General features: G+C 44.7%; 11 protein-coding genes and 1 pseudogene across 40 annotated transcripts; 7 read left to right on the forward strand and 5 right to left on the reverse strand.

Annotated features, from left to right (window-relative positions):
• Positions 1-1,300: 1,300 nt before the first annotated feature.
• KCNH6 (potassium voltage-gated channel subfamily H member 6) lies at positions 1,301-21,582 on the forward strand. 6 transcript variants are annotated; one of them, XM_036899927.2, is made up of 14 exons: positions 1,303-1,591; positions 2,333-2,563; positions 7,571-7,732; positions 7,834-8,039; positions 10,643-11,068; positions 12,298-12,452; positions 12,612-12,697; positions 13,524-13,723; positions 13,893-14,145; positions 17,068-17,261; positions 18,744-18,828; positions 19,365-19,533; positions 20,217-20,403; positions 20,727-21,582. In XM_036899927.2, exons 1-14 carry the CDS (start codon positions 1,516-1,518, stop codon positions 21,009-21,011), a joined length of 2,715 nt encoding a protein of 904 aa, XP_036755822.2. In that variant the 5' UTR covers positions 1,303-1,515; the 3' UTR covers positions 21,012-21,582. The 6 variants fall into 6 exon arrangements, with proteins under 6 accessions (XP_036755824.2, XP_036755822.2, XP_036755821.2 ...); XM_036899926.2 differs by having other exon boundaries at positions 12,298-12,697; XM_036899929.2 differs by lacking the exon at positions 20,727-21,582 and having other exon boundaries at positions 1,301-1,591; positions 12,298-12,697; positions 18,748-18,828; positions 20,217-20,346.
• A 2,806-nt stretch (positions 21,583-24,388) lies between these two features.
• DCAF7 (DDB1 and CUL4 associated factor 7) lies at positions 24,389-50,090 on the forward strand. Of its 2 annotated transcripts, XR_005027596.2 has the most exons (8): positions 24,389-24,704; positions 37,472-37,630; positions 38,354-38,465; positions 38,854-38,972; positions 41,775-41,984; positions 42,956-43,073; positions 45,244-45,481; positions 50,027-50,090. XR_005027596.2 is itself a non-coding variant. In XM_036899737.2 (7 exons), the coding sequence occupies exons 1-7, from the start codon at positions 24,567-24,569 to the stop codon at positions 45,414-45,416; spliced, it is 1,029 nt and encodes a 342-aa protein (XP_036755632.1). In that variant the 5' UTR covers positions 24,389-24,566; the 3' UTR covers positions 45,417-50,090. The 2 variants fall into 2 exon arrangements, 1 of the variants encoding a protein (XP_036755632.1); XM_036899737.2 differs by having other exon boundaries at positions 45,244-50,090.
• Positions 50,091-54,769: 4,679 nt separating this feature from the next.
• Positions 54,770-63,011, forward strand: LOC118919694 (translational activator of cytochrome c oxidase 1). Of its 2 annotated transcripts, none has more exons than XM_057501609.1 (5): positions 54,770-55,292; positions 56,539-56,645; positions 58,020-58,147; positions 58,676-58,853; positions 60,957-63,011. In XM_057501609.1, exons 1-5 carry the CDS (start codon positions 55,013-55,015, stop codon positions 61,017-61,019), a joined length of 756 nt encoding a protein of 251 aa, XP_057357592.1. In that variant the 5' UTR covers positions 54,770-55,012; the 3' UTR covers positions 61,020-63,011. The 2 variants fall into 2 exon arrangements, with proteins under 2 accessions (XP_057357592.1, XP_036755736.2); XM_036899841.2 differs by having other exon boundaries at positions 54,772-55,292; positions 59,188-63,011.
• Positions 63,012-67,454: 4,443 nt separating this feature from the next.
• On the forward strand, positions 67,455-122,487 carry MAP3K3 (mitogen-activated protein kinase kinase kinase 3). 2 transcript variants are annotated; one of them, XM_036899842.2, is made up of 17 exons: positions 67,455-67,758; positions 75,233-75,354; positions 76,954-77,046; positions 84,724-84,764; positions 89,187-89,286; positions 92,885-92,998; positions 99,814-99,934; positions 108,939-109,072; positions 113,025-113,098; positions 114,940-115,007; positions 115,183-115,275; positions 115,890-116,081; positions 116,635-116,783; positions 117,419-117,550; positions 118,010-118,139; positions 118,497-118,674; positions 119,800-122,487. In XM_036899842.2, the coding sequence occupies exons 1-17, from the start codon at positions 67,755-67,757 to the stop codon at positions 120,026-120,028; spliced, it is 1,974 nt and encodes a 657-aa protein (XP_036755737.2). In that variant the 5' UTR covers positions 67,455-67,754; the 3' UTR covers positions 120,029-122,487. The 2 variants fall into 2 exon arrangements, with proteins under 2 accessions (XP_036755737.2, XP_036755739.2); XM_036899844.2 differs by lacking the exon at positions 76,954-77,046.
• On the forward strand, positions 69,805-69,935 carry LOC118919748 (U4 spliceosomal RNA; annotated as a pseudogene).
• A 1,238-nt stretch (positions 122,488-123,725) lies between the features above and the next one.
• Positions 123,726-126,146, reverse strand: LIMD2 (LIM domain containing 2). Of its 3 annotated transcripts, none has more exons than XM_036899860.2 (5): positions 126,000-126,146; positions 125,136-125,282; positions 124,913-124,957; positions 124,699-124,838; positions 123,726-124,623 (listed from the first exon to the last, which is right to left on the reverse strand). In XM_036899860.2, exons 2-5 carry the CDS (start codon positions 125,175-125,177, stop codon positions 124,464-124,466), a joined length of 387 nt encoding a protein of 128 aa, XP_036755755.2. In that variant the 5' UTR covers positions 125,178-125,282; positions 126,000-126,146; the 3' UTR covers positions 123,726-124,463. The 3 variants fall into 3 exon arrangements, with proteins under 3 accessions (XP_036755755.2, XP_036755752.2, XP_057357600.1); XM_036899857.2 differs by having other exon boundaries at positions 125,136-125,229; positions 126,000-126,129; XM_057501617.1 differs by lacking the exons at positions 125,136-125,282; positions 126,000-126,146 and having other exon boundaries at positions 124,913-125,128.
• A 2,669-nt stretch (positions 126,147-128,815) lies between these two features.
• STRADA (STE20 related adaptor alpha) lies at positions 128,816-152,149 on the reverse strand. Of its 14 annotated transcripts, XM_036899846.2 has the most exons (14): positions 152,014-152,149; positions 151,773-151,935; positions 147,127-147,206; positions 145,427-145,484; positions 143,147-143,175; positions 137,619-137,721; positions 137,044-137,165; positions 135,514-135,622; positions 135,274-135,397; positions 133,057-133,228; positions 132,403-132,507; positions 130,192-130,433; positions 129,859-129,901; positions 128,816-129,711 (listed from the first exon to the last, which is right to left on the reverse strand). In XM_036899846.2, exons 3-14 carry the CDS (start codon positions 147,160-147,162, stop codon positions 129,559-129,561), a joined length of 1,296 nt encoding a protein of 431 aa, XP_036755741.1. In that variant the 5' UTR covers positions 147,163-147,206; positions 151,773-151,935; positions 152,014-152,149; the 3' UTR covers positions 128,816-129,558. The 14 variants fall into 14 exon arrangements, with proteins under 14 accessions (XP_036755741.1, XP_036755744.1, XP_036755742.1 ...); XM_036899849.2 differs by lacking the exon at positions 151,773-151,935 and having other exon boundaries at positions 147,151-147,206; positions 152,014-152,137; XM_036899847.2 differs by lacking the exon at positions 151,773-151,935 and having other exon boundaries at positions 152,014-152,137.
• Positions 152,150-156,956: 4,807 nt separating this feature from the next.
• CCDC47 (coiled-coil domain containing 47) lies at positions 156,957-173,075 on the reverse strand. The gene is made up of 13 exons (XM_036899774.2): positions 172,859-173,075; positions 168,521-168,789; positions 167,967-168,074; positions 167,311-167,485; positions 166,682-166,803; positions 166,390-166,455; positions 165,307-165,408; positions 164,991-165,101; positions 164,164-164,249; positions 162,852-162,910; positions 162,444-162,553; positions 162,079-162,246; positions 156,957-158,643 (listed from the first exon to the last, which is right to left on the reverse strand). The coding sequence occupies exons 2-13, from the start codon at positions 168,782-168,784 to the stop codon at positions 158,563-158,565; spliced, it is 1,452 nt and encodes a 483-aa protein (XP_036755669.1). The 5' UTR covers positions 168,785-168,789; positions 172,859-173,075; the 3' UTR covers positions 156,957-158,562.
• A 535-nt stretch (positions 173,076-173,610) lies between these two features.
• Positions 173,611-207,936, forward strand: DDX42 (DEAD-box helicase 42). Of its 4 annotated transcripts, none has more exons than XM_036899765.2 (18): positions 173,611-173,783; positions 183,787-184,016; positions 185,881-186,031; positions 189,991-190,052; positions 191,390-191,426; positions 192,241-192,390; positions 195,490-195,594; positions 196,995-197,114; positions 197,964-198,140; positions 198,734-198,862; positions 199,463-199,562; positions 200,140-200,187; positions 200,708-200,805; positions 201,606-201,882; positions 202,641-202,867; positions 204,272-204,382; positions 205,603-205,704; positions 206,354-207,936. In XM_036899765.2, the coding sequence occupies exons 2-18, from the start codon at positions 183,799-183,801 to the stop codon at positions 207,041-207,043; spliced, it is 2,802 nt and encodes a 933-aa protein (XP_036755660.2). In that variant the 5' UTR covers positions 173,611-173,783; positions 183,787-183,798; the 3' UTR covers positions 207,044-207,936. The 4 variants fall into 4 exon arrangements, with proteins under 4 accessions (XP_036755660.2, XP_036755661.2, XP_036755662.2 ...); XM_036899766.2 differs by having other exon boundaries at positions 173,614-173,793; XM_036899767.2 differs by lacking the exon at positions 183,787-184,016 and having other exon boundaries at positions 173,614-173,783.
• A 79-nt stretch (positions 207,937-208,015) lies between these two features.
• Positions 208,016-214,666, reverse strand: FTSJ3 (FtsJ RNA 2'-O-methyltransferase 3). Of its 3 annotated transcripts, none has more exons than XM_036899770.2 (21): positions 214,648-214,666; positions 214,390-214,482; positions 214,105-214,210; positions 213,785-213,831; positions 213,587-213,666; positions 213,064-213,163; positions 212,787-212,981; positions 212,594-212,709; positions 212,372-212,476; positions 212,188-212,288; positions 211,921-212,001; positions 211,694-211,828; positions 211,426-211,561; positions 210,231-210,412; positions 209,984-210,107; positions 209,658-209,902; positions 209,301-209,389; positions 209,113-209,212; positions 208,818-209,001; positions 208,641-208,735; positions 208,016-208,552 (listed from the first exon to the last, which is right to left on the reverse strand). In XM_036899770.2, the coding sequence occupies exons 2-21, from the start codon at positions 214,454-214,456 to the stop codon at positions 208,360-208,362; spliced, it is 2,481 nt and encodes an 826-aa protein (XP_036755665.2). In that variant the 5' UTR covers positions 214,457-214,482; positions 214,648-214,666; the 3' UTR covers positions 208,016-208,359. The 3 variants fall into 3 exon arrangements, with proteins under 3 accessions (XP_036755665.2, XP_036755664.2, XP_057357602.1); XM_036899769.2 differs by lacking the exon at positions 214,648-214,666 and adding an exon at positions 214,565-214,637; XM_057501619.1 differs by lacking the exon at positions 214,648-214,666 and adding an exon at positions 214,553-214,581.
• Positions 214,667-214,935: 269 nt separating this feature from the next.
• PSMC5 (proteasome 26S subunit, ATPase 5) lies at positions 214,936-219,195 on the forward strand. 2 transcript variants are annotated; one of them, XM_036899775.2, is made up of 12 exons: positions 214,936-215,049; positions 215,591-215,662; positions 216,709-216,778; positions 217,081-217,178; positions 217,351-217,407; positions 217,486-217,716; positions 218,008-218,134; positions 218,233-218,423; positions 218,522-218,620; positions 218,698-218,808; positions 218,896-218,982; positions 219,091-219,195. In XM_036899775.2, exons 1-12 carry the CDS (start codon positions 215,026-215,028, stop codon positions 219,142-219,144), a joined length of 1,221 nt encoding a protein of 406 aa, XP_036755670.1. In that variant the 5' UTR covers positions 214,936-215,025; the 3' UTR covers positions 219,145-219,195. The 2 variants fall into 2 exon arrangements, with proteins under 2 accessions (XP_036755670.1, XP_036755671.1); XM_036899776.2 differs by lacking the exon at positions 214,936-215,049 and adding an exon at positions 215,202-215,431.
• Positions 219,196-219,259: 64 nt separating this feature from the next.
• SMARCD2 (SWI/SNF related, matrix associated, actin dependent regulator of chromatin, subfamily d, member 2) lies at positions 219,260-228,681 on the reverse strand. The gene is made up of 13 exons (XM_036899773.2): positions 228,109-228,681; positions 223,826-224,010; positions 223,590-223,632; positions 223,319-223,441; positions 222,379-222,534; positions 221,825-221,920; positions 221,589-221,690; positions 221,299-221,460; positions 221,041-221,138; positions 220,745-220,880; positions 220,460-220,582; positions 220,224-220,325; positions 219,260-220,148 (listed from the first exon to the last, which is right to left on the reverse strand). The coding sequence occupies exons 1-13, from the start codon at positions 228,322-228,324 to the stop codon at positions 220,095-220,097; spliced, it is 1,596 nt and encodes a 531-aa protein (XP_036755668.1). The 5' UTR covers positions 228,325-228,681; the 3' UTR covers positions 219,260-220,094.
• Between the last annotated feature and the right edge of the window lie 8,318 nt (positions 228,682-236,999).

Here is a 236,999-nt window from a genome sequence, read left to right on the forward strand (position 1 = left end):
TCAAGTCCCTCCTCAGAGCTCAGCATCCCACACACTGAGCCCATGAGAAATAGCTCCACCTTTCCTCCACAGCCAGCCTGCTCCCCCCCGTACAGGAACAGCCAGGACAACTTTGCTCCTCCCACCCAGGAGGCCACAGTTGTAGCCCTCCCATCTGCCAGCCACAGTGGACAACGAGGCCCCCATCAGGCATGTGGCTCTGTGTAGCAAAGGCATACCCAGCCCAGGACTCCAAGCCTCTCACCTGGACCAGCAAAAACCTCACTGAGCTGTCTTGTTCATCCTCCATCCCCTACCTGCCACTGTAAAGTTTCTTTCACCAGAGTATTTCCTTCATGTCTAACTGCTTAAGAACTTCGTTGTCATCAGTGAAATCTCGATGTTCAAAATGGCATCTAAGGGTCTCTATCAGTTCCCCTTTTCAGCAGCTTCAGCTCTCTCACTCCCTCGCTCAGCCTCTTTGCACTGATTCCACCACCAGCCTTTACCTATGGGACATACTGCATTTGAACGCTTGCCCTCCAAGGCCTGGCTCAGAACTGGTCATTGGACCCTCTGCAAAGCTCCAAGCCCACCGAGATGCTTCAGTGAACAGTGGTACTCTTCTCTCCCTCCTCTCCAAGAAGCCTCTTTCAATAAACCTCACCCATCCCCATCTGCTTCTTCTAGTGTAATCATTTTCAATCAGTACTCAGACACTTTTATCAGTGGTCATTTGCTAATAGGTGGTTTTAAATCTGTTCTCTCAAGCAATTCCAGTATGCTAAGAGCTTTCAGGCCTCTGAAGAAAGCACCTTATTGTATATTTCTTGTGCACTTTAGAATGTACTCCTACCCCATTCTACCAGAACAGGGTTCTGGATGGGCTTGCCACTAGGAGCTCTGCACGGGAAGTGGGGCTCAGCTGGAGAGCACTGGCAGGGGAGGGCAAGAGGTCTAACCATCCTACTGCAGGGTCAGGCCCCGCGGTAAGACCCGGAAAGGAACCTTCAGCAAAAGACCACCTGAAGCCTCTAACAACCCCGCTGCCACCTCTCAGCTCCCCAGCCCCGGGCCTGAGAGACTCCACCCGGAGGGTGTGAGAGGGGCTGGGGCTTCAGGCCCAGGGGACAGGAGCTCCTCAGAGAAGCCCAGCCCCATCCCGGCGCGGGACTCCCGCCCCGCCCCGCCCCGCCCCGCTCTCGAGGAGTCCGGGCCCCGCCCCTGCCCCGTCGGGTCCGGGAGAGATGCTCCCGCCGCGGGGACCCCGCCTGCTGCCGCCGTGCGGCGTCTTTCAGCACCGCGGCGAGGACAGCTCCGGGGCGGCGCGAGTGGGAGGAGGCGCGGGAGCGGCCGGCCGCGGAGGGCAGGGGAGGGCAGCGGAGAGTAGATTCCGGCGGGCGGGCGGGGCACGGAGCCCCGCGGCCCTCCCCGGGGGCGGCGCCCACCCGGAACCGGACGCAGCTGAGCCCGGGGGCAGGCTGGGACGCGGAGAGCCGGGCGCCGGTGCCTCCCGGCAAGGGCCGCGGCGGGAAGATGCCAGTCCGCAGGGGCCACGTCGCGCCCCAGAACACTTACCTGGACACCATCATCCGCAAGTTCGAGGGCCAGAGTGAGTGTGTGCGTTGGGGTGAGGGGACGACCTGCAGTCCTGGCTCGGCGGCAGGAGTGGCCGGACCCCGTTACTAACTTCGAATGTGGAAGGGTGGGCGGTCCCGGATGCTGAATGAAAAATCTGTGGCTTGGAAGACCCCCAACGCCTTCCGCTTCAGCGGGCCCCACTTACCTCAAGTGCCGCCCTCCCTTCGGGAGCACTCAGGACAGAGTGCAGCCCCTTTCTCTCCCCTGAGTTTTTTCTTAGCTCTCCTATTACTGACCCGCCTACCCCTTCTGACACCCCACTTCCTCCAGGGCTTTCCTTGACTCCCTCCGGTCCACTTCCTGACCCTACCACGCTGGTCTTTCTAGGATCTCTCCCCAGACCGGACCCCCATATAGTCACACCCCTGCTCTCACTTCCTGACCCCTTTCACTGCTTCCAGGAAGCCTCGGGCCTCCCTCCCACTTCACCGACCCCGTTATTTCCCACAGTCCGAAGGCCTGACCCGTCGCCCATTTCTCTGGTCACTGTCCTCCCCTCCCTCCTAACCACTCAGGAGTCCTGCATCCTCCCCCGATGACTGTGGCCTCCTTGGTCTCCCACCCTCCCCAGACCTCCCCCCTTCCTCATTCTGGTCACTGTTCTGCTCCACCTAGATCCCTCCCACTGCTGTCAAGAGCCCCTGTGATCTTTCCCTCCCTGCTGCCCAATCCTGGTGGCCATGGGCTTCCCACCTCCCACCTCCCACCTCAGGTCGTAAGTTCCTGATTGCCAATGCTCAGATGGAGAACTGCGCCATCATTTACTGCAACGATGGTTTCTGTGAACTCTTCGGCTACTCCCGAGTGGAGGTGATGCAGCGACCATGTACCTGCGACTTCCTCACAGGCCCCAACACCCCACGCAGTGCCATGTCCCGCCTGGCGCAGGCCCTGCTGGGGGCCGAGGAGTGCAAGGTGGACATCCTCTACTACCGCAAGGATGGTGAGGCTCCCTCAGGCCACAGGTTCTGCCGGGCAGGTTTGGCCCCTCTCTTATCTAGCCGGAGTGGCCATGGGGAGGGCACTGACCCAGGGACCAAAGGGCCTGGACAAATTCTGTCTCCTGTGTGGGCCTCAGTTTTCTCTAACATTAGTGCAAGCAATAGGCACTGGATGCATGACTTCTGAGGTCCTTTTCAGAGACCAGGGACCAGGCCAAGCCACCAACTGATCCTGGCCTCAGGCAGGGCCTCCCACTCCACTATCCCTCCCCAAGTCTCCAGGCTCCTGGCTGCCCACTCTGTCACTGTCAGCTCCAGCTGTCAGGCAGCTGGGATGGAAATTAACCTTTCCTCATCTCTGTCTGCTCCGGGGATTAGTGGAGGAATCACCCTTTCAAGGCCTCTGTGGCCAGGCAAGTTGTGGGGGCTGCTGACTTGGAAAGAGGGGTGACCTGGCTTACCCAGTTCCACCTACCCCAGGAGATAGGGTCTGGAGTTTGTCTTGACCTAGAGACTCAAGTTTACTGCAAGCAAAACAGAAGCGTAGGGCACAGGCTGAGGATAAAGAATTCTGCACGTCTTTAGGACCCCCACCCCATCCCTGGACCTCAGAGTCTCAGACCTCAGGTGGTGGGGCTGGGGGAGATGGGTGGAAACTAGGATCCTGAAAATCTCTTTGAAGTCACCTGGATCATGGCCCCCCAGTCTGGTTCTACATCAGAATTACCTGGAGTGTGTTTTCCAAAATACACCTTCCCTAGAGAGCGGCTGACTCAGACTGCTGCAGTGAGGCCCAAGCAGGTGTATCCCTGGTGGTTCAGATGTTCTGCCAAATTGCAGAACCATTGGTTTAGATAAATCCCTTCATTTCATGAATGAGGAAACTGAGGCCCAAGAAAAAAAGGGACTTGTCCAAGATCCTGTGGCTGGGGTCCAACCTGGGACTGGACCCCAACTCTCTGGTTTCTTCCCTCAGAGATGTCTGATCTGAGTAATTCCAAGAGGAGAGAAAGGACCCCCCACTGCCTCTGTGCTCAGAGGAGGGACTTCTGGGAAAGGAAGCCCCAGAAGAGGGCCCTTCCCAGGAAATACAGGCATAAGGATCATCTGAGTGCAGATAAAGGGCAGGCATCTTTGGATTGGGTCTGGAGGTGCTAAGAGCCAGAGATCAGAGGCCTGGTGTGTGCATGGAGCATGAGTGTAAGCATGAATGATAGCATGTGTGTGCATGCATGCATGTGTGTGTCTAAGGGCTGCCAGGGTGCTTCTTGGGCAGGTCCAGCTGTCTCTCTTGCTGCCCCCTGCTGCTGCCATGCCAGTGAATGCAAGGGTAGTGATTAGGGGACTAGGAAGAACCTAGATTAGTTTGGCAGCACTCACAGGGTTAATGAAGGCAGAATATTTTTAACAGCTGTGACCTCACCTCCTGACATCATTGCAGGGAGGAGGTGACAGTCAGGGGAGTGAGAAAGGTCCTGGGAAACAGAATAGGACACCAGGAAATGAGGGGGGACAAAAGGTCCTTCTCTGTCCCCCTCCTTGGCCCCAGATCTCTACCTGGATCCCAGAGGGGTGAGGGCTAATCCCAGACTTCTAAGGATGTCAGATCAGGGCTGTTAAGATCTCCTCAAAACTCTGCATGTGCTTTGGTAGGGGGCAGAGGTCAGAGCTACCGTGGCCCTCGGACATCAGGACCCAGGTTTTCGGAATGCTGCTGGGGCCCTCCAGCTATCAAAAGGGATGCCAGGGACCTAGTCTTGGAGGCTGGCCCTGAGTGAGAATGGAAAATTACCCACATACTGGGGGCCCATAAATCCCAGTCTGCCCCCATCCTCACCCTGAGCCCTACCTTGTCCTATAGAACAAGACTTTGACCACTGGGACCTGCCTAAAATTGGCCTGAAACCTGGAGAAGGGAGCTTTCTGGTCTGTATTATCCTACAAGAAGGATGTGGTACTCAGATAACTTACGTTCACCTTATTGTCCACCCTGATGACATGATTTTTTAAAATCATATCCACGTACACCTTATACTCCCACGGAGGGACTTGCTAATGGTGATTTCTTCCCTGTTCAGGTCAAATGTCCTGTCCCCACCTCTCCCCAGCTCCAGGGAGGTAGGAAGGGGTCCTGAACAGAACTCTAGCTGATTTATAATCCTCTTTTCCTTTAAAGGGGTAATCCACTGACAGTTCTCCATGTCAAGGTGGAAGGTCTGTGCCCATGTATCTCCACATTGTGCAGCTGGGCCAAGTCAAACTCAAAGAGGAGAGGGCACTTGGCCAAAAGTACCCCCTAAGACAGGGCTCAGAGACCCCTGAGAATCTGACTCTTCCATCTGCCTTTACTAGGAAAATTAAGAACCTGACAGATAGGAGGATTGGGGATGGCCACCAGACTAGAGCCAATGAGAGTCTGAAGGGAGGGATGGAGAGCTCTCTGCTTTTCCCCACCCTACCCCTGCCTCCACTGGGGGCCTCCAGAGGGGCTCTGCCCTGCCTACCTGTGCCAGGTCCTCTACTCTGCTGACTCAAAACCAGAGGATCCCCTAATCCCTAAACCAGACTAGAGAGCTCCAGATAAGGAGGTCAGGCCAAGGGCCGAGGTCATGGGCCCCAGTGTTTTCCTCATACTCACCCACGAATGCCAGAAACACCATGGAGGTGGCATGGGACAGCCACCTTCATAGTGGCAGCTTTTGGTAACACCACCTCCTCCCTGAGGGCCCACTGCAATCCTGGATAGAGTATGCACACACAGATAGGAGCAACAGACAGCAGGGAGGCTGCAGAGGAGGAGCGAGGGGCGGGGCAGGTGGGAGGGGAGGGAACGATGGAAAACTGAAGGAAGGAGCACATCCCAGAAGCCGGAAAGAGCAGAAAGGAAGTGTCCCAGAGGGCAGATGAGCCTGCTGCCCTTGGTCATGGAGGTGGGCCCTGGGAAGGGAGAACGAGGCAGAGGCTGTGGCTTCACATTCAGGGACAGGGCCAGGGCACAGGAGCACAGCCTCTCCTGGGCACAGCCTAGGGTGATAGACTCACCCACTTCTCATCACCCACACACAGTTACTTGTAAGCGAGGACAGCCTAAGGATGGGGGGAAGAATGCTCTGAACTTGTGCAAATCCTTATATCCCCCTGCCTCTGCCCACCCCACAGACAACAAGCATGAGGGTCTGACGTAGGATGCCATGCACAGCCCTGCTGCAGCCCTTAGGGCAATGATGGGCTTTAGTCTGTTCCCAGCCCAGCTTTCCAAAGACAGCATCTGTGGGTGGATACCACCACTCGAAGCCTGGGCCTTGGCAGCTTCCAGCAGCATAGAGAGTCTGGAGGCCTTGCCCCTCTACCCAGCTTTGCCCTCTCCCTGCGTCCTGCCAGGCTAAACCTCTGCAGTGCTGGAGAGAATGAGGACATAGTCTGGCCTTGGGCACAGTGTCTCAGGTCACTGGTGAAGGCAGCTTCCTGGTTAGGTCCTTGCAACACCCTGGGCTGACACAAGTGCCAGGCTCTGGCCTGGGAGGCAGAGCCTGCAGGCGCTAGGAGCCCAGTAATGGTCACAGAGGTAGGTGGGAGGCCTCTCCTCAGTGTGAATGTCTCCCCTGGGGCCCAGGCAGCAGCTGGCAGATGACTGCCTGGCCTGGGAGTCTGGGAATCTGATCCAGCAGATTCCCGTTTCGAGGGAGGATGGGGAGAGCTCAGCTGCACCCCAACACTTGGTGTGACGAAGCACCAAGGGAAGTGAGCATCACTGGGGAGTTAGGGGAAGTATGATTCCAGCGGACCCCAAAGTGGCAATACACCCAGTTGCTAGTCAGCCTCCCACCTACTCATTTACACACACATTCCTTCATTCACTCAATTAACACACAACACGACGGACAGTTGCTGGCTTCTGGTAAGTGGGACAGACCCAAGCTGCCCACAGGGAGGACAGCTCTGCCTTCTGATCTGCATGTTTATTGGAGGCCCCAGCCCCTTAGCATCCTACTTTGGGCCTGACACCCACCAGGAGTTTGAGTTGAGGGGCATGGGACCAATGGGTGCCATGGAGAGAGGCTTATAAAGCACCCACCTAGCCCCCAGTTTTCGCTTTGGTCCACCCACCTGTGGGCCAGGCGCGGTGGAGGGCGGGGTAAGGGGAGGTTGGTCCTGGAGCCGCGAGGAACAGGCGGACCAGCAGTGAGGTCTGGGCTGCTGAAAGGGTGCGGAGAGCAGCAGGAGGGGCCTCTCCGGCCCCCGCGCTGCCGTCTCCCTCTCCAGACCGCAGGCGACTGCCCTCCCTGCTCCCAGTCCCAGCACCTATTCCTTGGGACCCCAAGCTACCCCCAGGCCTGGAACAGCAGCCTGGGCCTCTCTGCCGTGTCCCCATCCCAGACAAGTCCCTTCCCCTCTCTAAGCTGTTGTGTGCTCAGAGCTCAGGGATCCCCACTCCAAGTCCCCTTCCAGCCCCGGCAAGTCGGATTCTCAGAAGCCCAGGATCTGCAGGACAGGGGTCTATGTCTGCCCCCTGAAGCCCCACTGGGTGCCACCACAGAGCTGGAGACCCAGTGGGCCAGCTGGCCCAGTGCTCACTGAGTCCCTTTCAGTGTCAGGGGATCAGGGCAACTTTGTGGAACAGGAGTAGAGTCACTGAACCCAGGGGGCAGAATGCCCAACCTCCCCTCCCCACTTAATCCACCCCCATCTGCTCAGCTTTAATTATAACAGAAGCAAACCTCAAGGTTAAACCCTGAGCTGAGGGCCAAGTGTGGACTTGGGCCTGATGCAACATTATCTCCTAATGAGCAGCTTAGCCGCTCTTCCCTCCTCTCTGCCCTATGGCTGGGGCACCTGCTGGACAGTATCACCCACCTCTGCCCAATAGTTCTGGTCGCTGTCCAGGCCTCCTCACCCCACGGCTGCCCTTAACTTGATCTTAGCCCAGCCCCTTCTCTAGCTTCCCTTGGGCCAGGTTACTGCAGTAAAACCCATTCTGTGACCCCCACCCCTGCCAATGATGTTTGCAGCCTCCAGCTTCCGCTGCCTGGTGGATGTGGTCCCTGTGAAGAATGAGGAAGGGGCTGTCATCATGTTCATCCTCAACTTTGAAGACCTCGCCCAGCTCCTGGCCAAGAGTGGGAGCCGCAGCCTGTCCCAGTGCCTGCTGTCCCAGAGCTTCCTGGGCTCTGGTGAGGTGGGGTGCAGGTGGCGGTGGGAGGGTGAGCGGGAGCCCCAGGTGGAGCAGCTGGTTCCCTGGCCCAGGCTTCTCTGACCTGGGCTCTGGTTTCAGAGGGCTCTCACAGCAGGCCAAGTGCACAGGGGCCTGGCACGGGCAGGGTCAAGTACAAGACCATCAGCCAGATCCCGCAGTTCACACTCAACTTTGTGGAGTTTAACCTGGAGAAGCACCGCTCGGGTTCCACCACAGAGATTGAGATCATCGCACCCCACAAAGTGGTGGAGCGGACCCAGAACGTCACCGAGAAGGTCACCCAGGTGCGGGCTGCAGGGCAGGGCAGACGGGGATGTGCCAGGCCTCACAGGCCCCATCTCAGGCCCTGGGCCTGGGCCCTTCCAGGGCCTGGGCTAGCAGAGGGAGCTAGTTTGTCTAGCCCTCTAGTGTCTGTGTATCAAGTGTGATACTTCAGACCCAAGGTCCTACCCCAGCTCTGCTCCTGCTCCTTGCCTTTGGGGTAACAGTCACCTCACCCACACACCACAGAGTCTGCCTTCAATCCAGGCAGAAGGTATGCAGTCTAACATCTTTAGCTCTTTGCACAGCTTCCTAGGGTTTGGGCCCAAAATGCCTTCCTCCCACTCTGTCCCTCCTGGGCCAGCCCAAGGCAAACTTCCCTGGGTCCTCTGTTTCAGCTGGCCCCACTGTTCCTTCTCCTTGGAGCCTAATGCTCCAGGCCCCCCACTACCTGAGGTTCAGGTGCCCAGCATCCTGCCACTGACTCACTCTGTGACCTTAGGCAAGGGCCTTTATCCCCTTCCTGGGCCCCCAGCTCTCATCTGCAGGAGAGAGCTAGACTGCGTGATCTCTGAGGACCCATTCGACATTGAATACTGCCAGCCCCAGAAGGCATCACAGGGCACCTAGGCCAGGTCTAAGCAAGGAGAGGCAGAGCATGGGTAGGGGCCTGCTCCCCACTTCCCCTGGGGCTTTGCCTTCCTGAGGGATGGAGCAGCTCTTTTTCCTCCCTGCCTGCTTTTACCTGAAACACAACTGAGCTATAGCAAATTGGGTGGAGACTCCCTGTGACACAGCCCTCACCGAGCACAAGAACTGTGGGGAAAGAAGGACCCCAGGTGGCAGGGCCAAGCCCTCAGAGGCCAGGTGCAGTGGCCCAACAGCCTGGCCTGCTCGCCACCGAGCTGCTCACCCCAGGGCCCTTGGGTGAGCAGCAGCAGTGCTGGGGGCTGCTGGACTGGAGAGCTGCCCATGAAGAGTGCTGGGCCTGGCTGGGCCCAGGGTCCCTGCACCCACCCACCTGCCTGCTCCTGTCCTGCTCCCTACCCCAGCTCCCCTTAGCTTTACTAACCCATCCCGTGTGGGCCTGAAGGTGGGCGAGGGGCCTGACAGAGAGCTCAGGAGAAGGAGCCAGCCCAGAGCAGGGAGGTCACCCAGGCCTCCACCAGGGCCTGGAGGGCTGTGACCCCCACATCTGAGTTCCCACATCCTGGGGGCCTTGCATCTCTGGTGACACTGGGAAGGACTGGCTTTACCAGAGAAGGGCCCTCATGCTGGCTCCAGAGGTGGGGGAGAATGGGGGTCTCTGTGGTGGGGGAGATGGCACCACTGTCTGGGGGCCCTGAGGAAGCAGACATTCTCCTTTTGCCCCCCTGCCCCCAGTTCCTGCATCCTTCATCCCACTCCCCAAGCTTTGCTATTTCATCTTCCGCTGGTCTTGAGCAGCTCGGAAAGGTGGGAGTGGCTGTGATGGCCCAGCCTTCAGAGCTCCTTCGGCCCCTGTTAGTTGAGCTCCCATGTGGACCAATGCTGGGCATATAAGGTGGCCTGCAGTTCAGTGGAGAATAACCACGTGGTCAGGGGTGTTTAAAAGGGATGGGGAAAATCGAAAAAGAGAGCCCAAGTTTTGCACAGTCAGAGGAGGCTTCCTCAGGAGGCAGAATAGGAGTGGAGGCCAGAAAAAGAAGGCTGAGCAAAAGGTCACTGCAGGGTAGGGGCACCGTGCCCCTCCTGGAGTTTGGATGGCAGATCAGGGGCCCTCTGGTTGAAACCAGCCCTTTGGTGGATCTTCCTTATTGCGACCCCATCTGTTAATGGATTTGGTTTGCAAGGTCAGAACCTTACATTGCAGATTTTCTTAACCCAGGGCCATGTACGGGGCCCTATCCAGGGGTGGTGGGGTCAGTGTGGCACCCCTTGGGCTCTGCCCTTGTTGGGGCAATGTCTGCCATAGGATGAACAGGGCAGAGGAATTCTCGTGTAGTGCCGCAGGCACCATCAAGATGCGCCATCTTTTAACATCACAGCCCCAGGGAGTTGGTTATCCTTTGTTACCCGATTCTACTGATGAGGGAACTAGGAATCACAGAGGTTATAAAACTTGCCCCTAGACAGACAGATAACATTATCAGATCCTTTAGGAATGAAGAAGCTATTCTGGGGATGACTTCTTCCCCTCAGAACCCTGGACCGCTGGGAACCTTACAAACCCACGGGAGAGGTTTGACCTCCCAGCCACCCTCTCAGTCTGGGCTCCTCTCTGGAACATGCCCACAGACAACCCTGAGCTGGGCCCTCTCTGGGTCCCCTCCCCCAGCCCTGTCTCACCCACCCCAGGGCGGCCTGTTTCTGAGGGAGTTTGTGAGCTTCAAACTTGAGGGCCAGAACCGCCTTCCTTGTCCTGTGCGCACCCACCCTTCACTTCCTTCCAACACACCTGCCCCTATGAACTTGCCTCCTCATACATGCCCACCCCACCTTTGCTCATCGCCCTGCCCTCCACAGCCCTTGTCACCCACCCTCTCCCATGCTCCCCTCCTAGGCCTCAGCCCTATGCCTTAAGCCGTCCCATCTGTCTCCCCAGCAGTGGCTGCCCCATTGACCACCCCGTGGCCCCCACCCGCAGGTCCTGTCCCTGAGCGCGGACGTGCTGCCGGAGTATAAACTACAGGCCCCGCGCATCCACCGTGGGACCCTCCTGCACTACAGCCCCTTCAAGGCCGTGTGGGACTGGCTCATCCTGCTGCTGGTCATCTATACGGCTGTCTTCACACCCTACTCGGCTGCCTTCTTGCTCAATGATCAGGACGAGTCCCGGCGCGGGGACTGCAGCTACACCTGCAGCCCGCTCACCGTCGTGGACCTCATCGTGGACATCATGTTCGTTGTGGACATTGTCATCAACTTCCGCACCACCTATGTCAACACCAACGATGAGGTGGTCAGCCATCCCCGCCGCATCGCCGTCCACTACTTCAAGGGCTGGTTCCTCATAGACATGGTGGCTGCCATCCCCTTTGACCTGCTCATCTTCCGCACCGGCTCTGATGAGGTGAGCAAGCCCCGTTCAGGCCAACCCCTGTGTCCCAGCCCTGGGGCCTCCCAGCCACACAGCCCTGGGTGCAGAGAGTGCCTGGCACTGGGCATCTTTGCCAAAGCAAGTGGAGGTGGAAAGGGGGCCTCAGGCATCTGCCATCTCCCAGCCCTGGATGAGGACCAGCCAAGGCTGTGCCCTAGGCCTGGGAAATCTTTGTGCTCAGCAACTCGGCTCCTTCTGGGATGGACATTCCTGTAGTACCAGCCCCTCAGGCTGATTTCTAATCCACTTACCCTGGGGTTAGAAAGGGAATCCCCAGGCTGCTCCTGCAAGGCTGCCTGGCCCCCTTCCCACCCTCCAGCCCCTCCACCCTGCTTCCCATCTCTGACACAGGGCACTTTCAAGCTCTCACAGCTTTTAGTCCCACTAGAAGGGCTTTTGCTGCACCTCCTCGGGATCAGCTGTCCACTCAGAGCAGCTATGCCTTTTGTGCTCCAGTCGCCCCCCAGCTGGCCTGTCCACTAGGGGTTGCCGTCGTGACCTCCTGCTCCCCTGCCAGCAGATCTACCCCCAAATCCTCTCCCTTCCCCTCCATCCCCACTGCCCCTGCCTGGACACTGAGTGTTTTTACCCACCTCTGCTCCAGCCCCACACCTGCCAGGCTCCCCTGCTCCACCCAGAAGCCAGAGTGAGTTTCAGATCACGTATCTGACCCTCTCCTCAGAACCTTCAGTGGCCCCACAGTGGGTTAGAATAAAAGCCACGCTCTTTGTGGACCCCCAGGCCTCTGGAGCCATCCCTGCCCACCTTCCAGGCCAATTCCTCACTCTGCTCCAGGCTGCAGCACCACGTTTTGTTGCCATTTCACACCTCCTTGCCTTTGCTCATGCTGCTCCCTTTTCCTCTCCCTTCTGTTTGCCTGGAGCCTCAGCTTCGTCTCTCGGGACTCAGCTCATGCATCACCTCCTCTATGAAGCCTCCCCTGTCCTGTCTGCAGACTTGACTTCCCCTTCCTCTGTGCTCCCCTGAACTTCTGTCCTAACCATTAACAGTTTTGAGCTTTAAGCTGAGAGCTCCTTAAGGTCACACACTGTGCCTACTGCCAAGAGCCTGGCCCAGACTAGGTGCTCCACAAGTGTTGGTTGAGTGACTGTGTGACCCTAGGCTCGAGTGGAAGAATGCAGTCCTCAGTGCGGCTGTTCAAGGTGACCCCCGGTCCCATGGCCCCCTCCCTGCCCTTGCAGACCACGACCCTGATCGGGCTGCTGAAGACTGCCAGGCTGCTGCGGCTGGTGCGTGTGGCCCGGAAGCTGGACCGCTACTCCGAGTACGGAGCGGCCGTGCTCTTCCTGCTGATGTGCACCTTTGCACTCATCGCGCACTGGCTGGCCTGCATCTGGTATGCCATTGGCAATGTGGAGAGGCCCTACCTGGAGCCCAAGATCGGCTGGCTGGATAGCCTGGGTGTGCAGCTTGGCAAGCACTACAATGGCAGCAACCCAGCCTCAGGCCCTTCAGTGCAGGACAAGTATGTCACCGCGCTCTACTTCACCTTCAGCAGCCTCACCAGCGTGGGCTTCGGCAACGTCTCACCCAACACCAACTCTGAGAAGGTCTTCTCTATCTGCGTCATGCTCATTGGCTGTGAGTGCCACCTTATGCCCCAGGCCTTACCCATGGAATTCGATTTTCAGTTTTGTGGTGTGATATAACATAATAATAACAATGTGCATGATAGGCAGACTGTAAGCATGATGCACAAATTTTGCATGCGTACACCAACTATACACAGAGTTTGCCACCTTACAGCCCTTGCGATGTGCTAGGCACCAGGACCATCTGTTATTAGTGAAGGCCGTATTATTAGCCCAATTTTGACCGAGAAACCAGAGGTCTTGTTGTACAAACCAAGAAACTTGCCAGGGGCTGTAGAGAAACCCAGTTCCATCCCAGAAGGGCCAGTTCCCAGGGTTGTGTGTGCTCTCAGGCCCTGCACTGTGCTGCCTGCTCCTCAAGAAACCGGATCTAGGAACACAAGAGGCAGTGTGGAACTTTACACGCAGATGAAGTTGTCATGTTCAGAGTATTTAGAGATGTGAAAGCCCAGAAAAACAAAAACAAGGGGAAAAAATGGGTGAAAACAAGAGACCAAGAGTTTTCCCTTTATTTTTACAACTTAAAGAAGAAAACAAATCTGAACTAAAAAAGTCCATTGCCCTAGTTCTCAGGAGGTTGGCTGCTGGGCACAGGATGATGCCGAGAGGCATAGGCAGAGGAGGGGCACAAGAAGCCCTGGGGCCTTTTCCCCACTTGCCCTGCCCCTTCTGGGCCCTCCTGACTTTGGCCTGGACAGAGGGTCCCAGACTGTGGGGGCTCCCAGGGAGAGGGAGGCCTGGAGGGGGCTCTGGGGTGGTGTGGCCTGGTGGGGATGCAGAGGGGCTCACTCCCTGGACCCCCGCCCCCACCCCAGCCCTCATGTACGCCAGCATCTTTGGCAACGTGTCCGCCATCATCCAGCGCCTGTACTCAGGCACCGCGCGCTACCACACCCAGATGCTGCGTGTCAAGGAGTTCATCCGCTTCCACCAGATCCCCAACCCGCTGCGGCAGCGCCTCGAAGAGTACTTCCAGCACGCCTGGTCCTACACCAACGGCATCGACATGAACGCGGTGAGTCCCTGCCGCCGTGCCCGGGGTGGGACGAGCGGCCCAGCACAAGTTCCAGGTCTGGCTAACGCTCCGGGGGAGGCCCAGGGCGCCGCACAGGGCGCCGCCAGAGCCTTCTCCACCCGCTCCCCACGCCGCGCCCCTCTGGACGCGGCCGCCACCTCACACACAGGTGCTGAAGGGCTTCCCCGAGTGCCTGCAGGCCGACATCTGCCTGCACCTGCACCGTTCGCTGCTGCAGCACTGCCCTGCCTTCCACGGTGCCAGCAAGGGCTGCCTGCGCGCGCTCGCTGTCAAGTTCAAGACCACGCACGCCCCGCCCGGGGACACACTGGTGCACCTTGGCGACGTGCTCTCCACGCTCTACTTCATCTCCCGTGGCTCCATCGAGATCCTGCGCAACGACGTGGTGGTGGCCATCCTAGGTGGGTCGGGTGGGGAGGGCCGGGCGGGAGCAGGTGGTGTGGTGGGAGCAGAGATGTGCTGCCTGGACCACTGCATTCCTGATGGTGGTGGCATCTTCTCTTACTGACCTGCCACGTGCCTGGGAGAGCTTTATACCCAGCTCACTGAATCCTTAAAACAAACCTCTGCCACAGGACCCATTTTCCCGTTAGGGAAATTGAGGTTCAGAGAGGGCATGTGGTAAGTGGCCAGACATGACTCAGAGGTCCAGACAGCCTCCTACCTTCTTCCACTCTTGGGGAGCTCAGGGTAGGGTTTGTTTTGGGGGGAGCCCCCAGTCTCATTCAACGCAGCTGCAAGGATGGCTGGGCATTTTGGAGGAAGGATATGAGCGCTGTGCTGGGGTCTGATTTGGGGCACACCCAGCTTCTGCTGCTTACCAGCCATGTGACATTGGGCAGGTCACATCACCTCTCTGAGGCAATTCTCACCATCCTTGCTTTCCCCCTGAATTCAGCCCACCCCAAGTCCCTGATCAGGATGCCAGCCTCGCCGTCCATTGGTCTCCTTGGCTGGGCTCTCCTCCAAGCCACTGGACAGGCCCTCTCAGGCTTCTCTGCACAGTCCTCTCCCTCCAGCCTGCCCTCAACCGGTGTTCACCAAGTGTGGTGCTCTGCTGTCCTTACGCTGCCCCCTCACCTGGGCCAGCTCCTCAATCCCACGATCTCAGCCTCACCTATGCCAAAAGAACCCCCCAGAGCTCTCCTTAAACCAGAATATTCCATTTCTTCCTGGGTATGGCCACCCTTATATTCACAGGCCTACCAAAAAACTTATCTCAATCTGAAATCATCTTCCCTGAAAAGTAGCTCCTTCAGAATCCCCATTGCTGAACCATACATTGCCTCAACCAGAGACCTGGGAGTCAACCAAGGGAGCAGCCTTCTCCTTTCCTGCCCCAGCCTCCCCATCCAGGCAGCCACAGAGCCCTGTCTATCCCCCTCCTTAAAACCTTTCTGTCCCACACTTGTCTCCTTGACCCTGCCTGAACCTAGCTGTCATCATGTCCTTCCTGGGCTGCTGTCAGGAGCTCCTTTGCCATGTCCCTGCATCTGATCTGCCCCCATACTCTATCTTTATACCTTCTGCCTGGGACCTAAAGTCACAACTGTGCATACTCCTCTTCTGCTCAAGATTCTTGCATGGCTTCCTATCACCCACAGGACAAATGTAAACCCTGTGTATGGCATGTACAGTCCTCCCCAGTCCAGCTATTCCAAGTCCAGCCATCCTCCCCTGGCACTTCATGCTCCAGCCACACAAACTACTTACTGTTCTCCAAACCTGCCCGTCTTATCATACCTCTGTGCCTTTGCACATGCTGCCACTCTGCTCAGAGCACCTACCTTGCACCCCTGCCTGACAGACCCTGGTCACCCTTCAAGGCTAAGCTCAAGCACAGGCTCCTCTATGAGACTTCATCACACTCCCAGCCTAACTTAGAAGTGCCATCCTCCTGGGAAGGATAATCATTATTATTAATAATTAAGAAGCCAGTCTAATTTAAGTTTCAGTTAGAGACATTGAAATCCTCTCATTTTGCCCTGAGTGGAAATGCACATTAGATCATAATCCTTCATCTACTAGAAAGCCATCACTTCATAATGTTGCCCAGATTTCGATCTTCTGGGTGTGACCCTGGATATGACCCTGGCAAGTCCCTTCCCTTGCCAGGCCCTATGCCCCACCTCTGTGAATGGCCTTTGATCCTGTGGAGATGTGTCCTGGCCTCTACCCATCACTGTGTAAAATATTAGTGCCCCTGGTGCCATATCGCCCAGCTTGGGGAGCTGACTTTCCCATGTGGAGTGGACCTCAAAGCAATCCTGGTCCTCAAAGCCCTGACTGTAGCCCTGGCCACATCCTCCCCCATTCTTACAACCCAGCCCCTACTTCACTCATCTGTAGGCCCCCACCTCCCTGCCCTCAGCCACTTCTGGGGAGATGAGCCTCTCCTGCCTCCATGGCTCCCCCAGCTCTTGGCTCCCCTCTGTTGTAATGCTCTGTAGGTCATCTGTAAACAGTTAGATTATACTCCTGTCTTGTGGGGACTTTGGGAGGCTCTTTGTGGGTGGAGGTGTACACCCTGCGGCCCACACAGAGCCTGGCACCACAAGGCCCCCAAACCCTCGCCACATGCCCTGAGGATCCATCCCACGTCCACCCTATGACACCTGTCCCTCCCAGTGCCTTGTGTCAACCTCTCTGGTGCCTCTTGCTATTTGAGGCACTTGCTCAAGTATCCCTTCAGTTCCTCTGGACAGCCAGCGGGGTAGGCAAGGCAGGCATGGGTACAGCCATTTTAGAGATGAGGACTCAGGCCCAGAGAGGGGAAGTGACCTCCCCAGGCTTCCTCTGTGAGGGCTGTACTGGTTACCTGGCCTGCGACGGGGAGTGGGAACACAAGGAGACATAAGCCCAGCCCTGCCCTGGGGAAGCTGGGTGCTCCTAGCCCTGGGGTCCCTGCACTCGTACAGACTGCAGCGGGCTGAGGAGAGAGGAAGAGGTTGAGCAGGGGCCCTTGGTGTCTTACTGCCCACTGTCCCCTGGTGGGGAGTAGGAGCAGTGGCCAGGAATGGTGCAAATGGGAGTGGTGATTCTGAGGGGCCTGGAGACAGCAGGAGGACCCATGTCCTTGGGGTGACGGAGGGGTCTCTGCAGAGCTCAGAGGACAAGGGGAGGGCAGGTTTCCCACTCAACCCTCCCCACCCCAAGCCAGCACATCCAGCTTTGTCCCCAGAGCTTGATCCTGAGCCTGAGGATCCAGTCTGGTGGGATCCCTGAAATGGGAGAGAAGTCAGAGTCAAGGGGCCCCCAGGGAGGCGCTCAGAGGAGAGCTTGGAACCAGGCCTTAGAGAGATCCCCACTCCTCTGGCTGGCAGGAAAGAATGACATCTTTGGGGAGCCCGTTAGCCTCCATGCCCAGCCTGGCAAGTCGAATGCGGATGTGCGGGCCCTGACCTACTGTGACCTGCACAAGATCCAGCGGGCAGACCTGCTGGAGGTGCTGGACATGTACCCCGCTTTTGCAGACAGCTTCTGGAGTAAGCTGGAAGTCACCTTCAACCTGCGGGATGTGAGTTGGGGCTGGCTGGGCTGGGGTGGTTGGTGGCCCTTGGCCAGCTGCTACTGGGCTGAGAGCTTGGCCTGCCTGGCCTGAGGGGACCCATCTGACCCTCTCCCTTTCAATCCCATCCTGCAGCTTTTGCCATATCTTCTGTGCCTACCGTGGCCCACATAATGCTAAGTATGATGATAGCTATCAATTGTTGAGCACTTTTATATGATCTCATTTTGCCTTCTTGCAAATGGTGTTATTTACTCCCATTTTCCAGATGACGAAACTGAGGGTCAGAGAGGATAAATAACCAAAGCCATACTGCCATTAGTAAGTCATATAGCCAGTGGCAGAGCCAAAACGTGGACTCAAGTTTGTACGACGCCATAGAGTCGAGGCTTTTTCTTCCACGTGGTATCAAGCTGAAAGGGAGGGTGTCTGCTGCCCAGGGGCTCACAGTGCCAGGTCCCAGGGGTGTAAACAGGCGATAGAGTGGCCTCTCCTCTCGAGCTTATCACTCAGTGGAGGAGATTACAACAACCAGGAAAAATAAAGAGCCATATAGTTAAATAACCAAGGAAGTCACGAGGGTGTGTGGGGAGACCAGATTTCTGTAGAGCCCAGGGTTGCCAAGGAGCGAGACAGCCAGTACAGACTGGAAGTGTCCATAGGGGCTGAGTGGGGGAGGGGGGCTGGAATCAGCCAGTGGGAGGGAGGGGCAGGGGCACACGGCGGAAGCAAATGGTGGCTGAGACCGACACTGAGTCCCCCACCCCCAGCCTCAGGAGGAGGGGCTCCACTGGCCTAGGCCCAGCCCAGCTTCTGGGGGTTGGTGCTGAGGCAGGCTCTCTTGTTGTGGACAGCCCTCCCATCCGGTCCCCTCTGCTGTTCTCCTCCGTCCCCATGCTCTCCCCTTCCCACCTGATCTGTCTAGGAGACATTTTGTAAGGACCCTGCCTTGGGGGGCCCAGCCACAAGGAGCCTAGGTGGCCCAAGTACTGGGTGACACCAGGGCAGGAGGGCTGTGGTCCCTGTAGCCTGGGGCACCTGCCGCCCCTGGGTGCCTCAAAGTCTCCTGGTGCCAAGAGGGAGGGCTGCCAAGGCACTGCTGAGTTCATCTCCTGAATGGATTGGGGGTTCCAGACCGAGGCTCCTTGGAGCAATCTCCCCCATTAGCCCATGCTGAGGGCGGGAGCCCCAGGGCATTCAGGGGAGGCAGGACCAGGGGAACAGCTCCTCTGCCTCCTGCCCCCAGACCTTGCTGCTCAAGGCGGCCTCTGTAGGGGTCTGAGTGAATCCAAGCACCTGTTCCTCTCTGCCCACCCATGCAGGAGAGAACCCGCAGGAAGCTGCTTGGAGCATCACTAGGGAGCCCAAGCACCTTTCACCATTTTCTCAACTAGTTGTCGCAAGGGCCGTGGGGGTCACAGGGCAGGGGAGAACAAAGAGGCCCTGTCCCAGCTTTGGTCCCTTTGACCTGATGCTCTTGTTCCCCACAAGGCAGGTGTGGGTCTCAAGGCATCTCCCCAGCAGGATCCAGGCAGCCAGAACCACCAGGGCTTCTTCCTCAGTGACAACCAGTCAGGTGAGCAAAGCCAACCCTCAGCAGTGTCTGCCCACCTCATCCGGAAGCTCCTGCCCAGCCTCCTGCCCCTTCTTAGGTCCTTCCCATCCAACCTCCCCTCACTGAGTGGACAGGGGCTCCCTCCTTACGCTCAGTGCCAGAGGCCCCTGCCCCCTTCCTCCCCCGGTGTCCTCAGAGCCTGAGGGAGGGCTGCCCCCAGGGGTGGATATTAGCCAGCCTCCTGGGGCTCCGCATCAAGGTAGCAGGGGACCTGCTGGGCTGCAGCTTCCTGGACAGCAAGGCTAGGTCTGGGCCCTCCTACCCAGAACCCCCAAGCTAGGGCCCAGCCCCTTTCCCAGGGCTACACCCTTCTGGGTCCTGGCAGCCAGATCTCCGTGGGGGCAGGACTTCGTACTCCAGGGCACCCAGGTAAGGAGTTCCACTTTGCCCACCCTGTGTCCCGTGGCAGGCAGGGGAGGGGCATTGGCTCTGCTCCAGAAGGTCAGACCTGTGGGGTCAGCTAGACCGAAGCTCAGGCTTCCCTTTCCCTCCTGCAGCTGCCGCCCCTTCCCAGAGCATCTCAGGTGCATCTGGCCTCTGGCCTGAGTTGCTGCAGCAAGTGCCCCCAAGGCCAAGGCAGAGCCCCCCAAACCCTCAGGGAGACCCCGACTACTGGCCTCAGGAGTTAGGCTCCAGGCTAGAGCAGCTCCAGGCTCAAATGAACAGGTGAGTGCCCTTTGAGCCAGGGATGGGGTGGCTGCAGAGGGCAGGCCCAGTGGAGGGCTAGGGATGAGTGCCCCCACCTGGTGGCTTAGCTACATCGCTGGGTGCCCTGTGGGTTTTAGAGTGGTGAGCCCGTTAGCTGCAACCCCCTCCCCATCGCTACTACTAAGCATGCTGCCTTGGATGGCTTGTCCCAGCAAACCCAGGCATGTCAAGCAGGCCTTCTTGGGGGAGGGGTGTGATCTCCTCTGGACAAAAATTCCATGAGCCTTTGGAAACAGGGTGTAGCCTGTGGATGGCAGAGTGTGGTGGCAGATTGAGGGCTTCAGGGTTCAAATTCTGACTGCAATTTACCAGCAGGAGTGTGGGCAAGTTACCTAACTACTCTGAGCCTCAGTTTGTCCTTTCATGAAATGGGGATAATCAGATGATCCATATCAAAGCCTCCTTATGAGGATTAGATGTGTACAGGGGTGCCTGGTCACTGTTATTACATGAGTCAGGAATGTGAGGGGAATTTGGGCAAGGGTTGTAGACTGTAGTGGGGATATAGCTACAGGCAGGTCTGGGCTATTCAGCAGGAAGAGCATTCAGGCTACAGAATTGAGAGCTGGTCCCAGGACCTGAGCTGTTCTCACCAACCCTGACTCTGACCCTGACTTTGACTGTGGGGTTCTGTCTGTCAGGCTGGAGTCCCGCATGTCCTCAGACCTCAGCCGTATCCTGCAGCTCCTTCAGCAGCCCCTGCCTCAGGGTCACACTGGCTACATTCTGGAAGCCCCTGCTTCCAATGACCTGGCCTTGTTTCCTGCAGCCTCAACAACTCAGAGTCCAGGAACTAGGCTGCCCCAGGGCAGTCTGCCTCCTGCACAGGTGAGCAGGTGAGGGGATTCCCGGGCTGGGGGCCTTCCTGGAGACAGCTGTGTCTCTTCCTCCACCCCCAACTTGGTCTCAGTGTGGAATCAGGTTCAGGGCCTCTGTGGCCTGAGAACAGCTGTGGTCTCTGCTGCCCTCTTTTACGGTCTGAGTTGTGACAGGCAGCCTGGACAGGTAGTGGCAAAGCCCAGATTGTGACCACAGACCCCACAGCTGGGGCAAGGGCAATAGGGCGCTTGTCAGTTCCCATCCCCAAAGTCAGGGTGGCCTGGGTGCAGGGTTCCCCGCACTGCATGCCTCCCTCTTTCTCACCCCCTCAGACCGCAAGCTGTGGTGACTTGGATGAATGTAGGCCGAAGCCTAGGAACTCCTCCTCCGGGTCACCTCACCTGGTCAAGGCAATGGATAAAACTCTGACATTATCTTCAGAAATGGAGCAGCCTGAGGGGCTCCTGTCACCCCTGAGCTCCTCTCTGCATCCCCTGGAGGTACAGGGACTTCTCTGTGGTCCCCACTTTCCCTCCCTCCCTGAACACCTTGGCTCAGTCCCCAAGCAGCTGGTGTTCCAGAGACATGGCTCGGATCCTGGATTTGCAGGGAGTTAGAACCAGTGAAGCCCCAAATAAAAGATACCATGAGGGGATTGAAGGTGGCTGAGGGGAGAGTTAAGGATTTGGGGGAGGCGGACAGCTGCCATAATGGGCGTCCGAAAACAATTCTCCTAGAGTAGCTACAAACTGCCAACCCAGGTGGCCCAGATGGCACAGGTGGAGAGGCTCAGGACTTTTCCCAGCCGCCTCCAGGGCTGTTTAGACAGCAGGCCTGGTACAGGGTGGGTGAACCTCAGGCGTGGAGGTAACTTACAGAGCAGAGGGAGGGGTCAGTGAAAAGAGACGTTTCTGATCTTGTGTGTGACAACATTGCTGTGGGCTGGGTGTAGTCACCTCCCGCCTCAGAACTATACACCGCCTCATTGCCCAGCACCCAAGGTTGCTCAGACCTCCTGCTGAGAGCCTGGGAACTGGCTGGAGCTGAAAACATCCTCTATAGTGGGCACATCAGAGCACCAAGCTCTGTCATTCCCCCACTCATGCCACCCCTGATGGTTCTGTGATGACCTTAGGGACCATAAAGGCAGTGGAGTGTTTTACAGCTAATAAAGTCTGCACATTTCATGTTGGGTTGGGTGTGTAATTTACCTGAAGGTCATCAGGTCCTTGGCTGGGCTGTGACTCCAACAGCTATGTTCTTCTCCATGTTCTCCTCATGAGCAGTGTTTTGGGGACCTGAGGTTGGCTCTGCTGGGCTCAGAAGCCCCTGGAACATAGGACTCTCAGCCAGGTTGGGTGAAGGGAAACCGGGAGGTGCTCACTTGGTGGCCAACAGGAATCATGACAACAGCCAACACTTCCATAGCATTCCCTGGGCCAGGCATCTGCTGATTACTCTGTAGATATTAGTTCATCTATTCCTCACAACAACCATATGGGGTCAGTATTATCCCCATTCGAGAATGTGGGGTCAGAACCAGAGAGAGACTAAGAAACTTGCCCAAGCATGAGGGGCATTTCTGGGGTGCTGGTACTTTTCATATTTCATGATCTAGGTTATATGTGGTTATGTATAACTGCTTATATGTAGAAAATGTGAAAGTGTGTACACTTCTAACTGTAAATTATACTTTGATTTTTTAAAAAAACATCTTGTCCAACAATACAGGAAAAAGAGGACATAATTTCAACCCAGATAGCTGGCTTGAGAACATGTGCAGTTAACCAGTCCACTGAAACAGGCTATGGTCCAAAAAGTTCCTGGTCTCTGATCTTCAGTCCTTTTCCAGTATTCCCTAAAAGAATTTTTTTTATTGAAGTGTCATTGATATGTAATCTTATATTGGTTTCAAGTATACAACACAGCAGTTTAACAGTTACCCGTATTATTAAATCCTCACCCCCACTAGCATAGTTACTATCTATCAACATAGAAAGATGGTACAGAATCACTGACTATATTCTCCATGCTGCACTACTATCCCCGTGGCCAACTTATATTATGATTGAGAATTTTTGTGCACCTTTATCCCCCTTGCCCTCTGTATGGTAACCACTAGTCAGTTCTCAGTGTCTGTGAGTCTACTGCTATTTTGCTCATTCTGTTTTGCTTTGTATTTATATTCCACAAATAAGTGAAATCATATGTTATTTGACTTTCTCCACCTGGCTTATTTCACTGAGCATAATACCCTTTACTTCCATCCCCATTGTTGCAAATAGATTGCAAATTTAGGATTCCCTAAGAGAATTTTGAAAATTTATTTCCCCCTTACACATTTTTAAGTTGACATCTGAAGTATTTCATTATAAGTTTAAATAGTTGCAAAGGATCTAATTTCTAATGTGCTGTAAATATTGGCACTTTATAAATTGTTTCATTCATATTGATCCATTTTGACCTAAGAGCATAATGATTTGAGAGCCAACATCATTCATTTTAAAAACATGAGAACAAGCTCTTCTTTAACATCCTTCCTTTTCTCTTCTCATAATTCCATTGTATTCACCTCATAGTTTATGCTACATGTAATTTATTTCCATGCTTTAAGATTTTTGATAACCTTAAATCTATTTGCAATGTAAATACATACATACATTGAAATTTTAAAATGAATTGTGACCTTACTAAGGCTTTAAGGGTTATACTTATTAGTACAGAGTTGTTCAAAACAACATAATACATATTCAAAATTTTATAGTAATTAAAATTTTACTGGAAACACAGCTCTTAAAAAGATATTTTTCTCTCAGCTTATGTATGTGGATATCATTTTGTTATTAGGCCAGGACAAAGTTCAGCAACATTTTTGTACCTATTTTTCTTTCCTTTTTTTAAATAAAACTTAAGCAACAAAGAACACCTGTTCACATAAGTGAGTAGGTAAGACTCTGAGGGATGACATACCAGTGTCACTCATTCTTTGAATTTTGAGTTGTCAACAATCACATTTATCTTTAAAAATTATATTAAATATCACTACAATCCTTGAATTTTGTTGAAAGCAAGGAATTGGAAAACACTTAAATTATAGATTCAGACTTACGCATTTCAAACTCATGACACAGATAGACTTAGGGTTTACTAGCATTTGTCTTGGAACTCCTGTCGGGGAAGGATGGAATGGGAACCGACAAGAACTTCTGAGCCAAGCTCATCAGGTCGCTGCCTACATAAGACCAACCCTAGAATTCTGAGCTTTTCTAGAATGGTCAGGAAAGCAGAGAAAGGCCGGACTTAAAGCTGGCCTAGCCCAGTACATTAGCTAGTCGGTCTGAAAGGCTTGTCTGCGGCCTGCCCTAGCGGCACTGGGCGAACAACAACATGACTTAAAGGGGGTTTTAGCACGAGGGGACAATTAAGGTGGTTCCCGTTCGGTAAGGGCCAGGCTGCAAGGCCGCCGAGCTCAGTGCAGCGAAAAGCAGCAAGCTGGTTTAAGACGGAATTTTAATTTTTAGTCGACAGTGTAGAGAAGCCGCTAGGAATAGCAGAGCAGAGGGGAAGTCAGAGTAGGGCACACAGGAGGGTTCACTCGCAAATACATGACCTAGAACCTGAAGGCCTGCTGCTCCGCACGCCAACCTTCTATGTCACCCACGCCCCCATTCACCCGCACTGCGTCTCTATCTTTTTGACTGACATTTCTGTCAGCCAATGACCTTTGGGGCTGAGAGCACCTCCCCCCAGGAATTGGGTGGGGAAAGTAATTGGAATGACAAACACTTACGCCAATAGCGAGGAGGTTTCAGAATCTAAAAGGATCAGTAGCCAGTGAGAAGGAGCCCTTCGAAAGGACGTGTCTGGCAGCCAACGACCGGCTCCGATGCGGGACTCTCGTGTCTTCCGTTCCAAGAGGGAGGGGCGAAGTCCCAATCGGAAGGGGGTTGCTGCCCGAACCCAAGCAGGTTTGGAACTGGGGGTCGGGCCGTCCTGTCGTTGTCCGTCGCGGGGGCCCCTCTTCCGGGCTAGGCTGTCCCTCCCCGCCCCCGCCCCCGCCCCGCCTCCTTTCTGACCCCTCGGTCCCAGGCCCGGCTCCGCGCCCGCCTCGCACCCCGCCCGCGGCAGCCCGCGGTCGTCCCGGCCGGTACTGCGGCCTCGCCGCCGCCACCATGTCCCTGCACGGCAAACGGAAGGAGATCTACAAGTATGAAGCGCCCTGGACCGTCTACGCCATGAACTGGAGCGTGCGGCCGGACAAGCGCTTTCGCCTGGCGCTGGGCAGCTTCGTGGAGGAGTACAACAACAAGGTGGGCAGGGCCGGGGATCGGAACCAGCGGGCGGGGAGCAGCCCGGGGCTCCCTTCCGGGGCCGGAGCGCAGACCCCGGGATCCTTCTGCGGACCTGCCTTAGCGCCTCGGCCGTTCCTCTGTCTGGCCGTGTGCACAGGGTTTTGCACTCGTTGTCTCATTTAATCCTCGCAGCTTTCCTGTGCGGTCAGGAGCGCAGTTAACCCCATTTTATCGATGGGGAAACTGAGGCACCATGTTGCGACTTGCCCGAGTCAGCTATTTCTTGATGGAAACAGGTCTCGGACCTAGTTTACACCCCAAAGCTACGCCATCTATCACTCCTATCCCCTCTTCTGCCGCATTGCTTCAGTTGCGGAGTGGCGGAGGGAAGAGAAAATGATGGCTGTGAAGGAGAATGATGGAGCCTCGGTCGATAGTCGTTCACTTCTGGCGAAACTAGGTTTCTGTTAGGGCAGTTTACTGCGCAGACTTTTTTCCTCCTCCCCCTGCTCCCTCAGCCCATCCCAGCCCTCTTGCCAAGATTTGCCATTGCCTTCTCATATGCGTTCTCTTCAAAGCTACCCCTTTTTGGAATGCCATCATTGTTTTCGGAATAGGAAAGGGTGACACTTGACCTCTTTTCTTGGCATCTTTCATGGTAATATAGATGTGTAAACTTGAGCTGTAAGTCTTTCTGGACATCCAAAATTTAAGAATTCATAGAAGCACGGGTCCTAGGAGCAAGCTTTTAAGCTGGCAGTGCAGCATAAATTTATTTTTGAAAGTTGTTGAATAAGTCAGTGGGAAGATTTTTTTTCCTTTACCCCTTAATCTCTTCCATATATTGTATTAGAGTAAACATTGTGATCGATAGTGATCTGAGCAACTGAAAGCTGCCGCTCGTGGAGTTTATGCCTGTACTTCTGCCTGACACTATGAATTAAGAAAAATAAAACTGTGTGGATAGTGACAGGCGTGGTGCAGGGAAAAAAGCCAAGGTGGTCAAGTGTTGGGTTCTGTCTGGTCCGCTGACTAGCTGTGGGGCATTGCCCCGGTCATTCTTACCATTTCTGACTGACAGTTTGTTGTAGGAAAGTTCTTTTTTCACACATAAAAGTACCGTAAAAAATTTGAACATTGTAAGTCGGTGTGCAATTTTTCAGGATCACATTTGTTTCTCTAGAGTTAGGTCTTAACTTTTTTGGAACCCCCTTTGAGAAATAGATGAAAGCAGTGGACTCTATATTGCCCAGACATCACAAATACACAATTTATAAACAAATCCCAGGGAGTATGCACTGATCTTGAAGTCCACCCATTGCTCACAGAAAGCAGAGAGTCCTGAGCAAGATTATAGCTTTTTCTTTTCTCAGATGCCTCTTTCTTCCACATAGCCATAGTGGACAGCAGAGCTGGGAGTGTAATTCAAGGTCTTGATGTAGAAACTGTTCATAAAATTGGGACCGCTAGAACTGTTGTTTAAGGATACATTTTTTTTTTAAGTAAACTATATCTTCCAAAGGGCTTGAGTTTTCTCATACGAATTGATGATTTTTTTCTTGTAAGTTCTTTCAGAGTCAGCTTGGGTAAGTAGTAGTACTTTTTCCAAGAGAGAAGAAACTGAGCTAGTTAGGCTGCTGGTGGAATCAGTGATGTAAATGGTGTCACACCTCAGTTGCAGGAGCTCTACCCCAAAGTCTGTCCTTTCATTTAGCAATGTGTGGAACTCCTTTGTGCCAGGCACACAGGCAGTGTGGTCTTACAGTGAAATGCAAACTGATACTCCTGGTAGTAATAGCACAGGCAGTTACCTCTGTCTTAACTCACTTGCATGGTGTGGGCAATACAATGTCTTAAAACTATTTTTGTGCCCCCACCTATCCAAGTCAAGAGTTCTTAATCTGTGTGTGTATCTGCGTACACATGGACAGCTTTGGCAGTCTGAAGCCCATAGACCTCTTTTCATCTTTATGTTTTCAAATGCATGAAATACATAGGATTATGAAGAAAACCAATTACAGTGAACTACATTTATCGAAAACATTTTTTAAAGTGGTGTTACATGTACTTTTGAACTGACTCATTAAATTAGACCTTCCAATGTAATTATTACTATTTTGAAGTAATGAAGGTCAACAGCATTTCAAAATAATGTAATTACTGTAAAGGTGATATGAAAAGCATCAGTGATTTCTGCTGGTGACAAAGTCACAGATATTGATGCCACTGTGAATAGCTGCCTTGATTTGTAATGGAAGGAAATGCTGAAATTTCAGCTAGAGGTTAGTGAAATTATGAATGCGATTCTGGACCTCAAGTCCAGAGGCAGGAATCCTGTCTTTTTGCATGGGCGTGCGCCTGAACATTGGTTCTGCCCTCCATCCCGTGGAAAAGACTCCCTTACCAGATAGCAGTAGCCGAGATCTCAGTCTGGCCACTTCCCAGTTTTGTGTGGTCTTGGGCAAGTTAACTTCTGTGCCTCAGTTTCCTCACCTGTAAAATGAGGGTTATAAGTAATATGAATGAGTTAACATATATATTGGGCTCAGGAACTCTGCCTGGCACATAATAAGCGATTTAGAAATGTTTAGCTATTATTATTTAATCATCATTATTACTATGCCTATAATTGAAATATAATCAAGAAGAACTATATGGATGTTAGGTAAATTTGACTTCTACATTTTCCAGATTGGAATCAAGACTTTATGTCAGAAAGTTACCTCAAAAGGTCCTTATGTTCATTCCTCTGCTTTCAATTCAAAGACCCAGGGTGGGGGTCAGGTGGGGAGATTCCTTTAATTTAACCAAACCCATTTTGTGGTCAAGAAGCTTCTTGTAGTCAGACTCCAAATACTATAATGTGCTAGTTTAAGCTCATTTTCTCTTGTCCTACCTGGCTTCGACACAGTAGCTCTTGTATAAGAATTCTGGTATTTCTGCTGAGTTTTGACATATCTGTGGTTTTTAGACAGGTGATGTTTCCCTTTTTATGGGGAAAGATGGGTAGCAGTTCCTGGGCATCTATACCACTTAGTTGCATGCTTCAGGGTTGGTTTTGAATGGAATTGGCAGAGTGATTGGGATTTATTTTGCCTTAATATTTACCTAGCTGTCCATTTGCTCTTTAAGATTTGACATACAGAAAACGTTTTTGAGGTTCTGAGGAGAGAAACTGTCGGTATACCTAATGCATTTTGAATAATACTAGTGATGAATCTGGGTAAGACTACCTTGTACTTGAAATACACATGAGATGAATGCTTGCCTTGCAGCCTGTGTTCATTCCTCTGAGATTTTTAATGCAGTTACTTTGTCTATTTGGCACATGATTTTGACTCCGGCATATAATTTTTCATTTATCAGTATTTGTGGCAGCCCGTTAGGATTCTCATTCATATGCTCATTAGTTCAACAAATATGTATTGAATACATACACATGTGTTTTATTCACAGTGATAATACTTGGTAACCTTCTACAGACTTTGTTAGCAGATTTGAGATTGGCAGCAATAAAGAGAAAGTGTTTTAGTGAACATAGTATTTTTGATAGATATTTCGAATTTTGCAGTTCTCCATCAGTCCCTGGCAAGACTTGTCAGTAGGGGAATTTAAAATATAAAACTCTACTGGCTTTAACTTCCTCTTTTTTTTTTTTTCCTAGACAGTGAGAGGACTAATTCCTCCATGGGACCACTGGATAAAAATGCTGCTGCTTTGTTTTCTTTTGCTGTAACCTGTTTCACACAGACTTACTGGAGATGTTGTGATTTGAACAGAGAATGAATCTGTGTTCTATAGGTAGTCTGGCCTGCCTGAAGCCGAGATGCCAGAGCTGATTGGGTAACGCTCTGAGCCAAGAGCTGAAGAGGTGCTGTGCCAGAATTAATCTCAAAGTTTGACAGGCAGCACCTCTCTGTAGCTATTGAGCAATAGTAATCAGGAACAGGTTTGAGGGAGGACAGATGGAAAAGACCAGAAAAAGCTCATTTATTCTCTCAGAATTTTGCTTTAGCTGATTTTGGAACATTAACATTTGTAGGAAAATGTTCCCCTAACTGGAGTGGTATATTGGTGGCAGGGGTTGGGGAGGGTGTAACTTGTGCTTTTTAAAAAACTGCATACACACACACACACACACACACACATGCATTCACCTTCACATTCTGGTACCTATAGCACTGTGTGTAATAAAGTGGAATACAGTTTCCTCTCGAGTATAATAACAAGGTAGACATGGCACCTTTTACGTTTTTTAAAAACATAAGGTATGAGTATCATGAGCAGTAATTTATGTTGTTATCCAGAAAAGTAATTGTAAGTGAAGTCACGTCTCCAAGGAGTAAATAAATATTTTATGTTGCATATCTGCTTCTTAGGAGACATCTGACAGTAGTATCCACAGTTTAAAGTAAAAATTATCTTCCTAGCTTTTTGTTTTTAGGGGCATTAGTTTCACATGTTGGGATAAAGTTGTGAAGCAATAGTTGCAGAAAGAGCAGTTGGTGAGAGAGAGAGGTTTGGTAGGAGGACAGGGAAGACTGGAGAAAAAGGCACAGGGGTAACCTTAATGTTGACAATAAGATGATTCAAGTCATAATATTTCCTTATGTTTCCACAATGTGTGAGGAAGGACAGCAGTATAGTGAAGATCAAATGGGTATGTGAAGATGCCAAGAAAGCAGATTTTAAACTGTTACTCAGATTTTAACTGAAAACAGCTTTAAGTAGTAGCTGCAGATTTCAAACTTAGAAGAGCAAAGTTCTCCAGAATAGGATTTTGCTGGGCAAAATCAACCATCCCTTGTTTGGGAAAATGGGAAGAGGGTGCATAGGCTGGCAGCAGGAGCTTCTGCAGACCTCATTTAACACCTTGGATCAGAGGAGAGCTAAGCTGTACAAGGAGACCCACAGCCTGTGCCATCTTCTCTGGAAGGGTTAAAATGAGGCAGGTTGAAAGAGATTGAATTGAGAGCAGCTTGACAGCACCTCATCTCTGTTGGCTGGGGAGATGCAAAAGCTCCACGTTTTAGTTTTTAGTTTCTGCTAACTTGGAACATGGTCCTAGCCCCTCTCTCATAGGACCTTCCTTCAGATCATCTGGGAAGAACTTGCCTCATTCAAAAGGACCCAACATAGTAACTATGGAAAAATACTCTAAGAAAGGAGGAAAAAAATGGAAACAAATGGCAGGTGAAGTGCCCATACTAGAAAAATGTTTTTACCTCAGTTGAAAATTTAACAGTCAGTCCTTCCATTGTAAATACAAAGAAGTTAAGAAAATAAAGAACTCCTAGCAGAGATACAAGAGATCAGGTAAGATAAGTCACAGTGACAGGAGAAAATGGAACATCGGCAGGTAGAGCCCAGGAAAATAATGGAAGAGAAGAGAAAACAAAGGTATCACAGAAATAAAAACCATATTGGAAAGAGAATAAAAATGAATGCAAACTACTGAAAACACAGTGAAAGATAGGAGATAGATTGAGACAATGAAGTAGAAATAACCATTAGAAAGAATATAATAGATGCAGAAAATAAAGGAGCTCTACCTTAGGTGTAATTGATGTCCCTGAAGAAGCCTAAAGAGATGAAACACAAAAAGTCAAGTAGTTAAAACTTTATAGAAATAAAGGTTTGAAGTAATGAGTTCAAACCATCTCAAGAAAAATGGACACAAAATAATTGGTACTGAAAACTTTCCTAGAAAGGTTCTACATTTTAAGGGTAAAGAAAGAATCTTTTGGACATGCAGGCAAAAATGATCAAGTCCTTTTGAAGAGAAGGAAAGCTAGGCCAGCCATGTTTGATGTCAGAGGTAATGGAGTGATGTCTACAAATCTGCAACTGTTGTAGATTGTGCCATTGTAAATATCTGAGAATATGCCTAAGATGGAAGGTTTATATTGTAAAAATAATACACTTTTTAAAAGGTAACTCAGTTTACAAAAATACCATGTATTAAGAAAAAAAATTTTTAAGTTAAGGGAAATCAACTGACTGGAAAAAAATACTGTGTATCATAACGTACGGAAAGACGAGGAAACCAAAGCCCAGAAATGCTAACTGACTTGCCCAAAATGACACAGAAGGTAAAAGCAGAGCCAGAACTGGAATACTGTCTCCACAGTCTTAAATATATACCAATGTCAAAAAATAATTATGGGAAAAAAGAAAGAATGTGTTGAAAAACAGGGAGGGGAACACTTGACTTAACCAAATTAGAATGAACATACTGGAAATAGTATATTTATAAAGCCATAGATTGGCAGAACCACATAGAATATTGCAAAGCTGATCTAAGTATCTAATAGAAGTGTGTAGTATGTGATAAGATAGAACCTTAATTCATGGAGAAATAAATTAATAACTTGTATGGCATAATTGGCTACCCATCTGGCAGAAAAGTTTAGAACCCTCTAATTCACACTGTATATGAAAATCAATTCCAGATCAAATATTAAATATAAAGGAAAGTCCCACAAACAATAGAAGAAAATTGACAGGGAAATTTGTACTGCAACAGTGGGTGTGAGCAGAGGAGAATGCAGTCTTTAAGCCAGTCGCCCAGAGCCAACTAAGGAAAAGATTGACAGATGACAGTACATAACAAAACATTTATGCGTGGAAAGATAGCGCAATGGACAAAGTCAAAACACAAATGATAGGCCAGGGGAAATATTTTCAAGAAATTACAGACAGTAGGAGCTACTTACTTAGTGTGAAATTTCCCAGGTAGTTTAAGAAAAGAAAACTGAACCTTGTGGTATTTTTCCCTTTCAAAGTGTATAAAAATTAGGTTAATGTTTCTACTGTTGAGGGTTTGGGGAAAGTAATACCTTCACATACTGCTGGTAGAAGTATGAGTTACTGAAGCCTATTTGGAAAGTAAGTCATCTATTAAAATTTTAAGTGCACATACCTTCTAATACAGCATTTCATTCTTGGGACGTTCGCCTCCAGAAATAAAGACAGAAGGATATAAGCACATATGTACAAAGCATATAGGAAGTAGTGGCAAAAAGGGAAACACAATGTACATCATTAGGGGAGCTGTTGAGCCATATAGTGCCTCTATTCTATGAAATATGCACCAATTAATGACTTGGATCTACATATTGGCTTGAGGAATGCCCATTTTATTAAATTTGTAAAAAGATTTATAGCATTGGATATAATATCCCGTTTTTCTCAGAATTGAGGGAAAACCTTATACTTGTGTATCTGTGTTTGAGCATAGAGAAAACTGTAGAAGCAGTGTGCACCAAATTAATAGTGTGACATTCGGGATGGGATTGGGGAGTTAAGATTTTTTGTATACTTACACTTTGGTTTTATACAATGGTCATACATGTAATTCTCTTAACAATCTAAAAGCTCATTTAAAGAACAAACCCAGTCGAAAGATGACTAAGATAAAACTTGTAAATCTGAGCAAAAAAAAAAAAAAATGACAGGTTAAGCGGTAAGGAGTTCAGGGTAGAATTTTGGTGTCTAAATTATTTCACTCACCACCGTTCCCATTGGGAGCTCTTACCAAGGAAATTATGTACAAATAATAATAGCCAAGGAGAAATCTAGCTCCATTCTATTAATAGCTGAATGAGCATTTCCACTGTGGTGCTTCTCCCTGGTAAATTAAGTTGGAGAAGGCAGATTGGCCTTAAAGCTTGAGTAAGACTTTTTGCTTTTCCATTTCTAATTCATGGGCAGACCCAACCTGACTCCCCCACTCAGCTGAAAGTACAGAGAAGCTGGAGCAAAGGATGGCCAGACCCATTCTGAGCAGGCTGATTCTCCTCCTGGCAGGAGCAGGATGTGCAGGCGCACTAGCGAGGCAGCCCGAGGGCCAGCTGAGGCTTCAGCCCGTCAGTGTGGCGGTCAGAGGAGTTAAGGGTAGGGGTGGAAGAGCATCAGTCCTCACCCTCATGAGGGGAAGGGGGCAGAACCTCCTCTTTTCTGTGGGCACAGGTGGATATTGGAGTCGGGGGTAAAGGGTGTAAAGAATGAGAGTGCTACCAGTTTGTAAGACTACAGTCAAAAACCTACATGAAACAGTTTTAAGGCGAAGAAAAGTACCAAACTCTTCTCAAGAAGTAGAAAACCTGAATAATTAAATTCATAAGTATTTTTCGATGAATTGAAAATGTAATCAAAGTTCTACCTCCTGAAAGGCAGCACCCTCAGAGTTTTATGGGCAACTTACCAAAGGAAATAGGTAACAAAGGCGCAGTAGCCGTCCAGAAGAGCCCCTACAAGTCAGTAAGAAAGAGACACACAACTCAGAATAAACTGGTGTTTTGAGTTGGTGTTTTTCAGCATAAGGTGAAGAGCTTGGGTTGTGGGATGGGACTATTATATTTAAGAGGCAGCTTCATGCTCTTGGGCATGAAAACATCTCAGTATTTCATGAAAGTGGGAAAAAGAACAGTACCTACCTCATGGAGACATTGAGGGTTAATGAAGTAATAATGCGTGTGAAGCTTTAGGCACAGTGCTTAATACTTTGTCTACCATAAGCATTCAGATATTAACGGTTGTTATTTAGAAGTAAAAATAGGGAACAAATACATGCTTAGCTTCAGTAGTAAAATGGTGGTGAAATACCATATCTCATTCATCAGATTATAAAAAAACCTAAGATTATTTTCAGTATTTTCAAAGGTATGAGGAAATTGGCAGTTTCATATACTGTTAATAAAAGTGTAAATGGAAGCAGCCTTTTTGAAGACTCTGGAAAAAAGCTTTTAACATTTTTTTAAGCTTTAAACACACATCTATTACCTCATAGTTCCTGTGGTATTAACATTTAAAATGGGATGCATCAGTTACACTTCTAGAAATCCATCCAATAAAAGACTTTGTACATGTGTACAAAGTACTGTTTATAATAGCAGAACAATGGACTCTAACCACAGTAACTATGAATGGTTAAACGAATTATGGTTTGCTTGCCATGGTGTGCTGTAGAACAGTGAGGTAGAGAGCTCTTTGTACTGACATGAGATCTTCCAAGATATGTAGTTAAAAGCAAGTTGCAGAATGCAGCCATATACACATGTATATAAGTGCATGGACTTGGGAAGATATATGTTAAACTGTGGTTTGAGCGTCAGTGTGTAGAATTGGAAGTGGAGTTAATGCGAAGTTTTACCACCTCACTCAGTATTATATGAATATTCACAGAAAACTTCCATTCACTTTCATCATTAATTTTAAATGTCTGAGTATCTGAACAAAAAATGGAGTAACAGCACGAGCCAGTTATTCCTCTCACTACTTGGTTGGCAACTTGGAGCAGAAGAGCTAACGTCAGTTAGGCTAGGGATAAAGCACAAGTCTGTCCAGACACATGAAGTCTTTGGGAAGATCAGGAAAGATTAAATCCCAGCCATTTCCTGGCATTTTGCCTGGGTTCTCTGTTGTGCCGAAGATGTCAGACATTGCTGAAGCAGTCACCAGCGAGGCTCGTAAGGAGGGAGACTCTGGGCCTCGCTTGACACTTGTTGAATCAGAATCTTAGGCTGGAGTTGGTGCACCCAAGAATGTGTGAAGCACTCCAGTAAGTCTGAACCAAGTTTAGAAACTGTTGCTGTCAGCAGTACAAGCTGAGCGTAAGACACAGGCCCTGTTTTTAGGGCTTTTACTAAGTGAAATAGCACAAGACAGTAATGTGTGCATTCATGAGGCAGTACTGGGTTAGTCATCAGATGGATGGACTGGGTGAGTACTGGAAGGTCACTGCACTGGGACTGCTGCAGGTAGTTTAGGAGGGAGGTGAGACCTAACATACTGAGCAGTTTACAGTGTTACATACAACTCTGAGGCAGGTGCTGTGGATACCCTCACCTTACGGTTTGGGAAACATGTCCGAGGTCCACAGCTAACAAGTGGCAAGTATAAGGAGCCCTGGAAGCCTGATGCCACTGTGCTGTATTAACATGGGCAGGAGGATTTGGTGGGTTGATGGAAAGGAGGTGAGAGGCTTACCTGAGGGCAGTATAAGGAAAGGGATGGGAAGCAGTAATTAGGTAAACAAAAGTGGAAGGTAAGGGAAGCTAGGGCTGGGTGGTAGAAAGCCTTGAATGTCTGGTTAAGGGGATCCCAGGTGGTGAATGTTCACAGGATCTGATATTTTGAGATTTGAGGGGGAATCCCTGATTTGAAAAGCAACTTTTAGAAGTCAGTATAGTGTTTTTTTTATCACAGAGACAGATTTTGTCTTTTGTGCTGGCTGCTGTATCCCCAGTGCTTAGAACAGTGCGTGGCACCTAGTAGCCACTCAGTGAATATTTGTTGAATAAATACTTGGATGAAGTACCTGGCCCAGAATGTATGTGAGAGGCTTACTTTATTCTGTCCAGTGGGCCCAACAATTTAGCCTCTCATCTGTTTTCTCCTCCTTACCCCACAAAAGCTGATGCCAGTTTTCCCTGTTCCATCCAGAATCTTCTTTACATTTTACTTTCTGCAAGGTCAGACTGTCAACTGTTTAATTCCCTAAAAATGGTTTGTTTGGTCCAAATACCTCTTGTGGCCATCTCTGCTTATCTCCTGCTGTTCTCACTCCCAGCTGCCAAAGGCCCTGAACCTTTCCCAGCTGTTCCCACCTGGGTCTCAGGGCTGAGCTTCCTGCCTTCAGCCTCTTCCTTTGAAGACTGCTGAGATCCCAACTCCACTTTTTCTCACTTGCCCACTTGAAACTGTTGCTCTTTCCTCTAAGTTGTTACATCTGCGTTACAAATAAGCAGTTAATCATGAATTGTGACATCACATTGGCTGTCTTAGGACAGTGTTACTGTGTTTGGGGGCAATGTGTTTTTCCTACTTCTACAACTTCATACATTATCTTCCCAAACAAATGTTGGGTTTTGAAATCCTGTATGTGTTCCATAAAAATAACTGTTTATCATCCATTGTAGAAAGCAGTATGGAGGTTCCTCAAGAAACTCAAAATAGAAAAACCATTTGACCCAGGAATTCCACTCCTAGGAATTTACCCTAAGAATGCAGCAGCCCAGTTTGAAAAAGACATATGCACCCCTATGTTTATCACAGCACTGTGTACAATAGCCAAGAAATGGAAGCAACCTAAGTATCCATCAGTAGATGAATGGATAAAGAAGATGTGGTACATACATATACAACACACAATGGAATATTATTCAGCCATAAGAGGAAAACAAATCCTACCATTTGCAACAACGTGGATGGAGCTAGAGGGTATTATGCTCAGTGAAATAAGCCAGGCAGAGAAAGACAAGAATCAAATGATTTCACTCATCTGTGGAGTATAAGAACAAAGAAAAAACTGAAGGAGCAAAACAACAGCAGACTCACAGAACCCAAGAATGGACTAACAGTTACCAAAGGGAAAGGGACTGGAGAGGATGGGTGGGAAGGGAGAGATAAGGGTGGGGGAAGAAAGGGGGCATTATGATTAGCATGTATAATGTGGGGGAGGGGGCCACGGGGAGGGCTGTGCAACACAGAGAAGAGAAGTAGTCATTCTACAGCGTCTTACTACGCTGATGGACAGTGAATGTAATGGGGTATGTTGGGGGGACTTGGTGATGGGGGGAGTCTAGTAACCATAATGTTCTTCATGTAATTGTAGATTAATGATACCAAAAAAAAAATGCCTGTTTAGCTTTGGTCACCATACAGATTTTTTTCAAGTCAGACATCGATGTCAAGATCTATAAGTGCACATGGAAGAACCCTTAGGAAACTATAAAAAAGCTACTAAAAATTTATAGGATCCAAGATTAATAGACGCAAGAATCAATTGTATTTCTCAGTAGTGGCAAACACTTGGAAATAGAATTTTAAAAACAATTGCATTTATAATAGTATCAAAAATACTTAGGAATAAAGTCAACGGGCAAGGATTTCTTAGGACACAAAATGCATGAGGTATAAAAGAAAAATGATAAACTGATGTCATCAAAATTTTAAATTTCTGTTCTTCAAAAAACACTGAAGGAAAATGACAAAACAGCCATATAGACTATGAGAAGATACTTGCAAAATACATAACCAGGGACCTGAATCCAGAATATACTAAGAACTCTAAAAACTCAATAACAACCTAGTAAAAAATGAAGTGAAACTATTCCGTATATAATGGTGGATACATGTCATTATACATAAAATTGACTAAGAATAAGTGTCCAGAACCAGGGAACTTCCTCATCCATGGCACCCACTTTTTTTGCCTGTCATGGTGGTTTGGATTCTTGAATGTTCATCTGACATGCCCTTCTGTGTAAGCCTGTTCCAGCTGGTGGGTGCCTAGCCAGGGTGCAGTTTGTGCATGACTGCCTTTTTAGGTGAGACGTTACTTTGTTGCATGGGACTGCAGGGTGTTTGGTATCCTGGCCCCTGGGCACTGAATACCCACAGCGCTTCAAGTCACTGGGGCAGCTGAAACCACCGTCACACATTGTCAGGTGCTTCAGGGGTTGTGGGGGAAGGTGGAACTGCCTGGGCAGGTAATGGCAGTTCTGTGGTACTGGGTCAGGAGCGCAGGAGTTGGAGTCCAAAAACTTTCAGATTTGGCTCTGCCTCTTCTCGTTTTGCAGTGTTGGATGTACCTCAGCCACCCTGATTGTGGGTTTCCTCGTCGGAGCACAGGGATGGTGCTCTCCCTCTGTAACAGTTCTTCGCTCTGCCGTAAAGTGTAGGACAGCGGCAGGACTTCTTTCCCCAGCCAGGGTTCTGATGTATTTGATACTGTTTCGGAAAATCAAATGTTTACGTGGCTCAATTTGGTTGTGTCACAGGTTCAGCTTGTTGGTTTAGATGAAGAAAGTTCGGAGTTTATTTGCCGAAACACCTTTGACCATCCTTATCCCACCACAAAGCTCATGTGGATCCCTGACACAAAAGGCGTCTATCCAGACCTCCTGGCAACAAGTGGTGACTATCTTCGTGTGTGGAGGGTAAGCAGGTGCTTTGATTGGTAGCCAGACCAACTGGCTTTCTCCTCGTCAGCTGTTGCTAGCAGCGTGGCATCATCAGAGAACAGGCGGGTTAGAGGCAGCAGGTGTCAGTGCAGCCCGGGAGAAACCAGTGGTAGCAGATCTGGAATCATCTTGTTTGGCTCAGCAGATTTCCAGTGAATCTAGCCATGGTTCCTCGAAGTCCTGCTGCTGGCTGCAGTGAGCTCTGGAAACCCGAGGCTCGGTTAACCTAATGTAATGAGGATAACCTGTGTGGGTGGGGAGACTACTTCAGGCCTTGTACTCTGTGTACAGCCAAGATATTTTTGAGTAAATTAAACAAAGTACTGGCCAGTGATTCTAGTGAAGTATGAGTGGATTTTGAAGCCTCCCCTCCCTGCTCAGCTGAGCTCATCACCTGTGGCATCTCCTACAGCCTGGAAGTCAGTGCCAGCCAGGCAAGGCACAGTGATTCCGGATTGAGTGAGGGGGGAAGACCTCTCCTCTAGAAAAATCTGGGGATGAGAATTTGAAAATTAAGCTGGGCAGAGGAGAGAGCTTTGGAAGAAGCTGCATCCAGGGAGTTCCTCTGGGTTTTATTATTTTTGAGAAAAATGTTCTGCTCCCATGTCTCTCATTTACTAAGATACTGTCTAAACGGGGCTTTAAAGATTTTTTGGGAGGATAAGACTGGCTGATCTTTTTAAAACATTGTTCCTTCAGGTTGGTGAAACAGAGACCAGGCTGGAATGTTTGTTAAACAATAACAAGAATTCGGATTTCTGTGCTCCACTGACTTCTTTTGACTGGAATGAGGTGGATCCTTATCTTTTGGGTAAGGGAGTAAGGGAGTGTGTACTACACTCTGAAGGAGCGAAGATACATTTTCTCAGATATAACACTGGGCCAGTTTTTGACCTGGGGCCTGAGGTACATGCATCACATCACCCTAGAAGGGGGCCAGGTGGGGAAAAGGCTAAACACAGCATGTGTTGTTAATTCCTTAAATGGAGTTGAGCTTCCCATAAGTGTGTATTTTGTCTCTCCAGTTAGAGTCAAAGGTCCTAGGGTAAGGACTGAATGCGTGACTCTCTGGTTCTCCCTCTGCTAGGAAGTGTTGTGGCATGTTGTCCTCTGGGCTGAATAGAGGAGTGAAGCACAAGGAGAGGAGCTCACGTGGGCATCTCATTCCTGTAGCCCTGACTTGCACTGGTTGTTTCCAGGTACCTCCAGCATTGATACAACTTGTACCATCTGGGGGCTGGAGACAGGGCAGGTGTTGGGGCGAGTGAATCTTGTGTCTGGCCATGTGAAGACCCAACTGATCGCCCACGACAAAGAGGTAATGACACCGTTCCTCTCTGCCTTCCTCAGCTGCTGTCTGTGCTGTCTGTGTGAGATCAGGCTGTTCTCTCACTATTTGCAGATTGTGTGGAGAATCATAATTAATGCCAGCATCTTGTCTAAATTGAAAACAGTAATGTGTTAAAACAGCAGAAAACCACACTGGTAAAGTAAGGCATTTATTGGATAATACAACTTATTCTAGTCTATCGTTTTCGTGCCAGAGATTGCTGTTTTGTAATCATGAACTTGCCTCTAGACAAACTTGGCCCTGATGTGATTAAAAAATGACACTTATCTTGAAATATATTTACTTTTTTGTGGGGAAGGATGGTGGGAGGGAGGCAGGAAGAGGAAAAATTTCCTGGCAGACAAACCTCATTCATCATTTTTTCTCTAATGTGTATGAAATTCTAGTATGTTTAATACTTAATACTTTGAATACTGTTTGGAATTAAATATGGTTTATTTTGATGGTGATGTTTCTCCTATGTTTATGGGAAAACCCGAGGAGAGTTATTTGTGATTGTGTTTTAAAGCATTTTTCTGAGTGATTTTGGAAAATGGCCATAAATCTTTCCTCCCAGAGTCACTGCATGCTCCTAGCCCTCTGATTTCCTGTGGGTAGTGTTCCCTTTTCTTTTCCACCTTACTCCACACAGTCAGAAGCATTAATACCTGGACAGATAAAAAAGATGCCTTGACCTTAGGTTGGAAGCTTGAGGTCATCCACAGAAGGGCAGATTATCATTCTTTCTAAGGACTCTTTTTGGCTTTCTGTGCCCCTGAGGGTGGGATCTGTTACAGGACTGCTGGGCTTGGCTGATGCTAACCGAGTGGCCAAGGAAGAGTTTGTCCTACAGAGAGGCCCAGTAAGGAACTTCTGGAAATCCTCTTGGCATCAGGTGGAACAGATTGCTACATTTTAGTTACAAGACAAGTTAGCCTGCTGTTCTGTCAGGGTTCAGCCCAGAAAACTAGAACTACTCTAAATATTTAAACTGAGGGGATTTGATCTAGGAGATGGTTTACACAGGCAGTGGTAAAGCAAGGAGCCACACCAGCAACAGTGCAGTAACGCAGAGAATAGCAGCAGCCAGGAGCTGCTACTGCCTGCAGGCTGGAGGGGCAAAAGGAGGAGGCAGGGTTCCTGGAGCGCACAGTGGGTCTACCTGGCAAAAGCTGGAACTGCGGAGGGGACAAAGCCACTGCCAGAGACGCTTCAGGGAACAGAGAGAGGGGAGGAGAAATACCTTAGGTTCCCCCTACCAGAGGGAAGGGCTGGGAAAGGATCTTAACAGCAGACAGACCCTGGGCCAGCACCCTGGCCTTGAAGAAGTGGACATAAGGCTGGTCACCCTGAGAGAAACAGTGATACCTGCTAGCACCCTCGCTCTTTCTCAGTCCACCTCTCTTTCTCTGCAAAGTAAAGGCGTTTGGAGGCTCTTTTTGCTGCCTGCTGGATTGGTGTAGAGAAGGGTAGCACATATCTGAGAGTTGTCACCTGCCTGGGGTTATGGTGAAATACACTGTGCAGCACAGATGAAGGAGCAGTCGGTTAAAGCTGCGAGAGCTTTACACCTCAGCCACAATGCCAGTTGGCATCATAATTCTTAGTAATGCTGCCCTGGTGGCCCTGCTTCTGGGGGGTGCACATATTGATAAAAGTGCCCTGCCCTACACAGCTGGACAGAGCCCTGGCCTGCCGGGCCTCCTTGTGATGACAGGCCCAGTTCCCTTTTGAACCACTCCTGATTCATGCCATAGAAGGAAAAGCACGATTCCTTCAGAGTCAGCCTGAGAAAAAGGAACTTATCAGGTTGAATAGAAACAAGTGCTCATTTGGTAGTGTCCCTTAGTAGGCAGAACCTCAAGAAGGCTGGTATTTAGTAAGAGATTCCATTCACGTCTCCCCAGAAGTTGGCTGCTGTTATCCTTGACCCCAGAAGATGGGATAATTTTGGCAGTTGTTTTTTTCACTTTCTCTTTCTCTCTCTCTCTGTACTGCCACCCCACCACCACCACCACCTGCTCCCTGCCTGTGGCTTTGTCTGTCTCTCTTGTCCCTTTCTTTCTCTGAAGATCTCTGTTGCTCTCCACTCCTATTTTAGTGGTGTGTAATGTCTGCATCAGGTAATTAATGCAGAAAATAGTGATTCAAAATCTACATGGATTCACTTATGAATATAAACCAACTAGGAGAAGAAACAAGAGCATGTCCTAGGACAAGAGAGTAATACTAAACCTCTGAATATAGGAATGCCTGAGCCTCCACGATTCAAAACTGCTGTTCCTCTTTTTGCAAACAAGTGTCAGGTCCAGGTTTCGCAGGAGAACTTGCTTGGCTGCTATTAAGTGTCTGCAGGAGGGCTGCTTCCACCTGTCAAATCGATGATCTTGGCCTTGATGTGGTCACGGGTCTGCTGCTGGTTACGCGCATGTGAAAGCCACTGAGGCCCGGGAAATAAATGTCTCAGTCTAACTGTGGCAGAGGACAGCCACTGGCTCAGAGTTACTTGTGCTGTGCTGGACAGCAGGGTGTGTGCTCTTTGTTTTACCACAGGGGTTGCAGGATAAAGGCAGGAACATGGGAAGAAGCCAGCCAATTTCTATAGCAGAGTGGTCTTGGGGAAGTCACTGATGTTAGAGCTCCCAGGTGTCATTACTCCCAGGCAGTGGCTTTATTTACCTCCTCCTGCACCAGGAGTGGGGTTTAGGGGAACCAGCGACAGCAGGTTTCCCTGCTACTGGAGGAGGAGGCCGCGGATGTGGACTAACTGAGCTTCTTACTCACCAACAGGTCTATGATATCGCGTTTAGTCGGGCTGGGGGTGGCAGGGACATGTTTGCCTCTGTGGGCGCTGATGGCTCCGTGCGGATGTTTGACCTCCGCCATCTAGAACACAGCACCATCATTTACGAAGACCCACAGCATCACCCGCTGCTTCGCCTCTGCTGGAACAAGCAGGATCCTAACTACCTGGCCACCATGGCCATGGACGGAATGGAAGTGAGTACCCCTCTTCAGGCGCTCATAGGCCTTGCCCCTACCTCTGGCACTGCTTACTGTATCCAGAAGACTGGTTCTCAACTGGTGGCAATTTTTTCCTCAGGAGATCTTTTTAAATGTCTAGAGACATTTTCGGTTGCCCTGACTTGGGGGTAGGGGGCTGTGCTACTTGTATCTAGTGGGTGGAGGCCAAGGATACTGCTAAACATGCCAGAGTGCACAGGTCTGCCCCCACGACAGAGAACTGTCTAACCTGAAATGTGAGTGGTGCTGAGAAAACCTGGTTTAGAACAAGGACTGTGTGTTAAAAACTTTTTAATACATGGAGAGAGTCGGGGTTGGAGCCAAGAAAAGCGATATCTAAAAAGTAAACCAAGTCATAAGTGCTTATGGTGCAGAGTAAAGAACAGATTAAAAAAAAAAGGAACAGATTTCCCCTACTTTAGTGCGGACAGCTTCTCCCAGCTTCAGCAAACAGACGTGGAAGTGGCAGCTCCCTGCAGCCTGTTGCTTGATAAAAGCAGTAAATGGTGAGTGCAGGTGACGCAGTAATTAACTTGTGGTTAAGCCAGTACCTAAGGCTCCTTCCATGTCAAATTCTGCTTTGGGGGTGCAGGGAGAGGGCTCCCATTCATGCAGCTGAGTGTGTACAGAATTCTTAGCATAGGCCCCTGCTGGGACTTCCCGGGTTGTCCAAATTCATGTTACCTACTCCTAGTTCTCCTCTTCCTTATTAGGCTAAGGCCTTGTGTTGCTTAAGATACAAACTGTCTATGCCTTCTTTGTTTTCTTTTTTTCTCCAATATCCAAAGTATGTAATACTTTGGGGACTGAGACCCTCTGTCTCTAACAGTCTTTAAATCCACAAATGAACAAGTTATGCTTTACATATTTTTTTCTTGGGTGGCATCTTTTCGTTTTTTCCTGCCACACCCTGAAGTTCCTGAGCCTTTTACTTGTTATTTCTGCAGGTAGTGATTCTGGACGTCCGAGTTCCCTGCACACCTGTTGCCAGGTTAAACAACCACCGAGCGTGTGTCAATGGCATTGCTTGGGCCCCACATTCATCCTGCCACATCTGTACTGCAGGTAATTGCTGGGGCGGCGGAGGGAGGAATGGGAAGGGGGGAGTAATGAGAAGCAAAGGGAAGGAGATCTTCTTTTTCTCTCCTTTAAATTGTAATTCTTGTTATTTTTCAAGGATAGGGTGAGAGCCTTACACAGAGTAACCCAGTTGAACTCCTCTGTACATTTGTGAAATTGAAGCAGTCCAGGTATCCAGATGGTCCTGTGTCCTCAGTGGTGTTGGGGCACCTTCATCTGCTGTTCACTTCAGGTGTCAGTTACAGGCCTGTGTCTCTCACACTACCCCTCCTGAAGTCTAGGTGGGTGCATCCACGGAGAAGAGGGGCAGTCTCTCTTGGATGAACAGAATCTTAGGGACCGTCACGGCTGATACCTCCCTTGGGAGATGTGATGAACATGCCCTGGGCTCTGGATGTGTGAAGGGCCCCTGCGTGGCCTGGCCTGGTCAGTGGTGTGTGACTTGCAGTTCCATTTCACAATTTGCCAGACCAGAATGGGTACCCCTTAATAATATTCTGGCCGTCAGTCAGTGAGCTTTTATTCTGGAAATAAGTCTGTTAATAAAAATTAATACAGAGGTATACAAAATAAGAAGGTGAAAGTCATTTCCCCCTCAGTCCCCTCGCTCCATAGGTGACCTCTAAGAGCAGCATCTCCATCCATGCTTTCTCGTGGACACAGCAGCCCCCTCACCAGTGTGAATGTCTCGCCCTTTGTTTTACTCAGGAGTCCAGTCTCGCCCCAGAGGCTCTGCTCCTGTCTTTTCCAGTGCGTTGCGTTTCCTTCTAACATACTTCCTCCTCTCCTCACTGATCAGTGGTGTCCTCATTTCCTTGTTCATTGTGGAGCCATTCCTTGCTCATGGTTTGGTGTCTGCCATTTTAGCATTAATTTGAAAGGCATGACATGTCTCCTGTTTTGGGTCCTCTGCTCATGCCTGTATGTCTCACTGAGGAGCAGTTAGGGGCCTGTTGCCTTCCTCTGTGGTCTGACTTCTTCATTATTGCCTTCCTTTTTCCCAGGGGTGTGGACAAGGAAGGGTGGGAGAAGGAAAAAAGAAGTTGTGTTGTCCACTGTTCCTGGAGAGCAGTGCTGGTGCCCCCTGCAGAAGCCCGTCTTCTGCTCCTGGCAGGTGCCTTTGCCTGGCTCGCTGCCATTGTGTATTACGCCTGACTTCAGTCCCTCAGTCAAAGGAGCTGCTGCTGAAGAGTGGCTTGGTTGAGTGTTGAGGAAAAGGAACTCAATACATCAGAGGTGCTGAGTGTTTAAAACGTCCCCCCAGTCCTGACACAGGTGTCCCTGGGAAGGGCGTCTCACAGCTTGTGCAGCCTGCATGGCCTTGGCGAGAGGCACGTGCTGCCCGCATGAGTGTGGGCCATGAAGGTTTAGCCTTTCCAGCTCTCCGGTGTATCGGATAGGCTTTCACATCAGGATGGGTGGTTGGCATCCAGGGACAGTGAGGTATTGAAGGTCATTGCTTTTATTTTTCCGTCTTGTAATTTGCGAACTTATATTTTGATTTATGAAAGTAATATGACCACATTACAGATCACTTAAGACCGAGAGAAAAGTAAACTTAAAACCTTGCCATCCTAACAGTACTGCTGTTCTCATTTTGATATATTTCCTTCCAGTCATTTTTCATATGCTTACATATACATTTTTAAGACAGTTACCTTCTCGTGTTATATCCACGCAGTGCTTTTGTTTCATTGTCTGTGTAATGCCTCACTGATGTATAAATATCCATAAAATGGGAATCCCATTAAATTGAATCATCAGAGAGGGAGCTGTAATCACTTAAGTACTTTAAGTGGCTGCAGTGACTTAGTTTGGGATTATTTTCATCCCATCCCCTCATCCTTTCCTGATGCTTGCCATCCAAATCCTGGTCTGCTGCCTAGCTCTGTAGCAGTGTGTAGAGCCAGGGACACAGGCCTTCTCTGAATCCCAGCCCTGCCACTCACCAGCTGCATAGCTCTGGTTTGGGGGCAAGTGGCCCTAACTGTTCTGAATCTCCATCTCATCGTCTATAAAATGGGGGCTCATTGGGGTTTTGGTGAACAAATGGTTTGTAAACTGTGACACCACCTCCCCCGGCCCCCTAATGGAAGGGGTCATTATCCTCATTGCCTGAGTTGTGACCTAACTTGCTGGCTTTTTCTGTCTCTAGCGGATGACCACCAGGCTCTCATCTGGGATATCCAGCAGATGCCCCGGGCCATTGAGGACCCCATCCTGGCCTACACAGCTGAAGGAGAGATCAACAATGTACAGTGGGCATCGACTCAGCCCGACTGGATTGCCATCTGCTACAACAACTGTCTGGAGATTCTCAGAGTGTAGTGCTCGTGGCGCCATGCCCACGAGGCAGGGGTCTGTGTGTTGCCCACCTCTGGCCCGCCCCCAAAGTAAGAAGAAACATGTTCCGGTGGCCAGTATGTCTTTCATTGCTTTGCACCCACTGTTACCAGAAGCTGCTCTAGGAGTTCCTGGCCAGTCACCCCATTGCTGTCTGTGCCAGACGCAGTGCTGTGTGGCACCTCCTCAGCCCAGGGTTGAGTTTTAAGATTTTCTCTCCTTTACTCTTTGATTCTTCAATTAAATTTCTGTACATTTGTTTGTCAGCTGTTGTATTAATGAGCATTGCAGGCACTGGCTCTTTAGGTATTCATCTGCCCCAGATGTCTCTGTCTGTCTGCTGCCCAAGGCAGCAATCTGTGTCCGTGTCCATGTTGGCATTTAAGTGGGAACACATACCAATTTGAAGTTGTCTTTCCTCCTATTATCAATGTCTTTAACAAATTTCAACTTTGTATATTTTTTATCAGGCTAAATTTTTTATGAAAGGAAATTTACTCTTCCTGGTTTCTTCCTCTGTTTCATAGTCCTCCCTATAGGACCTTCCTCTCTTCCCTCAGTGCCCAGGTCTGGCACTGGGTCATCGACCCTGTTAGCAGTTTGCCTTCTTGAATCACTGCCTGAGTGGAACGCACCTGACCAGGAGCCCTAAACAGCCCTGGTGCTCTGAAGTCAGCCACCTCTCACTTTTTCACAGCCTGGCTCTTCTCAAGGGCATTCTGGGCTCCAAAACAGATGAGTAATGCCTGCCTCCTGTTACTCCCCGAAGTACCTCTCTCTAACCCCACCGGAACCTATTGGGAATGTGTTAGAGCTGAGATAGTCTGAGTGGGGTGCTTGACTGGAGGGGAATTGTTTCAGCAAAGCTGAGCTTAGAGCAAATTTCCAGTACATAGTTTCAGAGTCTGCTTTAACCTCCAAATAAGCCTCAGGCCATTCTCTTTCATGTCTTGGATGATAAGCAAGAATGATCTATAAGCTGAATTTCAGTATCTCTGTTTAGTTTACTGTGACTTGTGGTATATTGGGCACCCTTTGGATTGAGTGCTCCAAGGTCCTGCTTGAGAGGCACTCAATCTGTGTGTCTCACCCTGAACAAGATCTCTATGATGTGGAAGACTGTCAGCTCTTGTAAGGGGTGGACTAATAGGCTGTCAAGTAAACAGATAGCTACAGAAGATTCAGAGACCCCAGGGTCAGCCAGGTAAGAGCTCTGCCTACACCTGCGAACAGCCCTGCCCCCAGGGTAGGATCTGAGCAGTACTGGACTTGGAGGCTGCAGGGGTCTGTTTCCATTACAGTGAATGAGTCCATGCAGGGGCCTTGTGTGTGATTCCAATGGTAGATGAGTCCTTGGGCAGTCAGTTTGGGATGTGCTCATAGTGGGGGGAGGTGGGGTGTTTGGTTTGTTGTGCTCTGCCAAGTTCTGAGGTTTCTGAGCCCCTCTGAGTTGCATATCTGAGAGTAGGAGATAGCAGACCTGAAGGCTGATGGTTTTGTCTACTCAGACTCTCACCTGCTCTTGAGAAATAGAACAGTTTGCTTTGTTTTTCTGGGCCCTTAAACTCTTAAGGTTGAGTCTTCCTTTTCAGAAGCAGATCTATTTGTGTCCCCAAAGTCCTCACTCTTTCCTTTACTACACAGGAGCTTGTTCCAAAGGAAAAGTTTTCTTTTTTTAGTTGGGATATTTTCCCTTCCACCTTTTTATTTTCTTACTCTGATTTTGGGGCTCTTCAGCCATCTGCTTGATGTTGACTCTGCTGCATTTACCACCAGATTTGCACTTTGTTATTCGGGGATGTAAAGTGAGTGGATCTTGGTCAGAACCCGCTTCTCCTTGTAATGGTGTTTGATGATTCCAGGGCCCTTCTCTCAACCGTAGCAAGTTTGAGTTGTTGGGGGCTGCTTGCTCTAGGAGGACATCAGATCCTTCCCCTAGAAGAGGTCTGAGCTAGAGGTCAGACTGGTAGGAGGGGCTGTCCTGCTGGGGCAGGGCTTTACTCCACTGAGTTCTGAGTTAAGATTGCTTTCCTGTTCTGCACGTAAACCTGGCCTGAATAGTGAGATTTGTCAACTGGAACTTGAAAATAACCTGAGGAGGGAGGATTAGTCAATAGTAATTAGAATATATGTGCATAAAGTTGCTATTTATTCTAGAAACTAATAGCTTTTGATGTTTTTTTTCCCTTGCCTTGTGGATTCCCAGCTCTATCACCCCTGCATAGGCCCTTCAGTGTGGTCCTCTTCCTCCTGGCAGCCCACCTGGAATCCTGGTGAGATTCCCCAGTCTCCCTAAGCAGATACACACATACAGTTCTGCAATGCTGATATTTTGAAGTCCTAGCTCTCCTCTTCTTTGTTTATGCCACAGACAAGGTGGCTTCATGGCTGAGGAGGGGATTTCTGTAGTCTTAGGATTTAGAAAGCCACTTAACCAGCTGTGCTCCAGTAAGCAGAGATCTGTTGTAGTTTTAAAACCAAGTGTCTGTTTAATATGCTTAGGTTCTCGAATCAACAGCTAGCAACGACGGGTGGGAGGTCCTGGATCTTCTCTCCTTCAGTGTGAGAAGAGCAGCTGCCAGGACTTCACCGGGAAGGCTGCAGAGCGACTCCTCTGGGCTCCCTTTGAGGTAGTCTTCGACCCCTGAGTCAAAGCTGTTGTCCTTGTCTGCTCTGAGGTGCTGAGTAAATCAAGGCTAAGGTTCTGCAACAGAGAATCGTGAATGGGTACAAGTCCTTCAAGGGTCTGAGTATTTACACCCAGGAATAGTGGACCCCTTCCAGGGAGGAAGCAGGCTGCAAGATGAGGACTTGAAGAGGAAAGGTATTTGAAAACTGGGTGGTAATTTATCAGAACCAGGATTGGCTCCCAGAACTGGTTAGGATTTGGGAAGAAAACCAAAAAAATTGGTAGTCCTACAAGGTTTTGATGATAGTTGTGGCTGAAATTTTAGGAAGAGATTTAGGATGTGGGAGAAAATTGGTCATGTTTCTCTAGATCAAAGGAGAAAATACTAGAAGGCAGTAAAAGTCTGAGGTGGGGAAGCATTCAGACTGTCCATTGTCTGTGGCCATGGTGGGAGACCATGCCCTCAGCCTGTGTCAGCCTTCCTGGACCATCAGGTGTCTGTGATGCTCGGTATCTGGGGACAGGATGACAGCTCAGGGCAGAGGAGCCCCTTCCCGCAGCCGTGTGGCCATAGGTGATGTTTGCTGGTGTCATGAGTCATATGACTGTCACAGATGGGGGCTCTCGGTTGTAGGCTTGTACAGAGAAACAGCAGAGGTTTTAGTCATGCCCGCTCTCCCTCCCTTTTCTTTTTCTTCCTTTCCCACTCCCTTTCCACTGTAGAACTTTCTCCCTGCTGCAGCCTGGGCCTTGGATTCCCCAGTTGTAAGGACAGGTAGGAGCTGCTTGATTTACCACACATGGAAGGCCAGCCCAGAACCATCCCTCCACCTGCCCAAGTTGGAGAATATGGCAGCCCCTTAGACCTCCTGGCTTGGGGTTATGGAGACCGTTGAAGTAGAAGCCTTAAAGCAGACTCTTCCTTTACTCTGTGTCCTCCAGGATGAGCAAAGTGGGTCATGCTTGGCACTTAAAGTGGGTTTTCTCTGGGAGGAAAGCTGAGCTGAGCAGTGGCTGTGAGCCTGGGCGAGGCTCTCCCAGGAGCTCTCTGTGCCGGGTGGGCCAGCTGCCGAGGGGCTGTGGCGTTGCCGAGCCTTGCTGCCCCTCCCACCTGTACCCTCTTCTGCCACAGTTGTCATTGCTGCTAATGGCCAATGTCAGATATGTTGGCACACAGTAGAAGTCAGGTCCTCTCAGCCTCCTTGCTGGATGCTCTTTTAAGTATGGAAACCCACAGAGGCCTGGACTAGGAACAGATAAGCTGATCAAAGTGCAAACGCAAGAAGAAAGGTGTTGGCGGTCTGTGTAACAGCTGGAAAACTTACAAGTACCCACCTTGGGACAACCCAGTGAATATGAACTTGTGAAACCTGACATTTAAAAGAAATGTTCTCACCTTGGGTTGATTATGGATTTACAGTGTGTTATGAAACTTGTTGAGCTAAAGCTTTGAATTGCTTGAGTCGAGTATGAATCATTTGCTTTGGTTCCTATGTGTTTTATGACCCCTCTGTCAATGATTTTCCATCCTTCCCCACCAAGTGAGAATTTGTAGCATGATTGTACAAACCTCTATGTAGAAAATGGAGATTTCTTGTTCTCTGAAATGTTAAGCTTTAGCCAATCAATTTCTGTCCCCTTTAGCCTAGTGTCTGAACTTAATTTCTTGTTATATTTGGACTTTTCCTCTACTATAGGTTTTGTGGCATCCTGTGGTCAGGTGGAGAGGAAGCTACCCCTTGCAGAACTGTACTGTAACCATTTTTCTTTTAAAAACTATTTTCACAGGACAGATTGTACACAGGGCTTATAATAAACTTTTAACACTGTGCTACAAAACCACGATGGTAAATCTCCATCAAAGGCTACTTCAAAGGCACCTGAAAGTGGAGTGTTATATCTATGACTTTATTTCTTGCTTCCTGAGTATATTAAACCTAATTTTCACCCTTTCATTCTGTTTCAGCCTCCTGTATAAGAAGTACCGTATTTTCTGCCCATCATACTTTGTAATAAAACTTGAACATGTATAGACTGACTGAATTTCTTCATGTGATGAATTCACTGCTTCCCATTCCACCATTGTGGTCATGTTCAAGACCCTGTCTAGGAGACACACTGCCCGAGCCCACCATACTGTCAGATAGCCTGACTCCCCGTCTTTAGCAAAACACAGAACGCCTACTCTCTGCCAGGGTCCATGGCCCTCAAGTCACAGTCTACCAGAGGTGGCATCCACATAAACAAATACTGGCAGTGTTGTGGAGTAACCGGTGCATTCAGGCTAACTGTTGGCCCTGAGAAGGAGGTAATCACCCATGCCTGGGTGGGAGCCAGAGGGGTCAGGGAAAACTTCACAAGATGAAAGTTTGAACTGGGTTTTGAAGGCCGAGTAGGAGTTCTTGGAAAGAGGGAAAGACATTTAAAACAGAACATCCGTGTACAAACTTATAGAGGCAAGAAAGTATATGGTGTTCAGAATTATTATGTTGAGGGGTTTTGTATGAGGACTGGTGGGAAATGTGGCTCAAGCCACATTCCAACAGGACCCAAATCAGGCAGTCTTTTGTGCTTTGCAGAAAGCTTTGACCTTATTCCTTCATGAGACTAGAAAATTTACATAGAAGTCATTCTCAAAACCACATTTTAGGAGTCAAAAAAGTGCCTCTGAGTCGGGGGTGAGGCAGAGTCCACAATTATATGTAATAGTCAAGGTGAGAAAAAGTCAAAGCCAGAACTAAGGAGCAGCAGAAAGGAGGAGGCTCAACTGAAGAGATTGGTAAAATGGGATAATCAGGATTTAGTAATCTCTTGGTTGTGAAGGATGACAAAGAAATGATAACTCCCAGACCCCGTGGGTTTGGACTCCAGGCTCTCACGGCCCATTAGAGTTTTCCAGTCTGAGCCAGTTTCCCAAGCTTGTGCCCCATTGTGGACAGATGAATAGCATTCAAATGCTGTGAGTACTGGATGAGTACTCCCTCTATTTTTATTTTCATTCGTGTTGAGCTGTTTGAAGGAAAGAGAAGAAAAGCAAATTGTGATGGGTTCAGTAAGTGCCTGCCTTTGTGTCAGAAGATGGGGAGTGGCAGTGGGTCTGCAAAAAGTCGTCTGAGAGTTTAAACTTACGTGACGAGTACCTGCTGGCTCTGTCAGAACTGTGCTGTATGGTCTGACGATGTGTATTTTATGGGACATACGTGATTCCTGTCCTTGGATTTTTAAGGGGAAAACTGGAGGAGTAATAGTGTATTTGCTTTGATAGACTGGGCTGTGCTGCAGTAACCCCCAAGCCTCAGAGACTGAACTCAGTGAAAGTTTATTTTTTGCTTACATGAAGCCCTTTGGAGGTTGGTCAGCCCTCCTCCATCTTAAAGCTTCATCGCCCAGAACGCGGCCTCCAGAGTTGCTTTGGAGGGGTGAGACTCAGGACAGGCTCGCTAGCTCCTGTGCCTGTCTGCCAGGTTTAGTCATGTGACTCATCCAGCCTAACTCTAAGGAAGGTCGAGAACTGCCTTCCCATGTGCTTAGAGGAAAAGTAGCGGACAGATAGTAAGGACTGCCACACCATCAAACTAGTGAAGCATCTGGACTAAACAGCATCACCTCATTTGCTGCTAGCGCTGGGCCCATGTTCAGACCAAGACTGATCAAGTAGAACTCTGCCCTGCCGCCATTCATCATAGATAAAATTAGCTAGCTAGATACGGTGTTAACGGGAAATACTACTTCTCCCAAGCACACAGCAAAACTTAAAAGTGTCCTAACAATTCCCTTCTTTGACCAACTACTATTTTTTTTTAATTCACTGAGAAACTTTGTTCTCTAAAAATCATAGACTGTCAGAAAGTTTGCTGTTTGAAATGTCAGTTGAGGGTGAAGCCTTACAGTCTTGCTTAGAGAATCTAAGTCACTTAGGGAAGGAGCCTTGATTTTCAACCCAGATGTGGAGCTTCAGAGCAGGGGGTTCTGAACACGACAATCCACTTTTAACTTTGTAGTTTCCAAGAGTTGGCCCCTGGGTCCACTTTGCAGTCCAGAGCTGACGTTGACCCTCTTCATACAGCTCTGTGTTCCTTTGTGCCTGTCAAACTATTTCATTGAAGTTTTATCTACCTGCATTTTACCCCCTAATCTTACAACTATCTTTTCTTTTGATAAGACTCACACCATCCCCCTGTTGTATAGTGTCCCTTGTTAAAGTGGGTCAGTAGTCTGACTTTGTTGAACTACAGGTTTGCCCTGTTGGACTTAAGCTGATTGGGCTAAGGCAATCTCAAACTTTGTTTTGGCCTTTATACTTACTTATGGTTAAGATTTCCCTAAATTTTCTTTTTGCTACTTAAAGTAACATTCACATTAAACTATACTTTTAAATTACAAAAAGCAGTACTATATATGAGTGGCTAGTAAGTACATGAAAAGATGCTCAACATCATTAGTTATTAGGGAAATACAAATCAAAAGCACAATGAGAAAACACTTCATACCCACTAGGCAGGCAACAGTGATAGTCAAACAGAGATGAAAACAAATGTTGGCGAGGATGTGGAGAAACTGGAAACCTCATACATTGCTGGTGGTAATGTAAAATAATGCAACTGTTGGAAAACAGTCTGGCAGTTCCTCAAAAGGTTAAACAGTTACTCTATGAACCACTAATTCCACTCCTACATATATACCTAAGAGAAATTAGAATAATATGTCTAAACAAAAAAAACCTTTGTACATGACTATTCATAACAGCATTATTAGTAATAGTAAAAATGTGGGAACAACTCAAAATGTCCATGTGCTGATGAAGGGATCTATAAAATGTGGTATGTGCATACAGTGGCATATAATTTGGCAATAAAAGGAATGAAGCACTGATATATGCTACAAAATGGATGAACTCTGGAAACATTATGGTAAGTGAAAGAAGCCAGTTACAAAGGACTGCATATTGTATGATCCATTCATATGAAATGTCCAGAATTGGCAAATCCATGGAGGCAGAAGTAAATTTGTGGTTGCCTGGGATGGGAGTATCTGGGGGAAAATGGAGAATGACTACTAATGGGTACAGGGTTTCTTTTTGGGGTTATTAAAATGTAAAATTGTGATGGCTGCACAAATCTCTGAATATACTAAATACAAAATTGTACACTTTAAATTGATGACCTGTATGAAATGTGAATTATATGTCAATAAAGGTATTATTTTTTCTAAAAAAGGAACTGTGCTGCACCAGGACTACAGTGTCAAAGTATTTAATAACATGGTAGAGACAGACATAAACATTTTGATACTAAAAAAAGGTAAGTGCTAAGGTACAGGCATGCATGAAGGGTTGTGTGAGCACAGAGTAGGGCATCTGAGCCCACCTGGAGAATTTGGAGATGTTTTCCTCTGGTGGGAAATGATGCCTGAGCCGAATCTTGAAGGAGAAACAAAAATTAGCCAGGTGAAGTTAATTGGAACACAAGCCAGCAAAGACAAAGGTTTGTACTTAATACAGGAACTGGGAGAGATACTAGGAGCAGCCTGGGGTTTCTAATATGGCAAAGTACAAGGAGAGTGCTGAGCCCATCACTAAGTAGCTTGGGTAATAAAAAAGCAATTCATAAGTGAACTATTAGTTATAGCTAGAAATTCAAAGCAGAACTGAGACTTCACCAAAATGGTGACAGCTGAGCAGAATTCATATTCAGAGTACAGTTAATTCCCTCCAATGGGAGGGTATTATTAGGACATGGGATTGGAAAGATAAGTTGATCGAGATTATAAAGGCTTTTACCTAATATAATAAACTAACAAAATCATTACCTGTGTACTTTATCCCACATATCATTGCAAGGTGCCTGTGTCCATTATCCCATGTAATCCTTGTAAGGTCATTCCACAGGTAAGGACACTGAAATATAGGAGAGTAAAGGAACTTGCCCAAGGCAACACCAGCTAGTGGGACAATCCAGGTTGGGACCCACCCAGTCTAACGCTGAGGCTACAAGCCTAAACTTCACCTTGTCTTGTTTTCTGCCTAACATACCAAGTCCTTTGGGCTTAAATTTCACCATCATGGGGAGCACTGGGAAGTTTTCAGCAGTTGGCACTTTGTTTCTTCTTTATCTTCTCTTCCTAATAGCCTCAGTTTTCCCTTTTGGGAGAGCAGAGGGAAAATGGAAAAGTGAATTTGACTCTAGGAGGCTCTTCTGATCATCCTTTGTCTCCTGAATGTCCTGTGTCTCATCTGAACCTCAAGCCTTCTCTTGCAGTAAGGGGCTTCATCACTGTAGTTATTGCTATCAATGTAAGACCTTATTACTTTTAAAGCTCCATATTTTATGTTTTCCAACCTTCCTAAATTGGCAAAGCAAGTAATAGTACTTTAGTTACGGACAGGGAACAAAAAGTTGAGAGAAAGAAAATGATGGGGCAAATCATATCTCTGGGCGGAGGTTTCTCTTCCTGTAAAATGAGGCGGTTGAACTACATACTTTTTTGCAACAAAAAGTTTATTATTCTGGACTTGCTCAGAGCTGGGAAGCGATTCGGAAGCAACATGTATAGCTACTGGATTACCGTGGGAAATAAAGTCCGCGGCTTCCCAGGCAAACATAAAGGATTGAGCAGTGGGGTCGCCCCACATTGACCCCGGCTCTGCGCAGGTGCGAGAGAGGAGCGAGTACGGTGCGGCGGCGGAACAGATTTTGCGGGCCGTGGGGACGCCTTTTTCGAAGGGACCGGGGAAAGGAAGTGTGCCTCATTATCGAGAGTACCCGCTTCCGGCCTCTTGGAAACGGTTTTGGGTCCTTCGGGTTCGGACTGCTTTGGGCGGGCCTGAGCCTTTCGTAATCTGGTGACGGGTGGAGGCGGCTGCCGGTTCCAGATATATCTGTTTAGGCGGCGGACGGGACGGGCTGACCGTGGCCGCTGCTCTTTCGCTGCCCTTGCCCCCGGGTCTGATCAGATGGCTGCCTGGGCCGCCGTCTCCCTGAGCAGGGCCGCTGCCCCATACTTTCGGGCGCGATGCCCCGGGGTCCGGGCCGCTTCTCAGCGCGTCTTCCCGGCCTCTCAGCCTAACCCCTTTGGCTGTAGCACCTTTTGGGGTAGGACACTGCACCTCACTGCCGCGGTCCCTGCCGGACACAACAAGTGGTCTAAAGTCCGGCACATTAAGGGTCCCAAGGACATGGAAAGGAGTCGCATCTTCTCCAAGCTTTGTTTGAGCATACGCCTAGCAGTTAAAGGTGAGAACCTGATGATCACCCTCCTCTGTCTTCTCTGTGCCCAAAGCCTTTTTTGCCTTCCGGAGGTAGGTCAGGGTCTACTCCTAACCTCGGCCCTCATTTTCTTTTCCTTTCCCAATTTCTAGCGTTGCCCACCTCAAAAGCCCTCCAAACACCTACTTACATTGTATGTCCCCACTCACCTTTCCAGATGCTGAGCATCTGCCAGCTTCTCAAGGACCTGTTCTTAGGAAAATAAGATGGTAAAAGTGACTACTTCATCCTAGTCTGTAGCTGAGTATTTCATAGAAACAGACCCTAAGTGTAAGGTCACATGTATCTTTCCAGAAGAGACAATTTAAGCCCTCTGCAGTCCCCTCTGATAGTATATATATTGTGGCAGGGGCATCGAATAAAGCTATTACTTGCCCAGGCCTCAGTTTGCTTCATTAAAGTTTCCTGAGACAAATTTTCTTGGATGGTAGGTTTACAACCATGTCTTCTCAGTTGTATGGTCCCCATAAAAAGGTTCTTGTTTTGTTTTGTTGTTGTTTTCAATTTAGTGTCAGATACCTGTAGGAATGGAGAAAAGGTCCTGAAAATATATGGACTTTGGAGTCAGAAATACTTGGTTTCTGTCACTTACTTTGTGATCTTGAGCAAATGGCTTGACCTTGTTGAGTTTCAGTTTCCTTCTATAAAACAGGGATAGTGTCAACCTTGAGGGAGTTTCTGGCACAAAATACGCACTCAGAAAATATTGATTTACCCCTAAAACCTATGCCTGATATTTTTCTTGGCTTCCTTTTCTTCTAGATTCTTGGTACTGAGTTACAGCAACACTGTCAGATGTTTGTTACGCATCAGATAGTGGTGATAACAAAAATAAGGAAGGTATAGCCCCTGCCCTCAAAGGCAGTATTATTACAATGTCATATGAGCATTTCAGTAGTTACACACAAAACAGTAGAGTCGGAGCAAGCTGTTTTAATAAGTACAGGAAATGTTGGTACAATTTATATCCCTTACCTATTCATCTAATATAAGTGGTGTTCACTGAAACCTAGCAGAAAGATCTGTTCTTAAAGAGTGCATTTGAAACTTCCAAAATACTTCATTATATCCTATTCAAGCACTGGATAAAGTGCTATAAACTCATTGAGAGCTAACTGATGACTTACTATTTTGATTGGGGGTGGGTGGGTCAGAAATTCCTTTTGTCTCCCATGCTGTAATACGATGTCTTCATTCATCTTTTCTATCTCAGAAGGAGGACCCAACCCTGAGCTCAACAGTAATCTGGCCAACGTCTTAGAGGTGTGTCGCAGCAAGCACATGCCCAAGTCAACGATTGAGGCATCACTGAAAATGGAGGTGTGTCCTCAGTTTGACATTCTTATTGATCACAGCCCCTGCGGGGTTCATGTCTGGAAGGCCACCAAACACTCCTTAAATTATCAGAGAGAAGGGGTAGCCTAGTGGTTGACACCTTCAACCCAGAGCCTTCTGGTGGCTCTGTGTCCTTGGACATTGGCTGTAGGAGAACATTAAGGGACTGAATGGATAGACAATGTGCAGACCCATACAGCCTAGTACTGCTTAGCCAAGTCGCAAGGGGATGGGCTGGAAAGAAGGGCTACAGTATGGGGAAAGCCCTGAAGTTAGATCGAGGAGGAGTTTGCTTTTCTTTTTCAGATACTTATATCCTAAAGGAGAAAAGCCAGTAGAAAGTAAGAGTGTGTGGACAAGAGTGGTGGTGGGAGGGGCAGGAATGTAGAGCCCAAGTATGGGAGTTGCCTTTGAGCCTGGGTAAGGGGACACCTCTTTCTTTGGGACAAGTAGGAAGGATCTTAGGAAGTAATAATCATCTTAATAACAAAAGTTATTGAGTGCTTACTCTAGGCCAAGCATTTTGATAAGTACCCTTTATGCCTTATATTTCTGGATCCTCAAAGCAACTTTATGTGGAACACGAGGCACAGAAAGATTAGGTGACCAAGTCACACAGAAAATGACAGACTTGAAACCACATAGATGTCAGTCCTTGTGCTCTAACCATTATACATCCTGTCTTCATGGGAGCGTGGTGCAGATAAGCTGGTAGAGACAGAGGGTCTCTCCCTCCCCCACCACCAGTGGGCCTTTTTTTCCTTTGGAAAGAGGAAGAAAGTCATTGGTTGAGAGTTCCTGGGCAGGCAGGAGGCAGGGTGTTTGGAGAGAGTGGTGAAGATCAGATGCGTGGGCAGGGGATGAGTAGAGGTGACTTGGGAGGTCCAGATGAGATTGGTCATTAACCCTTTGATTGATTGAATTTTGTGGCCGTGCTATTTCCAGTGCCTCTCATGGTAGGGCTCAGGTGTGTGATTTCCCACAGTGGTGAGCACAGACATCCCAGGTGGGTTTCATGTGGAGTGGGGTATAGAGGATGAGTCTTCATGGTAGTGACTGGGAAATAAATGTGGGATTCAGCTGGGGAGGGGAGGAAACAAAACTGGGAGATGGTTGATTGTTCAGGGACCAGAGAAATGACCCCTTCCAAGTAAGCGGTAGTAAGCACTTCCAGTTACCCCAAAAGTTGGTCCCAAAGACCTCCTCCCAGAGGGTGAGGACAAAAATAAAGACTTGAGAGCCTGGGCTCTAGCCCAGAGAACCCATCCCATGGAGTCACTTTGTGGTATATGTGGTTCTAGGCTGGCATGCAGGAGAGAATTGGGAAATAAGAAAATGTGCTTGTGTTGTCTATTACAGAAAGCCAAGGCTGTTTATTTGCTATATGAGGGTCGAGGCCCTGGTGGCTTTTCTCTGCTCATTGAGGCATTATCTAGCAGTGGCTCCAAGTGCTATTCGGACATCAGACATATCCTGAGCAAGAATAGGTAGGTGTGTGTTTGGGGAGAGGGGAAGGGGATGGAGCCTTGAGGTTCTAATTTGCAGGGGAAGTACTGCTGCTCTTGGTGGTATTTCAGGTGTTAAGCTGACTTCATCCTTAGCAGAATCCAAATGGGATCATTTATTTTCTCTTTATGTGTTCTGTACTAAGCAGGATCCAAATGACTTGTTCATTAGGTGTAGAAGGGGCTCTTTGTCCCATTATTCCATCTTAGCCATGTAATGTACACACCTTGAAACATAGCACTAGGACAGGAATCTTAATTGCACAGGAAGTGATGAGCAAAGTCTTTGCATCCTCCACATTCTGATCAGAGCAGAAAATATCAAGTGGGGATATATTTGGCTTATTCCCCTGCCCAGCAATAGCTGTATCTTCTCCTTCCAGAAGAGAGTTGTTCTGTGCCTGCCTATACTCCAGAGGCTGGGTGGAAAATACAGTGTTTGAATGCAGTGCTGTGTGGAGGTTGAGTGTCTAAAAGGCATTCACTCTGGCCCATTTCCTTTCCTGTCAGGGGGATGATGGCTGAAGGAGCTCGCCACTCCTTTGACAAAAAGGGGGTGATCATAGTTGGAGTGGAGGACCAAGAGAAGAAAGCTGTGAACCTGGAGCATGCCCTGGAGCTGGCAATTGAAGCAGGAGCTGAGGATGTCAAGGAAACTGAGGACGAAGAGGAAAATAACATTTTTAAAGTGAGTATGAAGCCTTAGTGTTTGGTGGACTTCTAAGTGTCCTAACATACATATTAAGGCATGCCTGTCTCAGTTTCTTTCCTGTGCTCAGAGGACAGGTGACATAAAGAGTTCACATATTTTGCACAAACATTTATTAAGTGAATACTGGATAGGGCTTACTGTACTGAAGACTGGTAGAAGGATTCAGAACACTGAAAACTGTATCTCTGCCAGGGAAGAGCTTAAACCCAGTGATACATTATAGTAGTTCTACTCATGTTTTACAAAGTTCTATCTGACTTTGTCCCATTATCTTCTGGCTGCTCACTTCCTGACTTTCCTTTGTCCGTAGTTTATTTGTGATACCTCTTCACTGCATCAGGTGCGGAAGAAGCTGGACTCCCTGGGCTTGTGTTCTGTGTCCTGTACACTAGAGTTCATCCCCCACACAAAGGTGCAGCTGGCTGACACTGACCTGGAGCAGGCTGCCCATCTCATCCAGGCTCTTGGCAACCATGAGGATGTGATCCAAGTCTATGACAACATTGAGTAACCAGGCTGGCTACTCCCTGGGCACTTTCCTAGGCAATTGGCAGCCCATTCTGGAACACAGCCTTCGGCAGTGTCTTGTAAGACTAAAGCAGATGGGGGGGCCTAGCAGGTTAGGAGGCGTAAGACTAGGACCTGCAGTTTTGTGGCCAAGGGAATCACCACATTTCCTTGGGGCCTCTTTGTCAGCTCTGCTGGTGTCTCAGAGCACTCCTGCCTGAGTCCCTGCACTCCCTCCTGGATGCACAGTGGAGCCCAGTCAGCTAATCAGACTCTGATCTCAGGAAGTTGGCCCTTGTAGGAAGGTAGGTGCCCTGAGGGCCTGTATTAGAAACTGCTCTTAAATAATAACAGTGATTGATCTGGGTTGCTGTTTTTGGCTCTTGAGTTTTCCTGGTTTTGTGGCTAGCTGTTGTGACCCTCTTGACTTTGTTTTAAGTCGGTAGGTTTAGTTCCACTACTCTGGTCCCAGAACTATTGTCTGTTTTTTGATTAACCATAGAAATGTACCTTTCCCCAGGCACTCTGCTCTAATGCTGGTCTAGTAGCCTACACCTGTCATTCATACAACTAATATTTATCAAAAACCTACTATGTACCAGGAGCCAGACTTACCAGGAGCACAAACTGTTCCATTGGCACCCTGTGTTGATCCTGCTCTAAGACACAGGACTGCTCTTTTATGGGTAGTGTGAGCTGCTGTGCATACATCCTCATTCTCTTTGGGTTGCCTCTGTGCCCTGCTTCTCCAGGGAGCTTAAGGCTCTAACCCAGTGGGAAGTCAAGTGCCAGTGATAAAGGACTCTCAGGCCTCTCTTTGCCCAGGATCCTGTGTGTTCTGAAATTGGTCAGAGTAGACCCGTTGGCAGATTGGACTGCTCTCAGAAAAGGCTATGCCAAGCTGGTTTTGAAAGCTGCTTGGTCCACCAGACGCCCAACTCTAGCTCCTTTTCATCTCTGATGCCAAGTAATGGGGCAGTGTGAACTGGAGAGGAAATGAGAACAGAAGGAAGGGTGAGTCAGGAGCCTGGTGAGGTGGGAGATGGAGCCTTGGTGCCTTTTGCTCTGGTGTCACTTCTGGGTTTAGAGAGACCAGGAGTGCCAAACACCTGTGCCAGAACCCATCAAGAATGTCAGGCCTGGAGTAGATTTTTGATCCCTGTTATTCACCTACTTGTAAGTTGTTTAAACCAACTCTGAGCTCAGAGTAATTTTCCTGAAGAAGCCTCAGATAAATGAGGATGGAAAAGAGCACAACCCAAATTGGCTATAAATGGTAACTTCAGCTTCTAGGAAAAACAGATTACCAATTTCACAATGACTTCAGCAGATGGAGAGCAAAGGCTAGGGGGAGGAAAACCAATGAAATAATCCACAGTTATACCAAAGCATATGCTCTTACACTTCATTTCATAATCATGATACTACCTGGGGTTCTTTAGTTTTTATAGGTGATAGATACCTCATACAAATAATCTGAAAAGCACATCATTAAAACAGGGCAACTTAAAGTTTAAATGCTGTTTCATAATTTATGATACTTCCATATACTTTTTTACTTGATTTTCACAGGAGACCTATAAAATAGCCAAGCCACGTATTTTCTTCACAAATGGTCTCTTACCAAGCAGGTGAGAACAAGTCTAACATATCTTGTATTGCTAGACCTTGGTATAAAATAAATGTAATTTGTGAATGTTGAATATAAAGGCATCCTAGATGGCTCTGCACTGACCCCTGGTGGTGCCCTGCCGGCTTTCCTGCGGTTAATATGGGAAAGGCAGAAATGAAACCTTATTTGTTTGGACCTTTTCTGACTCTAGATCTGGTAGATACCCTTAACTACACAGGTTAAATAGTTAAATAACTAACTATTTAATTAAATAGTTAAGTAACTTTTTATGTATATGAAGTTTTCTGCCACTAAAAATTATTTTTCAAAGAATATTTTATGTCAGAAAATGTTAATATGTAATGTTAAATGGAAAACAAAGATGCAAACTATATATATAGTATGGTCCAAATTTTAAAATATAAATCATAGTGTACATATGAACTTATAAAAAAGCTCTAGAAGGAAATGTACCATAACATCAAAGATGGTGGTTATGATTTTTATTTTCTATAAACATGAGCTACTTTTATCACGGGAAAGTTTTTTTTAGACAAGAAAATTAGTCACATTCTTGTCTAACTAGGGAGACAGGATGTGAAAGACCAGGAGTCACCTTAAAGCCTAACGGGGGGATTGGCTTCTGGCTTGCCTTTGCCTCACCTTTGGTCATTATCTTAGCAACAAAAAATCATTCAGCACCTTGTAGCTGACTTGGGCTCACTTTCAAGTGTCCTTTCAGTGGGCTGGGGGAATCTGTGAAAGCTCCTTTCATAGTCTTGACTCTTACAAGAAGCACTCATGTGGTATGTAGCTACCCAACCTCTGCCAAAGGCCCTGGATGAATTTAATAGGAACAGTGAATTCAACCATATGGCTGGGTTTTTTTCCTCCTCTCTGAAACATACAGCATAGCAGTCAATAAAGCTTCAGGTGCTGAGAGATCCCAAATTCTAGATTTTTATTTGAATCCCTAGGAATTCCTCTGAAGGAGACATTCTATGAAGAGAAAAATAAATGAGCCAGTAGGTCTAGCAAAAGCAAGTGTTATGATAGATACCACCCTAGTCTTGACTGAATTCATTTTCTCTTTATCTCCAGGCAGTGATGGGATAGCAGTTTTTACTTTCTCTTCTTTTTTCTTTCTTTTGTCTATGCCAAAAAGGTAACAATTACTGGTTTTTAAAAGCCAAACCTTATAGAAATATATAACAAAAAAATAAGAGTCCCATCTAATCTACTTCCTAAGATACAACCACCTTTAACAACTTCTCTATATTATTTTACTCATTTGAACCAATCTTCTGGGGAACAAATTCTGACTGCTAATTGCTAGTAAACTTGGATGAGAACTTAATCTGCACCTATTTCTTCATCTATAAAATGGGGATAATAGTGGGAAACAAGGCTATTATTTATTGAGCACTTACTGTTGCCAGGCATTGTTTGAAGTACTTAACATATATTAACTGATTTAATTCTCAAAACAGTCCTATGAAATAGGTACTAAGTATGAATGAACATTTAAAAAAATTGAAATGTGATCATTATATACATTTCTGCTATATAACCTGTCATTTCTCCTTTTTTTCACTTCACAATATATCCTGAATATTTATTTGTTGGTATTAGTATGACGTCTGCTTCGTTTTTTTTAGTAGCTACATAGTATTACTGTATTAATTAATATGCCAAAATTGATTTAATTAGTCTCCTGTCAGTGGACATTTGGGTTGTCTTACCTTACAAAAGATGGTGCAGTGAACATTGTTTATCTTTGCTCACTTGCAAAGTAGTCCTTAGGATAAATTTGCAGAAGTGGAATTTCAACATGAAAAGCAATTTTTCTTTGAAAGTTAATGTCAATAATATATAAATATCATGTGATAAAAATCTTCTGTGAGGTATATGTCATTCCTTAACAATGCAGATAAACTAACTGGTTGAACTGGTACTCTGAACGTGTCCAGTTTACCTCTGAATTAAAAGAATTTTCATTAAATCAGGTGATAGGTTGGATGGTTTATTTTCTTTTTTTATACCAGATTCATTGAGTTACCCAAGAGAATTCATTCATTTCTATTTATTGTTCTCTATCATTCGAGCATAGAAGTATCCCTGTGCTCTTGAAAGAAAAAAAAGAAAGTGTGCAGCTGGCATGTGATTGAGCCCCCTAATGGGACGAGCACTTTCTGAGGCTCTGAGCGCTATGGGCAGGTTGTGATCCTTGGGGTCAGGTATATCTCAGGTACTTAACCAGGGCATCAACTCCGTGTAAAACCAGGGGTACATCATGGCCCAGATGGGAGCTTCACATGGGGAAAATGAAGAGTGAGGAAAGAAACAACATAAGAGAAGATAAAATACAAAGGGCACACTTGTGGAAATAAATTATTAATGTCTCCATTTGAAATTCACTTATTCAACAAATACTTGTTGTTTTGAATGTTCTATGAAAGGTGCTGGGCATGCCAACTTGACACAGCTTCTGTCTTTATGTTTACTTTCTTACAGGCATTTATAATAGAGTAGGACAAGTGCTTTGACAAAGAAAGTACTTAGGTGCTCTGGTACCCAGATTTGAGGGTATCTGAGAAGGCTTCCTGGAGGGCGTGGTGTTTAGGTAGTCTTTCCCTGAAAGATTGGGGTAGGGGCAAGAGTGGAGGAGGAGAATGTTTGAAACAAAATAGCATATGAAGAAGTGTAGAGGCAACAGAGAGTCCTTTTTGAGGAACTGTCAGGGTTCTGTGTGGCCAGAACACAGAATTTGAATGATGGGGTTGGTAGAGGTTGGACATGGAAAAACTTGTGACTGGAGAAGGAATGGCCTGGCTCTTAAAGGGCCTTCTCAGCTACATTCACATATTCGATTTTTCCTAAGGGTGATGGGAAACTAGTTTTTAGTTAGAGCATGACAGGACCAGGTGCCTGTTTTAAAAAGATTACACATTGGGAGACTGATAAACTAAGTAATCCAAGTGAAAGAAAGAGTTCAGTGTTTTGAACTAGGATAGTGGAGCTGAGGGTGGGGAAGAGGTGGACAGATTGGACACATGGGCAAGATTAGCTGTGGAGGAAGAGAAATAGAAAGAGCTCTCCAAATTGGATAACTCAGATGCATCCAACTTGAGAAGCTAAGATGGGCAGAGGAAATACAGAACTAGGAAGGAAAATGGTGAATTCAGTTTGGACCTGTAGAATTTGAGGTACCTGTGAGACATTCAAAGGTGATGCCTCTGGAGCTCAGAACAAAATCCTGTATGTTAAATGCAGAATGGGAATGTTTGAGATGGCTGGTTAAAGGACAGACAATGGAAATGGAGCCCTCAAAGAAAGGAGTTTTAAAAGGAAAATCAGAGGGCTCTTTTTAGTTAAAAGGCTTGCAATGCAGTTCTTCCTGTGTGTGAGGCACTGTTCTAAGTGCTAGTGGTAAGAGGAGTGAACAAGACAAATCCCTGGTCTGACAGTTTATATTCATTGTAGTTTGGAGGGAAAGCAAATGAGTAAATATGAAATTTCAGGCACTTTGTAGGAAAATAAGGCAGAATATGGGGATAGAGAATGATGGAGGGGAGAGAAGCTCTTTTGGGTGGAGTGGTTAAGAATTCTTAGTATTTGACATTTGAGCCGAGAACTGAATGAAATGCAGGAGTTAGCCATGGGAACATCTTGGGGAAGAGCATTCCAGGCAGGAAAAATGGCAAGTGCAAAGGTCCTGAGGCAAAAGGTCCTGAGCTTGGTAGGTTTCAAAGTATGGTAAAAGAAGGCTAGTGTGGCTGGAGGACAGTGATCATGGGAGAGTGGTAGAAATAGGTAGGAGAGGATAGCTGGTTCCAGCTCCTATTGAGCCTGAAAGGCCATGATAAAGTTTGGGTTTGATTCCAAGTGTGATGGAAGCCATTAGAGGGTAGACAGCAGAGGAATTACATGATTTGAATTACGTTTTCCAAGGATCATCCTGACTGCTGGTGCAGAGAATCATTTGTTGGGTGGCCACAGAGGAAATATGGATACCAGTTAGGAGGCTAGGACAGTCATCCAGGAGAGAGGATAGCAGGTTGGACTAGGGTGGTAGTGGTGAGAAATGGTTGGGTTCAGATATATTTTGAAACAGGAGGTGAAAAGACTGCTTAATGATTGGATATAGGATTGTTCAGGAAGAGTAAGATCACTGAAAATTCACAGGTTTGTGTTTTTACAATTGGGAGCAGAGTTTTTTGGAGGCAAAGCAAAAACCATGAGTTTGGTGTAAAACGTGAACTTGGAGATTTGTTTTAGACATTCCAGGAGAAGCTGCTGAGTAGACCTTTGGATACAGGCAATGGAGTGGGAACTAGATTTCCATTGGCATCAATGTGCCTTGTTGAAATATTTATCTCAAGGGTCAATAACGTCAAGGGTCAGATCTGAGCCTAAGATTGGCAGATTGTGACCTCCTCCCGCTCTGGCCTGTTACCGAATTCTCAATGGGGTGATGTCCCCACCAGGCAAAAAATGATTCTTAAGGGGTGAAAAAAACCTTAAATAATATAGTGGTATATGGCCTTCAAAACTCAGTCCTACCTGACCAAAATCTTAGTCCTCAGTATTTAATTTCTCTCATTAGTCAGAATTTAAATTTATGTAATTTAAAATTTTCTTCTTGGAGGGGAGTGAAAATGAAATAACAACTGAGAAGTACTGGCCTAGTGCAAGAACATGGTCTTTGGGTGTCAGACAGACATGGTATGAATCCTGGCTCTACAACTTGGGCAAGGTACTACTCTTTCACTTTCATCATTTAAATGCCAATGGTGTTACTTGCCTCAGAGTTTTTGGAAGGATTAAATGAGATGATGTACCTAGCATACAGTAAATGACAGATAAATATTACTTTTCTTTCTCCTTTACTCTATCTCCCCTGCCCAGAAGAGAGATTATAGTTAAGGAATTTCAATAAATTGGGTAAGGATCTAATCAAGTGGGAAAATGACAGACTTAAAAGCTTGTTGAAGGGGGAAAAAAAACCCCAATAAACTACCAAAACAAGGGGCCTGGTTAAATATTGGGGGAGGGAGAAGGTGTAAAGAAAGAGGGTAGTCTAAGATAGTTCTTAAGATTTGACAGCCAAGGTAAAGCCACCACTAAAGGCCCTTAGTTGACAGTTGAAAATGGCATCTGAGGAAGATTATTCTGGACTCTGATTTATATTACACTGGAACAGGGACTAGAGGAAGGGAACCCACATTAATTGTGGTGGACTTGGAATCTGCAGATCTGGGTGTATAAGATGTTGAACAATGGGGGTTGGGAAATTAATTATGGTCACTCTCTGTTTTGAAATATCATGCAGCCAGTGGAATTGTTTTGGAACAATATTCAGTGGCACGGGAAAATACTTAACAATAAAATGTAAGCATATTACAAAACAATATGAAGCCATTTTTGTCAGACATTATATTATCAAGGTAGGAAAGAAAGTTATCTCCGGGGTGGTATTTTTACTTTTGCTTTTATTGCTTTTGTAAGGAGAGAGAAATGGTTTTTTTCCCCCGAAAGAACCTTTCTGGAATTTCCAATTACTGGTTTCAGCCCTGGCCAGCAGCACTCTCAGGTTTCCAAGGACCCACATTCCAGCACTACCCCAGCCCCTCCAGGGTGTGGCCCCGAAGGTATGAGACCCAGGAAAAGGCGGGCAGTGGTGAGGCCACTCCTGCCTCCGGGCAAGCGCAGTGTATGGACCGGTGGACTAGCCAAGGGATCGGGCAGCGGAGGTGGCCACACGCCGGGAAACGCTCAGAGACAGAACCCGTCCCGCTTATTATGCACCTAGTGTGAGCACAGTGACGGGCAGGACGCCAGCCTCAGGGACCGTCGAGAACCGGGAGGACGAGAGGCCGCTGTGTTTCTCCAACGGCTTTCCCAAACTCCAGCCCCAAAGTAGCCGGCGGGGAACTGCGCCAGCCCGCGCGCCAGCGGAGCCTCGGTAACTGATGGGAGGTGGGAACGCGGGGGGAGCCTCACGCACGAACTGTGATTGGAGCAACCCAGACCTCCCGGGGAGAGGGCGGGCGAGGCAGCGAGGGATGCGCAGAGGCGGGTGCTCAGAGTCCTACGTAATTGGCTAGCGGCGGAGTGAACCGGTGCTGTTTCGGTGATTGGCAGAAGGTAGACAGCCCTCGGAAACCGCCTTCGCTTCGCCCATTGGCATCCTGTGAGAGTAGGCGGGATTGGTCCATCGTGTGGTGCTGATGATTAGCAGGCGGCTGAGAGGGTGTTGGGAATAGGCTTGGTGGGAGTGGGCGGTGGGGGCGGTGACTTCCTCATTATTGGCTGGTGAGGTGGGTAGGGGTGGTACGAAGGTCCAGTAATTGCCTGGGATTGGCGGGCACTGCGGTGAGTGACAGGCAAGGGGACGAGCTGCGCGACCAGCGGTTTGTTTTTCGGAGCGTTCCTGAGGTGGAGAACGGTGGCCGGACGGAGCGACTGCCGGGCTGAGGGACTGGCAGGCGGGCGGGCCGAGCGGTGCCGCCAAGGCCGGGCTGGGCCGAGCCGAGGAGCGTCGGGGATGTAGCGGGCCACCCTGCCCATGCCACAGCGCCCGGCCGCGGGCGGAGCCGGAGCCGGAGCCTGGGGAGGCGGCGGGGGGCCCGACCGCAGCCCGCGCCTTCCGCGCGGAGCCAGGCCCGCTGCCGTCCCCGCCGCCCAGGCCCCCGGCATGCAGCTCCGGCTGCGGAGGTGACACTCAGGCCCGAGCCGATACCGCCGCCATCTCCACCATGGGTGAGTGTCGCCACCGCCCCGGCCTGTGCCCGCGCTGCTTCACGTTGCCCCGCCCCGGGCTGAGGGGAGGAGAACCCTGGGCCGCTGCCTGACAGGCATGGACAGCCCGCCCGAATGGGACTGTGGACCGCCGGCACCCGCCCGCTCCTCTCGCGGCTCCGGGACGGGGGTGGGGTTCTGGCTTCCCCGGCCCGCCGGGGCGGTTCCGGCCGGCGGAGGCCACTCGGCAGCCTCCTTCCGGGCCGCGCCGTGGGCGCATCCCGAGGAAGCGGCGGCGCAATCGAGGGCCAGTGCTCCGCGGGGCAGCCCGCCCCGGCCCCAAGCGAGCCGGACTGCGAACCCGAGGGCGGGGGAGCGAGAGCGCAGTGTGGGGCCCAGACTGGAGGCTGGTGCAGGCCCAGCTGCTGTTGTGTCTTTTCCTTGATTTGCTTTTTTTTCCTGCCTGTGTCATTTCCTTCCCTTTGCTCACACAGGCCTGCCTGTGAGAGTTCCCGGGGCTTGCTCTCCAGCCCTGTGCGCTCCCCAGAGCAGGGGGGAGGGCGTGTGGGGAGATAGGCTGGGAGGTGATTAAAACGGCAATCCCTGTTATCTACCGCGCGGTTGAGAAATGAGAGCTGCGCGCAGATTGCTGGAGGTTAGGAATTGGTTGGGGGCTGCCAGTTATAATTCACGTCCTACTTTTTGAAAAATCCAGTTGCAGTGTTTTACATCCATTATTTTTATCTTGCGATATTCCTGAAATTATGTAACTTTTGAAGGAAGCATTCGCTATACAAAATAATTTCTATGAAATCATTTCCTTTTTATCAATATTTAAAGTTTCTGTTGTGAAGATGTAATCTAAGAATACCTTTTAATGTCTTCCACACACAGCGTTTGAACTGAATTATATTTCATGTCCTTTTGGTAATTTAGTTTAACTGTTGAAGGAGATGAAGAAGCAAATAACATTTCAGATGTCCAGTACTTTGCTTTTCTTGCTGGATCAATAGTGACACTGTTGTCCACGATGGCAAGTTTGGCATTGGCAAGTGTTTGGTATTGTCCTAAGTAATTCAAAGAGTAAACTTATGTCAAAGGATCCTTTGCAAAACCATTCATTGCATCTGTAAAGTGCCCCTTGTGAAGAGAGAATGTTATGGTTTGCTTTGCGCTATAGCAAGGTCAAGTCATTTTTATAGGAGGTTAAGTGTATGCTGTGTCACTTAGGGCAGATATTTTTTGCCCTATCTCTACACTCTTGGCTTTGAATGAACTGCCTTGTTCTATGCAGTCCCTCTTACAGTAAGGGGTGGTTTTTTTCACTTGCTGGGCTTACTGTTTCCTTCCCAAGAAATGCTTGTTTTTTTGGGGAAAGTCTCCTGTGACAGTAAGCATAAAAGGAACTGTAAGGTCTGAAATACATAATTCAACCAATACTTACTGAACATTTATAGTAAATGGGGCACATAGTTCTTCTTGTCCTCCCCAGATTCATTTATCTTGTGTTCTGGAATTTGATAATTGAACTAAATCTTTTAATTGATTTATGAACCTGCATTTGTGATAGTCTCACCTTTGGGGGCAGCCTCAAGTCCCAAAGGGGAGTATGAAATAAGTGTTTGTGGACCTCCCATTCCCCACTTTCTTGACTGCTAAACCAGTTAGAGTGCCCAGACATGTTGGGTGCAGTTCATTGTCTAATGTGAAAATAAATGTCACTCTCTTCTCACATTTCAAGACATTTTGTTTAAGTGTCTGAGTATATGGAGAGACAGTAATAGGGAAGAAAGGAACTATATAGGTAGGGCCCAGAGTCCCAAAGGAAAAAGGACCAGGACTTCAGTGTCTTCTCATGTGTCCCCAGGTCAGTTTTACATGAAGAAACTGAGATAGTGAGGTGGGAATTAACTTGCCTGGTGGCTGCAGTGTATTTGGCAACCTGGTTTAAGATCACTGCCTGCCTTCAACACTTTTCCCTATATCATTCTCTCTGTTTTGTAGATATGCAATTAGGGCTAATAACTGAATTCTCCCAGAACCTGGCTCTTTAATTTGCTTTGTATAAGCTTTGCGCAGTGGCAGTATCGTAGCCAATGAGGTTTATCCGAGGTGCGATTATTGCTAATTGAAAACTTTTCCCTAATTAGCTTTGTGGTGATATAAATGATAAAAATTCAAATTCCCAGGTTAGTTTGCTTTAGTTGCTGTAGTTCTAAATAAACTCCAAGGGGATGAAAAGAGAGAAACATGGACTTACTGATATTTTCATTACACTTATTAATTTCGACCCCAGCAAGGAAAGGACTAAAACTAGAGGCTCTGCCCTGCAGGTTCTTTGGTTAAGTCATATTTTCTGAGCTGTTCTAAGCCCCACACTCAAGCCTGTTTGACAACTTGAGTTGGTAATAAAAACAGGTCAGATTTTATATTAGCTGTTAGCCCCAGTAAATTTCTGGTGAAAACTACACTTATCCCTGTAAATAATAGGAAATTTTTTGGTGGGTAAGTGGGTGGGTTTTGATACTATATGGTCATAAAAAATAATTGGGATTGACTGGTCGTTTTTTTCTTGGTCACACTAGATAGAATTCTCTTCTAGTTTAAGCAGTTATAGTGGCAAATGCTATTAATAACACCTGAGGTTAATTAGTGTTCATTTGGATTTTTTAATAAGCACAATCTTAAACTTAGTGGGAATATTACTGAAAAATATGTTACAATTTGGAAATGTTGCAGGAAACTATTGAACGGAGTATTGGATTAAGGATGGTGTGGTTCTGGTGTGATAACTTGATTTGAAGTCAGAATCAATGTGATTTACAGATACCTTGTGTCCTGAGGGTTCCAAGGCTGTTGGGAGTTCCCAGTTGCACCAGTCTGAACTCAGTTTGCCCAGAACTGACCACCTATGTAGACTGAATAGTTAGCAACTGTTTTGATTGAAATTGAGATCACAGTTTAATGAATTAACTATGAGGTGTTACAGGTACTTGGTCAAAACTGTGCAAAGGTACACAGTGGGGAGAGAACAATTCTGTAGTTTTAGGTTTGAAATACACAATCCTATAGTCTTTAGACCTTTAGATTAATTTCATTAAATATTAAATGTAGTAGTGATATTAGCTTCTTATAAGTAAGCAGTGATTTACTTTGTAATATGTATTTTTAAGTTTTGAGCCATCAATTAATATTGAAGGACAGGTATATCCCATAAACAGAAAAACAAACATCAGAGCTATAGCATGGGTTCAGTCATGTCCTTGAAGGAAAAAAGTTTCTTGTGAATTGAGGATTGGGTCTTTGTGCTACATTTACTAGAAAAAGATGTTTGCGCAGGTATGGACAGGGTGGAGGCAGTGGGAGTATTTGAAATGTCATGAATTATTAGTCAAATCTGGCTCAGGAGTACTCCGAAGCACGGGATCTCCTGGGTGAGCAGTGTGATCAGACAATCTGGCAGAGCTGGATAGAGTGTTGGCAAGATGAAGGAATAATATCGTTAGTTAAGTGAAAACAAAGATTAAGATACTATTTTGGAGATTTGTAGAAATGGAGAAGAGAAACTTTCTGACATAGTAAATAGATATCATGCAGGACAACACTGTTTATTGAAGCAAATGGTGCTTCTGGAAACTTTTCTGGATTCTTAGCAAAGGGAATTCATAAATGGGAGTGCTTTCAGAAATTCTCAATCATAATATAAATTGGTCACAGGATGGTAGCACAGCATGGAGAATATAGCCAGTGATTCTGTAACAACTTTGTATGCTGACAGATAGTAACTGCACTAGTTGGGGTAAGGATTTAATAATACAGGTAACTGTTACATACTTGAAACCAATATAAGATTATATACCAACTATACTTCACTAAAAAATAAATAAGTAAAATAAATGGGAGTGCCTTAAGCCCTGCTTTTAGATAGTAATAGTTCAGTTTGGAAGACTGACTTTCTGCTAGAGCTAAAGAGAGAGGATGTGTTGCCTGGCAGCCCCCATACTATAGGTCATGGTGTCCAGAGAAGACAAAGTACATGGTGCTGGATAATTATGGGTAGATAATTACCTGTCTGGTCAAGACTTCTGAAGAACTTCCACTTTTTAAGCCCAACCCTAATCCATGTTTCACAGATCTCTTCTTTTCTCTTTTCTATGAATATTCCTCCTCTAGATTCTTAACCTCTTAATTCTTCCTCTGTGCTGCTTCCTGGTAACTTTCAAAAGTGTCAGACAAAACCCATCCTCAGAAAATCTTTTCAAGTTTACAGCATACTATTACCCCTGCTTCAACTTGTTCACATGTAAAGTTTGCAAATGAGTTGTTGATTTCCACCAGTTCCAATTTTATTTTATCTCCAGCTTCTTGATTCTCTTTAAATTTTTGTTTCTGTCTCTACCACCCTATGGACCTGGCTGGGCTGCAGCTGCCCTTCTGTGGGTTGGGCCACTGTGGTGTCACTCTTGTTTTTTCCAATCCTCTTAAAGGCTTCTTTACCAGCATACCTTCTTCCTACTCTACTCCATAAGGATTACTGTTCACTGAGGATTAGAACCTGACCCTCTTTTCGTCCCTGCTACCCCTCACTTGCTATCATGTCCTTTCTTGTCCTCAGTTCATTTTTTAAGGTTTCCTGCATAGCTAGAACACCTTGCTTTTCTGAAAGAATCTTTATTCTGTTAATAATTATGTAAAATCATGTGTACAACCTCTTGCTACTCACACTGTAAAAAAAATTTTTTTTACACAGGTTTATGTACTCTGGTTTGTATATTGTCTAATTCAATCTCTTTATTTGTATGACCTCATATTTTTATGTCATTTATTCTTTTACCCCTAGAGTTTGAATACCTTGAAGTATTTTCCAAAACTGTCTAATGTATAATACATGAAAGGTACTCACTAGATGGTTATTGTTAATGATTAATAAAAATTCAGGACTAAAATTAAGTATTAGGATAGATTAAGTGTCCTCCAGTCTTTTCCCATTGATGATCATAGCCAGCATTTTTTTAGCATTACTAAGTGTTAGGTACCATTAGGAGTAATTTGTAAGTTTTTTTTTTCCTTTAACTCTCACAGCAGCTCTGTGAAGTGATACTTTTATTATCTCCATTTTACAGATGAGGAACTGAGGGTTAGGGAGAATAAGTGATTTGTTCAAGGCATCCTTAAACTTAGGTCTTTCTGGCTCCAAAGTCCATATATAACCAACTGTCATACTCTAAAAAAGCTGCTCTTTGTTTTTTTTAAAGTTTTGTTTTTATTTTTTAAGGAATTTCGTATTGGTGTGCTGGTAATTCAGTTAAAATCTCAATCCAGGAAGAAATGCCTAAAAGAGCCTCTTGGTTTACTTCCTGTCTTTATCCATGCCTTTAGTTTGAAGTATCAGTTTAAGAATCTGTCTGCCTCTAGCAGTGTATTTGATTTTGACCCAAAATCAGATTCTGTAATCCTGTTTCACTTGTGTCAGTTGTCCTGGATTTCAAGAGATAGGGCCAAACTCTTCCTCTAGTGTGTTCTCCGTGCTGGAACTACCAAACAAGTTTATCCATTAAGTAATGCCAGGAATTGGTTAGCTTACTGGAAACAGAATTTGTCAACCTGATAAACTGGCTCTTAAAATAGTATCATCTTACATAAAATTAGAAATGGTTTCTCTAGTCATACTTGTGGATTTGACCTGAAAACATGTATATATATCTGTGTATGTGTATTTACATCCATCTTGGCTCAATAATCTGATTTGAATCAACTCAAGTTATCAATTCTAAGAATGATTACCTTGATACTGAAAACACCAGTCATTCCGCTGTTAGGAGTTTAACTGGATGTGCCTCAGAAAACATCTGTCTGGTCATAATCCTCCTTATAATGATCCCAATTTACTGTTATAGTTGGCCCAAGAATTTTATACATATATTTAGTAATATATAAGCCAATTTAATATATAAGCTCATATATAAAGTATATATAAAGCCAGTCTTCCTAGTGTAAATGTTATCCTGTAGTTTTAAAACCTTGGTTGGGAGGTTAAAAAAGCAAAAAGCCAAGAAAGTTCCCTTTCTTTAAGGAACCTATAGGGAAATTGCTAGAAAACATAAAATAATCGATGGGATATGTGTTTTAATTTTGGCAAGTGCCTGTCTGTAGATACCCACTTCCTCTTCTTTCGTTATCCCATTTACCTCATTCTTTCAGTACCATAGCTATTATCACTCTCTTAAATACTTCCTTATATTAAAGTGGAATTAGATGGGAAGCTCTTTACTGGTGTTTCTCCTGCAAATTTTAAATCAATTTTACTTTGCTGAGCAGGCAAAAACCTTTTAATGGGCATGTAATTTTTTTCCTTTTCTGCACCTCCTTGGAGGGTATGTAGGGCACCTGAGCAAATTTAGTCTAGGAAGAGGGGAGAGACAAATAGTGCAATTTTACTTCCTCTTCTTCATGCTGTTCTTTTCTTTCCACAGGGTATTAGAATGTTTCCAAGGGAAAATGATAAAGGGCAAAAGATAGGCACTCTTTTTGGGTGGAGTCTTTTGTACTTGCTTTTTTAAGGTGTGCCGTAAGTCCCCAAGTGACTCACTTGTCAACAAAACAAGTGCATCAACTCATCCTTCTTGTTCCTTTCTAGATGAACAGATTTATTTATTTTCACCCAAATGCTATTTGAGTGGATAAGGATTCCTTGAAGGACCTGGAAGAATTTTGCAAAACTTGGAATTGGGCTGGTTTGGATTCTGGGTTTTAGTTAGTTGTCTTCAATGCATGAGAACTCTAGTGCTCAATGCTATTTCAAGAAAGGGGGATTAAATGTAATGCCAGTAAAAGTCTCAGAGACAATGCATTGCTTGGTCAGGTAGGGAAGAAAAACAATAGAGCTGTCTTTGACTTGCCTGTGGGGAGCAGAAGGCCTATAAACTTGTAAAAAGTTGGGAGGTGGGTATTCAAAGGCTGGGCTTGTAAATCAACTTCTGGTCAAAGCAGCTACCCTAGGTCCTTGCTTGGTACGTTTTAAAATGTGCTCTCCTACATGTGATACTTTAAGAGTAAGTCTGTGACTGATTCTGTCCTATAATCAGCTCTGCATGAATTCATCTTTTCACACAGTATCCTACTATCCTGCTGTGCTGTGCTGTTTTTCACTTCACTCCAACTTTTATCTATCTTTTCTGGCTGAGTTTCTCTGGCACTGAAGAATTGCTGTGTTCTAAGCACCTCCTTTGCCCAACCCAGTTAATTAGTAAACACTGCTATCAGAAATCTGGTTGGAGAGCCACTAAGAATCTATTAAAATTCAAATCGCCACAGTCTGACCTCAGTTATCTACTTTTCATAGACAGCAGATCCATGTGATTGTAGTTACAGGATCTGTCGTTTCACTTGGGCAGAACTCCCTGAGTATTAGTCACATAATACACAATAATTTTGTGAAAGTACCTTTCTGGTACATGTTGAAGTGTCTCAGCCCATGTGCTTGCTTTCATTGCAGATGAACAGGAGGCACTGAACTCGATCATGAAGGATCTGGTGGCCCTCCAGATGAGCCGACGTCCCCGTGTGCCTGGATATGAGACCATGAAGAACAAAGACACAGGGCACCCAAATAGGCAGGTGTGTGTGGCCATGGCAGACTTAACCAGATTTGTTGGGCATGGGTTTTCAAGTGGGAAATATTTGAGAAGACAAAGATGCTCTAATACCAGACTTGAATGCTACTGGCTCCATCCTTTCACAGTCTGTTAAGTGATATATACCAACCAGTTAGTTGGTTCATGATCTGGAGTCCCAAAGCTTTGTGCATCTGACCTTGTGCATGGTGTTTCATCCGTGGAGGGTAAGAACAATTCCTTCACTTTTTATGGGACAATATTCATATAATTTTTCCTTTACTGATTATTTGGCAAATGTTTTATCCAGATTCACAATCCCTAACTCAGAAGGTTTTTAGCTACCTTACAATATAAAAAGGTAGTATTAGCTTATGTAAAATATAAGTAGGAAGTGAATTTATTTAATAAAAAGTCATAAAATATATTCTAAAGGTAACAGTCAGTGGTTAGTTATTATTGTTTACAGTTGTTTCCCCTTATTAGCTCAGGTAGATAAGAATGCTTCATTAAGAGTTGTGTGCTTCTTTAGGAAAACAGTTCCTGTTTTTGTTAACCTTTAAACTTATTCTCTGTTGAGCACCTTCTTATCTCTAGCATCATTTACTCCTTTGTTTCCTGGGTATATTGACCCACAGAGAGGAGTGAATGATGGGGAGCTTTCCTCCCTGGTGGGTACCTAGTGCTTACATCAGATGGCTATGTTTGGTGTGTTCATGAAAATTTGCTCATGACGTCCTCTCTTGTGGTTCTCTTTGTTATCAGCTAACCTTCCTCCTCATTTGCACTTTGCCTACCAGTTCTTGAGAAGTACCCTAGGTTTCTAGAGAAAGTATAAGGCTCTAGAACTTTTTCTGGCTTCTGTCTGCCAGATACAGCCTCCCAGAGTATTTCCTGCCTTTAGGAAAACTAGGGCCCCTGAATGCTTCTGTTTCATGTTATAACAGAAGGATTAGCTTAGAAAGCTACTTTTGTTTTTGTGGTTACCTTACAGAAATGGGGGAACAACAGATTAGGGCCCATTCTTGTACTGTTTTCTTACATTATTCTGTCTAATTGTGTGAGTTCTCCCTTGCTGTAACTCATTTCTATTCAAAGCTGCTTTTGGAAGGAGCCTTTTACCAGAAGTGAGTCCCCTCCCCCAGGCTTGAGCCTAATGACCTCACTTTCCTTCCTGTCTTCCTATGTGAAGTATGCTTGCTGCTGCTGCCCCAGTGAGCTGATCTTTCTCCATCAGTTAGGAAGTGAAAAGGGGGAGCTTACTTGAGTTGCAAGGCCCAAAGGGACCAGGTTGGGAAGGGAAGGAGTGGAGTGGTCCCTGATCATTCTGTGAAGGGAGATTACCTTTTCAGGATCCTCTGCTTAGAGCCTACAACCTATTATAAGATAAGTCCTGATCTTCTTCTTTGTGTGTTGCTCTGTTACTGGAGTGAAGTCAGTGGTTATGAAGGAGAAGGCTGGAAAAAGGATTGACTACTGATTAGGAATATTCTGAACAAGAGGTACTGGCTCTTTGGATCCACAATTTACTTGTATATAGTCAAAACTTTTTCTGTTGCATGGAGGATACAAATTATTAACCTCAGTTTTTTTGTTTTTAAAGAAAAAACACAACAGCAGCAGCTCAGCCCTTCTGAACAGCCCCCCAGTAACAACAAGCTCATGTGCAGGGGCCAGTGAGAAAAAGAAATTTTTGGTAAGGAACCAAATTACCTGTTAAAGCTAAAATGTGCTTTTAAATCTGATGCTAGTGCTTGGAAGAGTGTGGAGTTCATTTCCTGGACAAATCATTTTAGTGGATTTTAGGGAGCACTGGTTGCTCATAACCTATGTTCTTCTGTGCTTCTGGTCACCATTTCTCAGAGCAAAAATACTCATAAGCAGCTTTCTATCAGTGCTGTTCAATAACCTTTATGTGGTGATAGAAATATTCTGTATCTCTGCTGTCCAGTATAGTGACCACTAGCCATACAAAAGTATTGAGCTGAGGAACTGAATTTTAAATTTCATTTAATTTTTATTAACTTAAATTTAAATAGCCACATGTGGATAGTGGTTATTGTTTTTGGACAGTGCAACTTTATGTACTGTATAAAGGACTTGATTTGTTCGGCAAGAAATTAAGTGCATGTTTGGAGATATTTTGTGATTCATTGGTACATTCATTCTTCCACACAGGTCCTGAGTTTCTGTGTGTTGTGATAAGCTCATCATTGGGAATCCTATCCAAGATTCTGTTCCAGAGGGCATAGGGATCTTAGAATGTGAAGCTGTGGAACTAACATAGCTGTTTAGAAATTGAAGTTCAAAATGTTAGGCTATTATTGGGTAAAAGGGCAATGAAAGTGTCCAGATAGCTTTTCCCCTTAATAAAGTCAAGGTGTAGAGTGGTCTCTCCTGGAAAGTGTAGCAGATGTTCAACTTCTGGACCGGAAGAAGTATTTTGGAGAAAAATCCTGAAAGCAGAAAGAAAGGGAAAGTGTCAGTGAATGCAGTTCTAGGAAGGATGGGTGAACTTGGGGTGTGAGAAACATTGTGGAGAGACTTGTTACAGCTTCGTGTGAAGAAAAGATTCAGGCCTAGTAGTCTGGAAATGTTAATAATCTGTTAACATAGGACTTAACAATTTACAGAGTAAATTCACATTTATTACTCTTCTTGTTTTGATTCACTTAGGCCTGGGATAGAATTAAACAGTTTTCTCCATTGCCAGTTCTTCTGCCAGAAGATCCATGCTTAGGAAGAGAGAGAGGAATGAAAGATCAAAACCTGATTGAAATGGCTAAGAGATGCCAAATTGGGCTAACAATTCAAATTGCAGAGGCCCAGTTGAATCTAACCAAGTATTTTGGCCAGTAGGAGAGGTTATTTATTCAGGGATGGGATGGTGCTGGCAAGGCAAAGAGTGCTTCAGTGTGAGAATGGCAATCTGGCCAGAAGGCAGAGCTGAGATTGGCATGGCCTCATGGGGTTCAAGCTTGGCACATCAAGGAAAGCCAGAGGAACTGTGGGTTCATTGACAGAACTGTTTTGGACTTGGAAGAACTGGAAAACCTAATTTAGTATCTCTGCTTGGCAGGACTTCAGACATCCTCTTCCCTAAGTAAACAGGCTAGGTAACTAATTAAAAAAGAGAATGCATTTGAGAACAACTAAGCATTTTGAGCTGCTCTGGAAATACATGAGCAATGAGGTGCTCAGCTATGAACTATTTGATAGGAGGTGGAATCTGTGTTCTCTGTATTTTCCCTCTTACACATTGGGTCCCTGGAACCCTACAGCCTGGTTAGAGCTGGCTGAATCTTCTTAGATGTATGGCACATCCTAGGTGTGGCTGGGGCCTGTGGACAGTTTTTCAGGCTGTGATGTGCAGCATCCTTTTAGTAGTCACCAAGTCAGTTTTATCAATAGGTGCTGTTACTCTGTGAGGTTGACAGCTCAGTGTAGTGGAAAGAGCACTGGCCTAGAAGTCACTGAGTTATTAATAATCCGTTAACATAGGATTTTACAATTTTTACAGTGCTTTCAACAGCAGTTAACAACATAAACTATAAGCATGTGTATAATACATTACAAAGTTTACAGAGTGATTTAATGAAAGTATTGAATAGAACCAGGAAGCAAACCAGATCTTCTGACACTTGGTCATGGTAATTTTACCATGTGAAAGTCTAATAATTTTTTTAAACTTTTTAAACTTCTTAAAGTTGTTGTAAGATCATAAAATGTAAAACATTTTGTACATTATAAAACAAATGTGCAAATGAAAAACAGTAGTGATTATATCACTTCTTTTGTGTTTTGGAATGGTGGCTATAAGCTTTAGTGAAAGCTTCTAACCAAATCTGTGCATACTGTCTTGGAACTGAAATGGTTAAGGTTTTCTACATTTTTTGGATTGTCATTACTGTCTGTCAGATGGTCCTTTGCAAACTCCAAATATTGCCCAATTTCTGAAAATCCCAGTGGAGTAAGAAATAGAATCCTTATTTTCATGGATTCCTCTTTGCATTAAATCTTATCAAAATAGTAGGTAGAAGATTAAACAAAGCCCAGGATCATGAGATGTTCACTAGTGGGTGCTTCAGAATGGAAAGGTTGTTTTCTTCATAGCAGTAACTAGCTGAGCAGGGCTCTTGGCTATCAGTTCTAAAATGAGACAAATTCTAGGAGCTATTCCTCCTCAGAGTCAGGGATTGAGCAGACTGTCTTGTTTTTACTGTGATAGACCTGGCTCTTCAGGACTTCCTTTCTCTTTCAAGGGCTGTTGATAAGATAGGCTGGCTAGTTTGAACATAAAACATAAAGCAATATACAAGCTTTGTATTCTATTTTGTAAGAAGGTTGCTTTTTTCCCCTTCTTCTTTCTTTAATATTTTGGTGGTGGTTTATTTATTAAGCAGCAATAGATAACTAATACACCATTTGATCATTGACTTATTCACTCATAGTCACCAACTCCCTACTGCATGTGCATGCCTGCATAATGCTAGGACTGAAGATACAGAAAGAACTAGGGCAGAAAAGAAGGTTGCTTTGTAATCATCTCATCCACTGATCTCTTAGGACTTTCCTGAGTCACACAAATTAAATTATTTGTGTTGCCTTTTTCTTCTCATTATTTACTATCTCTGGCAAAATAAGTACTTTAATGCCAAAGGTGTGGGAGCCATTGAAGGTGTTTAGCAAATACAGGGGGACAGAGTTCTGCAGAATCAGAGAAGAGGGTACTAGGGATGATGGCTAGCTGAGGCCTTTGCCAGGTCAAATTAGTTCACTAACCTTTGTTTAATAAACACTCTTTGAATTTTTTTTTTTTGCCTTGGGAGCCCTCTTGGGTTGCAAGTTTAATTACTGAGTTCAGACTTTGAGAAGATCATTTCTACTCAAGTTTGGTATCATTATTGGTTACTCCTATTGCCCCTGCTGACTTCCCAAATCTGCACTGCCCTCCAGGCATGGCTCTTATTATTGCTTTCACCAGATTGGCTGTGGTGGGTAGGGGACTTGAACCTGCTTAGACCTGAAATTTTGTACTGGAACTTTTTTCTCAGCAGCTGTGGCACTTCTCCATTCAGTTCAGAGTGTGTTTATAGTTAGGCTTTCTAGACTGTAACATAGAACCCCTTGGCCATGGGAGTGCTGCCCCAGAAACCTGGCCCTTGGGGTAGTCATATAATATATAGAACATGTATGTACCATACTACCTTTCTAAACCAAAAAAGTACATTCTGAAACAATTTTGGCCTCACGGGTTTTGGCTAAAGGGTAATGTCCTGTATTATCTATCTTTATTGAGACTTATTCTGTGTTAGGTTCTGTTCTCCTATCTTTACCCTATTAATTCATTTAATTCTTTCAGTAACTTCATGAGGTAGATACTATTCTCACTTTACAAATGAGGAAACTTAGTAGTAAGTTCAAGATCACATAGCTAAGAGGTTGTAGAGCGAGGATTTGGAGCCAGTCGGTTTGACTCTAGTGCTAATTTCTTAACAACAGCTTATCTGCTTCAAATACCTGACAGACAGATGATGTTTTGCTTGAAAGATTGGGTCTGAACATAGAGATTTGGGAATCTTCTATTTAGAGATAGCCTAATTTTTTATTCCTACTGAGGAAAAAATGTGAAGAGAGGGGGAGAAACCCAAAACCCAAAGGTCCAAACATTGAGGAATGGTCATATGTGGGGGTGGGGGTGGGGGAAGGCCTGAGGAAGAGTAATCACTAAGAAAGCAGAAGTGGTTAGAGTGGTGGCAGGTTCCCTGGGATGGGGTAGAGGCACAGAAGGCAGGGGAAGAAAGAACCCCGTGAAAGAGGACTTGGCCACAGTGCAGAGTGCCCCAGAGAGAGGCAAGGACAGTGGTTGGCAGGAAGGAATTGAATAATTGAATCTGTATCTTTATCTGAACTTTCCTGATCTATAGCTTATTCTAGTCAGTCTGATGGGGGAAATGCAGATTTAGGAACCTGAAAGATTTTGATACCCTGTGTGACACATGGAAGCTGGTCATGGGCCTGCATTCTGCTCTGGAAAGGCTGTCACCACATTGAAGAAGAGATTCAGAGTGCTTGGCATCTTTGTTTACATTGCTTACTAATCACAGGCTTGGTTAGTTTTGAGTAGGAGTGATTTGTGGTTTGAGGCAGAAGTTTAATTACCTTTCTGACTAAATTCGTGTGGAACAGTGCTTGGATTATGGTCCATTGTGAAATAGATTTAGTTCTTTCAGTCCTTCAAAAGGATGGAGGGGAGTCCTTCAGAGGTGCATCTACATATAACATCCCAGTTTAAGAATGAGTGCTGTTAAGTGTTTTTTATTACTACTAAAATAATTAGATAAAAATCAACAATGGAATAAAAATTTTTTAAAGAAATCAACAGTGGGGGGTGGAACTAAGGAAATCTAAATAAGCTATGGACTTTAATTAATACATCGTATTGGTTAATGCATTGTAACAGAAACAGATATACCATGCTAATGTATGATGTTAATAGGGGAAATTGTGTGTGAGGGGAGAAGAGTACATGTGTTCTATCCGCTTTTTCTGTAAATCTAAATTTGTACTAAAAATAGAATCTTTTAATAAAAAATAATAATGAGAGCTCCATCAAGGTGTCTTGGGCTGTGAGCAAGGAGGTGAAAAGATATGGTAACCCTCTGTAGGGACAGACAGGGTTGCAGACAGCAGTGAACATGGAGGTACTCCAGAGCCAGTTGGGGAACTAGAGAGTATAGGAAGCTGGAGATGGCATGTCAGGGCCTGGCAGCATGGCTCAGGCACCGTGCTTTGGAAGGCCCTTGCCATGGTAACTGCTTGGCATTTCAGGGGAAGAAGAAAAAGAAGACAGTGAAAAAACTGCTGTCACTCATGCAAACCTTGAATCCACAGGATACTTCCTCTGCAGCACTGCCCTTTCTGCTTGCATACACCCATGCATGTGTGCACATGCACACCCTCACCTGGAATGCAGACCAGATGGGGCACACTGCCTTCCCGTCCTACCCCCTCCAGCCCCATCCACTCACAACCATAGCTAAAACCTCCCTTACTGGTTCCCCAGGCCCCATGGCTTGCTGTATGATTGGTAGCGATCTCCTAGTTCTGATTCCATTATTACTCCACCTCCATGAGCTCCAGAAAGGAAGGTCACAATCCCTTGATACTTTTTTCAGTGCTCCCATTGAAGCCCTGCATCTGTGAGTTAAAAGAAAACTCCTTTACCTGTGTAACACTTAAGTTGTAGCATAACATGGTAAAGAGGTAGGCTTCCAAGGTTTGACTCTTGATTCTTCTTTAGCATTGTGTCCTTGAAGGAACTTATTTAAATTTATTGTGACTCAGCTTCTCCTGTAAAATAGAGATAATAATAGTACCTGTTGTCAGGACTAGTTTGATTGATACATAGGATATGCTTAGAACAGGCTTAGTATGTAGTAAATGTTCAATAAATGTTACCTATAGTCATATACTATTAATGAATAAAGTGGCTCATATGTTCCATTAAAGGATGTGAGGGCTCTATCAGGACTGTGTTTTGAAGAGTTGTCACATCACAGACTTATTTCTCAGCGAAGCTTTGCTGTCCCCTGTTTAATATGTGAACTTTTCAGGGACACAGAGCTCTTTGAATCTCAGTTACCTAGTCTTTAATGAGCTGGAGAACAGCATTCTTACATTTTAATTCAGTGATTCTGAAGGTGTGGTCTGGGGACCCCTTGGAGGTTCCCCAAGATCCTTTTAGGAGGTCCATGAGGTCAAAACTATTTTCATAATAATATTAAGGGGTTACTTGCCCTTTTTACCCTTATTCTCCTAAGAATGTTCAGTAGTTTACTAGAGGCTACATGATACATGTTATCACAACAAATTGGAAGCAGAAGCTGACATGTGAATCCAGCTGTCTCCTATTAAGCCATGCATTAAAGAGATTTTCATTCTCTCACTAAACTTTTCTATATATATATATATATATATATGCAGTTCTTAATAAAAATGTATTCATGTTAACATGTGGCTCTTAATTATTTTTAAATAAATAAAATTAATTTTCTCAGTTTCAGTTTCTAATATGGTATATATAATCTACATAAACAAAAGCTCTTTGGGGTCCTTAATAATTTTTAGAGTCTAAATTAGAACCACTGGTCTAGTTCAGTGGACTGGAAGAATTTTAGTCCCCCCTCTCTTGGGAAAAGGAAGTCCTTTATGCACCCATCCTACCTTTCAATTACTCTCCCTTTCTGTCTTCTCTGTCTGCTCTGTGTTCCTTATCTTCATATACTCTGAAACCCTCTTCTTTCTTCCAAGGCACAATCTATTAATTTATCTTTCTCATTATAATTTTCATTCACTGACTCTGAACCTATCTCTCTTCTGTCTCAATTATTTGTTGGTTTCCTGACAGTCTTTTCTTTTTCCTCTCTACTTGTTCTTTTCTTCTGTAATATCTCTTCCCTTTTCCTGTCATTTTGAACTACCTCAAGTTATTTGTTAGCCATTTACAGTATCTTTATCTCCTTGATTGTTCCTTCACATGCTAACACTTGTACTTCCTTTTGTTCCTGATATTTATATTCAATTCTGTTCTTGAGTCAGTTAAACCATTTAACAAATAGTAAGCACAAGTATTATAAACCCTTTCCCTTGCTTGTCACTGGAAGTATAGGAACAAGATAGACATGATCCCTGTCCTCCCAGAGCTAAGGCTACCCATGATGGTCATTTAGGACAAAACTGGGGGCAGTTACAAGGTAATTTGTTCAGGGTCCCACTTTACCCACCTGGAAATGCCCTTGAAAGGATTATGGAAATCAGTAGTAGCAGCCTCAGCCATTTATTTGCATGTCTACTGTGTATCAGGTATTTTACTTACATTATCTCATAAAGCTCTTATGGTCTCTGCAAATTAGGTATGTCAACAGATGGAAAACTAAGGCTCACAGAGGACAGGTAACTTGCTTGTGGTCATATAGCTAGGAAGAATCAGCACGAAGATTTCTTTTCCTGTTCAGTCATATCAGCCAAGAATGAAAGGTATCCTGGCTAGGAGGTGCTATAGTAGGAGAAGCTCCAGAGCCAGCTGTGGAAATAAAGAGTGTAGGTACTTACAAATGACATGTCAGAGCATTGCAGCTGAGCTGAGGCAGCCACTTAGATCTTGTCCCAAGAGCTTTGTCCCAAAGAGTTGGGTTAGAAGAGGAAAGCCCCAACTCACTGAAGGAATGCCTGTGGGGTAGACAAGGTAGAACAGGAGCATCAGGGCTGTTTGCTACTAATGTTGCTAAAGGACTGCCTGAGGCTTACGTGGGAAAGGCAGGAGTAAAGCATGCCGCAGAGCCCACTAACCTGTCTGTCATTCCTTTGGCAGAGTGACGTCAGAATCAAGTTTGAGCACAACGGGGAGAGGCGGTAAGTCTGCTTTCTAATCAGTGGTTGTGTTCATGTGTGCAGCAGTTCTCAAAAAGCATTGAGCTTGTGGAAGCCATTTTCCTCAGGGGTACCTGTGGGGTCACTGGCTGGGTAATGGGGTTGATTGGGCATTAAAGGGAAATTTTCACTCCTGGGTTGGTCTACCAGTTGAACCTTGTTCTGGTCTTAGAATTGGAAGCCATTTCAACTGCTGATGTGTTAGTCTTCTGCTCTTACTTTGCTGCTGTGAAGTCTGCTGTTTTGCTAGGAGAGGAAGTCAGGACTCTAGCCCTATTCAGAGTCACGGCTTCCAAACATTCTGTGCTACCTGTGGACAAGAGGTCAGGATTCTTCTATAACATGGTGCCATTCCCATCCCTAGTAGAATGGCCTTGGCTTTGAACACATCAGGGAACACGTTGACGAATTGGAAGTTTCTTTATAAGGTCTCTAGGTCATGGGAAGCTGCACTAAGTCCCTTGGTTGTGAAATATTTCAGATCATTTGAGAACATTTTTCAGTCTATATTCAGTGTCTTACCTTGTTAGGGAAGTGAAAGCAGTATTACAAAACCCTTCTGTCCTTTTCTCCATTGCCAGTATTTAGTTTTTTGTAGGAAGTCAGGGTAGTTCTCAGTGGAGAAAAATAAGACTCCACTTAATTTCTCAAGTTATTTAAGGAAAAGCTTTTAAAGAGCATACAGAACTCTGGTTGTGGGATATTCAGGACCCTGTGTGGACGTGTGTATGGCACATATGTTCATAAATGTGCTTTTTAATATGTTTCCCACTCTTTGCCTTTCTCTTCCATTGATACCCCCCTTCCCTTTGCTTTGAGCATTTGGAGAGGCGAAGAGCCTACCCGTGAGGATAAGGTCTTCCTGCTTTAGGAATCTTGTCTTCTACTTTAGAACTTTAGTACCTCCAGACGTTCTTAGTACAGGTAGTTCTCTGCTGCTGGCATGTTTAAGCCTCCTTGAAGCTACCTCCAGAGGAGATCTGTAGTTGCTGTTTTCCCTTAAAAAGACACATTCACAAGCCTGCAGGATTGTAAGAGGTTGCCTGGTGGAACATTGTGCAAAGAGTGGTGTGCAGAGCCAGGGTCCTGCTGTTGCCTTGTGGGTTCTAGGACTGTTCCAGGCCTGGAGGGAGGAAGGGCTTCTAAGGTATGTCCCCAGCTGCTCATCCTGTGTCCTGCCAGTAGCAGGGAAGTTAAATTGTCACTTCATTGTTGCTGCTTTTCACACTTCTGACCTGACTGAGTTTTGGAGAGATTGCCAAACTTGGAGCAGTAGAGAGTTTTCAGAAATAGATATGAAATCAAAAGCTCAATTGTGTTAGGGCCTAATTATGCAGTTACGCTCTTGTGAATTCCTGTTCCCAAAGTGGTATGCAGTTACAGGGCAGACATACACTGAGAAAGTGTGAGTGTTCAGTTTCAGAAACACTGCCAGATCGAAACCACAAGTATTTAAGGTGGTCAGGCAGGAATGGCCCTGAGCACTAGAATATTGGTATCAAGGTTTTGAGAACTGTACATTCTCTTTTTATGGAGCTGTTCTCAGGAGCCATGGCATTTCACTGTTTGTGTACTATGTGTGGAATTGAGGACTTCATAAGTTGGTTCAAGAAAGCCAAGTTGAAGGTGCTCTGTGCCAGACAGCTCTGGCTTCATGTATTTTGTGTTTTAGGGTTTTGTAGAGAATGTTATTGTGGGCTTTCTTTACTTTTTATAAGGAAAATGGATCATTTCTATCTAAATGTTGCATTAGAATTAGTTAAATTAGAATTTACAGAAAAGAGGAAAGAAGTAGTGACTTTACCCATTTGTTTATACAAAGTGTCCATTCTGGTGGGCTGACTTTTCTTTTGCTTTAGAAGTATGTGGACCAAACTCCTAATCCTCCTCCATTTTAATTTTAGGGGAGCAAAGAGGAAGACTATAGATTAGGATCTCCTTTCCTTTGAAAACTTTCATGTCTGGACACTGGTGGGGGTGGCTGTCAAAGGTATTAGACCCCTCTTTGAAGCACTGGCCTAAAATTGCCTGTTATTCAGTGTGAGGGCAGCATCTTAAATCTTACCAACCCTGAAATACCTGGTCTCTGATCATGACCAGACTTTTTGGCTACTTTTGGGGGTTTTGAATGGCTCATTGCCAGGCCAAATAAGGAGAATTTATCTCTGAGCCTGATCCTTTTCTAACAGTGTGCTAGGGTACAACTGAATGATATCTTCATATTTTATTCAGAAAGGCTGACCCCTTTTCAGAATTATAGCATTCAGCCGGCCTGTGAGATATGAAGATGTGGAGCACAAGGTGACAGCAGTGTTTGGGCAGCCTCTTGAATTGTTGCTGAGGTTCCAGTGAAGGAGGGTATGATTTGCTATTAAGTTAATAGAAAGCCATTCTCAGAAAGCTCCAGAAAATACCCATATAGTACCTAACAGTATCATTGCTTGGAATAGTTGATTTGAGGGAAAAAATACAAGGATTACAATATGGATTTCCTGGTAGATATAATCTAATATATACAGCAGTATAATTTCCAAAAATGAAAGGTTATTATGGAGAAATCATTGTCCTGAGATGGTACTATTTGTGTGAAGGATAGATTATGTTTGTAGTAGTATTCTATGAATGTTGTTCAATAGAACTTACTGCTATAATGGAAATGTTTATGTGTTGTCCAGTATAGTAGCCACTGACCATATGCAGCTAGTGACCACCTGCAATATAGCAAGTAGGACTGAGGAGCCATTTTTAAATTTAATTTTAATTAATTTGAATATAAGTAAGTACATATAGCTAGTGGCTCCATATTGAATAGTGCAGTTCAAGGTAATGAAGGTTTTTATGCTGCTCACTGATTTGAGCCAGCTGGGCACAAAAGAACATTAAAGAAGTTATCTGGTTAGATCCCATTAACATCCAGTGGCTCAGATCCCTCTTTCCTGCGGTTTATTGCTTCTTCCTCTGGTTATACCACTTCCCACTCTCGGGGGAGCTGGGAAGATGTGAAAGAACCACACATTCTTCCTCTCAACATGGAGGAGGGCAAGAGCTATAGGGGCTCCATGGCCCAGTGTGTGACTCCACCACAAGCTAGTCAGATTTCATCTGGCCTAGGTGTGCTGAGAGGTGAAGGTGGTTTTAATATACATTTCCCCCCATTATATCATAAGTATCTTTTCAGGTATTTATTAGTCTTTCGTAACTTTTCTGTGAATTGTGTTATTGCACCCTATGCCTACACTTCTGTTGGATTGTTCTTTCTTAGTGATTTTTGCAAGTATTTCCTCCAAATTTGACATTCGTTTTTTTAACTTTGTTGATGGTTTATTTTGCCATCAGAAGTTTAAATACTTTTGTCAAATCTATCTTCTTCCTTTTTGTCGTATGTATTTTATGTAATGCTTGGGAAGACCTGCTCCACTCTATTTTTTTAATACATTTTTTCTGTGTGTGTGTGTGTGTGTGTGTGTGTGTGTGTGTGTGTAGAGAGAGAGAGGATATATATATATGTGAGTTTCTGATATTTTCTTCTGTTTCTTTGAGCTCTTTGCTTATATTTTTAAACTTATTTAAGTTTTAGAGTATTGGGTTGGACCCATATAAAATTGTTACTTTTGTACATAAAAAATTGTTGACTGTCAGCAAATTCATATAGCTCAAGCTAATACATTCATTAAAACTTTTCATTATGAAAATTTAAAACACACACAAAAGTAGAGAGAATATTATACTAAACCTCCATAGACCTGTCACCTACCTTTAACATTATTAACATGATGCCAATTTTGTTTCATTTTTCCCCACTTTTAAATTTTGCTGTGACATTTGGTGATGAATCATTTTAATACTTCTTTGAACAAGTTCTTATTCTACCCTCTGTTTATAGAAATTGTTCTCTGAACTTAACCTAATGAGTCTATCTAGAAAAGTGTCAATACCAACATGACTTAATGTGCCCACATGTATTAAGAAAATTGATCAGGCATATATCCAACTCAAGGGAAATTCCTATGACTCTGTGTTAAGAAATCTCACTTCTAGGGATAATTGGTAATGAGATTGCTGTGGCATCTCAAAAATGAACAATGGAAAAGACCTTCCAATCTCCAGGTTTTCTTCCTAACAGGACTATTTGGGGTATAGTTTTGAAATCCAGGTGTCCTGCTATGAGACTCAACTGTCATTGACAGAAAGGTCTAAGATGAAGTGATAAAACAATAATTGGGATTGAGCAGTGTTTGTGATGCTCAGAAGAAGGGTGAAAGATAAAAGATAGGTGAGAGAAGAAAAAGAGACAACAGAGAGAAAGGCAAACTGTGAAAGAGAACCAATGTTGAAAAGGAAGGTATCACTCAGAAGCATTACATTTAAAATACACAATTAACCATACTTACTGTTCCTTTTCAGAATTATAGCATTCAGCCGGCCTGTGAGATATGAAGATGTGGAGCACAAGGTGACAACAGTGTTTGGGCAGCCTCTTGATCTACATTACATGAACAATGAGGTAAGATAGTAGATGGGTGGTATGGGGACAAGTGCCTGCCTTTTTTCTCTCTGTTTAACTGGGGATTTCCTAGTTTGTTCCTCTAATATCATCTGTAGGTTTTCATTTTCTGGAGCCTCTTTTCTTAATTCAAATAACTCAGGGATTTCTTTTTTTTGCTACATGGGAGATTACATAACTGTTTCCATTCCTCCTGCTCATTCAGTGCCAGTAGCTGTATACTTCATGGTGGAATCAGGTATAGCATCAAGGCTAGGCTTACATTGTCTCCTTTACATTTTTTGGTTATCCTTTTCTTTCCAGCATAGCCTTAACAAGAAACAGAGAGTTCAGCAGGGGCTGGGGAGGTGTGGAAACTGGTGGGTAGATCCTTTATTGACAGTCATAAATGCCGGATTCTTTTCTCAGAGTTTAACTTGTGATTGAAGCTTGTTTCAAAAGGTAGCACCTACTCCAGTAATTTCTTTAACTCTTCTTCATCCTATCCCACACCTTAACAGTCCTTATTTATTCATACTTTGAACATCACCCAGGAAGGAATTCTTTTGACTTGTCAGTTGCTTGGCTGCTTTCCTAGCTCCAAGAAAGGTATTAGAGGCTATAGTCTGCTTAGGCTGATGTTTTGCATTAGACTGAACGTGTGTTTGTGCCTAGTCAAGAGCATGTATCTTGAGGGAATTGAGTTGGGAGGTGAGACAAGAAAGCTAGGCAACATTGTGGCTCTTTGAGAGTCAGGTCCTTACTGTGAAGTTTTATTTTACTGGTTAAAGAGTTAAGAATTTGCTCCATAGTTTGGGGCTGAAATCTGTAGGGACTGAGATTTGTTGCCTGAAAACTCCCTGGTCTCCTATGTATAAAATATATGACTACAGTTGGATACAGTGCAAATAGCTAACAAAAATAAAACTTATTTGATCTTTTGTTTTTGGAAATAACAGCAGATTGGGAAAATAAACCCTAACTCTATAGTTAATAAATAATACAGATGTTAAGTATTTCCAAGTATGTATACTGATACATTTTAAATGCAGGATATGAAAATCAAAAAAATATAAATGTCAAATCCATAGAACTTCTAGGTTCAAACTTCAGTAACAAGGAAGGAAGGGAGGCTAAAGTCAGCTAGCTAATCAGCATTGAAGATGATCTTCAGTAAAGATTTTTCTGGACAACTTAGTACTCATTTCTTTTTCTATTAATATTGCTGTTAAGAATTCCAGATGACCCAAAATCCATTTTCAAACTCACTTGCCAACAAAGTGGCTGCCCAGAATGTTGGGCATTCCTTTAAACACATATGTATGCATATATTAATTCAAAAGCCAAATATAAATATTGTTTTAGATTATGCTGTCTTTCTATACTTCACTAATGTCAGTGACCAAGAATTGACTAATTTAAGTTTTAATTTAAAATCCCTCAACTCTTGTTTTTCTTTGCCCTCTAAAGTTCACCTTGTCAGAATTTGAGAACCACAAATGGAAAGTCTGTTGACACTTCATTTGCATTTATATTTTTATAATAATAACTTTATCGAGATATAATTCACCTGCTATAAAATTAACTCTTTTAAACTGTACAATTCAGTGGTTTTTAGTATATTCACAGAGTTGTGTAACAAATACCACTATCTAACTCCAGAACTGTTTCATACTCCAAAGAAGAATACTGTACCCATCAGCAGTGACTTCCCATTTCCTTCTCTCACTGGCCCCTGGCAACCACTTATCTACTTCCTGTATCTCTGGATTTACCTATTCTGAATATTTCCTACAAATGAAATCATACAATATGTGGTCTTTTGTGTTTGGCTTCTTTCAATAGGTGTAATGTTTTCAAGGTTCATCCATGTTATAGCATGTGTCAGTATTTCATTCCTTATATCATCCATATAATATTCTACTATATGGATATGATGGATGCTTGAGTTGTTTTCACTTTCTGGCTGTTATGAATAATGCTACTGTGAACATTTATATATAAATTTCTTTATGAACACATGTTTTTGGTTCTCTAGAGTATGTAGCTAGGAGTGGAATTGTGCTTTAACTTTCTGAGGAACTGCCCAACTTTCCCACATTGGCTGCACCATTTTACATTCCTACCTGCAGTGTATGAAGGTTGCAGTTTCTCCACATCTTGGCCAACACTTTTCTGTTGTTTATAGATCCTAGTGGGTGTGAAGTGGTATCTCATTGTGGTTTTGATTTGCATTTCCCTAATGACTAATGATGTTGAGCATCTTTCATGTGTTTATTAGCCATTTGTATATATTCTTTGAACAAATGTCTATTCAAATCCTTTGCCCACTTAAAAGGAAATTGTCTTTTTATTGTTGAATTATATGAGTTCTTATGTATTCTGGTTACTAGACCATTATTACACATTTGCAAAATTGTAGCTTTTTTTTTAAAGTTAATACCTAGTCCAGTTATTTCTTTTATCTCTCCCTTCCCTCACAGTCTTTATTTATTCCTGCCTTGAATGTTGCCCAAGAAGGAATTCCTTTATAATATAATATGATATGCAGAACATTCTCCCATTCCATGGGTTATCTTGAGGTTTTATTTTAAATGCTCTTCTTACTATTTGCTTTTTCCTGGCCCAGGATTTAGAGTTCTCATCCCCTTGTATTGTAAATTAGGAACTGAAGAAATTAATTTGACTTTAGCTTTATTTTGTGTTTGCCACAAATATATAGGATCTGATATTTGCTGGGTCTTAGGCAAAGTGTACTTTTGCATCATTTAATACTAAGTACTCGTAATGTCTCCTGTTTTTAACATCAAGTAAGACTTATCTGTACCCTCAGGGATCTTCTATTTAGTACTTCAGTGTAATGAAATAGAAGAGATAGTTTTTGGGCTCTAGTCACTGATTTTTATCTCAATAACATTAAGATATTAAACCCTGCTCTTTGATCTAAATTTGTGTTCTTATTGAGTAACAGTTTTCATCCTCTGCCTGGCCATCTCTACCTCCTGTACCTTTTCCGTTTGTTCTGTTAATGTCAGTGTAGATAGAGTGGGACATGATTCTACTGCTTAATTTGGAAGAAATATGGGGGCTATAATTGCTTGGGATTTATTGCTTTGGAGGAAAGCACATTTTTAGAGAGGAAGCTCTTTTCAGAAAATATGTCAGAACAAAGTACTGGTAATGTACTACAGCACAGAAGAGCTCAAAAAGGTTGAGCTTAGTGAAGGAAGCTAGATGTAAAAGAATATGTATGAATTGAATATGTATGAGTTGTATAATTCCATTTATAGGAAATGTCTAGAAAAGGAAAATCCATAGAGACAAAGTAGATAAGTGGTTTCCTGGGGCTAGAGGGAGGAAGGGGGAATGATTATATATGGGTACAAGAGATCTTTTTGGAGCAATGGAAATGTTTTAAAATTGAATTTTGGTAAATTCTGTAAATTTACTAGTAATTATTGAATTGCACACTTAAAGAAAAGAAAAAGAAAATATTTCTGTGGTTTCAGTTTAAGACCCCCATAGTATCCAGTGAGGTGGTTTTCCTCCAAACTTACTTTCATAAACTAAAGACTTATATTTTATATGCTATCCTTTTTTTCTGTGTCCTGTGGTGCAGCTCTCCATCCTGCTGAAGAACCAAGATGATCTTGATAAAGCAATTGACATTCTGGATAGAAGCTCAAGCATGAAAAGCCTCAGGATATTGCTGCTGTCCCAGGACAGAAACCATGTAAGCAGCCCCATTATGGCCGGGTAGCTAACGACAAAGCTTGCTGTCTCAGGAGTTCCCCTTGCTTCCTTGAGAGAATTTTGTCTTCCTTGCCACATCTTAATTGAGAACATAAGCATGGCCCAGCCCACTGCGTCAGTGACCAGCTCTCCATGTGCATTTGATTTCACTGGGAAGTCAGATTGTCAGTGTTAAGGTTGCAACTACTTGGCTTGAGGTGTGGGAGGAAGGAAAACATTTTATGGTAAAGGAGAAAATTATTTTTATCGATATTTAACGTTCTTTCAGTTAGATTTGGACCCCAAGACACATTTGATAAGTATGGGGGTGCTGATTAGGAAAGGCTGTCAAGGAGTTGAGAGTTGAGACTGTCATGCTTTGTAAACCCAACTCCCACAATTCCTCAGCAACAGTGCCTTTACCTTAGGACACATATAGGAAATAAACTTTGCTTCTGGTCAATGGAGAAAAGGCCATGGGCTGGAGGGCCTCTTATAACTTACCAGCTGCTGTCTTACCAAGTAGCAGGCAATCTGCAGGGGCTGTCAGAAGTGAGGAATTATCCCTTATGCAGTTTCCTTTCCTAAAGGGTTGTTGGGGGGCCTACTTTTCACAAGAATGCTTATTATCTGTTTGTCTTCTAATTACTGGTTCTTCCACCAGTTTTCTTCAGCTGCATGTCCATGAAAGTTTCTTGGCAATCTTTCCTTTCCTTATGAAGACAGCCAACTGTGGTCAGCTGACATTGCTGCATGAGAACTCAGGGTACCCCACACCAGGACAGCTTAGATGGAATGGTGCTCATTCTGACCATTTATTTTAAAGAGCCTTATGGGGTTGGGCTGTCCTATTGATTAGGGGAAGATAAGGGAAGACACAGTTAGGAAACAATAGAATAAAGAAGATGTTTTCTAATATTATAGAAGGATCCTGTGCATGAGGATTGGTCTTCTCTATCCCAAATAGGTCTTTTTCCTGAAAATGTTTTGGGAAGTATTCTGAAGTAAAATATTTTATTTTATTTCTCTGGTCAGGTGACTCACCTGCTCCTCACAGTCCTTCCTTATTGCCTATCATATAAGGTCTAAATTTAGCCTAGCATCCAGGGTTTATTACCAACCATTGCTTTCAATTCCCTAGTCTCATCTTTCTACATTCTTCAGCATATTCTCTCCATTCTGCAGCTCTTCCTTCTTCCTCTTTGCCAGACCATGGCTATAACTATTTTTTTTAGGTCCTAGCTTGATTAACCTTCTACAATCTGGTCAGTATTTTTTTACTCAGGCCATTTTGACTATTCTCTATTACATTAGTCACTGGATATAATTTCACGCTAGTTTATAGGTTGCCTAGTGATTGCCCTCTAGTTGTTGCGTATTTGTAAGTTTTACCCCAGAAGATTGTAAGCTCCTTGAGATTCCTGTTATTTTGGAACCCTTTCTCTACTCATCTTCTTAAGAAAACATAGTGAATGGTTCTTGAATTGTTAGCAAGAGTCAAGCAGAGATCATGTTCAGCAAACCCCTTCCTTACAGCAAATGCTGGAATTGGGGTTTGGTTCAATGGTATGATTGCTTGACGGGAAGCTAGTATCCCTAATTGTGATCTCTCTACCCCTCTGATAAAAAGGGATAGATAACTGGCTCTTTATATCCACTTTCCCATCCATGAAGGGGTACACATGGCTACAGATACCTCTGTAACACACTGAGCTGTTTGAAAGATGACCATGAGAGAGAGCTCTGACACTCGTGGTGTTACATTAGATTTTGCATAAAATAAATGCCACACTGATGCCTCTCTTTCTAAGGACCTACGTATGTTTTTTAAAATTATAGTAAAGTCAGTATAACTTTTTGTAAATTATTTTTTAAAAGAGGACCATCTTATGGACAGTGACTGTAATGGGGTTTGTTGGGGGACTTGGTGAAGGGGGGACCCTAGTAAACATAATGTTCTTCATGTAATTATAGATTAATGATAACAAAATTTTTTAAAAGACCATCTTATATAATTCTGTCACCTTAACATGTTGATTGATTTATTTTTGCTTATGACCCTCTAGTCTTTGACCATGCATATTTTAAGTATTATCATGCTATTCATACATGAATTTTCTAATCTATTTTTTCACTTAGCATTGTCATGCACACTTTTATGTCAGTATACAAATCTTCATAATTATAATTTATAAGGCTACATAAGTCCCTTGAGTGGATATACCATAATTTAATTAAATTATTATTTTTTGCTTCTGTTGGAATACTTAAGCTGCTTCTATTCTTTGCATTTATAAAGATATGTAATATTTAAGACTAGCAGGGGTAATGAGATCTTTCCTTGAGAACTTCCTCAGCTAGACCTTAGGCTTTTTAGTAAACAGAAGTATCATGATCCAAAATTGCTGTGTGCTCAGGAATCCTACTTCTGGAATAATTCTTCTCCAACTGTCTGTGATGAAATATCAGATTTGTTCTTCTAATTTCCAGTCTGTCATGGACCAGTTGTTTTTAAAATACAAAAACTGAAAACAAAATGGAAAAATATTTACAAAATACAAGCACATAATTTTTATTGTTAGATTTTAATAGACATAGGCTCTTTGCCGGATTGCCATAGAAATCTGTAAAGAGTTACTCTCCATCTCTATATTTACCTTGTGGAGGACTGGTACACCATAGATTGTGGCCTGGCACCAGCCCACAAATAACACCTGAGTGTACTGCTCCAGGATACCATATCTCCCTGGTCTTCACTTCCTTCTGCTGGTAACTGTCAGCCACTTTGTTTCTCTACTTAGCTGAGAAGCAGTCTGTTGCCTCATCTACCTTTTGTTACCACCACAAACTTTTATTTCCCTTTTTATTCCTGTCTTCTCTCTGGATTCCTTTTCTACTGATATTTCTGTGATAGCTTCTGATCTTGCCTCTGTCTTCATCCCTCAGCAAGGTATATTATTGTACCTATCCCACTTTCTCTGGCCACAACCATGTCTTAGCCAGTTCTTGATGACTTTTTTTGTTTTTACCTGAGAACTGGATTTTGGTAATCACAGAATCTCATCTTAGTCTGAAGAGCCTCTCTCTTGCCTTGCTTTCTACTGCCATTTTAAGATACTTCAACTCCTTCAGTAGTTCTTGCTGCCCTAGGCCTCTGCCTAGGACCTCTGCTGTAAATTTATTAAATAACCTCTGCCTGGACCATCAACTCTTCACTTACTCCTATTACAGATTTTTGCTCTAAACATGTATACATCTAATTCTTCATTTATCTTTCTGCTCTTGAGCCTCTTACAGTTCCTAGACCCAGCTCTTCTGCTGTCATAAAGTAATCTCAAGCTTAACATTCTTCTGTCACTTATATATGAAGATGATAAAAACTACCTAGCCACCTTAAACTGAGTATGGCATTTTGTTTTGTTAGATTCTCTCTGACAAAAATAAACTTCTAATCATCTCATCCAAATGTTGCTCATGTCCCAAATTTCCCGTCAATGAGTTTGACACTATCTTGTCTATGATTTAAGTTCAAAATATCAAGGATAATTCTTTTTTAGTTTTCTTAAAATAATGGGGCAAGTGCAGGAAGATAGAACAAAGGTTGCTGGGCAGAATAGCTTCTGTCTGGTCCCTGATGAAAAATAGTAACACCTTACATGTATGAGGTGCTTTTATCTCCCATTCAATTCTTACAACTTTGAGGGGTCCAGGCCAGGCATCTGTTGTCACTAGTCTACACCTGGGGAAACTGAGACTTGGAGTCTCAAAAATTCATAAATTGGACCCAAAGTAAGGCAGTAAATAGTGACAGAGCTAATCTAGAATCCAGATGTTCTGACTTATAGTTGAGTACCTATCGGTTACCATCCAGAAAAGGGATCTTAGAATTATTGTGGTCCTTGGAAGACCTCACCCAGTTTCCTCTACAGTTCATTAGAAGCAGAACTGAAAGTATAATGTTACCCAGAAGGAAAACTTGAGATGCTGTGTTATTCTGTTCCCCACAGCTCAGAAGATAACTGAGCTAGGAAAAGTCCAAGACAAAATTTTCAAGGGGTTGGGATCACTTTTATATGCGAATAGCCTAGAAAGCCTGGAACTCTTTAATCAGGAATGGCAGTCTAAGCAAATATATAACCAAACTCTAAGAAGCATTGAACAGTAGGGATAATGAAAGCACAGGTTACTCATATAATCTCAATTTGGATAAACACTTTGATTATTGGGGGTTATCTTAAAAGAATAAGGAAATAGGAATTTGTATAAGTGGTGCAAACATGGCATCCATTATTCTGAAGTTTTACGGCTTCAAAAATTTCTTTTTATAGGTTTTTAATAAATTTATGGATATTAAAGCTGTAAATTTATTAAATAACCTGGAGGCTTCCACAACTGTCATAACTATCATGCTCTTTTGTGCAAGTGACTCTTGGTGCAACCATCAAAGCAGAGGACTGGTGAGATCCAGGGGGTGCCGTTTCTCACCTTATGTTCCCATGGACCAAACTAAAGCAACCTTGCCCACACACACCTCTTCCCCCTGCATAGTTGAGTCCACTTGTTCCTTTTGTTTCTTATCACCAAATCTTTTTTCAAGATAACTTCTGGGTCAACTTTTGTAGCCTCTTTTGCTGCTCATCTCCTCACTTCCAGTCATTTCAGTCTTTATGCACTTGGTTTCCTGTTATTTGTGTCAGCTATACACACTGCTACCCACAGAGTCCTTCAGTGAGTTTTTCATTGAATTTGCTTTTTACAACTTTGAAGGGTCTAGGTTCACATGGCACCTTCTCTTTGCCATCTTTAGAATGTTCTCCTAGCTATACCCTTTACCCCTGTTGGCTCTCCTTTCACTCTTTTACAGTCCCCTTTTATTTTTCCTTGTCCACCTTCCTCCTTCCTTTCTTTCCCACTTCTAAGCCTTGTTCAAGGCTCCCTAAATCCTTGCCTTAACCTCATTTTTGTTTACTGTGCTATTCTCTTTGATCCCATTAAACCAGGGTTTTCAAACTTGACTGGATATTACAAATATCCAAATTGGGAAGATTTAAAAAACACTAATCCTTGGGCCCCATCCCTGAAGATTCTGAGTAGTTGGTCTGAGGTGTCAGAAGCCCCACAGGCAGTTCTAGTGGTTGAGAACCATCACCTTAAACTGAAGAATGACTCACTTCCTAAGACCTTTATAGTTTAAGTGTGGTCTGTGTGCAACATCAGCACCACATGGAAGCCTGTTAGGAATGCAGGTTCTCAGGCGCACCCCAGACCTCCTGAACCAGAATTTGCATTTTAGGAAGGTCTCAGGTGACTTGTATACACGTTAAAATGTGAGAAATGCTGTTTTGAAACTTTCACTAATTCCTGTCTTCTGTTTTCCAGCCTGTTGCCACATCTTTGGCTTTCCCTTTGACAAATCTATGCTTGTGCTGGCTGTTGAACCTGCTTTCCTGTCTCGGCTTTTAGATTTTGAAATTGAGAGTATAGACTATGTGTTCTTTGGTGTGTTTTAGATTCATGTTGCCAAGATTTATTGACTTCCTACTATGTGTAAAGTCCCTGTGTTCAAGTGGGTGTCCTTGGAGTGCTCATCACGCAGCTCTTGGCTTTCTGACCACAGGGCTCTGGCCTTTGCTTGCCCTTCACTGCCCTGCTTCCCTAGTATGTGGCTTTGACTGTTTTTTCCTTTCTGACTCTCAGCAGGGAGCTATTGCACATCGGTGGCTTCAGCAAGAACATTCACTTCCCCTTGGTTCTGACTTCCCGTTAGAGCAAGACCGTTTGTCAAGACAGCCCTGCATGTGATAAAGTCTGGTGTGTGGAGACTAAAGGAGGCTGCTTGGCAGCCAAACTTGCCCCTGAGAGTGGGAAGCCTTTTTCCTAGAGGGCAGGATATGGTTTGTTTAGGTCGGACTTCTTTTTCTTGTGGGAGGTAAAAAAGAGAAGCAAGTAGAAACTTTGATCCAAATTATTTATAAATCCCCACTTCCATTCCCACTCTCAGTGGTGCTCTGTGTATTTGTAATCACATCCTGACATCACTTGCTCACCTCTAAGCTTCAGTTTTCAGCTTTTTTAGTGCAAAGTCCCCCTTTGTTACTTATTTTTTCTCTCTAGGTCTCACCTGGTAGCTTGACTGGGTTAGTACAAAAGTGGGGGTGGATGTGGTAAGGCTGCTGAGCCTGTTCCGAGGTCTTTGACCTCGGGCAGAATGGTGCCTATGACAGCCTTTCCCAGACGAACACAGTCCTGAGATGGTTCATGCATAAACCCTGGTAATATGAAGCAACTGAGATCTTACCTTAATTTCCAGGAAGTGATTATGGTTGGGGAAGAAGCAGCATGTTTTTGAAAAGACATGTTTATCAATATGAAGATTGATACGAATATTTATCAGCAGAATTTTGGGCAGGGAGGTTGCCATCATTCTCTTCCACCCCCCACTCAGCAGGTGATCTTGCTGGTGAAATAATTTCCTGCTATTCTTCACAAACCCCATGGAGAATTTTATGAGAGTGTATTTACAACTCTTTTCTGTGTGGGATATTGTTATAAGAATACCTGTTAGCTGTTTGTGTTCTGGTCGTCACCTGTGAAACTGGGACACTGAGTCTCAGTGCTCATATATCACTGAAGCTGTAAAACTACATTAAACAAATAGTGATTTGCCAAGACAGATTGAGGAGTGAGATTTGGGGGAAGCTAGGTGTTGGAAACATGAAGGCAGCTGAGAGCAAGAGGAGGCCTAGGGAAGCATGAGGGAGCCTTAGTGGCCTGCCTGCTTAAAGACAGCTCAGCCTTCTTCCTCTTATCTTGCAGACCAGTTCCTCTCCCCATTCCGGGTTGTCCAGGCAGGTGCGGATCAAAGCTTCTCAGTCTGCAGGAGACATAAATACCATCTACCAGCCCCCTGAGCCCAGAAGCAGGCACCTCTCTGTCAGTGAGTATTTCACCCTTTTCCCCCTCTCATCTAATCTGTCTTCCTGTATTTTTAAATAATCAAGTACTTGTTAATTGAAAAATAACCATCAAACATTTATCAACTGCTGCTCTGTACAGAGTAATACTCTATGCTTTCATCTGGAGAGACAGGGTAAAGAAATGACTGGGGTGGTGTCCTGACTCTCAGATGGTTTACAATATAATGGTGTGACAGCATAATCAAGTTGCATTTAAACATCCGTAAGAAAGTGATATCCTCAAACATCTGCTTGAAGACTCCAGCAGCAGTGCTCCCTGATTTTTGACCAGTGTTTCCCCAAAGAACTTGGGAAGTTCAGGTTTGAGTTGTGACCTCAAATATCTTGTTTGATTCCTGAGCATAAGCATCTTCCTTCTGCATTGACCAATGAAACTCTTTGAGAATCAAGTTGTCTGGAAAGGACAGGAGACTGTAGACATAGTATATACAGTTGGCTAACTAGGTTGAAAGCTTTATAGCTGCTGCCTGATCTCTCCAGGAAAGGAATCTAAATCAGGTCCCTGTATTATACCAGTTAATCCAATATTGCCCTGGACCCATTTCCCAGAGTCAGAGGAGAAAGCCTATTCCTTAAATTGTGGAATTTGTGTCAAGAAGGAAATCTGGCCTTACCAAATATTTGTGTCAAGGCTGCTACCCTGATGTCGTTGGGACCCCTCCTGCACTAGGAAGGCAGGTTCTAGCCATACAAGTAGAATTGTATCAAACTGAACTGCTCTCTGAAGATCTTGAGCTGAGCTTGGGGCAGTCTGAACACTGGTCCTGCCATTGAGCTTGTCTGTGTGATGAGCCTCCTGAGGAAGTAGCAGGAAAAGTGTGTTACTGAGGCACTGACTTAGCCTTCTGGAGTAATCTCTGGAACTCAAGCAACCAATGGTAGTGGGTGTTGCCAAGCTGAAAGTCTGTATATGCATTTTTTATTTCTCTAATGGGAATAATTGCTGTTTTCAATAAGCTGGTTGAAGAGAGAGCCAGCACCCCACCAAGGAGACCCTATCCTGAATATCTCTGGCCCTATAACCCAGGTACCTTGAAGCCTGGAAAATAACCAGCTTGGCCTCTGTTCCAGAGCCCTCGTACAGAGTGAGGGGCTGGAGGAGGGCAGCATCGTTCATTTGTGGAGTGAGCAGTGAAGATTGATATGTGCAATGCTTGGGCTGCCTGATGCTAAGCAAGGGCCTGTGATTTGTGTGGAGGGAGGGCCAGATGCTGTGTAGGGAGCCACACGGGGAGTTTCCCTTGTCTGAGGATGCTGAGGAATGAGTTCTGTTTATCTGGAGAATGGGCAACACAGCCTCCTGGCACACAATAGATCCTAGGCTCTTTCACTTAGTAAGCATTATGCTCCAGCCATTGAGCTAGGATGAATGCTACAAGGCAGGCATGTGGAAGGGCAGGTGGGAGGGGTGTGCGGTGTGGGAGCACAGAGGAGACAGTAAACAGCTCTGCGCAGAACCTCAGAGAAGGGCTTTCCCAGCAGAGGGAACATCGGAGCTGACACTTGAAGGAAGATTTACTGAGCATAGAGTAGAGACAGTTAGTTCAGACACAGGAAAGAGCACCTGTCAGGCACAATCACAAAATAAAGTGGTGGGTTCCCATAATGCCCGGTGATTTGGAGCATGTGTGGAGTGTAGTGGATGTGGCAAGAGAAGTGGGCAGAGCTTGCCAGCCTTTTATAGAGCTGAGGAAGGGAGAGAAAATTTCTAACTGGAATGTGTGGGAGATGCTTTCTGTGGAGGAGCTGTTTGAGCTGGATCTTTAGAGATTATGGAAGATTTCCATAGGGAAGGATAAGGGGAGAAGGCTTTTCAACTATTTGCCTGTAGAGATCTCACTTGTCCTTCAGATTGGCTGATATGTTTGGGAGGAGATACAGAGAAGTCTGAGAAAGGTTGTCTGGGCCACATGTCTATACTTTGGCTTGTTTGGTAGGCAGTGGGAAGCCACTGAAAATGTCCATCTCCGTTATAATGCTCATCACATTATCTTGTTATCAGACTGCATTTTTATTCATTCAAAATATCTACTCTGTGCCAAAAGCATAGTAAGCAAAAAAGACATGGCTCCTGTCCCCATGGCCTTTATAGACCCTTGGGAAGACATTTACTTATCATGATATTATTAATATATAATTTTAAGGCTATGACTAAAACGTGTGTGGTGCTGTGAGCGTGTATAATGGAGAAATGTGTCCTGATTTGGAACCAGGCAAGCCTTAGGCTATGAGCTAGAGCATGAATGGGAATTTCGCAAAGGGTATACAGGGAAGAGCATTGTAGGCAGGGAGAGCTACAGTGCAGAGGCCTGATAGCAGAGGGAGTATGGTGTGTTTGAGAAACAGAAAGAAGCCCTGAGGGCTGGAGAGCTGAGGACTGGAGAGGAGGGGAGGAGGACCAGGCTGAGACTCTGGAGGGAGGCAGAGCCTGGGGGACCGTGATGAAGATTTTGATCCTTACGTTGACAGCAGTAAAAATCCACTTTCATTTTTTAAGCAAAGAGGAATAGGTGGCATGACATATTCAGATTTGTGTTTTGAAAAGATTGCTCTAGCTACAGTGTGGAGAATAGACTGGAGGTGGGGCAAGAATGGGTCCAAGGGAACCGTATTAGGCTAATGCAGTGGTCCAGATGAAAGAAGCTTGGATTAGGCTAGTGACAGTAGTGGAGAGAGGAAGGGCCAGGTGGACTTGAGAAATTTAGAAGGTGAAATTAACAGAATATGGCATTGTGGTGGTTCTCCAAGTGGGGACTGGGGTGGGAGTTCCCTGAGATTGTTACAGGGGGTCTGCCAGGTTGAAACTTTTTTCATAATAGTACGAAGACATGATTTGCTCTTCCATTCATTCTTTCATGAGTGTACAGTGTCGTTTTCCAGAGATTATGTGCTGGAGGTAATGTCATTGCTTTGATAGGTGATGGAATGTGTGCTTGTGTATTATTGTGTTTTTATGATTTCTGAGCCTTAATTTCTATTACAGTGAGTATCAATCTATGTAACCCACATAAATGAAAGTTCTTTAAGTGCCCTCTGTTTTTAAAGTGCAAAAAGGTTCTAAGACCAAAAGGTTTAGGAACTATGGTATTGGTTGAATTTGCAAGTGTTGAAAGAGCAAGTGATAAGTTACTTGTTTATGGATCTGGATAAATGGCCCTGTCTTTGACTAAGATAGGAACGATAGAAGAGAACCTGGTTTCAGGTGCTGAGAAGGGGCAGACCTGATATTTCAGACAGGTTGAATTAGAGGTGCCTTTGAGACAGCCAAGAGGAGGTAACAGTTGGGCAGTTAAATATATAGGCCTCTGGCTCGGAAGGGAGAAGGTCAGGGCAAGAGAAAAACAAAAAGGAAATGATGTTAAGTTGAAGCCATGGGCCCAGATGAGAATATCTAAGCCCAGATTAGAGTGAGAAGAGAAGAGGGCCTGGATTAAGCATTGGGAACCCAAACACTTAGTAAAAAATTAGAAGAGGATGAACCTGCGAAGGACATAGAAGGGACTGACCAGAGGAGTAGGAGGAAAATTAGGAGAAGGTAGAGAGGAGGCCTTACATAGTACCAGCCAGGTTGGAAAAGACAGGCTGGTACTTTTCATTTTTAGCCGTCTTTGTGTCTCTGCTCATAAACATGCTCAGATCTCTAGCCTGAGCTAGAAAAGACAACTTGTCATTTTCGTCCACAAATGCCTGAGCCCTTGCTATGCTGGTACAGTGTAAGCCTTCTGGATGTAGAAGGAAGCAGAAAAAAGAGTCAGGATCAAAGCATGAGGACGAGAAGTCCTAGTAGTAGAAATGGGGTCAAAAGACAAACCTTAGCAGTTCAGTCTCCCACCAATAGGAGAGGGGGTTTTTTGCCCTCCTCCCCGACCAACGTTAATGAACCTCTTAGTGTTCAGCAAGAGACTGCAACATGCAGGTCATTCAGCCATTACTGCAACATTTTCTGTAATGGGGACATGCAAGGTAGCCCAGTCCAATTTCAGACAGCTCTGTTTATTTGAAGTTCTTCCTTATTTTGAGTTGAAAAATCTGCCTTCTCTCACTTTACCCATTGACTCTAGTACTGCTCTCTTGAGCAACACAGATAACAGATACTATCTTTCATATGACAGTTTTTCAAATATTTGAAACCAGCTATCTTGTGCACCTTTTGTTTTTTCCATCATAATACACATACCTTGAATTCCAATTTTTTTTATGCCGGTTAGTCTGTTAAACTAGTTCATGCTAAAAAACAAAAGCAGGCAAGCAAACTACTAAGTAATGAGTTAACCCAAAAGAGAGATTTCTGTGGGCAGATGGAATTTCCCTGTGTGAAGATGCCCTTCCTAAGATCTTTGACTACAGAAATTGCACCTACCTTTGAAGCTGAGCTCAAGCACCATTTCTTGCATAATACCTTGGGTGGTGCCCTTAAGCCATGTAGCCAAACCTCAACTAAAGGACTCGTCCCTGCCACATTCTGACTCCTGTTTGGTCTAGTGCATCATGTTAAGTGCCTTTGCCTCTGTTCTCACCTCATCTTGCTCCTGCATCCCATCTGTTTTGCCATTGCATCCCACAGTGAGGCAAAGCCAGATTGCAACCCCAAAGAAGCAGCAGCCAATGAGTGGAGGCCATCAGTTCTTTCAAGGAGTATTGGCTGTGAAAGAAAAAAAGGTGGGCTAGTGGCTTCAGGGAATGGCAGAAATGAGGTTAGGGTATTTTTAGGCTAGAGATCTGAGCATGTTTATGAGCAGAGACACAAAGACGGCTAAAAATGAGATTGAGATGGTAATGAGGGGACCATGGGGACCTGACTCTTGCTGGGGATAAATTGGGGAGTCCAGTTCGGAGGGCTTATAATGCCTTGGAAAGGAGGGGAGAGGAAGGAAAATGCAGGCAAAGGACAAAAAGGAACGTTGAACGGATGAGGTGACTTACAGTGACCCCCCCCACCCCCCACCCAAGGCAATAATGGGTTGGAGAGTCATGCACAGTACAAACTTCCAGACCAGTTACAGATTTGGAAGAGTGGAAGCCAGGACTGCAGAGGTCAGCTTCTTTCATTTCCACAGGTTTTTTTCTCCTTTGTTGCTATAAATTATTCTGTGATACTAGATGAGACCAGAAACTGTTTAGTAGTGGCAGCACCTTCAAAATAAAATGGGAATTTTGAAAGTTGATACATATAGGATATTCTTAGGGGCTTATGGAATGGAATGAAAATGTTGAGAAGCTCTGTTCTTCACAGCCTTGTCCATTGTGAGCATATTGGGAAATGCTGGTTCAGATTTTCCATTGAGAAAGAAAAAAAGACTTGGTCCCTCACCCCATCTCATCTGACCCCCAAGAGAGAATAGGGTTTAGAGAAAATAGTTGATGGCCAAAAAAAGCTATCTCTGTACTTGCAATGACCTGCACATTAGCACTGACCCAAAGCCCTAGAATTCCCTGCAGAGACAACTTCCTGACAGCATCAATCTTCCTGACAGGAGTCTCCTATGAAGGGCGAGAACCTGAGAGCCTATCTCTCAGCTTTGAGTTAGAGTCTCAACCTCTCAACCATACCCTAGGGATAGAGTTTTGCTCTGACTCTGCCAGTCTGGGTTAAGGAGGCTAGGAGAGAGCTAGTGTGCCCTGGGAGAAATGCAGGCAGCAGGCAGCCTAAACCCCTGGCCCTCTCCTTATGTGTTAGACTCCTTCCTGTGAAGTTGTAGGCCGCTCTGAACACTGGACTACTACTCTGCTCTTTTGCTTCAACTGATGAAGCGATTGGGTCCCTTGGTACAAGTAGCCTGATGAGACTAGAGCAAGATCAGGCTGGAATGCCAAGAAAGGGTGTCCCATAGAGCCTTCCAATCCCTACTACACTTGCCTTCTGAGACCTAGAATGAGCTGTCTTGCATAGCAGTGTGGTTTGCGCTGTCTGGCTCACTGCTGTCTCTGCTGGTAAATATGTGAGCTTCGGTGAGTCTTAGCAGTTCAGTATCTTGTCCTGTTCAGGTCCCTGTCTCACTTGTTCTTCACTGCTGTTGTACGTCTCATTGGCTCCCAATTTCTGAAATGAAGATAAAAACAAAACTGAAAATGCTCTGGAGCAGTTTTGCCAACTCCTGGTTTTTCCATTCACTTCCTCTGATAGCCATTGGTTTGGGGAGACTTCCCTTTCCTGCCCCAAGCTGTGGGCCTGTGCACAATAGCCCCTGGCCCATTGCCCATCAGATAACAAGGCTGGCTCTCTGCAGGCAGCAATGTGTATTGGAAAAAGTGAAAGTCTCTGGCTGGAAATAAAAGCTCAGAAAACCTTTGTTATTTTCCCCCAGCCCCTCCTGGGTCTGTAGTGCTGGCCTCATGTGAGCTAGTCCCATCCCACCTGCAAAACCAGGGGAGAGTTCAGTGGCAGCTGGTGAAAGAAGGAAGAGTGTCAGGGACCATGGGTATTTTATCCCAGGGAGATCTCACCCTAAATATTCCATGTAACAGATTGAGGGCAGTTCATCTTGCCTAGGGATATTTTGGACCACTGTCTGGAATATCATCAATAAGTGAGTTTTCTTTCCCTCTGATCAGTCCCTTACAAGAGACATTTTTGTTTGTTCTAGGTCAAATGTGTAATACCTTTTCACTCCAGAGCATATTGGTCAGGGTCCAGTTACACAGAACACAATCCACTCTAACTAGTTTCAGGAAGAAGAGATTTAGTGTACATTCTGGCTTACAGAATCTTTGGGAGAGTGAGAGAAACAGACTCTAGGTTAAGACACAACATAGACCTCTTCCCTCTTCTATAATCATAAAGTCACCAGATCCAGAAACACAATGCCCCTCCACTGTGGTCCACACCACTTAACACGGGGTTGCCTGCACCTGTGCCTAGATAGTGGGCAAATAGGAGACCAGGTGAGGGAGCTCTCTGATGCTGCCACAGAACAACCAAGGCTTCAGGGTCTGTGCTGAGGGATAGCAGGAAGTCATCTAAATCTCACACAGGTACATCTGAGTGGCTGAACCTAAGGGGGTCTTAAAAATACTAGCTTTTAGCTGATTAACTTCTGAAGAGCAGGAAGGCATACAAGAAGGGAGGAATGATCTTGAGTCCAGCCTGTTCTATCTGCCGTACAGAGTGAAGGAAAGGAGTGGAATTCTGCTGAGTTCCTACTGTGTACCTGTGCCACCACACTTAAAACTTCCAAAAAAGGTTATGAGATAGATGGTTCTCCCCATTTTTGTAAATGTGGAAATTTAGGCAAGACTTTATTTAAGTCATTCAGCTAATGAGTGACAAAGCCTGATTTGAACCCTTTTCATCTAATTCCTAAGCTTAGGCTTTTCTCACTACACCTTGCTTGCCTATTTAGGTTGCTTCTGCTGCTTATGTTGTAAACATTGTTGAATTTCTGTAGAACTTGTGGACTATTAAAATGTTATCAAAGTCAGAAGTGGGAAGCAGGAGATGTTTGTAAGCCAAGTGTTAAATATTGCTTTATGTTTTGAAGCCCAGTAAGGCTTAAGAAAACCATCTTTTTTACATACACTAGAATTTTGTGATACCGTGTCAAGGGAAACGGCCAGCTACATGGGTCTTTGACAGCTGGGCCCCTGAAAAGTAGAATAGCTTTTTCATTCCTAATCCATATTTCCCCTTACCTCCATCTTGTCATTGCCTCTGAGCCCTCTTTTTGGCTACATGGCATGTTGCATCCCTGGCCTCTGACTCACAAGTGACTGTGGATAGAATCACTCTGAAATTGAGCTTCATGAAACATGACACTGCCTTGTGTTGTCAAGAAGTCCCCACATTAGTCTCCCTCCTGATCCTGGAAGAAAGGCTGGCATATTTCCCCATGCATGGGGATCCCTATCCTCTGTTTGGATTGCTCATGGAGAGTGGATGGCCTGGCCAGTTCAGGGAGAAGTTTTGCCTTACACCACTGTGTTAAGCAGCATGCCTTCCCTTTTTAGAAATAAGTTATGTTCTCAGAATTACCTTGGCTGTTCTGCACTGGGAATCACAAAGCCTGTTTTCTATCTGCAGCCCTGCCACTAAGTCACTCTATAACTTTGGTCCTTGGCTTCCCTTCTGCTCAGTCTAGACGATAATAGTGCACCTCCACTGAAAGGGTGTTGTAAGGATTAAGTGAGAAAGAACAATATAAAAAAGAAAAGAAAAATTGCCTTGGCTAATTTCACTGCTCTGTTCATGACATAATATCCCTGAATTTACACTCAGAGCAGTTCATTTTCCAAGCCAAGGCTTAGAAAACTTGGACAAACTGACTCTTTCCTCCACATGCTATTTGAGATCATTTGAAAGGCATGGCTCAGGTACCTCTTTATCTCAGAATTAGTAACTTCTACCCTATGAGTGAGGTGCTGCAATTGGAAATCCAGCAAAATTCTCTGCCTGTTTTCAGAGCAGTTTTGTCTCTGGCCTATACTTTGGTGTCAGGTGGGAAAGTCAGGCAACCGAGAGACCTAGGTTAGCCTTCCTGCCCAAGACACCACACCTTGTCAGTGGTCCTTAGAGATACTGTGTTGATGCCTGCAACAGGAGATGAGAAGTGTTCTTGGTAGTGAATTCATTAAAATGTCTTCCATACACCTGAATTGAGCTAATACATTCTGAATGACTGGCTTCATGCAGAAGAATGAAGGACTCAATTTCTTGAAGGACCTTGAAATAATAGTTTAAACCCTTTAGAGACTGTCTTTCAGAGACCAACTCTCCCCACCATTCTTTGACCTTTCTATTATTTTTCTTCCTTCTTGGGGGTTCTCAGATTAGAAGGAGGACCCCCCAGGCTCAGCAAGTTTCTTGAGCCGCAGCACTTTGTTAGGCTGACCTCTCTTCCAGGCTGTTAAAAGAGCTGTAACCGGGCTTTCACCAGCCTCTGCAACAGGTCTGAGCTGGTGCCATGTCTGCTGCTCTCCAGCTGCACGTCCTGAGCTCTGTAGTCTTGAGTTCTTATTTCTGTGCTCTAGGCTCCCAGAATCCTGGCCGAAGCTCTCCTCCCCCTGGGTATGTGCCTGAGCGGCAACAGCGCATTGCCCGGCAGGGGTCCTACACCAGCATCAACAGTGAGGGGGAGTTCATCCCAGAGACCAGCGAGCAATGCGTGAGTATGGGGGCCGAGGGGTGCCTTGGAGTGTGTCAGACCAAGGTTATAATGGGTTTTCCTTAGTGGGCATGGTATAGAGCTGAGGGACTTGAACTCCATCCAGTAGCTTTTTTGTAAACAAGGCCTCCCCAAATATGGATTATTATTCTTCAGGGGCCGAATATCAATTCCAGGCAAAACAGGATCTGAACTACTTTGCCTCCTTGGTGTTGGATGGGCATTTGACAAATTTTCCTCCTCTGTGGTCCTCTCACTAGTCTCCCTGCAGAACACTGCTCTGCTATTTGTATCCTCCCTTACAACCACCTGTCATTTCAGCAGTTTTAACATGACCAATCCTAAACTGATAAGATTTTTTTTCCCATTGGCCATATTTTAGTTTTAATGTTTCTTGATGAAAGTTAGGAGTATACCATCTTCAGATAACACTGTTGGATTGGTTACTTTGGGTGAACTTTTATGATGGTAGACAGCTATATTAGTCATCTACAGCTATGTAATATATTGCCACAGGCAGCATACATTTATTTTACTGTTTCCCAGAGCTGGGAATCTAGGCATGACTTACCTGGGTCCTCTGCTCAGGGTTATGTAAGGTAGCATTCAAGTGTCAGCTAGGCTGCATTCCTTTCTGGAGCTTAGGGTTCCCTTCCAAGCTCACATGGTTGTTGGCAGAATTCAGTTCTTATGACTATAGCACCATGATCTCTGTTTTCTTACTGACCCAGCCAGGGGTCACTCTGAGCACCTAGAAGCCACCCATAGTTCCTTGCCACATGGTCCTCTCACAGTATCGCAGCTTCATGGCCATCAGGAGAATCTCTTCTCCAGTCTACAAAAATGGAGTCTTATATAATGAAGCATAATCACAGGAATTAATATCTCATCTTCTTTGCCATAGTCTATACTCAAGGGGAGGGATTTACAAGGCTGTGGCTCATTGTGGGGGTGGGTCACCTTAGGGTGTGTTCACCACAATGGTTCATCCATTTTAATGATAGCTTTTAAACTAGTGGCTCACTTAATGAAAATGGCATTTTGATTTAGTGAACCTCAGCTAGAGTGAGATCTCTGGCTTCATTCTGAAGTCTTTTCAATGTGCTTGCTTTGATTCCAAGAAGAAAGACCTGCTTTTAAGAAATTTTAGGGTTTGGTCTGGAAAGGGGAAGTTTCTTACGGATAAATCATTCAGTGGAATGGCCAGCACCATCAAATGGGGGATTTTACACAAAACGGATTCTTGTAACTTTTCTTTCCCCTGAAACTGATTCTTATAACTTTTCTTTCCTTTCAATAACTAAATCCCTGTGCAGCGTTATTCAAACTACATAGGCTATAATCCCTTTTACACTGCTTCTTCTCTCTTTGATACTCCAGCCATCCAGATAAATTTATGTTTAGAACAGTGGCCTGGGGTGCTTTTAACTGCACATTTCCTCTTTGGATGTTTTCCTGACCATCCTTTCCATTTTTTCTTCCCAGAGCACTTCTGGCCAACAGCTGTACTAAGGCTGACTGGAGTATAAAATCTAAGATTGCAAATCAGTTTGATTGCCTTTGCTCTCTATCCCTCCCCATGGTCTTATACCCTGGTCCTTTTACTTCTTTTCTTGACCTACCTAGCCTGGAAGGTATGAGAGTATCAGACTTCTAGTGGGGACAGACTTTTTAGAAAGCGGCCAAGGAAGGTGATGACTGGGGGATGCCTGGGTCCTTCCCCAGTGCCACACCTCTTTGGCTGAAAAGAACTGTTCCTGGTAACAGACCATTCAAGATAAATCCACTTAACAAAGACTGAAATAGCATAGTATATAGTGAAAGAATATTCATTTGGGACTTTCTTGAAAATGAAACTAAGATAAGTTTATTTTGTTTTTTCTTTAATCAGATTTAGTTAATAGCTGCATCTATTTGCTGATTTTTAGAATGAATAAAAGTATGATTCATTTAATTTTCTTGGCTTCATTTTTTAAATTTATTTTGGTATCATTAATATACAATTACATGAGGAACATTATGTTTATTAGACTCCCCCATCACCAAGTCCCCCCACATCACATACCCCATTACAGTCACTGTTCATCAGCATAGTAAGATGCTATAGAATCACTACTTGTCTTCTGTGTGTTGTATAGCCCTCCCTGTGCCCCACCCCTACATTATGTCTGCTAATGGTAATGCTCCCTTTTTTTTCCCCCTTATCCCTCCCTTCCCACCTATCCTCCCCAGTCCCTTTCCCTTTAGTAACTTTTAGTACATTCTTGGGTTCTGTGAGTCTGCTGATGTTTTGTTCCTTCAGTTTTTTTCTTTGTTCTTATACTCCACAGATGAGTGAAATCATTTGATACTTGTCTTTTTCCGCCTGGCTTATTTCACTGAGCATAATACCCTCTAGCTCCATCCATGTTGTTGCAAATGGTAGGATTTATTTTCTTCTTATGGCTGAATAATATTCCATTGTGTATATGTACCACGTCTTCTTTATCCATTCATCTACTGGTGGACACTTAGGTTGCTTCCATTTCTTGGCTATTGTAAATAGTGCTGCGATAAACATAGGGGTGCATCTGTCTTTTTCAAACTGGGCTGCTGCATTCTTAGGGTAAATTCCTAGGAGTGGAATTCCTGGGTCAAATGGTATTTCTATTTTTAGTTTTTTGATGAACCTCCATACTGCTTTCCACAATGGTTGAACTAGCTTACATTCCTACCAGCAGTGTAGGAGGGTTCCCCATTGGCTTCATTTTTCTTATGAAAATTTTTCAAGCACAACTAACTTCCTTCATTTGCTCTTTGACTTCTGCAGCACTGTCATAAAGAGGGTCCTTTTTTGCAGGAGTTTCCATGGAATTCAGCGGGTTTTCCAAGGCCTTTCTTGAACCTTGGAGATCCATCCTCCTCCATCACAACTGACTTGCACTTGCCTATCCTCTCCTCTTTTGGTCTGCTAATTGGTCTGACCTTATTAAATATGCATTTGATGGATTAGAAGCAGTTCTTTCCCATACTGGTTTTATCCTTTTGGGGAAATCCTATTTTCTTAGCAAGGTTTACAGTTTTACTTTGCGGTTAATTTGCCTTGATTGGCAAGTTTTTTCTTTAATCATACATGACAGTACACCCTAAAGCATTTGAAGTTACAGGTGAGATGGGCCCTGGTATTAAATGGGAAAGACCATTTGAGTTGGAACTAATTTTATGAAAGTTAGTGAATTTTCATAATTCTGATACTCTGCTTCCCTATGTAATGTTTAACTTTGGATCTCAAATAATGAATACTTTGGTAGTGAGTATTGCCCACCTTGGGAGATATAAAGGGGAGAGTAGTTGGAGAAAAAGATAATCTGAAAGTTTTTTTTAATGCATTTGATTGACCAGGGGCCAGAGAAACATTTTATACTTACATAGATACCTATTGCTTGTTCATGAGAAACAGGAACTTGGAAATGTTTATTCTGTGTCAACTGCACACTAATTCGTTTCATGACTTCAGATGGTTCTCCTGACTTTTCTAGACCTGCAGTGGCTCATCTGTAAAGTGAGGATAATACTTGTCTTTGTAAATTATAAATTATGGATTGTAAACAGAAGTATTATGGTCCCACCCAAATGCACTGGAAGCCTCTGCAGGGTGGTACCATCTCTAGCGCCAGGTGCCAAAGTACATGAGCCAAGAAAATGCCAACAAGAGAAGCAGCGTCTCTGCTTTGCTCTCTTGGCAGAGCTCCTTGGGATGCCAGCCAGGCATTTTTCTTTCTTCCTCCTGGAAACTTACCTTTCAAACTTTGGGGAAGAGTGGTACCTTTCTAACCATTCTTAGCACTACACAGGCAGAGAAAAGGGCATTTTCCTATTTTGAAAAAAAGGACCATTTGCCCTTGGTTGGGCCATAAAGCCTGGCTGGGATTGGGGCTGGGGCTGGGGTTTTATTGTATGACTTGCCTTGCAGATGCTGGATCCCCTAAGCAGTGCTGAAAATTCATTGTCGGGAAGCTGCCAGTCCTTGGACAGGTCAGCAGACAGGTATGAGACTGTGACTGGTTTGGGGGCTAGTGTGTAGGCATTATTGGAACTGCTGAGCTGAAGAAATAGAGTTAGCAAGTGTATGTGTCTCTGATCCAGACACTGGTCTGCAAACCCTTTGTTAAAGTGTCATGCTTCTGGGAAAGAACCCTCTCACTGGGATTCCTAGCCCTCTTCTTAATTTTCCAAATGCCATGAGAATGTTATGTTTATATAGTTAGATGAATGTAATAGTAGCTCATAATAGCAGCTCACATGTATTAAATACTTGCTGTATTGCTCCAAGTGCTTTTGATTTTGTTTTGACTTTCTACATAATACAGGCTGAGCTTGTGTTGTACTCTTGGCCTCATTGCTGTGATCTGGACTGAGAAGCAGTAGCCCTTCAGTGTTTGGGGACAAAGTTGAATTATTATCTGTGAGCTTGCTTTCATTTGTTTTCTCCACGTGCTTCTGGTAGAATAAGAAACTAGGATATAAAAACAGAAAATAAAATATCCAGACCGCTCAGCTTCCCACAGTGCTTGTTTGGTGTGTGATCTCATTCTTACACTTTGGGAGGGATCTCAAGTGCTGTCCTTTACATACCAAATGGTTCTGCGGAGCTGGTTCACCCATCAGTGAGGGTGTGTTTGCAGTTGGCTTTGGTACTAATCCAGCCAGTCTCTCACCTTCACCTTGTTAATGCCCAAGAGCACATCTGGCTGGGCTTAGGGCTATGGTCAGAGACTATGGGACAGGTTTGGAGATTATTTTTTTCTTTGTAAAACTGATTAATTGTTCACATAGGTAATGACCTTGTGACCATGGCTAAATGTGTACAATGTGTTTTTCCTGACAGATCTGAACACTGATGAGCACTGTCTTCTCTATATATATCATAGAATACAGTTGTAGTCAACCTGTTGGTACCCAATTCATAACCTTGTTTGGGGCTTGCTCTCCAACCAGGAGACCAAGAAGGCCTAATAAGAGTGCCAGGAGGCTGCCACCAACTGAGGGCTCTGCCGAGACAGGGACTGAGCCTGGCTTTGGACTGTCTCCTAAGCCTTGTCACCAGGTGGGGATGGGGGTGGTGATAGGGCAGGACTACAGAAGGTCTATTAGTTGGGAAGTAGGGAACAGCCCCATGTCACTGATGTGAGAGTTTATCACCTGTGGCCCTCTCAAAAAGCACTCACATGGATGGGAAGGGACCATTCAGGTGGATGCTGGGAAGGATAGCCAAATTAACCCACTTGGTTCTTGTATTTTTCCTTCATCCTTCCAGTGCTTTGCTTTCTTCTCCTTGGGGGTGAAACCCAGTGATGTGGACTTGACTTGAGGCCCAGTGTAACTTAAGCATAAGCTTTCATCTCCCCATCATGGGATCTGGAGCCAGATAGACCCCAGCTCCACCAAATATCAAGTAGCTTCAGACAAGTCTCTTAATCTATTTCTTTGGCTTCCCCATCTCTAAAATGGAGTGGTGGTGATCAGTCTGAAAGGAAGGTGCTCAGTATTGTTACTATTTCTGTTACTGCCCTGAGTAAGAGACTTTTTTGCACCTCTTCCTCTCCTGCCAGTGTGGGAGGAAAGTGCAAGAAGTGTTGTGGCCGCCAGGGGGAACTGCAGGGGTTTATTATTCAATCCTGTCAGATTTAGGCCATAGACCAGTAAAGAGAAAGTAGGAGGCTGAACTCAGAAAAAGGCTGTTTCTCTCCAATTCTGCTTCGTACCCTGTAATGACATGAGAGGACGGGAGGAAAGGGAGTCCATCTGGATATCCTGCCTTCTGCCCTAGTGGACTGCTTTGGAAGTACGCTGAAATCTACTGTGTGATTTTGTTTTGTTTTTTCCAGCCCATCCTTCCGGAAATCAAGAATGTCCCGAGCTCAGAGCTTCCCAGACAACAGACAGGAGTTCTCGGGTGAGTCCACCAGAGCGTGAGTGAGCACTGCAGTGTGATGGCTGAGTTGAGAAACCAGGACTGTGTTTTCATTCTTCTGGGGCCTGTTGCTCTGAGGTCTCAGGTGGCATAGGGGCTTCAACGGCTCACTCATGTTAACCTACCCAGAAGCCAGTAATGCCTCTGTCTTACTCAGATCGGGAAACTCAGCTCTATGACAAAGGGGTCAAAGGTGGAACCTACCCCCGGCGCTACCATGTGTCTGTGCACCACAAAGACTACAACGACGGTGAGTGTGCCACCGTCTGCCCCCTGCTGGCTGCCTCGGAAGGGATGTGGTGACTGCTCTGCCACAGAAAACTGGAGGCACTGGGCCTGAGCTCTCCAGACCCTGTGTTTCCTTTATTCCTGAAGAACTGTGCCTAGAGTTGAGGCATTGGAGATGGGGGCAGAGGAAGAGAGAGAGAATGGTATTTGTAGACCAAGCTGCTGCCACTGGAAACACTGGCCATTGTCTGAGTCCACAGCATGCTCCATGGCACAAGCTCTGCAGTGCCCTCTTCTGTCCCATGGCAGCAGACAGAGGGAGCTTCCACAGAGGTTTAGGATTAGGATGCCAAGGAAAACAGGCTTCAGCAGGAGATTGGCCTTGCATGTGCTGTGGGGCTTAAGGGCCAGCCCTGTGCCTTCCCTTTGGCCAGCGCTCCCTTAACCATCTGTTGCTGCTTCCTGATTCCTGCTTTTGTTCTGATTCTCATTGTGCTTGGGACATCAGCTATTTTGACAAGAGTCAGGTGGGAGGGCAGATAGGATGGACCAGAGGTGGGGTATAACTTGGTTTGCACATTTAGCCTTGTGGCTAGAGGTCTGACTTGCTCTGCTGTGGACCCTGCACCCCTTCAGGCAGAAGAACATTTCCACGAATACGGCGTCATCAAGGCAACCTGTTCACCCTGGTGCCCTCCAGCCGCTCCTTGAGCACAAATGGGGAGAACATGGGTCTAGCAGTGCAATACCTGGACCCCCGAGGGCGCCTGAGGAGTGCAGACAGTGAAAACGCCCTCTCTGTGCAGGAGAGGAACGTGCCAACCAAGTGTGAGTAGTGGGCCCTGGCTAGGAAGACACTGCTCTGGGGACGCTCGGACAGGCTACAGGGTGGAAGCAGTGGCTCTACTGGTGCTCTTGGGCTCAGCAGCAGCCTGCCCTGCCCCACCCTCCCCACACTGGAGGAGCCTGTGGGTGGGCAGGAGACTCACTAGACTTAGGCCTCACTCTGCTGTTGTGTGACAAGCCACTTCCCCCTCTGGTCTTCAATTCTTTGTGTGTGTAAACTGAAGAGCAGTTTCCCTGACCCCTGCTGTGTTAAGATACTTAGGGGCTTTGGAAGTAAAGGTATTAGATAGATACAGAAGAGCATTTAATGATGACTTCAGCCAGTCATCTGCTTCTCAGGCCTCAGGCCTCAGGTTGATAGACCAGGGCTTTGGGCCTGCTTCAGGTGTGGGTGGGGATGTGCTGACCGATGTGATGGTGCCGGGTGAGCAAGGGGCTCAAGGCAGAGGTCCCATCATAGAGCCTATGGAGGGTGGGACAGGAGTCCAGTAAGTCATGTGCACCAACTGATTCCCTTTTGCTTCTGCTCTCATAGCTCCCAGTGCCCCCATCAACTGGCGCCGGGGGAAACTTCTGGGCCAGGGTGCCTTTGGCAGGGTCTATTTGTGCTATGATGTGGACACAGGACGAGAACTTGCTTCCAAGCAGGTCCAATTTGACCCAGACAGTCCTGAGACAAGCAAGGTACTGTTTTCCCCAAGGGCAGACTTCCAGCTTCTCCCTCTCAACAACAATGCCTTGTCTTGTTGCATAGACTAATTGCTTGAGATGCTATAGGTTGGTTCCCCCGTTGTTCTTCCTCCCAGGTTCCCTTACTCTCCACCCTGGCCCTGGCCAAGGGGTGAAGAGACTGTAGTTCTAAGAGCATCAAGTACACAGGGGAGGGATTTGGAATGAGGAACTGAGTTTATGTCAAAGTACCAAGCAACCCAAACCAAGAGGTTATGAGCAGCACCACATAGAGCAGTGCCTGCCTGCCCTCACCAAGTAAGGCCTCTCTCAGCTCTCAGCCCAGGAAGGAGCCTGTCTTTGGAGTTCAGCCCTGGGTGTGGCCCACACTCCAGTTTCCATGGACAAATACAGCAGTTACTTTAGCTAAGCACCACAACCCCTTCTTCGAGCATGGGCGTGCCACCATCCCAAGGATTGCCCTGCGTGGTGATCAAAGCCAGACAGTTGAGAGAACCCCCTTTTCTCCAGCTGAAGTTCCCAAGCAGACAGACCCCTCTGAGGCCTCAGGCTAGGGCAAGCTGAACTGATCCCAGGCGCGTGGAACTGGGGCCCTGAGAGCCAAGGTGACCACTGGGCTCCTTCCCTAGGAGGTTAGTGCTCTGGAGTGTGAGATCCAGTTGCTGAAAAACTTGCAGCATGAGCGCATCGTGCAGTACTATGGCTGTCTGCGGGACCGTGCCGAGAAGACTCTGACCATCTTCATGGAGTACATGCCAGGGGTATGTGCTCCTTGATGCATGTGAGACACACAAGAGAAGGCCTGACCTGGGGCTGGGGGCTGCAGAGGAGGGTCTTTTGACATGGGTCTGTTGATCAGAGGCTCAGGGAAGAAGGTGAAGTGATGGCGGGACTTGGAGTTGGTAGGGCCCTGCATCTGGCTGCAGTGATCGATTAGAAGCGTTCCAGGCCACCCTAACCTGAGGCTTACAGGGTGGCTGTGCTGCCCAGTAAGTACTGCCTTTACCTGAAGCAGAAAGGCTTCCCTCTGGATTTGGGTATGTTGTATGAGGGAAGGACTGTCTGATATTCTTCACGCTGCCCAAGAGCCCCTAGCAAAGTATAGCACGTTGCATGGAGATTAGATGAATTACACCTTCGCTGCAACACTGGGAGCTGGAAATAGCTTTGCCCCCTTGCCCACCCTTCCTGTGCTGACGTGCTGACTCCTATGGCTGTAGGGCTCAGTGAAAGACCAGTTGAAGGCCTATGGAGCTCTAACAGAGAGCGTGACTCGGAAGTATACCCGGCAGATCCTGGAGGGCATGTCCTACCTGCACAGCAACATGATTGTTCACCGGGACATCAAAGGTGAGCAGGGACAGGCTGTGTGGTCCCTAAGACCTGGTCACTTAACCATTCTGAACTTTCTGAAAAGTGGGACCCTCAGTGCGTCCTTCAGGGATTGATGTAAAGATTGGTGGAGTAATTTGGGAAAATACTTGTAAAATGCCATGCAGATGTTGGCCATGGTGATGATTGATCATTTTGTGCTGTAAGGATAAGGCTTCCAGTCAATAGCCTTCTTGTTATGTGCAGTTCATGTCTGATTTGTAATAGCCTCCATCTTCCCCAGCAGGCCTGTGACCTGGGATGGCAGGAAGGGGGAGGATGGGAGAAAATGCCCAGAGGGTCCAGGGCTGCAGCCTTCGCCCTTTCATGCCTTAGGAGCCAACATCCTCCGAGACTCTGCGGGGAATGTGAAGCTGGGAGACTTCGGGGCCAGCAAGCGCCTGCAGACTATCTGCATGTCAGGCACAGGCATGCGCTCAGTCACTGGCACACCCTACTGGATGAGCCCTGAGGTGATCAGCGGTGAGGGCTACGGACGGAAGGCAGACGTGTGGTGAGCACTGAGGGCGTGCTGGGATGCCTTCCCTCTGTTGGGGCTGTAGTGGCTCTAGCTTAGAAATGGGCCTTGGGGGCTCTAGTGTGGTAGCCAGGCCAGGATGCAGGCTCCATGCGTGCAGCAGTGGTGGTGCCTACCACAGCGCAGATGGCCCGTGTGCAATGTTTCAGCCCCAAATAGCAGCAGTTACTGCTGGGAACTTAGGCTGTGGGAACATTGTGTGTGTTTGCTAAACCCCCGAAAGGAGGGTCCTCTCTGGAGACCTGGGTCAGCCTCTAAACAGAACAGGCTTCTGCCCCTTCCCATAGCGTTCAGATGGCTTGCATTTGCTCTACCTGACTTCATCCCTATCCTCTCTAAGGGTCTAGAAGTCATGAGAGTGTCTCTTCCCCTTGGAATATTATTGTGGTGGGCTGAATAATGGTCCCCAGAAGATGTCCATGCACTAATCCCTTTGACCTGTGAATGTTACCATATCTGGCATAAGGGCCTTTGCAGATGTGATTAATTTAAGACTTTTGAGATAGGGAGATTATCCTGGATTATCCAGGTGGGCCCAGTCTAATCACAAGGGTCCTTATAAAAGGGAGCTGGGAGATCAGAGTGGGTAGTAGATGTGACAGTGGAGTTAAGAGGCTGGAGTGATACAGGGAGCCATGAGCCAAGAAATGTAGGCAGCCTCTAAGAGGGAGTCTGGGAAAGGTAAGGGAGCAGTCTCCACACAGAGCCTCCTCTGACATGTTGATTTTAGCCCCAAGAGACTTATTTTAGACTTCTGACCTCCAGAATGAATTTGTTTTTATGCCACCAGATTCATGGTAGTTTGTTACAGCAGCAATAGGAGACTCACGGTTATCTTAGAGCCCTTTCTGTCCACACTGAGTGGTTCTCTTCCCCAACCTCAGGAAGCACTCTGGTGAGTGTAGGTTGATGAAGCGCATGCGTGAGGTTGGCAGTGCTCTGAAGCCTCTTCTGGCCTTGGGGACCCTTTACAGAGGTGTCAGCCCTCAGCTTGCCCCATCCCGCCTCAAGGTGTTCTGAGAAAGGCACCTCCCTTCACAAGGGCAGCCAGGGTAGAGAGCCTGGGGCTGGCCAAGGGCTGACATGGCATTTTCTTTCCAGGAGCCTGGGCTGCACTGTGGTGGAGATGTTGACAGAGAAACCACCTTGGGCAGAGTATGAAGCCATGGCTGCCATTTTCAAGATTGCCACCCAGCCCACCAATCCTCAGCTGCCCTCCCACATATCTGAGCATGGCCGGGACTTCCTGAGGCGCATTTTTGTAGAGGCCCGCCAGAGACCTTCTGCCGAGGAACTGCTCACCCACCACTTTGCACAGCTCGTGTACTGAGCTCTCAAGGCCATCCTGCTGCTGGCTGCCCCTGCTGCATGGGCACGGGGCTGCTGGGGGGCTCAGCAAAATTGCTGCTTCTCCCAGGCAAGGCTGAGGACCGTGGAGCTGCAGTCCAGCCAGCATTTGTGCCTCTCTGCTGTGGGGGCTCAGAGCCAGGGTGGGGTGGCTGCAGCTTCAAGGACTGGGGGCCCTCAGCCCGCCAGACTTGAGAGCTCCAGTGTCCTGAGCTCAGTGTGGAGGAGAAGGGGCTCAGAACAGTGTGAGAGGCGCCACGGGGTCAACCTTTGGGGCATGGCCTGACACTTCAATCAACGCCAAAGCCCAGAGGGTCTGGGGGCACAGGATGGACTGAATAGTGTTACTTTCATTCAGAGTGTTATTTTGTTTCTCCTCCCCTTGTCTGAAGACCACCAGGGCATCCCAGGGCTGGATAAGCCCACCCAAGCCTGGGGTAAAGCCCAGCATCCCATAGCCAATGGAAGGCAGAGGCCCAGGCTGTGTTCTCCCTGAAGCCCCCAGGTCAGCTTTGCAGTCCCTGTCTTTACCAAAGATGAATGAAGCAAATGTTATGCTGCCTTATTCAGGGAAGGAGGAGCCTATCCTGCCTGTCCCTGTGACCCTGCCTCCCCAAGCAGGGGCCTGAGATGTGGAACTACCCCGCCAAGGGGAAGACCCAGTTTTGTCAATGCAATTGTCTCTGTTTTACAAGTTGGAGTCACTCTTATGCTGTACCCAGTTTCTGAACTGGAGACTGTGTGCCCTCTGGGCTCTGAGTACCCCTGCTGGTGGGCTTGAGCCTGAGGCTGGATTGGAAAGAGCTGAAGGTAGTGGCCTTTGTGCACCTGTTCCCTCACTGGAGCAGAGAGGACAATGGACAGTGCAGCGAGGGCCTCTGACCCAGCTGGCCTCCCTGAGCCCTGAGCAGGCTGTTTGGGATGGCTAGGGGAGTTGTATCAGCCTGTTGGTGAATCATAACCCTGCTAGGCCAGAGCCCTTTCTGCCTGGTAGAAGAGAGTGCCCATGTGATGCTACCAACTGTCCAAAATCACCTTCTCTTCCTTATGGGCCAGCCTTGCCCATCCCTATGAGTTGTCAGCCTCTTTCCCTTCTTGCCTCCTCCCCTGGAAGAGGCGTGGCAGCAGGGGTCAGGGAGCCAGTGTCTCCAAGCAGCTTAGAGTTGGCCTTATTTACCTCAGCCTGGGTGCTGGTCCTTTCTTCCGGCCCCTCCCCTCCAAAATGTGCCTATTGCTAGAGCTCCTCCCTCTCAACACCCAGTTTCCTTGGGAGTTGTCATAAAAGGAAAAAAAAAAAAATGCCAGTGCCCAGGGATGGGCATCTCCAGGGAGCTGGGGATTAGTGCCAGGCAGCTCATTGCCAGCCTTGCCCACTTCCCCACAGGCACCAGAACAAGCCAAAGCCTTCGTTGTATGTTGACGATGCACTTTTATGAATGTAGTTTCTATCGCTGTTTTTAGCCTTTTCACATCATGTAATGTGAGGCCTTGTACTTGTTAATTTATATCTCAGATCATATTGATGGTTTTTATATATATCAATTCAAGACTGTTACAGGTGATGGACACCTCAAGAGAGAAAACGAACGCAGCTGGTTTTGCAGGAATGTGTGTTGCACGGTGCCAGGGCCTGGGCCTGTTTCCATCCTTTTTCCCCAGGGGCCTCTGTCAGGCACCTCCTGCCACCACCTCGGCTCTTGCCCATGGTGTGGACCGGCCCCTCATCTTGACCAAAGCTGCCAGATGGCAGCTTGGCCTCTCTGTGCCCCCGTCCTGATGGCTGTAGCACTCTTCTTGGGCCCACACCCCCATCCCTAGTCCTTTCTGCAAGGGGAAACAGCATGGTGCCCGGTCTGGCAAAATGAGACGACTCTGTGTGTCCCAGGTTCAGGCTCTCACAGAGCCCCACACCCCAGGGTCTTACCTCACAGGGAATGTTTTAAAAATTAATTTGCAAACAAGCCAACAAACACTGCACTCCAAGAAAAACCCAAAAGACCCTGATTTTTTTGTGCCAAAAAACTGTGGATATGCTGGGTCAGCATCCTCAGGACCAAGCTGTTGCTTAATTTTAATTTATTTGTTTGTTTTTTTTAAATAATCCAGATGAGAAGTTGTGGGCCTAGGATGGCCTGGGTTCTTAAGTGTCTGAAGGGCAGTCTCCTAGCAGGCCCAGGCTTGCTGTGGGATGAGCCATGCCACCATTTGCTCATCATTCTGTGGGGTATGTCAGCCTTGGCCAACCCAACACAGACCAGTCAGCACTCCGCTGCCCTCCTACCCCTTCGCCCCCCACCCCCCGCAGCTCTGTGTCTGAATTGTGGATCGTGCAGAAGAACCTGCAGCCATAGTTATTTGACTATATCTTGACCGAGGGCTTGCAGTGCAAAGCCAGGCCAGTGTCGCGCATTACTTACAATAAAAGGGATCATTTATACCTGAGGGGCTCTGTGGCAATGCTTTTGGTTGGGGTTGGAGGGAGCAGGTGTTTGCCTGGGAAGAACTAGGTATGGTACCTGTCAACAAACTTGAGTCCTTTGGCAGAGAACTTCAGATGATTCCAAGAGGGGTCCTGGAACGGGATACTTGGCTGGTACCACTGCTAACTCAGGTGACATCCCTTCTCCCTGCTCCAGGAGCTCTGCTGAGGGTACCAAGGCTGATGTACCAAGGTGACAGTGTCAGCCCTGCTGACCCAAATGTCACCCACAGCTGGGTTCCCAGGACCTTGGCATCTAGCAGAACCTTACCCAGCTCAGAGAAAGACCCGGAGTTGTATCCTTGCAGGGTAGGGATCAGGTGCATCCAAGAACTGCCTCACTGCCATCTTGCCCTGGTTTATCTGCAGCTGAGCTTAGTTCAGAGCAGTGAGAGACAACTCTTGTCCCCATCTGAAGCCTCTGGTGTAGAAGTTTGACCGGCCCTGAATGAGGTGCTCAGTGCTTTCCTCGTGTTCTGAGTACCCAGGCCAAGGATGCCATCTGCCATCAGAGCTCAACACCCAGTTCCTTACCTTGTGCCATGGGCACAAGTTCTCTTAGGAACTTAAGTTGTATGGGGTGGTGGCAGCAAATCCCCCTGGAGTCGGCTTGCTTGTTCCACCAACTCATGGAGCCCACGGGCAGTTTGGGTCTGAGGCAAGAAAACCCAGACTTTTTGCTGGGGGTAGGGAGTCCCACTCCTTGCACTACCTGACAGTGGTTGCTCCTCTCCTTGGAGCTTGAAAAAGCAGGGAAGAGGACAGTGGGGGAGAGGGCCCAGAGACTAGGAAACCTTCGTCAGACTTGCTGGTTCCCAACATCTCTTGCTGATTTCCAGCATAAAGAAGGTCCAGACAAGCGAACAGAAGGGTTCTGCCTTGGACCCCAGCATACTGAAGAGCAGCAGGGCTCAGCACCATCACCCACTGACGGCCTCAAGCTCTCTTAACCAAAACAAGGCAGAGAGGCAAGGTAGAGTTTCAGTTCTAAAACCACCCAAGTTTGACAGCATGGGCACCTGGCTGAGAATAGGCGCCACCCCCATTTCTCAGGCTGGCTGTTATCTCCCTGACACCCACTGTCAGCTTCCCAACCCCCTCAAGGCCAGGAGTGCTTGGGGCTGACCCTACTCCTTTCACCTCCCTGTGGTGAGTGTCCTTCCTGCCACAAAGCCCTGCCATTAGGCCACGTAATACACAGTCAGGATCTGGTGAAACATGTTTAAAACAGGGTTGATCACAACAGTCAGAACCGGCAGAAATGGGAAAAGAGGAGGGGAGCATGGCCGCCCTCAGCCCCCAACCGGTCTGGCTTTCAGCCTGGCTGGGTGCTTTAGCTTCCGCTTCTTGACTCTGGTGCTGTGAGCTGGTCCCAAGCCCCACTGGGCATGCCCCAGCCTTGCTTTTCAGGGGGCAGGGCTGCTTCCACTTCCCCCTTCTTCCCCACCAGACTCCTGGGGTATTCTGTGAGGCCCAGCAGGGGACACTCTGGCTCTCCTCCTTCCAAGTCTCCATGGCTCAGGACCAAGCTAATAAGGAAAGAGGTAGATGGGGAGACATAGGGGCCACACAGGGCCCTGGGTGGCAGGGAGGGAGCTTGGGACCCTGAGGGGGGCATGCTGACTCCTTGCTGGAGAAAAGGCACCTAGATAGGGAAGCTGGGCTTGGGGGTCTCTCGGGACCATGTGGTGAGGTGGGATAGGTTGGAAGCAGGGTGGTGAGCTAAACCCCATTCCTGGTTCCCAAACCCCCACCCACACCCACTGAGGGAGAATGAAAGAATCCTGGAGCAGAGCCCTGCCCCTATAACCCTCTGCCTGAGCAAGACAGCCTCATCCCCTTCCCAACCTGCCCGCCCACCAGAGCCCAAGTCCAATCTCTTTCCCATCCTTCCCCCTGCCCTGCCCCTCTGTGGAGGGGGTGGATGGTCAGAAGGGCCTCAGGCTGTCTTGGTGCCGGGGTCCACCTCCTTGTGGGCCCACAGCTCCTTGTGCTGCTTCCGGCCGAAGCCCTCGTCATAGTTGCCCTTGCTCTTAAACAGCTGCTGAAAGTGGGGTTTGCAGTAAAATTCCCCATGTAGCGCCGCGTAGCTGCCCAAGCTGCAGAAGCAGAACAACTGTGATCAGGTCAGGTCAGGGCTGGAAGGGGAGGGAAGGGGCAGGGCGAGGGCGCACCTCAGCTTGGTGTGACAGTGCTTGCAGCAGAAGCAAGAGTTGTGGAAAATGAGCTTGTCTGCCACCAGCCGCTCCATGGGGTACACAGTCTTTTGGCAGGAGGCACAGGTCTCCTTCACCTGGGCCCGAAGGCTGAAGGACTGTTTCAGGGAGAGACTCAGCCAAGGGCCTGGCCAGCACCCGCTTCCTCCCCCCACCCATCCTCACCGCCTACCTTGGAGCGCTGAACACAGCTGCCGCCACCACTGCCTTTGGCTTCCTGGGGGAGAGGGCCAGTCAGGGTAGGGTCAGCCGACCGATGCCCCAGACCATGGCTGTGGTCACCAGCCGAGATCCCAGGGGGGTGTAAAGGGTGGCAGGCAAACATGCCGAGCCTTATCCTTCACCCCCAGGCCAGACTCCTGCCCAGGAGCCCTCCCACCAGCTGGATCACCTACATGAGAGGGGGTGGCCTGGGCTGCTCCAGCAGCCTGGAACATGGCTCTTGGAGGTGATGGAGGCCCTGGGTGGAGACGCGGCACCCGCTGCGTTCTGCAAGGGGAAGTCGATCGCGATCGCGAGGGCCCCACAAGCCCTTCTCCAGCCTGCAGGGTGGGGGTGGGGTGTTTACAGGCAGGGGGCTGGGGGGCTGTGGTTGGGACTTTCCCTAAGTCATTTCCTGTTGCTCTAGGTCTTGCCACTTCCGTCCCTCACCCATCTCCCCTTCGCCTGCCCACCCCCCACGCCGCTCCCCAAGGGGCAGGGGGTCCCTGAGTAGAACCATGTGTCGGGGGAAGAACAGGGTTCGCGGGCAGGGACTGGGGAGGGGGCCCCCGCGCAGCCGCCGCGAGCGCCCGCGGACCCGAACCCGGACGCAGCCTAGGATAAGGGAAGGTCAGGAGTGGGCGAGCCGGGCGGGGCCGTGGAGAGAATCCGCTGGCCCAGCCTGACCCCGGCCCCCAGCTGCCCGGCGCGGCGCCCAGGCGCCGAGACCGCGGGCGGCCCCTGCTCGGTCGGCCCAGTCCCTGGACAGCGCTCGCGGTCCCGGCCTCCCACCCCGCCGGGCGAGCCGCCTCCAAAGCGCTCCGCTCCTCAGTCCCCGGACCCACGCGGGGGGCACCCGGGACCCCCGAAGGCCCAGCCTAGGGGGGCTCAGCCCCGCCTCCAAGTGGAAGCCCACCCTGAAGGGTGAGAACGACGGGCGGAGGCGCTCGGCTCGGGACCCCGCGGGCGGTGTCTCTCGAGCCCGCAGCCCCCACCTGGGCGCCCTGGGTTGAGAGCCGGATGCAGGCCCCTCCCCCCTGCCCGCCCGCGGTTCTCACCGGGCCCCGGCTCAGGCCGCGGGGCGGGGTTCGGTCTCCCGGGGACACCTCGGGCGCGAGGAAGGCGCGGGCGCGAGGTGCCGCCGCTGCCAGTGGTCCCCGAACGGCCGCAGCCGCCACCGCCTTATCGCGGTACCGCCCCCGCCGGCCCCCGCCCCGCGCCCGCCCATTGGCTCCGCCGCGCCCAGAGCCGCCTCCGGGGCCCCCGGCGCCGCCGCCGAGCCCCTCTGCGCTTTGTCTTTCCCTCGCTCTTCGTCCCCCGTCTTTGTCCGTCCCTGCCCGGCCGCTCTGCACCGGCCTCGGGCCACGCGCTCGCAGGCCTCGGCCAACCGGCCGCCCCGTCGGCCCGCTGGGAAGGAGAGAGGGACTGGGGCCGGAGGCTCCGGCGCCGCATGCCCCAGAGCGGGGAGAATTTCAAGTTGAGGCTCCTGGGGTCGCGGGACAAATGGCGCTTCCCGCGAAGACCCTGGAGCAGAAAAAGATAACCGGGGTGCCTCTGCTTCCCCTGGTTGGCCCTCGCGGGCTCAAGCCCTGCAGATCCCATGTCTGCCCGGCGTTCGGTGGGCCCCACAGTCTGATAGACCCCGCGGGCCAGCCCAGGGTCGTATCCCGGCTCCCATGCCCCCTCGGGTCGCCCTGCGCGTCCGCACAGCCGGCGGAAGAAGATAGCAGCGGCGGCTCGCCACGCGGTCCCGCCACGCCCGGTCACAAGGCTGCGAGGCCCGGTCTGCGCTGCAGAGAAGGCCCTGGGGCCCCTGTGTTCAGGCACCTTCCGCCGCCCGCACTCCTAAGGGTTGGCCTCTCCTAGGGGTCTGGCGGGACGACCACCTCTTAGCACCTTCTGCACACCCGTAAAAAGGGGACAGGGGACACTGTGCCTTAAGTGTCACAGAGCACCTGCCCTCCCAAGGCCCAACATCCTAAAGGGTTTCTGTGGCCTGATTTTGTGGGACTAGTCACCCCCGGCCCCATTAGGTACTGTTGCCTGCCTGCAAGGGTTGAGGAGAAAGGAGAGATTTGCATCCTTCAAACAAGCAAATCTCAGTGCACCCAAACCTCATTTGACACAAGGGAATGAGGCCTGATGATTTGAAGTGATTTGTTCCAAGTAACAAAGCTAGCACAACAACAGGGCTGGCATGAGAAGCCAAGCCTCCTGACTCTCCTCCCTACTTCTTGCCCTCTGGTCAAACCAGCTGTTGGCATCTTGGCGTCTCCAACGCACTGCACACAGGTCTGGGGCACACAGAGGGCAGGTGACCATCCCTCCCTCGCAGTGATAGAGCCTCGGCTGTGCTGGGAACACCCAGCAGTGGCCTCCTGGACAGGGACTTCTGCAGCAAGACCACAGCCGACTGGGGCACCAGGAACTGCTGGGCTCTGACTGACATTAGGCTGCAAGCTGTGCCATGAAGCACCGCCTTAAACATAGCTTGTTCTCACACTGTGGCAGGAATAGAAGTAGTGGCTCCAGAGCGCCACCCACACACTTGTCAGGGAACAGAAGAGCCTCCGCCTTGTGGCTGGCGGGGAGGGAGGGAGGCAGCAGGCTTCCCCAGCCCCCAGCTGTTTCCTTGGCTCACCCAGTGTACCACCCTGTTCTTCACTTTTCTCCTCGGCCTCCTGTTCCTCTCTGGAGAAAGATTTACATTTGGGTTGAGCTGCAGACCTGAGGACTCCCTGGATGGAGTGTGTATGAGAAAACTGTTTTATGTGCATCCCTCCCACAGTTTTCACATCTGTCGTCAGATTCTCAGAGGGGACTGTAGTGATGCAAGGAAGGTGAAGCCATCAGGCACAAGGAGCAGGGCCAGGCCAGCCGATGGGCACTGCCTGGTCGCCCTGCCCAGGATGATATGTGGCTGAACCGCAGACAGCAACCGTAGGATCAGCTGCTTGGGTGTTGAGGATGAGCTGACAGCAATGTGAAGAGAGCAGTTCACAAGGAAAGAAAACAGGCTGATAATGGTGTTAAGAAAAGGGAACTTGAAGTTTAAGCGGAAAAAAAAAAAAGTTGGGTGGAGGAAGGAGGAGGGTTGGAATAAATGCGATCTGGCCTTCTCACTGCACGTCAGGTCTCCCCACCCCAGCTCCTGGTAGGTGTCATTCCCTTCACGCCATCCCCTGTAACTGCCCAAAGGAAGAGGCTTTTAGTTTTCTTTCTGGTGTTACAATTCTGAGGACAGGCAAAGTGAGGGCACTGATGGTTCAGAGCAGCTTCAGGGAAGAGGGAGGCACACTTCCGCAGTCTGACATTCGGGGTGCCTGAGCTAGAGGAGGGCCCCTCACTCGAGGGACTGCCGGCCGGTGCACACGCAGGCCACCAAGCGCCGTGGGGACCGAGGCCAGCTTCGCCACTTCCCTGGATTCACTGGTCAGCAGCCAGGGTCACAGAAGGGGGCAGGTCTGGCTCTTTAGTTACCTGCTCTTTGGGTTCCCATGGTAAGGAGATACTGCAAGTCACGTTGACAAACCAAACCCGCCACCTCCTTTCCTGCCAAAGGTGAGCCTCTTCCAGCTGGGCTCCTAGTGATTCAGAAGGAGTCCTGCAGGGGGGCTGGTCTCCAGCACCCAGATCTTCCCAGTCCCAAAGTGGTTTGATGGCCATAGGCCATCAAAATTTTAGACAGTTGAGACCAATCTATTATGGATTTTAAGAGAAAAATTGGTGTGATGTGAGGCTGTTTCTCTACTGAAAGAGGTCACTGCTATGCTTCCTCATCAACTCATGGGACAACTCTCGGATGGCAGAACCTGGGGGGAATGACTCATGTCTGAACCTGTACGGCCAACACACAATTCCACCCTCCAATGGGTTATTTGGAAAAAAATTTAATTTTTTTTCTGGTAATGAAATTAACAGCATATGGATGTAAGCCCTCAGGCTAGGCAAGACATTCTGGCTCTTGGAGAAAGCACCGAGGCAGCGGGCAGGAGGCTGTGAGGTGGACTCTTGTGGGCAAGGAATGAGCTACAAAGACGAACTGTGGGAAAGTTTTACGAGTCAGGGCCCCAGTAATACGACGGATAAGGATGGACTGCCCCAACCTCAACCTGTGCTTCAAGGAAACACCCTTCCCTTCGGGTATTAGGGAGAGCTCTTGGGGGTGGGGGGAAGGGCGCAGGTTGCTTATGGCTTGCCCCTCCGTGGACCTAGGATCTGAGAGCAGAGGGTAAGGATAGAATTAGGCTGGTCAGAGAGAAAGGGTGGGAAGAGGAAGTCACACAGTCCCTGAGTCCCTGAGTCAAACCCTTGGCTCGGGACTTCGGGCCAGAAGAGCACCTCTTCCTTCTGAAGAGGTCACCTGAGCTGCTGATAGGACAGGAATGTCAGCTTTCTGGTCCCTCTTGATCCCTGGTTGTTGGGGTTCCCTTGTGTCTCAAAAGCCCTGGAGCAGTAAAGAAAAGTCTCTCCAGGAATTTCTTTCCAGGTCAGTAGGCAGCCAGCTCTCCTGGCAGAAATGTCCTTTCTATGCAATCTGCACCCAGGAGGGTGGGAATGTGGCCAGACCTCAGGAAGGGTCCCCGGAGGCTCCTGCGTCCCAGGGTGGCCCCATGCTCAGAACTCCCAGTCCTCCACCTCCAGCTCTTCTAGGTTTGTTACCAGGCCAAAGATTCCGCTGTGATCCTGAGATGGGCTGCCCTCAAAGTTGGCAATGGGGGTGACGGGACGAAGTAACTCAGGCAAGGCCTCCGATGCACGCCGCTTGATCTGGGTGGAGAGAGAGTTGGGCTTGGATCCAGCCGCTCCAAAGGGAGGAGGAGAGTATACCCAGAGGCCCCGAAGCTAAGGGGCTGAGAGTGGTCAGAGCCCCAGGCAAGAAAGGGAGCTGGGAGCTTGGCGAAAGGGCCACTGTACCTGCTTGAAGAAAGAGTGGTTCAGGAGGGTGCTGGCACTCGGTCTGCAGGGAAAGAGCAAGAGAGACCTGCATCAGCCCTGGCCCCCAGATTTCCAAAATCCTGCCACTTAGTCCTTCTCCTCAAGTTCTCCTCAGCTGAACGAGAAACAACAGCCAGAACTACCCAGGCCCCTTCTTAGCACACCCTTGTGCCGCTCCCTCTTGCTGTGGGGCCTCTGGACACCTCTGGGAAGCCCAGACCTTTACAGGACACACACTGCCTCTCAAACCTTGCCTGAAACTCCAGGGCCCCCTGGGCTCCTCCAGAAGGCCGTGCTCTGCGGTGGACATACCTCACGTCTGGGCCGCGCTGAAGGCACTGCTCCACGAAGTGGTGGAAGTGTGGGGAGAAGGTGCGCTGGTAGGGGTGCGATGGTGAGTCGCCATTGGAGGCCCTGGGGGTGCTCGTGGCCAGGCTTTCACTCAGGCCGGAGTTGGCCACTGAGCGTGAGGTGCTCATGGTCAGCTCCTCAGCAGGGATGGTGCTGGTGTCCAGCAGGCAGGGCACTGTGCCATTCAGTTTCTCCAGCAGCATCTGCGAGGACAGAGCCAGGGAGGGCTGGTTGAGTTTCCTCACAAATAAGCTTTTTCTTGATATATAAATGTGAATTTGGGGATGTAGAGAAAACATGGAAGTGGAGTAAGTTTAACGTTTGCACAGGGACGCTGGCCACTGGCTCAACAGCCACACCCTGACTAGGCCGAACTGAAGAAGAGGGGAGGGACTGCAAAAGTCACCCTTCACCACGGCTGGAAGGAAGGGGCTCCCAGGTCCCACTGCCCCTTTACAAGGCAGCAGGCCCTTTAACTGTAGAGCCCTCCCCCTAGGGTAAGGGCAGCAGCCGGGCTGTTTTCTCTGAAGCCCAGCCCAGTCTGCCACACCAGGGGCTGCCAGCAGGGTCCCGCACGCCCGGGGTGGGCCGAGCTCCCGCAGCTGCTCCAGTCCTCAGACTCAGCGCCTGTAAAATCAGTCCCCCCTTGGGGACTGCTGCGGATATCCTCATGAACTTCATGGGCTGTCTGAGCCAGAAACCTGGAACCCTCTCTAAAGCTGTGCTAATATGGTAGCCACCAGTTACATGTAGCTATTTAAACTTTAATTTATACCCAGTGTTTCAATCTCACTGGCCACATTTTAAATGCTCATCAGCCACAGGTGGCCAGTGGCTACCACACTGGTCAGACATGGTATAGACAGCACAGATACAGAGCATTTCCATCATCTTGGAACGTTCTGTTGGACAGTGTGATTTCTGGGTTTGTACTTTTTGTTCATCTGAAATAGCCTTTAAATCTTGTTCCTCAGCATCTCCTGTTACTGCCTTACTTAGATTTTCTAGATTTCCTTACCAAGGTTTCCATACCCTCCAAGCTAATCTACCAGATCTAATCCATTGGCTAGAGTAATCTTTCTGCAATATATATCCAAGGTATTACGCTTGTGCGTAGAAGCCTGCAGCAGTTCTCCACATGCTTTGGCACAAGAGCCTGATACGGCATACAAAGTCTCTTGTGAGCTGCCCTTGCTTCCTTCTCCAGTCACATAACCCAGCAGCCCCCCAGAAGTACCTGCACACTGTAGCCATTTACAACTATTTGCTGTTCCCCAGATCTGGTTCTTTCTTGAGTCTGGTCTTTGCACATGCTGTTCCCTCTGCCTAAAGGAATTTCCTTCTAGTCCTCACTCTTTTCACAGTTAATTCCTATTTGCCTTTGAGACTCAAATGTCACCTCCCTGAGCGCCCTGCACCATGGAGCTCCCCTTTGGCCCTTCTCTAGCTGCTCCTCTCCCTACAAGGCAAGCGGTCTGTGGGTTCAAGGGAGAGGTTCCCTCAGAGCTCACCCTCCGGCCCCCACCCTCTCCCAGTTTTATATCATTCTCCAGTTACTTCGGATCCAGGTAATCCTTGCCCAAAAGAACCAGGTCCACATTACAGATGTGCCAAGGCCTGGGTAAGCGTCTCCCCTGGGTCCATCTCCCAAGGACAGACTATGCCAGTTGCCTGTGTGTGCCTAGGAGTAGCCAAGGGCAGTCATTGTCAGGGGCATGAACAGAAGTTGAATTTGCAGGCTGGAGGTTCCAAAGGTATTGGCTGGAACGTGGAAGCGCAGAACCTGAGAAGTCTGAGAATTCTAAAGTGGAACTCGCCTTCCAGGTATATATTTATCAAAATAAGAGGATAGAACATATTTTGTAAATTTATAAAAGGTCGTTAGCTTGATTTATGTATTTTAAATAGACACATGGTACATGGGCCTCCATTGGCAGTCCTGTTCTAGGCCCTGCAAATGTCAGCAGTGGGCCTGTTCTGGGGCTCCCCTCCCCTGGGCTCCATTGCCACAGCAATTGTCATAAAGAGAAGTAAACAGAGTTACACAACCATCTCCCCCAACTGGGAGGGGCTCTGGAAGGAGAGGACTTTGAGTCCCGAGTGTGGCAAGTGCACTGGCGGAAGGCAGACAGGCAGGCAGGCAAGAAGGAAGCCACTGGGCTGCAGGCTCACCTGGGTGGCAGGCATATCCTTAAAGGGCACATGGCCATTGGCCAGTTCACAGGCTGTGATTCCCACACTGTAGATGTCAGACTTGGCATCATAACCCTGAAGATTCTAAGGCAGGAGAAAAAGCCACAGATCACTACATTTGTAGCCTTGGTCCCTGTTCTCAGATAAAGAGGGAGTGGAGCAAAAGCTGACGAGTGAAACAGAATGCGTGTCTCCGAACGAGGATGCCCCCCTTGCCTTCACTATTGAGGAACAGCTGCTCTCTGAACAGGAATGAATGTTGGTGATGCTATGGAACAAGCAGGAGGCAATGTGGGGCCCCGCACTTCTGCTCAGCACAGGGTGCAGAGGGCTCCCTTATTTCCAAATGTTCTCTCATCCCTTAAGTTGGGAAGATCTTTGAAGGGAGTTGAAATTGCATCAGGTACAATTTGGGACCCCCAAAGAGGGGAAACTACTCTGGAAACGGGTACATTAACGCCCATGCCTCGAGGCCTCCCAAGCCTACCTGCTGACAAGGGACCCTCCTCCCTCAGGGAACCTCCTACTCCGTGCAGAAGCAGACAGCGCCCCCATCACAGGAAATTCCTAAAGGCTTCCTTCAGAAAGCCTGAGTTGGTGGGGGCCGGGGACCCCTTGAGACCCAGCACAGACCTGCTGGAGGACTTCTGGGCTGAGCCAAGGCAGAACCTTGATGCTGTACTTGGGAAAGTCATGGACCACACGCTGCCGCTGCCCATGGCTGATCATGCTGAGGTTGCTGCGTAAACCAGACAGGTAGACCTTCCCATCTGCGGAGATGAGAATGTGGCTGGCCTTGACACTCCTGGCAGGGGTGGGGCACAGAGGGAGGGTGTTACAGAGCAGCAGGAGCCTCTCTCACACAAGCTTTTGGTCCTCACACTCTAGTCAGCTCTCTGCCTTGACAGCGTGTTTGTGTGTGTGCTGTGGGTACTTACTTGTATCTGCACTGTCACACACAGGTACACCTCGGAGAGGCTGCAGTTCAGCTCCAGATGACCGAAATAAAGTGAGTATCATGATAAAGGGTGTCAAATGCATTTTTTGGTTTCCCAGCTCATGTAAAAGTTACGTTTGTACTATACTGTAGTCTAAGTGTGCAATAGCATTATGTCTAAAAAACACTGTACCTGCTATACTTAAATTAAAAATATTTTATTGTTAAAAAATGCTACCCATCATCTGAGCTTTCAGCAAGTCATAATCACTGATCACGGGCCACCATAACAAACAAAAATAATGAAAAGGTTTGAAATATTGCAGGAATTACCAAAATGTGACACAGAGACATGAAATGAGCAAATGCTGTTGGAAAATGGTACAAAATAGACTTGCTTGAGGCAGGGCTGCCACAAACCATCAATCGGTAAAAATTGCCCGAATCTGCAAAGCTCTAAAAAGCAGAGCACAATAAAACAAGCTCTGCCTGGACACACAGACACATTTTTATGAAAATCTTTAAAACCTGTACAAAAGAAAACAGCATGGCTCCATTTACATATCACCAGATTTTAAACTTAGTTATATTTCATTAAAGCTCTCTTTAATGCTCACAGGCCAATGCTTCCCCTACACTTACTGTTTTAACCTGTACTTTTTGTTTGTAGTTATTTTAAAGTATATCATTGTGTCATATGCATTTATTTCCAATTTACCTAATAGTCCCATGTTCCTCTGTCTCTCGGGGCTATGTTGCCATCCTCACACACCCAATCATTCTTTCTAATTGCCACCTTTACCCTAGGGGGGTCTAACACTCACACATCCATTCTTCTAGGAAGTGACATTCACACTTGCCTCTACCACCATAAATATGAACAGTGACATCCACACACAGGTCCCGGGTGGGTCTGGGTGAGGGTTTCCTTGGGGTGTCCATCAGGGGCAGAGTTGATGGTCCCAGTTCCGAGTGACCCTGACTGGCTGCACTGGGCCACCTTCTGCTATGCGGACAGGAGATCTCACCTCCTCACCATACTGGACCTCATCCAGCCTCTGAATTATATCAGTCTCAGATGTGTAAGGTGACGTCCTCCTGTTTTCATTTGCTTTTCTGATTTCTGCCAGATTTGAGGGTCTGTTCCCATGACCACAAGTCCTTTAGGTTTCCTCTTTTATTGACTTCATATACTTTGCTCATTTCTTATAACTTTGCTACCCTTTTCTTGCTGATTCACAAGACTTCCTTGTTACTGATCTGGGTGTTTTAGCCAAAGCTAACATCTTCCATGTTGTCACCCACTTCTTAACTGTGTTCATGGTGGGTTTAGAAAACTTTAATCTTGACATAATCAAATCCGTCAATTTTTTGTCTTACATTTTGTGCTTCTAAAACGTTTAGAAGTTCTTCTATGCCTCAGGTCACAAAAATATTTCCCTGCCTTTCCCTAAATCTGTAGATTTAGGCCTTTAATCTGTATGAAGTGCTCCTTGTGTGTAAAGTTATGTAGGGATGCAGTTTTTATTATCTTCCCTCTCATGAGCCACTTTTCCCAATACCATCTACTAAGCAAGCAACCTATCATTTCCCCAGACTCTCAACACAGGGCTGACTCTGAGGCACATACACCCTCCAAGGAGGGAGGAGGGATGGGGGTGCAGGGGCCCACGGTAGATTAGTTCCTCTCACACACGGTACGCAGGCCCAAACTGCTCAGTAAAAGGAAAGTCAGTAGCTTTAGCACCCGCAGGCTACATGCTCTGTCCACCAAGTCAGAGCAAGGGCAGAATCCCCAGCCTTGACTTAAACTGTAGGCTTCACTAACTTCAGTCAACTTTCAACTGTTTACCTGGGGGTTCATGGGCACAGATCCCTGCTCTCATAAAGGATGAATACACCTTAGAATGTACCTGTGTACATATCCCATGTGGTGGATGTAGTCTAGGGCCTTGAGAACCCCCTGCAGAATGTAGGCAATTGCTAGTTCATTCATGCCATCCATGAAGTGTGTAGAGATGAGATCCTTTGCAGAACCTAAAGAAAGAATTGTGGGAACATAGGGAAGGATAACAGAAAAGGAAGACAGCACATAAGCCAGCTGACAACAGAGTCCTTAGGACCCTCTCTGCTAGTACCTCTTTCCCACTCACCATATGCCATGAATGATGTGACAACCCACAGCTCATTGTCTGCAATAAAGGTGGCTCGATATGGCAGGATGTTGGGATGGTTGAAGAGTTTAGAGACATGAAGCTCCCCCTGAAAGCAATGGTAAGCTGAAGTCAGGACCAAGGGGTACTGAAGAATGGTGCTCAATGTGAAGGTGGCAGCGTGAATAATCAGGGGATCTAGTACTTTCTGCATGCTCTTCCCAGAGTCCAGGGAGTGGCCTAAGCAAACGTCCACCAATATGAGAGACACTAGGCTCTGTTGACTCTGCAGGGACCCAGCACGGCTCTGCCAGCCTTCTGCCTAAGCTTGGCTTCACCAGCCAGTCCCAAAGAGCCTCAAGAAACAGGTGCCCACCAACAGGAAGACTGCTGATGACACAGCAGAGAGTTCTGGCTTACCACCCGGAGACAGCTCAACTTCAAGGGCCACAGCACAGAATTCCTCTTTAAGTAAGGAACTAAAAAAGGTTTTCCTATCATAAAAGTAGACGTGTGGTCAACAGACCAAGGGAAGAAAGTATTAAGGAGCCAGTGACAACTACTGAACATTAGAATGTATTTCTAAAGGAGCCTCAGATTAAGAGATCCCATCCTTAGGAGCAGTTATAGGATGTGTAAGACCTATGGAATTTTTAAATTAATTTGGACCAAAGATGAAGGGGAAAAAATTAGACGAAAGAACTAGAGAACTCTAGGGTCCTGGCCTCTGGCACATGAGCTCAGGCCAAACAGGTAGTACCTTTTACCTGTCCATGGCTCTACAGAATTTTAAAAAAGAATCATAAAGTCCAACATGCTCTAGAACAAACTCAGATATGTCTTTTTCCCCAAATAACTAAGCTGGGACTGACTTTCTTTTCCATCCTCAAACCCATAAAACTACTCTGCACACATGAACTGGTAATAGAGCACTTGCAAATGAAGATGAGGGAGGGGCTGCAATTAACTACTGAAAATACACGGACCTGGGCCCTGGACCTCAGAAGGTCCCAGTGCAGGCCTCCATTAGCCAAGGAGAACCCAGCCCTCAGACGGTTACCAGGCCTGTGGTCCCTGCCGGTTTAACAAGAGAGCACCTACTTGCTTCTCTCGCAGAATGGAACCTCAGGCCAATAGGACGTGGAGAGCCAGCAGGTGGCCATGGCAGCAGGGCAGCTACCCCACGCCTGGAACAAGACTGCCTGTGTTTGAATCTTACCTCTGCTGCTGACTAGTGTGGGTGACCATGCGCAAGTTACTTAGCCTTCCTGAATAATAAATAAATGAACAAATTAGTCACAAAGGAGTCTCTGGAGAAGGAGAGAGGAATATAAATTGGGCTGAGCAGCCATATAGAACCGTTAGTGCCAAAGGCCTGAGATCCCTCCTGGAGAGCTTCCACACTTTCCTGGTCTGGTCTACCTTCATTTCCTGCAAGCTACTTCCAGAGGTCAGATAGAAAAGATGCCTTATAATCACTACTGACTAGTAAGAGCCCAGCCTCCAAGGGCCACATTCACATTTTATTACCTGCAAGAATGTCACCATCTCATTGGAACAAGCTTCGAGGTTAACCCTTCGTACGGTCACATACTCTCCTGTTGGTTTGTACCTTGCCAGGTTCACTGTCATCAGGTCCTCAAATCCTTTGCCTAAAAGAGAATGGAAATGCCATAAACAAGGACAACAGCAACGGAGATTTTCCTCTTCCTTACAGAGATTTGATTTAAAAATAAAATTCAAGGGCCACAGCACAGAATTCCTCTTTAAGTAAGGAAATAAAAAAGGTTTCATGACCATTACTCTCACAGCTGACACTTCTGGATTTTTCTCCTATCGGTTCCTTCTTAGCCAACCACTCCATGGCCCAGATCACGAGAAGTGTACAGCTAAAAAGAAAAAAACTGCAAAAAGAGTTTCTCTCCTGGTAACATGATCTCTTTTCCCATTCTTGGAAGAAAACCAAAGAAGACCACAAAAGCCAGTTTTATTCCCGTGAATCCTGCTAACTAGTTGACAGCATCTGGCACACATTTCTCTGGAGACACTGAGACCGCTGCAGCAGTCCCCTGCAGCGTGAAGGTAACGGTGGCCCCGGACATTACCTGTAACGGTGAGTAGCTCGTAACACCCTCCCTCCGGCAGAAAGCTACTCATGATCTCCTGTTTAGAGAAGGATGCTATCGACTCTGAGCTCGCCTCATTGGTCTAAAGAAAAAGAAAAATAGGTTAATAAGAAAAATTAGAGGTGGTATGGGAGTGGGGAGGTGGTAATTCAGACCACGAGGAGACTGGCATCTAAACAACCATTCAAGTTTCTGATTCTGGGGCAAAGAAATAGCATCAGCACTATTTGATGAGAAATGTAAAGTAAAACGGCAGACATCCAACATGTAATCAGCACCAGCAGCTGAGTCGTAAGCCTAAGTGCTGTTCACAAACGGGGGTCGAGGACAAGCTGAGTCAACTCTTCACTGCTTGTCCTTTCCAACAACTGGCTCACTTACTAAAAACTAAGAAATTTTTATTTAGGGAAAGGATGTCTGGATAAAGGCATATTTTAGAAAAGGGAAGGAGGATAGAGAGGTGGGGGAGTTCTCAATTTCGTTCTGCATTAGGGTCCTATTTTTAAGGTCCTGACTACAAGATTCTAAAGGTCAAATGCTGAATCTTTCTATAGGGAAAATGAGGCCAGCAGAAGCTCCTCTCTAGCAAACCAAGAGACTAATCATTTCTAAGCAAGAAAACAGCCTACACACTGGGCTGCAGGTGAAAAAAGAGCTGTCCGGCCTCAGCTGTCACCCTCGGCAGCACAAGTGACCTTTCCCTTGTTCTGCCCACTCGTGCTGCAAATGAAGCTGGATCCCAGCCGTCTGGATGCATATCACACCTCTGGTCTTTGGGGTCTTGAAGGAAGGTCCAGCAAAAGACATGGCAGACCATCAGCTCTTCCTTAAGCTTAAGAGACTCAGTTTCCTCCTTCCAGAACTACATTTATTTGTAGGCTTTAGGGACTGAGAACATTTTTCTTTTTTTTTTGGATCCTCTTTTTTCAGATGTGTGTGTAACTGAAAGGGAAAACCTTTGGCTGGCTCCTCTAGTTCCTATGCTGCATTCATAAACCTAACCTCCAGTCAGGCACAGGTCTGAGTGAGTGCATGAAAGGCTCTCAGCTCAGCTCAGCACGAGCCAGAATAGTATGAGTTGACAATGTTCCAAAATAGTGGTACCACCTTGTTGGGGGTTCCTGATGTTTCAAGCACATCTGGTTTCAAAACAGTTGATGCTGTCAATGGAGAAAGAAACCAAGTGGTGGTCTGCCTCCCACACCACTTTCTCTGACAATAAGAGGAACCTAGTTAAGCCAAACTGAGCCCTGTCAGCAAACTATCCTTCATTTTTTTATATTTCTAAGATTCAACTATATTGTATTTAGCTATGTTATACAGCCATGTTGTGTAATATTCACCTTATAAACATACCTCAATTCATCAGTTCCAGTGTTGGGCGTTCTGGGTTGTTTTCGGTTTTGCTATTTTAAACTATGTTCCAAGGAACATGTTGGAATGTGTCTCCTGATGCCTACATGCAAGAATTACTCTGAAGCTTATATACAGGAGTGGAATTTCTAGAGTATATTAACAATTTTATGAGATAATGACAAATTGTTTTCCAAAATGGTTATACCAATTTACACTCCTGCTAGCAATATATGCATATTCTCATTGATCCGTTTTTTTCCCCAACACTTGGTGTTTTCAGACTTAATTTTTGCCAGTTTCATTGTGGGTTTGATTTACATTTTCCCCATTGCTAGTGAAGTTGAGCATCTTTTCATGTATTTATTGGCCATGTGGGTTTTCTCCAAGGTAAAAATGCCTCTTTCTGTCTCTTGTTCATTTTTCTAAGAGTTGCTTAATGCAGGGTTTCCCCAAAGTAGGCCCCATGGAACACGAAGCCTGGCAGTTAATGCATGAATAAAGTTTACACATCCAATTAAGTTAGGAAATGCAGCATACTCTGTCTCATGGATAATCACATGGCAAACCCACATAGTAAAGGCTTTGAGAAGTTCTATAGTAAAGAAACTTGTTTAACTTTAACCTAGCATTTTCCAAAGATACTTGTCCAGAGAACCTTTTGTGCCTTATGTCTGTTAAATTTGGGGAAAGATGATTTGGGAAAGGCTGTTTTAAGTAAAACATATGGTATAATGCAAAGTCCATAGGCTCAGGGACTAGAGAGATGCAGAACTCGGACCCAGGTCTATCACTTGCTCTATGACCCTGGGCAAGTCACCCTAACCTCTTGGGATCTCTTTTATCTCATCAGTGGAATAATTCCCACCTCATAAGGTTGTTGTGACAATTAAATGAGATAAAATATGTAGAGAGCTTAGTGCTGTCTGGTATGTCACAGGCATTAGTAAATGTGAATTCTATTCTCCTCCCTTTTTTGCTGTCTACTTTTTGGTCACTCTCCTGCTCATAAGATGGACCAGAGAAAATGGAGAAGACAGAATCCTAAGTAGAGTTTGATCAAGAGTTGAGATGGTTTGATTTTGGTAAACACTTATCTGTGTTTTCAAATCTTTGAAAACAAATTCTAGAATCATTTAATAAATAGCCACTGTAGCTTCTGGAAACTATCTTGTCTTCAACACAATCTTGAGATACTGGTCACTACATGCCAGGTGCCTCACACAGCTAAGAGAGAGATACACAACCAAGGGACAAAATGGAATAGCAATTTGAGCAAAAAGTCCAAACCAAGAGCTCTGAAATGGCGACTCCCCATCTGTTTACAATTTACAAGCTGCACAATTAGTCTGGAAGAGTCCCACCTTCTGAACCTTATACCTCTAACTCCCTGTTACACACTTATACCTCTAACTCTTGCTCTGCAGATACCATTTACTCAAGTATCAATCTACTCCTCAATAAAATCAGTGTCACCAGTTAACACAAGATCCAGGGGGATTCTTTCAGAGCCAAACTCCCTGCTCTAGCCTGTGGGATCCACATGCTTTGACCCCTGCCTATGTCTACAGTTTCCTCCCATGCCTGGCTGCCCTGATTCCCTACACTTGACCCACACAAACAAGCAGCTTGACTTAGGAAACTCACACTAGCTGTCATTTTGTTTGGAACACTCCTGCCCACCTCCTTGACTGCTCTGCCGTTTTCTCATCGCTGCCTCTTCCTTCTCACTGAGGTCTCAATCTAAAAGTTATCTATTCACTGAAGACTGTCTAGCCAGATAAAGTAGACTCCTAGTCACTCTACTGTTCATTTGCTTTACTCTTTTCACAATAGTTATCACTGCAGTTTATTTCTCTATTGCCTTTCTCCTCCACTAGAATGCAAGCTCCACGAGAGCAGGGCCCTTGTCTGTCTTGTTCACTGATGTATTCCCCAATGCCTACAAAGATGCTGGCACATACTTTTAAAAAATCATTTATGCAAAGTTTGAATTGAGGAGGTTTTCTGCCTATGACCTTGACACTCCCATGGGCTGAAGAAGAGAAAAGGGTAAATGACCAGCCATTCCACTGCAAATGGGGTTCGACATAATGACCAATATGGGAAAGCCAGCCCTCACACATACAACACATTCACTAGATCCCCTGATACAGGCGTGCTTTATAGATCAGGATCTGATATCTGCATGTGAGAAAGTGCTGCATTTTTCAGCAGGTAACAATACGGCCCCAGTGAGAACAAATCTTGAGCTACTTTGTATTTGAAGGTCTTCCCTAGGCCAACTCTTAATGTTTCTCTAATTTGAAAAAGAGACTATGAGGGACAGCTGGCATCCTGAGATGAAAATATTTATTATATGCATTTTAAATAACCCCCTTTGAAAAACTAGATATATTACTTTTGCCCCTCTTCCTTGCTAGTAGTGCACCTAAGACATACTGTCTTCTATGCTCCACGCTAAAGACACACTCTTGTTGGGCCTACGTAGGGAAAGATCTGTTAACTACTGATGTGATTAGTTAGTAACCTGGAAAATATTTCTACGTTTGTTGACTACAGAAAACCACTCAAATGTAGTTTTGATTAGTTTAGTTAGAAAACAGAATTCTTTAGGTACTTGGGAATATGCACTCTTGGGTCATCAAGACCTGCAAGAAATGAACTGTCTAGTGGTTGCGGGGGCTCCTCTACCACTCGGTCCCCATCTCACTGGAGGCAACCTTAAAATGGTGGCTTTCCACTTTGCAGATCCTCTATGGGTCTGAGTTCAGAGAGTAACCGACCTTTATTTAGGAAAACAAACAAACAGACAAGGCAGTATTTTGAAAGGAGGAAGTCTGTTCTGATATTGCCACAAGAAAGGCAGGTTAGTTCATTTTATTGTCTCAGATATGGCAGACGTCAAAATTCAGATAAAAAGGGTGAAATATTTAGTCCATTCTCATTAAACAAAGCCTGGCATAGTTTTATTCATGTAATGCATAACCTCAAATGGCCTAGAGAAAGAAACCAATTTCATCAAAGTCTTTTCTTCCTTCCCCACTATAAAGAGCACTTTATTTATTTTGAAGCATTTGAAAAATACATAAGCCACTGATACCCAGAAATGACCATAAGATAATAACTTTGTAAAAAGAGGTTAAAACAAAGTACAATAAAGCACACAAAAACAATATTTATGAAATGCTACCAAATAAATACATTCAACCTCCCACAGGTTTCACACAGGATAACTTTTGGTGACACATTGGCAGCTATGAAAATATAAAAATTATATCTAATTGGCATCGTATTTTGGAAAAATACCTAACTGATCCTATAGGGAATGTTTTTGGTCTCCTGACTAGAAAATACTTGGATCTGATGGAGAGGTGCTCCTGACTAGCAGGCTATCTAAGCACAGCCAAAACGTTACTCAAAGATAAATTCCTAGGCAACATCTTCATCCTTCACTCAGCTGTGGGGCGCCTGCAAAGGTGCAAATGCCTGTCATCCGAAAAGAATAAGCAGTCTATTTGGAAAAGTGGTCTTATCCTCTCTCTAACATACTGATTCATATTATCAAAAATAGCTTGGTACACTGTGCACATATGGTGTTCTTTACTTAGGTAAAATAAGCTAGAAGAGTAGGAAGCAGGGCAAGAGTCTTAATAACCTTGGCCAGTAAAAAAATACATCTTCTATTTTGTACTTTTTAATTTTTTTTTTTAAGGTAGGAGATTTCAGGTCCTACCTTATGATCTAGATAGAAATTCTATAGTATCTCTGTGGACTGAAATCTATTATTAATAAGGATGGAAAATTTAGTACCTCTAGCCACTAAAGGATAACTACATTCTAGATTGTTTAAACTTTCTTTTTCGGAGGAAGGGGTGGTGGGTGACTTGTGGGGTTGGGAAGGGGAGGAGACCTCAATCTCCAAGAGAGATACAAAAGTGCCTGAGACCTTTTCAGTTTTCAGAGTACACATTAAAGTCTTTCCAGGGTGAAACCTGAAACTCCACAAGTAAAATAATTACATGGAACTACAAATAAAACTCAATGATGGATAAGCAGAAACATAAAATGATAAGCCAACACAACACACAAATTTCCACATGATGTCACCTCCATGCAAGAGCCACAGCATTAGAACCTAGAAAGTCACTTACTTTTCTCCGAGTGTCACCCGGAGGCTGCTCTGGAGTAGAGAAATGGATTGTTGGCATTTTGTTTTTCATACTCACATTCCAAACAGCAATTATTGCACTTAGGACTACATTTCTTAATAGAAAACACTTAAGAGTAGTTATAGCAAAAAGTGCCCACTGTGCTACATATAAACACACACATGTAAACACACATACACACACACAGATCCACGGTAAAATTGCTGCAGGTAGATGGGGTTTTAAACATGAATCTACAGCTCTTCAAAACTTGGCAACGCTATTATTCCATGGGTGTTCTTCACTGCATAGAACTCCATTACTATAATTCTGGTCATACATCTATTTTTTCATCAGCACACAATGCCACTCTCAATAGGCTGGTTTCAGAGTCTTATACTGTGAACAAAAAGCTCATTATAAACTTATGGAGATGGTTGGCTGTTTCCCCAGGGAGCACAAGGACTAGAAAATAGGTTTAAAAACAAGAAAGGCAAAAAAAGTTTTAATACAGCAATATGTGTATGTGGGACCATTACCCAGTCTGATTCTCCAGTCAGATACATTCTATTCTGAATGCAAATAAAACAAGGTTTTTTGGCCCTCAACTACTCTTGGTGAAAAAGAAGAGAGCAAAGGACAACTGAAATAGCTCTCTGTTCTTAAATCAGACAAATTCTGTGCCTGCACTTTTGATTTTCTCCATTCCATAAAAGTGATAAAAATCATCAAAGTAGATTTTTAATGGTAATGTATTGGAATGATTATATATTTCCAAATATCTTAAATTAGAAATTACAACACCCAACTATATTGCTACAGGAGTTTGGCTACAGGATAAATTAGCCTCTATTTATCAAAATAATAATTATTTTTTTGGCTTAGACATCAAGTTTTCTGGCATACAAATGGCAAGAGCAGTTGCTTAAGACAGTGCTCCAAAGCTATGAAACCAGGTGAATAGATTAAAGGAAATCAAACCCAATTTTCCAGAGTAGAAGGCAAATTCCAAATTGTATAAAATTTGGTATGTATACACTTCATCAAGTGTGTGTGTGTGTGTGTGTGTTATATATTTAAACAATATACAGAACAATCTCTGCACTCTCCTCAGATCAGAGAGTAGGGAATTGTCAAAAGGCAGCCAGAGATCCTACACTCAAAACATTGAAACCAAAATCCATTATTTCAATTCACATATACTGGAATATTCTTAACTGATTGTAAACTGGACTTCCAACTCAGTTTTCATTGATGCCAGTGTTTACAATTAAACAATTGTATTCCCATTAATGTTGGGAAGAAAATGAGAATAGGACCAGAACATAATATTTTTGTCCCATTAGCCTTCCCTTTCCTGTGCAGCTAATTTCTACCCTTTGTAACAAAAACAAAAATAACATAATTTTTCTAAACTCTCATTTGCCTAAAACACAACATTTTGACAAAGTTCATGAATACTAGTACTCCAGAAGTTCTCTGAATGGCATTAGGGAAAATAAATCACTAGGTACTACCTAGTGACTAACAAACTTTAGCTTTCACCTACTTGCGCCTTTCTGGGGTATTTGGATCAGTCAACCAATGCACTCAGTCTAAAAGCTTATTTCTTTAGCTATAGGAGTCTGAGATAGACACAAAGCATAGGGCTCTACTACTATCTTATTTTAAGGAAAAGACTTTTCTTTACCTTAAATTAAGATCACAGTTCCCCAAATGGCTCAATTTGAAAATAGAGGGGAATGCTTGGGTCCATTAGTGTTCAAAGTTCAAATCTACTTTACTTCTGAAATCAACATTTAGATTTTACAATAGAAAGTTAATATTTCTGTCCTGATACATTTTTCCTTAATTCTCTTAAGTCTCATAATTTCTATCATGAAAAGATGAGTCAACTAGATTGATCAGCAAAATCAGAACTTCTACATCACTGCTACCTTTGTTCTGACTATACTTTTATTCTTCAAATCTTCAAGGCTTGAGACTTTTAAACATTTGTTCTTTTTTCCCTTAAGAATATGTATTTCAACTGGACAGATAACTTAGAACAAACACATGTGCTTCTGAGTAAATACTGGCTTTCTAACAATCAAGATAGGCCAAGGAAACTGCTAGATTACTCCTCAAATCTTTAGGAAATCACGGACTGAAAAAGGAACCAAATAAATATAACAATTGGAGTTTACAATTGCCCATAGAATTGCTTATTTCTATAACTTATTTAGTCAACAACAGTAGTAACAGGTATCCTGAAGTAAATGCTAAGTGCCATACTGTACTTACCTCCAAATAGTTCCAAATCTCTTAAGCCCTCAACAATGAACTTTTCCGAGACCCACCGCTAAAGAGGAAAACCCCAAAGAGAATTAGTATTTCTTCCAAGCCACAAGAAATTAGCTAACAGCCATTAGACAGACAAACAAAAACACAACTACAAAACCAGAATCATTCAATACAGTTAAGATACATTTCTATGGGAAAGTTTTGAAAAGAAAGTTGGATTTAAATCAACTAGAATCAACATAGTAATCCTTTTCTTTATTCTTCTTGGCCTAATTTAATGAACACTTCTTAACTCTGACAGATGAGAAACTTGTAGTGCTGGCCATGAAGAATGTTTTTGTCCTTCCTATACATAAAACTACCTTTTGGTTCCATCTGACTCATTCCGTGGCTGTCTATTACAGATGTTTTGGCCAACTTGAAAAATATTACTAGAATTCACAACACAGAGAGAACAGGGATGAAACAGCAGCTCTTCATAAGTCTCTATTACTTTGTAACAGCGAAAGGTAAGCTGCATATTCTTTCACCCATTAGGGTTTCTAAAGATATCACCACTTAACAGTTTCTACCAAGTTTACAGAGACCAGACTAGCCTGACCGGTGTATGGTTCACTTTGCATATCTCAAACGAGTACTGGATTTCCATCATGCTGATCAGTGGTCTGATTTCACATGAATCAGGCTAGGTTGGAATGGTAAAGCAGCTTGTATTTAAAAGGAATGGAATCAAGATTATATTTCACTTAAGGACTGGTATTAAAGTTTCCATCAGGCAGAGTTCAGGCTAAGGAGACACTCCATTTTTCCTCTTAATTACAGTGAAGTTTACTCTTTCCAGTATAAATTGTTCTTATATACTTATATACACAAACATAAGAAAAAAGATTAAGTAATATTCAGGAATGAACTGTATAATATGGATTATGAATTGGAACTATAACATTATTCTCTGTCTATATCAATTTTTTCCATTATAAAAAAGAAATAACACCCTAAATAAAAAACTTTATATAAAAAACTCATGTGTACTTTACACTTTAATATTTAAAGAAAGTGGTATATTCATAATGTCTCATGGCATTTATACATTGTTACAAATTTTTAAATAATTACTACCACATTCAGAAATTAAATACTTGACAATAAATAAGATACCCTTTTGTGAAATCATGGAAACTTATAAAGAAGCCAAATTCAGTATTTGTTCTTGAGGTCATTTTAGCTGAAGTTTCCAGGTATAATAAAATTTTTCATGTTCAAAAAGTCTTTAATTAAAACCTATGATCATATTTAGAAAAGTGTTCCAATGATTACAGTTCGATACTACTTTTTAAAACACACTCATTAAAAATACATAGAAATGGACAGATTGTTAGTGGTTACATATCTACACTGAAAAGAGCCACCAACTCATTTAATGCTATATGACTGATATTCATAAAATAAGCTGATAATCATAAAATTGTCTGATAATTCTCTATCAGACAAGCTGGTGGGTACATTCTGCGTCTCTGGTCAGCCTCTGCTTACAAGCTCTGTTCTCAGGAGCAAAGGCAGCAATAACCTGCTTTACTCCCTACATCCCTCACTTACGTTTTACTCTAAGCATAACATGAAAAACCACATACAACATCTGTCAAAACACACTGCTTTTCAGAAAATAAAAATAGTAAATCCAGAAGAATAGAAATACTCACCCTAATTCGCTCTGGTTTACTTACAAGAAAAGACATGAGTTCCTAATATGAAGACCTATTTCAATTTCAAAAATTTTAACCTAAAAGGAAAATAGAAACAGTTTGAGTTAGTCAAATCTCCTTTTCTAGAAATATATTTTGATTAACAGAAACTTACTACAAGTCTACCATACAAAGCACAATACCAGACCTAAGATTTGTTTAGAGAAACATTCAGTGACAATAAGTGTGGGTGTACTTTGGCCAAGAACATTCTGAAACACTGCAATCTTTATAAGAAAAGACAAGTTTGTTATATGGTTTTCTTCTTTAATTTTTAAATTTCTCTTGACCTAAGCTCCCACCAATCCCATCCCAGAAGCAGTTACCTTCAATCCATCTAGCTGTTTATCCTGCTTTTTATCACCATTCTTAAATAATGTTTATATGGCCATGACATCTGTTTTAGATATTTATCTACTAACTTCCTGCCATGGAGATGAAGACTAAGCTCTCCTTCATCACCTTTCTGCATCCTACTTCCCTGCCTTCATTCATCCGACATAGTTCTGACATATTTTTTGGTTAAATAGTCTACATTTACATCCCTATGACTATGCAAACATGGGGCATAGCTGAGGCAAACAGAAAAGACCAAGTCTTTCTTGTACATTTTTTCCCCTAGAGTTAATAACTGCCTCATTTTTTCACATGCTTGATTTCCCATGTAGCTATTATTAACTTTTTCCAGATAGTTCAGCCTCTCTGCTGTTTGCCTTATCACTGTATTTTTCCATACACTCAAACTCATCATTCCAGTTTTTCACTGGAGATTGCTTTCCCAAGGTCTTCCATCCTCCTGCTACAATCACGACTAGTTGCTTTCTAGGCCAGTTGCACTTAGCCTTTTTAGTGTGGAGACTTGGATCTTCCAATTCTGGGAAATATTCTTGGTTGCCTGGGACCAAGGGTAAGATGAGGGAACATCTTCTAAGAGGAATGTAAGACATTTCTGTGGTGATGGAAATGTTCTGTATCTTGACTGTGGTGGTTATGAGTGAATTTATCAAAACTCAACAAACCATACACTTAATGTAGGTATATTTTATTGTAGGTAAATTACATCTCAATAAAGTTGATTTAAAAAGTAAAATGACTAAAATAAATAATAAGAAATGCTTTTAAGGAACCTAGGGAAAAAAACTACATTTTTTTTTTTTTTTGAGGTGGGCTTAGGTGGTTGGTGATAGTACTATAACAGCAATGGGGGTGGGAGCTTAATCTGGTACACAGAGTTCTAGGAATCCTTAGAACTTCTCCAGAGAAATCAAAGCAATGGTTTTCAATCCAGGGGAGAGAGGAGGCCTTTCAAAATCATCTATACGTTTTTTTCAAATTGCATTTATTCTCACTACTACCCTGATCATCTTATAGGAGCCACCCCACCCTCCCCAGCCCATGTTGAGAATCAATTATCCTGCGATGAAATAGTAAAAGTATAGATTGAACTTGAAGAAAAAAAGATTAGAATGCACATTGTTTAATAACACAAAGCACCATGCAAAAGAAATTTAAGAGGAAACAAGGTCCATATCCATATATAACAGAAAGAAAAAAGAGTATTAATGTAGATAAAGAGATGATTTTATCTGAAGGTATTGTCTATGCTCTGGATAAATAATGGAAATAGGAAATAAAATCAATTCCAAAACACTGTATAAACTTAATATAACTGTCCATTTGGAGAGACCTAAGAACTGGTTCTAGGCTGCCACATCAACAGCTTCACTAATGATCTGAACCATTGGTTCCCAAACCAGCGTGTTTCAAATTAACTTTTGTAATTATAAAAACCAATGGATGCCTGAACTCCAACTCTAAAAATTTTATTCTGTGGGTCTGGGGAGTGCACAAATAGAAATGGGCAACTCCATACAGAGTTCAGCAAAGTGAAAGATTACTCTGAGCTGCGGGGGACCTGGATAGTTTCACTGAAGGCGTGGGGCTTGAATGTCCAGAAGGACTTAAAGAAAATAGGAATTCCAAGCATGAAATAGTATTAGCTACTAATTACTTAGTGTTTACTTTGTCTTTTCCACAGGTGTATCTCCACAGAATAGTGCCTACCACACAGTGGGCTCTCAGCAATACTGAATGACCAGATGTGCTGAGAAGTGAGTCAGCACTTTGCTTATACTCTCCAATTAATGTGAGGGCAGTTGCAGAACTCTGCATATACGAAAAGAAGAAATAGGCTTTAAGTGCATGCTAGAGGATGGATTTTATTCAGCAGACAGAAGGAAGCCACTGTATGTTCTGAACAAAAATGTAATAAACACTAAACAGTGGTCTAAGGTAGTTGCTCTCAAACTTTATGGTGCATGCCAATCACTTGACGACCTTGTCAAAATGCAGATTTTGGTTCAGGTTTGGAGTGGCGCCTGGTAGCTCTAACATGCCCCCAGGTGATGGTGGTAATGCTGCTGATCTGTGGACCATCATATTCACTAATGTTTGAGAAGCCTTGTTTTAAGCAACATTCTAAGGAATATTAATCTGCAAAGGGATGGGGGAGGGAGAAGTGAATATAATCCAGAGAAAGGAAAGCCAGTTAGAATACAATTTTAGTGGATCATATTTGTGGTGATAAGAGCCTACAGCAGAGGGAATGTTAAGAAGTAGATGGATAAGACAGAAGGAAAAATAAAGGAATTATATTTAGTTCGTAAGGACACCATAAGTCATCTAGCTCATCTTCCACCATCTGGAGGAATAGTTTTTACAAACTCCTGTTATCTAGTCTCAGCTTGAAAACTTCCCTACCTTATCAGGGAACCCATTCTGCCTTGGACAACTCCAATGACTTGGGGTTTTTTTGTGTGCCCGAGTAACTGGGAAAAGAGTAGCATATCAACAATAAAAAAGGAAAGTTCAGAGGTGGAAGTGGTTTTGATGGAAAGATGAGTTTGGGTTTTTAAATCATACTGAGGTTTTGAGAAAACAGTTTTATGTCCTGAGTGGAAATACAGAGCACTCAGTTTAAAAAGTAACACTGATGCTTAAGAGAGAGGTTGGAGATGGCATGTGAACTTGGGAGTTAGCAGTGAAAGCTATTTGAGTGGCAGATTCACTGAAGGAGAAAATGGTGAGAGAAAAGCAGAACGTGGCTAAGCAAGCCTTGGAACAGGTCCATATTCAGGACATGGTACTTGAAAGACAGGTAGGCAATGGAGCCCAAAGGAAAAACTTTAAAGATTCTGCTTCCGCTCCTGGAGCACCTTCCCGCTCCCAACCCAGCTAACTTCACTACTCATCTCAGCTATCTTGTGCTTCAGGAAGTCTTCCCTGACATGTCCCCCCACCCAGCCATCCACCTAGGTTAGGTGCTCAACCCTTATATTTACTACACTCCTAATTGCTATTTATCAGTTTCCTCTGCTAGAATATACATTCCTTGAGGCAAGGGATGCATCTTGTTCACTGTTGCATTCCCAGGGGCTACTGTGTCTGACATAATATGGGCGCTCCCATATCTGTAAATTAATAATAGCAAAAATAATAAAGCAGCAAACATAGTGAACTTACTATGTGTCAGATCTATGCTAAATACTTCACAGACAGAAGGTCACAATAAGTATTACCACCCCCGTTTTACAGATCAGGAAATTAAGGCTCGGAAAGATCAAACACCTACAATTACACAGCACATGGTAGAGTACTGATTAGACCTGTGACCAAGCCTGTGCTCTAGAAACCAGTAATAACAGAGAAGCCGAGGGAGAGTGTCAAGGCTATGTGTGCAAAGACATAGGATGACAAAGAAGGCATCAGGTATCACTTGATTTGAAAATGCTTCTGACTAGATGCCAAGTGGTATAGAAAGAATTTATTTACCTTTTTCCCGATTTTTGTCACTGTTTTTCTAAACTTCCTTCATGTCTGGGGTTACAGCTGCATTTGAGTCACAATACCTCTAAGAAACGTGGTTAAAGGGTGGGGGAACAAATCTATCCAGTTCAGCACTGTAACTGCTGAATAGGCTCCTGGCTTGAGGTAGGTAATCAGAAGACATTCAGGAACAAGAAAGTCTTGGGTATCTCTATAATGTAGGAATCAATGAAGAACTGTCTTAATGCCGCAAATACACCGCTGTAACATGGTTCTACTTCAAAAGGTATTACCATAGGACCAATTTGAACGGCTTTTCCTCTTTGGGATGAGTCAAGTTAGAATATGCTAGGATATCGTAGCAGAAGGCTGGGCAGAGAAGTTAGTTCCCCATTTCCTGAAAACTTGAATAATTTTATTTAACCACTCCCCTTCTCTCGCGCTCACTTCCCTACCCCCGCCCACCATCCCCACCCCAAATCTACTGTGGGCCCTTAAACATTCTTGGAAAACAATGCAATTAGAAGCTCTTTGTTTTGCCTGATTCAAGGAGTCACCTGGATCTCTCTTCTTACGGGGTTGTTTGTTGGGGGGAGGAGGGCGGTGGGGTGGTTTGACTCGTTGCCTGTCCAGTCTGGGTTGAGATGGAGATGGGGCGCGGGGAGGTCAGCGCTAGAATTTGCCACCTCTTTGCTTGAGCAGGACAAACTGATACCTGGGCCCCAGGTTTCCCACCTTTAAGTTGGGAAGGATGAAGGCGAGGAAAAGCAGGCGCCCGCCTGTCCCTCCTGACAAGTCTGCTTCGGTGTCTCCAGGCCAGGCCCAAGCCTATCCTGCTCCCGGGCTGCAGCCCCTCATTGCGGGAATCGAGAACTCGGGTGAAAAGGGGCCCGTGAAAGGTGACGGGGAGCCTGGGATGGCCTCTCTGGCGAAGGCGCACCCCTGAGGAGATGGAATCGGCGTCAGGGCGAGGAGGGACTGATGCCTGGAGCGCACCAGGTGGCCCCGCCGGCCCGGTACCTGATCCTGGAGTTAGCAAGCAGTAGAGACCCCGTCTCAGCTCCGCCTCCTTAGTTTACGGCCGCGCCGCTTGCAGGCTGGTTGCTGGGAGAGAGGTACGCAACGTGCCATGCGCAGTAGAGGGACCCGGCCGAGGCTGGTAGAGAGCTCCGCCCCGCCCATCGCACCTCCCGCGACTGAGGAAGCCCCGCCCCGCCCCGTTCCCACGCCCTGTTCAGTGCTGCAGGCCCACACCTCGGGCCCACGGAAGATCGCTTCTACGCCTTTGTTGTCTCTCAACGCGGCGCGTACTTGATGTTATTCCGTCTCCAACAGAAGAAATCCATTTCCTCTAGTGTGGGGGCCACGTTTCCCCTAGTCTGTGAAAGCCAAAGACCGAGCTGGTCGTCCGAAAACTCCCCAGAGCCTTTGTCCCAAAGCCGGACGTATGATGCTTTCAATAATGAAACGGTCAAGGGGACGGGAGTAAGGAAAACCAATACTGGTTGAGGACCTGGCTACCTTGAGTTTGTTTTCATTTCGTGTGGTAGGACTCCAGCGCTGTCTGGCGCTTTTCTTGGAAGACATCTCAAGTGCCCCTGACTTTGGCCTCTCGGACTTCAGACTGAGAAGCTGCAAAGGCGAAACCCACCTTTTCTCTGTGCCTCAAGTTCCTTATCTGTAAAAGGAGGGAAATAGCTCAACAACTAGAGCTCAGTGGGAACTATCGGTTTTTTTCCTTCTGGATCTTTTTGTCCCTGCATCATTCCTCATCCACAGCTCAGAGATATCTGCAGAAACCTTTACGGTTTGCCTTAATAGGCAAGCAAGCGTAAGCCAAGGCGTGCAGGGCTTGAGAAATGACGCAGTCACGTGGTGGAGTAAGACTCGCTTCTGTGAGACTGCAGTTTTTCAGTGACTTAACTCCACCTGGGGAGTGGAAGGGTCTTCCGAAACTGGATATATATCATCAAGTAATGAATACTTGCTCTTTCCAGCTCTGACCCTTGACACAGATTTTTTTTTTGGGTATCATTAATCTGCAATTACATGAGCAACATGGTTACTAGACTCCCCCCATGAAGTCCCCCCCCACATACCCCATTACAGTCACTGTCCTTCAGTGTAGTAAGATGCTACAGAATCATTACTTGACTTCTCTTGTGTTTTGTGTTGTACAGCCCTCCCCATTCCCCCCCCCTACATTATGTGTGGTAATCGTAATACCTCCTTTCCTCCTTATCCCTCCCAACCCACCCTCCCCAGTCCCTTTCGCTTTGGTAACTGTTAGTCCATTCTTGGGTTCTGTGAGTCTGCTGCTGTTTTGTTCCTTCAGTTTTTTTCTTTGTTCTTATACTCCACATATGAGTGAAATCATTTGGTACTTGTCTTTTTCCACCTGGTTTATTTCACTGAGCATAATACCCTCTAGCTCCATTCATGGTGTTGCAAATGGTAGGATTTGTTTTCTTCTTATGGCTGAATAATATTCCATTGTGTATATGTACCACATCTTCTTTATCCATTCATCTACTAATGGACACTTGGGTTGCTTCCATTTCTTGGCTAATATTAAATAGTGCTGCAATAAACATAGGGGTGCATCTGTCTTTTTCAAACTGGGATCCTGCATTCTTAGGGTAAATTCCTAGGAGTGGAATTCCTGGGTCGAATGGTATTTCTATTTTGAGCTTTTTGAGGAACCTCCATACTGCTTTCCACAATGGTTGAACTAATTTACATTCCCACCAGCAGTGTAGGAGGGTTCCCCTTTCTCCACATCCTTGCCAACATTTGTTGTTGTTTGTCTTTTGGATGGTGGCCATCCTTACTGGTGTGAGGTGGTATCTCATTGTGGTTTTCATTTGCATTTCTCTGATGATTAGCGGTGTGGAGCATCTTTTCATGTGCCTGTTGGCCATCTGAATTTCTTCTTTGGAGAAGTGTCTGTTCAGATCCCCTGCCCATTTTTTAATTGGATTATTTGCTTTTTGTTTGTTGAGGTGCATGAGCTCTTTATATATTTTGGCCTTGACGCAGATTTATATTGGTCTAACTTCCAAAATGGGAGAGAAGTTCAGCTACGTTCAAACGGACAGGTGAAAGTAACGACACTGAAACTGAAAGTGGGTATGCACCTCAGAGACTCATTCAGTTCTGCATACTTCCCTTTGATCTTACCCAGTGCTTTAACATTCTAAAGCACTACCCTATTCTCTCATTCTCAATATAAAATGCCTCTAACAGCAACAAACTTGGTAAACAGGCAAAACAAGATAGTATAACAGAAACTGAAGTAAAATTCTTGACTGTGTTCTGAAAAGACCTTCACATGTGGCCTTTGGAATTGAGGAAATACCACACTGAAAGTGAAAGTGGATATGCACCTCAGGGTCTCAGTCAATTCTACATACTTCCCTTTGATCTTATCTAGTGCTTTAACATTCCAAAGCTTTACCCTCCTATTCTCTCATTCTTAAAAAAGAGATGCCTCTCACAGGAGCAAACTTGGTAAACAGACAAAACAAGATAGTATAGTGGACACTGAAGTAAAATTCTTGGCTGGGTTCTTCTGAAAAGACCTTCACATGTGGTCTTTGGAATTGAGAGTTCTAGAGAAGTCAGTGCCTGAAAAGATGCCAAAATTGATGCAGCCACCGCAATGGGGAATTTAAACATTGGAAATACCTCCCATCTGTTATAATACCTGACTCAATAGCTATGTCATTTTCTAACTGGATGTTAATCAGCCCAGGGGGCTAACGGACATCACCATCTTTATGACTGTCCACAAAAGCTAGTTGGAGAACCTTTTGGCTCAGATTCTTGTGACTGTTTCAAGGAGCACATTTTCATTCTTTCTGGTTACCGTTGCAAAAGGGCCTCCTAAATCCAGGTAGTTTAGAAAAGCAGTATAATGAAAGATCAACTTTCAGAGTTGGCAAAGTCAATCCTTGCCTGCTTTACTTTTGCCTTGTCATGAGCCCTGGGATGCACAAGCTTCTGAATGCTTTTCACTTATAAGGAAGGACTGGGACTCTCCCAAGATTTCTGGTGCTTTCTGAAAGTAGCTTAAATGAAATGGAGATGGACTGAAGTTCCTGGCTGTTTTGACTCTCACCATACAGGTTAAACTAAGTGCACTGCCCTTTTTTGAAATCACATAAATTGAGGAAGGTAAACCTAATTGCCTAGAATACTCAAATGAGATAGAAAAGCTTATGATATGTAGTTTAACAGGTAGAGCAGGACTATTTAACTTGTAAAGCATTTAATGTCAAAGCATGTTATACACATTATCTAATCTAGTGTGTCCTCTAAACAGCCATTTTAGAGAAGGGAGAGTAGATAATGCCCACTTACAGATGAGGGAACAGAATTGTTAAAACACGAGGACAGCACTTGGGTCCCAGCCACAAATCCAGGGTTCTTCCCTGAAGCAGAAAACTGGCTTCTAGCTTTGCTACAACCTTGCTTTGTGATACAATTATATGCAAGAAAAAGATGCAGAAGAAAGCAACTTAAGCATTTTAAGTTGAAAATGTGATAGAAAAGCAGTTAAAAGAGTTCTCCCTCAAGTAAGGTTGATACAATAACCAAGATGGCTATAATACCTGATTTCTGAGTAACTCCCATGGAACTAAGTTCTTAAAGAAGGCCTGTGTGTCTTTTAAATAAGTTACACTATTTAGATAAAACCAAACAGGTAAAATTAAAAAGAATATTTAATTATAGAAGATGAAAGTAAAAATCTAGTAATATCCATTAAAAGTGGGCTAGTAGTAGATAGAAAGTTCTGCTTTCTGAAAAAATTAGTTTTCTTCTGAAATTGCTATTATTTAATTAATGGAGCTGAGATGGGATTCAACTGTGCAAAGATAAAAACATTAAACTTTCTTCCAAATGCAAATCTTTTGCTGATCACCAAACTCCAGAAACTGAGAAAATTAACACTTTTCACTATTACTTTAGCAGTCTGTAATAGAAGCCACTCCTATGGGTATAATGGTCTCCTCCCTTTCACCTCCTTTTAAATCGTTTAAAATGAGGGAGGCGGGAACATTAAGGAAAGAGAATCTGGGAGGGTAGAGTATTTCACCTCTTCCACCAAAAACAATATATCCTTGTACAACACTGCTCTAAATTATTTCCACAGTGCCAATTCCTATTGGACAGGTGGAATGAGAATGCCAACTAATGGTTTTCTTTGGTCTAAGTCCCATCTAAAGAAGAGTTTCACAGCCGGTGCTTGACAGAAAAAGGTTCCATTACCAGGGAAACAGAATCCTAAACTATTCCCCTGCCTCCAAAATACCATCAGATTTTGCAGATAAGGTTGAGGATCTGCCTGGTTTCCACTGGGAGAAAGGAAAGCAAAAGAGAGTAAAGAAAATGTATGGCTTGGAGAACAGTCCTAGATGATAGCTTATGTTTTTAAAATGCTGAAGTTTACAAGAGGATTTTACATATACCATCTCTTGGTATCTACCTACCTGTGAGGTAGGTAGGGAACATAATTATCCTCACTTTCTAGAAATAAGACCAGAAGAAAGACTCAGGCAGGTTAGTGATTTGCCCTAAATCAAAGATTAGTAATTGGTGTTGCTGGCACTAAAAGCCAGGTCTTCATCTTACGACCAGTCCAGTGCCCGTTTTGGCACTTATGAGTGTCCAGGTTATGCAGAAAAGAATGGAAGGCTTAGTGGTTTTCCAATGTATGAGTCAACAACATTCTCCTTCATCCTCTAATGGTGTCTTAACTCAAGAGGGGGACTTCAGGAAGGGGTGCATTAATAAACAGATAGGGTTCTAAAAATACACAACATTCTAAAAATATGTAGCAACCAAGGAATTATTGTCAAGGACAACTCTTTTGAAGGAAAGGCATTTCAGGACTGACTTTTATTGAACAGAAAGAACATTCCTATGGGCAACCCCAGAAAAGTAAAGGCAGCACTCTGAAATTTTTGTCAATTAGTTTAATGTATGTCCATAGGTAGTTTATATGAATACTTAAATTACAAAACTAGCTGCCATGGTCCAAATGTGTGGGACTTTAAGAAAGCTTTTATTAATCAGAAGACAGCAAAGCATATCAACTTTGATTTCTAAAATGTATTTTAAAGGTTTGTAAAAGAAGGGTAATTCTAGAATTATATAGCATTACATTAATTAAATTTTTGTTATTTTAATAACTTAATTTTATGTATTAAAAAATTACATTTGAATTTCCCAGTTTATACATTTCTGCATTAACCTAGAGAAAAACTCATGTCAAAAGTTTCCATGCAGTTAAAAGGCAGCAGCACATCCCGTTTTCATAGCAGCTTGTTACTGCCTCAGAACACACCTGCTGTACAGCATCAACAAAAAATACCCACCCACCCCTCTCCCACCAAAACACCCAACCCTTTCTCATCCCCTGCAAAAGTTACCTGGTACAAGCAGTGAATTAAAAATGCTTTCTTAGTAAGAAGCATTTATAAAATGCAGACATCTGCACAAGCTAAATGCTTGTGCACAGAGATGGGCCTCTCTCCCAAGAGTTCCTTCCTCAAGAGGCAGAAAGTACTCTGAATAGTTCAGGAAAGCTCATTTTTAAAAGTGTATTTATGCATATTCATGGCTATTTCTTTGAAAGAACATACCCAGTCTCAACTGTGGAAGATATAAAAGCAGAAGGAGAAGCAAAGGGACACAGCTGTAACAGAGAATACAGCTTCTCCATGAACATCCAATAGGTTGTGGCAACCATGAAGGAAAACATTTATGACTTCACATAGGACCACTGAGCTGATCTAGGTGAAGTAGTTAATTTTCCATGCATTTTTTATATCAAGAAAAACATAAAACCACTTAAAATACAGCATTCACATTGTCATTAGCTCATGGTATCAGGTAATGAAGAAACTGTGCTCCTGTACTACTTATCCCTAGAATTTTCCATGTACATGTTAAGTATCCTAAAGTCTACAAATATCCTGTAATACTGCCATCAGGACTTCCCACCTACAAAACATATACTGAACTACATTGTTTTGAGTTCCTGAAATTTCAATACCACATTTAGTGTATTAAAGTTTCCTTTTTTACAAGTTTAATGCAAACACAGAAGAAAAACACCAATGTTTATTGTGCAATTCCAAGAGTTGTTTGTGGAATCTTGGTTGAGAGACAGTCTTCAAAGCCATTTCAACTGCCTAGTTTAAACAAAAGCAACACTCATTATTTATCTATAAATTTCATATTTCTTCAAGCATCAAACCACTGAAAGCACTGATAATTCATGTTATAAATTTTAAAATACTTTAAAATTACAGATTTCATATATCATTCCTTTTATAAAATAATCAAAATAATTTGATTATCTGGAAGAAAATTACTGAGAGTCCTTCCAATGTACGTATAACCTCTTTACAACTCCAAAAACTGAACAGATGATGAAATAGGGATTTCTCAGTCACTTGTGAGAGTTTGAACCTTAAGATGAGAAATGGATTGCTATTTTTTATGTTTCTTATGATTTCAGAGCTTACAGGTGGCATCAGGACTCAGGTCTCTGGGATGACTTTACATGGCTTTCACTTTTATTTGTTTCATTTTCATTTGCTTTTTCTCCAATTTCTTTTGCTCACGCCTCAGGGCAGCTTCCTAGAGAGAAAGAGGGAATACAAACTAAGTTCTAAGCACATGTTTAAAAAAAAAATCTCAACTAGATACTGCTTATATTACTATTCAAAACTTAGGCTTACACTGTAAATAACACCTGAGAAGATAATTATTAACAATTGCTAATATCTATGTTGGTTAATAAAAATTAACTTGAAATGAAGCAAAAGTAACTAAAATCTCAACTTAGAAAGAACTAAACACTATATTTAAGCTTTGTTATTCTGGTTTGATTTTTCCCATACCCAGAAACGCTAGCCCAACTTCCATGATAACATTTATATGTACCTGCCAAGGATTTGTACTTCAGTTCAGAAAACCTTTAGAGCTTATCTGATCAGTTATTAATTATAAATCTTTATTTAGCATATATGTTATACCTGAGCACAATACTTAATAATGTTCAACGGGGATTTTTTATATTTATATTTAGGAATTAGGAAGTTATGTAGAAGGAAAGAAAGAAGCTTCAAACACATTATTTGGGTAGCAGAAGTCCCTGGTTATTATTACCTGTATTGAGGGAAGCCTTCAAGCTCAACTCAAAATATGACTTTGCTGTTGGTTATTAGTGGTCACATCTGTCAAAGCTGATTTCAGCTGCAATCTCAAACTTAATTTTTTTTTTTTTGAGAGGGCATCTCTCATATTTATTGATCAAATGGTTGTTAACAACAATAAAATTCTGTATAGGGGACTCAATGCACAATCATTAATCAACCCCAAGCCTAGTTCTCAACAGTCTCTAATCTTCTGAAGCATAACGAACAAGTTCTTACATGGTGAACAGTGCAAGGGCAGCCATCACAGAAACTTTCGGTTTTGATCACGCATTATGAACTATAAACAATCAGGTCAAATATGAATATTCGTTTGATTTTTATACTTGATTTATATGTGAATCCCACATTTCTCCCTTATTATTATTGTTGTTATTATTATTATTATTATTTTTAATAAAATGCTGAAGGGGTACGTAGATGCAAGATAAAGGTAGAAAACATATCAAACTTAATTTTTTTTAGGGTTTTTTTTAAGGGGCAGAAATGTCCTAAGAAATATACTCCTCCAGGAGTCTCAATCCTCCAGGATGAGAAAAGAGGGAAGAGGAAAAGCAGAAGCCCATAGTATCTGTAGTTCTTGATAATATAATATATTATGTCTCAAAGAGTGATTTGTAAATTGGTGGTTTGGGAACTACTGTCAGGTTCCAACATTAGAAAACAAAAAACTCTCCACATATACAGCAGCATAAGCCTGAATGTTTACCATCTATAACTGTGCTATTTATAGTGTAAAGATCTTAAAGAATAGAGCCATCACTGTTAACACTGCTTGTATGGGAAAATGCGTTCTGCATTGGGTTCAGAGGCAGGAATGAATCCACCCCTTTTGGCAGCTGCTGCCTCTTGTGAGGACTTAGTAGCAAGCAAACACCAGCAGCATATACGTCACATGCTGTGGTCTTCTGGGACAGCTGTATAACATCGTCTAAGTACTGTCCACAGGTCCCTTTCCCGCTGTTCCAACCCATACCTCCATCATATTCATTCTTTCCCCAACACTTTATTCATCCCTTCCCATATTACATATTATACACGTGTGAACCTACCAACAAAGAATATAGTATAGTGGTTAAGAGAAGAAATCTATTTACATTAACATATTTAAGAAAAATTTATGTTAATGTTAGTATGTGAAAAAATATTCACCTTCAATAAATCAAAAATGCAAAATAAATGAGATACCATTTCCCAACTATTAGGATCATACATTTAAAAAATTGATCACTAGTTTCTATACAGATGTGAGAAAAGAGCTCTCATATCATATAGCGGTAAAAGTATAAATTGGTAGAACTACTTATTGGTAGCCAGTTTCTCTTTCTTACCTACAATTGTTTTCCTCACAGCATAAAAAAGCACAAATATGGAAAGACACTTGGAAAAATTCTGTGTTTTTAATATAAAAAAGCTGCAGAATGTAAAATTATCTACATCAAGAAAAAGATTTTGTACACTAATACACACATATGTAAGTTGCAGAACTAAATAAATTATATAGTGTTAACAATGGCCAACTTTAGGGATTAGAGTTGTCTGAAGGATTATGTTATACTATTTTTACATAATAGGATTAAAGTAATCTGTATGTATGTATGTTTCTCTTTAGTTTTCAGATTAAATATGTAAGAAAACAAAACAAATACTAGCAATAGCAGGAAGGTCCAGATCATTTGGATAATGATTCACCCAAGTCTGAAACTGACTAAAGTCCCCCCCACCTCCTTTCTTATTTAAGTCACCGGATCTTTTCACAAGAACCCAGGCCTAGATACTACAAAGTGGTAGTCATAAAAAAAAATTCATGGTTTATACCCACAAAGCAGTTTACAATCTGACAAGTAAAATTCTGGCTGCCCCAACCTTTCCTTAAACTTTCTGTAGTTTCAAACCCCAGAAAGAACTGGTGAACTTTTTTCATGGAAAAAAGGAAAGGCATTATCTATTAATGATTCCATATAGATTCTTCCAGTGTATTTATTAAAAAGCCATCTTTATTTATCAAGAAGGTTGCATAAACACAGAATTCAGTTTTTAGTCAACGAAACTAAACCAAATCAAACAAAAAATGAGAGGATCAGATGAGAGGAGGCCTGTGGCATCATGGGCACTGCACTCAGCTCCACTGATGACTCTACTACCAACTGAGGTGCATGCAGCATTCCACTTTTTCTTGGCAGAGTGCCTCCTCCACTTCTAAGAATTTCTTCAGTTCTTGAGATTATTCTCATTAAAATTCACATCTCCCAGAACTTTGCAGTCCTCCTCTCTTTTGACCAGCTTTATAAGGCTTAAAATTGTAGAGCTGGATGGACTATGGCACCTTACTTCGCAAAAATGTGAGAACATGCTGATGTCTGAAATATACTAGAGCCTAAAAAAATTTGAATTTGAAACTCTAGTTATATACACAATAGAAAACAAAAATACAAACAAAAACTATTAGAATTCTCTAATTCTGTAATCAAATTAAAAATTTTATAAAACAAGTTTATTCGGACCACAGGGCATCATGCTTGCTGACTTCTATTAAAACTCCTTCCTTTCTACCTCAGTTAAGCGTCTGGCTTGTAAGATGACAGTGGAAATTTCAAAATTGGATTGTGTTGGTGGAGTGGGATAATCCGTATCATTCTCAGGACCATGGACTCAATCTACCATGGTTTGAACAGGAAAAATTATTTATTCTTCTTTATAGTGCTATGGATTAAGTAAATGTCCCAAATGCTAAGAAAATGCTAAACTCTTAGCTGTGTATGTATATTCCTACACAGAATTATCTTAACAGCCAATACGGTGCAAAGAGGCATCCTTATACATCTTAGTTTTACCCCAGCGGTACGAACAGTCTTACCTCCAGCCTGCGCTGTTTCTCAGGATCTTCCTCATTCATGATGCGCTCCTTCTCTGCCCTCTTCTTCTCCTCACGCCGGGACTGCGCAGCTTCCTGTCTTTGCACGTGCGTTAGCTTTAAGAAGTTCTCCTCCACTCGGGCTCGGTTCTTATCTGCTTTTTGTTTGCCCTTTTCCCAAGAAAAAGAGCATTTCATAAGAAATCCAATTCAATCCAACAGAAGCAAAATCCCATTTGGTATTCTCATAAAAACTGCTCTCACTTAGCACTTGCAAGTCAACTAGCCAAGAAAACATTTGACAACTGACGCCCGGGAGAAAAGAAATATAAAAGATGCCAACTTATAACAAAGGCTGTACGTCTTACTTCTCTGTTGAGTCGGAACTTTTTGGCTTTATCAATAGAATAAATCACCATGTTCATCAGGGGCAGCAAAGCCTCCATATCCTTTGGGTAAGTGTTACCTGAGCCAGGCACTGGAAAACAAAGCCATTTCCTACTGAGTTAATGGCAGAATACTTCTGGGTCACCCCATTTTTTTTCTTTTTTCAATTAACAGACTCCTTTATACAAGTTTCTTAGCTAAAATGCAGCAGAAAATAGAAATCAGAACTTATAATAAGAACCTCTTAGTGAAGAAACCCAAAAACTAATAAGCAGGCATAGAGTTAATTTTAATTTAGTTTTTTATAGCTATCATTTAGGAGGAATAATACTCTCCTTAAGATCATCCCACACAAAACAAAGAACCCAGACAGGACACAGAATACTTACCATTAAATGTAAACAATAGTGTCCTCTTAGTGTCTGGTAGTTTTAAAGGCTGACCTTCCCTGTCATAAAAGAAAAGTCTTTTCAGAAAGAACACAAGATACTTTCCATGTACATAAGTCACCAATTCACTTAGATTTCTAACAGATAACCTGCAAATAATCAGCACAGTATGTGGCTTGGCACCCCCAAGTCAAATACAATCTCCAAGCCCAAAGGGCTTTAGTCCACTTAATCTATCTGATGGATGCATTCACAAGTAATCTTTATCCTATACCTGAACACCTCCAGCGATGTTCCTTCCAGGCAGGATATATTATATATACTCCATCTCACCTGGGAAGCCAGAAATGAGCCTGTACTTAGTATGAGGCCCATGTTTTAAATAAGGCTTTTGTTTGTTTTGATGGATTTTTATGTTTTATTTCCAACTCTTATTCTATCTTCCTATAATGAAGTATTTTAGAGTCAGGCTCAGAATAAATTTAGAGATACTCTACTTCAGCATATATGATTTAGTTCCAACTCACCAAAGATTCCTTTGTAATCTTTAACCATTAGCCCTCTACTCCTTCCATACCCCCACAAAAGGCTCCATGGATGCCACAATGTGATACACTGCCCACAATGTTGTTATTAGTTGAACAAAGCAAGGATGATGCAACACTATCTAGAGTCACAGACTTGAGTAATTTTGATACACAACTAAAATCCAGATCAACTTTCCTGAGACAGGATGTGAATTCAAATAATAAGCCCAAGCCCTGAATATGTACATTTGAATACTATTACTATAAAGCCAGAAATTCCACAGGCATTGAGGGTGCCTCATAGCATACTACAAAAGAATATAATCACCCAACTATTCAAAGAAGAAAACCAGAAAAGGCCATGAATTGCAAAATGTACACTTCTTTACAATCAAACACAAGTCAAACATCACAGGCAGATTCGTATCATAAACTAAAAACAAAAAAGAAAAAAAAAAGAAAGAAAGAGAATCCAGATCACAAAGGATAAAGAAATTAGCAATTGCATTTTCTTAGTATTAACCATTCTATAAGATTCTCGTTCTCCTTGCTTGAGTGGGTAGTGGGTACATGCAGTGACATGCAAACGAGGGAGGCTTATCTCCCACAGGTTTTCCGTTACCTTCCTGATGCACTCAGTCAAAGCAAAGGAAAACTTGGGTGCCCGTCACCAACTTCCCTCAATCATTTATTTACTAAGGGAAATTGCAGAAGTACCTTGCAGCTGTTTCAACACAGAAGGCTAGTGAGGAAAACTAATTTCAATATTTTTATCACATACGTACTCTTGCATAATTTTTGGACCAGAGAACTGGTCTGAAAAATGAACAGATTCAATCTTGTCAGCATAGTGTGTAAGAAAGTGGACCATCTGAAATAAAAAAAAGAAAATTTGCTTTTAAAAGTAGGGTTTGACACATTTCCCTTTTTTCATAATGATAGTCACCCTTCAGTTCTCCTTGCTTTTATTCAATGGCATTAAGGCTCAAGCTTTTAAAAAATTAAACTTAAATAAGGCAGACTATCCCTACAATAAAATGAGTATCTTTCCTTAGACACATCAATGATTAAATTTCTTCTAATAGCAGTTGAAAATATGTCTCAAAATAATGTTCTAAACAAGAAGATAAAATTTAAAATAATTTAAGAGGATAATTCATAAACACAGCACCTTGAACTTACACTTAAAACTATGTTTGAGTTATCCTATATTTTTATGATACTAAAATGTGCTGTTACTAACAGTAAAAACTGACAGAAAAAAAAATAGCTCTATACCTCTCTCTTTTCCTATACTAATCAAAATGCAAAAATTGACTAAATGACATGGTGATAAGGATTAAAGTTGTAGTGCTTTTTAAAGAAACTTGAAAGCCCATGAGCTATCCTAGGAACAATTTGATCTTGATTTAGAGGGAGGAACTTCTTGACTACTCAAATTGTACTTTTGAAGAGCTAATCTATTGCTTAAAGAAGGTATTTTAATGTTTGTGTGGGAAAGGAATATGCAACTAGTGCATTGTCATAAAATGGAGAACTTGTAAAGTGTGACTTTTAGGGAAAGGACTGCAAATGCCACAGTCTGCAAATGCATGTCGTCTATTCCATTTACCTTTGTATCCATCATTCCCTCCGTGACTTCTCCCATCTCTGACAAGATGGCTAGGTGGTCTGGCAGTCCATACTTTGCTCCAGACTTAGGTTTGTCACTACAAAACTCACTCTAGAGAAAGAATTGAAAGTAAGACATGATGACTTATCATGCAAAGACTTTTTTTTCTTAAGAGAAGATATGCTGACCTATTTCAGTGCAGTACTTAACAATGTTCAAGCATTATCATGAATTATACTCTACCCTGAAGCTAAATGTCTATGTAAGAAAGAGGCATAGTTTCTACATATATTTGAGTTGGAACAACTTGACATACCAGATCCTGCATCTCTTTCTGTAGTCGCACCAAGGCTTTCCGAGTGCCAACGGCAAACACATAGGTATCCATGTCTTCATCATTCATGGTTACTTTTATTTGCTTAAAAAAAAAATCAACAAAACTCACCTGTTAGATACTGTGATAGGCAGGTTTCTCAGATGGCCCCCAAGATTCCTGCCCCCTGGTGAACACACCCTCCCCTGAAACAACATCACTCCCACGATTATGTGGTGTTATATGGCCAGAGGTCCCTATCAGTTGGCTTTGAGTAAATCAAAAGGGACATTATCTTGAGCAGACTGACCTAATCAAGTGAGTTTTCAGAAGGGATTGTGCTACTTGAAGAAAAGAGTCAAAATGTAAAAGGATTTATCAGGGACACAATGTGGCAAGGACATGAGAATGGCTTTTAGGGACTAAGAGTGGTTCCTAGTTGACAAATAACAAGAAAATGGGCACCTACAACCACAGGGGAACTGAATTCTGCTAATAACCTCAATGACCTTGAGAAGAGGACCCCAGCTCCAAAGCTCCCAGTTGCTGAACACAATGATTTGCTAGGAGGACAGTGCGCCTACAGAGGCCATGGCAGCTCTGCACACCGCCCCACTCCCATATCCTGCTGCATGCCTCTCACCCATTTGGCTGTTCCTGAATATATCCTTTATAGTAAAACAGGAAATGTAAGCAAAGAGTTTTTCTAAGTTCTGTGAAGCACTCTAGCAAATTACTGAGTTGTGAGAATTCTGGATTTATAGCTGGTCAGAAGTATGGTGGCCTAGGACTTGCAACTGGCATCTAAAATGTGGGCAACCTTGGGGGACTGAGACCTTTAACTAATGGGATCTGGCACTAAAACACCCAAGTAGGTAGTGTCAGAATTTAACCAAATTGTTGGACACCTAGATGCTATCTGGGTAATCAGAGTATTGGCTGTTGGTGTTGAAAAAGGGTCTGTTTTTTGTAAGGGACACAAATTGCCTGAAACTCCAGAGAATCCAGTCAAGAAATGGAATAAGCTCTAAGTAGTTAAAAATTCAATCTGTACAGATAAAACTAGCAGGAATAATACATACGTACCACTTGATCACTCACTGGCCTCATCATCCGGGCCAGGACATTCAGTAAGTCCTGTCTCTTAAGGAACTGAAAAAAAAAGGAGAATGGTTGCAATTTATACTTATAAAGAAAAGACTTTGGAGGGAGAATCATACACTTCAAATATACTCTACATTTTCCAGTTAGTAAAAAGATGATTTTTAGACCTTGTTGTAAGTCAAACATGAAAGAAGGAGACACTGAACTTACAGGACTGGAATTACACTGGATAAAATATGAAAGGTATACATTGTACCAGAGATTCCCTACTTACCCTCAGCTGGATAAGCATCCCCTCACAGCACACTCGACCAGAACACCACAAGTTGTAGATATGCTCATTCTCCTGGTTCAGCTTTCCTGTGCTTGTGGCTTCTTTGTTAGTTCCATCATCCCCTAGGGATCAAACCACTTAGTATGATTCACTGAAAATGTTGGGGCCGAACATCCACCTTACTCCCTATACTACACAGCTACAGGGAGTCCTCTCAGGTACAATGTCCACAGTGTCTCCCTCTTCAGTGGATCTGAAACTAAAGTATCCTGAACCTGTGGAAATGTTGAGGGATTTCTAATTTCTAAAAGAAAGCATTTATCGAGCTACCTAAAATGTCAAAGTTCCTTGCTTTCAGCCTGAATTTTATTAATTTGTTTTGACTAACACTGATTATCTCAATGTAATTGGAATCAATTTTTGATTAACGAAGATGAGGAAATTATTTCATAAATATAATCTAATCAATATATAAAACCCCCCAAAAATAAAGGGATCCTTGAGAGAGATAAAAAGCATCCTCTTCAGCAGTCTGTTAAAGTAGTTAGATACTTAACGCTGAGGAGTGCGAACAGTTCTTACCAGATGGTTCTCAAGAAGGCAGCTGGACTTGAACTAGCTGTACTTACCTACTAGGGTAAAGTTGCTCTCCAAAAGCTCTCTATGAGTGTTAAACCAGGCCTGAGCAAGACGACTGTTTTTATTCTTCCCAATGATATAATTCATGATGTAGGCGAGCAGACCTGTCACCATCAAGATTTCTAGATAATAACTCTCCCAACTGTTCTGGAGGTGTGCAGGAACCTAAATCAGAAAAACAATCATTCCATTTAATTGGCTGAGGCTAAAGGATGGAATCTAACTCACTGGATGAAGGACAATGAGAGGACCCACAAACAGAAGCAGATACTTTATATAAACTGTCACTGAATATGGTTGTACTTTGAAAAATACGCCCACTTTGGTTTTTTAGATCACCTTTGTAAAAGATCCTTCAAGGAAATATGAGGATGGAAAGCTGAGAAGCCCCATGTATTAAATATGATTCTCAGTCCTACCCCAAAATAAATTCAATGGCTATCCTCTTCATCATTCCTTGATAAATATATCTAGAAGTTGCTTCTCTAGGTGTGGAGTTTCATCAGAAGAATTGATGTCAAAGTCTTTCAAACAGCTCCCACTATTTCATCAACACCAGCTGCATGTCACAAAACTCTATTTCTGGGATGAATGACAGCAAGATATTTTTTTGGTAGTTTTAGAATTCAGAATCCCATATACCTACATCAACAATTGTTATCGGGTCTTTATTTTTGCTAGAAGAAGTATCTGGTTTGTCTTCAAAGCCTTCAAATTCTTCATCATCATATGGCTCGTTCTCAGTATCTCCCTCCTACAAAAATGATGCACAATCTGTTTTCCTCTACAAATGTCTCCAGCAATTGTATCTCATTTTTGTAAGCAACATTTATAGAGGAATACAGAACATGTAAGTAGCAAGCACAGAAGACAGAGATATTACATATTTTTAACAAATGATGACTCTCCATGCTTTTGAACACTGAATTCTACAATTCCCACCGACACATGTTATCTATTCTCCACCCCTTCCCCAGCCAGGCTTTCTACAGAGGAGAAAAACACAATTCAATCCTCAATTAGTGTAAAAGGTGGGAACATACCACATTTGCAAGAGCTCCACCAATTGAGCAGAAATAAAAACAGAAGAGAGTAAAGGTCTCCCACCTGGGTTTTACTTTCAATGTCTGGGAAGAGGGCCAAGTTCCCAAGTTCCCCAGCCTTCCAATTTCCCAAGAAATCAACAAAAAAGAACCTCACCTGGTTATCTGCATCTTCAAAATCTCCCTCTTGGTTTTCATCTTGCCCTTCCAAGTCCACGGTGGTCTCATCTTCATCATCTTCAGTGGTTATCACTCGTTGAGGAGCTTCAGTAACAGAATCTTCTGTGACATCCTCAAATTCAGCAAAGTCATTATCATCATATTCTACTATGTCTTCTTCATCCTCGAAATCATCAAACTTAGCTTCAGAGACACTCCCGAACATCAACAGGACAATACAGAAAGCATGGAAGGCTTTCATTGCACCTTAAAAATGAGTCAAAAAAACCAACAAACCCTAAATGGACTGCCATTCTACATATACTGCATATACTCAAATTTTGTAAAAAGTGAAAAAAATTAATTTACAAATCCTTTCTGCTTTTCTTTCATTTAATACTATTCATTTCAGATAGCATTATATAAAAAACAACAAGGTGAGGGTCAGGAGGCCTAGGTTCTAGTCTGGATTCTGTCACTAGGTATCTGTAAAATCTTGGACAACTAATTCAATCTCCTTAAGTTGGTTCCATTTACACTGCATAATCAGTAAGCATTTTTTGAGAGCCTATAAAAAGCTCTTTAGGAACTGGGAAAGTGTATAATGAAATAAGGATAAGATGTGACTATTTATCTGTCAATGGGAACAAAAATAATACATAAATTGAAAAGCCATTCATACTTAAATCAACTTTGTGTGTATAGCAGCATTATCATCATCATGAAGCAAATGTTTAAAACACAAAGTGCTAGACACTGTCCTAAAGGCTTTACAAAAAGAAACTAATCTTCATAATGACCTTCTGAGCAAAGTAACATTATTAACACCCCTATTTCACAGATAAGGAAAATGAGGTACAGAGATGCTAAGTACTACAACTACCAAAAGACACAGAGCTATGATCTGATTCCAGATTTGCCTCTGTTCTGAAGCACTTCTCAGGCTGCTTCTCAAATATAAGCCAGTGGCTATGAGTTTTATATTATTTACTTAATTTTGTTGCTAACAGAATTGTTCCTACTGTGCATGGTGGAATTAAGTATATTGGCATTCCCTAACTTTCTGAAAAGAACACTAGGTATTCTACCACCTAAACAAGTTTCTGAATCAAGAGTATGACATCAGATCTGTGACAAAATGTACCAAATGATGTGAAAATGTGAAGGACCACAAAATTATCAGACAGCCTTTCCAAAAAAAGAACATTTGAGTTGGAGTTTGAAGAGTAGATTTCAACCATTAATCTATTGAGGCTGTATTTTTAGTCCTCCACTCTTACCTAAACACCAGCTCTGTATCAGGCATGGCCATTTTTGATGCCCTAGAAACTTTTTTTTGACCCCCTATGTAAAGGGTCGGAGAGTAAACACTTTAGACTTTGTAGGCCACATAGTGATCTCTGATAACGTTCTTCTTTTTCAAAAACCCTTTAAAAATGTAAAAACCATTCTTAACTCACAGGCTGTATAAAAACAGTCTGTCTTTTAAGCTGTAGTCTGCTGACTCCTGCTTTACAATCACCTGAATATCAACAGGTACCCTAATTTCTCTATTTCTATGCAATCCCATTTTTCCAGTCTTGTTGAAAAGAGCAAGGTATCTAATTTCTCACTTTCTTTTCTCTTTGAAGAAATCTAAACAGCCATCAATCCTGCTGTCTCCATCTCTGATTCCTAGAGCCACCATGATAATCCAAGTTATCACCACCTGCTGAAGAAACACGGTATTATCCTGAATGGTCTCCCCTGTCTCAACTCTCTCCCTAAAGACCACTATCATCCTTCTAAAAGACAAAGGCAATCCAGTTCCTGCAAAAATATCTAAAAACTCCTTTGCCTTTCACTGCTTTTCATAAAATGATCCTACCGTATCTAATTAAATGTACCTTCGCTGAGCATGTCATCACATCAGATACTATGCCAAGAGAAGTACAACATGATTCCTGAATAATCATAAATTTGCACCAGAATTCAGCTTCAAGGATATGTGCTATCACTTATGACATGAAAACCTTAAAACTGGTTAAATTTATAGGTATATACAAAAAACAAATTTACTTTTTGTCCATTAGAAATTGTTATAAATGAAGTTACAACTATGTCTTTTTAGAAGCAAATACATATGAAGAAGTTGAGAAGGACATACACCTACATAAAAATAGTAGTCATTCTGTATGGTAGGATTATGGGCATTTTGCCCTTATTTTCCTATGATCCACTTTTGTAATAAAAAGTTCTTTGAAAAATAAACCAAAGCATGGGTCCTGCACTGCAAAGGCACTGCAGATTGAAGAACTGCTACAGCACAGAGGCCTGAAACAGCACGCGTTAGGATTTTGGTATATGATGGAGCACTGAGTTTGTAGACAAGTGAGGGAAATGAAGCTAAGGGCCAGATCTTGACGATCTTTATTTAAATACCACACTAAGAAGTCTGGATAATTAGAATCAACAAAAGGACTTAAATAGGAAAGTGACGCTACCAGATTTGAGTTTAACTCTGACAGCTCATACATCCCGTGAATTGGAGAAGAGCACCTGAGGCAGGAAAAACGGGAAGTGGCTGAGCTAATTAGAATGGCAGTGGTGTTGGGAATGAAAAACATATTTGACAGATATTTAAGAATTGTACTTGTCAGCATAAAGTGACTGCGTATAGGGAATGTGGGAAAGGAAGATCTGGAGTGATGCCAAGTTTTGGCTTAAGAGCTGGATAAAGTCATCCCTGAGATGGAAAGCAATAACAGAGGAGAAAACGGGGCAGGGGCCGGGAGTGGAAGGGGTGCGGTAAGTTACAGTTAGTCCTATTGAGAAGTTCAGAGTGTTTTCAAGCACTATGTTAGATGACTTGACATTTACCTTACTTTTCACACCATCCCTTAAAAGGTCTTATAACCGATTTTTAGAGAGAGAGAAAAGGAAGTAGTTTGAAATACAAGTCTGGAGTTCAGGATACAAGCCTAAACTAGAAAAAGAGATGGTGTGGGAATGGATGAGATCTCCTGGGAGTATTGAGAGTTAGGTTTAAAAAAAAAAAGGCACCTAAAAATCTTGAAACAAATCATAACAGCTAAGAGGTGGGTATAATAGGAAGAACTAGGATGGAAAACGAAGAAGAGATGGCTAAAGAAAAAGAGACTGATCAAAGTGGCATCAGAGAGATCAAAAGAGAAGCGTATATCTTAGAAAGAAACAGCTCAGTTTCAATTGCTGCAGAAAGTTCAAGTAAGACATAACCCCAAATTTCCACATGTTAATAAGGAAATCATTATTGGCAACTGCAGGGAAGTGGTAAGAATGGAAGCCAGAATGCAGGGAGTTGAGTACTAATGGAAGGTGAGTGGGTGACAAAAACAGTAGGTACCACTCTTGCAAGTTGCTCCAGAATAATAAATATTCTACATCTCATATCTACAATACCATAAATTCTTAAATGAATCGGTTCAGTATCAAAGGTTATTGCCCAACACTTTGCAACCCAAGGTTGCACGCATTTCTAAGGTAACTCAGCGCTATTAACACGGCTCCTTCAAGGTTATTTAGGTTAAAAATTTCCAAGCCATTTGTGCCTTGGCCTTCTTTCTCACAAGTCTCTCTGCTGCACCTGTCAATTCATTTTTCAAAAAGCACAACTTCCTGCCAGGCCATTCAGTCCTGAGACTCCTGGGGCAGTGAACACAAGTACTAACAAGTCTTATTTGATTACCCTCTGCTAGTTCACCCAGTAGTCTCTCGGCGACTGGGATAGGACTTAAAAACGAAAGAGGAATAATTGGGGCAATCATTCCTTGTTGCCATTTTTAGACTAGGCCATGCTGACAACGACCAGACTGTAAGACTTCTGGAAATCATGGTGACATACCCCTGGTTCCTTACAAACATCGGTCAAAAACATGTCTCATGCTATAAATCTTCAGAGAAAATTAGTCACAGAGGCTATTGCTTCTGTTAAACCATCCCGGTCTAGTCTTTGCCCAACAAGGAGAATCAATTCATCCTAACGTCCATATTCTATTCTTCCTGCTGGAAACTATAAGCTTCCTCTCTAACTTTGCCCTTCAGGTGGGCATTTGCTCGCAGCTTTATGGGGAGGTTCCAAAAAACCGTTAAAATTACTCCAATCCGGAAAACCAACAGGAAGATGGGCGTTGGGTGGACAAAGTCTGCTTTTAATAAAAGTCGGGATTAGCGGTAAGGCGAGGGGAGCGATGCACGTCATCACAGGACGGACCTAGAGGGTTGGGTGAGAAACGCGACAGGACTAGGCCATGCAACTCAAGTCACCGCTCGGCCTGGCAGGGCCCCACCGACTACCGCGTCATGGCCCGCTTCCTACCTGCACCGACGGCTAGAACCCGGCCCAGCGCTCCTGCGGAGTCACCTCTACGTTCTGCCTCTCGGCCAGGCCGCCTGCGCGATCACCGCAGTTTTACTGCCCCCGATGCCTCTAGGACACAGCTGGACCAGGAGCTCAAATGACGCCGAGGTACTCTTTACGCAACCTCCACCATCCGTTACGAAGAATGCCAGCGGACCGCCTGCGCACGGAGGGAGAACGAGACGCAACCTAGGGGACCGCGCGAGAACTGCTCCGCTCCTGCCAGCGGAGGCTAGGCGGGGCTACTGGAAAAATTACATAATCCCGGCCAGAGCCGCCCTAGCAGATCCCAGCCATCTCCACTAGGGTTCAGTCAAGTTGTCACAGCGCTGAACTAGTGCCCCGGAAGCTAAAGGTGGCCATGCTCCATGGGACCACGTGGCCAGAGGCACGCGGAGAAATGTTGCACAGGTCGCATTTGCAAAGGACCAGAGTTTAGGGTTGGCAATTTTATGTACATGTGGTTTCCGCTCAAGCTCTTTTCTTGGGAGTTTTGGGCGGCTCCCTACCACTGCTGCTCTTCCTTCTCTCCCAGGTCCACTTCCTAGATGGGCAGTGAACACTCCGCACCCTGACAGCAGGGCGCTGTCAGGGTGCAGGAGTCTGGCAGGTGTTCTGCAGCTTTAAGGTCCCGACCCGCCGCGCCTTCCGGGAGCCGGAGCGCCAGGCTCCGCCCTTCGACCCGCGCTCTCCACTGCGCATGTCAGGATTGCGTTCCCCTCCCCCAGTCAGCAACGGGCCGAGAGGCGGCGGCGGCGGCAGCGTCGAAGGGGGCGGAGAGCAAGGAGCGCGGCGGGACGGGGCCTGGACCGTGCGTACTTCAGCCTGTGGGATCTCTCTGGGTCGGCGGTAGTAGCAGCTGCCGCTGCAGTCACAACAGCAGGTTTGTGGAGGTGGGTCTGGACGCGGGGCCGCTACCCCTTGAGGGCACTGGAGGCAACTGCGGGGCCTAGCGAGGGTTGGGGAACCGCGGCCTCTCTTAACAAAGAGTCGGCGGAGCCTCTGGGCACTGGAGGCCTAGGGGGCCGGAGAGCGGGAGAGTGTGGGGCTCAAGTTTCTAGGCGTCCTTCCAAGCCCCGTCGCCCTCCTACGGCCCTCGCTTCTCTCGCAACTTATCCAGACCCTGTTGGCGGCTTTCGGGAGGCGGTGCGTGCCGCCCTGCAAGGGAAGGGTTTGCAGGGTACTGGTCTCCGGGGCAGGGATGGCCACGGGGAGGGTTCTGACCCAGGTCGGCAGCAGTTGGCAGATGCCTCCAAGTGGGGGGACCCGGTAGACAAAACCTACCAAATTAGTAGACAGTAAAAGGTATAGTCGGCGATCTTTGTGCAGCCCTGAAAGGAACAGTGATTAGCATCAACATCACCACACAAACTTTTTTGCGGCCTACTTAGGAGCCTCTCTGATGTCAGTAAATAATTTATATGGAGTTGCAAGCATACGCACCAATAATAAAAGGAAGAACTATCGTAGTAGTCGAGAGTTTTGGAGAGTCATAGCTTACGTCTCACCTTCGTGAAGCATTTACCCTGTGCTGCCCACTCCTTTACGTGGTCATTTAATTTCCCCTGGCCTCCCTGTATACCGTTTTTTAAAGTAATTGGTCTGTCTATTCTCTCCCCTATAGTAGACTAGATAACACACTCTGGGACTCCTAAAGGGCAGAGATTATGTCTTAATTCACTTTAACTTTCCAAAGCCAAGCCCAGTTCTGGCACATAAGAGGTGAGCAAAAATTGTTTTGTACAAAAATTAAATTTTAGACTTTCACTGGTGAAAAGAACAAGTATGTTGTATATTCCTGCACCCAGAAGGTGCCTGCTATGTGCCTTTTCCCTAGCACTGTTCTAGATCTGTGACGCCTGGCCTCCTGAGACTTCCTAATGGGAGGAAGAGACATTAAGCAAATATTTTAATTTACTATCTATTAGAAGATGATTGGTGCCTTAGGTTAAAAAAAGAAAACAGTTGGAAAGAGGGATGGGAGGTATTGCATTTTGAAATAGAATGGTCAGGGAAGTATACAGACAAGCTGATATTTTAAGCAGACTAAGATGAGAAAGGAGTGAGCCCAGTGAGTAGCTAGGGAAAGGAACATTCCAGACAGAGGGAATAGCAAGTGTAAAGGCCTTGAAGGAGACTATGCTGGCCTCTTAGAGGAACAGTTAGAAGACCACTGTGCTTGGAGCACTGCAAGCAAATGAGGGAGTAGTTGGAGATAAGGTTAGGGAAGAACTAAGGGAACACAGAACAATCAGGACCTTCTAGGCTATTGTAAGTGTATCACTTCTGTTCCGCCTGAGATGGGAACCATCTGTAGGTTTTGAGCAGAGGAGTGGTGAGATACGCCATACATTGTAATAATTTAGTGTAATTCATGGAAGAGAGCAGCTCTTAATATTTTAGCTTTATCAAAGTAATTAGCTCTTAGTTTCCTTAAGCTAACAGAGAGAGAGAATATGCCTCTAAAATAAGGGTGACCAAGCATTTACTTACACTTGGCTTTAGAAGAATGTGATGAGATTCTTGGGTTTTGTATGGATTTTTATTCAAAAACTCACTGGTTTATAGTGTATGAAATGTTCTTAAGGTGGATTATTAGATAGAGTAGATGCTAATCAACTGTCACTAGAACTCTTTCTCCTAATCCAGAAACACAAGTGGTGGAGTAACGAGGTTTTATAATCAGTTGTTTTTAGTCCATTGTTTTTGAAGTCATTTAGATCAGATTTATTTTCCACCGTTGCCCAAAACATAAATTCTAGCCAAATTATCTTCCTTTATGTCCCATGCTTACTCTAACTTCCTAGCCTTTGCTCTTTCTAGCTTTCCTCCCTAAAATGTCTTCCTTCACATTTCTCTACTCAGTTGCCTTTCTGTGCCTGCCCTAGGTTCTAGTTATTAAGCCTGTTTCCCCTTGTCAGTTCATAGTGATTGTCATGTGGCTCTTAAGTATGAAATCCCTGAGTTGAAAAGGATTTGAGTAGTCTAGGGTAGCACTTGATATTCTCCATTTACCAGTGGAGAGATTGCTTTCTGGAGAAATATTAATGATAAACATGACAGTTAATAATACTGTGCACTTACTATGCACCAAGCTTTGTTCTAAGTGGATTTTGGTGTATGAATTCAGTTTTTCACACCAACCCTGTGAAATAGGCGACATTCTCAGTATCTTACATATGAGGAAACTGAGGCCTAGAGAAGCTAAATAACTTCCTTGAGGTTCATGTCAAGTTAGTGGCAAAGCTTGAGCTTAAACATAGCCTGGCTCTGAGGTCTGTGCTGCTTTACTATGCCATTAGGATTTTCTACTCAATCACAGCATTTTAGTGCCTAGAATACCAAGTAGGACATTACACTACCTTCAGTTTTTTTCCTTGGCTAAGTTGTAAATCTCCTTGGGTCTCCTGTACATTGAATAAACATGAATAATGAGTATATGCTTTGGAAAATGAGAAATAAATGAATAAGCCTGCTTCTTCACCTATGAAACCTGTAACATGGAGTTAGATAAAGCAACACAAGTAGTTATGGTTAGTTGTTGAGTATTTTAAGATGAGAAAGGAATTTGGGGGATGAAGATAACCACTTTTCTGGTGGAATCCTATTCATGTCATAGTTCTGGGAGTTGCTATTTGAGATGTGCTTTGAGGGATAGCACCTTGGTAGACAGATACAGTGAGAGATTTGGTGGGGAGGGAATTGAAGTTAAGGGAAGAGCATTACCAAAGTGCTTGGTTTTCTTGGAAAACTGCTGCTGCCCAGGACAAATGAGTGGTAAAGTAGTTCGTTGCCATAATAGACTCATTTCCAGCCTCATTAACTCTGGAGAGCTATTATTGAATTGAAGAGAATGACAGAGTGAGAAAATGCACATTAGGAAGTTTGGGGCCAGGATCTGAAAAAACCTGGAAGAGGGTTTTCGCTGAGCATCTGAATGCTCCCCTTCCTTGGGTGTGACTTCTCTGATTCCACAGGATTAACAAACACTGCTCTTAGCCAAAGGAGATGGAAATTCATTTTCTCTTTTTACTGTTTATTTCTGATGCACTGTTACTTCACCATTTTATACTTTATACCACATAAAGTCACTTCTCATAGATGATGGAATATTTGCTGGTTGTAGATGCAGCCTCTAGATGTACATGACTTTTCCAGTAAACCATTCTTAGGACAGTAGAGGTGCAGGGCGTCAGGGAGTCACTTGTCAGATGTCAGGTACTAGTCACCTCAGAGAGGCCTTGCCTCTTGCCTTGTTTTTTTTTTTTGTTCTTGCTTTGGGGGAGGGTTTTGGTAGCACTTTTACTATCTGAAATTACATGGTTTGTTTTTTCTTTCTCCTGGACCAGTCTGAGTTCCTTGAAGGCTGGAGTTGTGTCCGATTCCATTACTGTATCCTCAGCACCTAAGAGCACTGCCTGGCAGAATAAGCACTTGGTATATTTTAAATCATTGATCACTGTAGTAGTGGTGTAGAGCCTGTATAACAGCCTTGTTCAGAAATTATTGCAATAGTAGAGGTGGAGGTAGAGGTGGAAAGAAGAGGTGTCTGTCCCTCAGTACTGGGCACAAAATAAAGTGGTCATTGATCAGTATTAAACTGTTATTACTAAGACCCAACTTAGGTCTTTCTCTTTAAACCAAATGCTTATTAAGTTTTGTTAATGGTTCTATTATATAGTTCATTTCTGTTCAAATTAGATGTTTTGTTTTACAAAGCAATCTCCTAAAGAAAAAAAATGTAGTTGAATTTTCACAAGTATTGTTTGCATTTCAGAATAGAAACAGGTCTACACAGCATCATTCTTTCCTCAAGCTGGATAACATAAAATACATGGGCAACTGGAATTCTAACTTTAATTTTCATAATTTTTATAATTGTGGTAAAGTACACATAGGGAATATTAACCATTTTTAAAGTGTACAGTACAGTGGAATTAAGTATATCCACATTGTTGTAGTACCATCACCACCATACCATCCACAGAACTCTCTTCAATCTTGTGAAACTGAAACTGCCCATTAAACAGTAACCCCTTTTTCCTCCCTCCCCCTCGGCCCTGGCAACAACCATTCTGCTTTTTCTGTCTGGGTTTGAGTACTATAGTACCTCTTTAAGTGGAATCATACAGCATTTGTCCTTGGGTGATTGGCTCATTTCCTTAACATGGTATGATTGATACTCAAGGAGGTTCATCCATGTTGTCACAGCATGTGTCAGAATTTCCTTCCTTTTTAAGGCTGAATAATATTGCTATATATATATATATATCCACATTAGTTTACTTACCTACCGCTGGACACTTGGATTGCTCCCACCATTTGGCTACTGTGAATAACACCGTTGTGAACATGGGTGTACAGATACCTGTTCCTGCTTTCACTACTTTTGGGTATACCCAGAAGTGGAATTGCTGGATCATATGGTAATTCTATAATTAAGTTTTTGAGGAACTTCCATACTGTTCTGCACAGTAGCTGAACCATTTTACATTCCCATCAGCAAAGTACGAAACTTTCAGTTTCTCCACATCTTGCCAACACTTGTTTTTTTCCTCTTGTTTTTTATAGTAGCCATCCTAAGGGTGTGAGGCAGTGTGGTTTTGATTTGCATTTCCATAGTGATTAGTAACATTGAGCATCTTTGCATATGCTTATTGGCCATTGCTGTACCTTCTTGGGAGAAATGTCTATTGAAATCCTTTGTCCATTTTTAATTGGATTTTTTTTTGGTTATTCTTTGTTGTTTTTAATGAAGTCTGTGAACTTTACCTGGGTGTTGGAAGCCATGTGGTGATTTCTATGCACTGAAGCTAGGAGGTGTTTTCATCTTTTCTGTTACCAGTTTGAGAAGTGTTTATGGAGACAGGTGAGGTTTCAGAGCTATTTGATATGAGTTTCCTGCTTGGTAGGAAGGATGTACTAGGCATATTATTATTACCTGAGAGAAGGCTTAAGAGTGGGCACCCTGCTGTGTGGTTAAGACCAAATAAGGGGAGCTTTGAGGAGACCCACAAATAGCAGTTTCTCCACATCTTGCCAACACTTGTTTTTTCTCTTGTTTTTTATAGTAGCCATTCTAACTACAGTTAATTTTTTAGTATCCTCACTGTTTTGATTTCCTTATTAACTATTTAATACATACCTCCTCCAAACAATGCTTGCTTAGAGAACGCAAGTTAATTTAATAGCCTAATCAGAGGAGGATTTGGTTTTCTTTTAACTTCGGAAAACCCGATACAATGAGATTAGGTTCTCTTTTGCTTCTTGTTATCAGCTGTAATCCCTCAGACCTCTGTGACTGTCAGGGATCTGCAACCATGTATGTGGTCTAATAGTAGGAAATACTGCTGTCAAGAAAGTAAGGAATTAATGTTGCATTGAGGGTGATTTAATCAGGAAGGCAGGATGGCTATCTAAATAGCAAGGTTTGTAATAATGAGAGATGGTGGTTTTCGCAGACACTGAGCTGAATTTTGTAGAGCCTGAATGCAGAATATTTATTCATTCAACAAAAATTTTTTTGAGCACAAACAGCTAGGCACTATGCATTTGTGCTGGACAAAACAGGGAAAGTCCCTGCCCTGCCCTCGTGGAGCTAACATTCTAGTTTAGTGGGATACATAGAAAGCACAGCTGTTTCGCCTTGCTAGGGAATAAACGAGGGGAGATGGGCAGTGTGTTCCAGATCAACTATTGAAAGGTGAGAAGACATTAAAAAGTGTTCTCAGTCTTTTGGTTGACCAAATCTCCGAAGAGTAAAGAGAAAAAGTATTGGATATTTTGCGTCTTGTTGAATCTGAAAGCCATTAAGCAGCTCTCACCTTCCCAAGGTCACACTGCCTCTTGTTTGTGGCAGAAGTCAAATTTTTGAGACCAAGTGTTTGATTTGCTGCTTTATAATCTGACCTCTTTGATTATTTACTAGGACTATGTGTACACCCATCCTTTTCTCCTATCCTCCTGTCTAGGAGGAAGAGTTACTTATTCCTCTTATTAAGGTTTTGTTAATTGTCTCTTCTAGTCTTCTCAGAACCTTGTTCTTTGATTTTTCCTGTCATCCTACATCTTCAGTTTCTATCTCTGTTTGCTTTTCCTGTTTAGCATATAAACATGCTTACATATCTTCCTCAACAAAAAGAAGTCCTCTAGTTAATACCTCACTCTCTCCTTACTCTCACTGGTAAACAGTTTGGAAAGTAATCTGTACTCCTTTTGACCTGTCTCCACCCTCTACCACTTACTTACTAGTGGTTCCTCAACCCAGCCCCTGCTGCTCCATTGAAATTGCTTTCACTGGTGACTCCTGGTTGCATATCCAGTGGAAGCTTTTTAGTTCTTACCTTACCAGCCTTCTCTTTAGTTTTTAACACCGGATGTTTCCTTCTGCCTGTGAAACTTCTCTCGTCATTTGGGTCCCTGTTCTTTACTATCCTCCTTCCCTTCCTCTCCCTTCCCTCTCTCTGTTCCTTCTCAAGTTTCCGAATGAGCTCCTCTTCCCTCCCATTCCTAGATGTTGACATGCCCTAAGTATTGACACGTCTGGCCCCCTTTCTCACTCTGCCCTCTCTCTGCTAGCTTATGTACATCAGTAACCTCAGATGCAAATGTCTATTATCGAATCTATAGCTCCATCACAGATGCCTCTGAGTTATAGACCCCACTTGGCATCTCTCCCATAGGTACTGAACTCTCACCTTCTGTGTGCTTTTCCAAGCCTTGGTTTTCTAGGTTTCCATCTCTGCTAATGGCATCACCATTCATCCAATCTGTAAAAGTCAGAAACCTCCAGCATTATTCCTTAGCTTGACATCTAGTTCGTTATGCATCCCTGTTGATTCTTTCTCATAGAGATCTAAGTAAATAGCTTTAATCCACCCCCTTTTCTCTTTATACATAGGCACTTCTTTGGATCAGTACCTTGTTATTTTACATGTGTATTTTTATAGTTACTTTGTAGCCATTTTGCCTGCCTCCATCTTTTCCTACTATGTCTCACCTATTCTTTCTAAAACACTGATCTGAAACATGTCCCCTTCTTGCTTAAAATTATTATTCCTTTTATCTGGCAGAATATAGTTTTGTGTGGTATATTCCTAGCATAGCATACTAAGCTGTTCATTTGGGCCCTGCCCGTCTCTGAAATGTGTAACTTTCCAAATGTCCTACTGAACTCTAGCTGCACTGAACTATTTCCAGTTCTCTGAGGTACTACTTACAGTCTAAAATGCCCTCCTCTGATGCTTTTTCCCTGGTCTAATGTCTCTTCAGATTTCAAATCTTAATGGAAGCATCATCTCCAGAAAACCTGTGCCTTTTTCCCGCTCATCATGGGAGGGTACCCCTCTCCAGAGCCACAGTGTACTTTTGTGCAGTACCTCTACTAGAGCACATCATGTTGTTGTTTTAGCTGGCTAAAACTACAGTGTGAACTCCTTGAGAATGGGACTGTATCTTTCATCTGTAAATGCCCAGCACCTAATATACTGTCTGACCTTCCTCAGCAAGCTTTCAGTAAACCATTGAAAATTTTCCTGTAAGAGATGATTCATGTGATTCTTAAGATCTACCCAAACCTAATGTTTTTTTTCCATCCTTCTTTTGCCTAACTTTATTTCTCTGGCTTATTTATTAGCCACTTATTATCAGTTATATACACTAGGGGAAACAAGGTTGAAATTCAGAGTCCATCATGTTTGTTGTTTAGGAACAGCTCTTGTAAAGTGAGGTTCAAAGATGGGTTAAACAATATCAGATACTAAAATTTTCTTGTAAACATTCTTACTAAATCTCATCTCACTAGAATTATATTGAATCCTGAAAGGAAAGGAGCGTCACACAGCAGCAATTCACCGGAGAATTCCGCTTTATTGGGGAAAGGTGCTGGGTTATATAGGAAGGGGCATGGGGTGATTGTGGTGTAACTTCTATGAGGCTGGTGGCTATTGGCTAGGTGCTGGGAGTGGGAGTGAGGAGAGAGGTGATCGGTCTTCAGGTGGCGCCATCGGGAACTGAGGACCTGGAAGAGAAGCCGGAAGTTCGCCATCTTACTTGGTGGGGGCCCTTCAAATCCTCTTAAGAGAAAGTAGAGATGGTCTTAATTAAGTTCGGATAAACTAATAATACTAAGTACTTACATTAGCCGTGCATAACTTTTGTGGAAGGTCCAAAATGAATAAAGATAGTCCCTACCTGGCACTAAGGGTAGAGATTGACATGGCATAAATCAAATCTAACACGTAGCCAACTGAACCAAGTGCTAATACAGTAGCAGTTCATACAAAACCTGTAAGGCATATATATACAGGTGATACAGGTGTATATGTAAGGGAGGGGCATTGAAACAGAAAAGTAGAGCATGTTGTTCCTGGTCCCTTCAGTGGTGTCATTATAAAAAGCAGTTTTTGGAACTCTTTTCCACATTCGCTTCAGGGTCCATTATAAACATTAAAATTTTCTTATTAATGATAAACTTTAATACAAAGAAGAAAGTAAAAATCAAATAACTGCTCTTAACATTTGGATAAACAGCCTTCTAGCTGTTTTTTGTATATGTAACACATGCTTTTATGTTGAATCATTCCACCCACCTTGTTTTATGCCCTTATTTTACCCATTGTGTAATGGACACTTTTCCATAAATGTGAGTAGTAATAAAAATTTTAAAACTTAGAATGTGTATTCTCTTTGGTTAAGCAATTGCATTTAAAAAAATTGATCCTAAGGAAATAATTAGGGTATGCACAAAACAAAGGTATATGTTTCATAACATTATAAAATAGTAGTGGAAACGTATTTATTGACATTTAAAGATGTTCACAGTATATTGTTAGGTGAAGAAATCAGTAACAAATGATAGGTCCAGTGTGGCTTCAGTTTTGTTTTTAAATTTTGTGTGTGTGTGTGAATACAAATATATGTAGAAAAATAAGTAGCAAAAGATATAAAATTATCTGGGAGAGGAAATTTCAGGTAGTTGTAAATTTTCCTTTTTTCTTTCCTAGTTTTTTTCATTTCTATAAAATTTAGGTAACTTGTGTCGTTCAAAAAGAATTTTTAGAGCCAAGACCAATAAGATAGGAGGCATTGTTTCTAAACTGATTTCATCAATGCTCAGGAAATTTCTTTGTAATCCAGAACCATAATCTAAGTGACTACTTCAGGCAAAATAGCAAAGAGTCATGGTTTCTGCCTGGGTAGTGTTCTAGTGGGCTGTTGCTCAATAAATGCACAGTTCGTAAGTATCCTTGTGAGACAATTACACAGATACTTTCTAGATTAATCTTTTAAGTTTTGAATCTATGATTCTTCTAGATACCCTTACCAGAGGACAGTCTTTGATTTTGGGACAGTCTTGCTGATAGTACCTCACTCTCTGTTATAGCAACCATTACATTATATTGTAATTGTAGGTTGTTTTTATCTTTCGTTTTTGTTATTTGTTTTTTTATCTATTTTCCTGGTAGCCTGTGAACTCCTTGAGGATAAAGATAAGGAGATTAAATCTTTTCATCTTGATATCTTCAGTTGCCTAGCACAAGCATATCAGGTCCTTCAATATACTTGCTGTCTTCCAAGTATTTTTGACAGCTTAGAAAATGTTAAGTTAGCAAGCAATCAAATCCTTTTGAAGGGGATGATATTAAATAATGCATTCTTGTCTTCATTGAGATCCCAATTTAAAAAAATCTCCTGTATTTTAGAAAATATGACTTTTATTGAGGTTAGCATATTGTATATATATCTGAAGTACAGAGTTATTAAAGTTTCAATTGAGAGGCAAAAATTTTAAATAAAATTATAGGTGGAGGTTTAAAGAGACATGAAAATCAGTGGATTGTACTTTAAAAGGTTCAGTTAATATTAGTGTATCTTGCTCCTAACAGATCATTGACAGCATGAACTGGAATAAAGGTGGCCCTGGCACTAAGAGGGGATTTGGCTTTGGAGGCTTTGCCATTAGTGCTGGAAAGAAGGAGGAACCTAAACTCCCCCAACAGTCCCACAGTGCTTTTGGGGCAACCAGCTCTTCTGGTTTTGGAAAGTCGGCTCCACCACAGCTCCCTTCTTTCTACAAAATTGGATCTAAACGGGCCAACTTTGATGAAGAAAATGCGTAAGTGGTAATTTAGCTAAGGCTGGGCTTTGAGACGCTCATTCCATCAACAGAAATGGAGGCAAAGAAACCATTTGTTTACCAAATAATAGTGACTTCTTAAATTGGTTATCACACTGGGTTGCATAACAATGAACTACACACACAAATGCATATTAATTTATATAGTGGATTCCATTCATTTAACTGAAGAAAATGTATCCCTGAACTTGTAAACTTGTTCTCCAGGAAAATGACACTTGACTTTGCGAAACTTTAAACATCTACTTCTGTGTTTAATTCCTGAACAACAGACGTTTTAATAACTGCTGCTGTATACTTTAAAAATTCCAATCTTAAGGGTTTTTTTAATTTAAAAAAATGAGTTGCACTGTTCCTAAAAAGTTAAATTGTCAGGTTTACTCATTGGAAAGGAATGTAATACTTGTGTACTTACTTATACCTTTACTTGTTCCAAAAAAGATTTGAGGCCATTGAAACCTAAATATGGCTGAAGAGTTTTAAATAATTCACATGGTTTTGATGGTCTATACTGAAATCTTTTATTGACATCATATAAGTTGTTTTGAAAACAGGACATTGTTAAAAACTGGTAGGGACACAGTTTGCCTCAACACCCAAGTTCTTTAAACTATTATGTTGTATCTTCTTAATAGTGGCAAAATGATCTATTCAGATTTTTGCCCAGTTTTCTGGAAACATTTACCAGTTATCTTTTTCGACTTGATTGTCTATTAAGGTGGTTACTATAAGAAGCCAGGGTTTGAAGGTTTGAGCTCTAATTCCTATAGATTGTAATTTCTCTTTGTTGAATCTGAAGAAATCTTTTACTGCTGTTATTTCCAATCCAGTTGTGACACTGCTTAAGCTTTTTTTTAAATTAAAAAAACCCTTAAGATTGAAGTTTTTAATAAAGTACAGAGCAGCATTTATTAAGACATCTTTTGTTCAGAAATTAAATACAAAAGTAGATGTTTAAGGTTTAGCCAAGTCAAGGGTCATTTTTCCAGAGAGCAGTTTACTACTTAGGATACTTTTTTATTAGTTAAATGAATGAAACCTACTGTATAAATGAGTATGTGTGTGTGTGTGTGTGTGTGTAGCACATAACAGTTGTTAGAGCTTTTGAAATAAGTCCTATGAAGACTTGAAATGCTTTAAAATTTTTAAGGTACAGTTCTTTATTTAAACTAATATTTGGTTGTCTTATGTAATTATGAAGCAAGGTCTAAAACAATTGTTTTGTTTTGTTTTAGTTTATTAAGAAGTATATAGATAATCCTTCTCTGGAATGTTTGTAAGTCTTTCTCCAGACGTTGAAGTTGTCTCTTCTGAGTACTGAAGTAGTAGTGTGTTGAATTGTTTTGGATTGAACGTAAATTTTTAATTCCAGAAGTTTCCTGTTGGTCCTTAGAAAATAGCCTTACTTCTGAGGTCCCTAATCTTATGAACATAGCTCTAAAAATATTTTAGAGGATTATAAAGAATAAACAATTTCAAAAATTTCATACAAAAGTAATTTTTTTCTGTAGAATATACTCTTTAATATTTGCATATCTATTCAATAATGATATTTAAAATTTTTACTCAAAACTCATGCCTTTTAACAGAACAGGAAATATGATTTGAACAGACACAATTGAAATGGAGAATCTGCTATGACTTTTTTTTGGAACTAGAATTTTTCATGTATTAAATAATACTTAATAATTACATCCTTAGCCAAAACTTGTAGGTCTCTAATTTGGCCTGTATAGTGGTAAATCTCTTAATAGTAACATACAATAAAAATTTCCATAAAATGAAAGATGCACCAACTCAAAAGTAAACGTTCATTTTACCAATCATGCATTTTAATTTTCAGATATTTTGAAGATGAAGAAGAAGACTCCAGCAATGTTGATTTACCTTATATTCCTGCTGAAAACTCACCTACCCGCCAGCAATTCCATTCCAAGCCAGCAGATTCTGACAGTGATGATGACCCCTTGGAAGCATTCATGGCAGAAGTAGAGGCAAGTAGCAGCTCTTGTTAAAATGTTAAGTAACTACAAATTGATCAAATTAACCTCATGGAGAATTTGTTTTCTGGCCCCTTTTTTGAAGAATTTTGTGCTTGTATCTACAGTTTCTTAAACTTCCTCTTGTTCCTCTAGCATTTTCAGAGATGACCAGTGCCTAGAAATTTAAACTGTAACTTTTGAATATATTAACCCAAGATTTGTGTGTATTTTGTTATAATTCTTCTTTAATTCTTGGTATATTCTTAAATGGAATGAACATAATCTCATTTGGTCTAGTATTTATTAAATATATACTTATGTAAGGCAGTTAAACTTAAGAAACTTGGCAAAATTATGAATTCTGTATTCTGTACTTTCGGTGTTTATTTCTTGTTATCAACATTACCATCAACATCCAAGAGCTCTCTGTAGAAATTGAAACTTGTGACCATTTCCTTCTTAAAACTCTTCTCACCAGGCTTTTGCATTTTGTCCTTTTTCTCCCATCTCTCTGATTTTTCCTTCTGTTTAATTAATTTGCTTTTTATTATGAAAAATTTCAAACACAAAAATAGAATAATAGCCTGCATGTACCCTTCTCCCTACTTTATCAAGTTACAACTTTTGGCCAATATTGTGTCATCTAACCCCTCCTACCCCTTTTAGATTATTTTAAAGTAAGTCTCAGATATGATCATTTCATCCATTAGCATTTTTATATCTCTATAAGGTAATTCTTAAAAAATACAACTGTACCCAGAAAATCATTACATATCCATCTGTTGTCTGTCATTCTTGTGATTCTCTAATTTCTCATATAGGATGAATCTCCTAAAAGTTCTCTGTATTGATTTGCTGTGTTCACTCTTTATACATTCCTAGTAACCTCATCCACTTCTGAAATTTAATTTACAATGTGAATAATTCATGCCTTCAGTCTCGTAGTCTCTCTTTGGTTTTAGCTGTGCTTTTCTAGAAGCATATTGGCCATTCTTACATGAGTATGTCCTCCTGGCATCTTAAACCCAGTTCATCATCTTTTTCTCCTCAACCAGGTCCTTCTTTTGTCTTACTTCTCTTACATCAGTATTCACATAGGTACCTTGGCTGTCACTATTTCCTTTCACTGTTTCCCCTTTCTTATTTTCCTTTTAGCAGACAGTCAAGCATGCTCCTGACTTATTTCATCTAATCTTCAGAATAATAACAGGGAATAGGAAGAAAAAATACATAAATATAATTTTTTAACTAATAAGAAAACTGAACCTTAAGATAAGTCAAATCCCTTGTCCAAAGTCACTCTGGTACTGTGTGACAGAGCTGGGAATCTGGTTTGTCTTGCTTAGTTGTCCTGAGAGCCTACTAGCTCATTCCAGTACAGCATGTCTCCTTTCCTTTCACTATTGGCTAAGCTCTGTCAGTCTTCATGTCATCTCTTGCATCTATTCCTTCTTTCTGTTTCCACTATAGTCATCTTGCTTTACACTCTCATTAACTTTTGCCTGGTCTCGATTCTCTCCTGCTCAAGTGCTGTACAGTTGCAGTATAACCAAACTAAAGTATGTTTGTTACCATGTTACTACTCTTACTCAAAAACTATCACTTCATTGCTTATGAAATAATGTCCTTCCAGATTCTTCTACTACTTGTTACCTGAAGTCTTTAGCCAGACTTCATCTCTCCTCTAAGGAAGGAGGGAAAGAGAATCCAATATAGATGTGTTTTTGTTAGGCCTAGACATTGCTTTTTAAAATTGGGAACCAACATTTTTAAGATTGGGAGATTTTGTCTAAAGTTTATACTCTTGGAAGAAGGAAAGTAGGGCAATACTAAGCCTGCATTCTTGCATGGCGAAAACAGGCTGTTGCTGAGCAAATGGCTGTCTGCTTTAGATAAGGTATGCTTTTTCTATTAACCATAAGGTCACTCAAATCCCTGTTGTCTTCTTGACATTGAGGCCACTGTTTAGAACCACTTATCATCACACTTGTGTTGTAGTTTTCTTAGAGTGGAGGAATATTTTTCTGAGTTCGAATCTCTTATCAAATACCAGAAAATACAAGACTCCAGGGCCATATGATTCAAGAAAAATTAGCATCCTTCTTGAGAAGAATGTTCCTCTTTGGTAAAGTACAAGCATAGCATGTCTGTGTTAAAAGAAAGCAACTTTTCTTACCCTGGCTCACTTCATTCTTTGCCAGATTGGTAACTATTAGGTATCTAAGTTTGCCACCCTTGATTTAGCAGTCATCAAATTACTTGCCAAAGAGTATACACCTAATAGGTAGCAAGCAGAGCCAGGATTCACCTGTGAAGCTACATTCTTCCTGCTGTATCATTCTGTATCTGAGTTCTTGTAGCACTGTGTATTTCTGCCATAACACTTACCAAAACTATTCACAACATATGTGTGCTTTGTAACATGGTAGTGATTTAGTAAATACATGAAATGATTCTCCCTAGCAGTAAAGTCAGTAAATGGTTTGTAATGTTTGAGATGTCCTATACCTATCTTTTTTTTTCATCTTGAGCTATAGATGTTTCCCAAAGGGCTGTGTTTCTCATTATTTCTTGAGATCCCATGAGTTCGAAGAATAATTTAGCTCTTGATTTTCTAGATTTAATTTCTGTTAGTGCAAGCTGGCATAGCCCTTTCTGAATGGGAGTATACAAGAATGGTCCAAATTCTCTTGCTTGGCATTTAAAATCATTGAAGCTGTTTGGAGGTTAAATCTTTTTGAGATAGTATCATTCTTCTGGGTATTTTTTGGTATAGTATCCAAAGGGTTTTGCTGATTTTAGGACACAAAGATTGCAGAGGGTATTATTGCCAAAGTATCGCATTAGTCCTTGGTCTCAGGTATAAACTTTTCCTAGTGTTTGAACTCAAGATGAAGACTTATTTTTAGCCAATGTTTCAAAAAAAGATTTATGTAGGCTTAAAAATAATAATGTGTTTATCACCAATTTCTTATGTTGCTTATGTCTTCACTTCATTATAGTCTTAAGTCTTACATCTGGCTCAATCTCTTGAAAAGTGGATTGTGTATAATATTTGCTTTTAAAATAATTCCTCTTTATCAGAAACATTTGATTAGATAGAATACCTGACTATGCCAGGTTATAATATAGTGGGTTTTTATTTTAATCCAAGTCAGAAAAACTCAATGTTGCTTTATAACAAACAGTTGTGCAGAATGTGTAACTTTGGAAAAAATTACTCAGTTCTTCTGAGCTTGATTTTGACATATATAAAATAATTTAGATCAGTGATTATCAATGTCCTATGAATAAGAACTCCTGTGGAAAATGGAAAAAACTGTGTGCATTTAACTGCACCCCCAGGGATTCTGAGGTGGATTTAGTAGGTTTAGAGCAAAAGTTTCAACCTGAGGACTGTTGACGTTTGGGGCCCAGTAATTCTCTGTTGCAGGGCTGTCCTTTGCACTGTAGGGTGTTTAGTGGCATTTGTGGCCCTTCACCCATTAGGTCCTAGTAACAACATCCCCCAGCAGGTTGTGACAACCAAAAATGTCTCCAGAGATTGCCAGACGTCTCCTGGGGAGAAAACCACCCTGGGTTGAGAACGACTTTTCCGGAGTCTTTTCCAGAAACCTGCACTGTTTACAGTCCTGTTGCTAAATCTGATGTAAATAGCCTAAAATGATGCTTTGAGAAAGGATGATTGGCCTGAATTTAAGACCCTTTATAGCCTAAATAAATTTTTTTCTAAGTTACCAATCAAGTACTTTCGCTAATGTTTCCATACATGGCACATAATTGCCTATAAAAATCATGCAATCCATTAGAGCCAAGTTTTTAAAACATTTGGGTATTTCTGACAAATAATTGTCAAAATGCACAGCTAAAACTACAGTGGCATTTGTTCATATCTAAAAATTCTTCATAAAGAAATTTCCTTTTCAGTGTTGTTAGTGGCTGTAATTTCACATGGCCTTTTGTTTCGTTAGGATCAGGCAGCTCGAGATATGAAGAGGCTTGAAGATAAGGACAAGGAAAGAAAAAATGTAAAGTAAGTAGTTTTCTTCTCTCTCACAAAGTTTACATGAAAATTGCTAAAGTATTACAAAAGCCTATTCCCCAAGAGTGTATAGAGAAAAATTAAAATACACAAATGTCTTCATTTGAAGTTACCCTTGTATCTTGAATACTATTTTTGGAGACAATAGAGATAACACAGGTCTTTGCAGTAATTTTTTAAAGAGCATTCTTTTTGGGAGAATAGTATTTGGTGTTCAGCTCTAAATAGTTTTTTAGTAAACACAAGAAGGAGTTATAGTGGGGGTTAAAAGCATAATTACTAAAGTTTGGGCTCATTGTTAATACATATACCCATAATTAATACAAAATACATTAATGCTTATATGATTATGAGATACAATGGTGACTATCATAAAAAATTGTGTATTATTAATAAAACCCAACTTATTTAAGGAGTGACGTCATGCTTTATTAACTAGTCAGAACTTGAAATACGTTATTTTCTGGGAAAGAGAATTCTCCTCCTCCTTGCTGAATACACTCCTCTTAAGCCTTTTGCTACCAGACAGAAATAGGCATGGTTGGACTTTTCCCTCTGCTTGGCAATCAGTGCTTCAGGCCCTCTCCCAGGTTCCTGTGCCATGTGGAGATTTCAGTCCTGTCTTTGGTGCTTACTGTGTGTCACATCCTCTTCCAGCTGCCTTACACTGGTGGTGTTGCTTGCCTTAGGAATAGCAAGTGCTCTGAATTAGGCAGAAAGTCTGATTAGAAAGAGATGGCTGTGGGAACTAAGCAGCCATACTTTCTGTTGCTCCTGAGATGCAGCAAGTGGTGATGGTCCCCTTCTCCATGTGAACTGCTTAGGAATTGTAGTCCAAAACTTACATAAGAGATGGTGTAGTTTCTCCGTCCCCAAGGATTATGGTTGAATGCAATTACTCCAGAGCTAGAAACTCGGGGGAACATTAAATTGCAACATTCTTTTTAGTTTATATAGCAAGTGGAGGATTTTTTCAAAAAATAAAATGCTTTTCACAACTTCATTGTGTTTGTTGTACAGGGTTGACAAGGCTAGGATCTCTGGGTATCCATTTTCAAAAGTTTTTACTCCTTATGCCCTTCCTAGTAATTGATGTTCCTAGGGGTACCATATCATTGCATTCAAAGGAAATGCAAGTTGCAGGTTATAGAGTGAAGCCACACGTGTATGATGGATGGATAGTTTACAGTGTGCTTATTGCTGCTTTGTTATGGGTTAGTGTTGAGAGTTCCTGTGCTGTAAGGAATTCAACACTAATCTGCTGTAAGTGTGGAGCTGGGTATGTGGAACATTTGCAGGGAAGTTTGTTTCTCCGCTTGTTTTTCCAGGGGTATTCGAGATGACATTGAAGAGGAAGATGACCAAGTGAGTTCCTATGCAGTATTTCTATCTTCTATTTTTACCCCACAAAGTGTCTACTGGGGACAAGCTAGAGCTTGCCTTCATTGAAATGTCATTTGACATACTCCTTTTCTACATGTTTGACCAGTTGGTAATATAAAGATTCACATGCTCTTCCCATGTTGAGAATGGAACATCTGATCAATTGTGACATGAAAAACAAATATAGGCTTTATTCAGCTTGATTTTTTTAAAATTCAAATTTAATGTTTATTCTGATTAAGTCAAGAAGTAGAGTAGTGTGGGACTACTAATGGCCTCTAGCAACATCTCACTTATACCTCTTTCTAAGGGTTCTGTTGGTAATTCTTAAATCTCAGGATGGAGCATTACTTTAATGACTGTCCTTGAGTATTTTTCCCATTGTTCAGTCGTGGGATGGTGAGGAGGGAACCAGAGTGAGCAGTAACACATTCCAGGTTTGTGACCCTTTTAATCAGTGTCTGCCTCCAAACTTGGACTGGTAAAGCCAAACATGTATTCCACAGCTCTGAGCAGGGGAGGTAGACACCCCACCCCAGGAAGGCTGTGGAAGAAACAGATTTGTAAGTCTTCTGTTAAGCACATTAATCATTTTGTAGTGCTAAATGTCTTGTTCATTTCTTCTGATTGTCCCTCTCAATACTGCTATTGGTAAAGGATCATTTCTAGTAAAAGTCTTGCCTTACTTGGTATTTAAACTGTGTGCAGTCATCTGGTACACTGTGTGCAGTAATTACAGAAGCAGAGATGTTCTCATTTATACTTGGGATGATTATGAACTTGTGCTTTCCTGCAGGAAGCTTATTTTCGGTACATGGCAGAGAACCCAACTGCTGGTGTGATTCAAGAGGAGGAGGAAGATAATCTGGAATATGATAGTGATGGAAATCCAATTGCACCTTCCAAAAAAATCATTGATCCTCTTCCTCCCATTGATCATTCAGAGGTATGGTATTTCCTGCTGAATTTGATTCTTGTTTTAAGCTGATAGTTTTCTTCATCTTTAATAATTAGGTTTTCTCAGTGTCTGAGTACTACTGGCTCTTACTCCCTGTGTCATGAGAACATTTGTTCTTTGGGATCTTGTCATCTCTGCTAAGTGGTTGAGTTAGAAAGTGACTGAGTCGGTGAGGCTTTATAGCCAATATTGTTCAAGGTTCAGCTGAATCACTTGCTCACGTTCAGTGTTAGGCTAAGAATTTTTTCAAGCACTTGTACATGTTTTCCAGACCATTACTAACCTTCTTGCTTTGAAAATGCGCCCTTGGTCCTGCATTTGGTTTTTAATTGTTTTAAATCTTTACTGTTTTGCCAGATCTGGGGAAGGTGAGGGATGGTTCTTTCAAAGTGGAACCAGGAATTACAGTTCGCTAAATCAGGAAAAGGAATGAGGTTATCAGTATACCCACTTGCAGAAAAATCAATGTTTCATTAAGGTTAAATACTGACTAGAGCTTGTGTGTCCCAGTGATTCTAGATCTAGAGCAGTCGTTCTCAGAGTGTGTTCCAAGGACTCCTGGAAGTATCTGCTCAGGGAGTCTACAAAGTCAAAAGAATTTTCTTAATAATGCTAAGATTATTTACCTTTTTTACTGCGTCAGCACTTGCATCAATGGCTAAAAGCAGTAGTAGGTAAAACTGGTGATGGCTTAGCATGAATCAGGACAGTGTTCTACTGGTCTGTTACAGTCTTCCCTGTCAGACCATCATAGTTAAAAAAAAAAAGCCAGCTTCACTTAAGTATACCCTTGAAACAGTAAAAATTATTATTTATTAAATTTTGATCCTTATGTTACATATCTTTTTATTCCGTGTGGCAAAATGGGAAGTGGAAGTAAAGCATTTCTCTTGCATGCTAAAATATAGTTGTTGCAAGGAAAAGCACATAGGTGTTTGGGTTGTGAGCATAACTAGGTTTTTTTTCCTCATGGAACACTGTTTTTACTTGAGAAAACAAGTGACATTTTAAGGAAAGCAATTCATGGTGTTTATCACCAATGGTAGAGGTTCAGGCTTTTGAGCAAAAAGTAGAATTTGGGAGACATATATTCACCACAGTGAGTTTGACAGTTTTCTAATACTTAAGTCTTTTTTACTGAAATTGATAGTGATAAACAACTGTGATTTTTAAAAATATATAATGAGATGTTTCACCATTTGGATGATCTGCATACTACCTCAGGGAACCAGTATTTTCAAGTGGCCAATGCATGATATTACACAATCATGCCTCAGTAAATAAAAGGCTCTTGAGAATGCATGCTAGACCCATGGAATATAATGTAATGGAATGTGGAAAGTTCATTGATGTGGTGTCAGATTACACAGTGAAAATAACCTTTAAGAAATGACTGATTGTCAAGTTTTTAGCGTAGTTTTGCAGAAAAGTAAAAACATAAGACTCTGAAAATAAATGTTCTTCTCTTTTCTAACTACATGTCTTTGTGAGACCAGATTTTCTTCATGGGCTTCAATCAGAGCAACATACTACAACAATTTAAATATAGCAAGAACCATTTTCTTTTAAATCAGACCTTACAGAGATTTGTAAAAATGAAAAGCAATGTTATAAAGGTTTTTTTTTTTGTTAAAGCATTTATGTTAAAGCATAAGGACTTATTATTTTTTGAATTAATAAATTTTTTTGTTCTAATATAGTATTGATAGATAGAACTCCAATGAACGGAAACTCATTGTATTTTTGTTAAGTGTAAAGGGCACTCAAGGCTAAAAAGTTTGAGAACTACTGGTCTCGACTAGAGTATGGGTTATGTTCAATTTTTTTAATGTTTCCTTTTGCACAGATGCTACCACATAATACCTTGGTATTTTGCATATGGCAAATGAAACTAAAGTACGTGAAACTGACCTAGGAAGAAGCATCCACAGTAGAGGGTGAAAATCCAGTAAGGATTTTCATCAGAATAATTATCTAATATTTCATTTGGAATAGTCATCTAATAAAATGTTTGAGATAACAAAGTGCTCAAACCTCTCATCATGCTGGGGTATCCCACAATTGTCCTAATGTAATAGGCAGTCTGCCAGAGATCAGAAATAAGGAAAAAGGAGATCCCTTCTGCCTATAATAGCTTTCTTCACATTATTTTTTTTTTTGGATACAAAAAAATTTGTGTGTAAAAATTTACATATTTCTGTTTGTGAACACAAACAAAAACCCTTGCCCTTGTGGAGCTTAACTAAAGAAAAGGAAATCTGTTAACAGCTTAGTGCAGCAATGTGGGAAGCATGACAAAAAGTTCTGCCTATTGATAATGCTAAAGGGAAACTTAAAATTTTCTTATTCTCTGTTGATAGTGCCATAGAAAGTTAATTACTTTTTAGGCTGTATCCAGAATAGTGAAGTTTTTGACCACCTATCAAAGACTTATATTCTCCTTAAAAAATAAGTGTATTATAAACAAAACATACCATGTTGTCAAAAGGGAATCATTTAGCCAAATTCATATGTGGTTATATGCTTATTTTTATATTATTCGTTGCAGTAAGCTTATGAAGAGAGAGTAGCAGAAATGGCTTCTTCCCTCTTTGGAATTGGAAATGCTTAGCCACACATTTTTTTAAAGATATGTAAACAGTTATTGTTTTTAACAGATAGACTTGCCTTCTAAAGGCAGAGCTCTCTTCAAAGAAAATACTAGAAATGTTTTTAAGTCCCTAGAACTAGGTGACCAGCTTACTCCAAAACATATTCGAATGTTATAGGGTGTAACATCTTCTTTAAAATATGTGTTCTCTGAGGCCTTTGGCATTGTAAAGATACCTTAGTCTGTGTCAAGGTTGTTCACATCTGAGGTGTTTTAAGAATCTCTTCAGGAAGTAGGTTGGTGTTTATATTGAAAACGGGAATAGGAAAAGGTACTTGTACTTTGGGGATGTGTGTCATGAATAAGTGAATTCTTTTGTTCTCTAGCTGGTTATGGCTTTACTTGTGTGTAATTATAAAAGGTTGTTGTGCATTAAAATCAAACTTACAAGATTGACTCTTGAATTCTAGACTAACTTTGAATAATTGGACCTGCAGATTGACTATCCACCATTTGAAAAAAATTTTTACAATGAGCATGAAGAGATAACCAACCTCACCCCACAGCAGCTAATAGATCTGCGGCATAAGCTCAATCTTCGGGTAAGTCGTCCATGAAGCCAAGTATTCTTATAATGTTAATTAGTCCAGGCTTAGTATTATTGCTTATCATAACTAAAAATAGTCTTTTTTCCTAATGGTCCCTGAACTGTCCTTGATAGAGTAATAACTACATCCCTTGGGTTCATGTGTCTTGATTTTACTGTTTTAGTCTTCCAGTTATTTTAGGATAGGATTATTTTTTCTTTTATGTGACATACATAAATGCTATGTGTTCAGCCAACTTTTATGTTGTGTTGGAACAATGGGTCATTGTGACCTTAAAATTAATCAGCAATATTTCTGCATGAGTACAGTGTGCTAAGAACTGTGTTGGGTAGGCTAGAGATGAAGGGTAGGAGTCCTCATCTCCAGGGAAAAGAGACAAGATTAATAGATGTGAACAGCATGTGAAGTCTTAGAATATTTCATATGTAAAATATGCTTCTCAAATTATATACAACATACTTTGTTTAAAGATAGAAGAAATTAACACCTTTTAAAAATATGCATGCACTTATTTCAGAAAAATAGTTTAAATTGTCCACCAAAAAAGTCAGGAGTTGTACATTGTTTTTGGGTGTTGCTAGATGTTAGTTAAGTGAAACACAGATAGATAATATGGTAACATCTACTCTGATGTGGACAACTTTCTGGCCTGTGTCTCCTTAACAGTCAGCTGCTAAGTGATGTTTGAACTTCTGTTTTCCAAAAGGTGTGTGTGTGTATACTTGTCTTTTTCCAAGAGTGATCACCCCTAACCCCCCCCCAGAAAACCTTTTAAATGAAATCCTAATTGGAACTATGAGCATCACTGGAAAAGCAGTGAAAGGTTACTGCTGTTGGAGTCAGCATGGAGGTTATCAGCCCCATTCCTCACCTGGGTGCAGTTTGGACAGTGCCTGACAGTGGCTGGACCATCACTAAGTGGTACATTAACTCTTTAGGCATAATTGAAAATGGAGATAGTAGATAATGTTTGTCACCATTGGGCATAGACGTGTCTTATTTGGAGTTCATTTGCACTATTCATTTTATTTCAAGAGTAAATCTTATTTTTTCTGCCATCTGGTTAATAGTTACACAAAATGGAAAAACGAAAAACCATGAATCACTTTTTCCAATTCATTGAACAGTTTTTCGTTTCTTATGAGAAAATGAATTAAGATTCCTAGGCACTTGATCGTTTTAAGTCACATGACAATTATCTCAGGAATATTTTTTTATGAGGTTTTAGATCCATTGAGTTCTACCTTTTTAAACAATGTGTGCTTTGGCTACAGATTTATATTTTCACTTCTTCATATTCAAGCTAGATGCTATATGCAGGTAATTATTGTTGAGCTTCCAGTGCTGTTCATTTTGAAGTATAAGTCATTCGTGCGAGTTGTGTTTATTTCTAGGTCTCTGGGGCTGCACCTCCTAGACCAGGAAGTAGTTTTGCTCATTTTGGGTTTGATGAACAACTTATGCACCAGATTAGGAAATCTGAGTACACACAGCCCACTCCAATACAGTGCCAGGTAAGTAAAATGTACTGAAAAGATGAAGTGACATGATATTCAGTTGACTGTATTTTATGAACAGGTCAAAGCAATAAAATTGTGTTTAGTGCAGAATTATATTGACGTGGATAGAAGATGTCCAGATAATTCCTCTCTGGCTTAGTCTTCAACTTTTGATTTAATTAAGGAGGAAAAAACGACATGTGTGAAATCCAAGATTATTTTTGAAACCTGTAAAAATTACAGAGCAAAAGCGAGTTATTTATCACCCTAAGAAGTTGCCTTGAGGCTGGGAATTGTTCTTTGTATTTGATAAATGTTTTGAAAATACCATCTTAAGAAACAGTTCTAGGCCTCAAAAGATTGTCTGTGGAGAAACAGTGCTGTCAGTGTGTAGGATTTATTTGTCCATGACCTGAAATTTCTCATTTATAACTTAAATAGCTTTTCTTTCCCATTAAAGTGTGGGATTTATTCATTCCTGCACAGAAGATGAGAATTTTCTGTATATGGATGATACAGTCTGTTGTATACCTTCTCAAGGGTAAGAAATTTTAGTAAGCCACTTAACATTATAAATTTGCAAATTACCACTTCTGTATTTCTAACAAAATGTAGTCATTCATATTTTGTAAATGATGGCCAATCCACATGAAGAGAATAATAATACTATTTCCTATAAATCAAGAAGTTGATGGGAATTCCAGGTGTACCTCATTGTTTCATAGTTGTTGTGCATAACCCAAGAGATTTTAGTTCCATTGGAAATGAATGTCAGTAATAGTCATTTACTCTAACCCCAGGATTTCCTTCAGTACATGTTTAAAATTGCAAGTTCAGAGTGGATATACTTCATTTTTCCTCTAGGGTGTGCCTGTGGCATTAAGTGGTAGAGACATGATTGGTATTGCCAAAACAGGCAGTGGAAAAACTGCAGCCTTTATCTGGCCCATGTTGATTCACATAATGGACCAGAAGGAGTTGGAACCAGGTGACGGACCAATTGCAGTGATTGTGTGTCCTACTAGGGAGCTTTGCCAGCAGGTATGTGCTTTGTGTAGAATGCCCCTCTATGTGTGAGGTAGGAAGGGACTAACCAGTCAAATGGGTAGAATTACCAGGAAAATAATATTTTAGTTGTGGTGGATTTACCATTACATGAAACATACCATTTTAACCATTTTAAAGTATACAGTTTGGTGGCATTAAGCACATTCACTTGTGCTGCCAGACAACTTCTGGAAAATACTATGTGTTACATATTTTCTGTATAACCAGATACACACTTCAACTTAAAAACTGTTTTGAGAGAAAGAAGTATGGTACAGGAATTATAAGCTCCCAGCGATTTCTCCTCCAATAGTTCATTTTGCTTGATAGAAAGGCAATGATAGGGTTAGGAAGAGTAATGAAAAAAATAATCAAGGCAAGAGTTTAGATAGCCTGTTGAGATGTAATAATGGTACTTTATTCATTTGCTTTATGAGTAAAATTGCAACTTTAAAGCATTTTCTAGCTTTTGATTTTCTATGACATCACATTGGTTGTGTGTTTTTCAGAATTCCTCTGGGGTTGTGATAGAGATGTTTGTTAGTGGCACAGTTTGTTAATATGTCGTCATGTCAACAACTTTGTAGATCCATGCAGAATGTAAGCGGTTTGGGAAGGCATATAATCTTCGATCGGTGGCTGTGTATGGAGGAGGGAGTATGTGGGAGCAGGCCAAGGCCCTTCAGGAAGGGGCGGAGATTGTTGTGTGCACCCCAGTAAGTATATCTTGGGTTTAAATGGCTTCTGAGCCTCTCTTGGTATGGAAAAAAGGCTAGTTACTAGAGGAAATCCCCCTAAAATGTGGTAAAGTGGGGTTGATAATACCCTGGTAAATTGCAGCTAGTGGCTTTGGTTTAATTTTGATTGGTCGACAAAAATAGCAGTCCAGTAAGGTTCTCTGACATAGATACTCTTAGTAACTATAGTTCCCCTCACAGTTTTTTTCTTATGTTCTCCTAAAAAATGGATTTGTGGTTACTGAGAGCATCAATAATCAGAAAGGCACTCAGCATCTGGTCAGAACTGCCTAGAATTAAGACACATCAATAAGGCTTTAAATTAGGTCACTTCAGATTGCCTCACAAAAATACTTCTGGCCATTTTCCCACAATTTAAATCATAATTAACATAAAGGAGAAATCTAATTGAGCTTTCAAAATTTCTATTCTTTTGGGCTTGTAATGAATAAAGTCCAAGGCTGTTGCACTAGTGTCTGGTACAGTCCAAGACTGGAGTATTAGCACTTTTGCCGGGAGCACAGCTCTGGAAAGTTCTTGTACATGCCTTTGATTATACTTTTCATTTCTGAATCCCAGGGCCGATTGATTGATCATGTGAAGAAGAAAGCTACCAATCTTCAAAGAGTCTCTTACCTTGTGTTTGATGAAGCAGATCGAATGTTTGACATGGGATTTGGTATGCCTTGAGCACCAATTTCTTCTGTCCCCATCATCATGATACTAGTTTTTTCATGTCCTTTTAGACTTACCAACTTGTTTTCTGCATGAGAAAAGCTAAAAATACTCCTGGATACTGTAAAGAGATGGCTAAGATGTTAACTATTTTTAGGAGTTCTCTCAGAAAAAGCATTTTTGGCTTGATTGGGTTGAGGACATTTGAAAGTACCTTTGAAAATAAGGGGAATATTTTCTCTATGCTTTATTTTTATTACATGCCTTTGATTGTGGAGGTGAGGGTCTGTGTTCTTAGGTAGGTGAATGTCATATCATTCAGGGCCCTTTGTTTTCCTGTCTTCCTTGACTTACCAGCTGTGTGAAAATTCCAAATGCCTCTTTATTGATTGCAACAGCACTGGACCCAGCCTAACGGGTGGAGGGAATATGTTAGAGTTTCATACTGCATGATAGGTGTAAGAGTTTCAAAATTTACTTATAACCTCACATATGAAGATTTTTACTAAAAATGACTTTTTACAGGTATCACAAACTAGTACAGAGTTATAATACTGATTTTACTGTTCTACTTCTTCCAGAGTACCAGGTGCGATCCATAGCAAGTCATGTTCGTCCTGACAGACAGAGTATGTATAAAGCAGTTTTATTCAGCCACATTTGTACTCAGAGTATAACACCTATTTGTTTTATAAGCACTCACAGTTATGGCAGCAAAAATGATCATATTACTGGTGAGAACCATGGAAAAGGAGATAATAATAGTTAATCATTATCCTGAGCTGGACAGGACCTTAGAGATGATCAGATAGAACTCATTTGTATAGATGATAAAACCAAGGCTGAGAATTAAATGACTTGCCTCAATTTATACAGTTTAACCAGTGGGTAAAGGCGAGGCACAGTGCAGATTTCTAATTTGAAGTCAAGACCATTTTTCTGAACCATGCTGACAACCGGTCTTAACTGAAAATGTATAAAAATAGAACAAGGGCAGATCTTTTTTCCTTAGTGAATAAAATTTTTAACTGAATTGAAGTGCAGTAGGTTTGTTTTTAAAAAGTGAATAATTCTGAAAGTAGGAAGCTTAGTGGGTATTCAAGAAAGAAGTCATACTGTTTCTTTAAAAGAATTTACTTTACGTTTTAGCTCTCTTATTCAGTGCAACTTTTCGGAAAAAGATTGAAAAACTGGCCAGAGACATCCTGATCGACCCTATCCGTGTGGTGCAGGGAGATATTGGAGAGGTAACCCTAAGCAGGGCTAGGTGGGACCCAAGCTGTTATTTCTTATGTTATGGAGACATGAAATTAATTTTTCACTATTGAGAAGGAAAAAAATGCTATTACATATTTACAGATGAGGCAACATGTTTCAGATTTGGTTTTTAAAAAACACAATGGGGGGAATTTGAAATAAGATGGCAAAATGTTTATTGTTGAAGCTGGATGATGAGTACATGGAGCTGATTATGTTTAAAATTTTTCCATGGTAAAGAGTTAAAAAAAAAAAACTTCTGGGGGATTTAAAAGAAAAAAGCAAGCTAGAACACTAATGGTCAGTTAGGATAGAACTGACATTTCAAATGAGTGTGGGAGGAGGCCTGCAGAGCATGGAGTGGGTTGATTTGAAAGGCCTGGTAAAAATGAGCTCGGGTTTTTATTACCTGTTCATATGCACTGTGTGGAAAATTTAAGTTCTGAGCAATTAGCATTTGACATTTGCTTTATTTATTTGAGTGCCTTCTATGTGCGTGTATGACCTGCACATAGTGAGTGGGAGGGACAGAAAAGGAGGTTACGTGATTAGGGATAATCTGAACAGGCATATTAAAAAGTACTGCCAAGTACTGGGGCTTACAAATTACTTAGGTGTATGTATACAACGGGGGAGATGGGGAGCACAGTGATGTGAGAAGGAATGTGAAGAAGAGGAGAGATTGTTCAAGGTTCTTCTAGAAGCAAGTAGAAAATGTGCTGTCTGGTCCTTGTTGAGGTGCCCTGTGTCACAAATGTCAAAATCATCTGTTTCATTTATTCCTTTTTAGGCAAATGAAGATGTGACACAGATTGTAGAAATTCTCCATTCTGGGCCTAGTAAATGGAACTGGCTTACCCGGCGTCTGGTGGAGTTTACCTCTTCAGGGAGTGTCCTCCTGTTTGTTACTAAAAAAGCCAATGCTGAGGAGCTAGCCAGTAACCTTAAGCAGGAGGGTCATAATCTTGGTCTGCTCCACGGGGACATGGATCAGAGTGAAAGAAACAAGGTCATCTCAGACTTTAAGAAAAAAGACATCCCAGTCCTGGTGGCCACAGATGTTGCAGGTAGAGGATGAATTCCCCAATAGCCTTAGGTTCCTGTGCTGTAAGGATACTCTGTCTTGCTGTATGAGCCCTACAACATCTGAGCAGGCTGACTGAAGGCATTCTTTTGGCCTAGCTGGCCATGCCCTGTGGGATGGCAGGTCAGAGCACAGTGATCACAGTCTGGAGCTTGGGTACCACTTTTCATTTCATGTTTCTCTCTGAAAAAAAAGAATCCCTGCAGTTGGAAGACATTTGGGGGAAAAATTATAGAGGCAGTTATATCATAGACTATGCCCTTGTTATGTGTCTGAATATAGTAGTTATCTCACCTTGAGTATTTAGTTCGGCATACTTCATTCAAGATCAGAAAACTTTCTGAAGTATGGTTTTTGGCTTTGTTCTGCTGAGTTTCAATAGCTACCCTTAAAAACCGGTATTTTCTCCCAGAAAGGAAATAATTTCTCTGTTTCAGTACATGTTTGATAATAGTTTTCATGTTTTTATATATTCCTATTGCAAGAGAGAGGCCATGCTTGGCAGGTTGTTGACAGCAGAAGGTGTGTGTTCCTTACACTAGACAGTCCAGCATCATAGAATCTATGAAAGTGAATTTTGTCCTAGAGTCATAACTTGTATGCCTGTATCTGAGCTCACCACACCATGCACTTTGCCTAGATAAGAGGAATGTGGCTTCTTGGCAGATGAGCATTTTTTAATTACTTTGGTCTTTTGACTCCAGATGATAAATAAAGACTTAAGTTGTTTTTTTATTTCAGCCCGTGGTCTGGACATTCCTTCAATTAAGACTGTCATTAATTATGATGTGGCCCGAGACATTGATACCCATACTCATAGGATTGGCCGCACAGGGCGAGCTGGTGAGAAGGGTGTGGCCTATACCTTGCTGACTCCCAAGGACAGCAATTTTGCTGGTGACCTTGTCCGCAACTTGGAAGGAGCCAATCAGCACGTTTCCAAGGAACTCCTAGATCTGGCAATGCAGGTAAGGGGCTGGGCACACTTCAGGTTACTCCAGGTTGTAAAACTAAGTGAAAAAATTGAAGTCTGAGGCAGATAACAGAAATATGATTAAAATGTACCTGGCTGGTCTTCTCTTCCTCTCAACAACATATGTTAAAAAGTTACTCCTTTCTTTCTGCTAAAATCTGTTCCTCTGAAATTTCTGTTTGTTGCATACCACAATTGTGCATAAATTTCATTGCAAAGATGGCTGCTATTCTTACAGCCCTTCCCTGCCATCTTCTCTTTTGGGGGCTAAAACATGATGTCTTTAGAAACAACAACAATGTATTTAACTATTCCTTATAAGATTTGGATCTCAGACCTTTAACCACACTGATTACCAATCCAAAACTGAGTGAAGCATTCTACCCAATTAACTCCTGAGTCATCTTAATATATGCAGTGACCAAATTACAGGTGGGTTTAGTATACAAGTTCTGATAGTAGAGATTTACATGTGTGGCAAATTCCTAGGCCAACTGTTAATCCATAATGCAGATGAGATGTGGCACTGCCCGTGCTTAGGGTCCTGGGAGTAAAGGACCTGAATTGTGGGAGGGACTAGAATATTCTTTACTTTCCTGGGGTATAAAGAGCTCATCCCAAACTCAAATTTTGAATGAGATACATTTTGTCTTGAGCATTTTCGTACATATCTCTCTGTGCCGCAGGAATCCTGTGCTCTCACATTGTGGTGCATCAGTTCCCTGATAAGTAGTTTGCCCCAGCCTGTCCTGCCTCTCAAGTACTTTGACTATAACATGTGACTGTCAGATGAAGCTCTAACCTCCCATAGAGATGTTTGCTTTGTGAACAGAATGTGAATAAATCTGGTTTGTAGTATTCTGGCAGTGATCGAGTTCAGTGAAAATTTTTAAGCTCTATTATGAGTGAATAAAATTTTCAGTTGTGTGGCTGCCTGTCCTGGGTGTCTGTCCTAGAGTCAATTTTAATAAACCACATTTCACATAACTTTTTTCCTTTACTTCTAAACCTAATTCTTAAAAGTTCCAAATTTTTATGTCCAGTGGTATGTTCAGATTGTTTGAGAAACAAAAAATAGTTTCATTTTCAAGGAAGTTTGAAGTGGCCAGAGTAACTGCTCTGCACGTGAGGATTATCTATGACATGTCACTTACCTTCCTGGATGCCCTGAAGGAAGCAGGAAAGAAGAGTTAGATAAGGAGCTAAACCTGACAAATTTGGTGGATTAAACTACCAAAAAAGAAGCTAAACTTTGGTTCCTGTGAACAGTTCCTCCCATAAATACATTGGTTAAAGGTGAAACAGAAAGTTCTCCCACTTAGTGTCCTCTTTGACCTTGCCCTCTTCCTCTGGCTGCTGCTTCCTCCCCTGGCTTAACTGTGAATTGTGTTCAATGCAGAATGCCTGGTTTCGGAAATCCCGTTTCAAAGGAGGGAAAGGCAAGAAGCTGAACATCGGTGGAGGCGGCCTAGGCTACAGGGAGCGGCCTGGCCTAGGCTCTGAGAACACGGTGAGTCCAGACTGCAGTGGTTCCCTTGGGGCTGGTTCTGAGTCCTGCATGACATGAGGACTGTTCTTACCAACCTGAGAAAGCCTCAGTGAGTTCAAAACCCTGTCTTAGAAGGGAGCTTGTGTTTAATCTGCCATTTTGAGTCAGTACAATGCTGGTACTTAATGTTGTGACTTTCTATTTGAAGAACCATCTCTGTGTATGTGGCTGACTAGGCATGCTCAGGAAATGAGTCTAGATAAGCTGGGGTTCTCAAATTGTGGTCCCTGGGCCAGCAGCAAATTCAGACTCATGCTTCGCCCTATAGTTAGTGAATCAGAAACTCTGGAGGTGGGGCCCAGCAGTCTGTTTCTATTATAAGCCCTCCAGCATTGGCTTAGAGCCTGCTGCTTATAAGACATTGGCATATGGTTACTCTGTGAACTCTACCTTTACTGTGTTACTCTGTAGTTGTAACTAAACTGTAGGAATGATTCCCACGTTATCTGGGAAACTATATCAGAGATGAGAGGTAGCTTTTCTCACAAACCACCCCTGATGGCTTAACTGCACGTTTCCTGTCACTTCAACAGCTTTTGTCCTTGGCTTAGGAATCAGCCTACATTTTTGGTTAACTTGATGTCTGAGAAATAGTCTCTTCCCACATTACAGTAATGGTGACGTGGATGGTATGGGTGATGGTGATAGCCAACACTGAAAACTAAATGGGTGCTAGGCCATTCCAAGCAATCATACGTATGAATTGAATCTTCACAGTCAGCCAGTGAGAGTAAATACAGATAGTAAAACTGAGGCACCCAGGGGTACACACTGCCAAGTGTTGAAGCTGGCATTCAGACTCCAAGGGTCTGGATTCAGAGCTTTAGCAGTCATTCATATGCTACACTGTCTTCTGGCCTTTCCATTCAGTTTTTACATAATTACATAATGTGTGTGTTTATGTGTAAAAATAATACCATATGAGCAGCTTGGGGCATAATCTGACCTCATTTCTGATTATTAGGGTCAGTGCCCAGGATAGAAGTAATTACTGGGCTGAAAGGCAAAAGCATTTTGAAATGATTTATTGCTGCATCTTCTCTCACAAAACATAAGTAACTTTCTAAAAATATCCTGTTGCCATTGCAGTTCCCACTTCAGATTTCAGTATATTGAAGCCCAGTCTGTGCAGTGGGCTTTTCCTACTTATTTTTCCATTCTCACGAATGTGTTCATTTTAGGACCGAGGAAATAACAACAATGTAATGAGCAATTACGAGGCCTACAAGCCCTCCACAGGAGCCATGGGAGATCGGTTGACAGCAATGAAAGCCGCTTTCCAGGTCTGAAATTACTCTTGGGCAGTAATAAGGTGGCCTAGTCTTCCTGAATTGGTGGCTGGGTGTATAGGCTGTATGCTGGATTTAGGGCCTTCTCAGTGCTTTCTGTTTTGAATATAAACTTAACCTTCGCTTACCTAGAGATACAGGTGTAGAGGCTAGAGAAACCCCTCTTGTTGGTCACCTGCTTCAGTCATACCCAGAGCCCAGGACTGTAGTACGCTGCAGGCTTGGTGTTCCTTCCCTGCCTCAACAGCCGGGAGTGTTGCCCACCTCCAGGCTGTTCCAATCTAGTGGAGAGTGAGTACCATTTTTTAGCTAAGAGATTTGATTCTCGTCTCTTACGAACTCTGCACCCATTATCCTTCTAGACCTACTCTGGCTCCAGTTAGCTAGCTGACAACCAGTGAACTAGCTAGGCCTTAGTTAACACATTGTATTTGCCTCCAGACTGATGTTTTAATTAGATCCCAAGATTTGTTCTTTTTCATTAATAGAGCAGCACAGAAACTGCAGGATTTGTGGGTCAACATGCGAACATCACAGTACCAAGACAGCAGAATTTCTCTATTTTATAATTGCCATGCTTATATATTCAAGTTCCTTAAATTGAACTTACTGTCTTAACCTACTCCTGTTATCTCTCTTTTAGTCACAGTACAAGAGTCACTTTGTTGCTGCCAGCTTAAGCAACCAGAAGGCTGGAAGCTCTGCTGCTGGGGCGAGTGGATGGACTAGTGCAGGGAGCTTGAATTCTGTTCCAACTAATTCAGCCCAGCAGGGCCACAGCAGTCCTGACAGCCCCATTGCCAGTGCCGCCAAGGGCATCCCAGGCTTTAGCAGCGCCGGCAGCCTCAGCAGTGCCCCAGTGACCTACCCTACTCCTGGAGCCCAGGGAGTCAATAACACGGCTTCAGGGAATAACGGCCGAGAAGGAGTTGGGGGTGGCAATGGGAAAAGGGAGAGATACACTGAGAACCGGGGTGGCAGCCGTCATAGTCATGGAGAGAGTGGCAATCGGCATGGCGATAGCCCACGTCATGGAGATGGTGGTCGCCATGGAGATGGATACCGCTACCCAGAAAGCGGTGGCCGTCATGGTGATGGCCATCGTCACGGGGAGAACAGACATGGAGGAGGTGGAGGCCGACATGGGGAGAGCCGAGGTGCAAACGATGGTCGGAATGGTGAAAGCCGGAAAGAAGGTTTTAACCGTGAGGGCAAGATGGACCCCAAGGTAGACAGCAAGATGGACAAGATGGACAACAAGACAGATAAGACAGCTGATGGTTTTGCTGTTCCGGAGCCACCCAAGCGCAAGAAAAGTCGATGGGACAGTTAGAGGGTATGTGCTAAAGTGTGGAATCAATTGTCTTTAATTTTATTTTTAGAAAGATTTTTGGTAAGTAGGTGTCTCAGGGCTGGGTTGGGGCCCTAGGTGTAAGGACCCCCTGCCCTTAGTGGAGAGCTGCAGCTTGGAGACATTACCCCTTCATCTGGGTCAATGTTCAGATGTTTTCTTAGGAAGCTGTTTTGGTCCTTGGAAGCAGTCAGAGCTGAGAAAGTTCTTTTGGCTCTGGGTGAGTTGTCGTGAGGGTCATTTGAGACCTTGGAAGAAAAGGGCCTTTATAGGGCACAAAACTCACTCTTGGTTTATATTATATGTAGCGTATATTTTTTACTAAAATGTCACCTTACAAACACCTAGATTAAATTCTTTTTCTTAGCTGTGTGGCCAGGCACTCCCTTTTTTAGGAGCTGGCTTCTGCAAACCCAGTCCATTGAGGTGTTATGGGAAGCACTTTGGTGCTTCCAGACTGCAGGGAAGGGAAAGATGTGATTCTAAGGGGGAATAGGTGCTCAGGTTCCCCAGCAAGGCTTGTGTCCAGCCCTGAGAGAGGAAGCAGCAGCCTGCCAGACCCAGTGCAGCTACAACTGAAGGGGAAAGATGATCCTGGAAAGAGTATTTGCTCCAGATTTGAAGTGTCGCTAAATTTAAAATAAAAACCCAACAACAGCAGCTTTTAAAGTGTCTTCTCCTTCTATTTCATTGTGTTTTTTTTTTAACTTGCCACAATGGTAGAAAAATCTTTTGCTGAAATGATTTTGATGATTTTTGTTCTATCTTGTTTATAAAAGGAAAAGAAATATACTTTGAATTTTGTGACTTTGTGAAGGTTTCTTTAAGATGTGCATTCCTTTCTGCTTGCTCTAGTAAATGTTTTACTACTGGGACCGGTGGATTGTTTGTCATTTCTACTTCATAGTGAGTTGTACCTGTGAAGTACAATTTAGAATAGGGCAGAACACCCAGTTGGTACCATCCTGGTTTTATTCAGATGATCATGGAAGAGGAGAGGGGAAAACTTGAGAGGCCTACACTCCACTTCCCCTTAACTTTAAAAAGGTACGACTGTTCATCCAGTAGCCCGTACTTTTCACAGAAGGGCTGTGCACCAGCAGGACATTACAGCAGTGCTTTAATGGGATGTCCTCCTCACCACTCAAGACCACCCGAGAGTTCTAGTACCAAACCTGTCTTCTCAGATGACTGCGGAGCACACGAGGGTACAGGAGGTACCAGGAGGCTGGGGTGGGCAGCACCAAAGTGCTCTCCGTCCATATATACCGTCTCCTCAGGGGCCCTAGTGGGTCCATTCACTTCCGCCTGTGTTTTTTCTTCTGCTCCTTCCGTTGCTGTGCTCTTTGGTCCTTCTTCATCCTCGAGTCCACCACCTTGAAATGACCTCTGACTCCAGCTGGCCGGCGCACTTTGCGGCCCACGCCTTTTTTGGCTATAACATAGGTGACTTGACGTTTCTCCTTGCCAAGCCCAGCCTTCTTGTAGAGACTGGAAGTGGAAGAAACAGGTTGGAGGCTTCCTGCCACTCTTCCTAATCCCCTGTACCTCAGTGAGTGACCTCTTCCCCATTACTTACCTTCGGAGCTGTGCCACTTTCTCTCGTTCTGAGATGTCTACCGTGTTCACCACGGCTTCTGCCTTTTTCTTGGTTTGCTCCAGCTTCTTCAGCATCTGTGCAGGGACCTCAGTCAGGCTGACCTCTTCACCTCCCCGGCCCCACCCACCCCTAATCTCAGGCAGCCTCACCACTTACCCTCCGTTTCTTTCTGGCCTTGGCCTCAGCCACTTTCTTAATGGGACGTGCGTTGATTTCCCGCCAGCGTTTTCGGTAATGTTCCACCTCCTTCTTGTCAATAGGTAATTGCCGTATCCTGTGCTGCTTTTCCTCCTGCACAAACCACTCAGGAAGCTCCTCTTCCTCCTCGTTGAATGTGTACCTAGGCGAAGAGGACACCAGCCCTGATGACTACAACAGACCTCCTAGAGGAGAAACCGCCTGCCTACCCATGCTCCCCATGCCACTTCTCATGATTCTCTGGCCCCCTTACCGGCTGAAGGAGTTATCTATGAGGTCTCTCTTGGCCTTTTTGGAAGAGGCAATAATAGCACCTAGAGCAAGACCTTCAGGGTCCAGAATCCGATGTTTCGCTAGAGAAGGAAGGAGCAAAGCCAGAGTTCAGTTCCCCACAATGAAGCTTCCAGTGTCTTCGCATTCCACTGGGTGCAGAGCTCTCACCTGGGTCCTCGATGGGCACTACCTCAAAGCCACCATCATCATCTGATGTAGGCCCACGGCTTTGCTTCTTGCCACGCTGTGGTTCCCAACTGCAGAAGAGTATAGACTGGGTGTACGTTCCACCATTCCCCACGCCACTCAGACCCACACACACCTCATCTCAACACTGGTTCCTAGTTAAAGCTTGGGGAGCTTCTAGAAATCCTACCACACAGGCTGTACTGCAGACCACTTAAACCAGAATCATCAGTATTTTTAAAGTTCTCTATTTACCCAACTTTGAAACCCTGAACTAGAGAAATGGTCAGAACCACTGCTTCCTCTTCATTCCTTCTCTCATCAGCTGCAGCCACTCACCTCTCTTCATCCTCACTGCTGCTGCTATCACTGTCTGAGCGGCCATCTCCTTCTTCCTCCCCAGGGCCAGTGGCAGCCTCTGCCCCCTTAGGGGCCTCATCCTGGCACCGGGGGGGTGTTCTCTCAGTCTGCACACTGGAAGGTGGAGGCGCCAGCTGCCCCTTCCGACGGCTCTCATACAACAGCTGGGCCTGACTGATCTCCAGGGCCTCGTCAGCATCGTCCTCAATGCCACTGAAGCCATCCTGTGATGGGGGGAATCTTCAGCCCAGCCCCCTGCTCCCAGGGCATGTCCGTTCTTGTCTTGGCCCCCAGCCTCCTCTTACCTTTGAGAACCACAGGTTGGCTTGTTCTTCCTGCAGTACCGCCTTTTCCTCCAATGGTACCAGCAATGGATTCTCTTCTTCCTTCTCCTCTTTTTTATTATCTTCTACTTCAGCAAATTGTACACTATAGATCCAAGGAATGTGGGTGAAGGATTAGTGCCCTGGAGGACGTACTTCCCAGGGAATACTTGCACCAACTCTTCTTCAAGCCTCAAGCTGAGTGTCCACGTACCCCTTTCCCCCTTACCGCTTTTGGGCCTTTAGCCTCTGAGGTCCTCCAACTCCTGCCAGCTCCTCTGGATCCAGGTCACTGTCCAGAGATGCATCTTCCTCCTCCTCCACATCTGATATATAGATGTCATCTCTTGGCAGATCAGCCAGAAACGTGTCTGCCACACTCATATCCCCTTGTGTTACCTCCTCTAACAGCTGAAGTTTGACAGAAAAAGAGATCAAGGGTATGTAGAAGAAACATACTGCCTTTCTTCCCTGTGTGTTTTCTTAAGTTTATCCTTAGCAGCATTCTCTGCTAATGCACTGTGGCAAATACGTTACCTCCTTTTACAGACAGGGATGTGATGGGGCTGTTTGAACAGTCCTGTTCTAAGCCAAGTCACTCATCTATCCCACTCAGCTGTCTTGTCTTCAAAGGTAGCAAAAACAGGTTCATGAAAAAGTAACCCCACAGCCAATATAGCATCAAATCTTAACATGATCTAAAACTGGTTTTTTTTTTCCCTGAGAATACAATGTACATATTTTTTTCCACTGGTAACAGGAAAAATTGTTTTTCTTACAAAGGCAATTATCAACCTCAAAATATATCTCATGGCAAAGACAGCTACCAGATGAGTGTTTATTACATCCCAAGGATTATACCTCACCATTTTTTTTTTAACTGAGGCAAAGAATGGATGAGTGCTTACTGCCTCTCTGTACCAAAGTTGACCTGGTTTTCTGTTCCCACACAAGCCACAAAAGCTCATCTAGTCTGTGACACCGCTTTTATCTGGAAAAGCAGGCTCTCCAGTGTTCAGCAGACAACCCCTAGCTCTGTGCACAAGCTACTAACGTGGTCTTGGTAAACTGAATAACACTGCTTCCTTCTGAGAGAAACCCTTACAGGAGCTGGTAACCCAGGTCCCCTGGCTACATCTATTATAGTCTAAACTTCCAAAGAGCACCTCTTGGTTTTAATATTCTAGTTCTACAAGAATAAATCTATCATACATGAATCTTCCAAAAGCTGAAATCATTTTAGGTGTACTATGTTCCTTTCTGGCTTCTGAGACATGAGTCCTTTGTTCTTTTCCTAATCTCTCAACAAGTCATCGATAAGCCACTGTGAGCCATAATCATTTAACACACTCAAAAAAACCCACCCAGATCCCCCCACCTCCAAATACCCAAACAGATCCTCCTGCCTCCTCACTCTGCCTTACCTGGTGACCCCGGATGGTACGCAGGGAGAACATGCCAGTCTCCCCGTCGTCTGCAATAGAAACCCCGGGAAGATCCATCTTTAGTTCCACGCGCTCCCGCTGCTTTCTCTGCTCGCGCAGCAGCTTCTTTTTCTTCCTAAGGGGACCACTTGAGCAATTAAACCTGCCCAGCTGAGAACTCTGTACCCACGCCTTCATTCTCCCCCATCTTCACATACTGAGGACAGCTCTGCAGTGGGGCTCCCAAGCTACTCCCTGGCTTCCTCACCTCTTTAATTCCGCCACTTCCTGGGCCTTCATCTCTGCCACTGTACGGTTCAGCTGTTCCTCCTCTTCCTCCTCCTTAGAGGACTGCCTGGCTGTTGACTCCTCCTCCTCATCTTCTTCCTCTCCCGAGCTGAGGCTGATAAAACAGTCCAAGGAGTTTGGTTATTTTCCCACACGCTTACCCCCAACATGCAGTCAACCCCTGCCCTGGTTTAGTTCCCTCCTCACCTGATGTCCAGTGCCTTCGCTTGCTCTCTCAGCTTCTTGGCCACATACCGCCGAAGCTTTGTTCTCCAGTTCAGTAGGGACCTGCCCAGAAATACCATCACTGGCTTTACTGTTTTACTGTCTCCCTTTTTGTTTCAGGCCCCCACCCCAAATTTCAAGCACAGCAGCATCCTATTCCTAGCGATCCAATGTCATGGTCTTCAAAGGCCTTCCCCTGCTTTTGAGGCTTTCAGACACCTGGCACCTACACCCACCCCCAACGCATACCTAAGCTCCTTGCGCCCCAGCACTTTGATATCCTGACAGCACACCCGCACATCCTCAGTGGTGGCTGGATGTTGTGCCAACTCTTCATCATCTAGTGAGATCTGTGGGGAAAGGGAAAGGAGTTGGTTGATTTCCAGACCATGGTTGTGGAGCTTCATTTCACCCCCAAAGTCTGGGGACTCACTTCACTGGCTTTGGAGAGGAAGTCAACAGGGTTGGCAGCTCGGAGAAAGTCAGTGACCGAGGTCCGGTGATACAGAGTGAGATCACCCTCAGCATAGCCTTCAGCCTTGGAGAGGGAAATGAAGATGGTTGAACAGTCCCTTCTGGGGTGTTTGTCAGACCCACCAGGCCTAACCATCCCAGAGTTCCAGGACCTGAGGGTGGCCCCATTCCTCAAACACACCTTTGGCTTTTTCTTAGTAACCAACTCAGTAACAGTCTTGGCCTGAACTTCAACCTCCTTGAAGGCAAATTTGGGGTCAAAGAATTTACTGTCAACCTTGTCCGGAGCCAGAAATCCTAAGATAATATGTTATATGAGAAAGTGCTTTGGTAGTGGGAAGACTGCATCAAGAGAAAGAAAACCTGATGCCCACCCTGGCAGACTACAAAGATCTCTGCAGATTCATGGCGAGAGGCTTGGGGCTTGGTGGCCTGGACACGGCGGAACAGCTGCTGGAAGATCCAGAGTAGGGGCTGATAGTCACGGGAACGGAAAACCTTTGTGATGAAGCAGCCACCACGAGCCAGAAAATCACAAGCCAAACGCAGAGCCATCAGTGTCAAATGGGCTGCAGGAGACAAACAGTTAAGCCAAGAACCTCCTCTGCAGCCTGCCTCCACCCTCATCTCCACAGCCCTCCATCCTGGCACCTTGGGAGTAAGCATCATGGACCCAGCTAGCCCCAACGTTGGGGGCCCCATCATTGAGCACCACGTCAACTTTCCAGGTCTTTAGCTCCTTCTTCAAGGCCTACAGAGAAGAAAAAGGGATTATGGTAATAAACAGAAATGGCTATGAATGGAGTCCCTGGTTCAGCCATTTGTCCACCCGGTCATTTGTTGAGTGCCCCACCATGGACCAAATCCTGTGCCACGCACAGAGGATCCAATTGAAAAAACACTATGTCTGTCTGCATGGAACTTACAGTCTACTAATAAGCCCCTTAGAAAGGACTTCACTAAAATCTCTGCATTTCCTCCAATTCCAAACACCTCATTCCTGATGAAGTAAGGCCGCCAGGCTTATGGTGGGCCTTGTCCTACAGACACCTTGCAGGCACTGCTCAAAGGGTGATAAACAGGAAAGACTTGCCACCAAGAGATTTGGATGGGAAGAGAGAGAGACATGGATGTTTGCATATAAAAGGCTCAAGAAGAAAGTGATTGCCATTACCTGCCTACAGCGTTCTGTTGTGATGTCCTCCTGGAGTGTCACCACATTGGGAAGAGGCTTGATTGGAACCAGGTCCACTCCTGGAAGAAATCAGGTCAGGATATTCCAAAACGCTGCCTCGAGGAAGGAGAAAAGAAATGCAGAACACAGTACCTCATACTTCCATTAGCTAAAACACTCAGTCCATCTGTCACTCACCCACAATAAGGCTGGATACAGGCATAAACTTGGCAGCCACCTGCAGCCTACAAAAGACAAAACATTAAAACACCCAGCACTGTCCGTCCCCTTTCGCAATGTCATCTCTAAACCCTGGTGTTAGGTGCCCGTGCCAAGTGCTGTGGCCAGAGTTCGTCATGTATACACATTCCAAACCATTTCTCTGCAGTCTATGTTCTCGAATGCACAGAAGTTTGAGGCTGGCAAAACTGTATCTCTCCCTCCCCCAGTGCAACTCAAGCCATGCAAGTCCGGAACACAGCTGCCAGCAGGGGCCACAGGTACCGACTGTTACTCACCATCCCCCTGGCGCAGCACACAGATCCAACAAGGCTCGGGCTTTCTGCAGGAACTGAAAGCGGCGATTCAGCTGGATAAGCTTGAAAGCAGAGCGGGAACGGTAACCTGGAGACACGACAAAATAATAAAGCCCGCGTAGCGCTTTCCCAACGGGATTTCTGCTGCCTCACAACCCACCACCCTAACGCGGAAAAAATCTATGCTGAAAGGGGGAGCGAACCGAACAAGGTCGTCTCTCGCTGGCTCGAACGTGAACCCTGCGAGCGGCGCGAACCCGGACTCACCGGTCTCCTTCGCCAAGTGATAGAACTTGTCCCGCCGGCCCTTCCCGACCTTGCCCTTCTTGCCCATAGTGGAATGGAGGAGTGTCACTCAACCTGGGGAGAAAGCAGAAATTAGAACATCTTCACCCCGAACACTAGATTCCGCTTTCCGTTCCCCACTTGCCTTAGCAGTCACCTGGGCAGCTCATTCCATACCACTCCTCTCCACCCAGCACCTTTTCCCCACTGGCGGAGCGGCACATGCAAGCTCAAACCTACTTCCGCTTCCGCCGTTTGTGTCCCCGGCTCTAAGTTTTCCGCCATTTTGAGCGTGGCCACAAAAATTTTCTCTATACTCTTGTCTCCAGGTCTTATAAATCGGAAACTGGGACCAGGAGAGCAGATTACTTGAACTAAAACCAACCAAGTTTCCAGAGAGCAATATTTAGAAGTTATGTTTCCTCTTCATCCCTTGCCAAAGCTCCTAACCTCGCGTAGCCCCGCCTCCCAATAACGGCCCCCGTTACCCTTTCTCTGCACACCCCGCCCATTGACCCGGAGCTTTTTTCTGCCCGGATCTTCCGACCCCAAGCTGTTGCTTCTGCGTCTGCGCACAAAGAGGGCTCGGATGCCGGCTGTCTCGACGGAAGCGGGAAGATGGCGCTTGACGGACCAGAACAGGTATGGAGGCGGCCTCTGCCGGGCGGGATCCGGGGCTGGATGCGAAGCTGGCGTGATCCGAGATGGGCAGCCAGCTGGGGCAAGGGGATCGGGTGGGTCGGGAGTGGGTGGACCAATCCAGACGGGGGCCTGCCTGGGACCGGATCTGCTGTGTCAGCGCCGCCTCCGGCGGGTCAGGGAAGGGCCGGGAGAGGAAGACGGCGGTGGGAGCGGAGTGAGAGGAGCGATGGGAGAGGAACCGGCCTTTCCGCGAGTCGCCGGAGACAAGGGCGGTCGTCCTTCTTGCTGAGCCTGTGGTATATCTGGGGTTTGTACAGCGCTTGACTCGGTGCAAAGCGCTCCCGGGCGTGTCGTCTCTCGATCCTCCTGAAAGTCTTATGAGGTAGGCGGCATTCTCATTCTTTTAGTTCCGTCAGAGGGAAATGGAAGGTTCTGAAGACAGGGAGTGAGGGATTAGAACTCAAATCGTAATTCTGCAGAGTTCAAGCTGGTTTTATCCTTGAATGTTTAGCCTGTTTAAATACTAACACTGTGTCTGCAGATGGAGCTGGAAGAGGGGAAGGCAGGCAGTGGACTGCGCCAGTATTATCTCTCCAAGATTGAAGAACTCCAGGTGAGGACAGACTCCAGAGGTCCAGAGGGAGCTAGAAGGGGATGAAGGATTAATGAAGCAGATTTCTACAAATTCTTGTAATTCGGAAAGAAGTAACCAGCCAACAATATAAAGTACATAAAGCTAATAGTCTCTTGTTATTCTCAAGCCCCACCCCTTTGAAAGTAATTGGTATTCACAGTTTGTTACCTTATGACCTCTTCAGGAGTCAAACTTTAACAGGAAAGGTACCCCTAACCAAAAGCCATTCCTTTTGGAAAAAGCCCGAATGAGAATTTCTCATAAAAGAGAAGACATAGGCTCAGGAGATGAGATTTATCAAAGAGGGGTTTGGGCAGGGTTAGAGTGAGGGCTGACAGAATTAAGCCTGGACAACAATGATTCCATGGGACTGAATTAAAAGGAATTGGGCAACGTGGTGCTGAAGCCTAAAGAGGGAGTAGGGACCATAGAAACAGGGAAAATAATGAATATAAATCAGATGGAGGAAAGCCACGAGGAAAATTCTGAACTCCAGGTATTTTTGCAGGTATTATATTTGGTTTATCATTTTTTAAATGCTTTTGTATATAATACCATTTGTTCCTCACAATAGTCCTGAAAATCAAGGCAGGATAGGTGACGCTATACCCCCTTGTGGTTTGGTAACAGATCTAGACCTTTTAAGTGGCTTTCCGTAGCTTTACTTAGCTGTTTAATTGACAGCAGTGGAGCAGTAACTTAGGCTTCTGGCTTAAAGATCTTTCCACTGTACCATGTTACTGCCCTGCAAGAAATGGACAACACAAGCCAGCTGAACTTTTCTCCATTAGGGTTTGTTATTCTTTGACCAGTGTTAGACAAGCAGCCTTTTTTGATGACTGCCCTAGGCCCCAGAGGGACTCTTGGAGGAAAGGACAGGGTCATTAGGCTCATCCTGGAGAATTTGAAACAATGTGCAGGTGTCCAGTGCTCTTCCCTGACTCAGCTCACACCAGCCTGTGAAGGTCATGGCCAGGATCTTAACCTCTTAGTATTTTCTGCCCTTTGTTTTTTGTCTTACACAGCTGATTGTGAATGATAAGAGCCAAAATCTCCGAAGGCTGCAGGCGCAGAGGAATGAGCTTAATGCAAAAGGTGAAGGGAGGATGATGGGAAGTGTGGACAGTTGGTCTAAGGTCTGAGTGTTCAGAGCTCCCGAAAGTAGTCTTCACATTGGCGCTTAGTGATTTCTCCCCGAGCAAGGTGATGCTTTAGACCTTCATTATGTAATCGTTCACACCCATGTCTACTCAGCCCCATTGTCAACCCTTTAAAGACGTGTTTGACTTTTTCAGCTTTCCCTCAAGATGGAGCTTAGTTCTTGCATATTGAATTGAGTAGTGGGGGCAGGGACACTTAAGCAGCTGGGTGGAGCACTATGTCTGTTTCCCATCTAGTTCGCCTGTTGCGGGAGGAGCTACAGCTGCTGCAGGAACAGGGCTCCTATGTGGGGGAAGTAGTCCGGGCCATGGACAAGAAGAAAGTGTTGGTTAAGGTAAAGACAACAGGACCCCAGGGACTAGCCCATTGCCCGCTGCATTCCTGTACCTTTGTGTGTAGCCTTTCAAAGACTGTTTTCTCATGTTATGTAGGATTCATGGATCTTCATGGGTGAGGTTAGTGATGTGATGGCTGTCAGGGGAGGTCACAAGCCCTTGTTTCTTTAGGTACATCCTGAGGGCAAGTTTGTCGTAGATGTGGACAAGAACATTGACATCAATGATGTGAGTGCAGCAGGCAAGGTGGGAGGTCAGGGTCAGCTCTCACCGCACCACTTCCTGAAACACTGTCCCCTTCCCCAGGTGACACCCAATTGTCGGGTGGCTCTAAGAAATGACAGCTACACCCTGCACAAGATCCTGCCCAACAAGGTTGACCCACTGGTATCACTGATGATGGTGGAGAAGGTGCCAGATTCAACTTATGAGATGATTGGTGGGCTGGACAAGCAGATCAAGGAGATCAAGGAAGTGATTGAGCTGCCTGTTAAGCATCCAGAGCTCTTTGAGGCGCTGGGCATTGCGCAGCCCAAGGTGAGAAAATAGGACTATGTGGGACTGTGCTATTCTGGTACTCCTCGAGCCCCAAGACCTCTGGCAAACCGAGTGCAGGGTAGACTGGGGCATTCCTAAGCTGGCCCTCCCACTGAAGAGGAGCTGGGGAGTGATGCTGCCAGGTCATGTGCATAAGAGCTCCAGAAGGGACCTTGATGTTCATGTTTTGTATCCCTGGGGTCTTCTAGCACAGAACATGTACTCAGTAACATTCAATGAATGAACCTTGGGGGCTGGCTTTCTGCCCTGAGTCTTGCTGTTTGTCTTTAGGGAGTGCTGCTGTATGGACCCCCTGGTACCGGGAAGACACTGTTGGCCAGGGCTGTGGCCCATCATACAGACTGTACCTTTATTCGTGTCTCTGGCTCTGAACTGGTACAGAAATTCATTGGTGAAGGTAATTGTTCTAGAAACATGAAAACGAAGCAGAAGTCAGGGTGGAAGTGAGGGTAGGGAATTCATTGGCATGTTTATGCCACCTTGGCCTCTGAACAGGGGCAAGAATGGTGAGGGAGCTGTTTGTCATGGCACGAGAACATGCACCATCCATCATCTTCATGGATGAAATCGACTCCATCGGCTCCTCCCGGTTGGAGGGGGGTTCTGGAGGGGATAGTGAAGTGCAGCGCACAATGCTGGAGTTGCTCAACCAATTGGACGGCTTTGAGGCTACCAAGAATATCAAGGTATGATGGGCTTGGCCACGGGATGAGCCAGAAGAGGGCCCTGAGGGCCTGCAGCCTGAGGAAGGGCTGAGCTGATGCCACCCCCTTTCTCCAATCAGGTTATTATGGCTACTAACAGGATTGATATCCTGGACTCAGCGCTGCTTCGCCCTGGGCGCATTGACAGGAAGATTGAATTCCCACCCCCTAACGAGGAGGTTTGTGATGAGAGCACTGGGAGTGGCCCTGGCTATGGGGAAGGCCCAGGCTCAGGCTCTTCCTGTCCCATCTCTAGGCCCGGCTAGACATTTTGAAGATCCATTCTCGGAAAATGAACCTAACCCGGGGGATCAACCTGCGAAAAATTGCTGAGCTCATGCCAGGAGCATCAGGAGCTGAAGTGAAGGTAACGAGTGCCCAAGGCAGCGGGTGGAGGTGGGAGGGTGTGGGTTCAGGGGCACAGCAGCAGCGCCTGTCTTTTTGCCCCCCTCAGGGTGTGTGCACTGAGGCCGGCATGTATGCCCTACGAGAGCGGCGGGTCCACGTCACCCAGGAGGACTTTGAAATGGCAGTAGCCAAGGTACAGGCCTCCATCTTTCCCTTTGCTGACGGTGGCTCTGGAGCAGTGGGGTTAGGGTGTGTTCACCCAGCGTATGCCGTGATGCTCGCTCGCTCTCTCTCTCTCCAGGTCATGCAGAAGGACAGTGAGAAAAACATGTCCATTAAGAAGCTCTGGAAGTGAGGTGGATGTCTTTTTATGTGGATCCCTCAAATAAAGCTCTGCCGGACAAGCCCTTTAGGATTTCAGTCTGTTAATGAGGGCCACACTGTTCAATGACTGGGTCTGCTACCACCAATAAAGAAAGACTTATTTATTATGAAATCCCCAAATCTGCCAAAGTGGCACTTGCCAAGCCCTGAGCCCACCCTCCTAACCAAGCTGCGGAGGGCAGCAGTGCTCCCCACCTCCCCCTGCCCTCCACCAACCACACACACCCGTGCCTCAGACCACACCAGAGAAGTCCTCTCGCTCCAGGTTTACCGCCCTGGGCACAAGAGCTGGGATGGCAGCCATCTGGCATCGCAGGAGATGATGGCGGCCAGAGCCGCTTGCATAGATTGAGGGAAGAAAATAAGGAGGCACCAGACAGGGCTCCCTGAAAACCCCAACTTAACCCTGTACAAAAAATGGCTCCCACATAGAAAACCTGCTCCCCAAATAGTGCAAATGCCCAAAGGTAAGGGAAAATACCAGCCACAAGGCTGGGCTGGTTGGAATGGCAAAGAACTTTGGTTTAGAAAGGCTAGGAAGGGTGTGAGCTGTGCCCCTCTTCCTTGCCCAGCTCCCAGAAGCCAGCTCTGAAACTCGCCCCCAGGGGGAGTCTGTAAACAAGCAAAGCCAGTGTCCTTTGGTTCTGAGACGTCCCCATCACAATGTCAAAGCCTGGCCTCCAGTCCTACTTGGGCCTGCCTGCAGGGGGCAGAGGAGGCATCTGTTGTGAACCCAGTTAAAGCCAACATGTAAAGTAAGAGGGCTTTGGGGACCAAGCAATGAGGCATCCTATCACTACATTTATGAAACTAAAGCTGCGGAGCAGAGGGTGACAGGAGACACTCCTTCACACCATCCTTTTCCCCATGTCTGCAGCCCCAGAGGATGGTCGCCTTCCAGGCTGAGGGGTCCCTGAGCAGTTAGGTCAGGCGGATTCCCAGCACCTGTTCCAGTTCCTGCCGCCGCTGCTGCACCTGGAGAAGAGACCAGCAGGCAGCTGAGGCCTCTGCTGCTCTCAGCCACAGGAGGGCAAACAGGCAGAGCCTCACCTTGGCAAAGATGTGCCTCCCCACTGCTTCCTGGGCCCAGGGCTGGTGGTAGAACGCAGCTCGTCTCTCCTCCTCAGGATTCCCGATCACATCGGTGATGATCTGCGAAGAGCCAGGGGGAAGGCAACAGCATAATTCCCACCCCTGAACCAATATGCCCGTTACCGGAAAAATGGTGATGGGGGTAAAAATCACTCAGTGCTTAACGGGATCAACCTCAGTAAAGAGGACCCTACCTTGAGGTCTCGGCGCTGGGAACGGAGCCATTCCTGGATGAAGTCCTGTGGGTCAGTGCTAAAACTAAGCATGAAATCCCTCTGAGTCTTCAGCTGGTTGATTGACTCAATGGTCTCATGGATCTGGGGAAAATGGTACATGTATCAGGCTAGCCCCACCCCCAAAGGGGTATATTTCCAGGCAGGCCCAACCCAAAGGACGCGAGATCCTGTTCCAAGGGGTAGTACAGGTTACTGCCTACCCCCATCTTGGGCCCCAATGGAGGCTGGAGGCAGAGGGCCCACCTTGACGTCCAGGGAGGCAATCTCCTGCTGATTGGTGGTAGAGGCCAGAAAATTGCTCATCTGGGCCTTAAGTGGGTCGTCCACCTCCACATCAATGTCATAACAGGCTGTCTTCTTCTGGTCATTAGGGTCCACACTGTAGGCAGCACAGGAGGGGAAGGGTGAGCACACAGCTGTATCCATACCCCACCTGGGCCACACCTGCACATAGTGGAAACAAGAGACCACGCCTGCTGCTGCTCTTTAGCTTCAGACCAGGTGAAAGGTGAACAGCTCTTTGAAGTCCTTTCACTTACCTGATGACGTGGTTGATAACAATGGGGTCTGGATGCTGCAGCAGCCCAGCCAGCTTTATGGGAATCTCAGAGAAACGGAGACGGCCACAGCTGAAGATCTGGAGAGAACATCAAAGGCTTGCTGATGGCTTTGAGGGCATGGGGTAAGAGGACCATCTCTGAGTCAGTGTGAAGAATGAGGCCAAGGACGAGCCCAGCAAGGCTCTGAGCAGTAGACAAGGTGGGCTGTGCGACCAGAGGGCCGGTGTGGTGGCTAACCTGGCGGAAGTAGCGGTTGCAGTTGATGTATTCTCGTTCGTGCCCGTCCTGCAGCTGGTTGTGTTTGATGTAAAGCCATAGGGCCTGCATGATGGCTGCCCTCGTCTGTGTGTGCACCCCCAGTAGCCTTGCCAACCGAGGGTCCAACTTGTACTGGGGAGGCTGGGGACAGACAGGATTCAGAGGAAGGGTTTTTGTGAGAAGATGAAGTGGAAGAGTACAGGCAGGGTTTACAACAGGAACCTGTTCCCCCCGCCCAGAGGACTCCCTGTGGCCCCAGGACACGTCACCTGATGATCCAGCATGAGCAGAAGGGTACACTTGACGTTGAGGTCACCAGGCCGTTTCACCTGGAAGCCATCTGTCTCCTGGGTGGTAGGCATCCGGTGCCACTGGCAGGGGGGAGGGGAGAACTCTTTCACCAAAGGGTGGGCACAAACACACACCTGGCCCTCCCAGGGGCCCAAGGCCATTTCTCTGCCCAACGGCAGGTTAGCCTACGCTCCCCATGCCCCAGACTGCTCACCTCCACCAGATGGTTGTCTGGCCCATACAGCTCCTTATCCAGCTCAATAACAAGGCTCTTAAAGAATGACGAAAACTTCCTCTTCTGTTTGCTAGGCTGGAGACAGAAAGGGGTATGAGATGGGGTTGGTGCTAAGCTCTAAAACCTAAACCATCCTAAGCCCCAAAATGAGGAATACTATTTCCACACTGAAGCCCAGGATACCGAAGATCCATGGGCCCTGTAAGCAGCAGCTGGACTCTGGGAAAAGCGAGAGACTGCAGGCAGGGAAAGGGCTGTCTATGCAGCGCCACTGAGCCAATACAGGACTAAACAGAAAGGGGCACCCCTTCCTTGAGACACTTCACTGCCATCTAAAGGAGAACTGCTCTAACAACTGCACAAACCTTCAACCACTAACTAGCCTGGAGTCCTGCAAAGCACAACCATGAGCAGCGCCCTCTCCCTCAGGCAGGTCTTCTTCTATGAGTACCCAAGTGCCTGGCCCGTTTTAAACCTACACAGGCCACTCCCCGACCCCTACCCCACCCCAGATACCTCCTTCTCCAACTCACGTCGTCCAGCAGTTTTCCCTCCACTCGGAGTTCCCAGGAAGCCACCTTGTCCCCTGCTGGGGTTCCCCCAGGAGTCCCCGCAGTTCCTGCACTATCACCTTCTGCCTTGCTGGGACTGAACGTGTTGGAAATATAAATCCGTAGCTTTCGTTTTTGCTAAGGAGAGAAAGACAACCAGCTAGAGGTAGACCAACGTGTTGGAAAACACCACCATGTTAGGCACCAGGAACCGAAAGTAGAAAATTCCAGTCCAGCCTTCAGGACCTCACAATATAATGGGGGAGACATATACATTATCAACAATTCTGACACACGGGATCAGTGGCGTGAAAGCTACATACTGGGTGCTACTGGGCAAATTGGAAGCCTCCGGCTCATATTTTCAATGAATCAAAACACCCATATGGTCCCAGAATACCCTCATCTGAAAAGCCTTACTACTCACAGTCTTAGATTATTATTAAAAGAAAGAAAGAAAAAGCTTCTCTAGGGATAGGGAAGGAGATAGGAACTGCCCTTATCTACCCTCTAGTTTTGCCTTTCAAACTTCTGACCATAATCCGTAAGATTTATATTTTAACTCATGACCCAGGTTACTTACATACATACATGTGGTCATGTGTGCATGTGGGCACACACACACATATACACACATACACACACCCCTACCCCTATCTGAAAGAAAAATGTCACGAATATGTTTACTACTATGGTTAAGTTCTACTCTGAAGTGTTACTGTAATTTCTACTTTATATTTATTTCATTGAAAGCATGCTTGCCCACATTAAACTGAGTCCAAGCTCCACTAATTGGCAGCATCGTGTAGTGTGAAAAATCCCACTCCAGCCCAATGCAAACCCTTGCCTGACCCCTGAAAAACAACACCAGGGACAGGCAGAGAAGTTTGGGAAAGCCCAGGAGCAGCCAGGCTGCACACACCGTCAGAGGCTTTTTGATGGCTTCCTGGATCTCCATCCGCTTTCGAGCAATGGTCTGGTCCAGCTTCCGCTCAAAAGCCAAAAGATCCATGTATGCCTGGGACTCTGGAACAAGCTCCCGAATCTGGAAGAAGGGAGGAGGAGTTCACCAGCTTGTTTCAGCCTCAGAGCTGGCTCCTTCCTCCACCATCCCAGGGGTGAGGGAGACTGCCTCCACCGGCAGCAAGTCAGCCACTGGGCAGGCCTCCTGGGCCCCCTCCCAACATACTCACTCGCTGAGGTAGAACCTTATCTGCCATCTTCCTCCTCTTTAACCTAGGGAAGACAGAAACCCATTTAAGAGGCCAAGAGTTGAAAAGCCCCGTCCCTGCCCCCAGCACCCAGCGCCCCCATCCCCAGGACACTCCCCAAAGAGAACAAAGAGTCTTCCTCAGTCACCGCAGCTCTTAGGACAGAAGGAAGTTACCACTAGAGCTGTACTGGAAAGAGTGGGAGAAACCGGTCTTACCCCCGGCGTTGGGTGGGCATCGGGGGCTGGGCCTGGGGCACGAGCAGGCGTTTTCGGAATGGGTCCATCATGGTGGGTGGCATGCCAGGTCGAAGTGGAGCAGCTGTGCCAAATGGGGAGCCAGCAGGGGGTCCCACCTGCAAGCCAGCCATGGGCATCCGGCTCCCTGGCGACATGCCAGGCCGCTGCAGAAAGTGAGTCAATGGGGGCGCATAATTCAGTGGCAGGCTCCTATGAGGCCCATAGCCCATTCCTTCCATCCCTCTTCTCAGCCAGGTATGACCCTGAACAGCACAATGCAGAGCCTGGGCTGGAGGACCAGGAACAAAGGGGAGCAGGCAACAGGCAGAGGTGTAAACCACACCTTCCCCGCCCCCTTCACCGCCTGGCAGCTGTGCTGGCGAATGAGTCCTGCCTGAGCCCAGGGGCGGGAGAAGAATCCTGCCCTCAGAGGGAAGGGCCTGGGGGTTTTTCAGGGCCCACCACCATCTTGCAGCCCCAGCATGCCACGCCTCACTGGGACTGGCCATCTGTGAGGTACTCTTGAGGCCCTGAGGTGGTGCCAACAAGTACCCTCCTCCTCCCAACCCAGAGAGAGCAGCACAGCACGGAGGGAAGGCATGGGGGCGATGTCACACCCAGGTGGACGGGTGTAGTGTGATATGGGCAGGCTGACAGGGCGGAACCCTGTCACCAGCCTGGTAGGTGACTGACGGAGGAAAGGCAGTCCAGCGGGCAGGCAAGCCCGCGAGGCAGCAGCATTCCAGGTGAGCATGCTGCAACAGGATGGCTTGGAACTTGTCTCAGCTGGTGGGGGTGGCCTCAGGCAGAGTACAGAGACCATCTGGTCACCATATGGCCCCTATGCACAACCCAGAACCGGACCCTTCTCTCACCTCCCAACTGCCCAGCCTCCTATGCCTATGCCAAAAGACCCCCAAAGGGAAGCTATGGCTCCTGGGTGGCCTATGGGAGAGAGAGCAGCTGGCACCTGGACTCTGTCCGGGGTCCATATACCAGCTGGCACTTGGGGCTGGCTTGGGCTCAACTCAACCCTCGCAATCCCAAACCGGAGACTGCAGGTAAGAGTATCTTGGGATGCAGGGATCAGAGTCGTAAGGTCAGCAGAGGAATCTGGGTGACAGAAATGGTTTCTTTAGAAGCCTGCAGAAGGAATTCCCATCGAGGTCCAGCTCCCTGACTCTTCTGTGGAGCCCTTCTGGGAGTAACCTCCACCCCGCGCCCCCCTTCTCCATGGCTGCTGCCTGCAAGGCCTGTTTGGCAGCTCTGCCTTGCACACACTGTCCCTGGCAGCTTCACAGGGCTGGCCTCAGGGCCCAGATTATGCAACCAGTTCAACCAGCCAACCACGCCAAGCTGGGTGGGGACTCACACCAAATCAAAGGATCCCCTCCCTGGCCTCAGCATCATGGAGACGCAGAGCTCCCTCCACCTCTTCATCTAACACTAAACCCATGTTCTCACCACAGAGCGCCAGACTCGTGACCCCTCAGGCAGGTTCAGACTCAGAGACAGACAGAAATATGACCCAGAGATGTGGGGAAGGGGAGGTGGGAGGGAAGCATCTGCACTCAACGTGAGGGCTAACGACCTTAGGAGGCCTTCCAGAAGTCTCTCCTCATCAGAAAGAGATTCATCTGAGCTGCTAAAAAGCAAAAGACAGCCTGTTTCTCTGCCTTAATGAGCCATGGCCAGAGATTACAGAAAAAACTGAGGGTAGCCACAGTTGTAAGCCCAGGCCCCAGGCATCCTGGGTGGGTTTTCCTGAGCTGAAGGGGAGGAACAACTGAAGCAGCAGGAGTAAGCTGGGGCTCTGTGGTCCCCCAGAAGCCACTCACTGGGGTTTTACAAAACCTCAGCACCACCCAGCCCTCCTAGGCAAATACTCCCTTAACAGGAAGTCCCAAGACAGGGCAGCACAGGCAGGACCCAGAATAGGCCCCACCCAGTCATCTGCTCCAGACTTCCCAGGTGCAGAGCCCCCTGCTGCCCAACTGCTCCCAAGAGAGGGAAGGGGCCCAGGGGAAGGCTGCTTGCAGTTCATGAAGTCCCAGCGTGGCCTTGCCAAGCTCCACACCTGGGCTCTGAAGCACCAGTAACTCTTCCTCTTCCAAAAAACAACCCAAGAGTTAAAGTAAAAGAAAAGAGATTAAAGTAAATCTCAGGCTCCCTAACTCCCCACCTGCAGCAAAGCTAGATAAGCCCGGCTAGGTGCCCTGAACCTTAGAACTGTGCAACGTCTCCAGAGTAATCCCAGCAATATGAATTTTGTGGTTTTTTTCCTCTAAGTTCCTCAGTTGACTGTGATCCACAGCTCACAATACTGTCTGGAGGGAGGTGGGTCATCACTTCTCCCCTTTCAATAGGCTCCCCATTTGCCCAAATTGGGCCCTGAAAGCTTTGTTCTTCCAGCTCACCTCACGCACCCTGACACACAGGAACCCCTTTGCCCCTCCGTTCTCCAGGAAGTCACACAACTGGTCTTGGAAAGAGGCCAAGCAGGGTCTTCCCTCTCCCCATATATCTTTACTAACCCTCCCTGGAAAAGGAGGCAGTGGTGATGAGAAGCTTGTGGGATAGGAAGCAGAGGCTCAGCGCCTTCCCAGTTCCCCACCCCTAGTATCCCAGGGCTAACCAGCCAGCCAGCTGGGCCTTGCCACGGGCCCAAGGCTATTCCCTGCAAAGTACTGTGGAATCCATCCTCTCAGGAGCTTTCCCAGGGCACAGTTCCCATGGGCTGCAAGCTAAAAAGACTGGAGAGGCTCCTGTCTTCCTTAGCACCTTCCCAGGCCAAAGGTCCAGAGAGAGGCTCCCAGGCCAGGCCTCAGCTAGCTGGCCCAAGGGCTGCAAAGACTGAGGTAGGGATCCCTCAGTGACACCTTGAGGCCATGAATACCCAAGGGGTAGAACAAGATGGGAAAGACAGACCCCAGCTGGAGTTATAGGGACCGGATCTCTATCTGTCAATACCTGGACCCTTTGTCTTCTTTAGAGGAAGGAGGGAGAATGAGGGGTAAGAGGGGGAAATCATTGTCCCCAGTTAAATCGTCTCTTTAGAAAGTGAGGGCCCCGGGGCCAAGAGATGATAGGCATACCCTGCTCTCTATGAGGATCCATTTCTGGGACCTCTACCTGGAGATATGAGGCTGGAACAAAGAAAGCCAGGCTTCTTTGGGAGATTAGCAAGAAGCCAGTGCCAAATGCTGGGCACATGGGTTGGGATATGGCATTGTTAGAATCTAAAGACTAAATTAAAGTGGCGAGGGAGCAGGAAAAGGATGGCCATCCCAAGCTTTCTGGGACAACCAGAAACAACAGACTAGGAGACTGATGAGCACCGCCAGCAGGCTGAGCTCCACACACACTGACCCCACAGACCGAGTCTCTGCCTCTCAATGGCCTTTGAAGCTGCAACCTAAGAAGCTCTCCATGAAGCCAATCCCCAAAGGTGTCAGGACGGAACCCTTTGAGGCAACTCTGGCAGGGTTCTCCAGCCTCAGACCGGCAGGGCTCAGTGGAGCCTCTCTGCTCCTCCAGACTAATCAACTCTTGGACCTTATGACACCAGGCAGAAAGCCAAAAGGAGAGTCTGCCCAGATGGGCTGGGTTTTCCTCCTTCCTCAGGCCTGGCCACCACCATCTCTGGTCTAACCCAGTCATCCCATGCAAAGGTTCGTGGGCCTGACTAAGGACTAGACTACCCCGCACAGGCTGGAATCCCCCCCTTGCCCTATCCTTGGCCTCCCACACCATGGGAAACCAGGCCCTTCTTCTTCATTAGCAGCTGGGAGCCATCTCAGACACGCTAGAACTCTGCCAGTTCCCAACTAGAAACAAAAACCGAGCAGAACTGGAGTGGAACGAAGGGTAACCCTGGTTCCTCAGTGAGGGCCCTTTTCCAAAACTTTCTCAGCATTCCCAGGACCCCCCAACCCTAGAATCTACACTCTACTTTCTCAACCTACCCATGCACAACTCATTAGGTCTAACAACTCTTCCATCTCTGTTACTCAGAATCCCTGTTCCAAGGAAGCCCCCCAGACCCTCCCAACTGCTTCAAACCCTTCGCCCCAAAGTCTTCCTCCCAACTCCTCCACCATCACCTATCCGAGCCCGAGGGTCCCTGGCCTTGCCCTTCGGCCTGTCCCGTGCACTCCGCAAGCAGGACCCCTGCGCCCGCAGTCCAGGCCCTCACTTGCGGCCCTCTCCGCCCCCTGCCCCAGGCCTGCTCGCGAGGCCGCCCGCCTGTCCGTCCTCCTCACCTGGTACTGCGCCGCAGGGCCCGCAGGGCCCATGGGGCGGAAGGCGGCGGCTCCGGGGCCCCCCACGCCTCCAGCCGGCCCCGGCCCCCTGAGCGCCGGTCCGGGCAACATGCCGGGTCCCGCTGGCGGAGGCGGCGCTCCTAGAGCCGCGGCAACTGCGCCGCTGCCAGGGCTCAGCGGGGGTAGCGGGAACCCGCCCGCGCCACGGCCCGACATGGTTCCGTCCCGTCCGGCGGTGTCGCGATCCGGCTCCGGGTTCCGGGCTCCGTGCCGAGTCCGCTCCGCGTTCCGCGCTCCGGGACTTCCCGATCTAAATTCCGGGTTCTGGGATTTGTTGATCCGGGTTCCGGGATTTCCTAATCTAAATTCGCGAGTTCCTCACAGACCCGGTTTGGGTCAGGGCCGATCCTGATTCCGGTCCTGCCCGGGAAATTCCAGATCCGGGATCTGCTTCGGGCCCGCTGCCGCCCCCGTCCTCCGGAGCTTTGGCCACCCGAGTCCACTTACCCAGAGGTAGTAACTTAACTCCGTGCCCCCACAACCAGCCCAGCACAAGGCCCTGCCTATATCCGGCAGCCCAATGCTAGGATGCCTCCTCAAATCCCGCCCCTCGCGAGACCCGCCCTCCGCAGGCACCGCCCCTAACTGCCAGCCGCAGAGCCCCGCCCACATCCTTTGGGCCAGCCCTTCGCCGAAGAGGCGGGGGCGGAAGCGGCTCACGGAAACGCCGAGCAAGGCGCGCGGTCAGAGGTCGAAGGTCACTTAGGGATTCTACCGCGAACTGGGAGTTACTACTCTCGCTCTGGTGCAGCCGGTTCGCCATTGTACTCGGCTACGCCCCTGAAAATAGTTTTGTCACTCCTTTCTATATTTTCAGCATTAAACACTCAACCGAGAGCTGTTCTTCGGGGGAGAACAGCCACCAACTTGACTTTCTTTAAAAGCCCATCCTGGTGCCGCAGAGTTGCCAAGGGACATCTGTTGCCCCAGATCCAGTCCAGCTGTGTAAAGGGTTGGACAAGCTCCGAGTTCTTATCGCATATTTTTAACGTGGCTCTGTTTCACTTTAAGGAAGCCTAATATTTTACTCCACAGGAAATGTGCTTAGGCACAGGAATTTTTCATTACGAGAAACCTCCCTACAGTTAAGGTCTTTCTCCAGGATTTATAGCACTTGATTTTAAAATTTTCAATACCTTTTCCAAAACAACTGTCCTGTAAATCAGAAAGTGTTCAAAATAAGGTGCTTCAGCTGTGCAAAGAAGCCTACCTTCTGGTGGTCTGAGGTTTCCTCCTTTGTGATACAGACCAGTGATTCTTTAATGAGCCCTAGAAACATGCGGGCTCTTGTTAAAAATGCAGATTATGCTTCAGTAGGCCTGGGGCCAGGGTAGGGCCCAAGGTTCCAAATTAATAACAAGCTCCCAAGCCGTGCTGTTGCTACTCAGTCATTTTTAAGTAACCAATATAGACTTTTTCACTCTATACATCCTCTGCTTTGTTTTCATCCCCAACCAAGTTTTGCACCATAGCATCCCAGACCCGTTGATAGTACAGGCCTCCAACCCTTTTTAGTTTTGCTCATCTATACTTCTTGGTACCTTTCCTGCAGTGATAAATCCTGCTGCCTCTGCTTTTCTGCCTCTTAATTCTTCTCAGAGATCCTTTTCTTCTGTATCCCTAAAAGTGGGTTACCTGCCAGTGTGAGAACAGGCCCCTAGAATTGCTAGAGCTGTTGAACCAGGGCCCCTTCCTACCCCTGTAGGGTGAATAAAGAAATCATGATAACACAGTTAAGGTCCATTTCAACTCTCTGAAACTCCTAGAACAACAGTAGTTCTAGAGGAATTAGTAGCGGCAAATGATCTGGGAGCTATTCCAAAATATCCCTGTCAGCCACCCCCCTACATACACATACACGCACACACGTAACCAGTGTTGTATTTTTAAAATAAGCCTCCCGGGCAATTCTAATACACTCCTTACTGCAAAACACAGATAAGTTAGTGCATTTAAAAACAAATAAAACTGTTAAATGTAGTTCAGGTCCTGTTAATCCCTTGCTTAAAACCCTCCCCAGTTCCCCAAATCTCTTCCTTTGACTAAGGGTCAGTACAGAGGTTCTTCTGGCAATTCTAACAGCAGAGTCCCTTCCCATGTCAGAGCCTCTCTGCCTCCAGCTCTTCCCTGACTTTTCCACTCACTTTCCTTACTTCCCACCAAGCAATCATCACACTATGTAATTGTTTGTGTGTACTGGTTTACTGCCTGATCTGGCTTCCTCACTAAAATTTATAAACTCTGTGAACATAGACACTCTCTTTCTCATCTCATTTTTCTTTTTTTTTTTTTATTGAGGTGAGATTCACATAATAACCATTATAGAGTGACCAATTCAGTGGCATTTAGTACATCCAGTGTTGTATGATCACCATCTCTATCTAGTTCCAAAACATTTTCATGAATCCAAAAGAAAACCTATACCCATGAAGTAGTTGCTTCCCATTTCTCCTTCTTCCTACCCCCTGATACCCACCAACCTGCAGTCTGTCTCTTTGGATTTACCTATTCTATTATTTCATATAAATGAAGTCGTGTAACATGTGGCTTTTGTGTCTGGCTTTTTTCACTTAGCATAATGATTACAAGGTTCATCGATATTGTAGAACTTCATTTCTTGTTCTGGCTGGATAATATTCCATTGTAGGTATACACCACAATTTGCTTATCCATTTATCTGTTGATGGACATTGGGCTTTTGGTTACTGTGAGCAGTGGTGCTATGAACAAGCACATATATGTATTTGTTTGAGTACTTGTTTCCATTCTTTGGGATACATATTGTGTCTCTTAATCATTGTTATAACCTACTCAACAAATGTGTGTAAACAACTGAATGATCCTTGAGTGTAGGAGTGAATGAGAAACAATGTAAACAATGCTATGATACAAAGTCCTCAAGGTGTTAAGGGGAAAACAGAGATGTCTAAGGCATGGTAACAATTAAAGGAAGATCTCCTAGACAGTAAGAATGTATTATGTAGTTAACATTTATTATGCATTTAGTACACTATGACCTATTTAAACCCTCACAATGCATTATGAGGTAAATACTATTTTTACCTCTATTTTATAAACAAGGCAGAGATATCAGTTACTTGTCCACTCTCACTGTGATGGTGCTGGGATTCAAGTCTAATTCTGATCTGGCTCTAGAATCCACAATCCAGGCATTTAACCACTACATATGACTTCTTTTTGGTAGCTGTTATATCTCCATTACTTCTGGTCTGTTATTACTTGCAAAGAAACAGTGTTCAAACTGAAAGGCAAATACCCTGGGGACTAAGAGAAAAGGAGTTTGATTGGTAAAATTTCCCAGAGCACTTGGGTTGAAGAAGGAGATAAAACTGGTAGTCACCCAATAGGCAAATGAATCTGATATCTCACTTTGGGACAATTCTTGTGAAGAGAATATTGAATTAACACTGAAGACTCGATAGAGATGGGAGAGAGAGGCATTCCCACTGCCACCCTCATGGGACCCAATGGTGCAGCCAATTACAGGAATTACAGGACTTGCAGTCATGGAAGCAGCATTCCCATGCCTTTGTTCCCTCAACTCAACAGGCCTTTTTCTCCTCCTCCCTTCTTCCCTTGATACTTATTCTGCTCAATAACCACTTTCCAGAAATTCATTCTATGACCTTCTGTGGTTGCAGAAGAGGGACTTTCCTATAACCTTTGAACCCTACTGCATCTACAGACGCTCAATGAGACTAAATAGAACTAAAATATATAATTTTAAATTGATTTAATAACAAAGTATTTAATACAAACAGAGCCAAAGTGATAATTCCTAGCTTGGGCTCTGTGGTCCCTCACCCAGCAGTTTGGTGGGTAAAACAGCCCTCAAGGAATTCATAAGAGAAAGGCCCTTGGAGCCAGATGGCCCAGTGTCTCCACTAGAGCAGGCCAGCAAAGGATCACTCCTCAGTGTAGATGGCCCTCAGGAGCTTGGAATTTCAGGAGAGGCAATGTGAATAGTCAAGTCATTGTGGGAAACTTTTACCAGGATGATAGCACTGCTGCAGCCATACCAGGAGCCCGTCCCAGGTGGGGCATCCAGGCAGCTGATGCATCTGTCTCCCACATGGATGCAGTGGTAGGGCACTGCCCAGTGGGAGCAGCAGAAGGGCTGGATGGTAAAACACCAGATCCTGTATTCACCATTTGAGAAGCATTTATTGAGCATCTTCTATGTGCTAGTCCCTGACATATTCTGGTAAAGAAAAGAAATGCATAAATAATAGATCGTTCCTCCATGTGACAACTGTTAAGATATTCACAAGGTACTGTGGGGAAACAGAGTTGGCCTTTAATGGAGGAAAGGGATTAGTGAAGATTTCTTGGAGATCATACAAAAGAGGTTATGAATGAGTTAGGCAAAGAAAACAGAGTAACGCTTAAAGGCATAAAGCAGTACAGGGTGACGAGGATCAGAGTCAGTTTTGCTGGATCATGAAGCAGAAGGCAGAAGGCTCCTCCTTTGTGTGTACATTGAGGTCACAGTTCTCAATACATATATTTTCATAGTCAACAAAGTCTAGCAGGTAAAACTGGAGAGTAGAGACTTGTAATAACAGCAGTAGATACCAGGATTCAGAAGTGGGCTTCATGTCTATAGTCCAGGTGACACTCTTGGAATTTCTGGAGCCTAGGGCTGGGACATGATTCTACCATTTGTTCTCTCCCCAGGCAAGGTAGACAGGTAGGGGGTTATAGCAAATTTGGATACCTAGCTGGCACTGTGGTCTCAGAGTCCTCTTCTGGGTCACTTCTCAAACCCTCCCAGAGGTAACCTCCTGGCTCTTGAATTTGGACCCAGAGCATCTGGTAGAACTAAAAAATAGACCAGTAAGACAGAGGAAAGATAAATCAGGGGTTTCCAAAGGGGGTCTCTGATTTATCCTCACTCCCCTTCTGGTCCCTTAATGTGCTTGTTCTCTTGGGTTCTATCTTTAGACCTATACATGACCTACCCAGACATACTCATCTACTCCCATTCCTTCAAGTACTATTTTCTGATAACCCTAAATATCTAATTCCAACCTCCACCTGGTTGGAGTTTCAGATTCACATTTCCAACTTCAGATCCACATTCCCAACTCTCTGCTAGATGCTCCACAGGTCATTTAAACCCGTATATTCAAAGTCAATGTCTCACTGTTCTTCCCAGTCTCCTCGCGTTTTCTATCTGATTAAGGGCATGAGGACATGGCAAAACGCCAGACTTCTTGCTGAGACATTCAAGTTAGTCTTTAGGCAATTGAAAGCCAAAGATGGAGTAACCCAACTAGATGCCCAGGGTTCCTACAACCAAAAGCAGAGAAGAGAGGAAGCCATCAGGACCTCCATCCTGCTCTTACTTGAAATCATCTTCCATTCCTTCCTCTCTTGCTCCCCTTCAGTCTTAGTCACCAAGTTATGTTGGTTTTTCTGCCTAAATATTTCTTGGATCCATCCTACCCACCTTAGGTGAGGTCCTCAGCATCTCTTTCATAACCCACCCAAATGGTTTCCCTGCTAATAGGCCATCCTGCCCCATCCTCTCTGCCAGTGTTAGCCCAAGACAACACATATGATCACAACTTTCCATTTTCCCATGTTTGTATGCCCTCTCTAACCTTCTGCCCACTGTGGTCCCCACTGCAGGTTCCCCAGAGCTGGTATGAAGACCTGAGAGTGAGGAGAGCCGGCAGAGCTTGGAGGGTGGGGGGGTCTCTGAATAGTTAGCTCTTCCTTCTCTGTCCTATCACCTCTCTAGCTTTACTTTCCACCAGCATCCCATATATTCCAACATCAGGCCACACTGAACTTGCCCTTCCTTAATATGTCATGCCCTTTTGTGCTGTGGTTCTTCTACTTCTGACGCCACTAGAATATAAGCTCCTCCAAGGCTGGGGCTTTGTCTTATTTGAAGCTGTGTCCCCACTACCTAGAACTGTACCCGGCACAAAGTTAAGTACTCAATTCATGTTTATTAAATGAGTAAGTGTTCTTCCCCAGTTCTCTGCTATGCAAGTATCTGTTTATTCTATTCTTCAAGGCTAACTCAAATGTCACTGCCTCTGGAATTTTCTGTGACTTCCTATCCCCACCCTCCAACTGCCATCATCAATTTGTTGTTCTCTTTTCTGTTTTCCAGGGTTCTTGGTCTAAATTTCTGTAACAGTACCCCTCACATTGTGCCTTGGCTTTTGTTTGGGGCTCTGTCTCCAGTGTGAACTCTCAGGAGGACAAGGACAGTACAGAAACAATGCCTCCTCAGGAAGTAACACTGATCAAAATTACCTCTGCTTCCCCACCCAAGAACTCTGTTCCAAGTCAGTCCTGATCAGGAGTTAACCCATCAGGGCAGAAGGTTAACCCTAATAGTTAGCTTTGGCTCCCAAATCCTTCTTGAGCTTTATGCTCTTGCTCTTAGGACAAGATTTGTGACCTTCTGTCTGGTTCCTGGATTTTATGTTGTTTCCTTCTTAGCCCAGATCTCATCCTCACCTTGACTATCATGGGCAGGCCAAGGCTAATTCACTAAGTACAGACTCCGGATTTTAATCCTTAACTATCAGCTCTTCTAATTCTGTTGAGACTCTATCGATCCTGACTTAACCTTTAGGTTCTATCAACAATGAGTTGCCTTTGAGTCAGGCACTGATAGACCCAGGAATAAGAAGTAGGTAAGGAAGAGAGTCTTGAGGGATTAGGGAAGCAACAGATTTGGGGAGCCCAGAAAACAGATAAAGCAGTCCAAAGAGAGAGGCAGCTCTGCAAGGGGACAGCCCTCTAGCTGGGGTCCCTCCTGCTTTTGTCAGGTCCAAACCTGCTACTTTTGTAACCCAGTCCCACAGCCATGACTGCCTGGACCAAAGCAATTGTCCATTCGAAGGAACAACTCCAGTTCCTTAGGAGCACCATTTGCATAAATAAATGGATCAGCTGGAGCAAGATCATTTGCCAAATTCATTCACTTCTGATCAATTTATAAAATTAGCAGAACTTTTAAAGGACTATTTTATATGATACAGCTATTTTTATTTTAGATGGGGTTATACTGACAGCCTTAAAGATGTTGAAATTTAAGATTTTGATTGAAGAAAGTTAAGGCAGATAAGGCGTTGAGGAATTGGACAAAGGATAATAAAAATGTAAGCATATGACAAAAGAGGAAATGACATTCAAAAGTACCTGAAAAAAATAAGCAGGTGAAGAAATCCTGTCAAACACAAGTGCAAAAAAGTTAGTTTCTGGCAAAGAGTGAATAGGATGCTGATTTGGTAGTATTTTGCATAAATATGTAACATAAACGAGCAACACCATTCGAAGCCACAAAAGAGAAATGAGGGTAGCTTAAAGGGGTTACTATGGTAGGTCTTAGGAACTAGTCTTGGATTTGATATGCATTAAACCATGAAAAAGAATTTGTAAAGAACCAGAAAAGAGAAAGTGGACATGTTAAAAATCAGATAAAATACAAGTTTGCTAGACAGCAACAAGAGAAACCATATCACAAATACATTTTGCTAGGGACAACTTATTAAACTGATATGCAAATTGAGAAATTGGCAAAACAATCCTAAAAAAAATTTTCACATGAAACTTAAATTTTGGCTTCTAACACTGAAAATTACATTTATGAATATTAAATGTTCCCGTAAAGACTTTTTAAATATAGCTTTATTGAAATATGATTGACACAGTCAAATACACATATTTAAACCTCACAATTTGATGTTGGCATACTCTATTATCATAAAGATATTAAATTACTCTATGACTTCAGACAAATTAAATGCAGGCATACCTTGTTTTACTGTGGCTTGCTTTGTTGCGCCTCGCTTTATTGCACTGCATAGATATTGCATTTTTTACAAATTGAAGTTTTATGACAATGCTGCATTGGGCAAGTCTATTGGTGCCATTTTTCCATCATTTGCTCACTTTGTGTCTCTGTCACAATTTGGTAATTTTCAGAGTACTTCAAACTTTCTCATTATTTTATTTGCTAAGCATTGTTCCTCCATTCTCTTGTACTGACATAGGATGCCAGCGGTGGGGATGATGAACCACGCTTGTTTGTGGTGATGGATAAATCCAAATTCTATTGTCGCCACCACTTTTGGGGACAAAGGGTGAAGAAGCAGAATGAAAATGGAAAGCGGTCTGAGACTAGTATCACACCGCTAAGAGTCCTCTGAAGGAGCTACCTGATGTCTCCCCACAAAAAAAAATGGAGGTGTGAAATCATCACTCTTCACAGACTCTCACTCACTCAATTACTGAATATTTATGGAGTGCATACTAAGTGCAGGCATTGTTCTAGGTACTAAGGATACATCAATAAACAATACAGATAAAATTATTGTGCCCACATGACACTGGAGAGGAAACAATGAACAGATTAACAGGTATATACAGTAGTAGACTGTTAAATGTTTAACAACCAGTTCTCAAAAAACAAAACCCTAATTTGTAACCTTTGGCAGTTTCAGTGATGTAAATACTTCCACCATGGTGGTTTTCAAGCTACCCTGACATCCCTAAATGCAGATCTGGGAAGAGATGAGCCAGCCCACCTCTTGCAGCCGGTCTAGGACACCACTGGATACTTAACTTAATGTCAGGTACTAATGAGTGCTATAAAGAAAAAGAAAGCCTGGCAATTTTACGGGGAATAGTCAGGAAAGGCCTATCTGAGAATGTAGAAGGAGTACAAAGACTACCATTTACTGAACAGCTATGTCAAAAACAATAGTAGGCACTTTCATATACATAAACTAAATGTCATTCCTTTTGACAGATGAGGAGAGTAGAAGTTACATACTTTTCCC

The sequence above is a fragment of the Manis pentadactyla genome, chromosome 4 (genome assembly GCF_030020395.1).
Source record: "Manis pentadactyla isolate mManPen7 chromosome 4, mManPen7.hap1, whole genome shotgun sequence".
Classification (NCBI taxonomy): domain Eukaryota; kingdom Metazoa; phylum Chordata; class Mammalia; order Pholidota; family Manidae; genus Manis; species Manis pentadactyla.

What these genes read in the sequence shown, in the direction of transcription:
- KCNH6 (XM_036899926.2), top strand. Translation starts at nt 1,516, where the DNA reads ATGCCAGTCCGCAGGGGCCACGTCGCGCCCCAGAACACTTACCTGGAC. An exon ending in CCAGAGCTTCCTGGGCTCTG is followed by an intron (nt 7,733 to 7,833) that starts GTGAGGTGGGGT and finishes CTCTGGTTTCAG; the next exon opens with AGGGCTCTCACAGCAGGCCA. An exon ending in TCCGCACCGGCTCTGATGAG is followed by an intron (nt 11,069 to 12,297) that starts GTGAGCAAGCCC and finishes CTGCCCTTGCAG; the next exon opens with ACCACGACCCTGATCGGGCT.
- DCAF7 (XM_036899737.2), top strand. Translation starts at nt 24,567, where the DNA reads ATGTCCCTGCACGGCAAACGGAAGGAGATCTACAAGTATGAAGCGCCC. An exon ending in TGGAGGAGTACAACAACAAG is followed by an intron (nt 24,705 to 37,471) that starts GTGGGCAGGGCC and finishes GTTGTGTCACAG; the next exon opens with GTTCAGCTTGTTGGTTTAGA. An exon ending in CTGCCACATCTGTACTGCAG is followed by an intron (nt 43,074 to 45,243) that starts GTAATTGCTGGG and finishes TTCTGTCTCTAG; the next exon opens with CGGATGACCACCAGGCTCTC.
- LOC118919694 (XM_036899841.2), top strand. Translation starts at nt 55,013, where the DNA reads ATGGCTGCCTGGGCCGCCGTCTCCCTGAGCAGGGCCGCTGCCCCATAC. An exon ending in CATACGCCTAGCAGTTAAAG is followed by an intron (nt 55,293 to 56,538) that starts GTGAGAACCTGA and finishes TTTCTATCTCAG; the next exon opens with AAGGAGGACCCAACCCTGAG. An exon ending in CATATCCTGAGCAAGAATAG is followed by an intron (nt 58,148 to 58,675) that starts GTAGGTGTGTGT and finishes CTTTCCTGTCAG; the next exon opens with GGGGATGATGGCTGAAGGAG.
- PSMC5 (XM_036899775.2), top strand. Translation starts at nt 215,026, where the DNA reads ATGGCGCTTGACGGACCAGAACAG. An exon ending in CGCTTGACGGACCAGAACAG is followed by an intron (nt 215,050 to 215,590) that starts GTATGGAGGCGG and finishes CTGTGTCTGCAG; the next exon opens with ATGGAGCTGGAAGAGGGGAA. An exon ending in AGAACATTGACATCAATGAT is followed by an intron (nt 217,408 to 217,485) that starts GTGAGTGCAGCA and finishes CCCCTTCCCCAG; the next exon opens with GTGACACCCAATTGTCGGGT.
- DDX42 (XM_036899765.2), top strand. Translation starts at nt 183,799, where the DNA reads ATGAACTGGAATAAAGGTGGCCCTGGCACTAAGAGGGGATTTGGCTTT. An exon ending in GGTGGCCACAGATGTTGCAG is followed by an intron (nt 201,883 to 202,640) that starts GTAGAGGATGAA and finishes TTTTTATTTCAG; the next exon opens with CCCGTGGTCTGGACATTCCT. An exon ending in GCCTAGGCTCTGAGAACACG is followed by an intron (nt 204,383 to 205,602) that starts GTGAGTCCAGAC and finishes TGTTCATTTTAG; the next exon opens with GACCGAGGAAATAACAACAA.
- LIMD2 (XM_057501617.1), bottom strand. Translation starts at nt 125,065, where the DNA reads ATGTTTGCCTGCCACCCTTTACACCCCCCTGGGATCTCGGCTGGTGAC. An exon ending in GCTGTGTTCAGCGCTCCAAG is followed by an intron (nt 124,839 to 124,912) that starts GTAGGCGGTGAG and finishes TCCCTGAAACAG; the next exon opens with TCCTTCAGCCTTCGGGCCCA. An exon ending in CACTGTCACACCAAGCTGAG is followed by an intron (nt 124,624 to 124,698) that starts GTGCGCCCTCGC and finishes CTGCTTCTGCAG; the next exon opens with CTTGGGCAGCTACGCGGCGC.
- STRADA (XM_036899846.2), bottom strand. Translation starts at nt 147,162, where the DNA reads ATGTCTTTTCTTGTAAGTAAACCAGAGCGAATTAGG. An exon ending in CACATCATTCATGGCATATG is followed by an intron (nt 135,398 to 135,513) that starts GTGAGTGGGAAA and finishes TTCTTTCTTTAG; the next exon opens with GTTCTGCAAAGGATCTCATC. An exon ending in ACCACTCTTTCTTCAAGCAG is followed by an intron (nt 129,712 to 129,858) that starts GTACAGTGGCCC and finishes CTCTCCACCCAG; the next exon opens with ATCAAGCGGCGTGCATCGGA.
- CCDC47 (XM_036899774.2), bottom strand. Translation starts at nt 168,784, where the DNA reads ATGAAAGCCTTCCATGCTTTCTGTATTGTCCTGTTGATGTTCGGGAGT. An exon ending in ACCCGATAACAATTGTTGAT is followed by an intron (nt 167,486 to 167,966) that starts GTAGGTATATGG and finishes TTTCTGATTTAG; the next exon opens with GTTCCTGCACACCTCCAGAA. An exon ending in ACTATTGTTTACATTTAATG is followed by an intron (nt 162,554 to 162,851) that starts GTAAGTATTCTG and finishes TTTGTTTTCCAG; the next exon opens with TGCCTGGCTCAGGTAACACT.
- MAP3K3 (XM_036899842.2), top strand. An exon ending in GAGCACAACGGGGAGAGGCG is followed by an intron (nt 84,765 to 89,186) that starts GTAAGTCTGCTT and finishes GTTCCTTTTCAG; the next exon opens with AATTATAGCATTCAGCCGGC. An exon ending in CCACAAAGACTACAACGACG is followed by an intron (nt 115,276 to 115,889) that starts GTGAGTGTGCCA and finishes GCACCCCTTCAG; the next exon opens with GCAGAAGAACATTTCCACGA.
- FTSJ3 (XM_036899770.2), bottom strand. Translation starts at nt 214,456, where the DNA reads ATGGGCAAGAAGGGCAAGGTCGGGAAGGGCCGGCGGGACAAGTTCTAT. An exon ending in GAAGTGGCGGAATTAAAGAG is followed by an intron (nt 211,562 to 211,693) that starts GTGAGGAAGCCA and finishes TGGTCCCCTTAG; the next exon opens with GAAGAAAAAGAAGCTGCTGC. An exon ending in AAAGTGGCACAGCTCCGAAG is followed by an intron (nt 208,553 to 208,640) that starts GTAAGTAATGGG and finishes TTCCACTTCCAG; the next exon opens with TCTCTACAAGAAGGCTGGGC.
- SMARCD2 (XM_036899773.2), bottom strand. Translation starts at nt 228,324, where the DNA reads ATGTCGGGCCGTGGCGCGGGCGGGTTCCCGCTACCCCCGCTGAGCCCT. An exon ending in CCATCAAAAAGCCTCTGACG is followed by an intron (nt 222,535 to 223,318) that starts GTGTGTGCAGCC and finishes TTCTCTCCTTAG; the next exon opens with CAAAAACGAAAGCTACGGAT. An exon ending in CAGACAACCATCTGGTGGAG is followed by an intron (nt 221,691 to 221,824) that starts GTGAGCAGTCTG and finishes CCCCCCTGCCAG; the next exon opens with TGGCACCGGATGCCTACCAC.